This window comes from Anabrus simplex, chromosome 1 (genome assembly GCF_040414725.1).
Source record: "Anabrus simplex isolate iqAnaSimp1 chromosome 1, ASM4041472v1, whole genome shotgun sequence".
NCBI classification, from domain to species: Eukaryota; Metazoa; Arthropoda; class Insecta; order Orthoptera; family Tettigoniidae; genus Anabrus; species Anabrus simplex.
Window position 1 is genome coordinate 802,752,682 of NC_090265.1, and position 268,526 is coordinate 803,021,207.

At 39.4% G+C, this 268,526-nt stretch overlaps 1 protein-coding gene across 1 annotated transcript; it reads right to left on the reverse strand.

The window, feature by feature from the left end:
• Positions 1 to 120,508: 120,508 nt before the first annotated feature.
• On the reverse strand, positions 120,509 to 242,851 carry SamDC (S-adenosylmethionine decarboxylase). The gene is made up of 7 exons (XM_067136317.2): positions 242,621 to 242,851; positions 214,398 to 214,484; positions 199,530 to 199,759; positions 171,714 to 171,919; positions 163,443 to 163,535; positions 135,688 to 135,843; positions 120,509 to 126,483 (listed from the first exon to the last, which is right to left on the reverse strand). Exons 1-7 carry the CDS (start codon positions 242,740 to 242,742, stop codon positions 126,346 to 126,348), a joined length of 1,032 nt encoding a protein of 343 aa, XP_066992418.2. The 5' UTR covers positions 242,743 to 242,851; the 3' UTR covers positions 120,509 to 126,345.
• Positions 242,852 to 268,526: the final 25,675 nt, after the last annotated feature.

A 268,526-nucleotide genomic window follows, 5' to 3' on the forward strand; every position in this document is an offset into this window, starting at 1 on the left:
CACTATATTCTATTAAATCTAGGGCGAGTGGGGTCGATGATATTCCTATCCCTTTTATACACAATAGGCCTATTATTGGTGCTGTTCTCCCCATTCTCACCCACATCTTTAATTATTGTCTGATGAATGGCACTCTACCAATAATTTGGAAATTACCGGGCGAGTTGTGCGTGAGGTTAGGAGCTCGCAGCTGTGAGCTCGCATCCGGGAGATAGTGGGTTCGAACACCACTGTCGGCAGCCCTGAAGATGGTTTTCCATGACTTCTACATGTCAACTCATTAAACTGTATCGCGGACCTAAAACTAACGAGTTGTCATCGCTTATAAACACTTATTATGGCTGCGAAATGAGTAAACAAGTTATCTCAGAAAAAGGTGAAGAAACTTGCTGGGAGAAAGGTGAGGAAGCATGCTGGGCATGGTCCCTTTGAGCTTCATCTTCCTAGTTACCAGTACTGCGGCCCTAGAACACGACTTGACGTCCGCTTGGCACGTGGTGATCCTGGTATTAATATGTTAGATGCTGCCTGCATTGTTTATCAACAAAACAATCCTGAACTAAGACGTGTAGCTGATCAAACTCTGCTTCGTAAAGCTATGCAGCCTGTACCGTCACCTAGTGCTTCAGTTTATGAGAAAATAGCAGCACTTGTCGTTGCCGGCGCAATGAAAATAAAACTGTTACTAGGTAGTGGCATTAAACAGCGAAGACAGTAAAATAATCTATCAAAGAAAGGACAAAACAGATTTACTTTATGAAAGAAAATGTATATATTCAGAACTAAATACGAATTGTAAAGCATATTGCAGGTGGTGTTTAATTTTTTATGTTATTCCCATCCTACAGCATGTGCTAAATTATCTAGTAGAAGTAGTAATGTTGCCTTGCAAGCTTAATTGTGTCTTATGACGTAGAAGAAAGGAGAGGTAGAGGTTGAAGAATAAAAAACACAATATTTAAAGTACATTCTCTTTATTAATCCATGAATTGAAGTTGTTATTAAAACAAAGCCATTTGACATACAGTTTATTTCCACGACGTCGAATAACACGTTCGATGAAATAGTGATCAGGATATTTTGTTTTTTGCAGTTCTTCGACGTAGAATCCTCCTTCAATAGGCTGTCCTCTACGATCGCGAAGTAAATACGTAACGGGATTAGTAAGCTTAACACTCCTGATTTGAAACTCTTCAGTGTTCCAGTTAGGGGTGTATCATTTTACAAAGATAGACTTGTGTTGGCTGATGCGAACGAAATCACCTTCTTTAAAGCGATGGCGGCGTGGATTAGCCGTTTTGATTACAGTATGAATAGCATCTAAGCGTGGTGTATTCCTTGTAACAAGACGTGGCTTTCTCCCGATAGTGCGGTGAGGTGTATCGTAGGTAGACACGAGTCTAGGTAGCAGATCGATCCGACGATATGAACATTGCACTGTAAGTTCTCGCCAGAGCATTGTTTTGAGTGTACCATTAAAGCGTTCTACAACACTTGCCCTGAGATTGCTGAACGTAGAGTAGTGATGAATGCCAAGTAACTTGAGGAGGGAAGAAAAAACCTTGTTGAAAAACTCTTTACCTTGATCGGTTTGAAGAAGCGTTGGGCAGCATTTCGATTCTTCAACAATATGTTTAAATTCGTCTTTGACTTGAGCTGCTGTCTTAGAACGCACAGGTTGTGCAAAAGCAAACTTCGAATACACATTGATGACAGTAAGTAAATACTTATACCCTTTATTGCTTGAGGCATATAGAATCATTTCTACTAAGTCTGCTTGGTAGAGATCATCCTTTCCACGTGTAATAACGCGTCTGCGACAGTAGGTGCGACGTGCTGGTTTATGTAACTCGTGTGCGATGCCTATCCTTACAGGTGAGGTCTTATCTTGACGAGCCATTGCTGAATAATACCCGCATGTCGTAATTCTCTTTCTATTTCTAGAATTTCCGATTCGTGACATGTGTGTCCAGCATCTTGCGATGTTCTTAGAAGTTGTAATCGTTCAACGAGCAAGTTAGGGTCATTCCAGTATCTGACGTCCACATACGGCAACAAAGAATTTTAGATAACAGCGCACAAATAAACTCACGATACTTGTGGCTCTTATTTGCATTTACAGCTTCTGTTCTCTTGTAATTACGTCGTGTTGCGTCAGTAGCAAAAAGTATTGCTTTATATTTTTTAAGATCTTGTAAAATTATATCCTTGTCAGGTATTCGTGAGAAAAGAAGTTCTAAGGGTCCTTTTTAGTAGTTTTATAGGTAACACCTTTTACGATGAGTCTGTTGCTATTAATCTTAACATTTGCATTTCCTATCCAGAAACTGTCGTCTTCATAGAGAATACCGTAGGTGGTGTCAGTTTGTCCTGTGAAGAGAGTTTCTATACAACGAGCAAAGAGAGATCCATAGGTATTTTGAATAAAAGTTCTAAACTGATTACGATATCAGGCGTGATCATAAACTCTTTCAAAGAAGGTATATCTTACTGTATATTGATGTAGTAAGTGTTTCAGCAAAAACATCTGTAGTTAAACACTTAACACGCTTAGATGGTGAAGGATCGTTAAGTTCTTCTTCCTCATCCTCTTCGTCCCTATTCTCTTCTTAATCTATATATTGCTTCTCCTTTTTCTCATCCTGCTTCTCTTCTTTATGCTGTTCTCGTTTATGCTTCTCTTCTTCTTCTTCTTCTTCTTCTTCATGCTTCTCTTTATTGTATAATAATTGCACAGAAGCAAAACTTGAAGTAGACTGCGCCGATGAAGTAGAATTAAAAATGCCTTTCAGTGGTGTACCTAGTTATGTTTTTAAAAATAAACCAGTGTCTGCTTGAATGCGTTTAAGCTCTTTAAATTTCCGTCGAATATTGTTTCGAACATGGATTATATGTTTTGTAATCTCCTTGCTAGGTGTTAACATAATTATGGTTTTTATAATGTGGTGACTGTAATTCCGTGTTAATGCATATAAAATGATCGAAACCGATACAATAACGTCCATACTGAACATCACTTTCTTTATTAATAACTAAAAAACCGTAACGATGTGATGACCAACACGTAGCACACATACGTTTAAAATAATTGAATGTCATATCAATGTTAACATGATCATCATACACATGCCGCATGTTGCACTCATCTTGCCGAAAACGCACAATAATATTTGCGTTGCCGCATATCAACTGCTTGGGCAATCTACGTATTTATGTCACCCCATACTAAAGTATGCACGAAAAACCTTTTGTTGTTCTGTTGCGACATCGTCAAAGATCATAAGAGAATATTGGAAAGCATATCATCCGGTGATGGTTTTTGCTCATGTGAAATAAATTCAAAATATTTTATTCCATCTTCAACCAGGTTGTGCATTACAATTTGTAGAACAGTTTGTAGCGGTTGATAAAGTGACTTGGCGGAAAACGTAAATATTCTCGAAGCATATACCATTTAAAGCAATAATGAGTGTAAGTAAAAGATTTGTCTTCCCACATCCCGATGGGCTAGATATAATACATCGAGTAGTAAAAGGAAACAACGTTCCATTACGCATTTTTGTAGGTGTACTAGAACTAGGTAAAAGGTGTGGCACTATGTCACTAACAGGTAGTGTGTCTTGCAGCTTTATAATTTTCATTGTAACAGAATAATATAGTAGGCAATAGTAATATATATAACGAAACAGGTATCTGACAGTTTATAATTTGCTCTTGACGAGTAAAGCCGTGTACAGAATGGTGAAACAACGATATCCAAACGATATGAAGAAGAAGAAAACTAAAACATTTGGATGCAAAGATGTTGTAAAGTCTGCAGAAAAATATATTCGAAGGGAATATAAAATCTGCGTGTAGCTATTACTAAGGCACTACACGCTGCAAGAGCGAGAACTTTTCCAAAGTGCAGAGCAATGTTCTGTAAACGTTCAAGAATAATTCCTGTACCAAAACGAGGAGGATTTCTCCCTGCGCTGTTTGCGAAACTAGCAGCTTTAGGGTCTTTTCTATGTGGTGCAGTGCTGTAACAAGAACTGTTAAGGCTCTAGAAGAAGTGAAACAACAGTTAAAAGAGAGTGAACGTCATAACAAGACGATGGAGGCAATCGCATTACGAGGCAAAGGCGTACACATGAAGCTAGCGCCATACAGGAAAGAGCTTGGCATCTACATATCTCCAAATAACGTCTACTGAATGCACTGCCACGCCGAGCTCTAACCCACGAAGAAGTTTTTACGTTTGACAAACAACTAGGAATTCATCATTTTCGAAGTGTGTATATGCGCGATCAACTACCAGCGTGCCCACGTGAACGTGAGAGTGCTGTAATTAACTTAGACAACAGTCGCGGACCTGGAACTCATTACGTTGCCTACGTAAAAAGTAAATCTAAAGTATGTAATTCCGATAGCTATGGAGACTTACCTCCTCCACTTGAGCTCATACGTTATTTCGGAAGCAGTGCAGACAATGTTTACAATAAAAACCGTGTGAAAAAATTCAATACACGCATGTGCGGACGATTATGTCTTATGTTCTTATATCAAACCCAGTCCGACTCGTTGGCTAAATGGTCAGCTTACTGGCCTTTGGTTCAGAGGGTCCCGGGTTCGATTCTCGGGGGGTCGGGGTGGCCGGGAGCTGGGTGTTTGTGCTGTTCCCAACATCCCTGCAACTCACACACCACACGTAACACTATCCTCCACCACAATAACACGCAGATACCTACAAATGGCAGATGCCGCCCACCTTCATCGGAGGGTCTGCCTTACAAGGGCTACACTCGGCTAGAAATATCCACGCGAAATTATTATTATTATTATTATTATTATTATTATTATTATTATTATTATTATTATTATTATTATTATTATTATATCAAACCCAGACAGTAGAAAAAGAGCATTAGTGTGCGCGTGATGACTAACAGCGAAAGAACGTTCGCTGTGCGAAGGACCAGAAACAACCGTCTAATTTAATCCAGCGATCGAACTCGGTTATCAGCCAGATAGTTTTAGACCAGTGTTGTTTGAAAGCTACAATAAAATATGTAATGTGCGTGATGGTGTAAACAAGTTCTATTACGATGAGTATGTGCTAACGCTACCATCAGGCAGTTATTCAGTAGACTATATTCATGACTACATTGCAAGTACGTTAATTGTCCGACTCGTTGGCTGAACGGTCAGCGTACTGGCCTTCGGTTCAGAGGGTCCCGGGTTCGATTCCCGGCCGGGTCGGGGATTTTAATCGTCTCTGATTAATTCTTCTAGCCCGGGGACTGGGTGTTTGTGTTTGTCCCAACACTTTCCTCTTCATATTCACACAACACACTACACTACCAACCACCACAGAAACACGCAATAGTGATTACATCCCTTCATATAGGGTTGGCGTCAGGAAGGGCATCCGGCCGTAAAACAGGGCCAAATCCACATGTGCGACACAGTTCGCACCCGCGACCCCACAGGTGTGGGATAAGCGGTAGAAAAAGAAGAAGAATTGCAAGTACGTTAATTGAACAGCTTAGAGAAGAAAGTTTTAGTAATCATAATTACAAGTTCTCATTAACTGTAAGCAACGTTACGCATAAATGTGTTATTGGATCATCATTTAAGATTGACTTCAAATCACAACCTGATTCGATTGGACCATTGCTTGGATTTTCACCAAGGGAGCTCATACCGAACGTACGTTACGAGTCTGATCAACCTATAACACTCTTCGATGACATCATGTGAACATTACTTGTAATATTATTACAGACTTGAATAGTAATCAACAACCTTCGCACGTCCTGCACGACTTTATTATTAAAGAGGAACGTGGATATATTATTCGTGAGAAACCGTCAGTAGTTCTTTATCATCCTGTGTCTGTAACAAACATTAGTAACATCACTCTTAGGCTTGTAAATGAACATAATCAGCATATTAATTTAGATCGGCATACGTACGTAGCTTACAAACTTCATCTTAAACCAGTATGAACACGTCTATAAAACACAGTATACATTCCGAAGACATACTACATGTTTGCGAAGACTCATCGAGTTAACAGATAACCATAAGCAGATACTCAAAGATTTAGGTTATACGCTACTACAACAAAATGGAAGAAATGCTAGACATTATGAAAACAGTAGTAACTGATGAAGGTGTAGTACGAAGTGAGCTTCATTCTTATCAACCTTTTACGTTTGGATTAAATAACAATGATGAAATTCGTTTTATCATTAATCAGCAAGATGTATACACCCTACCACTCGAAAGCTACGTCTATATTGAAGGACGACTACATAAGTCAGATGGAATTGGACCAAGCACATCTCAACTAAACCACCACGGTCTAGCTTTTCTCTTTTCTGAAGCGCGATATGAAGTAATTAATGTCGAAATCGATACAACGAAGAATGCAAGTATTGCGAGTGCAATGAAACTCCATCCTTCTTTTTGTGATGAAGAAAGTAATCTTTTACGGATGGCAGGATGGTGTCCAAAAACTACTAACAACTGGATGATTAATCAGGACGGAACTTTTACAGGTATATTATCACTGAAACATATTATCGGCTTCGCAGAAACTGTAGACATATTATAATCAGCGCAATACAAGAGCTTATTCTAATCCGTGATCGAAGTGATTACAATTCTCTTAAAGCAGCAGAAACACCAGTAGACTCGAAAATTACACTTCATCGTATATTGTGAAGGATTCCAGATGTAACATTATCTGATCGAGAAAAACTTCGATTGCTCGATTGGGAGCTGCATGAATATCTCGTGTTACCACCTACAAACAAGCATAGCTGGGCTGTTAGAACGTCACGTTTTACTGAAAAGCCTTTGTATATTATAATTGGATTTCAAACCGATAGTAAATTCAACCATGAAAAGGATAGCTCACAGTTTGATCACTGTAAATTAAGAAATATTGGACTGTATCTCAACGGAATTACGAATCCATACGAAAACATGGACATTAAGTTTGAGAAAAATAAATTTGGGTTGCTCTATGGCATGTTTTGTAAATTCCAAAAATCGTATTATCAGAAAGAATATCGTCCGCTATTCTCGCCTGAAGAACTTAAAAATAAATCACCGATTGTAGTTATAGTCTTCTCTTATCGTGAAGAATCTATAAAAGAATCTCCTGTCAATATTCGTTTAGAATATGAAACATCTGAAAACTTTCCTTCTAACACAACAGTCTATTGTCTTTTTATTCATCCGCTAACGAATTTTGTTACAAGATTATAAATAAGGATAGCCCTTTATCATGAACATTAGTGTGTGCTTCTACATCGTACGCTCTGGAACAGAAAGAAGAAAAAGTCTACACGGTTACCGACAATCGTCTTGATAACAAACAAAACTGTCAATGCGCATGCTGTTCGCATGCTAATACGCAACATCTTATTTATCTCGCACAAGTAAGTGGGGCTATAAAGAATGATGTTCTATAAACATGGAATTTTATATGAGATGCCAAAACATGTGATTGAATGTTTACCACCGGGATTTTTATCTACGTACGCTGCTCCTTTCGTAAATGCTTTCTGGGACATCCTTCCTCTCTACAGTAAAATCATGACGAATATAAGAACCAAGTGTGATGACTCATCGAGTTCAGGCGCGCCCCGCCAGGCAGCGCTAGAGTTTGGTGGCTCCACAATGCCTATCAGCTTTTCTTAGGAATGGTGACACAGGAAACGTATTACTCCGTAACTGATAAGTATATACACTGTCTTTTATAAAAAATGAGAGATTACAATTAAAATGCCACGGCAGAGAACAATGGAAAAATATCACACACGGAAATAAGAGCTACGACTTTCATCACATGTTGCGAAAAGCACAAGTTACTCGAGTGTATATATACATATACATAGCATATTAAAAAGCACCCATGAACTATTTAAAGGTAATACTCTACTTACCATCTCAGTTTGTCGGTTACTGGACTTTCGAAAGCTTCCGTGAAGATTTGGCGGATGTTCGAGATTGTAAATCTCGCCGGATTTATTTCACTCTGAAGAAAACTCTGCATTTCAGATAATGATAAACAAGTCTGGGGATTATATCCATAATATGTTGAAGACAACAGCCAGCACCTGAAGGATCAACTGAAATTTTGTCTATAGAATCGATACAATCAAAAAATATTTCGCTCCACATCGATTTTGAGTTCAGTTTTTCACTAATTACTTTCTCGGCCTGGAAAAGAATGTCACATATACTTTTGGAAGGGCGTGTTAAAAACACTTCATTATTGCTTGAACCGTAGTCTTTTATTTCGGAGAGAACTGAAAATGTACTATGATTATTATCACGTAGAGAATGGGCACAGGACGAACACTTAATAAATTTAGAAGAGTGCTTAACAACGTACCCAGCCAAATGGTACACTAAACACTTCTCAATCGAAGAGTTTCGAACTGCGCTATCAAATTCAGGTACAGAGCTTTCCCAGTCTTCGATATTTACTGCATCTTGAACCACGATTTTTTGCTTAATGGAAGTTTCCACTGATTGTTTCACTGTCTCATTATGCATTTCCACATTCCGGGCTAACATACGCATCTGATTAACATACGAGGTCAAGATCGGCTCCCGTTTAGGTTCGCAATTTCCTCCTACATTTAAAGCCTGCTTTATAGGGACATAGACACATTGAAGTAGATGCCAATGAAGGAAATCTATTGTCGATGGATGATCATCTGAACTGAAAGAACGCATAATTCCGAAGTGCCGTTCCAAGGGATCCTGGGTGAGCTTTCCTGTTAACACATACTAATAACCTCTTTCCCAAAGCCATTCAGACATTTCCAAAGTACTCTGTAGGGTTACCATAAGTGATTCCAAGGTTCTGTTGGAGGCAAAGGTGTTATTAGTAGATCTCACAGTTTGAAGAAAATTAACAAGAACTGTATGAGAAGGTGAACCTCTACGAAGAGCCTGAAAAGGGATGAATGCATTTAGTGCATCAGCAACAATATTTATATCGCTGGTAAATGTTTCAGTGTCCTCACTACCTTGTAATCCTGCCAGTCCCATTTCGCGATAAAATTTCATACCTTTGGCAACACTATCACTAAAACGTTGGAAGGCAAGCCTAGCATTCATTCTCTGGAACGATGATGGGTCTAAATGAGCAACTGTCAGCTTGGGGCAGGCTCTAAGCCCAGCATATCCTGATAGATCTTCTTTGAACAATTCCCTATAGAAATTGAAATTAATGATTTTGTCGTTATAGTGAAGTTCTACTTTATCATGAAAGTGGTTTCTTATGCATTTCAATACATGCACGAAGTCGGAGAAAGCCCAGATCTTTCTCTTAACATCTGCAAGATTAATGATGTGAGGCTGTAGAGAACTTGTCTTGCCACTGATTCCTAACGATTTCCAGGCCTTTTTATTTGTCTGACTACCATCACAAGTAAATCCAACCACCCTCGCCCCAGCCTCTTCTAACTGCAAAATCACCTGTATTAGAATTTTTGCGAGAATGTCTCCTGGAGTAGCATTTCTGCATGCATAAACAGCAACTGGTTGCACCCAATTATGCATAAAAGGTACGAACATGAACACTAGAGCGTGATTTGCAAGCAAGTTCTTCTGGAGGCCTGGCGTGTGTTCACCTAAATCAACTAATCCATCTACTTTATGGGAAAAACTATTGAACTGGATTTCTTCTCTTAGCTTAACTTCATCAAAAATAACAACACCATAACGTGAATGATCATTTTCATCCTTAAGAAAATCTGAAATAGCATTTATGCTATGCGAATTAACTCCATAAGGGCACTTAAGCCCTTTACAAAGTTTTCTCAAGTGACTTTCTGAGGGCAGAGGCAAGAGGTCATGTCGCCGACAATGACGGAATCCTTTCGGTGATTTTATTCTCAACAATAAACTCTCTAAAATGAATTCATTGCTGTACCTCATTCCATTAGAAGATTTCACCTGGCATTTCTTAAGCATGGTATCGATTATCATCTTTTCCTTCTTGCTAAGGTGTTCGTTATCTCTATAATTAAATTCCTGTGTATTTCTAACCTGCTTCTCCAGTAAATTAATTCTCGATTTTACTGAGTTTAGACTGGACCTAGCTCGAATTAAATTTCGATTAGCATTTTTTAGGCGCCTTTTGAGCGATAATATTGTCTTTTCGGCATCAGAAAGCACACTAGCATAACCCAAATTTTGATCAACATTAGACTGACCTTTTAATTCTCTATTTGCTGCTACACTCGCGTCTTCAATCTTCTTTCTTCTCCTAGTGGTGTCTAGATTCTTTTTCCTGTTGGGAGTTTCACGGGACTTAATCTCACTTGAAAGGTATTTCGGCAAATTAGGGAAAATGTGAGGCACTGCTCCTGGACGTAATTTCCATCTATCACGAGGCATAACCACTTTTTCACCATTCACTATAAAGTTATCTGATTTTACTATCAAATCATCAGAGAAATGAACTTGACAAATTCTACTTCTACGCGTTAACACAGTATCCTTTCGTGGAATAGCTCTGGCCCATTTTTCAAATTTATTTATATCCTTCGGTGGTGAATAGAATTTTATACCATTAACTATTCTACCATAGCCTGACTTACAGCCAGGCACAAAACAGTACGGCATGTTGAACTATTAATTTAATCAGACCACTAACACACGTGCTTTAAGTGCACAACACACAATGAACTGAGTTTAGGAACTGAAAGCAAAGGAAATTCAACTTGTTGACTTGAAATATCTCGCACATCAACATCTCCGGCACTTTCCAACACATGGTTTGCCGGTCTACTGAAGCACGTGTTGGATTCCGACGTTTGCAGTGCTCCCAGTGGCGGGTCCACAAACTACCACGCTATAACAGTTGAGTAATCACACTTGGTTCTTATATTCTTTGTGGTAAAATGTCAGTCGATGTAGCTTTATGCAGACCCTGTCATCGTCATTAAAAGCATCCAAGGAAAAATGGTGATGATGACTGGGTTGGACCTAATCCGAAGATTGAAGACTGCTATTTTTGCTATTTGCTTTACGTCGCACAGACACAGATAGTGAACCCGAGTGACTTAGGCCCAAAGTCAATCATGATTTGATTTATGAAGGGAAATAGTACATTTATTGAAATACAGAAGTGTAGTTGAAAATATTTCATCTGTGTAATGTTGAGATATGAGCGAAGGAACACGACAGACTGGAGCCTGACGGATTAGCTCGACACAACAACATTTAGCTACTTCACAGCAGGGGACCCCATTAGTGGCGACCAGGAAAAATACAAGTCCACAAATAAGTCTTGGTCAGAAAGAGAAGGGGGTAGTTTGACACAAAGGAAGCTTGCAACATGAGTAGTGCGCTGGGATATTTTTGGCGGACGGAAATTTCCGTGACGTCATGGAAAAGTACAGTGGTTGCGAGGACATTCGCTAGCCTAAGTTATCGCAGGTGGAAACTTAAATCACGTGACCACTTTTAGGCCAATCACGAAAATTTAGATGGAGACTCAGGGATACCATCTTAAGAGATGATGGATGAGATATTCTTGTAACTTCAAAAGTAATCAGTAATAAATTATTGTGAGTACACGGAGCAATGTAATGAATTTATTAGATGTCACGCATGGAAAAATAATCAATAATTATTGGCAAATTAAATAAATTGAAGGCTGGATTTCTTGGAAACCAGACAGCTTGTATGTCATTGGCTGGACGAAAACCACGTTGTAAGGGACGCTTCCAAAGGCGCGAAATGTGAGGAGCTAAATCCACCCGTATCTCCTAAATCTATGATCGTTAGGAGTTCATATTTAATCCAGCAACGTCCAATTCGGAGTGCAAGTGCCGATATTAAAAATCCACCCCTCCCTCATGGGTATGACGTCAATGAATCCGCGAGGGAAAGCTGCATCCATATATACGGGACAAGGGATACTCGCCAAACACACTTGAATTGAATCTCTGGAGCTGAACCGTCGTTCGCAGCTGACTTCAAATCCGTCGGGTGTACAGTAACTCAACATTTAATGGCGCGAGCATCCGCCAGTACTTATAAAATGTGATCGCGCTCAAGCAACATGAACTGGAAGTAGTTAACGTAGGACAGTGTTTGCCAGTTATAAACATCATAGTGAAGTCAATTAATTGCCTTGTAAGAGTGAGTAATATAAATTGCACCGCAATAAGTACGTAAATAACATAGTGTGTGACGAACAGTACTTTGAGTGAATAATAGCCTGTACTTTGGAATATCGAACCGCTATCATGAACACTTCAAGAGGGCCGTATGAAGCAGGCGTATCGCGTCGGACGACATAAATCGCGACGGGCGTAAAATTCGACACACCGTCGTACGTGTCCATGTCCATTGTGCGGTAATTGGACGAAGCTTAAAACAGTGTAAAATATTAAATTTTTGGGTCTAGGGTATTAATTTGTTCTATAAAAGTAAAGTTTTCAGTGTTAACATTGTCAATGGTGAAGTATTGTGATAATTAAGGTATTAGTGTAAAAGGGGGTAATGTGCCAGGAAATCATTTGTGGAACTACGCCATCAAGAATGGAGGAGTAATACGGCGGAGAGGGGCCGAAGGGAGCCTCTCATCTGCCAAGCTGCAATGGATTACCAATAACTATGATGAGTACTAAAATGTAGATAATATTTGGGAAATGTTAGCGTGATTGGAAAAATGGGAATAATTTGATTAGACTTGGTTACCTTCTGTAACAAGATGAGTCGCTTAACGACCCCATCCTAAATTTGTAGCACGGACAGTATTAAATAATAACAATGTAAATAATCGGGTCTTTTTATGTATTCAATTTGTTGTAGGTGTAAATTTTGTAGATATAGGGTAGTACGTTAAGTCATGCATGCATTCATATTTTCTTTGTAGTCAAGAATATTTTCTTTACATTTGATTTTGTTATCATAGTCTAATAGACCCGATATGTGCTTTTCTGTTTGTCAGTTTGACGAGTTATGTAATGACATTGAAGCAAAGTCCAGCATTGTCATGCCAAAGTAAAGTTGTTAAATTTGTGAGAAGCGATATTAATAATAATTCATGAGATATTGGAATTTTAGTGAGCCGTGCGTAATAATAAAATTTAAGTGATAAGGTGTTGAGTTTGTCGGAAATCATTTAATGACGGGATGTCGTTTTTAATTCGGAATGAAAGTGTGTAGTAATTTAACTTGATAAATTGATAATATTGAAATTTAAGATCGGTGCTAATAATCCGTACATGATAATGAACGTGTGGTTTAAATTACGGTCCAATATTTTTTACGTATAAATGTGTCTTAAATTTGCAATTCAGTAGCCGGAACACGTAGGACTAATGTTACGAAGCCATGATCGTCAAATTTTGGTAAATATAATTTCAAAATGTTACGATTATTTGTGGAGAATGAATTAAGGCGTAGATCAAAATGAGATAGAAAAATGTTAAAGAATCTGCTGTCAGATAATAAAAGGTCGTACGATGTCAGAAGTGAATAAATAAGTCAGTTGATAACTCTGTGAGAAATAAATGAATCAAGGAATATTGAGATAGAAAGGGATATAAATTCCGTACGAGAGACACTTAGGATATTGAAATGAGTGTAAAATGTACGGGCAGTGTCACAGAGAAATACTGAGTTACGTAGCGGGTAGAATTCGAACCTGTGACAGCATGTACGTAATAAATAGACTGCACCGCTATTCGTCGAGATACAACGGATCTAAGGATAATGAGAGTTCAGATTCCACATAAATGATCGTATATTGTAATCATTGTAATGACGAGTGATGACGATCATGATGGCGTGATGATAATAATAAATATTGCAGATAAAGGATTGGACCGCCTTAATTAAATGAGCGTTGATAAAGATGTTAAACGGGAATCTAAATGAGAATATGCAACCGATAATAATAGTAACAATGTTAGGACGATGTTAAATCGTCGCGGTCAGATTAATAATAATTGTCATAATAATAACAGTAATGATGTCGTTGGTTGATCAGTGAAATAATTGTAATTGCGACCGATATCCTAATGCATTTTTGGCGGAAGTGACCGGTTCATTAATAATAATAATCTTGAGTGACATTAATAATAATAATAATAATAATAATAATAATAATAATCATAATAATAACATCTTGAGTGACGTTAATAATAATAATAAAATCTGGAGTCACCTATTCATTAATAATAATAAACATCAGAGGGATATACTAATAATAATAACAGTAATAACCATTTGTGTTTGCGTCCCGCATAATAATGACGATATTAATCAAACGTGGCAGTGCCAGGAACCGTTGAGTATAATAATAATAATAATAATAATAATAATAATAATAATAATAATAATAATAATAATAATAATAATAATAATAATAATTTCAAGGATGGTAATTTCGTGGATAAATGAATATTCTGACGATAGTGAATTAATTAGTTGGTGACAACATCCCTCTACTCGTATGTTTGAATAATAAGAATAATAAATATTATAGTCATTTGTTACCTCGTTATTGTACGGTTTCCGCACGGGACGAGTTACAGTAATACTTAGTGTGTTTGTTTACTTCGCTCGCGATGCGAGGGGAGGTCATCGGCACGGTATTTCCCACCGCTTCTCGTTATCTCATCTGTGGCAGTAGTCTACTGAGGCTACTTTGTAACATTTCAGATCATGTGTAAATAAAATATAAATGCTAATTCAGTGGTATGGCATCAGCGTGACATCGTAAGATAGGAACTGTCCGTGTAATCCATTTTTCGTAATTCACGAGAAACATTACCCAGTCCGAGTACCGGTCTCGGAAAAATGTATATAGCCGGGGTACATCATCTTAGTTAAATCGAGAAGCCGACCGTAACATGGGTTATGCTCGGACTCCCGATAGAAGGAAGCTATATCCTTGAACAACGGTTCGATTCAAATGGAATCGATCCATAAGTTATACTCCACTTGTAATTTCTTTCAGAAGCAACCCAGCAACATATTGATACCACTTGCGGTATAGCAAGTGATTTATTTATGTAACATGTGTGGAAATTTAAATATCATTGCCAAATGTATCAAAGTTTCGCACGTCGGATGGCGTAATAAACTGCTCCTTCTGGCAATTATTTCAAAGGAAACCATTCTCATAATCTTTTTATTGTAGTTACATGATACCCTTTTTTAAGTTAACTGCAACTTCCTAGTCCTATCATGGAGTCCTTAAATTCAAGTTTACAATCGAGCTTTCCCCATTTTAATTTTAATTGCTCCGTTCATTCCCGTGTTCTATTATGCCTCTATATTTATATATTCATGGACTTAAAATAATGAACCGATACCCCTGAGATAAATGCTAGTCTGGGACTCGGGAGGTGGACAGGTGCAATAGGTCTTATGGTGACGATGGGATAGGAAAGAGCTAGGAATGGGAAGGAAGCGGCCGTGGCCTTAATTAAGGTACAGTCCCAACATTTGCTTAGTGTGAAAATGGAAAACCATGGAAAACCATCTTCAGGGCTGCCGACAGTGGGGCTCGAACCCACTATCTCCCGGATGCAAGCTCACAGTTCCGCGCTCCTAACCACACGGTCAACTCGCCCGGTAATTGAAGACTGTACGCAGAGTATGGATGAACTTTTCCCTTTATTACAGTACCTGATAATAATTCAGAAAGGAACGAACCACATGAATAACAACGAGGTAAAAATCCAATTTCTCTGCAATGCTTATGTTTTGTTTAATTTGAATGTTGCAGGGGGCATTACCATTTCTAAAGCATGCTACCTCTTTGCAGTAAGCTGTTATGGAGTACAGCAACCTTGTCGACAGCACAACCAAGACTGTTGTATAACCGGTAGTTGTTTGTTTAATTTTGTAAATAACTACCACCATGCAGGTTATACACATGGAAATCGCCCATGGACAAACTAGGACACATTGTGAGGAATCAGATTGATTTAATGATGGTGAACAAAAGGTACAGAAATGGTTGTACATCTGTCAGAACATTTCCAGGAGCAGACATACAATCAGACCATGTCCCAGCGGTTGGAAATTTTAAGATCAAAATGAAATATGTTGTCCCCAAAACAGCACGGAAATACGACTTGAGAAAATTGAAATATGCTACCATACAGCAGACAGTCAAGACAGCTCTAAACAATAAATTGATTGACAATTGTGACGATGTTAATGAAAAACTCACACACCTACAAGAAGTGGTAAAAGGAGTAAAAGAAGAGCATTTGAGACCGGACTTTAGAAAGAGGAAAACGTGGATGACAAATGAGATTCTGGACCTAATGGAAGAACGAAGGAAGAGAAGATGTAATTTGATGGAATACAGAGCGGTTCAAAATACAATCAGAAGGAAAATTAGAGAAGCCAAAGAGAAAGAGAAAACTGAATTATGTGCAGAAATAGAGTTTTATCAGAGTAGACATGACGATTTTAATGTTCGCCGGAAGGTCAGAGAGGCAACAAAAATATCGCAAATCAGACTGTGAAAAGCTTGTAGATAGTAGTGGTAACCTCATAATCGACAAGGAAGAAAAAAGAGAAAATGGGAGAAATATCTGGAACAGTTATTCCAAGATGACATGAGGAGAGAGGAACCAGAGATATCAGATACAACAGGACCAGATATCCTAGTAAGTGAAGTGGAAGCGGGAATACAACAAATGAAGGAAGGGAAAGCAGCTGGGCCAGATGGCATACAAGCAGAATTTCTCAAACTGCTCAGTGAGGAAAAATAAAAATGATCACAAAAATATTCAACGACATTTACTCATCAGGTAAAATTCCTCCAGAATGGTTAAAATCAGAATTTATTGCTTTACCTAAGAAATCAAATGCCAAAGAATGTGGGGACTACCGTACCATCAGTTTAATGAGCCATCTGCTAAAATTATTTCTTAAAGTGATACACAAGCGGATATATAGTATTCGTGAAGAACAGATAGCGTCCAACCAGTTTGGGTTTTTGAAGGCAGTTGGCACTAGGGAAGCAATATTTAGTGTACAGGTACTGTTCCAAAAATGTAGGGATATCAACTGTAATGTATTTGCATGCCTCATTGATTATCAAAAGGCGTTTGATCCCGTGATTCATGAACACCTGATAGACGTACTCAAGAAAACAGGAATTGATGGGGAAGATCTAAGAATAATAGCAAATTTATACTGGAACCAATCTTCAGTCATGAAAATAGATCAAGACCAATCTGAGCAAGTGAGAATACGCCGAGGGGTCGGGCAAGGATGTATAATATCACCGATACTCTTCAACCTGTATTCTGAGCACGTATTCAAAGAAGCCCTATTGGATGTGGAGAAGGAATTTCAGTGAATGGTGTCAAACTCAACAATTTGCGCTACGCAGATGAAACAATTGTCTTTGCAGATACGATGGAAGGGCTACAGAAGTTGATGAACAAAATTTCTGAAACAAGCAAGAGATATGGTCTGGACATCAACACTAATAAAACAAAATTGATGATCATCAGTAAGAAGAACATCCGAGGCGTGAATCTGTTCCTCAATGGAGCAAGTATAGAGAGAGTTTCACAGTATTCGTACCTGGGTACCATCATTAACGAAGCATGGGACAATTCGCAAGAGATAAAGTGTCGTATTGGAAAAGCGAGAAGTGTTTTCAATTCAATGAGCTCAACCTTCAAGAATCACGACCATACCATGGATACCAAAATGCGGCTCCTTAGGTGCTATGTGTTTTCAGTTCTCTTTTACGGTGTGGAAATATGGACGCTTACAAAAGCCACCACTGCTAGACTGGAAGCATTTGAACTCTGGCTATACAGAAGAATTTTGAGAATATCATGGACTCAGAAGATTACAAACGTTGAGGTTCTACGCCGAGCTAACAAGAGACCAGAGCTGATCAACACCATCAAGTGTCGTAAACTACAATATTTTGGACACATCATGAGGAATCAGAAAAAGTATGAGCTGCTTCAACTTATCCTGCAAGGGAAAATAGAAGGAAAAAGATCTCCTGGCCGAAGAAGAATTTCCTGGCTCGACAACCTTAAAACCTGGTTCAACAAAACATCTGCAGAACTGTTCAGAATTTCAATGGATAGAGCCCGAATAGCCATGTTGATCGCCAACGTCCGAGGCGGACAGGCACGCTAAGAAGAAGAAGAAATCATTTATTAATATAAAGGGCGTTGGATTTGACCAACTGGTGGAGGAAAGAGCTCCTGTAAATATATATATATATATATATATATATATATATAAACGTTGGTCTTATATGTTTTTACAAATTTTTGGTTGTGACGTGCAGCTGTTACCAGGGAGGATTGGAAGTGTGTGTAGTTTTTCTATTTATTTTGTTGTGTTGTGGATTCCTGTACGTCGAAGCGGTTAGTGAGGTTAACGTTTTATGTGTCTTTTTATGTGATTGTCGCTTGTTCCGTAATTTAGTATTCCGTTCCCTCATTGCGAAAAATGAAGTCACCATGGAAGTTAGAAGATAGCGCCTAAAATATCACACAGTTCGTTTTTATTCTTTCCTGGTTACTAACCTTTCAATTCGTGGTCACATTTTTAATCAAACAAAATTTATCAGAGTGACATATTATGGAAAATGCTGTATGCTCATAGTTATATTTATATATCAATAATGTATTTGTCAGTTAAGAATTTACAGCCAACAACATGGCTACTAGTTATCTTCGCGTCACTAGTTCCACTTTTCAACATTACAATATTACTTTACGGCCACCATCATGGCCGCTAGTAGGCCACAGAGATAACTTAAATTATTATATAAATAAGTGCTTTCCAGTGATGAGGAAAAACGAGGATCCATCTCGCTCTGGATGATAGCATCCTGTAAGGGACGCTGCCTAGGGTTACTAGGTGAAACCTGGTCAACGGTCTCAAAGGAGGAAGAGGAATCTGATTCCCAACGGCGGAGAGAACGGAAGAGCCTAGTAGAGTTCACCACGAAATAAAAATCAAATCAAAATCCAAAAGCGACTGTTCCCAAATTGTGCGGCCTTTGGTCAGCGTCTGTCTCCATGTAAGGGGTGGTTGTGAATAATCCTCCGGGCTTAACAACCTCGGTTGTAACAAAGGGTTACTCCAGAATTCAAAGAGTGATCAATCATGGAAAAGTGTGATGTGAAACTAATTACCCCAGGTGCACATAAGTGCCCAAGCAGACATTCGAGTTCTGGGGAGTCTGCAACGTCACGCAAAGACGAATCTGAGCGTCTTGGAAGCTCAAACAAAATAAAATACAGGAAAGCAAACTACTTAGCCACTTTGACGGCAAATTCGCTTTTGAAAGTGGAGAAACTTAAGACTCTAATAGACACATTAAATGAATATAGCATAATTATGACGGCTGTGCAAGAGACCAGATTCTTGGATGAGGACAGCTTTAAATCGGGAGGATTCAGGATACTTAAGGGAAAGATGGGGGCAAGCGTTATGAATAATGTTCCCCATCTTGTGACAGGTTTTGTAATCGACAAAAAAGTATTAGACTCCATTACAAGCTTTGAGTCTATATCTGAAGGGCTATCCATACTCACGTTTAAGTCCACCAACAAAGTATATACAATTGTGAATGTTCACGCCCGTATAAACACTGACAACAAAAATAATAAGTAGAAGGGGGAACTATTCTGGGATAAACTAGATGACACGATCCAGAAGATACCTGATAAGCATAACGTCATCCTTCTAGGGGATTTTAATGCCCAAGTGGGTAGAGAGAAACGGTTCAGTCATATAGTGAGGTGTTACCCAGAACATAACAGGACCAACCAAAATGGTGTCAGGCTCATCGAATTATGCCAGGCACACAATTTGTTCCTGAAGTCAATTAGCTTTAAGAAACTACCAAGAAAACAGAAGACGTGCGTATCACCTAACCCTCTCCTGGGAGACTTCCAGCTAGATCATGTTGAGATAAAGCGGAATTATCATAAGGAAATCCAAAATGTTAGGATTCTCAGAGGGACCAACCTCGACTCGAACCACTACTTATCTAAAGTGAAACTGAAGATCATCCCCAAGAGTAACTTTCAAAGGAAAACCTTGCACGAAGGAGATATGATCCGGAAAAAATAAAGGAGAAGAAGGAGGACTGGGGCAAGTTAACCAGCGACCTAGGAGGTCAGGAGTGGAAGCAAATGGAGAAGAGTCTTATAACCAAGGCAAAGCAGCTTGCGCCTGTTACCAGGACGAAGAAGCACAAATGGTGGAACGAAGAGTGTAATAGACTACTTGATATGAGGAAGAAGGCGTGGCACATCTGGCAAACCAAAAAGGACGAGAGTGCCTGGCAACACTTTGTGGAAACTAGGAATATGGTGTCCAAGGGGATCAAGAAAGTTAAGAAGGAACAAGGAGTCAAACTACTCAAGAAAATAAATGATAACTTTACTAAGAACAACATGAGAAACTATTATCGGATCTTCAAGGAGAAGCTAAACAGATACGACCCCCTCAACTCTCCAATTTCAGGACAAAAAAGGGAACATGGCGTATAGTAATAGGGGCAATTGTAAGATACTAGCAGAATATTCGAAACTTCTGAATTGCAAAAAACCACGCCAAAATATGGCGTTCGATGGTGGACCGAAGTCATCCCCAAACCCTGACTCTAAACCCCCAGACAATACTAACTCATATGGAAAATAAAAAGCATCGGGGGAAAATCAGATAACAGCTGAATTATGGAAGTATGCCAGCAAAAATGCAATTGTCTCACTCCAAAACTTTATGAAGAGATATGGAAGAAAGGTTATTCCAGAAGAATGGAAAATGGCCCTGATACACCCTCTTCACAAAAAAGTTTCGAAATCGGATTCCAACAACTACAGAAGGATTTCACTGGTAGATGTGACATACAAGATATTGTCCAGAGAATTACTGAAAAGAGCTGAACCTCAGTTGGATCGCCAACTTAGGGAGTATCAAGCAGGGTTTAGGAAAGGAAGATCTTGCCCTGAACAGATCTTAAACCTCAGAAACATTTTGGCATACCAGAAGCAGAGGGCGAAACCGTATACAGTGACTTTTGTAGACTTCCAAAAAGCTTACGATTCCATAGATAGAGAGTCGTTGTTCAATATTTTGGAGGAGTTTGGCTTGGACGGGAAAACTTTAAACATCATCAAGGAGACGCTCACGAATATGTCCCCTAAAGTCAGATTCATGGGCGAACTATCAGAACCTTTTGAGGTCAGAACAGGGGTCCGGCAAGGGGATGGTCTCTCCCCTCTGTTGTTCAACTGTGCACTTGAAAAGTTGTGAGGGAATGGAATGCATGAACGAGAGGGGGAATAAGACTTGGAACAAAAATCGAAGGAATCATGATTAAGTGTTTGGCATTTGCTTACGACTTGGCGCTGCCCGCAGAAACGTGGGAGGAAGCAAAAGAAAAATCGCCGAATTACAAGAGGAGGCGGGGAAGATAGGACTTAAAATTTCTTTCGAAAAGACGAAGATCATGACGAATATACTTGACACTTCGAAGAGAATTAAAATAGGAGCTCAAAAAATAGAAGTGGTGAAGAGTTTCAAGTACCTAGGGGAATGGATTGAATGGAACAACCTTGAAGGGAAAGCAATGGAAGCGAGAAGGACCAAAATAGAACTAGCTTTCCAGGAAACCAAAAACACATACAACAAGAAAGCCCTGTCTTGGAACATCAAAATAAGGCATTATAAAACAATAATTAAGCCGGAAGCACTCTATGCAGCAGAGACACTAGTCATGGGGAGGAAAGGGCAAATGGAGAAATTGGATATCAAGGAGAGGAAAATATTGAGGAAAATCATGGGTCCCAAATTCCAAAATAACAAGTATTTTATAGAAACGAATCCCTCTACATAAAGTCGGAGAGACTCTCGGATACCATGAGGAAAATTAGGATTGATAGACACATATTCCCAATGAATTCTGACAGATTAACTAAACAGATCTTTGACTTCTTTTACAAAAAAAGGCTAAACCCAATTGGTTTAAGGAAGTTGAAAAGGATCTGAGAGATCTTAAGATTACCGAACTCATGTTAAAGAATGGTACAGCTAAAACTGTGACCAAAGACAAAACTAAGAGTTTCCAAGTTAAGAATAACACCAGAAAACCGATTCAGATATCAGAGGAGGAAAGGAGGAGGAGATCAATTAGAATGAAGAACTATTGGGAGAAGAAAAGAGCACAAGCATCTCTAAGAAATGATTGATCTGACATACCCCAAAGATGGGTGATTCGAAATGAAGAAAAAGAAATCATTGATTAAATTCAAAATGTTCTAATTGCATTCCTTTGCCTCCTTACACCTATCGAAAATATTCGCACTCATTCCATCTATAAAAGCTTGAGTTTACTAGAGAGTAACCTTGATAACGAACAAGTCCCAACATGCATAACCATGGCAACGTCATTGCTGCGTGTTAAAACAGAATAATCTTAGTATGGCAGGTGCTCAGTCTCGTCGGAGAAAGTCTGTCGGATGGAGGCGTAAAGCCTTAAGCATAAGATCTCGACGTCATAGTTATGCATGTTTAGAATTGTTCGTTACTGACGGATAGAGATATACAGCTATTTGCCCCCTCTAGTAGGAGGATCAAAATAGTAACTGGAAGGTCATCTGACCGCAATACAGTGCCCTGTTAGCCTCCCTCCAAGGTGACGACAGGAAGGGCATCTAGCGATAAAACTAGGTTAGGTCATATGTGCCTCCTGTGATGTGAAGATCAAAATACCGACCGGAAAGTCATATGTCCGTAAAACTGTGTCCTGTGTAGTTAGGCCCCTCAAAAATTGCGTCGGGGAGGGCATTAACCGTAAAACTAGGCTCTGCGCAATTAGGCTCCTCCATGTGGTTAGGTGTTAAATGAGGTTAGGCCCATCCAGGATGGCGACTGTCCGCGTCCGAAAGGGCATCTGCCTGTAAAACTGAGGTTAGGCCCCTCCAAGATGGCGACTGTGAGGTTAGGCATGAGATCTTATGCAAAATCCACGTCGAGAAAGGCAACTACCCGTAAAAGTGTGGTAAGGCCCCTCCAAGATGGCGGTCGTGCATTAGCATTTTAACATACGATTTAAGAAAATTTGCGTTTCATCAACAAATGTTAACATTAACAAATGTTAAACTGCGTATTAAAGTTAACATCAGCCATTTCCAATGTTAAATGGCTAACATTAGCATTTAGCAACCTGTTCCAAAATGGCTGCTGTGAATTTCGCTTTCGAGGCGGAATTGCTCTATTTAGATCTTTTACAAAACAATCCTGATCGAAGAAGAGTTCAGCGACGTAATGACTTTGAAAATTTGACGGATCCGAAATTTCTTCATAGATACAGGTTATCGAAAACAGTCCTTGCTAAGGTTGTTGACGAAATTCAAGTGAGGTTAGAATATCCTACGAAGAGAAACTTACCTCTTTCTCCAATGTTGCAGGTACTGATAATATTACGAGTTTTTGCTACTGGTTATTTTCGCATAATGGCCGGGACAATGCTGGAATTTCTAAAGCCACTGTTAATAGAGTTGTTTGTCGAATGTCTGCAGCAATAGCATCCATGAGAAGGAGGTATATAACATTCCCTTCAGTAGAAGAGCGTCAGCAAATTATCCGCGACTTCTGTGAAATAAGCCGTTTTCCTGGTGTTTGTTCTACGTGTAATATATTGCACACATGTAAGAATCCAATCACCTGGAGGCAATTGGGCCGAAATATATCGTAATCGAAAGGGATATTTCTCAGTTAATGTTAATGTTCAGGTGATTAGTGAGCCTAACCTCCAAATCAGGGATATACTTGCTAGGTGGTCTGGTTCTGCACACGACAATACAATATTTAATAACTCCCATATCGGAGCACAGTTTGAAGTAGGACAATTAACGAAGTGATTTTGTTAGGTGACAGCGGATACCCACTAAAAAAAGTATCTGTTTACCCCATTGAAACCCTCGCTGACTTTTCCCGCGCCTCGTCCTTTTATTTTATCGTCAAGCCATCTGTGCGCTTGCACTCAATAACTTATATATATTTACTAATTCAATTAACAACTCTTTTTCGAAGGAGGAAAGATTAGAACTACGATTCCGTTTCACTTCACGCGCCATATTTTACAAACAAAAGCGCATCGGAGCGCGTTGTAAAACAGCATTTTCGTACCACTGCCTCCTTGATTCGCACCAGTTCGCAATATTGGGAGAGTTAACAGTCGATTAGTTAACATTTCACAAAAAAAGTTTGATGAAACGCAAGAAACCTAACAAGATGTTAAATTTCTAACTCCGTATTAACTAACTACTTGTTAGTATATATTTAACATGTGTTGATGAAACCGGGCCTCAAAGCTCCCCAACTAAAGTAGGAAAATACAAGCATATGTGGAATTTGTACTGGAGCCTAAATTGTAATTCCACCCAAGAACACCGTTACAACATTGCCCATATTTAAGCATTTGAATTTTCCGGCAGTAAATTAAATCGGAGGACTACCGGAGGTCTCTGGAGGAAGAGCGAAAACAACTGCTGCGCTCTTACCGTTCCTAGCTCTACTTTAAATTCTATTACAATAACGACACAAACATCACACGGTTAAAAACACCAATCATATTAAAGTATGGGTTATTGATTATCGTGGATTTGCCTTCGACCAAGACCGAGCGTGCTTCGACCCATGCAAACAATCGATTGTACGGAAGTGGAACGATTATCGAATGTTAACGTTTCAAATTTTTGTCCACGAAGTCTTAAAATGACACCGTTCATCCGTAAAATGCTGCATTTTCCGTAAATTTTACGGATAAGCCGTAAAAGTTGACAGTATGCATCAAGCATTGCTACCTCCGGAATGTATCAGAGCTCAATGGCTGTTATATACTCTGTACGCAGCAGTAATCCCATCCATCGGAGATGAGTGGCAGCATAAGAGAAAGATCACAACAAACAATGGTCAATATAACGCTATTGTTGATCAATTTTATGAGCTTTCGATATTGTAGGCCTTCCCATTTAGCATTTAGTTTTCTTCCGACTCAAATACCACTCTTATCACAGTCAGTACGGTAAACCTGAATTAAACAATTGGTCGGAAATTGTATTCTCTATAACTTTTGTTATGTAGTAGGCTCTACTTTTCGATATGACCAAGAACATAGGAATTAAAAAATTAAATTTTAGGCTCCTTTCCCTGAACTACCATTTCATTTAGGGTGAATAAAATTGTTTAGCTTAGACTGTAGTTTCTCACTCCGACTCTGCATACCAATTTTCATGAAATCCTGTTTACGCATTTTTCTCGTGGCTTGGCGTTGATATGGACTTAGCAACAAGAATACAAATTTATTAATCTCTTATCATAGCCGGTATGGAAAAAATGACGTAAATGGTAGGAAATTGAATTCTATGTAACTTTAGTTATGCAGTATTTATCGATAGGGCCACTAACAAATATTTGAGAATTACATTTTAGGCCTTCCTCTAAACTACAGTTTCACTCAGCGTGAATAAAATTATTTATAGCCTAGTTTGTAGTGGCTCATTCCTAGACTTTACCTACCAATTTTCATTAAATTCTCTTCAGCCGTTTTCTCGTGATGCGTGTACATACATACAGACATATTACGGGGAAGTAAGGAGTACATTTCCTTGTTACTGTGGATACGACCGATACAGAAATACTGGTACTAGTAATTGGCAACGCTCTCGCTCGATACTCTCGAGACGGACGTCACGGATCTCGCGACTCTCGCGGGAATCTCGAGACCGACTCTCCTGTGTTGCGATCTGTGCCACGTCCCAGTAACTACGAGTGTAAACTTTATAGAATACCATAAGCAGTTATTGCGTGAAACAACGTGAGCCGATAAATTTTGTCAAAAGCCTGGAAAGTACTACATGTTCAGCAGTACCATTAACGAAAGTGAAAACAGAATGTCAATATCTTAAACTGTTCACTACTTACTTGAGGTGGACATCTTAGCTGAATAATCCTGTATAAATTGTGAATAACTGCAGACAGGATGTACACCTATCCGGATACTATACCGCTTTTCACGAGAGTTTAATCCTGATGAAAACAAATAGGCGGAGCAACTAGCCATTGCAGGTGGACATACACGTAGTTGATTGGAGAAGCAACCGTCGCACTCACACGACTGTGTGCGAGCTCGAAGAAAAGTAGTACGTCGCATTAATTTTATTTTAGTTTAAACTTATTACATTTAGAGAGTTTGGAAGAGTACGTAATCAAATTAAAATATGGTTGTCATGTATACCGGTATATATTGTGTCCGTTACATTTTCTGACGTGTTTCAAAATGGCGTCAAGTAGAGGTATGGACCACACAGGCCGGAATTGTATGGAAAATATTAAGTTAGAAGTTTATAGGAGGCCATGACCAAGTTGGAACATACAATTTTACAAGGCTTTGAGAAGAGAACAGAACAGTATTAAATTAATTGTTTCGAAAACAAGTAAAATGTAATATATTATTATTATCACACTTATGAAATTGAACAGATAGAGAGACCAGACGTGTATTAGTTCTGCTGCGACGGAAGAGCAGAATAATTGCCACGATAGTTGAAATTACGAAGATATTACCTTAAGTAAAAGGGAAAATACAGCATAATACTTGTTCGTCGACATTGAAGAGTGTAGTCGTGACGTAAAATACGAAAATTTATTTCAAATACGTTCACCATTTGGACCGATTCCAAGTGAAACGATACGTCGAAGCTCATCGTAAACAGAGTTTAAAGAAGAGAAATACACAGAAATCATTTTCTGAGAAGAAGAAGAAGTGAGAAATAATTAAGCTTTCGAGAATAGAAATATCCTAAAATTACAGATTATTTTAAAAATAAGATCGTAGATACTGAACCCAGTATAAAATATTTGATTTTCCGTGAGCCGTGAATTTTATCCCCCTCCACCCCCACCTTTTAAAAACTTGGTATATGTTGCTGTGCTATTTATCTCGTTGGTATCTACTTAATTATGCTTGCTTATTTGCATCACGCCGTCGGTGTGTTATAATAAAGGTGTTCTCTCCCTGTTCCTAACTTACGGTTCCAAGCCAGAACCAAACTCCATGGCACTACAGCCCTTGAAGGGCCTTGGCCTACCAAGCGACCGCTGCTCAGCCCGAAAGCCTGCAGATTATGAGGTGTCGTGTGGTCAGCAAAACGAATCCTTTCGGCCGTTATTCTTGGCTTTCTAGACCGGGGCCGCTATCTTACCGTCAGATAGCTCCTCAATTCTAATCACGTAGGCTGAGTGGGCATCGAACCAGCCCTCAGGTCCAGGTAAAAATCCCTGGCCTGGGCGGGAATCGAACCCGGGGCCTCCGGGTAAGAGGCAGGGACGCTACCCCTACACCGCGGGGCCGGCCTAACTTATGGCTCCAGGGTAAGGAAATTTTGCGTTCTGGAGCGTCCTTTCTCTCTTGCCCTTTCCTTCCGTCTTTGGTTCTTTCTTTCATGCCCGGCGCGCTGACGTATACCTTGGGTCATTCCCCTACCGCCGAAATGGCTCTCGAGCTGAGCCCCGAGAAAGGAGTGCGCAGCGCGGGAAAAGCGAACCAGGAGGCTTGACGTTATGTGAATTGGAACCGGGGTTCGACCCTGCAGTGCCAGAACTCGCACTCGGGAAGGAACAGTCACATGACTCCATTGAGCCAGTGACTGGGGAGACACTCAAACACAAACAGGAGACTACTTCTCCCCCCAACACAAATCTTGCCCCCAAACCCAACCTTGTGGCAAGCTAGCTGGACGCCGGGAAAGCGGGACCCAGTTCCGCCAACCCGAGCGATGAGGCGGCGCCCAAGGGAAGGAAAGAGGGCAAGAAATAACGGACTCGGCGGAAGGTGCCACGTAAAGTCCCCCTCCCAAGCAAGCCGACAAATCGGATTCTGACTCAGATGAGGCAAAACTGGTGATTGATGTATCAATCGCATCCCACGAAGCCGACACTGAAGGTTCAGAGGGAGAGGAGCCGTGCGAGCGCGGGGCGACCGAAACCTCTGACCCAGCCACCCAGCCGTGAAACCAGGAAGACGATTTCAGGGAGGCTAAGAGTGGGAGAAGGAGAAAAGGGGAGGGAAAAGGGAAGGACCCCAAGCCTCTGAGCCGCAAGGCCCAACAAGGCGGGGGTCGGAAACCGAGTACCCGAGCCGAAAGCTCCACAGACACCTCATTCAACTCGATCATGCCACCACCAGACACAAACACGAGACAGGCTCAACAGAAAAGACCTCAACAAGCACAAACAAGTAAACCAGCCACCCATAAGGGGTCGACCCCCCACCCCTTACGGTGTACAGTAACAACATCAAGCATATTGAAATGGAGCTTCTCATAAAGCTGACACAGGAGCAGAGAAATTATTATGTCTCTAAGCCGAGAATAAACGCGCATGAAGCGGTCCGGCTACATATGTCCAGCTTTGAAAGCTACGAAATCGCTATACAAGTGCTGAAAGGGCTTAATATCAAGTTTGTACACATATTGCCCGATACAACAGTAAAGCGACTTGTGGTGAGAACGCCCAATAACACGTATGAGCCAGGTGATATCGGGCTAGCCATGCAAGCCCAGGGTATCAACGCTCTTACTATATACAGGATGCGAACAGGAAACAGGCCAGCCAAAGGCTGCCTCTTCCTAGTTGCCGTGGCGGATACCCCAGGAGCGGACAACCTGCGGAAAACGCGGATGCTGAAGAACATGCTGGTGACAGTCGAACCGTACCGCCCGCAAGCCACTGGCCCCCAATGTGGGGTGTGTCAGAGACATGGGCATTCGGGGGCGACATGTCAGCTGGATCCCAGATGTCGCAGATGCGCCACCTCCCCCTCACCCGTCTCGCGACTGCCCCCACAGCAATGACCCAGCCTACTCTAAGTGCGCCAACTGCGAGGAAAAACACGCGGCTAATTATAGAGAATATCCCAGCCGCAAGGACTACAAAGCCGCCTATCAAGGCAAAGGGCCAAAGGGTAACAAGCGTGATAACCCTAAAGCCAACCAGGCCCATCAGGCATAGACGCTTCACGTAGGCAGAAAACTGGTCCCTCAGGCAAAAAGGACCCTTCAGGACGTACACGCCCTTCAGGCACCAAGGGCCAAAAGCAAGGCCAATAAGGCAAACTAGACCCATCAGGTGGAGGCAAAGTAACCTTGCAACCCCCAAGGACGGAGGGTACACACAAACGTGGGCCCTCAGCCCAAGCACTCCCCACCTCCGTTCAAAGTAAGACCTCCGGAAATAAATACAGAAAGAAGAAGGCCCTATCCCCAAGACCCAACTTAAGGCAGGTTAAGCCCATGCACGCTGCCCCGGAGCAGTCCCAGGGCCCGCCCCAGGTCAGCTCCACCCCCGCAAGGAACCTGCCGTTAATAAACCAGCATCCGACTCACACCCCCCAACACTTGCCCCCCCCCCTCCCGCACAACAACAGCCACACCCATCTCACCACCTACACCTGTAACACTAACACAGGTACAATAGACAGTGGGAAACATGGCAGTAAAGGCGTTCAGGGAAAGGATAGAAGAAATCCTGAAAACCTTCTTTCCGAACCTGAACCTCACGGAAGCCATAACTACTGGGGTTATGATGGCCAACATGCTCCCATTCTCCTGGCTAAGGGATCTGGTTAATGCGATCGCTGACCTCCTTGCCCAAGATTCCTGAGCAACACGACGATGACAACAATAATAATAACAATAACGCGCAGGAGCTTCGAGTTCTAATATGGAACTGCCAGGGCGTCCGGTCTAGGAAATATGAACTCGAAGCCTTCCTAGCCGCGAACACCATACACGTAGCTCTCCTAACAGAAACCTTCCTCCCACCGGGGAAGAAGTTCACCATAAGAGGCTATAAATTACACAGAAGCGACAAGGCTAATAGAGTCGGAGGGGTGGCAGTTCTGGTAAGGAAGGACATTGAACATATGGAACTAGACTTACCAGAACTGGTCGAGCTGGAGGCATGCGGAATTGCCATGCCAGTGCGAGGAACACTCATCAATGTCTTATCGGCATACGCCAGACATAAAAGCCTTAACACACAAGGCATTGAAGCAGTACTAAGGCTAAATCGAAACACGATCCTAGGAGGAGACCTAAATTTGAAACACGCCAACTGGAGCTGCCTGAAACCTAACGCAGACGGCGAAAGGCTATACAACCATATGCTAACCCAGGACTATGTAGTAACAGCCCCCAGCGAACCCACGTTCCTAGCGCCAAACAAACAGGTCGACGATATACTAGAAATAGTCCTACTGCGACATATTCCTCAAAGACACCGCATTAAAGTCATAAACGACCTAGGGTCAAGGCATCAGCCAGTGATATTTACACTAGAAGCGAACCAGGAGGAATATGAGAAAAACCTCAAGCGCCGACTCAACTATAAAGCAGCCAAATGGGGTAAATTCGAAAGAAAACTCGATTCACTCTACAGGGGACTGAGGACATACAAATAGCAAACCCAGCCCAAACGGATGAATCCCTAAAAACACTCATATATGCGATCCAGGCAGCCACAACTGCGAGCATCCCGGTACACAAACCCAGACAACACACTAACATCGAAATACCGGCCCACATTAAAGATCTAATACGCCAGTGCAACCAACACAAGCGCAAATGGGCCCGATACCACCGCGATGAAGACCGGATACGTAAAAATGAACTCAGAATCGAAATCGAAACCGAACTAATGGAGTATAGGTCGCGGATCTGGAATAACAAACTGAGTACGTTTGACACTAATACCAGACCGGTGTGGAACTTAGCGAGATATTTCACGCGAGAACCACACGTGATCCCAACAATCAAGGGACCTAATGGAACAGTATACGAAAACCATTATAAAGCCGAGGTGATAGCTGACTCACTGGAAGCGGCCTTCACGCCCAATGACGAACCGTCAGATCCCGCCTTCATTAGACAGAGGCCAAGGTAGCGGAGTTCCTAGCAAACGCACCCAAGCCTGAGGTTAAGAAGACTAATATTTACGAAATTAAGTGGATAATAGATCACCTTAACCCGAAGAAGGCACCCGGCCCAGATGAGATTCAGAACATAATACTAAAAAAGCTAACACCGAAAGCCCTCGCATTACTCACTAAAATATACAATGCAATGTTTCAATTGCGGTACTATCCGGAAGAGTGGAAAAAGGCGAGAATCCTTGTATTTGGCAAACCAGGCAAGGACAAGTCTAACCCTAATAATTACAGGCCCATCAGCCTCCTGGACACCCTCAGCAAAGTATTCGAGAAAATACTGCTGAAAAGGGTAATAGCACATATTAAGGAAAGAGGAATCATTCGACATGAACAATTCGGTTTTAGGAACGGCCAATCCGCCCCGCAACTGCGTACCCGGGTCATAGAACAAGCGACCATCGGACTAAACAAGCGGAGGGGCACAGGCACGGTATTCCTCGATATCCAGAAGGCATTCGATAAAGTCTGGCACGGAGGCCTGTTAGCGAAATTAATAGACCTCGAATTCCACCCAGGGTACATAAGATTAATTAAATCATACCTGGAAGGCCGAGAGATCCAAGTAGATGTCTACAACATACTGTCAAGTACGCGACTGATCAGGGCGGGCGTAGCCCAGGGGTCACTAATAGGTCCAATCCTGTTCATCCTATTTACGAATGACATGCCGACAGCGGAACTCGCTACCACGCACCTCTACGCGGATGACACTGCTATCACAGTACAACACTCTCAGCTAGCATGCACCCGAAAGAGACTACAATTAGCACTGCGAACCCTCGAGCCCTGGCTAACCAAATGGCGTATCAAGGTCAACGTTGACAAATGCCAAGCTGTGATGTTCGCTAGGAAGAACAGACGCACACATAGGCCAGCCAATATAAAACCGCTCAAACTATTTAATCAAGACATAGCATGGCACGACAAGGTCAAATATCTAGGAGTAGTCCTAGATAGAAAACTAACCATGCTATATCACATTAAAGAGATCCAGCGGAAAACACATGCACGACTGTCACAGCTCTATCCTATACTGAATAAAAGATCCAGTATTAACAAAAGAGTAGCAATCAACAAGTACAAGGCCCTAATTAGGCCAATAGCGTACGCAGCCCCCATCTGGGGCTACACTGCTATGACGAACCTGGATAAGCTGGAACTAATACAAAACAAAGGCATTCGAGCAGCGGCTAGACTCCCGTATGATACGCCACCTACGCGCAATTGCGAAAGTCAGATCGATAAGGCAACATATACGGAAACAAACACTCCGAATGTACACGAAGTCATGGGGTAGTAAGGTCAACCCACTAGCCAGTGGAATAGGACGCTATGACGTCGACCTATGCACCAAATACCCCACACCGAAACACATTCTGTTCAGCCACAGGGTTAGGAGGCCGGGGGCCCAAAACCGCCCCCCCTCCCCTATTAAGCTGACACCAACTCACTACACCGCACCTCTTAACGTTACGCACACACACCACAACACCTGTATATATGTACATGCCTGTTTACTACCTACATCCTTGTCCTAGATTATGTTATTACTATGTTGCAGATTTATCCACCACAGGGAATCAAGCGAGGGAGGATTAAGAGAAGAAATACAACATGACGAAGGCAACACAGCCATAATAAGAGACGATCCAATCCAAACCCGCCAGCGGACCCGAACCGCACTAGGCAGTGACAAGAAGGACTGATTCCCCATAATAATTGACAAAAGCTAGGTAAATGGTTATGATTGCATGACACATACTCCTAACTAACACAACCTCTGGACTTTTCCAGCCCACATCTTTGCATGTGCTATCGAAAGATGTCAGGTTTTACATGTAGGCTCCTTCTATTTTCTGCCTATGTGGTTTTTCCCTGACCCTTCAATACCATACCTTAACACCACCCTACCAATACAAAATCGCCTGGTAACGTGTTTAACATGGAAACAGGCAGATACCCCTTGTATCACTTCCCACTCTCCCTGCTATCTCTTTCTACTTAGAACTAATAGCATGTCGGAGGCAATGTAGATTGTGTCTATTGCCACGCCGGGGGAGCGGGCTACGGGGGCCTCCCGTAAAAAAAAGCCTCGCCGGGCTGTGGACTCACTCAGCTGCTGCACTTTGAGCAGATCACTTGTCTTTCGTCGAACCAAAGACCGTAGGGGGCATGGGAGGTAAGATGTTGAGGTTTTCATAATGTTGGTAGGATGATGGGAGGGACTAAGAAATGGTAATATAAAGCCATGTATTTGGCATCTTTGGTTTGTGTGCTGATATCAGCAAGCTTGGTCTTGAGCTATCATTGTAAAGCGTACTTTGAAACTAAGTGTAACCCTTTTTTAATTCAATGTCTTGTTTTAAAGCTATCATTAGTTGTTGGTGGGCACTTGGGCCATATTTATCGATGTTTTGCCTTGTAATCACGGTAGGAGCTAATGAATTGGCTCAAGGGAATGAAATGTATAGTGCCAGAATGTTCTGGGCGTTTAGCTCCAGAAGCGATGTGATTCGCGTATAATCGTACCTTAATGGGTTGTCAACATTATATTGATTTTTAGATGTATTATTTATTTGAGAAAATTTGTGACCTAGATATCAGGCCAGTAGTGTTATTGTTCGAATATTATCTGGTAGCAAGCCAAATAGTTTACGTTGATGTTAGTCCTCTTGTAGGAGGAGAGAATTATATTACTGTTCTATATGGGGCTGGTCCCCAACTTACAGGTGAATAATGAAAAACCCTCTACTTAAACATGTTAATTCTCAATCGCTTCCAAACCTGTTCGTTGTTATTAATTTGTAAAATAAATGTTCTATTCTGGTTGTTTAACCTATTGTCTTGAGCATTGTAGCCTCTGGGTTGGTCCTTACATTGTTAGTCCAGATCCTTGGCCCGCACCCCTTTGGGTCGTCCTGCCGGTAGAATTACGGTACAGTCCGAATTGATAAGAAAGACATAAGGATATTCAGAAGAGATTAATATTAAGAAGCTTTATAAATGAATGATTACTTGTTGAATTTCTTGGATTTTATCATTAGCTCAAGAATGAAGAAGCAGATGACTTGCTAATTCCGAAGTGGACCGACCTGGAGATGAATGTGGACCGGCCAACAGACCAGACCTGATGAAAGGAGAAATTCCAGCCGTTCCACATACCGCAACCAACCGTGGTCCAATGATGTGACGCGGAGAGCAGCAGAGGTCGTCGTACTTGCTGAATGACGAGCGAAGTTTGCTAGATATTCGTTCTTAATTAAGCTAGACATACTTATCTAATATAATTTACAATAAGTGTGAAATATGTAAGAAGTGAAATGACTCAGTGAAGTGATACATTTGAATGATACCATACTAAGTTAAGTTATGACAAGATCGATATCTCGAAAGAAGTGGCTAAACATATGTCAAGTGGATTATGATAGCAAATTAGAATACGAGTATTTGCGAGAAGGAATGTAGATCACACACAGCTGGATATGAGTATTTGCGCGTATAGACTTCATTAATGGGTTTTGTGAAGCCATTAATGCTAAGCTAGCGTCCTTATGGGATGAAATAGAGAGGAATTATGACTGATACGAGTTATTCTTTGTCGAATTACGTCATCAGATGGAATTACGAGGTGATAGAGGTTAAGCACTGTTCTATGAGAAGAAAGATGATCCAAATAAGCGAATATAATTGCAACGGAGTTTTATACGTCTTAACAGATGTGTTTATATATGAAGAGGTTATGATATATGAAAAATGGTTATGTTGTTGGTTTAATGGAATTGATTGAGCGATATAGAATCGAGAATGAATTTAAATGAAGCGACTGAAGTAAAGTAATAGGAAGATATGTTGCAATAAGACGTAAATATGGATGATAAATGTTAAAATACTCAAATATGGATAAAATATGTGATGCAAGAACACTGAAAGAAATTCATTGAGGGAATAACGTAATACAAGGTATGCATGACAAACCCATATGCGTAGATGAGTATAAATGGTTCCCGCAATGTCAAATACAGCTGTTGTTGTAGGGAAATACTTATAGCAAATGACATATTATAGTAATGCCCATAACGGAAGATGAAATGAGTGTGTAGCCTTATTGAATAACATGTATAATATCAAGATATCATAATTGAAAGTTAGAGGAGTCACTTAAACTTGTCATGAGAATATAAGGTTCGTGAAAATTCAAATGCATGTCGCGAGGAAATGAATAAAGTTAATTAGGAACTACTTTAGTTAGAAATAGGAGGTAGATTATTTTATATTTTGAGAGATGATTCATGATTTATTTTTATACGTAAATATGTTAGACTATGATGATAGGTGCCGAGATTTTGGAAGGCAATAGGGATAGTAACCTTAGCACGTCGTTCAACAAAAACATCTACATACGAGTGACCAATACAAAAGTGAATCAGATTGCAACATTAACATAAATATCAGAAAACAAATTAAGTGTTATGATAGTCAGAAACACGAATCATAAATTTTCTTTCAATTTAATAATTAATTTAATAATGTAATTGAATAATTGGATGATTTTCCATATCAAATGGAATGTAAAGGACGTTAACCATTTTTCTTTTGAAAGCCAGCGCTGACTTTAATGAGATTCATGTATATAATAATTGATGTTATGTCATAACTGGAAGAATATCAGCATATTCTACGTTCTCTTTTATTTCACATTTAATTAGTTTAAATAAATTTCTTCTTACAATTTATTTTTTAATTAGTGAGTTTGTGATTTGTAGACGTTAAATGTATGTTGACTTAGTTTTTAAGTTGTTTTTCATGCGTTTTACTAAAAGACCTGCGGTGATTGATTGATTAAAAAATGCGATAGGATGGAGACGTTCATCCGGAGATATATTTGTCGCGCCCGATCCGAGTCTTTTCTCTGAATCCACGTTAATCTAAACCTTTTTTTACGAAGAATTGCCCTGACAGAACACCAGCTACCGGGATATTTTTACGTGTCTCGTTCCTGGACGTGGGTTGGGCGCAATATATATATGCTTTTTATATAAAATAGTGATTAAATAACGAGAAATGAAGGCACAAGGCGTGGTGTAATACAGGAAGTCTTTTCGTGGTGGAGGAAAGTCCCAAGCTGTACAGCGTGGAGATAAGGTGTTGTATCTTGCAGCAGCAGTCAGCGAGTATTCATAGCGAGCGAAATGGAGCGTGTAGTGAAGCACAAAAGAGGAAAACCACTCAAAGTGTCCATAGGCATTGCATTATGAATGTGTTCAATAAACTAACTGAACAGAATCCAGGTTTAGTCGTTTATTCAGAAGTTCAGATCTTCACACTGTTGTCTTATGCGTGCGCAGCCCTGTATGTCCGAACACGAGACGTTGACGGGTTGGAGGTCGGTACTACACGCTCAGCGAATCAACTCTTTCTTTAGCGGAGGCGTGGACATACCATGTTTACATCAGGATTAAACTCTCGTGAAAAGACATATAGAGGCGCGCATTATTCGAAATTAAGTCGGGTCAAGATGTGCATGACTGCATATGCAACCACCATTACACATGACTGGAACATGTAATCTAAAATGCCCGATTTGCTCCAATTCTTTCGACAAGGGTAATGGCCAACGCTCTCGAGGCAGATTCTTCTGTGCTGCGAGCTGTGCGACGTCCCAGTAACTACGAGCGTAAGCTTGATAGTATATCATCAGCAGTTCTCATTTGGAAACGTGTGCGCAGACTATGAGCTCCTTAATACCATTGACGAAAGTGAAAACAGAATGTCAGTGTATTCAACGGTTGAGAAGGTGCTAACATAAGGGCCTAGGGAAATAGGAACATTCCCAGAGAGGAAGCTAGGTGGACCGAGGTGAGGGAGCTTTCCATCTGTAAATCCATCTGTCTTTTATTCACTGACAACAACATATGTACAACATTATGTATAACATTATAGCTGAAACACTCTTTAAAGGTAAACCAATAAACTTCTATTGGCCTCTTACGTATAAGATAGAACAGGAGATCTGTTATCCCCAGAAAATATAATAGAGACAAGTAGTTAACATTAAAGAAAAGAAACGGCCTTCAACTGGCCATAGGCCCCTGGACTACGAACCCGGCCCATCCAAACAGCACAGCACACACAGAAGCACAACTCAAATCCACTTACACACACATTCGCGGCCACAAGCATTAACCTCTCACTCAATACACACACATACAACATTCACTCACGACTTACGCTCCGATGTTCGCAGCCCAGAAGCCTTGGGTTCGAAAGGAACCTCCCAGTAGTTGCTCAAGAGAGCGACAAATAATTAGTGAGAGTCTAACGCTGGATGCAACCAGCCACCAATACTACGTTTGAGAAGGGAAGGGGAAGGGACAGGAGGGGGAACAACCAATGTAGAAACTCACTCACAGCGCAGGCGCACTTCAAGTGTCTGTAAGAGTCTTGTGAGAGAGCGTAATAGAAGTTTCTCGTAACACAATTTCTTAAATATAAAATGAAAATATTTCTTAAATGAAAATATCTGTGATACGGTTCAAGAGTTATTTCAGGTGGACATCTTTGATGAATAACGCTTACGTTATAATTTGTTGGACGTACACCTCGCAACTGTTTTCGACAGGGTAGCTTCTTGTGGCGCAGACCGAGCCGGAGGTGTTCGGTGACAATTGGTGGTGGTGGTGATTATTTTTTACGAGGAAGTACAGCTAGGCAACCATCCTCTATACAACACTAATCAGAGAGAAAGAACGGAAGGTATCCGACACTTCGAAAAACGAAGGTGTCGGCGAAAGGAAGACGAGGGCCACGAAGGGCGTGAAAATGGAAAATGCCCTAAGCCTCGAGTGCTGTAATACCGTCGGGGTCGAAAAAGAACAAGATTTGACCAAGAGAGGTCGGATAGGGTAGACGAAAGTGAGGAGCCTGGCACAAGTGGAAGCAATATCATGACTCAGCTGAGGGCCCCGTGGTCGACAACCCACGCTCCCAAGTTAGGAGCCACTTTTAGTCGCCTCTTACGACAGGCAGGGATACCGGGGGTATTATTATACCGCCCCCACCCACAAGGGGTTTCTGTGATGATTATGCGTTTTTAAGCAGTAGCGGCTATTGGGAATTAGAAGTGAAGGGGCTAAACCTGAACAGACAACAAAAAGTACCCTGGATTGTGAGATAATGCGACGGAGGGTATATATAAAAGTGGGGGGAAATCTACAAAATTGTAAGTTTTGAAGCTCTCTGAGCGAATTTCTGCAGAGAGGTAACAGTTTACGAACTTGAGTGCGGTAATAAATTTTTATGGGATTTTGATTCAATACTGTACAATAAAACTTTTATCAAAGGAACAATTACACATGCATTACAATTTAATGGTAGTACGGCGTGATAATACAATTAAAATGATTTATTAATTGGCTACATACTAAGAAACTAACAAACGTTTAAGAGACTTGTCACACTGACGACTGCGCACGGCAAGCGGGAGAATCATACCTCAGCGTCCATAACTTTGGCAAATAAAAGACTGCTACCCTTCCTCACAGCACATGCAAAGTCTTCACTACTTGCTGTGGTGCTATACAAATCGGTTTGCCGCGACAAACGATATTTTGTGCGTATTTCCACCAAAACGTTTGTAATAATTTAAGAAAATAGAGTAAGATCTGAAAAGACAACAGGGCTTGAAAACATTGCTTTAAAGAAATAATTACCAGTTTCAGCCGGCTAAAATGGAATACAAATGGAATGTTTTCTCCACAAAGTGGGGGGCAAGTGCCTTCCCCCCATATCGTCGCTACTGTTTTTAAGTGCCGGATCATCCCAAAAGTATTTCTGCTGACATATTTTACTCCTTTTGAATAAACAACACAGCTGGCTGTGCTATATGGCATCTCTTCAAAATACGGTACATCCACGACTTACGTTGCCTTTTGGACATCGTCTTAAAGTTGTCGCGTATAATCAGACACAATTACGCATTGCACCGTCATATACCGATTTACCTAATTATGACGGGAATATTCTATGACATTGTAAGGAATTATTCCATTCGTCACCAAAATATCGGTAAACACAAACAGTGGTCATATACCGAATATGAGGTCTGATAACGATGTACACATACCTGTCGAAAGAACTGGAGGAAACTCAGACATTTTAGATTACACGTTCCACCCATGCGTGATGGTGGTTGCATACAGTATGTACCTATTCTATTCGTACGGGCTGTTTGCTTTAGTACTTCAACGCACTGCCAGATAATAATAAACTGAAAATGATTTTATTCACTGTACATATATTCAATAAAGCCTTCAGAAAACATATATATACTGTATCTGTTTGCAATCATGTTAACAAAACATACAGCTTCTAATCAAGAAAAGCGCGTCTGTAATCTTGTATCTTTCCTATTCGTACAAGCAAATTGAACATTTTGAAATAAACAAAAATGCATAGGGTACTTGGAACCTGTTAGTATCTAGTGGAATATCCCCTAGCCTTTATAACTGCCTGACATCGTCGTTTATTGCACATGTCCGGGCTGATTTTCTGCCATTCCTGAAGAATCACACTTTTAAGTTCCTCCTTCGTACGCACACGTTGCATACGGAGCCCAAAGATGTTCGATGGGATTTAAATCCGGAGACTGGGGAGGTGTTATAACTAAGCTGCTTGGGAATGTTCATATCAACCCTGTCTTATTAACACCAGCAGTGTGTTTTGGGTCATTATCATGCTGGAACATAAACAGATGGTATTCCCATTTTCTCGCCACTCTGCTTCACGTTTCTTCTCAGGGTTGCATTATAGCCCTCCTAGTTCATTATTTCGTCAATGAAATGTATGTTACCCATACCTCTGGTTGACATACAGCCCCAAAGCATTACGAACCCACCACCGTATTTTACAGTTAGGAGTGTATTAGCCACATCATTGTCCATGCAATCTGACCCAAATAGGTTAATTTTTGTCTCATCTGACCAGATAATATCATTCCAGAATTCGTTCCCCTTATTAATATGCTCCTTAGCGAATGCCAGTCTAAACCGTCTGTTTGTTCTACTTACATATGGCCTTTCCGAGGGATTCTTCCATAGTACCCATGCCAGTATAGGATCCCACGGATAGTGGAGTTGCTGATCTTTCCAGTTCGTTCCTCCGTGAGTTGTCTCAATACTGGTGCACTTAATTTGGAATCTGGCTTTATCAGCCGAACAGAAAACCGTTCTTCCCTTTCAGTTAAAATCTTTCTCCTGGGTTTCCTTGGCGTGATCTTAATAGTGCTTTTGTATTTAAATTTATCAACCACATATCGCACCGTACAATGTGTTCTATTGACCAGTTGTCCCATCTTTCGTAATGAAAATCCTTGTTAAGTGCAAATTTATGTATAGTGTTCTTAAACTCCTACTCCTACCCATGTCCACCACAGAAACACTGGGAAGGAGAGTAACGAACTTTACCAGTCGTATGCGGCCACATACTTTTCCGTGCATCACAACCAAACGGCGGGCATCATCCTGTCCATGTGTACGAACACAAATGGTACACCCATTCGTCGATGCCGGCACATTCATAGCAAATCTTCTTGCCTGAATGTAAATATGATTTTCACTAACGAATTATCATTGACAAACCATGTTTTTAACCGCAAAGTGCGTTTCATTTCAATTTTTCAATCGTTAAGGTGAATATACGAAGCTTGATAAGAAATTGAAGCCTGTACGAATGCCAGAGCCGCATACTGTATACTAGTGATGGGAAGTCTGAGACTAGGTCCCGGGATTTCTCGGGATTTCTCGAGACTAACGCAGGCACTATTTCTCGCTAGAAATTTCGAGAGATCTCGAGAGCGTTGTCCCCGCATTGTGCGGCGAGCAGCGTATCGCAGGCCTACAGGTAGTAGGAGTTGAATATTGTTTGTGCCGAGTATGCGAATAGCTAACCACGGGCCTTCTCCATTTCGTAAATACGTGTCAACAGGCGACTAGGACGTTCTATTTTTACCAAGGTCTATTTTGACGCAGTATAACATAATTATAAAAGATACGCATTCTGGCATTGTATGCACTGGTAGGTATACAAATGAGTGGTTTAAGTACTGAACCTGAGGGCTACTGTAGGTACACGTACCTGGATACTAGAAACGTGCATTATTCGAACTCGAGACGAGGCAAGATACGCCTTGTTGCACACGCAACCACCATTACGCATGAGTGGAATGTGCAATCTAAAATGCTTAAGTTTGCCCCAATTCTTTCCACAGGTAGGTATACATCGTTATCAGACCCCACTTTCAATAACATATGACCACTGCTTCTGTTTACCGATATTTTGATGACGAAAGAAATAATTTCTTACAATGTTATAGAGTATTCCCGTCATAACTAGGTACTCCGATATATGACGGTGCAATGTGAAATCGCACTAGTTATAAGCGACAACTTGAAGACGATGTTCTAAACGCAACGTAAGTCGGGGATGCTGGTTATTTTGAAGAGATGTCGCATAGCACAGCCCGCTTTGTTGCTTGTTCAAAAGAAGTAAAATACGTCGGCAGAAATACTTCTCGGATGATCCGGCACTTACAAACGCATAATATCAATGAAGAGGAATCGTCAAAGAACACTTCTGGCCTGGTCTGTATCATATCACGAGAAGCTACCCTGTCGGCTAGTGATAGGCAGTCGGAGACGATATCTCGAGACTTCCTAAGACTGCGCTGACACTATGTCTCGCGAGAAATTTCCAGAGATCTCGAGAGCGTTGTCCCCGCATTGTGTAACAAGCAGCGTGTCGAAGGTCTACAGGTAAACGGAGCTGAATATTGTTTTCGCCGAGTACGCGAATAGCAAACCACGCACCTTCTCCATTCCGTAAATACGTGTCAACAGGTGACTAGGGCGTTCATTTCTCTCATTTCTATCGAGGTCTATTTTGACGCAGTATAACATAATTATGAAAGATACGCATTCTGGAATTGTATGCAGTGGTAAGTACACGAATGAATAAGCTAAGTACAGAAACTGACGGCTACTGTAGGTACACCTACCTGGATACTAGAGGCGTGCATTATTCGAACTCGAGACGAGGCAAGATGCGCCCTGCTGCATATGCAACCACCATTACGCATGAGTGGAATGTGTAATGTAAAATGCTTAATTTTTCTCCAGTTCTTTCGACAGATAGGTGTACATGGTTATCAGATCCCCACATTCAATATCCTATTATGACCACTGCTCGTGTGTACCGATATTTTGGTGACGAAGGAAATAACTCCTTACAATGTTATATAGAGTATTCGCGTCATCTGTAAAGTTAGCATAATTACCCAACAACAAGAGTACAACAAGCAATTCCATGGAAAGGAAATATTACAAGAAATACTACCTACTAATTTAACATTTCAAATCCAGCATCATCATACACAAATTCAGTGCTTAACACTATCACTTACAATACTATAGGTTGAGCTTTCTACTAGCTTAAAATTACAAGTAATAAAGTGAAGTTAAACCGTCATTACTCTACAACTATGACGACAGCAACAACGACGAAAGAAAATATGATAGAAGTACTACGAGTTTAACTTTCTAAATCCAGCATCATTATACACAAATTCATACACAACTTAAGTATTTCATTACTTAACACTATGGCTTACAACACTATAGGTTGAACGTACTACTAGCTTAACACTACAAGTGATATTAAAATTAAAATAAAACTACCTAACAACTACAACGACAAGAGTACAACAAGCAATCCCATGGTGAGAAAATATTAGAAGAAATACTAGGTACTACATTAACATTCTAAATCCAGCAAAAACTCACAAATTCAGTGTCCGTAGTTTACAGCTTTCACTTTACACTAGCACCAATAATCATCTTAAACGATTGACACCGGATGAGAATCCATCAAAGACTACTGCAGGTAATTTACTCCAATCCGTCATGGTGCTGTTTACGAAGGAATACTTGCCCACATCAGTATGCTGGTTATTATTACACTACTGTTAGTGACCATTGCCACCGGAATATTTCCCATTTGCAATGTATTTTTTAAATAATTATTATAATAATTAGGTACTTCGGTATATGACGGTGCAATGTGTAATTGTGTCTAGTTGTACGCGACAACTTAAAGAGGAATAGTCACAGAAAACCTTCGGCCCGGTCTGAATCACAAGAAGCTACCCTGCCGACGATTGTGAGGCATCCAGGTAGGTTTACATCCTAATAACAGTTATTAACAAGTTATACGGGTTATTCCGCTAAGAAGCCCACCTGAAATAACTCGTAAACAGTTTAAGACACTGGCATTCTGCCTTCACTTTCGTTAATGGTATTAAGGAGCTCATAGTTCAACATGCAGTGCTTATCTAGGCTTTTGACAAAGTTTATCGTCACACACGTTTCCATATGAGAACTGCTGATGATAACTATCAAGCTTACACTCGTAGTTACTGGGACGTCGCACAGCTCGCAGCACACAAGAATCGGTCTCAAGAGCGTTGCCCATCACCCCTGCTGAAAGAATTGGAGCAAAGTCGCGCATTTTACATTACACGTTCCACTCATGAGTAATGGGAGTTGCATATGTAGCAAAGCACATCCTCCCCGTCTCAGGTTCGAATAATGCACGCCTCTAGTATCCAAGTAGATGTACATCCTGTCTACAGTTATTCACAAATTGTGCAAGGTTATTCAGCTAAGGTGTCCACCCCAAATATGTTGTGAACAGTTTAAGATACTGACATTCGCTTCTCACTTTCGTTAATGGTATTAAGAGGTTCACAGTTGAACATGCACTACTTTTCCAGGCTTTTGACAAAATGTATTGGCTCACAGGTTTTCATATGAGAACGTTATTTCACGCAATGTCTGCTAATGACGTACTATCAAGTTTACAGTCGTAGTTACTGGTACGTCGTACAGCTTGCACTACAGGAGGATCGGTCTCGAGATTCTCGCGGGAGTCTCGATATCTGCCACGTCAGTCTCGGGAGTCTCGAGCGAGAGCGTTGCCCATCACTAGTATTTATGGAATGGAGAAGGCGCGTGGTTTGCTATTCGAATACTCGGCGAAAATTACATTCAGCTCCGTTTACCTGTAGGTCTACGACACGCTGCTCTCCTCACAATGCGGGGACAACGCTCTCGAGATCTCTCGAAATTTCTCGCGAGAAATAGTGCCTGCGCTAGTCTCGAGAAATCCCGAGAAATCTCGAGACCTATTCTCAGACTGCCCATCAATAATAAATACGTGTCAACAAGCGAATAGGACGTTCCTTTCTCTCACTTCAAGCGAGGTCTATTTTGACGCAGTATATCATAATTATAAAGGATACCAATTCTGGCATTGTATGCTGTGGTAAATACACGAATGAATAGGCTAAGTACAGAAACTGACGGCTACTGTAAGCACACCTACCTGGATACTAGAGGTAGTGATGGACAACGCTCTCGCTCGAGACCCTCGAGACTGACGTCACAGATCTCGACACTCGCGAGAATCTCGAGACCGATCCTCCTGTAGTGGAAGCTGTGCGACGTACCAGTAACTACGACTGTAAACTTGATAGTATGTTATTGGCAGTTATTGCGTGAAATAACGTTCTCATATGAAAACATGTGAGCCAATACATTTTGTCAAAAGCCTGGAAAAGTACTGCGTGTTCAACTATGAACCCCTTAATACCTTTAACGAAACTAAAAACCGAATGTCAGTATCTTAAACTGTTCACGGCTCATTTGAGGTGGACATTTTAGCTGAATAAACCTCCATAATTTGTGAATAACTGTAGATAGGATGAACACCTACTTGGATGCTTGAGGCGTAAATTATTCGAACCTGAAACGGGGATGATGTGCTTTGCTACATATGCAACCCCCATTACACATGAGTGGAACGTGTAGTCTAAAATGCCCGACTTTGCTCCAATTCATTCAGCAGGGGTGATGAGCAACGCTCTTGAGACCGTTCCTCGTGTGCTGCGAGCTGTGCGACGCGACGTCCCAGTAACTACGAGTGTAAGCTTGATAGTTATGATCAGCAGTTCTCACATGGAAACGTGTGTGGTGATAATTTTTTTCAAAAGCCTAGGAAAGCACTGCATGTTGACATATGAGCTCCTTAATACCATTAACGAAAGTGAAGACAGAATGCCAGTACCGATATCTTAAACTGTTCACGAGTTGATTCAGGTGGACTTCTTAGCTGAATAAACCGTATAATTTGTTAGTAACTGTTATTATGATGTAAACCTACCTGGAAGCCTCACAATCGTTATCGGTAGGGCACCTTCTTGTGATTCAGACCGGGCCGGAGGTGTTCTGTGATTATTCCTCTTCATTTATATTATGAGTTTTTGAGTGTCGGATCATCCTAGAATTATTTCTGCCGACGTAATTTACTTCTTTCGAATAAACAACACAGCGGGCTGTGCAATGTGGTATCTCTTCAAAATAACCGTCATCCACGACTTACGTTGCATTTCGGACATCGTCTTCAAGTTGTCACGTACAACTAGACACAATTACACATTGCACTGTCATATACCGAAGTACCGGTACCTAATTATTATTATTATTATTATTATTATTATTATTATTATTATTATTATTATTATTATTATTATTATTAACAAATACATCGCAGATGGGGAATATCCCGGTGGCAATGGTCACTTACAGTAGTGTGATAATAACCAGCATACTGATGTGGGCAAGTTTTCCTTCGTAAACAGGACCATAAGGGATTGGAATAAATTACCTGTAGCAGTCTTCGATAGATTTTCTTCCGTTATCAAATCGTTCAAGATGATGATTAGTGCTAGTGCAAATTAAAAGCTGTCAACGACGGACACTGAATTTGTGACTGTCTGCTGGATTTAAAATGTTAAAGTAGTAGTACTTCTTGTAATTTTTTTCTCTCCATGGAATGGCTTGTTGAACTCTTGTCGTTTTAGTTGTTGGGTAGTTATATGTTTTAAATTAAATATCACTTGTAGTGTTAAGCTAGTAGTAGGTATGTTCAACCTATAGTATTGTAAGCCATGGTGTTTAGTAATGGAAATACTTAAGTATGTGTGTAATGAAGCTGGATTTAGAAAGTTAAACTAGTAGTACACTATTTCTTGTCATACTTTCGATCGTTGTTGTCGTTATAGTTGTAGGGTAATGATGGTTTAACTTCACTTTATTATCACTTATAATATTAAGCTAGTAGAAAGCTCAACCTATAGTAGTGATGGGCAACGCTCTCGCTCGAGACTGACGTCACAGATCTCGAGACTCTTGAGACCGATCCTCCTGTAGTGGAAGCTGTGCGACGTACCAGTAACTACGACTGTAAACTTGGTAGTATATTAATGGCAGTTATTGCGTTCTCATATGAAAACGTGTGATACAATACATTTTGTCAAAAGCCTGGAAAAGTACTGCATGTTCAACTATGAGCCCCTTAATACCATTAACGAAAGTGAAAACAGAGTGTCAGTATCTTAAACTGTCCACGACTTATTTGTGGTGGACATCTTAGCTGAATAACCTTGCATAATTTGTGAATAACTGTAGATAGGATGACACCTACTTGGATACCTGAGACGGGGAAGATGTGCTTGCTACGTATGCAACCCCTATTACACATGAGTGGAACGTGTAATCTAAAATACCCGACTTTGCTCCAATTCTTTCAGCAGGGCTGATGGGCAACGCTCTCGACCGCGTGCGGTTCCTGCGCGCCGTAGGCGGACCCCGATGAAATCCTACCGCGGAGCTCTTCATTGAGTGTCGAGGTGGGCTGGCACGTTTACTTTGAACAAATTAGAGTGCTTAAAGCAGGCCGGCTGCGCCTGAATACTGTGTGCATGGAATAATGGAATAGGACCTCGGTTCTATTTTGTTGGTTTTCGGAACCCGAGGTAATGATTAATAGGGACAGGCGGGGGCATTCGTATTGCGACGTTAGAGGTGAAATTCTTGGATCGTCGCAAGACGGACCGAAGCGAAAGCATTTGCCAAGTATGTTTTCATTAATCAAGAACGAAAGTTAGAGGTTCGAAGGCGATGACCGATTCTCATATGCTGCGAGCTGTGCGACGTCCCAGTAATTTCGAGTGTAACCTTGATAGTTATCATCATCAGCTCTCATATGAAAACGTGTGTGACCATAAATTTTGTCAAAAGCCTAGGAAAGCACTGTATGTCGAACTATGAGCTCCTTGATACCATTAACGAAAGTGAAGACAGAATGCCAGTAGTTTAAACTGTTCACGAGTTATGTCAGGATGATTTCTTAGCTGAATAATCCGTATAATTTGTTAATAACTGTTATTAGGATGTAAACCTACCTGGATGCCTCACAATCGTTGTCGCCAGGGTAGCTTCTTGTGATTCAGACCGTCCGGAGGTGTTCTGTGACTATTCCTCTTCATTTATATTATGTGTTTTTAAGTGTCGGATCATCCCAGAAGTATTTCTGCCACCGTATTTTACTTCTTTTGAATAAGCAACACAGCGGGCAGTGCTATGTGACATATCTTCAAAATAACAGACAACCACGACGTACGTTGCGTTTCGGACATCGTCTTCAAGTTGTCGCGTATAACTAGACACAATTTCACATTGCACCGTCATATATCGAAGTACCTAATTATGACGCGAATACTCTATAACACCGGGCGAGTTGGCCGTGCGGTTAGGAGCGCGCAGCTGTGAATTCGCATCCGGGAGATAGTGGGTTCGAACCCCACTGTTGGCAGCCCTGAAGATGGTTTTCCGTGGTTTCCCATTTTCACACCAGGCAAACGCTGAGCCTGAACCTTAATTAAGGCCACGGCCATTTCTTTCCCATTCCTAGGCCTTTCCTGTCCCATCGTCGCCATAAGATCTATCTCTGTCGGTGCAACGTAAAACAACTTGAAAAGTAAAGCAAATAGCACCAAAAAATACTTTATAACATTGTAAGGAATTATTTCCTTCGTCACCAAAATATCGGTAAACACAAGCAGTGGTCATATGTTATTGAATGTGAGGTCTGATAACGATGTACACCTACCTGTCGAAAGAATTGGAGCAAACTGAAGCATTTTAGATTACACATTCCATTCATGCGGAATGGTGGTTGCATATGCAGCAGGGTGCATCTTGCCGCGTCTCGAGTTCGAATAATGCACGCCTCTAGTATCCAGGCAGGTGTACTTACTGTAGCCGTCAGTTTCTGTACTTACCCTATTCATTCGTATACTTCCCACTGCATACAAAGCCAGAATGCGTATCCTTTATAATTATTATGTTATACTGTGTCAAAATAGACCTAGGCAGAAATGAACGCTATAGTCTTACGAAATGGAGAAGATGCGTGGTTTGCTATTCGCATACTCGGCGAAAACAACATTCAGCTCCGGCTACCTACAGGCCTACGACACGCTGCTCGCCACACAATGCAGGGACGACGTTCTCGAGATATCTCGAAATATCTCACGAGAAATAGTGCCTGCGGTAGTCTCGAGAAATCCCGAGAAATCTCGAGACCTTGTCTCAGACTGCCCATCATTAACATCATTAACTGATTTTCTGCTGGATTTAGAATGTTAAACTAGTAGTATTTCTTATAATATTTTCTCTCCATCGAATTGCTTGTGTTATTCTTGTTGTTGTTGGCTAATTATGCAAACTAACTTTACATATGACGCGAAAAATCTATAACATTGTAAGGAATTATTTCCTTCGTCACCAAAATATGGGTACACACGAGCAGTGGTCATAATATGATATTGAATGTGAGGTCTGATAACGATGTACACCTACCTGTCGAAAGAATTGGAGCAAACTGAAGCATTTTAGATTACACATTCCATTCATGCGGAATGGTGGTTGCATATGCAGCAGGGTGCATCTTGCCGCGTCTCGAGTTCGAATAATGCACGCCTCTAATATCCAGGTACGTGTACCTGCAGTAGTAGTCAGGTTCTATACTTAAACCACTCATTCAAGTACCTAGCAGTGCATACAATACAGAATTCGTATCCTTTATAATTATGTTATACTGCGTCAAAATAGATCTGGGTAGAAATGAAAGCCCTAATCGCTTGACACGTATGTACAGAAGGCTCGTGGTTGGCTATTCGCATAGTCGGCACAAACAACATTCAGCTCCGACTACCTGTAGGCCTACGACACGCTGCTCGCCGCACAATGCGGGGACAACGCTATCGAGATCTCTCGAACTTTCTCGCGAGAAATAGTGCCTGCGCTAGTCTCGAGAAATCCCGAGAAATCTCGAGACCTTGTCTCAGACTGCCCATCATTAACTAGAGGCGTGCATTATTCGAACTCTAGACGAGGCAAGATGCGCCTTGCTGCATGTGCTACCACCATTATGCATGAGTGGAATGTGTAATCTAAAATGCTTCAATTTGCTCCAATTCTTTCGACAGGTAGGTGCACATTGTTATCAGACCCCACATTCAATATCATATTATGACCACTGCTTGCGTGTACCCATATTTTGGTGACGAAGGAAATAATTCCTTACAATGTTATAGATTTTTCGCGTCATATGTAAAGTTAGTTTGCATAATAAGCCAACAACAACAAGAGTAATACAAGCAATTCGATGGAGAGAAAATATTATAAGAAATACTACTAGTTTAACATTCTAAATCCAGCAGAAAATCACAAATTCAGTGTCCGCCGTTTACAGCTTTTACTTTTCACTTTACACTAGGACTAATCATCTTCTTACAAGATGTGATACCGGAAGATAATCTATCAAAGACTGCTGCAGGTAATTTATTCCAATCCCTTATGGTCCTGTTTACGAAGGAAAACTTGCCCACTCAGTATGCATGTTATTATTACACTACTGTAAGTGACCATTGCCACCGGGATATTTCTCATTTGCGACGTGTTTGTTAATAATAATAATAATAATAATAATAATAATAATAATAATAATAATAATAATAATAATAATAATAATAATAATAATAATAATGATAATAGGGTACTTTTGTACATGACAGTGCGTTATGTAATTGTGTCTACTTTGTATGCGACAACATGAAGACGATGTACGAAATGCATCGTAAGTCGTGGATGTCGGTTACTTTGAAGAGATGCCACATAGCACAGCCCGCTGTGTTGTTTATTCAAAACAAGTAAAATACGTCGGCAGAAATACTTCTGTGATGATCCGACACTTAAAATCACATTTAAATGAAGAGGGATAGTCACAGAACACCTCCGGTCCGGTCTTAATCACAAGCAGCTACCCTGCCGACAACGATTGTGCGGCATCCAGATAGGTTTACATCCTAATAAGTTATTAACAAATTATACGGGTTATTCACCTAAGAAGTCCACCTGAAATAACTCGTGAACAGTTTAAGATACTGGCATTCTGTCTTCAGTTTCATTAATGGTAATAAGAAGCTCTTAGTTTAACATGTAGTGATTTCCTAGGCGTTTGACAAAATTTATCGTCACACACGTTTCCATATGAGAACTGCTGATGATAAGTGTACCGGGAGGTACACCCCAACGCCGCGCATTTAAATCTAGCGCCTAAAAGAACTCCTCTAGTGCAGAAACAGTGAAATTGAAACTAGACCAACTTATAAATTTACTCAGAAGATGTCACCAATGAAATATAATGTAATTTTGTTATTGTGAATTTTTCTGAACTGACTGTATTTCTACTTGTTTTGTTTGCAATTCATCAAGAAGTTTGGACTTTCTTCCATAGATGTCACCACAAAAAACTATGATCATGCACCCTGGTGTGAAGTGAAAGAACTTTTGATTTAAAGAAGTTTTGTATTCATAAGTTTTTTTTACTAATTGATGTTCATTTATTTTTGGGTTGGCAATATTTACCTTTTCTTTCCGCCAGTTTTGAATTCAGCCAATCCCTAATTTCTGTAATTAATTTTCTACCAATCACAGTCTTCTTCTTCGGTTTTCAGTGTAACTTTTAAATGAACCAATAAAATTGAGAGGGTGTGGGTAGTTAATCTTGAATGGTCTCGAACTGTCCCCGAGGGTTTATAAACTTCGGATTTTCTCGTCTCTTGGCCAATTGATCGTTATCTGAACTAGTGTGTGTGTGTGTGTCAAAGCAGGAGGCGGGCGGCGCCTCTTTCGTCAGGCAGCAGTTCACCGTCAAGGTAATGGCCACATAACATCTTTATTTCTTGCTAGCTCCGCAGTTTAACTTGAGGGAAAGGTCCGAATCATTAACTATGTAACCTAGTTTTCCTAAAAATGTAACTTTCTGCCGGCTAATGAAAAACATAAATCTTTAACTGTAAATCGGGGGTAGAGAGCGATGTACCATTTCTAGCTCCCCTTCATCTTGGTTTGAGGTGACTACGTTTGTAACTGGCTTTCTTCCTTTCCGTAATGCATTAATTTATCCTTATACGAGTCACCTCAGTAGTTTGGGAATAGCCCCTGTATCTCCGGCCTAGTGCCCTTTAGGTTTTAAGTGCTCAAATATAGGAGTGCAAGCCTTCACCTCCATTCATTTTGTGTTCGGGCCATTTATTTAACCGTTTTTTCTTTTACATGAAGGCCCAGCAGGTTGGTATTAAATGCCCATGTATAATCATTTTCCTATTGTAAGTTGTACCTTCAGAGGCCAGAATTTGTAAGTTGATGTTGCCTTGAGTAGGCTTGGAAAACTGAGAGCCTCTTAGCTCTTTTTTAAATTTTTTGTAAGATTAATGAATGCCTCTTGAAGGCTAGGTGTTGTAATTTCGGGGAGCAAATGCTCCGTGAATTAGGGGATTTCTTCCCTTTGAACAAATTGGTGGTCGTCTGTAAATTTGAGCTGGGAGCTCAAAAATTGTAAAACTAGGAGCTTGAAGCCCAAGAGTGTTAACGTTCTGAAATCTTGGATTTTTCTAAGTCTTGTTCCCTAATTGCTATTTGTACCTGAAATGTCATTGTTATCTCACTAAGTGAAAATTGTTAAGTTGTTGTTTTTAAAAAATATATCCTTCAGTTTACGTTTTAAATTCAATTCTTGACCTTGACCCATTCACCCCGGCACCTTCTTTCACCTCTGCGTTCCACACACAACAGGTCTCGCATATACCAAGCAGCAGCGTAAGAAGTGGTAGTAGAGCGTGGTTGAATGGGTCTCAATTAAGCCCCATTTGATGGCTAAGCATAGAATCCGTTTCGAACTTTAAGAATTTTCTCAGTCGCTGGAATTTCTTTTGTTTCCCTTTTCCAAATTCGTACATTTCTTTCATCATGTCCGGCCTCGCGAAGTCCTCCATCCCGGCTATTTGCGCAAGGAGGAATTAATTTACGAATTGCTTATTAGGAATGTTCAGTCTGAAGGCACGGTTGCGGCCGATACCACCAAGCTTAAGGAATCATTAGAGTTACCAATTTGTATCCCAACCTTGGGAGAGAAGGAAATTGATGAGGCTCTCTTCACTATCGCTGATAACACCACTGAGCTAGCGTCAGTAGTAAGTTTTTTGAAGTGAGTGATCCATCTCCTAATCAACTTAAAAGAGTACAAGCTAGATTGTTTCACTTTTACAATAGAGTTAGGGATCTATTGTCTCTTAAACTAAAAGAAGACCATGCTAAGGACGCTAGTAACCTGGTTGAACACCTTTCAGAAATGTCTAATAAAGTTCTTCAATTGTTGACTGGGACAGCTACTCCCAAAACTGACCAAGCCCCTGCGATAAACATGGTGAGTGAGGAAGATTCTTCCAAGAATGTAGAAAGCAGAAAATCGGTAGCAACTTAACAAACATCGGGCCCATTGGAAACCGAACCCGAGCATCGTACATCCATCCCACCATTCTTTTAAAATGCTGTCTCTGAAGCTTCTTTACCCCTAGGCCGTTACCTACTATGTCACCTGGGTTTAGTAGTTTGCCTCACCCTTTGGCTATATTGCTTAGGGGAATTTTTGTTTTCTGTTAATTCTACTATAGATGCCATTTCATTTTTAAGATTGTTAGTGGAATTTCAAGATCACGCTCTAGTGTTTTCTCCTTCTCCTTCTCAAATTCTTCAAATTATTTACCCTTACTCCATAGGTGTCCTCTCGGATAAAATAGTCAGAGCTATAGCTGAGCAATCTTCTATTGAAGACTTCCATGCACACCTTCTGGCGAATTTCATTCCGGCTCGAGCTATGTCATCATTCATTCAAAGGTACTATTACAGAGTACAGCGACTGGATGAAAGTCACGCTGACTTCATCCAGGACATTAAGTTCTACACTAGGGTATTTGCTCTTCATTTCCCAGAAGATCAAATTGTTCAGACCATTGTGGAAGGCATTTCCCCACCCTATAGGTCGTACTTGTGTTTTGCGTCGCGTCCTCAAACCTTTGCTGAATTAGAGGCTATGGCGGTCTCAGCCGAAGGAGTTAGGTATGCCGACACCTTACGAGTCGCTAAGGAGTCCCCTCCGTCTTCGAGTAACGTTCGGCCTCCACATCGCCGAACTTTCACCACCCGTAAATGCTATGCGTGTGGGTCTACGGAACATCTTTGTAACAAGTGCCCAGGAATAAAATCCAGTGGGACAAAGAATGGAACAGGTTCATCACAAGGATGTTTCAAGTGTGGCTCCTTTAATTACGTCGCCAAGAATTGCCCTAATTCCAATGGCACCCCCTTCTGTTCAACTTCTCCTGCAACCTCCACCAATTCGAATAATCGAAAGTGACTAGTGGCATCGGCTGAGTCGGCAAATTAATCTTCCCAAGGCTCAGCCCTGGTTAAAACTACCGAATGCTCAGAACAGAGTAGAAGTTCTTCTAACCCCGCATTTGAATGCCCTAAAGAATGACTTATGATTACGGCGGAGACCCCCGCATTGGTACCTTTTCTGAAAGTGGAATTGAATAGTGAGCCCGTTACCGCTCTGTTAGACTCTGGGAGTGTTTGTTCTATTATTTCGTCTGAATGGTACTCAAAATTAAAGTCTTCCTGTAAATTTCCTGATTAATGTTCGTCTGTTCAATGCGTTTCGGCTAACTCCTCTCCCTTAAAAATTTTAGGTTTTATGTTTGCCAAAATTCGGATCTCTAAATTCTCCTGGAAAGTTACATTGTTTGTGGCTAAGAACTTGTCTTGCCCGGTAATATTGGGAGTGGACTTCATGTCTTCTACTGTTCTGGTGCTCGACATTCAGAGCAAGTCGTGTACTTTCAAATTTGCTAGTAACTGTAAAATTCCTTTGATTAAGTGTAATTCTGCATCACGTTCATCTGTTTCGCCTACCCAGGATGAGATGTTTAGACCTTAGACATCTACCTGAGGAGCAGGCTGATATTATTCGTAAGTTGTGTCAGTCATTTCCGGATGTGTTTTCCGATACTCTTGGTGTCACTGACCTTATTGAATATAAGATCGAGGTTACCAATTCGATCCCAGTTAGGTTTCCACTTCATAGGTTGTCTCCTAAAATGAAGGCTCTCAAGGAGATCATTGATCAAATGTTAAAGGACGGGATTATTCGACCCTCTAAGTCGGCGTATTCATCACCCATTTTTCTGGTTCAGAAACCCCAAGGTGGCTTCAGGCCTGTGATTGACTATAAGGCTTTAAATCGGAAGGTGGTGTTACATGTGCCTCTTCCCGACCTTCACTCTTGTTTTTCATGGTTTCGGAAAGATAAGTTCTTCACCATCTTAGACCTTAATCAGGCGTACAATAAGATCCCTCTAGCAGAAGAATCAAAACATCTAACAGCTTTTGCCACGGACTGGAACTTGTATGAGTACAAACGCGTGCCTTTCGGGCTCCCAATGGGGGCCGCTGTGCTCACGAGATTGCTAGATAGGGTCTTCTCCGACATAAAATTTGAATACTTGTATCATTATCTTGATGATGTCGTCGTATTTTCTGAGACCTTTGAGGAACATCTAGATCATCTAAGAGAGGTCCTTAATCGCCTTCGTAAGGCAGGGTTAACTGTGAAGTTGTCTAAGGTAGCGTTTGCTAAGCCTTCTATGTCATTCCTAGGGCATATTGTGTTGCCCTATGGTGTTTCTATTGATCATTTTAGAACACAGGCCATCCGTGATTTCAAACCTCCTGAGGACATCAAAGGTATTATCAGGTTCATAGGCATGGTGAATTTCTTCAGTAAATTTATTCCTAACTTCGCTAACAGAGCGGCGCCCTTGAACTTACTTCGTAGGAAAGGCGTCAAATTTGAGTGGGTCCCGTCGCAACAAGCCGCTTTCGAAGATCTGAAATTAGCCCTTTGTAATGCCCCTGTCCTTACTATGCCTGAATTCTCGAAGAAATTCATCGTTCAAACCGACGCCTCGTCGTCGGCGGTGGCTGCTGTGCTTCTTCAAGGAACTGAACTCGGAAGGCGACCCATCGCCTATGCATCTAGGACACTATTGGCTCAAGAAGCCAAGTATTCCATCTATGAACTTGAGGGTTTGGCAGTCTTATTCTTATTTGCATTAGAGAAGTTCCGCCTCTATCTGGAACACTTCAATTTCGACCTGGAAACAGAAAACCAAGCCTTAAGTTGGGTCTCAGCTAGGCCGCGTCGTACTGGTCGTATAGCCCAATGTGCCATGAGGATTTCTGCCTTCCAGTTTGATGCTAGGCATATCAGAGGATCTGAAAATGTTGTTGCGGATGGACTAAGCCGGTGTAATTCGTGAATTGGTAAAAGCTTGTAAATCTTGTTTTGCTTAGTAAACCCACCTTGTCCACTAAGCTAGGCCTATTATCTTCTCATCAAGCGTCGCGCACCATGGAACGCCTCTATATCGACCACGTCGGATCCTTCCCCCAATCAAAGGGGAACGCCAACAAATTCATTCTCGTGTGTGTAGATGATTTCACACGATTTTCCTGGTTATTTCCGACTAAGCTGGCAACTGCTCAGTCCACCATTTCTTGTTTAAATACCATTTTGGCTTCCTTTGGTCCGTGTCAATATTATAACCTTCCAATGTATGTCAGGATGAAGTTGGTAAATACATTGGAAGTTTATGATGAAATTAATATCAATGAAATCATATGTCTGATCATCATACATCCAGGAGTGTCTGAACTCAAGTGACTCGTCTAATTATCTGAACGATAGGCGGCGGATTGAAGGAGCCGACGGAATGATGATAAGCTCTAAACCCCATGGTGCCTCGTAAAATTTCGGTAAATAATAAGACGTCGTGGTACATAATGCAGAATTAAATGAATGTTACACTTTCCTCAAGTAGAGTCTGCTAAAATGCGTATAAATGGCGAAAATATCAATGGAAGAAAGGTATCGGAGGCCATGGAATGAGTTGAATTAATCGGAATAAGCTGAGTTTATATGTGATGGCCATACCTTCTTCATTTAGTCTAGTACGATTCGATGATCGAGATTGATGACGAAATTGTCGGTTAATAACCTAAAATACGATGCAGTAAATTGTTAAACGAGTTCCTTTGCCGACATAAATGATTCGTACGGGATCACTACGTATTATGTGTCATGTGTTTTAATTGTCAAAAACATATGGAAGCTGGAAGTATGGAGAGATCATAAAATGCAAACCGTCTGTCATTATTACATTGTAATGTGGAATTTGTTTCCTGATGAGGATGGATCTCAATCTCGTTAAGTCTTGAAGGATTAGAGCTGTTAAATACGTAGAGAGAGATTGTATAAAAGCTAAAAGTAACGCGATATTGGCATATCATTGTGAAATAACTTATTGTTGTGCTCGAACTTTGTAACTATTCTGATGCATGTAACCCTGTTCTAATAGGTATTTTAAGTTTCAGGTATCATGGGACCAATATTCATTAGATGTGATTATGAAATCATTGGAAATTCCAACATGAGCAGTTAAGCAATGGAAGGACCTCAAAGGATCTGATGAGAAATATGATGGATTCCGATGGCTAAAGTTAAGAACTGGAAGACGAGAGGTGTCGCGGGATTCGACCAAGGATGAGTACTTAAATAATGTCTCACTATTCCGCTATGTAGTTGCTTTCTTTTGAATGTAGAGTAACATGTTTCTTTTATGTCGAATTTATGACATGTAATCATACAACTTGAAGGCGACCGTTTCGTTTATTAATCATTGCTTTGCGTTGAACAAGATCGTTGCGTGGTATGGTAATTCAGTCTGTGTCGTGATATAATGTACGATAGGTCGTGTGAAGTCTTAACGATCTTTAGCAAGCTTACACAGGATGATTTAGGCATCGATGGTGTTTGTGTCGAAATAGTGTCATTGTGAAGATTGTTCATTTAATTTGTGGTTATAAATACTTCGGAGGAATCTAATAATCGTGATGTGCGCTATTTTAAGTCATCAGAGATCATGTTCTTGTACAGGATACAGTGTTCGGGAATGCAATCGCGATGTTGTCGCGGTAATATCGTGCTAATACGGCGATAAGATTGGTAGTCTTCAACGTGAAATGCCTAAATGTGGATTCGCTGTGCATAGCATATGAATGTTGTGATGAAGTGTTTAATATAATAGGGTCGTTGAAATATGCAAATGGTTAACGTAATGTGAGTTGTTATAGATATGTCATTGGGATTACGTATTCTTAGGATGATGCGATATGAAGGTCCTGATGCGTTGTTATGACAGGAATTGAATCAGCCATGCGTGTGAATTTTGATATTGTTATAATGAATGATAATTATTTGGGCATGAGGCCGTGTTTGGAATGGTATTCTTAGGATTCGTTTCGAGAACATTGATAGTATGATCGTCAAATTACTCCAATTAAATAAAATGTAGACATGTGCACACAGTGTTAATGGAAATATTTGGATCTTCACGAGGTAAATAATATTGTATGATATCGGATCACGTTATAAAGGAGATGATCTTCGATGATGAGTAAGTCAATTTTCTCTGCTAGTCGAATATTTCTGTACATTATTTGAATCGGTGCCTAGAGCTGGCGTAGTTTTCCAGGCTGAACTTCGCAGAGGACTCCAGAGATGCAGAATCAACGTAGTTAGAAAATCATTGTAGATGTTGCGATATTTCTTTGATGTCCATTATCTAGGTGCAGATGTTGGTGAAGGTCCAAGAGGGATCGAGCTTATACTTCACCTGTAGTAGAATGTTGTTGAATGTTGCGTTATGGTGTAATCTTATGCCATTTGAACATTTTTCTTGCCTGTGCGATGATTACGAACCTAACTTACCGGTGTGTTCAAGTTGTCAAGTAGATTTTTCTCAACAGTCAATGCAATGATTTGAATAAGAAATAACGGAATGTTGAGAGATATTTGAGTAGAGATAGTTCTGCGATGCGAATGATTTAGCAATTCCCAGTTACCTGTTTAAGAATATGTGATGGACGATAAACTTTATTCACCTTAAGCCTTCAGCACTGAGACATTTGTTTCTTTTATTTTCGATTTTTAATTGATGATATTACCAATGTACGAAAGTATATTAACAAGAGTGGAAAGTTAGACATCTTATTTTCCTAATTAACGTAACATTCAGTCTTTCCCATGTTCATTTATGTTGCATGTCAATTTAATTAGTATGTGATTGTCATTTAAAGCTTATTTTCTTAGTCATTAAACGGAAAATCCTTCCATAAAAGAAATATTTTCAATGTTCTCATTTATCGTAGTATAAGGATTATTAGGATAATAACCTAATTTAGGATAACTAGTAAAAATCATTTCTTCGCATCAACCGTACCAATATTAATCCACCGTAAGATACAAAGTTTTTTTAAATATTCTGACACCCAGCTGTAAAATCTGTGACTCAAATCGTCGAACTTGCACGTACCCTTGAGCGAAGACTCATGTATCACCGCGTGACACCAGCCGAGGCGTAACCCAACATTAAGAACCATGAATTGAGAAGTACGTGAAATGTCACAATATATGGTTTCTGATAATTCTAAGGCAATTACATCCAACCTCTTCCGTAAATTCTGTTTTGATCTATTTCACATGTAACTACTACGGCGTATTATCCTCAACCATCTCTGGCTGAGCGAGTCAACCGTAATCTTAGATCAGCTCTCATTGCATATCATCACGAAGATCATTCCAGGTGGGATACGTCCCTGCATTGGTTGGCCTTTGCTTTGAATTCGGCAGTTCATGAGTCCCATAAGTTCACTCCTGCTTCTCTGATGTTTAAATTTGTGCCTAACACGCCGCTCTCTAACCTTTGATCACTGAATGATATCCTTCCAGAGACAATAGATTCCGATAATATTAGATCTATGGAAGAAGGCTAAGGCCAATCTTAAAGTGTCACATGAAAAGGTTAGGGAAAGATATGATCGTGGACGGAGGCCCACCACTTTAAAAGTAGATCAAGTCATGGTTAGAAACTTTGTTCCCGCGGGCAAGCTTGCCCCCAGATTTCATGGGCCGTGCATCATATTGGATTTCCTGACTCCTGTTACATTATTAGTGAGCAATCCAGTCACGGAGAGGATCTTTAGGGTTCACCTATCTCAGGTGAAACCTGTGTAATGTCATTGTTAACTTAGCCATCAACGTTTACAGCAGTTTGAAGGTTATATTTTTTGGGAGGCCTTCTGCCCCAAATTATTTTTTGTTATATATATATATATATATAAACTGTATGTACGATCTTACCCTCTGGTTTTCCTGCTGTCAATTCCCACGCCGCCCGCCCCTCAACATCACCAAAAAGATCAAACTCTCAAGTCTGCAACAACACTTCTCTGTCGCCGAGATCTTACTGTTTCAGTGCCCCCTCAGCCGTTCGCCGCCGTACTGCAAGCGAGGTGGGGTACGGGCCCACTCCACTCCCATGAAGACTACTTGTGAACGGCGTGCTGGAGTCCGTCTCCCGGCAAAGGCTGAAGTGCGGTGCCCCTACCGCCAACTCATCTGAGGAGTGCTCATATACTTTTAAATTGCGGCGACCATCACCACGACTACCCATCTCATAGTAGCGGGAGAGGTGTATCTGAGGGTATTTGAGGGGTTCGGGCGACCTCAACTGGATATCGGCAGTGGCGGCAGGTCTTGCCGTCAATATTATCAACATAAATTTCATATTCTACTAAAACAAAGACATTCTAAAGCTAATGTTAAACTAGTTTCTACCTATCAACTTCAAAAAAACGTAGAAATTTTCTTCAACTGGAAATACATTTTTTTCTTTTTTTTCTTCTGTCACCCCAAGGAAGGACATTTGGGGGGGGCTGTACCGCGAGGTACACTCCAACGTCGCGCATTTAAATCTAGCGCCTAAAAGAACTCCTCTAGTGGTGAAACAGTGAAATTGAAACTAGACCAATTTATAAATTTACTCAGAAGATGTCACCTCAGAAATATAATGTAATTTTGTTATTGTGAAGTTTCCTGAACTGACTGTATTTCTACTTATTTTGTTTGCAATTCATCAAGAAGTTCGGATTTTCTTACATAGATGTCACCACAAAAACTATGATCATGCACCCTGGTGTGAAGTGAAAGAACTTTTGATTTAAAGAAGTTTTGTATTCATAAGTTTTTTTACTAATTGATGTTCATTTATTTTTGGGTTGGCAATGTTTACCTTTTTTACTTTCCGCCAGTTTTGAGTCGAGCCAATCCCTAATTTCTGTAATTAATTTTCTACCAATCACAGTCTTCTTCTTCGGTTTACCGTGTAACTTTTATTTAACCGTTTTTTTTTCTTTTACATGAAGGCCCAGTAGTTTGGGTATTAAATACCCCTGTATAATTATTTTCCCATTGTAAATTGTGCCTCCAGAGGCCAGAGTTTGTAAGTTGATGTTACCTTGAGTAGGCTTGGAAAGCTGAGAGCTTGTTGGCTCTTTTTCAAAGTTTTTGTAAGATTAATGAATGCCTCTTGAAGGCTAGGTGTTGTAATTTCGGGGAGCAAGTGCACCGTGAATTAGGGGATTTCTGCTCTTTGAACACATTGGTGGTCGTCTATAAATTTGAGCTGGGAGCTCAAAAATTTTAAAACTAGGGGCTTGAAGCCCAAGAATTTTAAAATTCTGAAATCTTGGATTTGTCTGAGTCTTGTTCCCTAATTGCTATTTTGTACCTGAAATGTCATTGTTATCTCACTAAGTGAAAATTTGTTAAGTTGTTGTTTTTCAAAAATATATCCTTCAGTTTACGTTTTAAATTCAATTCTTGACCTTGACCCATTCACCCCGGTACCTTCTTTCACCTCTGCGTTCCACGGGTAACCCCGTAACAAAAAGTATCAAGCTTACACTAGTAGTTACTGGGGCGTCGCAGAGCTCGCAGCACAAAGAATTGGTCTCGAGAGCGTTGCCCATCACCCCTGCTGAATGAATGGGAGCATTGTAGATTACACGTTCAACTCAGGTGTAATGGGGGTTGCATATGTAGCAAAGCACATCTTCCCCGACTCAAGTTCGATTAATGCATGGCCCTAGTATCCAAGTAGGTGTACTAGTAATGGGCAGTCTGAGACGAGCTCTCGAGATTTCTCGAGACTAGCGCAGGCACTATTTCTCGCGAGAAATTTCCAGAGATCTCGAGAGCGTTGTCCCTGCATAATGTGGTGATCAGCGTTTCGTAGGCCTATAGGTAGGCGGAACTGAATGTTTTGTGAATAGCAAACCACACGCCTTCTCCATTCCGTAAATACGTGTCAACAAACGACTAGGGCGTTTTTTTCTTTCATTTCTACCGAGGTCTCTTTTGACGCAGTATAATATAATTATAAAGGATAGGCATTCTGGCATTGTATGCAGTGGTAAGTACACAAATGTATAGGCTAAGAACAGAAACTGACGTCTTCTGTAGGTGCACCTACATGAATACTAGAAGCATGCATTATTCGAACTCGAGATGAGGCAAAATGCACCTTGATACATATGCAACCACCATTACGCATGAGTGAAACGTGTAATCTACAATGCCTGAGTTTGCCAAAATTATTTCGACAGGTAGGTGTACATTGTTATCAGACCCCACATTCAATATCATACTACTACTGCTTGTGTTTACCAATATTTCGGTGACCGAGGAAATAATTCCTTAATATGTTATCGAGTATTCGCGTCATAATTAAGTACTTCGGCATATGACGGTGCAATGAGTAATTGTACGCGACAACCTGATGACAGTGTCCGAAACGCAATGTAAGTCGTGGATGTCGGTTGGTTTAAAGAGATGCCACATGGCATAGCCCGCTGTGTTGTTTGTTCAAAAGAAGTAAAATACGTCAGCAGAAACACTTCTGGCATGATTCGGCAGTTAAGAACACATAATATCGCTGAAGGTAGCGATGGGCAGTCTGAGACGGGGTCTCGTGATTTCTCGAGACTAGCGCAGGCACTATTCCTCGCAAGAAATGTCGAGAGATCTCGAGACCGTCGTGCCCGCATTGTATAGCAAGCAGCGTGTTGTAGGCTCACAGGTAGGCGGAGCTGAATATTGTTTGTGTGGAGTGAGGAGTACCGAACCACAAGCGTTCTCCATTCCGTAAATGCATGTCAGCAAGCGAATAGGCCGTTCATTTCTACGGAGGTCTATTATAAAGGATACACGTACTGGAATTGTATGCAGCGGTAAGTACACGAATAAGTAGGCTATGTACAGAAACTGGTGGCTACTTTACGTCCTCCACCGTTATCACTAAATTTATCAAACCCAACATTTAATACCCATTTGACTAGTGCTTGTATGCACCGACGTAAGAGTGACGTAGGAAAGAATTCCTTACAATATTACAGAGTATTCGCGTCATAATGAGATACCGATACTTCGGCATACGACTGTGCAATGTGTAATTGGTCTAATTGTACGCGATACCCTTTAGACGATGTCCGAAACGCAACGTAAGTCGTGGACTTGGGATTATTTTGAAGAGACGCCGAATAGCACAGTCCGCTGTGTTGTTTTGTTCCAAAGAACTGAAATACGTCAGCAGAAATACTTCTGTCATGATCCGTCACTTAAGAACACATAACATCTCATCACGGGAATCATCACAGAGAACACCTCCTGCCCGGCCTGCACCATAAGAATCTACCCCGTCAACAACTGCGAAGTATCCAGGTATGTGCTCATCCTATCTATAGTTATTAACAAAGTATACAGGGTTATTCAGCTAAAAAGTCCACCTCAAATAACCCGTGAACCGTTTAAGATATTGATATTCTGTTTTAACATTTGTTTATTTGAACCTGCAGTACTTTTACAGGTTGTCAATATCTACTGAGCTGTGGGATTATGTTATTTAACTACTATATTTCCTTCACGCAGACTTGAACGTACGGTCGTTAAGAATTCTTGAAAATCGGAGTAGTACTTCTCGAAAAAGTAAAATGTCTTCAAACTTGTTTCATTTGCTAGCTGTGGGCTTTCCCGTTCGATTGAATCACGAACGACTGGTACCGGGCGAGAAGACGCGCTACGTACAGCACGTGAGCTGTTGACGTGCAGTTTGCCTTAACCTTCTTTTGATAACTAGGCATTCCCTCGACTGTGCCCGTAAATACTCTCGTAATAAATTGTGTGCTTTAACGCCTTTCATACTGTCGTAGGTAACAGGTGAATGAAAAAGGAATATGCGATGGAGTCTGAGAGAAATAAAAATCTACAGCCTCTTTTTCAGTCATTGACCGGGTCAGGAATGGAATGAATGAAGCCCCTGTCTTGTGGCGAGGATAGGAATTGTGCCGGCTGCCGAAGCCTGTCGCACTCATCTGGGGCAATGATTAATGGCAGACAGATAAAATGAAAAGATATTGAAGTGTGTTGCTGGAATGAAAGATGACAGGGAAAACCGGAGTACCCGGGGCACCCTGTCCCGCCTCCGCTTTGTCCAGCACAAATCACATATGGAGTGACCGGGATCTGAACCACGGAACCTAGCGGTGAGAGGCCGACGCGCTGCCGCCTAAGCCACAGAGGCTTCCGGCGGGAGACAATATAATTATCCTAAAGTAGCATTACAAAATACAGAACTGAAGGAACTGGCTGCGCGCGGCGTACCACCTGTTAGCTTGAGTTGGCCATACGGTTAGGGTCGCGCAGCTGTAAGCTTGCATCCGGGAGATAGTGGGTTCGAGCCCCACTGTCGGCAGCCCTGAATGTGGTTTCCCGTGGTTTCCCGTGTTCACACCAGAAAAATGCTGGGGCTGTACCTTAATTAAGGTCACGGCCACTTCCTTCCCACTCCGAGCCTTTCCTATCCCATCGTCGCCAAAAGACCTATCTGTGTCGGTGCGACGTAAAACAAATTGTAAATAACAGAATCCCTAAAGAGACATTATTACAAATTAGGTTGTTGGTATTGTATGTGCGAGGTCATAGCGACTCTGTTGTTATTATTGAGTCATGTAAGAGTTCGTATTAGCCCAATTCAATTATGTTTTCAGTAAAATACTGTAATTGCATGTCAGTGGTGGCTCATAGTCGTGTAGGTGAGCAGCTGTAGTGTTGTGCTGTACGCAGTACCGGTGGTATGCTGCAGGCAGGGGCGCTCCCACGAAGGGGGGTAATCCCTTTCCACCAAGCCAGTTGGCCGTGCGGTTAGGGGCGTGTGGCTGTGGGCCTGCATTCGGGAGACAGTAGGTTCGAACCCCACTGTCGGCAGCTCTGAATATGGTTTTCCGTCGGTTCCCATTTTCACACTAGACAAATACAGGGGCTGTACCTAAATTAAGGCCACGGCCGCTTCTTCCCCACACCTTGCCCTCTCCGATCCCATCGCCACCGTACGACCTATCTGTGTCGGTGCGACGTAAAGCAAATTGAAAAAAATCCCTTTCCAGGATCTGATTTATATCCAGTTTGTTAACACTATAGTCCTTTATAGAAAATAACTATAATCAGTGAAAGCATATTTCCTACATCTAGGTACACAAATATTTATGTGCTCAAGTATATGATCTGAAGCCCGTCCTGATTGTGCCTCTGGCTGCTGTATGCCATGTAGATATAGGCGTATGGAGTGGAAGACATAACAAAATATTGACCGTTTGTTGTATTTTGTTTGTTTATTCAGAGCATAACCAGCGACAACACCACCTCGATGCAGCGTTGGTGCAGTTGGTGACAAAGGATTTCCAACCGCTTTCCATCATCAACGATTCCGGATTCCGTAATTTTGTAACAGTTATGGACCCGAAATATAACATTCCGAGTAGGAAGAAATTAAAACGACTTGTTGAGGAAGCTAACGAACAGGCAGAGAAACATGTTCGTAATGAAGTAGCTGCCGCAGCACATGTTTCTTTGAGCACCAACATGTGGAATAGATGAACTGTGAATCGTACATGACCGTAACCACTCACTATATCGACAACGAATGGGCCATGCAGAGTCTATCGCTCGAAACATTTCGATTTCCCCAGAGGCACACGGCGCTGAATATTAATGAAGCACTGGATACTGCAATTACAGACTGGGGGATAGCTGGAAAAGTAGTATCAATTGTTACGGACAATGCTGCCAACATGACATTGGTCCTTAGCGGAGGTGAGGGTGTTCAACACGGATCATGCATGGCGCACACGCTCAATGTAGCTATAAAGCAAGCTCTTATGAGCTATGAAGTGTTATCAGCCGTACGGGAAAAAGCGCGAAAAATAGTCTCATACTTTAAGTCCAGCTGGACTGCTAAGGAGAAACTAACGGAGACACAAAAGCAACTTGAAAAACCTGAACACAAGCTCATTCAGGAGGTGGAAACGCGTTGGAATAGTACGTTTCATATGTTCAGGAGGCTGCAGGAGCAAAAGGAGTGCATTGCAGCCTGTCTGACAGTTCTCCGTGCAGGAATTGAATGTCTGTCGCAGGAAGAATGGCATGTTCTAGATGAAGCCCTCCATCTATGACAGCTATTTGAACACATTACCACAGAGATGCCAACGGAACAGGATATTTCGATATCGAAAGTTATACCTATCAACAGGCAACTTCGTTTGGCGCTGTCAAGGGGAGGCTGGAAAACAGAGGCAGCGCGGCAATTCGAGAGCGACTTGCGGGAATCCGTAAGTATAAAGCTAGGTGACCCTGAAACCAATCTCCTGTTCGCCACCGCGACTATTCTCGACCATCGTTTCAAAACGTTGCCATTCACGGACGAACATCATGCGACAAGCGCAGTGGAGTATTTGACGACACAGTGTACGGCCTAACTAACCAATACATCAAGGCATGTATCAGATACCGCAACCGGTGAGCAGTGCACACCATCATCATCCGACGTATTTTCAGTATGGGCATCATATGATGCCATAGTAGCAGCAAGAAACAGAAGCCGTAACGCTGCAGCCGATGCCGCTGTAGAGATGCGGCGTTACCTTGGTGAAGCCTATGTTCAGCGCACAGACAATCCTCTACAATACTGGCGCAGCAGCGAGAGCCGATATCCAACATTGTGTGTTTTAGCCAGGAAACATCTCTCCATACCGGCTACATCCGTTCGAGTGAACGGATTTTTTCCAAGACTGGTTTTCTGATTAATAAACACAGAAATAAGTTGCATGGGAAACTCGCAGGTAAACTTATATTTTTGAATAAGAATTATGGGGCTGAGACGGTGTAATCAACTTGCATTGTGATGAAGCGGCCCACATTATTGTTACTAATTAATTATTATTTCCAAAGAGCAGTTTGGTCACACAATTTATTGCAGATATTTGGAGTATACACAGTACAAATTCATAAGTACCGGTAGTTATCAATTGAATTAATGAGAAAAGTTATTTACATTAGGAGGTATGTTTTACAGTACATGTGTTACTGTAGTATTCTAACACATATATTGTTATGTGGTCTCATGTAGCCGAGTAAAGTAATAAATAATGCTTTCGTACCCAATAATCCTCAACATAAAACTAAGTTAGCCGCAATACTCTTATTCAAGTTTATTCAGTAATGTAGTGATTTATGTAGGAAAAATCTTGGATTATAGAGGTCGTCCTAATGCCAAATTACGTCATGACTAGAGGCCGGATATGGAGGTAGAGTACCAATGATACTCGTGATTTATTCGTGTTTTATACCAAGCGTTGTATGGTACGGCGGCATTCAGTTTGGCCTCAGTTCTTACGTCATAAGTTCTTAAACTTTTATCATGATTATACTGTATGATGAATAACGATTCATAACTTAGGCAGTTAACGAAAAGTGTCGGCACACAATGACTACTTATGATATACTATCAAGTTCACACTCGTACTTTTGGGACGTCGCATAGATCTCACCACAGGAGAATCGGTCTCGAGAGCAAACTCGGGCATTTTAGATTGCACGTTCGACTCATGCTTAATGATGGTTGCATATACTCCAAGGCACATCTTGCCACGTCTAAAGTTCGAGTAATGCACGCCTCTAGTATAGTACGCGAACCTTTTCTTGATCCCAAGTTGCCAATCAGCACTATGGAGCTCAGGGATCAAGAAAAGGTTCGCGTACTGTAGAGTTATTCACAAATTATGCATGATTATTCAGCTAAGATACCACATCAAATGAGTTGTGAATGGTTTAAGATACTGACATTCTGTGTTCACTTTCGTTTATGGGTTCATAGTTGAACATGCAGTACTTTTCCAGGTTGTGGACAAAATGTATTGACTCACACGTTTTCATATGAGAACATTATTTCACGCAATAACTGCCAATGATATACTATCAAGTTTACAGTCGTAGTTACTGGTACATCGCAAAGCTTGCACTAGAAGAGGACTGGTCTCGAGATCTACGACGTCAGTCTCGAGCGTCTCGTGCGAGAGCTTTGACTATCACTAGGAGAAGGTCCGTGGTTGGCTATTCGCATTCTCGGCACAAACAACATTCAGCTCCGAATACCTATAGGCCTACAACACGCTGCTCGCCGCGCAATGCGCGGACAACGCTCTCGAGATCTCTCGAAATTTCTCGCGAGAAATATTGCCTGCGGTAGTCTCGAGAAATCTCGAGACCTCGTCTCAGACTGCCCATCACTACTGTATACAGCAAGGCGCATCTTGTCCCGTCTCTAGTTCGAATAATGCACGCCTCTAGTATCCAGGTAGGGGTAGGTACCTACAGTAGCCGTCAGTTTCTGTACTTAGCCCGCTCAGTCGTGTACTCACTGCTGTATACAATGCCAGAATGCTTATCCTTTGTAATTATGTTATAATGTGTCGAAATGTGTAACAACAACTAGAAAACAAAGAACAACCCCACATATATTGTCGTACTCGATCGATAATTCTCCGCGCGACTCTGTACTTCACGGTGCACACACAGATGGCAGGAGAACGCAGTTCAGATGGAACACTCAGCCTGATAATCACCGCCGTGCGCTCGTCAACGGTACTACTAGTAAGAAACCAGCTTCTTATGCATCGTGTACAATACCATCGGGCCTTGAACGACTTTGAGATAATTTTCAAGTCTATACATACTCGAAATACGTTATATATTTGCATACGCCATAAATGGACCTCGGTAGAAATGAAACAAATGACCGTCCTAGCCGCTTTTTAACACGCATTGACGGCATGGAGAAGGCCCGTGGTTGGCTATTCGCATACTCGGCACAAACATTAAGTTCAGGCTACCTGTAGGCCTTCGACACGCTGCTCGCCATACAATGCGGGGACAACGCTCTCAAGATCTCTCGAAATTTCTCGCGAGAAATAGTGTCTGCGCTAGTCTCGAGAATTTTCGACAAATATCGAGACCTCGTTCAGACTGCCTGTCACTAGCTGGTACAATTCTTTTTAAGTTCTGAGCAATGTACAGACAAAAATATATATCTCTCTCCATTGAGTCGACTTTCACTTGCTTATTTTCTTTAGTAAAAAATCCATTGGGGAGGTCTAACCCCCACCCTTGGCTACGCCCCTGCTTGAGATTCGCATGCGCTCAAAGAGCACAGACACGAGATCACCAATATTTTGGACGTCTGCCTCGTGTAACCCAATGATGTCCGCGTAAATTCCTGGCATTTTGCCTGTAACCGAGTTGACACCCACCCCCACTTCTTTTCAAATATAATTTCCTTCTGCGTACCATTAGTTCCTCCCAGACGTGCCTTGGTTGTGTTGTACGGTTTATATTACCATCTTGTTGCTACTTAATTTAAAATGCTGAAGTTGAACCGAACTATTACTGGTAGCGAATAGAATGTTAAAAGAATTTTCATCAGCAAACATAGCACAAAGGTTACTACAGTATATCTCGCCATGTTTGAGAGTCGAATAAAGCAATCACAAGCACATGTATTCTGAAATACTACCTGTTCCAAAATATTTATATTTCGTTCATTAGACTGATTCGCCTGAGTATTAATCCTCATTATTACGATTTTCTTAAATCGTAGGGGAGTTACAATTCAATTTTCCGCTCTGAGGTTTGTAGTAGAGAGACTGAACGTAAGGACAACCTATTGTCGCGACCACCAAATTGGGCGGGTGTGGAAAACTGCGTCAGATATGGGAACGGCACAGCGACAGATTGTCGAGAGTCGCTTTCCTCCGAGCACGGATTGGCAACGCAGATCGTGCGATGCTGTCTATAAAAAAACTGAAATTCAACTCAAAAGCTTAAGAAAAGTATCCTTCCGCACGTGAGCACGTCCCTTGTTCCCCCTTCCCGTCTTCGTTCACAATCTCTGGCACAACCAGCTTATTATTAACGCCGTGCGTCTATCTGACAAGTACTTCATTCTGAAATAGTGAAGCATCAAACGCAATCACATATTTTCACATAGCTGTACTTTGATTATGTACATAACCTATTTATTCCTTTACTCATCATGTAAAACATACAGATTACTGACAAATACCGAGGCAAGAGAAGCAAGGTTTATTTTTATTTCATAATGCAATTTGTGTGAGACACATGGGGACTTAAGACATAATTATACGATTCCGCTCTAGTACAACGACTGTCAGTGGCAGTTTCTCACATTTCAAAAAGCAGAAATAAACACATGTGAGTGGGATTGCAAAATACAATGTTTCCAGGAATGATGTAAATATTGTAGTCTCGTCATTCGGACGGTAAAAACGAACTCATGATCCCCTCATGACAACATTTCTGCAGGTAGAGGGCGATTACGAATATAAAGCAAAGCACAAATTATTATTATTATTATCATCATCATCATCATCATCATCATCATCATCATCGAATACGCCAAGGATCCTATTCCCATGCCGTGTTAACGCCCTTCCTGTTTCATTTACGGCGAATGCTGAGCTGACACATCGACCTTTCGGTGGAGACATGGGTTTTCCCTGGAGTTTAAATTCCACGCGAGCGGCATAAACACTGTACACAGAAACACCAGTCAGCTGCGCGGTGTTTTTCACCACGTCTTCCACAGTCCACAGCGTATTCTCATCTCGTAGGCTACTGTAAACGTTTAAAACAATTTGGTTTAGATTTCCTACTTAATTTTTCTCCACTTTTGTTAGCTTAAAAATATTTCACAGGGGACTCAAGCGTCACAGCATCACACACGTTTTTCTCACCGCTGGCAGCCATTATGAATACTGAACAAGCTGTTGCAGCCAGTATTGCCAACAGTTTTCTTGGATCCATCTTCAACGTCGCACATATTATGCGAACTTATCAGCAATGGAATGAACTCGAACAAAGCTTACTAAGTACACAATGCAATAAGATATCAGTATCATATTAAATAATTATTATTTTGCTACATACCACACTGAGAACAATAACTATTCATAGCCATCTACGTATGAAATATAAGAGTTGGTAACGAACCGGAAAAACATACAACCTGTGATATATTTTCCATGTTTATACAGGGCAAAAATTTTTAATTCGTCAAGTCAGTTCACCAGAATATCTAACCAAACTGAAGGAAGCTCCTGACTTTAGGAACAAGTAACAAACCTAGGGAACGATTTGGCGCTGCGGAAGCCTTTTCGCCGACCAGAAGTCTGACTAACATCAAAGAAACCGCTAAGGTATTGAGTTGACTCTCAGTAGAGTTGAAGCCCATCCGCTCCAGTCCACCTTACCCGAGTCATTCCCTGTCATGCGGCTGCTAAGTTCGCACCCTAAGTGCTGTTAAAGATGGATAGTGAATGCTTTCATCCTGGTGTTTCTTCGGGCCTATCACCTGAAGAGGACGAAGTAAGTGCGAGAAACGAACAAGAAACTAGTTATGGGCAACGCTCTCGCTCGAGACTCTCGAGACTGACGTCGCAGATCTCGAGACTCTCGCGAGAATCTCGAGACCGATCCTCCTGCAGTGCACGCTGTGCGACGTACCAGTAACTACAATACGACTGTAAACTTGACAGTATATCATTGGCAGATATTCAGTGAAATAACGTTCTCATATAAAAACGTATGAGCCAATACATTTTGTCAAAAGCCTGGAAAAGTAGTGCATGTTCAACTATGAACCCCTTAATACCATTAACGAAACTAAAAACCGAATGTCAGTATCTTAAATTGTTCACGGCTCATTTGAGGTGGACATCAAAGCTGAATAACCCTGCATAATTTGTGAAAAACTGTAGATAAGATGTACACCTACTTGGCTACTAGAGGCATGCATTATTCGAACTTGAGACAGGGAAGATTTGCTTTGCTACGTATGCAACTCCCATTGCACGTGAGTGGAACTTGTAATCTAAAATGCCCGACTTTGCACAATTCTTTCAGCAGGGGTAATGGGCAACGCTCTCGAGACCGATTCTCGTGTGCTGCGAGCTGTGCGCCGCAATGTCCCGGTAACTACGAGTGTAAGCTTGATAGTTATCATCAGCAGTTCTCATTTGGAAACGTGTGTGACGATAAATTTTGTCAAAAGCATAGGAAATCAATGCATGTTGAACTATGAGTTTCTTAATACCATTAACGAAATTGAAGACAATGCCGGTATCTTAAACTGTTCACGAGTTATTTCAGGTGGACTTCTTAGCTGAATAACCGGTATAATTTGTTAATAACTGTTATTAGGATGTAAACCTACCTGGATGCCTCAAATCGTTGTTGGCAGGGTAGCTTCTTGTGATTCAGACCGGGCCGGAAGTGTTCTGTGACGATTCCTCTTCAATGATAAGCGTTTGTAAGTGCCGGATCATCCCAGAAGTATATCTGCCGACGTATTTTACTTCTTTGGAATAAACCACACAGCGGGCTGTGCTATGTGGTATCTCTTCAAAATAACCGACATCCACAACTTACGTTGCATTTCGGACATCGTCTACAAGTTGTCGCGTACAACTAGACACAATTACGCATTGCACTCTCATTTTTTAAAAATAATATTATTTCTGGGCGTCGACCTAAAGAGATTTTTTGCCTCTACTGGCACCATGTGATATGGACCTGCGTGTAATTGGAATGGAGGAAATGTAGAGTGCTGAATGTGAGGAAAGGAGCGTTAAGGACGACACAAATACCCAGTCCCCAAGCCAGGGATATTAATCATTTACAATTTTAAAAACCTGACTCAGCCGGGAATCTAAACCGGGGCCGTCGGGTGACAGGCGGACGCGTTGCCCCATACACCGCGGGGCCGGACTGCACTGTCATATACCGAAGTACCTAATTATTATTATTATTATTATTATTATTATTATTATTATTATTATTATTAACAAATACATCGCAAATGGGAAATGTCCTGGTGGCAATGGTCACTACAGTAGTGTAATAATAACCAGCATAGTGATTTAGGCAAGTTTTCCTTCGTAAACAGGATCATGAGGGATTGGAATAAATTACCTGCAGCAGTCTTTGATAGATTCTCTTCCAGTATCAAATCGTTTAAGATGATGATTAGTAAAAATAAAAGCAAAGTCATCTCTATACAGGCCACGAAGGCCCTTGGAGGGGTGGAAGGTAAAGGCTTCCACTATCCGTAACCTCGGCACTTGATGGGGTTGCGTGGTTAGCTCTAGTGATGGGCATTCTGAGACGAGGTCTCGAAATTTCTCGGGATTTCTCGAGACTAGCGCAGGCACTATTTCTCGCGAAAAAGTTCGAGAGATCTCGAGAGCGTTGTCCCCCGCATTGTGCGGCGACCAGCGTGTCGTAGGCCTACAGGTAGTCGGAGCTGAATGTTGTTTGTGCCGAGTATGCGAATAGCCAACAAAGGGCCTTCTCCACTTCGTAAATACGTGTCAACAAACGACTAGGGCGTTCATTTCTACAGAGGTCTATTTGGACGCAGTATATCATAAAGGATACGCATTCTGGCACTGTACGCACTGGCAGGTACACGAATGAGTGGTTTAAGTACAGAACTGACGGCTACTCTAGGTACACGTACCTGGATACTAGAGGCGAGCATTATTTGAACTCGAGACGAGGCAAGATGCGCGTTGCTGCATATGCAACCACCATTACGCATGAGGGGAATGTGTACCCTAAAATGCTTCAGTTTGCTCCAATATTCTTTCGACAGGTAGGTGTACATCGTTATCAGACCCCATATTCAATAATATATGACCACTGCTTGTGTTTACCGATATTTTGGTGACGAAGGAAATAATTCCTTACAATGTCATAGAGTATTCACGTAATAATTATGTACTTCGATATATGTCGGTGCAATGTGAAATTGTGTCTAGTTGTACGCGACAACTTGAAGACGATGTCCAAAACGCAGCGTAAGTCGTGGATGTCGGTTATTTTTAAGATATGTCACATAGCACAGTCCGCTGTGTTGCTTGTTCAAAAGAAGTAAAATACGTCGGCAGAAATACTTCTGGGATGATCCGGCACTTACAAACGCTTATCATTGAAGAGGAATCATCACAGAACACCTCCGGACCGGTCTGATCACAAGAAGCTACCCTGCCGACAACGTTTGGGAGACATCCAGGTAGGTTTACGTCCTAATAACAGTTATTAACAATTATATGGGTTATTCAGCTAAGAAGTCCACCTGAAATAACTCGTGAACAGTTTAAGATACTGGTATTGTCTTCACTTTCTTTAATGGTATTAAGGAGCTCATAGCTCAACATGCGGTGCTTATCTAGGCTTTTGACAATTTATCGTCACACACGTTTCCATATGAGAACTGCTGATGATAACTATCAAGCTTACACTCGTGGTTACTGGGACGTCGCACAGCTCGCAGCACACGAGAATCGGTCTCGAGAGCGTTGCCTGTCACCCCTGCTGAAAGAATTGGAGCAAAATCGGGCATTTTAGATTACACGTTACACTCATGTGTAATGGGGGTTGCATATGTAGCGAAGCACATCTTCCCCGTCTCAAGTTCGAATAATGCACGCCTCTAGTATCCAAGTAGATGTATATCCTATCTACAGATATTCACAAATTATGCATGGTTATTCAGCACACCAAATACGTCGTGAACAGTTTAAGATACTGACATCCTGTTTTCACTTTCGTTAACGGTATTAAGGGGTTCATAGTTCAACATGCAGTACATTTCCAGGCTTTTGACACGTTTTCATATGAGAAAGTTATTTCACGCTATAACTGCCAATGATATACTATCAGGTTTACAGTCGTAGTTGCTGGTACGTCGCACAGCTTGCACTACAGGAGGATCGGTCTCGAAATTCTCGCGAGAGTCTCGAGATCTGCGACGTCGGTCACGAGTAAGAGCGTTGCCTATCACTAGTTAGTTCTACGCCCGGCCGCCTTGCCCCCAGGAATTAACCTGGTACTCAGTTTTGGTGTAGGCTGGGTGAACCTCAGGGCCATGTGCACCTCCGGAAGTGGAAATCTCGGTTCTTAAATTTTACAACTTCCTGACGGGGATTCGAACCCACGTCATTCCGGCTGAACCGATCACTTCTTTACCGCCTCGATCAGGAAATCCCTAAGATGATGATTATTGCTAGTGTAAATTGAAAAGTAAAAGCTGTAAACGATGGTCACTGAATTTGAGATTTTCTGCTGGATTTAGTATGTTAAACTAGTAGTATTTCTTCTAATATCGTCTCCCCATGGAACTGCTTGTTGTACTCTTCTTGTAGATGTTGGGTAGTTATGTTTCAACTTTAATATCACTTGTAGCGTTAAACTAGTAGGAAGTTCAACCTATAGTATTGTAAGCGGTAGTGTTAAGCACTGGAAATACTGTTTCTTTTATCATGGTGCTGGATTTAGAACGTTAAATTAGTAGTACTTCTTGTAATATTTCCTTTCCATGGAATTGCTTGTTGTACTCTTGTTGTTGGGTAATTATGTTAACTTTACATATGACGCGAATTCTCTTTAACATTGTAAGGAATTATGTCCTTCGTCACCAAAATATCGGTAAACACAAGCAGTGGTCATAATGTGATATTGAATGTGGGGTCTGATAACGATGTACACCTATCTGTCGAAAGAATTGGAGCAAATTGAAGCATTTTAGATTACACATTCCACTCCTTCGTAATGGTGGTTGCATATGCAGCAAAGGTGCATCTTACCTCGTCTCGAGTTCGAATAATGCATGCCTCTGGTATCCAGGTACGTGTACCTACAGAAGCCGTCAGGTTCTTCACTTAAACCACTCATTCGTGTACCTACCAGTGCATACAATGCCAGAATGGGTATCTTTTATAATTATGTTATACTGCGTCAAAATAGACCTCGTTAGAAATGAACCCCCTAGTCGCTTGTTGACACGTATTTACGAAATGGAGAAGGCCCGTGGTTGGCTATTAGCACACTCGGCACACACAACATTCAGCTCCGAGTACCTGTACCTAGTGATGGGCAGTCTGAGACTAGGTCTCGAGATTTCTCGGGATTTCTCGAGACTAGCGCAGGCACTATTTCTCGCGAGAAATTTCGAGTGACCTCGAGAACGTTGACGTTGCATTGTGCGGCGAGGAGCGTGTCGTAGGTCTACATTTGGTCAGAGCTGAATGTTGTTTGTGTCGAGTATGCGAATAGCCAACCACGGGCTTCTCCATTTCATAAATACGTGTCAGCAAGCGACTAGGGCGTTCATTTCTACCGAGGTCAATTTTGACACAGTATAACATCATTATAAAGGATCCATATTCTGGCATTGTATGCACAGGTGGGTACAGTACAGTACAGAACCTGACGGCTACTGTAGGTACACGTACCTGGATACTAGAAGCGAACATTATTCAAACTCGAGACGAGGCAAGATGCGCCTTGCTGTGTATGCAACTAACATTACGCATGAGTGGAATGTGTAATCTAAAATGCTTCAGTTTGCTCCAATTCTTTTTGCTAGTTGCTTTACGTCGCACCGACACAGATAGGTCTTATGGCGACGATGGCATAGGAAAGGCCTAGGAGTTGGAAGGAAGCGGCCTTGGCCTTAAGGTACAGTCCCAGCATTTGCCTGGTATGAAAATGGGAAACCACGGAAAACCATCTTCAGGGCTGCCGACAGTGGGATTCGAACCCACTATCTCCCATATGCAAGCTCACAGCCGCGCGCTCCTAACCGCACGGCCAACTCGCCCGAACCAATTCTTTCGACAGATAGGTGCACATCTTTATCAGACCCCACATTCAATAACATATGACCACTGCTTGTGTTTACCGATATTTTGGTGTCGAAGGAAATAATTTCTTACAATGTAATAGAGTATCCCCGTCATAATTAGGTACTTCGATATATGACGGAACAATGTGAAATTGCACAACTTGAAGGCGATGTCCGAAACGCAACGCAAGTCGTGGATGTCGGTTATTTTAAAGAGATGTCACATAGCACAGCCTGGTGTGTTGCTTGTGCAAAAGAAATAAATAAAATACGTCGGAGAAATACTTCTGGGGTGATTCGGCACTTACAAACGCGTAATATCAATGAAGAGGAATCGTCACAGAACACCTCCGGCCCCGTTTGCATCACAAGGAGCTACCCTGTCGACTAGTGATGGGCAGTCTGAAACGAGATCTCGAGATTTCCCGAGACTAGCGCAGACACTGTTTCTTGCCAGAAATTTCGAGAGATCTCGAGAGCGTTGCTTTCGCCGAGTATGCGAATAGCAAACCACGCACCGTCTCCATTCCCTAAACACGTGTCAACAAGCGACTAGGGCGTCCATTTCTCTCATTTCTAGCGAGGTCTATTTTGACGCAGTAAAACACACTTATAAAGGATACGCATTCTGGTATTGTATGCAGTGGTAAGTACACGAATGAATAGGCTAAGTACAGAAACTGACGGCTATTGTATGTACACCTACCTGGATACACTACTAGAGGCGTGCATTATTCAAACTCGAAACGAGGCAAGATGCACCCTGCTGCATATGCAACCACTATTACGCGTGGGTGGAATGTGTAATCTAAAATGCTTGAGTTTGCTCGAATTCTTTCGATAGGTAGGTGTACATCGTGATCAGACCCCACATTCAATATCATATTGTCCCCGTTAAAATTGGCGATATTACGAATATTTTAACAAGTGGAAAGTGAAAATTTTATTGTCTGCTTGTAACTGCAGCATATCATTTGGGGAGTTGTGGCGAGCTGAGAACGAGTTTTTTTTCGTCGTTCAGAGGGGTGACACACCGGCAAGACTGTGCCAAGGTCAGAGCAAACCACGTGACTGCCTTCGCACGCGCGCAACCCAGCTTGTTTCTGGAATAGTCTGAGCCAATTAAATGAGACCATCAGCCAATTACCGTTCTCGCTGAAGATCACACCTCCCTGGCTAATTAGATAAAAGGCCTTGTTTCGAGTAAATCGCTCTCTTAATGTTCTTGAAACTCTTAATGCTCTTAATGTTCTTGAAGCTCGTACTCTGAATATCCTTCGTCGTGTTGTGCTGCACCACATTCTCAGACCACGTGGAGAAGTAATTTCAATTCAAGTCGACGCCGTTCTGCTAGAATTTAGAGAAACCATTAGTGAATTCTATGGAATAAAGACGCCTAGGAGCCAAGTTAAGTGTGACAGTGTAGACGAGCTATTTATATTCGGCGTGTGCTTGTGCAAAATACTTAATTTTGTCATCTCAGTTACAGCTTGTGACCGGCATTCTACGGAAGTCGTCTTAGAATTGAACATCTCAAGATGGATAATTCCGCAACCACCGACAACATCATTTCATCGAGGGACACCTGTTGCAGAGCCTCCATGGAGCTGTAAAGTGTGAGGCGTATCTGGTAATTGGAAGGAGACCGACCGGAGGAGTATGCTGGAATAACTGACTGTCGACGGGAATCGAACCCCATCTAAACTTGAGTACCTTTTTAATTTAATTTATCTGTCTTACCTTTTGTACAACTAGAGGTCTTTCTTCTTAAGTCGTAGATCTATTAGTTTGTTGTAGTTAGAAATATTTCATTTTTCCACTTCTTAAGGTGTCGTGGTAGACTAGGTACGTGTGAATGAAATTTTGGAATCTATTAGAGTAGACATGTAGGTTGTCTTTGAATGATTTCCCATGCTTAAGGAACTTTATATTTAATAATCACCGACCACACGATAAATCTATTTTCCTTGTAATGTTGAAAGTTACTGGATGGAAATTTACGTGTACATTTTGAGTGAATAGGGTCGAACCTAGTGTCTTTCAAGATCACTTGTTGCATTTATGATGAAGTCATCTAATTTTACGATATTCCATGAGGATCAGTAGATGTAATAATCACTTAAATAATAATAATATTAACTAAAGATCGGGTAAAACAGAAGTAAACGCTCGTGAGCCATAAAACTACTGTAGAGTCCTTATATGTGAGATCGAATGTGCTCTGTTCATGAAGGGTCTGGAATATGACCAATCCTGAGGGATACGTGTTGTATAATTGTGCAGTTGTTGATTTAATGATGATATTTGACTTATTCTTGTGTATTGGGAGCGCAAGATAGAATATAATTATTGGAGCACGTGTTGCGAGTGTATTTCACAGGTAGGAAATAAAAGTAATACAAGTAAGGCTCACGCTTGCGGTAATTTCAACCTGTAGCCCAAATGATGGTAGTGCTTATGGATTTTACTAGAATCTTCCATTATAATTTCATGAGTTAGATGAACTTACATTGATATGTGAAATGTGTTTCTACCAAGTGATACCCATGACTTCGATCACTAGCCACTATTAATGAAGGATAATTTCAGTACACGGATTATTTCTGCTAGACATTACGCGTCCCGACCACCAATAAAAATCATAAATAAACTTGCCAAAACAGGATTCGATGTAAATAATGTACATATAAACGTGTTTCCCTAGTGTGAATGTGTGTGTGTATGTAAATATGTATATTTCTCTTGTGTCATGTTGGTTTCATTTAATTTTGATCTGGTCACGCACTCGCTGTGACGCAGATTACACTCATCGTTGTGTGTTGCCTTAAGAAATAATTTTCATGCCCTTAAGGGAAAGTTTAAGTTAAGTCGAGGAAGACTAGGAAGAATTTATTTTCTTAATTAGCGAGATTTAAAAGGAAAGATCATCTCGTTACTTTATGAAGGCACTCGATTTGTAAATAAAATTTATTTAACTAGCTCACACGTTGGTAATGTAAATTTCTAAAATTTGAAATACTTTAAGATTAATTTGAATAGAAATGAAATACAAAGATCAGAGGTAGAAATTTGTTAGCCGCATGATTAATTGGAGTTACGGTGAAAATAAGTCATTAATAATTAATTCAAAATAATTATTCTGAAGTGCTAATGACGATCATTAGGTAAATAATGCAGTGGAAAATTAATAAGAACACGATCGTGTGACAATGAAACATGGGCTAATTAAATGATGAGAAATTAATAATAATAATAATCAGAATAATAATTAATTAATTTTGAGAATTTTGAAATCAATTGTCATTTTCTACTGAAGTTCATGTTGGTGTCATTGACTATTATTAAATACTGTAAATGACAAATTCAGTTGAGTACATCTTAAAACCACGTGTTGAGACTACTTTGAATTGGTAAAGCTTTGAACACATTTATTGTAAAACCCTCGTTCGCAAGACAACTGTTAATCAATTTTTTTAAGTTCTATGTTAATTTATTTAATTCTTTCAGTCAAATATTTTGATTCGAAAAGGCAAGAGGCCTAATTTTTCTTTGGTTTCATTACAGCACAGTAAGGCTGGAGATTAAGAACACGTGTCACTCTAAATCGAGGAAGAAATGCAATATTATGAAAGTTCTATTTTTGTAAACACATCAGCAAGAGTATTTCATTTGTTTGTTTGCTTATGTGAATAAATGTCAGAGTGTTGTTTTAACATTTCTTTTTATCCTGCTTGGTCATCAATCCCTAACAACCCTTAAATGCCTCTAGAAAGTGATAGCCAACGATCGAACGGTCCACCTTGGGATCTCTCGCTCGATGGCTGGGCTTAGCTCGGGAAAAATGGGGGCAATATTATGACCACTGCTGGTGTTAACCGATATTTTGGTGACGAAGGAAATAATTCCTTACAATGTTATAGTGTGTTCGCGTCATATGTAAAGTTAGCACAATTATCCAACAACAACAAACAATTTCATGGAAAGAAAATATTACAAGAAGTACTACTAATTTAACATTCTAAATCCAGCATCATCATAAACAAATTCAGTATATCCAGTGCTTAACACTACCGCTTAGAATACTATAGGTTGAGCTTTCTACTAGCTTAACATTACAAGTGATAATGAAGTGAAGTTAAACCATCATTACCCTATAACTATAACAACAACGAAAGAAAATATGACAAGAAATACTACAAGTTTAACTTTCTAAATCCGGCATCATTATACACAAATTCACACACAACTTAAATATTTCCATTACTTAACACTATGGCTTACAATACTATAGGTTGAACTTACTACTAGCTTAACACTATAAGTGATATTAAAGTTAAAAGATAACTACCCAACAACTACAACAACAAGACTACAACAAGCAATTCCACGGAGAGAACATATTAGAAGAAATGCTACTAGTTTAACATTCTAAATCCAGCAGAAAATCACAAATTCAGTGTCCTTCGTTTACAGCTTTTACTTTGCACTAGCACGAATCATCATCTTAAACGATTTGATACCGGAAAAGAATCTATCAAAGACTGTTGCAGGTAATTTATTCCAATCCCTTATGGTCGTGTTTACGAAGGAAAACTTGCCCACATCAGTATGCTGGTTGTTATTACACTACTGTAAGTGACCGTTGCCACCGGGATATTTCCCATTTGCGATGTATTTGTTAATAATAATAATTAGATACTTCGGTATATGAGAGTGCAATGTCTAATTGTGTATAGTTGTTCGCGACAACTTGAAGACGATGTCCGAAATGCAACGTAAGTCATGCATGTCGGCTATTTGGAAGAGATGCCACATAGCAGAGCCCGCTGTGTTGTTTATTCAAAAGAAGTAACATATATAGGCAGAAATACTTCTTGGATGATCCGACACTTAAAATAAATGAAAAGGAATAGTCAAAGAACATCTCCGGCCCAGTCTGAATCACAAGAAGCTACCCTGCCGATAACTATTGTGAGGCATCCAGGTAGGTTTACATCCTAATAACAGTTATTAACAAATTATATGGGTTATTCAGCTAAGAAGGCCACCTGAAATAACTCGTGAACAGTTTAAGACTGGCATTCTGTCTTCACTTTCGTCAATGGTATTAAGGAGCTCATAGTTCAACATGTACCTAGTGATGGGCAATGTTCTCGCCGAGACTCTCGAGACTGACGTCGCAGATCTCGAGACTCTCGCGAGAATGTCGAGACCAATCCTCCTGTAGTGCAAGCTGTGCGACGTACCAATAACTACAACTGTAAACTTGATAGTTATTGCGTGAAATAACGTTCTCTTATGAAAACGTGTGAGCCAATACATTTTGTCAAAAGCCTGGAAAAGTACTGCATGTTCAACTATGAACCCCTTAATACCATTAACTAAACTGGAAATAGAATGTCAGTATCTTAAAGGAGAATAAACACAAAAATAAAGTTGCCTCAGAATCAAAGAGTGTGTTGGACAGTGTTCAACTATATATTTGCTTTTGCTGTGCGCCGCTCCGCAGGCCGGTGAACTAAGGAAACACGAGTAGCTGTGACGTCACTGCGCTGTAAGCGCTGAGCGAGCCATCCAGTTGATTATTGCAGTATGCGCTCAGCCGCTCTTCCGTTTACTTGAAGTGTTGTTTATTATAATAGTGCGGTGACTGTTTGTCGAAATGCCTTCCTGTAGTGTGTACGGCTGTAACAACACAACGAGTAGAAACCGAAAGTGTAGAGAGAAAGAAATACATTTCCATAGGTTTCCAAATCGATGTAAGTCGCCTCGAAGGTTTAACAGTTGGGTGCAATTTTGCAAGAGGAAACACTTTTCTCCCGGTAAGGGAGCTACTGTGTGCTCAGTGCATTTTAAAAATACAGACTATGATGAAACGCAACTTTTGAAAATGAAGGTGATGCCTACGGAAAAGGTGCAAGGTCCGAAATTGAAGCCAGGGTCTGTTCCTTCAATAAGATGTCTGGCGTCGACAGATGGAGATACTTCTCAGGCAGGAATGCTAATTCATACGGAAGCCGCTTCACAAAATACACTGCGGGAGTACTCGTCAGAAATTAAAAAGAGCAGGACGGAAAGGTATGAGGCTAAACGACGAAGGGAGTTTGTTGACACAGTATTAAACGAAAGTGATAACGATAATGATGTACATGACATTCAGAATGATATGAGTGAAAATACTTCACCAGACAGACACGAATGTAGTGTAGAAATGCAGTGTGAGTTAGGAAGTGAAATAGCTAGAAAATACCTCGACGTTGCAACTTCCGGCTCAGCCTTGAACAGTGACGTAATGAGAGAACAGTTTCTGTGAACCAGATGAAAGTGACAGTGAAAATTATATTAGTGATACTGATAACGAACACACTCAGGACGATGTACATATGACAGGTTCATATTTCTTTGTGGCGGGGACAAGTTTGCACACACTCTTTGAAATTTGTTACATTTGTAAAAGTAAAGTGAAAAATATTACATTAAAGGGACTATGTTGTGCGTAAAATCACTTTGCGATTGTGGTAATAAAGTCCGTTGGTATTCTCAACTTATGGAAGGAAACCGGAAGCAAATGTCCTAATATCATCAGCATTATTGTTGTCAGGCATTCTGATCGAACCTTTTCGGTCATTCTGCAAGTCCATTAACTTACATTTGATGTCAAGAACTGTATATGATAGAATTATTCATAGAGTAACTCGTCCGATAGTGGAGGTTGCTTGGGATCAAGAAAGGACTAATGTTATTGATTGTTTGAAAAACAGTGCCAAACCCATTTGGTTATCCGGAGATGGCCAGTACGATTCTCCCGGCTTTTCAGCCAAATATTTAGTGTATTCACTAATAGATATAAATACAGGTCGCATAGTTCATTTGGAACTTGTTCAGAGAGTGATTGTGAAAAGTGATCTTGAAAAGGCTGCGTGTGAAATCGCGATGAGGAATATTGTACAGGAAGAAAATTGTAATATAAAACTCTTCCTTTCCGATTGACACAAAGGAGTAAGGTATTTACTGAGAACGCAGTATCCTGATATTGAACATGATGTTTGGTGCATTTCAAAAAGTCTAATGAAAGAGATGAAGGCTCTCGAAAAAAATCATCCAGAAGTTCAAGCGTGGAAGGCCAGTATAAATAATCATTTATGGTGGGCAGCACAAACATGTAATGGAAACAGTTATGTGTTAATCGATAAATTTACGTCAATTTTTCACCACATAAAAAATGAGCATAAGTGGTTAGAAAACGGTGAATGGAAATACTGTGAGCACGATACATTAACGGAGGAGGAAGAGAGAAAGAAAATGTGGATTAAAGGAAATTCAAGTTCATATGAAGCCTTGAAGAAAATAGTTTTAGACAAATCTTTTTTAAAAGATGTGGAACATATAAAACACTGCTTTCACACCGGAAGCCTAGAAAGTTATCACAACCTTCGTTTGAAATACGCTCCTAAAAGAGTTCATTTCTCGTACAGAGGCTTAAAGCTCAGGTCAGTAATTGCTGCATTGGACTATAATTGGAACATCAATAAATTGAAAGCTGGTATCAAAACTCAGTAATCAAAATCAACAGGAGCCTGGGTTATGAAACAGAAATATGAGGCGTCAAGCGATGGATGGAAGAAGGCAATAATGAACAAAATAAATCTCTTGCAAACTAACTATAGTAGAGCCTCACTTGAAGATCAAGCATGGGATCTGTCACCGCCTAAAAACATCGCTCCAATACCTCGACCTTCCAATGACGACCTGATCAAGAAGCACTTCTCACGATTTCACTCGCAAGAATAAATGAGGTACCATACTTCATGTCAAAATAATACATTTTCTATATTTATCATACAAACAAGCTTAGGAAACTCTTACATAATTCTACTGTTTTAATTTCATTTTTTCATTTACAGCCTGAAGCCTACATAGGTGCCATCGGGTTCCGGAAATGTGTTCCTTACGGTGTTGACAACACATGATGGTATGAAAACTCTGTTCTTTTTACCAATCGCAGTCCATGAATTTATCCACGAAATGAACCGTTTGTAACAATTAAAACGCCAAGTTCTATTTGATGGATTTAGAGCTGTCAGTAAACGTTTCCTTGCCATGTTCTTTGTTTTTAAGCTCATGTTATGCCTTGTCATTGTCAATAATTCACGGTTAAAATAAGCCTTGTAAACGAGGGATTTCTTGTTATACACATAAATTTCTCAGATTTCACTGCTTTTACATTATCTAATTCACAACAGGATACACTTTCTTCATCCGTATCCATGATGGTACACTCATTACATTTACACCAAATTAGCGTGCCGGCACGGCCTGTAGTGTTTAGCATATCCATGTCAAGATCGCTATCTGAATGGACATCAGCAAACGTCGTTCGTTCTGGCTCATACTGATACGGACGAATGATATTTCCATTATAAATAAAAATAAGCCCACTAACACTGGCAACAGGAGAACACGGCAGTAGCAGATGGAGTGCGGGAAAAGACTGCGCGAATTTACTCCCAGCGCAGTGACGTCACGACCAGTTACTACTTCCTCACATAACTTGAGAATGGTTGGACATAGAAACATCGGATTAACGGCGTTGTTATTACATTCCCATAATACATATTTAGCAATGAGTAACGAAATATGTGTTTTTGTGTTGTGTTCTCCTTTAAACTGTTCACTACTTATTTGGGGTGGACATCTTAGGTGAATAACAATGCATAAATTGTGAATAAGGGAGCCTCCGTGGCTCAGACGGCAGCGCGTCGGCCTCTCACCGCTGGATACCGTGGTTCAAATCCCGGTCACTCCACGTGAGATTTGTGCTGGACAATGCGGAGGAGGGGCAGGTTTTTCTCCGGGTACTCCGGTTTTCCCTGTCATCTTTCATTCCAGCAACACTCTCCATTATCATTTCATAGCATTTATCACTCATTAATAAATCACCTTGGGAGTGGCGACCCCATTGTAATAACAGCCTATATATGTTTCATTCATCAATCCCTGACCCGGTCAATGACTGGAAAACAGGTTGTAGGTTTTCATTTTCATTTTGTGAATAACTGTAGATAGGATGTACACCTACTTGGATACTAGAGGAGTGCATTATTCGAACCTGGGACGGGGAAGATATGCTTTGCTACATACGCAACCCCCATTACACATGAGTGGAACGTGTAATCTAAAATGCCCGACTTCAATTCTTTCAGCAGGGGTGATGGGCAACGCTCTTGAGACCGATTCTCGTGTGCTGTGAGCTGTGCGACGTCCCAGTAACTACGAGTGTAAGCTTGATAGTTATCATCACCAGTTCTCAAATGGAAACGTGTGTGACGATAAATTTTGTCAAAATCCTAGGAAAGCATGTTGAACTATGAGTTCCTCACCATTAACGAAAGTGAATCCAGAATGCCGGTATCTTAAACTGTTCACGAGTTATGTCAGGTGAACTTAGCTGAATAACCCGTATAATTTGTTAATAATTGTTATTAGGATGTAAACCTACCTGGATGCCTCACAATCGTTGTCGGCAGGGTATTTCTTGTGATTCAGACTGGGGCGGAGTTGTTATGTGACGATTCCTCTTCATTGATATTATGCGTTTGTAAGTGCCGGATCACCCCAGAAGTATTTCTGCCGATGTATTTTACTTCTTTTGAATAAGCAACACAGTCGGCTGTGCTATGTGACATCTCTTAAAAATAACCGACATCCACGACTTACGTTGCTTTTCGGACATCGTCTTCAAGTTGTCGCGTACAATTCGACACAGTTCACATTGGACAGTCATATATCGAAGTACTTAGCTAATTATGACGCAAATACTCTACAGCAATTTAGACTGGACATTCCACTCATGCGTAATGGTGGTTGCATATGCAGCAAGGCGCATCTTGCCTCGTCTCGAGTTCGAATAATGCACGCCCCTAGTATCCAGTTACGTGTATGTACAGTAGCCATCAGGTTCTGTACTTAAACCGCTCATTCGTGTACCTACCAGTGCATACAATGCCCGAATCGTATCCTTTATAATTATGTTATACTGCGTCAAAATAGACCTCGGTATAAATGAACGCCCTAGCCGCTTGTTGACACGTATTTACGAGAACGAGAAGGCCCGTGGTTGGCTATTCGCATATTCGGAACAAACATCATTCAGCTCCGACTACCTGTAGGCCTACGACACGCTGCTCGCCGCACATTTGGAGGAAAACGCTCTCGAGATTTCTCGCGAGATATAATGCCTGCGCTAGTCTCAAGAAATCGCGAGAATTCTCGAGACGACCCCTCAGACTGCCCATCACTACCTGTACCTAGGGATGGGCGCGACTGAAGCCTGGAATCGAGAACGTCGACTCCATCGACTCCGAACACCGGTCTCGGTTCGCATGAAGCCTCTCGACTCCAAGTTAACCTGATGCGCATTGCGGGGCCGCACGGTCGCTTCTCATGAAGCCTTGCGACTCCAAGCGAACTTGACTCTCATTGCGAGGCCGCTAGCGTGTCGAGGTGCGGAAAATAACATGAAATATAATACATATTGCTGCTCATTTGCCCATTGAGATGTTTAAGGGTATTGTAGAATCAAGTATGGTATCGTAAACGAAGTAAACGAGCATAATGGTGTAGTTGAAATACAATTAAACGTGTCAAGTCAGAAACTATCGGCATAGCAGACCACGGGCATATAATTTCACGTCTTTATTTGTCGTGATCAGGAAAGTGATAAACAGATATCGATGGTAAATCATTATAAATTGCACATGAACGATGAATACAAATTAAATATGGGTAAATCCACTAACATAATTCGAACATAAACTAAGCCATCAAAAGCCTCCTTGGCTCAGGCGGCAGCGCGTTGGCCTCTCACCAGTGGATTCCGTGGTTCAAACCACACTCACTCCACGTTAGATTTGTTTTTCTCCGGGTACTCCAGTTTTCTCTGTCAGCTTTCATTCTAGCAACACTCTACAACATCATTTCATTTCATCCGTCAGTCATTCATCATTGCCCCAGAGAAGTGCGACAGGCCTCGGCAGCCGGTACAATTCCTATCCTCGCCGCAGGATGGGGGCTTCATTCATTCCATTCCTGACCCAGTCACTGACTAGAAAACATGTTGTAGGTTTTCATTATATTTCAAGGACCACGTTGTCTTGTTGCATTATTATTATTATTATTATTATTATTATTATTATTATTATTATTGCCTCTGTAGTGTAGTGGTTAGCGTGATAAGCTGCCACCCCCGGAGGTCCGGGTTCGATTCCCGGCTCTGCCACGAAATTTGAAAAGTGGTACGAGGGCTGGAACGGGGTCCACTCAGCCTCGGGAGGTCAACTGAGTAGAGGTGGGTTCGATTCCCACCTCAGCCATCCTGGAAGTGGTTTTCCGTGGTTTCCCACTTCTCCTCCAGGCGAATGCCGGGATGGTACCTAACTTAAGGCCACGGCCGCTTCCTTCCCTCTTCCTTGTCTATCCCTTCCAATCTTCCCCATCCCCCGCAAGGCCCCTGTTCAGCATAGCAGGTGAGGCCGCCTGGGCGAGGTACTGGTCATTCTCCCCAGTTATATACCCAGACCAAGAGTCTGAAGCTCCAGGACACTGCCCTTGAGGCGGTAGAGGTGGGATCCCTCGCTGAGTCCGAGGGAAAAACCGAACCTGGAGGGTAAACAGATGATGATGATGATCATTATTATTATTATTATTATTATTATTATTATTATTATTATTATAAGCAATAACTGATAAGAAATTGTTGTCATACTTAATACGCTCACCGGTGTTTTGTTATTATGTAATTGAATTTTATATTGGCGATTACTTACGATTCTCCATAATACATTATTAATATTATAAAAAAACAATTGGTGAAACATTTGTTGTAATATTCCATTAGTACATGAAAGTTGTTTGTATTATGTACTTCAAGTTCACGTTGGCGATTATTGAAGATTATTCTGTCAGCATATATTATTATTATTATTATTATTATTATTATTATTATTATTATTATTATTATTATTATTATTATACACAAAAGCCCCTTTTCACGACAGCCCTGGTAGGCCTTGGCCTACCAAGTGACCTCTGCCCAGCTCGAAGGCCAGTAGATTACGAGGTGACGTGTGTTCAGCACGACGAATCCTCTCGACCGTTATCCTTGGCTTTCTAGATCCGGTTTCTACCTCACCGTCATCACGAAACCTGAGATATAGGTAAAAATTCCAGACCTCGCCGTTAATCGATCTCGGGGCCTCCCTAGACTGCGGAGGCGGCTTTTATGATGTAAAATATTTGTTGTAAAATCATACTCTAAGCACTCGCTTCGTTTTTTCTGTTTTATGCCCCAGGCCCCGGTATTTATCATTTACAATTTTAAAAATCTAACCCGGCCGAGAATCGAACCCGAGACCGCCGGGTGACAGGCGGACGCGTTGCCCTCTATACCGCGGGGCTGAACGCATGGAACTTCATATTGGCGATTTTGTAAACGTATACTCTCAGATTATTATTACCACTACTATTATCGTCATGATCTTCATCGTCGCCAAAATAGACCTACAACATTAACACTAACGATGATGAAATCCCGAAACAATATTTAATGTTTGCTGGCTAATAATCATCTTGTATTCATCGTATCACAAGTTACCAAGGGAGGAACGTAGAACTATAATTCCAAGCAGTTCCCACAATAGTTGTTAGATGGCGTTAGTGCATCAGTGGAGCCGACACTGGAGTCGAGAGTGTCGGTTCCAGAGGTAGCAGTCTCGACTCTTCGCGACTCCGTTCGCAGCCCATCCCTACCTGTACCTACGACACGCTGCTCGCCACCAAGACCAACTACAATTACATCAGACCGTAATCCAGAATAAACATGGCGGACATCGGCGTGCGATATGAGAGGTTGAAAGAAAGGTTATGCATGTGTATTTCGAGTCACCTAAAGAAAAGATCACGAGTCGAACGTCATGAAATGCAACTCACTAACTCAAAATATGAATAATTAAACACCAAAAGTAGCGTTAAAGCGTATTGTAAGTCTAAATTAAATTTCAGAGGGGAAAATAACGAAAGGAGAATTATTGTATCAACGTCAGGTTGAAACAGACAGAGTGTATAAAAATATTTCACATATTAATCTCCGGTCAACAAATACGATATATAGATGTCAACAAAGAACATTATTACGGTAACCTTATATGGAATACTATGTAACACCACCATTAACCACAGCCCATTATGTAAAACACGCAAACAAATTTCTCCAACAAAATTTCAACCCTCCAAAATCCACCTGTATTGTTGAGTAGGTACAAGCGATATTTGTATGATACACTTGACCATCTAAAGCACTCGTCAGCTTAAAACTCACAGAATTGATGGCATAATTGTATTTTGTATAAAAGAACACAATCCTCATGTTCACTCCACGGGAAATGGGGTTAGGTTTAGTTTACGCATGTTCATTTTAAAACGTTGAAAATTGATTACATCATTCTTGCGTCACCGTTTAAGATTAATTTAGTCTCTAAATTATAAATTTTAGTCCTGGGACTGATTTAATGTTCTTTGCAGTAAGGTACGTTGGCTGATAAGGCAAATGCTAGGATAGGCATCATTAGTTTAAACTTCGGAAGTTTGCGCGGCACTCGAATTAGATCACCACCTTCTATGGGTATATAATGTCATCCCTAGTAATACATTTGATTTCAAAAATGATAAAATGATTAATCCACACAACATTGTTAGTCCTATGATTCGGTTCGAAGTTTTCCTTACGAATGCTCTTAACCCAATTTTGTCTTAATACTAGGTCTTTGGGAAACGGGAAAACTTAAGCTCTTACTTACAACCAGGCACACAACACATTAAACTATAAACATACTGCATAGGTAACTAAAAATAAAGAAAATACTTTCAGACAAGGACACGAGAATCAACATTAACCTAATCACCACCGATATTGTTGGAATAAATAAGCTCTTTGAGAACAAATAGCTTCTTATGGCACTGAAAGAGGATCTATAACCTTCTTAAGACTATAAATAAATATAATGTACGATTAATAATATTCAAATTTCCGTAAATACTTGGTAACAACACGGCTTACACAAATCAAAACAAACGCATGCTAGCACTCCAGCTGCCGCCAATACGGACAGTTTCGATAGTTCGGTTAAGGTCTGATATATTGTAGTTGGTCTTGTCGCCACAGAATGCGGGGACAACGCTCTCGAGATCTCTCGAAATTTCTCGCGAGTAATAGTGCCTGCGCTAGTCTCGAGAAATCCCGAGACCTAGTCTCAGACTGCCCATCACTACAAGGAACTCCTCTGAAACGTTGTCGGTTGGAAGGTCTTAAGAAGGATGATTTAGCTAGCCAGACACAATCCGTAATAGTGAATGTATTGCAATATGGGCAGAAGTTGGCCGAATAAAATATTCTGCAGACTGAACTTCAAGAAAAGCGAAGAATTGACTGCAACAGTGTGTAATGTTAGCCCTTGTTCAGTCCAGAGATGTGTTAATGAAGTGAAATATTCACCCAACCAAAAAGTACTTTCATCTCCAAGGAAAAACTTGATGAATTAGCTCTCTCTTGGGGCCATGAGGTAGTAAGGTTGCAACCCTACAACTGCCAATACAATCCAATTGAATTGATTTGGGCTCAAGTCAAGAGAAGTGGCAGAGAGGAACAAGACTTTCAAAATAAAGGGCGTAGAAAAACTGACGTCAGAAACCATCGACCGAGTGACTGCTGCAGGCTCGGAAAGTGCTTCAATCGCCCGGAAAATCTTCAAGCAGACGATTGGGCCAAGGAAATAGTAAGGGACGAAAGAATGGAGCCACTCGTCATCAATGTAAATGACGACTCGACAGATGAGCGATGACAATGACTAAGAAATCTTGAGTGCCTTGTAGCTAGAAACCGATTCTTAATTGATTGCAAAATAATGTAAATCTATTCCTTAAAGTAGTTATTTTTTATATTACTCAGTCCAATATACAGTATTAAAATATTTAAAGTTATAATGTAATAAAACTGATACAGATGAATATGTAACCCGAAAGTATTTACGATGTCCTGCAGTCTGTGCTGGCGCGCGCGTCCCGAACTGCCTCAGCTACGCGACGTTTACATGATCGGTTTCCGAGCTATTTTCCAGGAAAACTACAAAACTCACGGTAATATGTTTTAGATAAAAATACAAGTCAGGCAATTTTTATATCTTTCTCGCAGACAAAATTTTATTGGCTGAAGAAATAAAAACTTGGCCGCTTACCGAAATTTTCAATACACGATTCTACGGATTTAAATTTACTCGTTCAGTATTTTATTTTTTATAATAAAGTGGTTTATATGAATAATAGTTGTACCACTGAAATCAGCGATCTTTTCTGGAGCTTGTAGTATAATTTGTTTTGAAACATTGTGTGAAGTAACATCGGGAGCTTGAGAGAGAACAATATGCCTCGCGCTCCGAAAGTATGTGTTCAATTAGACATTTCTTCGCCAATTGCTACATAACCTTGGCAACAGCGTAATTTCTCTGAACCGCCTAATTTGGTGGCCGCGACAATAATGTTTATACATGTACAAATATCCCGCCAGCCACAATCATTCTCTTTGGCCACAATGCGCCTGACGAGGTATACACGCTCATTGAAATAACAGCCGCCTGTTTGAAAAGAAACAATACAACAAACCCAAGAAAAGTGATCGCACATTAACAATTACGAATGTCTTTTGTTAAGCTGTTGTATTTTTCTATTAGCTTTTTTTGCTTTACGCGTTTTCTGAGGAGTAATCAGTTTCCTGTCAACCTGAAATTCTTTCCTAGCACGGTGAATGCTCGCCTTAAAAGGCCCGCTCACATCTAGCGGAAGGGAGACGCGGAGAGAAGAAGTTCCGAGAAGAATTTCTCTCGTATGCACTCATACCTACCGGAAGCGCGCCCCGCCATTTGGATAGCTGTTATCATTCTGTCACAGTAGTGTGTATGAAGCGTGACTCAGTCGATCGCAACTAATGGATCGCTTGTTGGCTGAAGATGCTGAGAGGGAAGAACAAAGGCAAAATCGAAGATTCTGGGTTCACGACATAAATTTATCCAAGAATTTAAATGGTGAATTTTATACATTTTTTCAATCGCTGTTGCGCGATGAAGAGAAATTCAAAGTGTATTTTCCAATGAGCATTGAAAAATTTCAACAGCTATTTCAGCTAGTTGAACATTTAAATAAGCATTTTACGTGATTTCGTGAACCTATATCAGCGACCCTACGACAGGTTGTATGTTTAAGGTGAGTTAATTATGTTGCATATTTTAATACGGTAGTTCTTAATGTTCAATTTAGTACAAAACTCTAGTGGCATGCATATAATAATCACAACTAGAACTACATAATATATATTAAATATTAAAATCAGCGATGTACTAGTACTCAAGTGTTTCTGTTAATACATATAACTTTAAATAATTACGAATAACAATGTAATTCATTATTAAAAGTAGTAACGTAACAGTTTAAGAGTCTCTCAGGAATGTGAATATCCGTAGAGGAAGCAAGCACTCCTGTGTACCGCCAGTGTACCGCATGAGTAGTATAATAAGCGGGTTCGGCGGCCTCCTCCTCCGCCCGCGGCGCGCGAAATTTGAATTCTGGCGGGAAATTTGAATTTTGGCGGGAAATTTGAATTTTGGCGGGAGATTTGAATTTGTAAACAAAGCCACGTGCTTTTTGACAGCTGTCATCGACAACAACGCATCGCTAACCTCACTGCTGCTATCTTGACGGGCCTAAACCTCAGTGGTACCAACTTAACCTAACTAGCATGAGGTAAACAAAGCCACGTGTTTTTTGACAGCCACGTGCTTTTTGACAGACAACAACGCATCGCTAACCTCAGTACTGCCATCTTGACGGGCCTAAACCTCAGTAGTGCCAACTTAACCTAACTAGCGCGAGATAAACAAATCCACGTGCTTTTTGACAGCCACGTGCTTTTTGACAGCTGTCACTTAACCTAACTAGCTCGAGATAAACAAAGCCACGTGTTTTTTGACAGCCACGTGCTTTTTGACAGACAACAACGCATCGCTAACCTCAGTACTGCCATCTTGACGGGCCTAAACCTCAGTAGTACCAACTTAACCTAACTAGCGCGAGATAAACAAATCCACGTGTTTTTTGACAGCCACGTGCTTTTTGACAGCTGTCATCCGCCATCTTTAAACTACAGAGCTCCGTGCTGCCCTCTTTATCGCAGTAGCTGCAAATTCGTCACCTGTCATCGGCAGTGCTGCCATCTTGCCGGGCCTAAACCTTAGTGCTACCAACTTAACCTCACTAGCGTGAGATAAACAAATACACGTGCTTTTTTGACAGCTGTCATCCGCCATCTTTAATCCATAGAGCACAGTGCTGCCCTCTTTAGCTACTTACCTTCGAAATGTGGTGGCGGATAATTTGAAAAATGCTTTTTGACAGCAGCCATCTTGCATCGCAAACCTCAGTGCTGCCCTCTTTAGCTAGATACCTGTGGTGGCAGACAATTCCACGTGACAGCGGCCATCTTTGAGCACCGTGCTGCCTTCTATGTGGTGGCGGCAAATTGAAAAATTCCACGTGCTCTTGTTTGGAAACAAACTCACGTGCTTTTTTGACAGCTGTCATCTGCCATCTTTAATCTATAGAGCACAGTGCTGCCCTCTTTGGTTTGAAATGTGGTGGCGGCAAATTCCACGTGCTCTTGTTTGGAAACAAAGCCATGTGCTTTTTTTGACAGCTGTCATCCGCCATCTTTAATCAACAGAGCACCGTGCTGCTATCATGCGGGCAATTTCATCACCTGTCATCCGCCATCTTTAATCCACAGAACACCGTGCTGCCCTCTTTATGGCTACTACCTTAAGCACGTAGTAGCGGGCAATTTGAAAAGTTCTGCTAGCTATCATCCACCATCTTTAATCAAGAGAGCACCGTGCTGCCATCTTTAGCTAGATACCTTTGAAATGTGGTGGCGGCAAATTGAAAAATTCCACGTGCTCTTGTTTGGAAACAAACTCACGTGCTTTTTGACAGCTGTCATCCACCATCTTTAATCCAGAGAGCACCGTGCTGCCCTCTTTATCGTAGTAGATGTAAATTTGTCACCTGTCATCCGCAGTGCTGCCATCTTTAGCTAGATACCTTTGAAATGTGGTGGTGGATAATTTAAAAAGAGAAATTCTACAGCAGCCCTCTCTCGACGCTAATTGCATAAGATGGCGGCTATACATGACTCCTTAAGGGTGCTTACGCAAGATGGCTGCTATACACAGGTTCTTATGAGACGCCCTTGGGATGCTTGCGCAAGATGGCAGTTATACATGGCTCCTTATGAGATGCCCTAGGGATGCTTGCTCAAGATAGCGACTGCTCTTATGGGACGGCTTAAGTGTCCTTGCACAAGATGGCTTGAGACGCCCTAAGGATGCTTGCGCAAGATGGCGGACACAAGATGGCGGCTATACACGTCTCCTTATGAGACGCCTTAAGGGTGCTTGCGCAAGATGGCTGCTGCTCTTAGCTTAGAGGCTAACGCGTCGTGCTAGTTCGATTCATTAAATTTGGGGCTTAAATGCAAAATATCTCGAAAGCGATGCATCGTAGAGCAAAACGGACAAAAAAATTTCTGCCCAGTACCTCGGTTCGCAGTACGAGGAACAAGAAAAACATAGTCTAATGATGAGATCAACGGTTCGGTTCCGACTTAGGCCCTTTGGCATTCGCTCTGTTTTAGCTTGTATTGAAGCAAGTATTCGTAACATGATCAGGTTTAGCTATGGTAGAGAGTATAACGTGCCGTGCAGGTTCGATTCATTAAATTTGGGGCTTAAATGCAAAATGTTAAATATCTCGAAAACGGTGCATCGTAGAGCAAAACCTGATACCTAGGTTTGCAGTATCAGGAACAAGAAAAAAACATAGTCTAATGATGAGATCGACGGTTCGATCCCTACTTAGGCCCTTTGGCATTGGCAGCTATCTAATTCTATAAGATGGGGGCTATACATAGCTTCTTATGAGGCAGCTTAAGAGCGCTTGCACAAGATGGCTGCTGCTCGTATGAGACACCCTAGGGGTGCTTGCTCAAGGTAGCAGCGACAAGACGGTGACTATACACAGCTCCTTATGATACGGTCTAGAGGTGCTCACACACAAGATGGTGGCTGCTCTGATGAAGAAAGCTAGCTTTGCATCGTGCAGGTATCTTTACAGCACTAAACCTCATACCTTTGAAATGTAATTTGAAAAATTCTACGTGCTTTTTCTTAACAGCAGCTATCTTTAAACAATAGCGGCTATACATAAGCTGTTAAGGCCTCCTCTTATGTCAAGGCATAAACCTGCATCGGGATAGCTAGAGTAAGCACGTGCTGCAGTGATGACGTCATTATGCATGTTTAGACTTGCAAATCACTAAAGAAACATAACAAGACTAGAATCGAACACTGCACTCTATGCTGTTAACTTTATCATGTGTTCGGAACATTGATTGAAGTGTTTAGAACAATAAATAAGTAGAACAGAACACTGTACTCGATACAACATGTTAGGGGATACCTTTGTTCTAAGAAGGTTAGATTACCGCACATTCCTGTAGGGCTAATAGACTAAAGGGCAAATGGGCAAAAGGGCTAAAGGGCTAAAGGGCTGATGGGCTAAAGGGCTATGGTGCCTCTCCTCTCTTTATCCGGGCTTGAGACCGGCTCTACAACTAGAGGCGGAGTTAACACCCTAAGGAAGGGAGAATGTTGGGAAATAATCTATACGAATATAGCTACTCGATCGACTATATACTACATATGGATGACTTAGGTGAGGGTAAGCGCTTACTTAATAATACCAACACGACGTAATTCATGCTCTATTTCAAAAATATCATCTTTGTACTGTGTGTAACCAGCATCATGATAGGCTCTTAGCAGTTGTAAACGTTTTACCAGTACGTTGGGGTCTTTACAGTAGCTTATATCTACATAGGGTAACAGAGGCTTGTTGTGAACTTTGAGTCTATATGCAGACAGTTGATGTGCAGGGACTTGTTTTGATATAATACGTGCTTCAGCAGTAGCGTTTCTAGGTACAAACATAACTTGTTTCGATAGCGATGAAGCGTTGAAATTTCCTTCTTCTTTACCTTGCATCTCTTCTTGAGATGTTTGCACTTCGACAGAACGTGTAGTAGGCTTAGGAAATGAAGTAAAATCATCAAGCTGTAATGGCAATGAATTTTCTTCTTCTTCTACTTTCCCTTTACTACTGTTTTGATCAACATCATTATCCTTATTATCATAATCATGACCTTTCCTCTCTTTATCTTGAAGTTTGTGCTCAGTAACAGAACTTGCAGCAGGCCTAGACAACAAGGGAGAATTAAAAATCTCTCGCAGAGGTGTACTTTTTAAACATAAATCAGTGTTTGCTGGATTATGGTCGAGCTCTTTGTATTTTGTTCCCGATGAAGCTACATTACACGCGGCTTCATGACGTTGAGCGTTGTATGCGTTCTTGAACTCTCTTCTACAATGTTTGCATTGAAAAATCGTCCTACATGATATCTCATGACGTCTCCTGTGATAGCTTCGGGAAAATGCTTTTCCACACTCTTCGCAAATATACCTAGAAATAGGTTTTTCCATGACGGACTTTTATCTCCTGCTAACAGATTCTTCTTTAAATCTACTCGACATTTGTTACTCTCAACTTCGATGATGCGAACAGCTTAGCGATTAACAGTAAACTAACACAAAAGCGTATAACCAAGGTAGCAACAGTAAGTTTTAAGCCCATCAAGATGGCAAGAGTGAGGTTAGCGACGTTCTGCTGTTGGATTTTAAATTCCGCGCTATAACATGCATAAGGTGGCAGCCTTGAGGTTTACTGCCGTAAAGATGGCAGCAGTGAGGTTAGCGACGCTCTATTGTCCTTCAAAGTGAGGTTAGGGTTCGTCAAGAAGACAGCTGTCAAAAAAAGCACGTGGCTATGTTTACCAAACAAGAGCACGTGGTCGTGACGTCACGGTCACGTAATCAATCCTTAGCTCTACGTCGTTAAGAGCAGCATTAGGATTAGCTATGTTTAAAAATCTTAGGAACAGAGCAGCAGTATGAATAGCCATGTTTTAAAGCGTGTAGACAACACCTATCGATCGACTCTCGTACTAAACTTCTTCCGCTAGATCGTGCTGCTATCTTAGCATAACCTATACGCATGACCTTAAAGTACAATGAATAGTCATGTTTCAAAGCGTGTACGCATCAACTATCGATTTTGCATGTATCGAATCTCGTACTGAAATTCTTCAGGTAGATTGTGCTAGTATCTTAGCATAACTTATACACATGAACTTAAGGTACAAAGAATAATCATGTTTCAAAGCGTGTACAGATCACCCTGAACTTCTTCCGCTAGATTGTACTCCTATCTTAGCATAGCCTATACGCGCGAACTTAAAGCACAAAAAATAACGATGTTTAACAGCGTGTACACATCACCTATTGATTTTGCATGCATCGACTATTTTTTACCGCCAGAGTGTACAACGATCGCATATGTGTATTGCTAACGTATGTGTATAAATTTAAAGCACAAAGAATAGCTATACTCCAAAGCGTGTACACATCACCTATCGATTTTGCATGCATCGACTATCGTACTAAACTTCTACCGCTAGAGTGTACAACGTTCGCAATTGTGTGCTGCTACCTATGTGCGTGAACTTAAAGCACAAAGAATAGCGTGTACACAACACCTGTCAATTTTGCACGCATTAACTCTTGTACTAAACTTCTTCCACAACAGCGTGCGATCATTGCTTGTGTGTGCTGCAATCTTAATATAACCTATGTGCACGAAGTTAAAGCACAAAGAATACCCAAGTTCAAAGCGTGTACACATCACCTATCGATTTTAAATGCATCGTCTTTCTTACTAAACTTTTTCCACTAGAGCGTGCAACAACCTTATAAGTATGCGGCTAACTTAGTATAACTTATACGCATGAACTTAAAGCATAAAGAATACTGATGTATAAAAATCTTGTGAACATAGCAGCAGCAGTAAGAATAGCAATGTTTTAAAAGCGTGTACGCATTGCCTATCGACTGTACATGCATCAACTAGAGTACAAAACTTCTCCCGCTAGAGTTTGCTGCTATCTTAGCATAACCTATGTGCACGGATTTTAAGCACGAAGAATAGTTAAGTTTCAAAGTGTGTACACAACACCTTTCGATTTTGCATGCATCAACTATATTAACACATCCCGCTAGAATGTACAACGTTCACATGTGTTTGCGCTGCTACTTTAGCATGACCTAAGCGAACGAACTTAAAGCATAAAGAATAGCGATGTTTGAAAATCTTGCGAACATAGTAGCAGTAAGAATAGCAAGGTTTACAAGCGTGTACATATCACCTTTTGATAATGCATACATCAACTATCGTACTAAACAACCTCTACGCGAGCGTGCGACCATCGCTTGCACTTGTGCTGCTATCTTAACTACGTAGGTGTAGACATTGAACTTTGCATGCTGAAGCAGCATACTGCGTGACCGTCACGTCACGACCACGTGCTCTTGTTTGGTAAACATAGCCACGTGCTTTTTTGACAGCTGTCTTCTTGACGAACCCTAACCTCACTTTGAAGGACAATAGAGCGTCGCTAACCTCACTGCTGCCATCTTTACGGCAGTAAACCTCAAGGCTGCCACCTTATGCATGTTATAGCGCGGAATTTAAAATCCAACAGCAGAACGTCGCTAACCTCACTCTTGCCATCTTGATGGGCTTAAACCTTACTGTTGCTACCTTGGTTATACGCTTTTGTGTTAGTTTACTGTTAATCGCTAAGCTGTTCGCATCATCGAAGTTGAGAGTAACAAATGTCGAGTAGATTTAAAGAAGAATCTGTTATCAGAAGATAAAAGTCCGTCATGGAAAAACCTATTTCTAGGTATATTTGCGAAGAGTGTGGAAAAGCATTTTCCCGAAGCATCACAGGAGACGTCATGAGATATCATGTAGGACGATTTTTCAATGCAAACATTGTAGAAGAGAGTTCAAGAACGCATACAACGCTCAACGTCATGAAGCCGCGTGTAATGTAGCTTCATCGGGAACAAAATACAAAGAGCTCGACCATAATCCAGCAAACACTGATTTATGTTTAAAAAGTACACCTCTGCGAGAGATTTTTAATTCTCCCTTGTTGTCTAGGCCTGCTGCAAGTTCTGTTACTGAGCACAAACTTCAAGATAAAGAGAGGCAAGATCATGATTATGATAATAAGGATAATGATGTTGATCAAAACAGTAGTAAAGGGAAAGTAGAAGAAGAAGAAAATTCATTGCCATTACAGCTTGATGATTTTACTTCATTTCCTAAGCCTACTACACGTTCTGTCGAAGTGCAAACATCTCAAGAAGAGATGCAAGGTAAAGAAGAAGGATATTTCAACGCTTCATCGCTATCGAAACAAGTTATGTTTGTACCTAGAAACGCTACTGCTGAAGCACGTATTATATCAAAACAAGTCCCTGCACATCAACTGTCTGCATATAGACTCAAAGTTCACAACAAGCCTATGTTACCCTATGTAGATATAAGCTACTGTAAAGACCCCAACGTACTGGTAAAACGTTTACAACTGCTAAGAGCCTATCATGATGCCGGTTACACACAGTACAAAGAAGATATTTTTGAAATAGAGCATGAATTACGTCGTGTTGGTATTATTAAGTAAGCGCTTACCCTCACCTAAGTCATCCATATGTAGTATATAGTCGATCGAGTAGCTATATTCGTATAGATTATTTCCCAACATTCTCCCTTCCTTAGGGTGTTAACTCCGCCTCTAGTTGTAGAGCCGGTCTCAAGCCCGGATAAAGAGAGGAGAGGCACCATAGCCCTTTAGCCCATCAGCCCTTTAGCCCTTTAGCCCTTTTGCCCATTTGCCCTTTAGCCTATTAGCCCTACAGGAATGTGCGGTAATCTAATCTTCTTAGAACAAAGGTATCCCCTGACATGTTGTATCGAGTACAGTGTTCTGTTCTACTTATTTAGTGTTCTAAACACTTCAATCAATGTTCCGAACACATGATAAAGTTAACAGCATAGAGTGCAGTGTTCGATTCTAGTCTTGTTATGTTTCTTTAGTGATTTGCAAGTCTAAACATGCATAATGACGTCATCACTGCAGCACGTGCTTACTCTAGCTATCCCGATGCAGGTTTATGCCTTGACATAAGAGGAGGCCTTAACAGCTTATGTATAGCCGCTATTGTTTAAAGATAGCTGCTGTTAAGAAAAAGCACGTAGAATTTTTCAAATTACATTTCAAAGGTATGAGGTTTAGTGCTGTAAAGATACCTGCACGATGCAAAGCTAGCTTTCTTCATCAGAGCAGCCACCATCTTGTGTGTGAGCACCTCTAGACCGTATCATAAGGAGCTGTGTATAGTCACCGTCTTGTCGCTGCTACCTTGTGCAAGCACCCCTAGGGTGTCTCATAAGAGCAGCAGCCATCTTGTGCAAGCGCTCTTAAGCTGCCTCATAAGAAGCTATGTATAGCCCCCATCTTATAGAATTAGATAGCTGCCAATGCCAAAGGGCCTAAGTAGGGATCGAACCGTCGATCTCATCATTAGACTATGTTTTTTCTTGTTCCTGATACTGCAAACCTAGGTATCAGGTTTTGCTCTACGATGCCCGTTTTCGAGATATTTAACATTTTGCATTTAAGCCCCAAATTTAATGAATCGAACTAGCACGACGCGTTAGCCTCTAAGCTAAGAGCAGCAGCCATCTTGCGCAAGCACCCTTAAGGCGTCTCATAAGGAGACGTGTATAGCCGCCATCTTGTGTCCGCCATCTTGCGCAAGCATCCTTAGGGCGTCTCAAGCCATCTTGTGCAAGGACACTTAAGCCGTCCCATAAGAGCAGTCGCTATCTTGAGCAAGCATCCCTAGGGCATCTCATAAGGAGCCATGTATAACTGCCATCTTGCGCAAGCATCCCAAGGGCGTCTCATAAGAACCTGTGTATAGCAGCCATCTTGCGTAAGCACCCTTAAGGAGTCATGTATAGCCGCCATCTTATGCAATTAGCGTCGAGAGAGGGCTGCTGTAGAATTTCTCTTTTTAAATTATCCACCACCACATTTCAAAGTTATCTAGCTAAAGATGGCAGCACTGCGGATGACAGGTGACAAATTTACATCTACTACGATAAAGAGGGCAGCACGGTGCTCTCTGGATTAAAGATGGTGGATGACAGCTGTCAAAAAAGCACGTGAGTTTGTTTCCAAACAAGAGCACGTGGAATTTTTCAATTTGCCGCCACCACATTTCAAAGGTATCTAGCTAAAGATGGCAGCACGGTGCTCTCTTGATTAAAGATGGTGGATGATAGCTAGCAGAACTTTTCAAATTGCCCGCTACTACGTGCTTAAGGTAGTAGCCATAAAGAGGGCAGCACGGTGTTCTGTGGATTAAAGATGGCGGATGACAGGTGATGAAATTGCCCGCATGATAGCAGCACGGTGCTCTGTTGATTAAAGATGGCGGATGACAGCTGTCAAAAAAAGCACATGGCTTTGTTTCCAAACAAGAGCACGTGGAATTTGCCGCCACCACATTTCAAACCAAAGAGGGCAGCACTGTGCTCTATAGATTAAAGATGGCAGATGACAGCTGTCAAAAAAGCACGTGAGTTTGTTTCCAAACAAGAGCACGTGGAATTTTTCAATTTGCCGCCACCACATAGAAGGCAGCACGGTGCTCAAAGATGGCCGCTGTCACGTGGAATTGTCTGCCACCACAGGTATCTAGCTAAAGAGGGCAGCACTGAGGTTTGCGATGCAAGATGGCTGCTGTCAAAAGGCATTTTTCAAATTATCCGCCACCACATTTCAAAGGTAAGTAGCTAAAGAGGGCAGCACTGTGCTCTATGGATTAAAGATGGCGGATGACAGCTGTCAAAAAAGCACGTGGATTCGTTTATCTCACGCTAGTGAGGTTAAGTTGGTAGCACTAAGGTTTAGGCCCGCCAAGATGGCAGCACTGCTGATGACAGGTGACGAATTTGCAGCTACTGCGATAAAGAGGGCAGCACGGAGCTCTGTAGTTTAAAGATGGCGGATGACAGCTGTCAAAAAAGCACGTGGCTGTCAAAAAACACGTGGATTTGTTTATCTCGCGCTAGTTAGGTTAAGTTGGTACTACTGAGGTTTAGGCCCGTCAAGATGGCAGTACTGAGGTTAGCGATGCGTTGTTGTCTGTCAAAAAGCACGTGGCTGTCAAAAAACACGTGGCTTTGTTTATCTCGAGCTAGTTAGGTTAAGTGACAGCTGTCAAAAAGCACGTGGATTTGTTTATCTCGCGCTAGTTAGGTTAAGTTGGCACTACTGAGGTTTAGGCCCGTCAAGATGGCAGTACTGAGGTTAGCGATGCGTTGTTGTCTGTCAAAAAGCACGTGGCTGTCAAAAAACACGTGGCTTTGTTTACCTCATGCTAGTTAGGTTAAGTTGGTACCACTGAGGTTTAGGCCCGTCAAGATAGCAGCAGTGAGGTTAGCGATGCGTTGTTGTCGATGACAGCTGTCAAAAAGCACGTGGCTTTGTTTACAAATTCAAATCTCCCGCCAAAATTCAAATTTCCCGCGCCGCGGGCGGAGGCGGCGGCCGCCGAACCCGCTTATTATACTACTCGCATGGACTCGACGAAAACATCCGACTACTTTACAACTGTTACCGAAGTTATATTCCGGCGGGAGGAGCCGAAGAAATATTCTCGCCAAGCAACTTCCTCGTCTTCGGCGCGGCGCGTTTCCCCTCTCAGTCTGTGCAAGTGTGAGCCACTGCATCTTTTAAGGGGCCCATAGACGTGCAATATTATTGCGCAAAATGGATTGTACAATATATTGTTAGCTGCCTATAGACGTCAATATTATTGCACAAAAATCGAGTTTGTGCAATAAATAGAATCGTTTGGAGATAATATTGATAGTTGTGCAATATATTGTGCAAAGCGGTCATAGACGTACAATATGCGTTGCAATATATAGTCAGTCCATGCCGGTATTTTATTTGGTGATTATATTGAATGAGACTGATCTTTGCTGCGTTTTGATCGCCGTGGGAGTAAGTGCCAAAAAGAAGCAGAAACGGAAGAGAAGCACAAGGGCCAAACAGTGTTTTTTTTTTGCTAGGGGCTTTACGTCGCACCGACACAGATAGGTCTTATGGCGACGATGGGACAGGGAAGGGCAAGGAGTGGGAATGAAGCGGCCGTGGCCTTAATTAATGTACAGCCCCAGCATTTGCCTGGTGTGAAAATGGGAAACCACGGAAAACCATTTTCAGGGCTGCCGACAGTGGGGTTCGAACCTACTGTCTCCCGAATACTGGATACTAGCCGCACTTAAGCGACTGCAGCTATCGAGCTCGGTACAGAGAAAAGTACACTCGTGAAAATTTACTCAGTGAAATGAGAAAATGGGAACCTAATGATTTTCGAAACTTTCTGCGCATTAATGGTGAATTGTATGATGAAATCCTCGCTTTGCTCTTAACGTCCCACAGAGCCGGAAGGCCATGGTACACTTCGATAAACTCCAAAATAAACTTTTTCTCCTCCTTTTTGCCTGCCATCACGATACCTTCTCCAACGCTTGTTGATACTAGTGATGGGCGATATTTCACGAACTGTGATTTTTTCACTGATATCAATAAATCACGAGTAACGACTGCTACTTTCTACGCTATCACTGTGATCAGCCGTGATTTCAAGATTTCACTTCAAGTGATCACCGTACGCCCTCTTAACTCCATATACCGAACTAGAATGTTGCTACCTAAACTGTGACTGTTATCGATGTTGTGATCAGTCGTGATATCACGACATGTGCTGCCGCAACGGTATCCACGCGAAGCGATGCGTTCAAGCAAATACAGTAGAGACAATACGCCACACTTACGGATTTCGCCTTGCTAAAATAGGAGACAATTCGACGGTGGCGCTCCTAGTGACTTGACCTGAACAAATCGCGCTAAATTCAAATATCAATGGAAATGTATATACGGAAGTGGATAAATAAATTACGTCTAGAAAGAAAGTGGTATTGAGATATTAACTTCGAAGTTGCTAAAGCAATTCTGGATAAATGAATGAAGAATTATTTAAAAGGTTATTATTCAAAGACTGAAATTAGGCACATAAAACAGGATATGAAATGGGCTGCTGTGAAATGGCTTGATCTTTCATTTATGCGTTACTTTTTTTAGCTTTAGCATTCCTGCCTGAACTTTTACGGTTGGATTTGTCTTTTTCTCATTTAGAAAAACATTGTATGATCACATTAAGACACTTGTCAATAAAAATATTGGCACATTCCTTACACACATGGTGCAATGAATTAACATTTAAAAGCTGGACAATTTTCCTCTTAACATGAAGCCTGCTAACAGAAAGAAAAACTATAAAATTCCGGCTTTAATCTGAGAAGAGGGATTAAAGAAAGAAACGTATGAAAATGTTGTCGATAGTGATGCTTTGAGGAATATTTACGTACAATTAGAATAAAAATGTAACATACCCTTGGCTGTATAGTCGAGGATTTGTAAAGTCGCTGGCCTGGAAATGATCTGAACAGATCTTATAATTCTTATATAAGCGTAACGTCCCTTCTTTCTTGTACACCTTATCCAAATCACTTCTGTGACATTTCAAAACCCACAGATCACACCTACAAGCCATTTCACAGCAGTCCATTTCACACCTTGTTTATATGTCTAATTTCAGTCTTTGAATAATAACCTTTTAAATAATTCTTCATTCATTTATCCAGAATTGCTTTAGCAACTTCGAAGTTAATATCTCAATACCACTTTCTTTCTAGACGTAATTTATTTATTCATTTCCGTATATACATTTCCATTGATATTTGAATTTAGCGCGATTTGTTCAGGTCAAGTCACTAGGAGCGCCACCGTCGAATTGTCTCCCATTTTAGCAAGGCGAAATCCGTAAGTGTCGTTTATTGTCTACTGTATTTGGTTCAAGGAAGCAGCATCGCCATGATCACCAACAGTACGGACATATGTTGATTTCATTTTTTAAGGACGTCAACATATCGTTCAGTATATAATGTGTTTGTAGGAATTGAGTACATTCCTCCCGAATATATTAACAACTGAAACTCTTATAATCGCTTGCAATATCAGTTTTAGGAAATTGTCAGTTGACTCGCAGTGTGGTATTATTTTTAAGCGCGCATTCAAAGAAATCGTGGTACACGGGACTCTCCTAGAATAGTAACAAACATGTATTTCTCCTGTATTTTGGAATACTAGAGAAAGGAAGTGACCTGTAGCAGTCCTTTAAAGAAGTGGATGAAAACTTCACATTATGTAATATGTGCAAACAGAAATTGTCTTAAAAAGAAGTACTTCAAATCTGAATAAACATTTGGAATGCAAGCACCTCTCACTTGCTTTGCCAGAAAGCAGTAGTCAACAATCGGCATATATCCGAGACCTGGGATTTTAGACTAAAAAATGTTTTAGGCACCTAAAGTGGCCTTTTAAACAAGTAAATAGGTTTTTAAAAGAGAATATAGGCACTTCAAATATGCTTTAAAAATAGGCAGAAAATAGACTTTAAAATATGACAATATAGACCTACATTGTAATGTGTTTTTTTTTTACGTTAAGTACAGTAATGTGGTATAGGCTAGGCTACCCTTTCGAAATAGGAATAGTTGCAAAATGAAGGCATAATTAAACAGGCATTTATTACAAACAGCTATGGATTAGGAAACAAAAAAATTTCATCAGTACTATACTAAAATTAAAATTAAATGCAGAGTACTGGTATGCGTATTTATTTGTGAGGAACATTCCTACTGCACTTTTCAGTCGTAGTTTGCTTTACAGTACATAACAATAATCTTCTCCAAATTTTCCACAGTCAGGCTGCGTCTTTTGTCTGTTAAAACAATTTTAAAAGCAGAAAAAATGTGCTCTACACTCACAGATGTTGGAGGGGCATAGCAAAATTTACCTACATTTTTCAGTTCAATTTCACTAGGTGGGTCTACTTTTCCCCATCCATTACCTGATGTACCCTTTCCTGCAGTGAATTACCTAGATTCTTCTGCTATACACTAGCCCACCTGTCTTATTTTATCCCTTACTTTACCCCTAGTACTTTGTATAATATTCTCAGCTTCCTCAATTACAAAATATATCTGAGATTACTTTTTTTTCTATTTTTGTAATGATTGACTGGAAGAAATGAAAAATTTGCCTGAATATATGCAATGTCTCTCTGAACACTCGAATAATCCTTTAGCAGATCTTTGCCCATACGACACACATGCAGAGTTGTCTGTTAAAGGTATATTGTCTATCACAGATGTTCCATATAATACAGGGCAGCTTCCATTGAGGAACCCCAACGGCTGATGATTGGCTGTGGTGGAAAAGAATAGAGGGGAATTTCTCTCAGAAGACGGCTATTCTTGATGGAAGCTTACAGAACACTCTTCGTTGTTGAAATCAGATTATTTACTGCAGGCAACTTGGCCCTAACTATTTCTGTGAGTCTGTGCAAGGCATGGGCCATGCAAGTAACATTAACATTAAAGAGGGGTAGAAAGTTTTAACAAGAGGTAGAGTAGCAATCATGTAGGAAGCAGCATTGGAGACAAGGAGGTCTTTATAATCATCAGCACTCCCAGGATACAACTGGAACCCCTTGATGATGTACACAGTGCTTTGCTCTATTTTCTGGAGCTGCTTAGAACAAAGGAGAGCAGTAAATGCCAACTGGGTTCCAGTTTTCCTACTATAAGATTAGCAATGTACCTGCCCACAGAGTTGCTGGTTTTGTCCACATACAACCCTATGTAAGGACTCCCAAATATCCTCTGTGACGGGCAAAATTACCTCCTATATCTAAGTAGTTTTTCTTTAATGTGGATGTTGAAAGTATGTGGTGTTGGTGTATTTCTGTAAACAAATCTCTGAAAACATGACTATGCATAGAATTCCAGGGGATATTTTCAGCAACTAGGGCTCTAAACATATGAGCATAGAAACTACTGTGGATAGTGTGAGGTATACTTTGTGTGAGCAGAGTCTGTCCAATGTTACTTTTCATGGTTGAATAAATTTGCTTTGTGACTCGCACTATCAGCATGTTCTTGTGAAATCTAAAACACAATAATGTGATGAAAATTACAGACTAAGATAAGGAATAGCTAATGAATAAAATTTGTAATTTTGAATTATTTCATTTAAACCACTATTACTCTAAATTAAGAACAAGAACACTCCAGGCCTCGAAAGGTCTTGGCTTTCATTTACAGCTGCTGCGCAGCTCTAAGCTTGCAGATATTAGATAGCCGTGTGGTCAGCACGTCACATCCCTCAAGTGTATTGCCGTGCCTCTGAGACCGCTGCTTATTGTAGCTTCCCAATTGCCCTCACACAGCTGGGTCAATGCCTTTCCATACCTTACATTTTTCTAAATTACTGCCAGTACTGGTATCTAGGGAAAGGTGCACTGGTATCATTAACCTTACATTAGGTGGCTGAGAATAGTCATTCATCATTATATTTCACTTGTGCCAAATAAATGTGTAGAATTTCATTTCCTAACACATACCAAATAATCGGTTACAGTATAAAACACGACTGTTGCCAATATTAATCCTATTTTTTCCTTGACATTTTGGTTGAACTTCGGCATGTCTACAAAAAACGAATGTAAATAATAAAATGATTATGTTTGCACTTACTTACTCCTCGGCGCTACAGCCCTTGTAGGGCCTTGGCCTCTCTGACGATTGTAGCCCAATCTTCACGATCTTCTGCATGCCTCCTCCATCTTATTCCCATCTTTCTCAAATCCTCCTCCACATCATCCAGCCATCTTTTCCGGGGTCTTCCTTTCCATCTTCTACCACCTGGATTTCCCTTATAGATCTTCTTGACAGCTTTATTATCTGGCATTCTCTCCACGTGTCCCAACCACCTTAATCTGTTGCTTTTTATTTCGGTTACGATACTTGGATGTCCAGAGTTCTTCCAATTCCTTGTTTTTCCTTATTCTCCACAATTCCCCTTCCTTCACCGGGCCAAAAATCTTTCTCAGTATTTTTCTCTCCCATCTGTTCAACAGTTCTTCATCTACTTTGGTCATTGTCCATGTTTCAGAGCCATAAGTTACCACTGGTCGTAATACTGTTCGATAGACTGTCAACTTTAATCTTCTACCAAGGCTGCGTGATCTAAACACTTTCAATAAAGCTAAGTAAGCCCTATTGCCCGCAGCAATCCTCGCTTTTATTTCCTCTTTCATGTCATCTTTTGTCACCAGCACTCCTAAATACTTAAACTTTTCACATCTCTCGTATTTAATCCCATTTAATTTTATGCACTTTTCTTCCCTTACTACGGTCCTCCTAGATGCAAACAAGTAACGAGTTTTGGCATTATTCACTCTTAGCCCCATTTCACCTCCTTCCTTTTCTAATCTATCCAGTCCTTCCTCTAGGTCTTTCAACCTTCTAGACAGCATATCAACATCATCAGCATAAGCCAGATTCTGTGTTACACGGTTGAACAGCGTACCGCCTGGATTACTGACCTCCACCTTTCTCATCACACACTCCAAAACCACATTGAAGAGCAGGGTAGATAACACATCCCCTTGCCGCAAACCTTGGTTTACTTCAAACTCTTTAGTAAGATTTTCTTCTATTTTAACCATGCATTTAGTAATTGTTAGGGTCATTTGTACCAGTCTTATCAATTTAGTTGGGAACTCCATGTCCATCATTGTTTGATACAGTTTCCTTCTCTTCACACTATCATAAGCCTGCCGAAAGTCCACAAACAGCTGATGCACATCCACATTATATTCATAGCATTTCTCCATTATTTGCCTGACAGTGAAGATGTGATCTGTTGTTGATCTACCCTGTCGAAAGCCACTTTGGTAGTCTCCTAGTATCTGCTCAACCAGTGGAGTGAGTCTCGTAGACAAAACCTTGGCTAAGACCTTATAAATCACACTAAGCAAAGATATACCTCTATAATTTTCACACTTTGCTTTATCTTTCTTCTTATGAATTGGGCAAATAATTGCTAAGCTCCAATGCTCTGGCATTTGTTCTGTTTCCCAAACTTCCACAATTAGTTGGTGAACAAGTTGCGTCAACTGCTCACCCCCTTATTTAATCATCTCAGCTGAAATGTTATCACTTCCTGGATCCTTATTATTCTTCAAGTACTTAATTGCCGTCCTCACTTCTTCTATAGATGGTACAGGCACTGGTTTTAAATCTAGGCTAGGATCCTGCCAAGGCTGCCCATCCACTTCTTCCAATCTCACTGTCTCTGCAGCCACATTCAACAGTTCACTAAAGTATTCCGCCCATCGGCCAAGAATCCGGTATCTTCCCCCAATCATGTTTCCTTCTTTATCTCTACAGAATACAGCATCTGGTTGAAAACCTTTCTGTACGTCCTTTATTTTCCCATAGAACTTCCGTACTTCTTGCATATCATATTGTTCCTCCAAATCTGTAATCCATTTCCTCTCTGCCTCTCTCTTCTTTCTCCTACAAATTCTGTCTGCCTCGTTCCTCTTCTTCCTAAATTCTTCTACATATGTTCTTGTTTACCTGCTGAACATTTTCTTCCTTGCTTCATTTCTTTCCTCAACTGCTCTTCTGCAATCATCATCAAACCATCCTTGCCTTTCGGTCTTTACCTCAACTCCTAGTACTTCATCCGCAGTTTCCTGCAATGCATCCCTCAACAAAATCCACTTTCCTTCGATGTTTTCCACTGCCCAGCTTTGTTGTTTAGCCTCCAATTTCTTCTCCATCCTGCATTCATATAGTTGCGCAGTTTCTTTATCTTTCAATTTTGAGACCATATATCTCCTTGGAGCTTTCCCTTTCTTAGCAGATCTGTAAGTTGCAATACGTTGCCTGTATTTTATCTGTACCAAGTAATGGTCCGAATCACAATCAGCTCCCCTACAACTGTCAACTTGTAGTACGTCAGATGCATGTCTCCTATCAATTACTACATGGTCTATTTGATTAAAGGTGACACCATCTGGTGAACACCAAGTGGCTTTCCGTATATTCTTTCTCTGAAACCATGTACTGTTTACCACCATTGAGTTTCCCATGGCAAAATCAATTAGCCTCTGTCCATTATCATTTGACTCATCATGCAAACTTTCCTTCCCAACTGTCTCCCTATAGGCTTCTTTACCCACTTTAGCGTTGAAATCTCCAAGTATGATTTTTACATCTTGTCTTGGGATGCATTCTATTTCTTGTTCCAATTGTCCATAGAACATATCTTTCTCTTCATCCTCAGCCTCTTCTGTAGGTGCATACACACACACAAGGGCAATATTGAAAAAATGGGCCTTCATCCTTAGAGTGCATATTCTTTCATTTACAGGTTTAAAATTCAAAACTGCTGACTTATATCTGTCATCCACTAGGAAGCCTGTGCCACCTATTGTACCTTTGGCTCCTCCACTATGCAGAATTGTATGTCTACCACTTCTAAAAACACCATTTCCTTTCCATCTGACTTCCTGAATTGCTGCTATTCCAGTATTATATTTCTCCATTTCTTGTTTTAGATTGTTTAGGGCTCCTGGTTTATTCAGGGTTCGTACATTCCAGGTTGCTACATACATATCATATTTCCGTTTGCATCTTCCATTTCCTCGCGTGGGTCGTTTACCATTATCATCAGTCCGGCTATTCTTGTCTGAGTTTCGTAACGAGTTGTTTTTCTGATATAGGGTTGTTAGCCCCATGATCAACCCCCAACCTTGAGGACCAGGGTATCCCTCTTAGTCTGGCCTATCACCTTTGACCTGTCCGGCTTGGGTGGCCCTACCAGGAGCTTATGCTCCCGCCGGCATAGCTCTCAGGATCACTTAGGCACGCAAGCTCCCACATTGCGACAAGATGAAGATACCAGCGTGGGAGATTATGTTTGCACGCCTAGAAGTAAATTGGCAACGACCGTGTCTGTAATGCAACCAAAATGTAGGCTGTTTATTAAATGCAAAATCTTAGGTGGCTGATTTTCTTATAAATGTTTACAAAGAGATAGCCTAGTTACAATAACAAGGCATTCTCTTGATCACAAGCTACAAATAACAAGCAGCACGGACGATGCGGTGATTGTGATCACGTCACGACTAAAAATCACCGATATCAGAAAATCACGATATCAAATCATGCTGTGACTCACACATCACTAGTTGATACCAACTGGCGGGAGAACGGGATATTGCACAATATTGCCAATACACAGCACAGTATTTTGTGCAATATATTTCAAACTTTCTTGATTTCGTACAATATATTGCACAACCCTTAAATATTAAATACACACTATCAATTTTATTGCACAAACTCCGATATTGCACAATAATATTGCACGTCTATGGGCCCCTTTATACGCAGTGAAAGAATATTTTCCACCTTCGCGCCGCGTCTCGCTTCCGCTAGGTGTGAGTGGGCCTTTACACTGTCACCTGTTTCATCGACCACTGCACGCGTTACTTCATCCCGAGTACTCTCAGGATTTTCTTTACGAAATTTGGAAAACTTATTTCGCACACACATCCCGCTACTCGTTAGTGGTTTTCCTTTTTTATGTTTAATTACAGACTGCCCTGGTTCACACATGGTTTACAATTATGGCGCACACACACGTACGTTTGCACTTCCAACTAATTAAACAGTATAAATGATAAACGATGTGTATTATTCACAATAAACTTAGAATAAACAAACAAGCATGGACATATGCTTTGGATCAGCAATCATTGAGCTACTGGGATCAAGGAACGACGACTTGGCTATGAACATGGACATTCTCATGGTTTTCGATTTGGACAGTTGTTAGTGACCTGATCTTGTTATATTTATTAGGAAAGTTTACGTTTGTTAAATAGTCAGTTGACAGTGCGAGTGAAATTTGCTTAGTGCTTCGTGAATAAACAAATGTTTGCGGAACGGATCGTTCCTTCCCACAAACTCTTCCGTCAAGTGACTTTCCTTCCTGTCTGGGAGATGTAACATACTGTATTTGTATATATACATGTGAGAAGAATAAAGAGTTCTTAAATTATATTACTGATAATGAGCAAGAGCATCATATATGTTATGCTTGTTACATTTCTTCTTAACTATGTAAGCTGAGCAACATTTATTTTTTTGCAGATGTTAATAAAGGGAGCGAGTTACTAAAACCAAACCTCGCAAACTTTGTATACTCCGACTCTCAAACATGGTGAGACAGACTGAAGAACTATAAGTTAACTATATTCATGCAATGAAAAACTAACTGAACGACATCAATCTCAAAATGAATATAAAAGCTCTTTTGTAGTTTAAGCTTTCAATAAACATGGACCAATATGAAGATCTGTGCAAGACATTTCTCTGTAGTGATATAAGAGCTCCAGAATTTTCCAACAGAATATGAAGCTCAAGTTGTACTTACTTGACCACTTAGTAAGTACAAAATAGAATAAGAAATGAAAATAAAAGATTAATATTTTTTTTAAACAAATACATAGATGTTCATAACCTATACTGAAAATAAAACTTTCAGCACAGAAATACAGGTAGTTTTATATTTGCATTGACACTGGAGTGCGGTTGCCCTATATATCAGCTGTTCGCTTCATCAGAATAGCAGAGCTACATCCTGTTTATTGTGCAGTCTATGGTGAAATGTATTATTGAAGATGTTTCAGTGTGCTACTCTGATGAATGTGTATAAACACAGGTATATAAAATGAAAGTGATCAGATAAAAAAAAAAATATATATATAAAATTGTGACAATAGACAGGTGTAGATTTGTTCCTTATATCCTTTCTGAACTGGTAGTTCAAGACTTAAAATAGTCTCTTTGATATACCATTGGCTAAGGTAAATTTTTTATTTCTGGATTATACAATACAATTGTTCCAGACAAGTTGATCATTGGGAAGAATTTTGCCATTGAGCTTTATGAAACATTTTCAGGCAAACTAAAAATAAAAAGTTTGAAATAATTGGGTCACAATGGACAAAGATCTGATTAATTTGTGTTTGGAATATTAAGAGAGGAAGAACAAAGCGGCAAAACATTAGGTAAGATAACAGTTGTAACATTTTCCAATGATTTTTTTCATTCTTGTGTGTTACCAAACACAGTAGTCTTGTTTTTGTAGCCGTACCAACACCCATAGTCTTTACAGGTGTAAAACTGTGGAAATCTTGGGGCGATATATCTTAAAACAATTCATACCCCTTGAACAGCATACGGACCTGAAGTTGTTGGAACAGAATCATAAATCTTCCTTTCCCCGAAGTGAATGTAGATTTCTGCAGTCAGAATATTTTTAAAAGCTACAATGGCTGATAAAAGTGTCACTTATGCCAATAACTTCAAGTTAGTAAAAGCAGTAGTTCAAGATGTAAGCAAAGTCTTTCAAAAAATATTTTTTAGACATTTGTGAATTTTGATGTGCATAACAGCCATTAATAAATTTAAAGAAAACTGTCCTTTACATTAAGGTTGACATTTCTGAGGAAGTCGAAAAATCCCAAATGAACATCTGTCAAGACGGCCCTACGAGCGTTCAACCTCATTGCTCTGATTAATCAAAGCTGAAACTAGCTTGTTGCAGACCGAGAAGGGTGTAGTACTGGGCCAATCGTGCCAAGGAACAAGATGTGGACATTGTCCTAGTATTGTTTTCTACTTCTCCCTACTTCCTACACTGACCTGTCGTATAAGTTTAGGAAACAGATGGAGAGCAGCATCTCTATGCAAGACTGTGTGGATGAAGTACACATTAAAGAACGGAAATACATTTTTTGTACACACGTACCCTAAATGGTTACCTGTTTCTCTCCATCAGTTTCCTAGACATGCACATTCCACTCCTAGCTTTCTTACCTGGTCATTTATGACCAGTCATTGCGCTAGTCGCATTATAGGCTCCTTTAAACATTCCTCACTATGTGACTATTTACACTTCTTTGTACCTTTCAATTAATTATAGTGACCAGTTGGGTTCTTTTGCCACTTATCTTTGAAGTTGACAATGTATAGGCGACCTGAGCGTCTATTAGGATGGGGCGCGCGCGCACGCGCACACACACACACACACACACACACACACACCCCGACCTCCAGTCCCTGAATTAACGAACAGGTTAAACACCCTGACCTGGCTGTGAATGGAACCCAGGGCCCTCTGGACCTAAGGCCAGCACGCTAACCGTTTAGCCATGGAGCCGGACTATTTTGGTAATATACACAGCTACCAGACATCAGATTAATGTTTATTATTGGTGCAGATTTTGGCAAATTTTAGGGTATATATGTATGCATATTTTGGAATTTATATGTGCAGTAATATCCGAAACTTAGTGATGACTGGTTTACCATATTCAGAAGGGTAAAAATCTGAAATTCAAAACTTGGATCTCCAGTAAATTCAAACTGATATACTTTCCAAAACCTTCCCTAAACTTGTTTGTATAAAAATAAAGGCATAAGCTGGTTCTTAAAAAAAAAAAAAAAAATTTTACAACCAGTAAGCAGATTTGGGCACCAAGATTGAAACATTAGATGTATACAATAAAAATGCTGGCCTATTGCAATGTACAGGCAATTAAGAAAGTAACAACACTTTTGAAAGACTAGTACTAATGTGTCATGTTATTTTCATTCACCAAACATTATCACCTCTCAAAAACTTGATGATTTACATTCAAATCATGAAAAAGTATAAAAGTAGCTTACCAGAATAAAATGCCAAAAATGTTCAGAAGCTGATATGGAAAGGACTAGCAAGAAAAAACTACCAACACATTTTAGAAATTTATTTAACATACTCTACCATTACAACAATATGGACAATGTAATCCATCACACAGAACACCGAGACACCACACGTATCTGAATGTCTGGGAGGAAGAATGGGAATGGGGAAGGCCCGATAGCTACGCCAATGAGAGGGACAATTGGGCTGTCTCGTGTGGGACTCCTCAATTACAACTTAACAAAACAATACCATCAGAAAAGTTTATCTAAACTTAATAAAAAGTACAATCACTGATTATTCAATCCTTGCTAAACATAATGAGAATATATATATATAATGAGAATAAAACATAGTCTATGATAAAGGTCATGGAAAGCTTCAGTCAAAATCTTAGCTCTCATGGCCAACATTACAACATTTCATTCCAATAAATTTGATTTTAAAAAGTCTCAAAAATGGTAGCAATTCAATGTTAAATTTGAAGTTCTGATTTAGGCAGTTCTAGCTGTCTGACCAAAGGTAACTACTTTGCAACTGGTGTGTTAACAGTAATGCACAGTAACGCATTCATGTCAACCAAAACCATTATTTACTGGGAATGGCAGCACAAGAAAAGGAATAACCACAGGAAAACAATACCCCAGAATTACTCCATTCTCATATCACTGATGAAAAGCAAAGCTTGTACTTCCTTGGCAAATGCAACTGACCCATAAATATTACAAAATTTAAAAATAAAAATGTTTATGCTAAAAATAATACTGGAACCCCCCCCCCCCCCACAAAAAAAATTGTCTGACTAAATGCAATACAAAAGAAAATATAAAATATGGCTTAAAGACTTATAAAACAACATTTCACAACTGATCCTCAACTAGTTAATGAGGTAAACTGTTCTTGCATAATCCTACAGAAACAGATGAAAAACAAGAGTATAAACTGATGAGAATGAAGTAATTTTACTCTGACACACAAATGTCTTCTCTAGAAACATGGTGGAGCACATTAAAGCACTACCAGGCTTCAAGGAATATCTGAAGATGCACGAGAAAGTTACCAGTTTCTGATCAATTTTTTACAGCAATATCAGAAACAAGGGCTTAAGCCTTGGAAACAATACGATGATTTATATTTATTACCTATACATATCGTATGGATGTAACTATACAGTATTATGAAGGAGCAACACTCCTTTACACAGCTCACTGGAGAAAACTTAAGATCTGTTAAACTTCCTACAATTTCCAAGGATAACAGCTTTAATAATTAACAATTAACCCATGGAAAGGGGAGACCCTAGAGGTGGTCGATGCAAAAAAGGGGTTGAACACGACCAAGGTCATCACTAAGTTCCCACCTCCTTTTGACAAGAGAAAAGTGGAGGATGTTCTTGTAAAAATCAATCAGCCCGATACCAAACTTCGAACACGCAAGAGTGGAGTGTGCTGAATGCCACTTCAATCGACAAGACAGGAAGGAAAGTAGTTTTAGCCCTTGGTGAAAGAGACTTTGAAGAGCTCAAAAAGAGAATCCTTACGGCTAAGCTCGGACTTGGGCAGATCAAGTGGCCAATTTCGCCAGGAAGTTCAAGTCTGGGGCTATCGACGTGGCCCTTATACAAGACCCTTGGATAGTCAAGGGCAGAGCAGCAGAACGGGCAGAATGTGGAGGTAGGCTGATGTACGATACAACATCTGAAATACCCAGAACATTTCTTGTGAACAGGAAACTAAAATGTCGTATGTTGCAGGAACACTGTTCACGGGACTTAACCGTGGCCAAGATCAAACTTGGAAATTGGGGGGACCCAGAGAAATAACCATATGACCTCTCATATGACTCAACTAATCTGCCCCCATCAGAAGAAGTTGAGAACCTAATTTGCAACGCAAAGAGGAAAGGCGAACACCTAGTCCTTGGAGCAGATTCAAATTCACACCACACTGCTAGGGCAGCACAAACTGCAATGCAGTTTACTCTTTACTAGACTGTATTATTGGAACGGAGTTGACGATACTAAACCTAGGAAACAAGCCTACAATTAAATATAAAAATTGTAGAGAGGTAATAGACATTACACTAAGAACTATGCATATTGCAAACTTTGTTAGACTGGAAGGTGCTGGAGGAACCATCATTGGCAGACAACCAGCACATCCCATTTGCAACAGATGCAAGACTATGTGGGATTAAGATGTACAGGGACCCAAAAAGAACCAACTGGGATAGATACAGAAGTTCTAGGGAAGGCTGTAAAAAAATTCCAACTAACGTGAGAGGAAAGAAAGAAAGAAATGGATGAGGCAGTGGAACTATTAGAAGAGGCCATTATAGACTCATTCCATGACAACTGTCCTCTCAAAGAAAAGAAGAACGCCAAAAAAGTAAGGTGGTGGAAAAACAAACTAGCCAAAATGAAGAAAAAAAGGTTAGGATGTTGTATAGAACATCATCTAGAAATGGTACGTGGGACATATCATAGGAAACTCACTGACTATAACTTACAGATATAGAAAGCAAAAAGAAAATCTTGGAGACTGTTCTCTGAGAAAGTGGAATCACACACTGAAACAGCAAGGCTCCAGAAGGTTCTGGAAGCAACCCATATAAATCAAGTGGGGACACTGGAGAAACCAGATGGGCCATTTACTCAGGCGGGGAGGGACACGCTGGAGATACTAATGGCATGTCACTTTCCTGAGGCCGAGGAGATGACAGAAGAAGAAACGGTTGGAACAGACTGGAGCACGAAAAGCAGACTGGAAATGTGCCAACAGAGTAATAAAACATAACCATGTAAAATGGGCAATCAACACGTTTCATCCTATAAAGGCTCCGGGATCAGATGAGATACTTCCGATACTCCAACAGGAAGGTCGGGAGATACTCGTTAATGCCCTGACGGACCTTTCCAGAGCTAGTCTAGCTTTAGGGTAGTGCCAAAATCATAGTCTGAAGCTAAAGCAGTATTGATAACAGCCTGGAAGGGCAAACTATGCCGATGCCAAAGCATACAGACCATTATGTTTAACAACCATGCTGAAAGCAATGGAGAAAATTCTGGATAAATGTCAGAAGAACAGTGCAACTGAACTCAAGGGTTCATGAAAATCAGTTTGCATATAGACCTGGCAGATCCATTGAAGTAGCACTCCACCAGTTGGTTTGTAAACTAGAGGAAAGCCTAGAATATAAATATTGCTCTGGCAGCATTTCTTAGATATAGAACGAGCCTTCAGCAATACAACCTACGACTATGATAACCGTCATCAATGGATTAATTACATGTTAGACGGAAGGAAGATAAAAGCAATCCTGTTTGAAGAAACTGACGGTTAGGGCCATCCGAGGCTGTGCTCAGGGAGTTCTTTCTCCTCTGCTGTGGAACCTCGTGGTGAACAAAATCATAGCTTTGCTCAACAAACAAGGTTTTTATACATAAGGATACGCAGATGACCTGGTGATTGTGGTACGAGGTACGGTGATGAGTGTTGTCCAGGACCTCATGCAAAGATCACTTAACCTGGTGAAGAACTGGTGTCGAAAAGAACAACTATCAGTCAACCCGAACAAGATAACTCTGGTCCCTTTTACAAGGAGAAGGAAAGATCACTGAAGCTATTTGGACAATATTATATATATATGGGAGAACAGGCACTGCACCTACGTGTAGTGTTAGATAAAAATCTAACCTGGAATCCACATATAGAAAGGAACATAACCTGAGCCAAGAACTTGCTGCATGCATGTAAAAGAGCTGGCAGGAAGACATGGGACCTGAGGCCATCAATGGTAATGTGGATATACACAATGATCATTAGACCGTTTATGGCCTATGCTGCAATCATCTGGTGGCAGAAAGTAAGTCAAGGAAAAGTCGGCAGTAGATTGGATAGCCCACAGAGAATGGCATGCATAGCCATAACTGGGACTATGGAAACTACGCCGACAGAAGCCTTGAATACTTTACTAGACCTGCTATCACTATGCAATTTAATAAAAGGACAGGCTAGAATGAGTTTATATAGATTGGCACAATCAGAGCTGGGATGCACAAAGACCCAATCTAGGACACTGTAAAATTAACAGAGTAATAATAACAGAGGAAGTTCTGCACATGCCTTCTGATCATATGATACCAAAGTACAACTTTGAAAAATAGTTTATGAGATCCAGATAATAATAAAAGAAGGCTGACATATCAACAAATGGAATACTGAAAAAGATAGTGTGGTGGAGTGATGGCTCAAACACTGTGGATGGCACAGGAGGAGGGATCAACGGGGGAAGACCTGAGAGATCGAACCAGACGAGCCTGGGCAAACTGCACTACAGTCTTTCAAACTGAAGTGATAGCTATCGCAAGATGTCTTGAAGAAAATCTGAAAATGAACTATAGGAATAAGAACATTTCCATTTTTAAGGACAGCCATTAAGGCACTAGAAGCGGTCCGGATAATATCTAGAATTGTCTAGTATTGCCATTCACTTCTCCTGAAGCTCTCAAAGTACAACATTGTCAAAATAATATGGGTACCAGTGATGCAGGTATAGAAGGAAATTAGAAGGCAGATAAACTGGCCAGGAAAGGGGCAGAAACATATTTTGTAGGTCCAGGACCTGTATGCAGGATTTCCTATGGACAAGCCCGACACTACATAGGAATATGGGTATAAAAGAAACAAATGGAGAACTGGAAAAAAACTCCAGGATGCAGGCTTGCAAAGGAACTAATAAAAGGACCAAACTAGCTGCATACTAAAGAACTGTTGAAACTCAGCAGAGAAAATATAAGATGGGTAGTAGGACTGTTGACAGGACACTGCCATCTGAGAAAAACACCTACACAGAATTGGAGTAATAAGAGACTATATATGTAGGAAATGCAATGAAGCAGAGGAATCAGCTGAATACATACTTCTTGAATTCAAGGCGCTGGGTAGAATGAGACTCTCCACTCTAGGACTACCAGGTGAAGGGAGAAAAAAAAAATCCAAGAAGACCCAATAAGAACAACCTGCAGCTTTGTGAAAGGAGCTGGTATATCTAGGTGGGAATGAAGGAAAAACATGGTAGCAAAAGATCTTAAGAGGTAGACACTAATTAGGAACTAATATTTAGAGGCCCCATGAAGAAAAGAAGAATTAACAAGTGTGTTTAAGTAGCAACCAGCAAAACAGTTCAGGACAAATAAGAAAATTAGGTGCTAAGGCTAATGAACTAAAGTCAATTCAGAGTTCTCTGCTAGAGAATACATCATCTCACTTATACAGGAGAGTTACCACTCAATTTTTCTGCATCAAAGACTCAAGACTCATTTCCATGTAACGTAAGTATCCGATCTACCAAAATCCTTACCACCAGCAGTGCAGCATCCATACGATCTGCTATACACAACTGAGCATGGACAGGAAACTACGGGTACCCAAACAAGTATATAATAATAGAACTGCTCAATTCAACACTTACCATCAGTATGTTTTGGATAAAATGAGAAGCCGAGAACAAGGAAATAGCATAATTGTACAGTCTCTTATGGGGCAAACCGTTTTATTGCAAGACTTGCCATTCTGGAGCTTAAATAGGCTTAATACAGCAGAACTCCCATATTCAGGCTTAATGCATAACTTTCTCATTCTGATATTTGGATCATGCCCTACATCCAGGCATCAGAAACTGCTGGATCAGAAGGCTTCTTCATTATAACAAATAAATGCACTAGAACCTCCATTTTCTATAAAGAATGCCCAATGCTGGTAATTAGCACTAAGAAGTCTGGAATTTCAGAAACTAAAGACTATATGTGTAAAATACTGTACACTACTTGGCAGCGATAATTGAACAAAGTTATTTGGAAACAAAAAGGAATCACAAACTTACAGTTTCTTCCAAAATGGAGCGGTTTAAAATAGCAACCATGATAGAGACTTTTAAAAAATGCATCACTGCTGTACCTGTTTCATGAAAAGGAAAAATATCAGTAATATGGAATGAAAATTTTATTTCTTATGTTCCACTGACCAAGTAGTAGCTCTTTTTTTTTTTACCAACCTGAATGTTATAGCAATTTGGGTTTGGAAACATTTTTTGCATTTGTTTTATCTCATGTCAAGTACAGTAGCTTGGACAGAAGAACAATATTAGTAAGGATTGTAGCAAGAACTGCTTACAAGATGAATACTGTATGTACTAAGTTTTTTTTGTTTTAAAAGGGATTATATATAGAATGTTTAAAATTACAGTTGGGGTATTATATCTTCCAATTTGACATGTAGGTGGTACATAAGAGCTACCTTAACTGTCAGTGGCAAAATTGCTTTAAGCTGACAGTGACAGGCAGCTATTCACTCAAAACTCAATGAATATGAATGACTGCATGTGACTGGCAGGTTAAAGCAATCTCGGGTGACTGCTAGGTAGTTCTTGAGTTGCACTTAAATGTCTAGTCATAAGACATAATATCCAAAACTATATATAGAAAAATGTCATTTGGATATACTCTCACTCGAGAATGTTACTTTCTTCATTGAAGAAAGTTTCTGAATGTCAAACTAATCTCTAATTAATTGGTATTTTCTCCTCAGTATTGAAGAATGACTATTTTTAAGCAGGAAAAATATCTTTAACGCATGCAAAAGAAGCAAAAAAATCACAAAAATGTCTTGGAAAATCATAATATATTACCAACCTCAACACTGTGACCCTGTCCAATGCACCCAAAGGTATCGTATATGACTTTAGTTTCCATTATACAATTTAAGTAAATGTCCTTTAACATTAACAAACTTGATATAATTATGATTTATTAGAAAGACATTTCCAATATGTGAAGCGAGATTCAGAACAAGAAAATAATGGCTTTTGGCAAATCATAACTCCCACTTGTAGCGAGAAAAAACAGGAAGAAAAAAGTACAGCACAAACTTCTAGAACATGTACAGTTGTAAATCAACTCAAATATCAACAAATGCTGCCCATAATGACTAGCTTAAATAAGATATTTTACAAATGGAATGACAATATTTTTAAGTACAGAAACTTAAGTTTACTCAGTTTACCAACAAAGAGGGAGCAAACAAAAATTCAGAATAGATTTACTTTTAATTCACTGCCAAAAAGTTACTATAACTAGCTTGAAAAGCACGGTTAAATTAACCTCAAGACAGCAGCCTGCCAATGTACTGTGATCAAACTTAATAGTTGGACAGCGTTATTGTAAAAATAGACTTGATTTATAACAAAGGCTCACTGCCACATATCTTAGATCAATAGACTTCCACCAAGCAATACCCACAGCGAAACTTATATAATAACCCTAATGCACAACATATTCTTCACTAAAAAAAAAATGTATAACAAATGCATTCCACTGCACTTATAAAAGATAATGGAACAACTCAACAAATGCCTAACTCTTAGTTCTGGTACTGTTAAACTTTCCTGAATGCATCTATAGTCAACTCCTACAACCTAATATCCACTTCATCCATAGAAGCAAATATTACCAAATTACTTAACAGCTTTTATTTTCCAACAAGTGCCAAGCAAGGTATATGAAGACGGAGGTACGAAAGTGTACGCTATTCTATTGTACGAGACAACTCTTTACAGGCATTTTACTCAAATCCATCTACAATGATTCCATATGAAAATTAGGAGCAACACACAAAAAAGTAGGATACTCAATACGGTGATGTGAGACGAATTTACAATGTAACAATGAAAAAACAAACAAAATGATCATTTATTACCTATTACCCTTTCAAGAAGAAACCGACTATGGAGCACAGTCTCCGGAATGCGTTGTGAAGTGAATTATTTAATAGAACTTGAAAAGTGACTGGTAATGGAGATTTATTATTTCAGTTACAGACAATGCCACCTCAAAGTGGTTCTAAAGTTGTCTACTAAATGTCTACTGAATAACTGTGGCTGGTTTTAAGCAAGACTTGATTATAAATAACTCATCTCTGCCTTAATTTCTATTAACCCACTGCCTTGTAATGACAAATTTCTGCACATTCTCATAAATGCATTGACAAATTGCAGTCCTTCCTCTCTATTGCTTTGTTCAGGTTTAAAGTTTCCATGGATACATATTAACACTTACTCGCATTCCCAACATATCTAAAAACTGTTGGCAACTTTCTTCAGCCAAGTACTTCACCATGAAAGGCGTTATAAATATCAATAGAAACCTGAACATGCCAACTGCCACGTAAAGTTCTGGCGAAGGGTAAGTCAACATCGTGACAAAGCCGGATGAAGCTAGAATATTACGTTTTTTGGAGAAAAGCAATGCCAGTAACAGTTTTTCTGATGAAAGTGATACCAAATTATCTTTGAGTGATGTTAGCATTACTAGTTCTGAAGAATTAGACGACTGAAGAAAATGAAGGGGACGCAGGTGGGTATGTGCATAACCTCTAAGACTGGAGGTGGACACACAAACAATATACCAAATAATGTGCAATTTAATATAGATGGAGAATTGAATGCTGCAGTAGCAAGAATATAGGCAAGAATCCAGGGAAGGCTGAAGTGCTAGGCGAATTTTTGACTGACGAATTTTGGGAACGTGTCGAATGGAAGCAACACTAACGCAGCAAAATGTCTCCAAGAAATTGAAAGTAACCCTACGAGGAAGAAAACTTTTGAGAACTGGTTTCCTGTCACAAAAGATGCATTCAAGGTTCATTTCTCTGTGTGTGTTTTGATGTCTGAAATCAAAAAGTCTTTAGTTCAAAAATACTGGACCTAGAGAAGGGTTAGAGAAGCACAAATTTTTTCAGAAACCCTGTCTCAAGATGATTCAGCATCATACATATTTACATTTTCCCTGGATTCTTCACAAACCTAATGATAAGCTTCAGAAAATCAGGCCTATTTTGCAGCTACTGTTGGACAAGTTTCAAAAGGCATATGTGCTGGAAAAAAGAATAAGTATCAATGAATGTCTGGTGAAGTTCAGGGGGCGCTTTGCTTTCATACAGTTCAAGTTTTCAAAAGAGCAAGTTTTGGAATAAAATTTGCTACTCTTACACTAATGTATTGACTGCTGGAAGTTTCGTATATATGTTTGTAAAGAACCTCGGTATGTGAATAGGACAGGCGATGCCAGAGGACTACTGTGTAACAAGGCAATTGTTTTTGAACTGTGTGATGAATTGCTAGGATCATGCGAGGACTATTTATATGGACAATTGGTATAGTTCACTTGCTCTTTTCAGGGACTTAGTACTGAGAAATACAAATGCATTTGGAACTGTACGGCTAAACAGGAAATTCATGTTGCCCATTTTGCAGCAAAAACCTTAGGAAAAGAGAATGACTTGCCTCTGCAAATGGTATCTTGGCCACAAAATGGGTGGATAAAAAGAATGTACACCTCTCATCAGTACATCAAGGATCCGATTTTGTGGAGACTATAAACAAAAGGGGCAAAGCTGTTCCAAAACCAAACATGCTTATGGACTATAATTTTGGAACACTATTGCAGTGTATGAAATAAATGTAAGGAAAGCAGAAGACTACACAATACCATGTAGGTTATCAATTGTTATGCAACTAAACTAGGCTGCCGAAGAAAAGAGGAATGAAAAAATGACAATACCCAAAAATCTTCCTTTGGAGAGAGGATTTTCGTAAGAGCAGATGCGTGTGATGGAACACAGTAATTACCCATTTTATTGGAGAAACTGGATAGAATGTACACTAGATTACAAAACTTTCTCTGCAGGACAGTAGGTACATATTCATAAAGAAAAGCTTCCTTTTGAAGTAATATTGTCCCATAGCAAAGTGCATTCCACCCAGTCTTCCTGTTATTTAAAATTATAGGAATATTGTGCTTTACGGAGAACCTGAAACATTTAGAAGCACTACCAACCATGATATTTTTCAAGGTACAGCAACATAAATGTGTAAGTTACCACCAACCATTGGATATTCACAAATTATTTTGTACTCGACACTTGCTAGAATGCAAAAGCAGTAGATGCATTCAGGAAGACTGCCAGATATTAATTTTTTTGTAGGTATTACAGCACAGCCCTTACTTAACAAATCATTTGATTTTAGTGGACTGAAAAACTGTCTCGTATAATCATGAGGTTAAGATCAGATAATGGAACACTTCTACAAAAACCTTCATATCAAATTAAAGCATAATGAGCTTCAACAGCGAATATGCCTGGTTGCCTTCTGGAGATTCAAGACTTAAACTGGATCACCCATTTAAGAAGTTGTACAACTAAAATGCTACTTTATTTGCATTTGCAGACAGGTAACACTGAAGTGTAACTTCAAACCCAATTGTATAAATCTGGCAGGATTGAAGAGCACAAGAAGTCACCCACAAAATTCTCCTACCCTTACCTAGCCAGTGAACAAAGACCATACGGTAAACCAAGAAACCAGTAAACACCTGATTGATATAGCCCCTTGAGTTACCAGCTTGTCACCCTCATAGGTGAGGTTCAATGGCTTAACTGCACAACTTCATACCATAGCTGGGAAATCATCCCTACCATTCACTGTTCAAGATATTTTATTGCGCCACCACATGTAAACAAGATTAGGGCTTACGATAACTGAGAACAGCGATAGGGGTACAAAGGCTGTGTAGACAAGGATGACTTGGAGCCAGATTTCCAGCCAACAGTTAGCCATATGGAGGAGCATTTGTGATAAAGCCACACTTGACTGACACCAAGTAGAACTATGATCTATGTCATTGAAACTACTACTGTCAGTCTTAGTACCTAGTCTAAATCTACACGACAAGAACTGCAAAGGACAACAAACACAAAATACATTGCAATGATTTATGTAACTAGTTCTACAGAAGGAAGATGGGAACTGATTATGATGAAGGGGCAGAGGGTTAAGCCCCAAAAGGCGCCGAGCGACGGCTGGAGGGCATCCAGGCGTGCCACGGGCCACCGCGGACCCTCAGCTTGGGAACTTCGAATAGAAAGCGTAGGTGAGGTCGTAGTTCTTGAATGAACAAAACTGGATGTCTTGTCTCATCCAGTCACCAAAGGAAGAGGTTTTCTCTAATTCACGTGAAGTCTTGGAAGCAACCGATACCTGAAAAGAAGAACAATATTAACAATTCCAAAATGACAAACCAACTAATTAGATGTCATTATGATCTTATAAAAAGCTACAGTTTGATTGGGTTGTATAAGAATGACATCTGTTTTCGAGTTTGGAAATATGAGGGCTATTTTTTTTCAAGGTCCGATCGGTCGCGACAGTCAAACGCCCGCGAATATATGATGAACCGCTGCGCAGATGTGTTGCGCAACGTCTCTGAAATGACCGTTATGCGCCTCACCTCAGTCCCGTCAGTAGTGAACGTGCAGCGCGCTCGTAAACATGGCTACAACGATTGCTTCGCCCGCCAAGTGTGAAGTGCGCGATGTAATTCTATTTCTTTAGGCTGAGGGGTGCAATGCAGCCGAAATTCATCGCCGAATAAGTCGTGTGTACGGTGAAACGTACATGAGCGACAGCAAAGTGCGACAATGGTGCAGGAACTTTACAGCAGGGCGTACAGACGTCCATGATGCAGGCGGCCAGGGAAGGAAGCGTGTGTCAACCGATGATCTTGTTCAGCGTGTGGATCAGGCAATTTGAGAAAATCGTCGGTTCACAATTTCTGTGTTGAGTGCTTCGTTTCCTGAAATTTCCAGGTCAGCTCTCTACACAATTGTGAGCGAGACACTTCAGTACCGCAAACTTTGTGCGAGATGGGTTCCGAAGATGCTGTCTGACCGTCGCAAAACACAGTGAATGGGCGCCGCTTTAGCGTTTCTCCAGCGCTACCATGATGAAGGACCGGATTTTTTGAACAAAACTGTCACAGGGGACGAGACATGGGTTCATTTTGAAACGGAAGAAACAAAAGAGCAATCCAAACAGTGGATGTATTCGCACTCCCCGAGTAAGTCAAAGAAATTCAAGCGAACATTCTCCAACAGAAAGTGTATGGCTACTGTGTTCTGGGACCGGAAAGGAGTTCTGTTGGTGGAATTCATGGAACATGGTTCCACCATCACTGCAGCCGCATACTGTGCGACTATTCAACGTCTACGACGGGCAATTTAGAATAAGCGGAGAGGGATGTTGTCATCAGGCATTGTCCTCCTCCATGACAATGTTCGGCCGCACACTGCAGCTGCCACCACGAACCTCCTGCAGCGTTTCCAATGGGACGTTTTCGATCACCCAGCATACAGTCCGGACCTGGCTCCATCAGATTTTCACCTCTTTGCTCACATAAAACGCTGGCTAGGAGGACAGCGTTTTGACACCGACGAGGCGCTGCAGACCGGCGTACAAAGATGGTTACAGGCGCAGGCGGCAACATTCTATCAAGAGGGCATTGACAAGATGGTACCACGCTATGACAAATTTCTCAATCTGCGAGGCGACTATGTTGAAAAATAGCTGTGATGTATCAGTAAGTGTTACTAATAGAAAAGTGTCAAATTTGTACTGCTGTTTCATTTCGTGACCAATCGGACCTTGAAAAAAAGCCCTCGTAAATGAAATACAAGAACAAGGTGCTTGGATGATTCTGTTCATTCTCAAAATAATTTAGTGAAAATGCCAGGAAAGCTCGCTACACTCAAGAAGCATGGTCAAGACTTGTTGCAGTATACGTACAATATGTTAACAGAGTTTCATAAACAGGTTCTTTCAAACAGTTATTGCACTAGCACAGGGCCTCTTTGATCATGAACACAAAAAATGCTTCCCAACTAACTCTTTCCACTGATCGCCGAAGGACCCACTCAGATTACCGTTCACAACTAGGGAGAATTCAGAATAGATTTTTTTTTAAACTTAAGAACATTGTACTTCTATATTTAATCTGTGTTTTTTACTAATGTTAATCCATCCAATTGGTGAACACAACTTCAAACTTGAAGTTTCTTATTTACAAGAACGCTTGGCACTTCACATTCACTTCAAGTGTTACTTCAAGACAAGGTTGCTTCCACACACAGGATTCAATGAACTCCGTAAAACAAATGTTTTAGATTTCTACAATTTTGCTACACAACATGCAACACTGTTCCTTTAATGTCCTTGCACTGATTTTAATTGTTTCTTAGGACTACATTTTTGTCTACTTGGATGCATGGGAGTTTTTTTGCTAGTGGCTTTACGTCGCACCGACACAGATATGTCTTATGGCAACAATAGGATAGGAAAGGGCTTGGAGTCTGAAGGAAGCGGCCGTGGCCTTAATGTACAGCCCCAGCATTTGCCAAGTGCGAAAATGGGAAAACACAGAAAACCATCTTCAGGGCTGCCGACAGTGGGATTCGAACCCACTATCTCCCTGATGCAAGCTCTCAGCTGTGCGCTCCTAACCGCATGGCCAACTCGCCCGGTACAAGATATTTTAGTTTTTTGTTTTGTACCAGGAACGCGCGGTACATCCTGTATCTTTTAAGATACATATTATTTGTCACGCGCACCATTTACTACAAGCTTGGTATGTCTACGTTTAGCAGAGCGAGCCAGCATGAAGCGCAAACATCTACGAGTGATGTAGGTGCAGGAGCGAGATAGGCTACCCGCCCACTCAGCCACCTGCCACACGACATCGACTAGCGTTCCAGAATTAAATGTGTCACCTTCCAGAAACTTGGATTACGAAATTTTCAAAAACTTCCATGATAATTGTCTATCAGCTCGAGAGGTACCATCAGCTCGAGAGGTACATCATTTTGTAGGAAATTATGTGAAAGTCTACCATACCAAGTTTCAAGCAAATCCACCGAGGGATTTTTGAGTTATTCTACTTCTTAAGAATCATGACATCCGATGACGTATAAGCCCCAATCGTATATAAGACGAGTCAGCTAAGCTGTATATACCAGTCATAGCTGGGAGTTCTGATGTGTCAGACTCTCCACGCTACGTCGTAATTCTGTTCGTCAGAACATAATACTGTTCAAAATCTTAAATTTTGCGAGTGAAATGAACTTGGGTTCTACAAGTTAACTGGACTTAGAATTTGTGTGCAAGTAGGAACTTTGATATTTGTCAAGTCTTTAAAATTTTTCAACAGATTGTGGAACTTATATTTTATTATTAATAATCTTGACCACACAGAGTAAGGTCGTGAATAGACCTAACACCCTACTTGTAAATAAGGAAGAAAAAAAGAAATTCGCTACATTCACTTACATTAATAAACAATCATATAGTTTGGCTAAACTATTTAGAAAACACAATATCCATGTATCCTTTAGGACAGACAATAATAATAATTTATTGTTCAATTCGAATAACGTAAACACCAACAGTAGGTTCAGTAAATCAGGAGTATACAAACTGTCGTGCCAAGATTGCGGAAAAAAATATGTCGGACAGTCAGGTAGAAGTGTGGTGGTACGGTATAAAGAGCATGTCAATGCACGAAAACATTCTAGATACTCTGCAATGTGTGAACACATGCATGAAAGCAACCATCATTTCACAAATATTGAACGTGATATGACTTTATTACATTCATTAAGCAAAGGCAAACAAATGAATGCCCTAGAGAAATTAGAAATATACAAATTGCAAAAATTTGATAACGAGAACAACCTAAATGAACACATTGCAGAAGACAATCAGTTGTTTAAATTGGTAACCCAATACCCTAGTAAGAGGCCAAATGATGTCAAGCGTGTAAGGGGGGAAGTATGACTGTAGTATCAGGGGCGGTTCCTTCCACCCCTCCTTCCATCCAACACACAACCCAATGTAATTCTGTAACCAGTTGCCATACAACATCAGGTGCCTCAGCATCTATCTAACACATGCATGCCACACGTAATATTTACATCATCACACTGGTAAGGTTTAATATTTTTACCCCGTTGTATTCTCATTTGTTCATGTCGGAGCCTTTTGTTAATTTTCAATTCATTTCCTTTTTATAGACCATTTTAACCTATTCTCAACCTGGCTGCATAATACATCTATCAACCGAAGATAATGGCCGGACTCCAAGTTTTAACGCAACTTCATTTATTCTTGTACAAATCCAATTGAACTACGCAAGATAGTATTATAATTCCTAGGACACCGTAATTTCACATCATTATACGACGCTGTGTCCAATATTTTAATTTAAATAGACATCATTTTAACACCCATTAACGGTGGATATCGGCAGGACTTCCAAGTTTTAATGCAATTTTATTCATCCTTAACTCAACATTTTTGAACTACGTAAGGCAACTTCAAGGACACTGAATTCATATCATCACAAGACGTTGTATTTAATTAGACATTAATTAGACTATATTGTGTTTTTAATTTGTACTTGACAAAATGGGATTTTAATTCTATGTTTGTACTATCCAAAATTTTTAAATGTCACATTGTCATACTCATTGTTTTGAATTTTAATGGGGGCCCCCGTATTTTAGTCAGGTCTTATTGTATAATGAATTTTAATCTACTAGCTGAGGAAGAGAATGCATTATATTCTCGAAACATGTACTAGATGTTAAGGTGAAAGGTAAATAAATGAATAGTATTGACTAGGCGGACTATCTTCCAACATATTTACTGGAACTTATATTTCTCATCATGCAGTGTTGTAAATGTGCTAATTATTTCAAAGTGACACACTGTAACATTATGTCATTAACTGTGGAGTTTTTCTTAGAATGTCCAGTTTGAAACTCGGTTCAATTTCATTTAATAAGCAAAGGTGATCTTGAAAGTGCTTAAACTGCTTTGCTATAATAATACAAGTGTTTGCCTGTTGCACAATTCAATACTTGAGTGCTCCGATACAGGTGATTGTGTTGAAGCGAACAGTAATCAACTGAATTTATAACTGTACATAATTTCTAAACTGAATTATGTCATAAGAGTGATTAACAATATATCAGTTCGTTGCTAAATGCAGTGTCCAATGGATAAACTCTTGAGCAGCTAATATTTTTTGTGTGTGTGTGTCAAGTGCAACATCATTTACTGTGGAAAGCAACCATGAACAGTGCACAATACGTGAACAAGCTTTAGTTTCATTATTTCTAGAAGCCAATATCCATGAACTGCGATTAATTTTTTCTTAATTCGATGCTACTCGCATCTTCAACTTCTTAAATGACATTTAAATTCTGCTATCTACACGTGACAAGTAAAGTTCTGACTAGTCCAAACTTCGTATTACGTCAATATTAAAGCCAATCGTTGGTGCCGAATAAATGTGTCGGGGGAGTGTGTAAATGTGGATGCTCGTGTGAGTAAATCACGTGCGATTACCCTGCAGCAAGACCGTCTGAGAGCTTCGAGATTGTCTAGAGCTTCAAGTACGAGATAAGAATTCGACCCCCATGTTGGACAGGCCTGGGTGTTCCAGCTCCATTCCATGAAGACGAAAGGACCCTGCAGAACGGATTCAATTCCATGGTGACAAGGAGACTTGGTAGGTGATTCTGAAGACATATCTACACCAAGGTGATGTGCAATTCAACCTGCATTTAATTTGAATAAACTGATTTCTTTGAAGAAATTCAATCCAGTTTGAATTGATTACCGTTCACTTCAACACGGAATCAATTACCTGTATCGGAGCACTCTAGTATTGAATTGCACAATAGGCAAACACTTGTATTATTACAGCAAAGCAGTTTAAGCACTTTCAAGATCACCTTTGCATATCAAATGAAATAAATTGAACAGTTTTAAACTAGAGGTATTCTAAGAAAAACTCCACAGTTAATGACAATGTTACAGTGTGTCACTTTGAAATAATTAGCACATTTACAACACTGGATGGTGAGAAATCTAAGTTCCACAATCCGCTGAAAAATTTAAACAACTTGACAAATACAGTAGAAGTCCGTTATAGCAAGAATTCATAACTGAAAAATTTACTCGCTATAGCGGAATGTCGTTATACCCGATTTTTGTATAAAAGTCGGAATAACCCCCATGTACATTAAAATCGGTATGAAAAGGCAATCAGTTTATCCAAAACTTACGATTCCGCGGATGGTATCCACACTATGGCTTACTTGTTTGTTATTTTTAGTAAAAGAGAGAGTTTAATTTAATCCTGAAAAATTTCTAGTACCGTATTTCTCCGAATCCAAGAAAAACCCCACTTTTTCCTTCTAAAATGTAAATTAGGCTCAAAAAGTGCTTTGTAAAATCATAAGAATGCCTTTGTTTTAAAGTACGCATTTTAGACGCTAAACACTGGCTTTGGTTATGCAGTATATTTTTTTGTGGCTGCACAATTATTCTTTATTTATTGAGGGTTTAATGACCATTAACTTAAAATTGACATAATATCGACGAGAACCCGTTAATTTGTCGGCAATACTTGTTCCGCGTATCTTTACAAAACTACTATCCATCACGAAAATATCAGGTACAGTAGACGCGTTGTAACTGCCACTGAGTAGCCGTGGCCTTTCAAAGAATTCGAAGGCTCGCATGTTTTGATGCCATTCTGCAGATTTGAGAAACGTTTTTGTAGAGGTTAATAGAACGTCATTCTCTCTTCACTATTTCCCAAGATCCAGTGACATTACACACAGGCACTGTACAATCGGTTGTCGTGGCTAGCAATGTATAATAAAGAGGCGGTCGTCTGTCAACGAGTTTTGTGAATACGTGCGCGTGCGGGAGTGAAAAGAAGCAACGATGTTACCGCAGTAGTTGCCAGTGGCATTCGTTACTGTTAGGCCGGGAATGCAAGACAACCCTTGATTTTTTCGCATGAAATTCTGAGAAAAAAGTCTTGGATTCAGAGGAATATGGTATCACTCAGAGACTTCTGTGGCAAACATTTCAGATTTTTTTTCTTCAAACGGTGTTGCCTAACCTAACCGTATATGTATCATGAAAACATATTTGTAATGCATGTAGAGAAATGATAACCTCCTCGCTGAAAATTTACATGTGAATAGCCTTTCCGAAATGTAACTAGACGCGAGAAAATATGAACTATCCTCTGAAATCAATTATGCGCGGCCATATCTCGAGGTTATCCCATTCTTACTTAATTGCAGTATTTAGCATTAAAATTAAACAATCGTTTAGCCAGCCGTTATTTTTAATGAATTAACAACAGTTATCGGACAAATTCACGCAATTATTACGAAAATGTCCTCTTTCATTTCGAATTTTCTTTATGGAACAGCAGTCGACGGGTGTTACTAATCTACCCCTTCATAGCCTTCGAATATCGCCGAGAGAACTCGCTAGTGAAAATAGCGAGGAAACGATACCGAAGGTAATCGATCGCATGCAACATAATCGCTGGGGTGCATAAATATTTGTAACGGGACAAATTGTGCGCACTTAAGCGCTCGTAATAACTGATACGTCGGTGATAGGGCTCTCGCTCTAACCGAAGGATAATACACAGTTTAATATAGGAATTTTGAAGGGACAGCAAAAACTTTGCGTTATAACGGGGTTCTCGTTATATGTGGTACTTGCTATGGCAGACTTCTACTGTATCAAATTCCCTACTTGCACACAAATTTTAAGTCTGATTTACTTGTAGAACCCAAGTTCATTTCACTCGCAGAATTTAAGATAGATTTTGAACAGTAATATGTTCCGACGAACAGAATTACGACGCAGCATGGTGAGTCTGACACATCAGTACTCTCAGCTGCAACTGGTATCTACTGCTTAGCTAGCTCATCTCATATACGATTGGGGCTCATACGTCATTGGATGTCATGATGCTTAAGAAGTGGATTAACGTGAAAATCCCTTGCTGGATTTGCTTGAAACTTTCTATGGTTCATATAATTCTCTACAAAAAGAGAAATCTCTCGAGTTGATACGACCATTATCACAGAAGCTTTTGAAAATTTCATAACGAAAGTTTCTGGAACACTAGTCCATGTCGTGTGGCACGTGGCTGAGCGGCGGGTAGCCTATCTCATTCCTGCACCTACGTGACTCGCAGCTGTTTGTGTTTCATGCTGGCTCGCTCTGCTAAATGTAGACACACCAAGCTTGCAGTAAATGGCACGCGTGAGAAATAATATTCACCTTAAAAAATACAGGATGTACAGCGCGTTCCTGGAACAGTATATTTAGAGGTTATTTTAAGGTCATCTTATTCTTAAACATTTTGCATACCGTATATTTTACGGAAGATGGTACCAAGGGTACCAAAACTGGTCTAACAATATGAAATAAAAATGTTTACTTTTATGTAGCAGTGTTGATCAGGTGGAACATTTTCCTCAATTTACTCAAAGTATTGTCTTAACAGCACAGAAAAGAAAATAATTATAATTAAACACGTACAGTGTGAACTAAGGAGAGCGACTGTCCACTGTCCTAATCCTGCTGCTAACATTCAGCAACTGACTTCTATCTAAAAGTGAGATAATCTAGCCCAAAATTATTTGGTTAAGTTACAGAGTATGTCTCGTCGTGTTCAAGAACGTCTCAGGACCTGAAAAGTCTGTACACTGTACTGACCTGCCACAATATGAATGATATGTCAAAATCCCACTAGCAATTTTGTGCTTTTACTCTATTTCTGTTGCTTTTGTATGGCTGACTGCATATTCCTTTTCTTTGTATATACCTTTTGTAATGTGTAATTTGCATCACACACACCCAGAGCAAAATAAGAAGAGCACTAACCCAGAATTTACTAAAACATTGTTTGTGCAATATACTTGTTGGGCTCCTTTTCTCCTCCTGTACTTGTGTTTCTGGTTTTTTTATGACCTATATTAATCTTTAATCACTTTCTATGATTTTGCCTGTGTTTTTCCAGCATTGTTATTGTCCTAACTATCCACATCTAGGTAGCCGTTCAACAAGTGTTCAAGCCTGCTCTCCCGATGGAACAAGGAAGCAGAAACAAGTGCTCTGTGGATCGAGGAGAGACTATTATAGAAGAACAGGTATCTATGTGGCAAGAGCTCATCTGTGTGAAGACTGCAGAGTAAAAATAGTTGGGTTTTTTTTCCTTTTTTGGCTATTTGCTTTACGTCGCACCGACACAGATAGGTCTTATGGCGACAATGTAAAAAGATATGGAGATTGTCCTTGTTCTTTCGTGTGTGTCTTTGTCCTTCCCTCAATGACTTGTCATTATGTTCTTGATTTTCTGTACGAATTGTTTTACCTCTAGCACTAGTTGGGAAGACCCTTTCTCCTAAATTTTAGAAATTCATTTTCATTCTTTCTTCCCCATAATTTGAAGCTCTTAGTCTCTACTTGGGGAAAAAAAAAAAAAAAAAAATTGCTTAAAGAATTTCCAACAGGAAAACTCACCTTATTTGCAAATACTGTCAGAATAAACTTGCCGGGTTGGAAGGTTTCCAGTACCCGTGAGATCACATCTTTGTACGAGATTTGCGGCACATTGCTTTCAAAGCTGACATAGGAGAACTCTGGCTCAGGTGTAATATGGATTGTCATGTAACATCCCTGCAAATACAAAAAATATAATAAAATGTTCAGGTAAGAATATATGGAAATGCAATGTAATGCCACTAGCAAAAAATATGGTGAACACAACTTTTAGGCCTACATCTATATATATAAAATAAGACTTGTCTGTTCATTGCTCAGAATTTGAAAAGAATGGTATTTCTGTATTGGTCATGTCCACAGTAACAAGGAAATGCACTTTTTACTTTTCCATAATTTCTGTCTGTCTATCCGTCTGTCTGTATGTACACGCATCACGAGAAAACGGCTGAAGCGAATTTAATGAAAATTGGTATGTGAAGTCGGGCGATGAACCGCTACAATCTAGGCTATAAATTATTTTATTCACGCTGAGTGAAATGGTAGTTTAGGAGAAGGCTAAAAATGCAATTCTCAAATATTTGCTATTAGTGGTCGTATGGATAAGTACTACATAACTAACATAACTTTAGTTATGTAGAAAGTTAGTAGTAGTAACGTAGTAAGTTATTAAATTTTCGATCAATTATGTCTTATACATTGTTAGTGCACCGCCTATAAGCACAGAGATATTCATGAATTTGGATTTTTGTTACTTCATTATTTCAAACCTTTCGCATTTTGTAACACACGGTTAGCATATATCCCAATATAGAGCAATATACGTACATTTGACAACCAAAATCGAAATTAATACTTCAGCAGTCACACACACAATATCCACAATGAAACTGAGTTTGTTACGACTTTGCCGCCAAAAGAAAGACAAAAGAACTCTCATACTTGCATGGAATTTTGGTGATGTGATGAACAAAGACAACTCCGCAAGATATACCACTTCACAGGTACATACTTTTTCCGGTACTGGAAGCACACAGTGCGTTTGGCGCATGAAAACGCCAAATTTTCTTAAACGAGGAACAGGAAAGAGGTATAACTTATTACTGAGAAATACCAAAATAATGTTCTGAGAACTCAAGCTGTAATGGCATTCCTTGTGTATCCTTTTGAACACTTCATACACCTAGATTTGAAAATCAACAAAACAAAAACAAAAAACTTAATTTGTGGTACGCCTTTACGAATTGCATAATTGTGATGGGTAATTTGTAATTATTACGACTGAATCGTAATACTTGGCATGTCTGCTCTAGTTATCTCAGGCACAGTAGTATGTCACGTCCTTGCTGCACCCGAGATATCTCGCCGGTAACTTCAGCTAAATTTCTGAGAAGGAAATAGGTACCTTTGCAGTTTCCTTTGTTTTCCAAACTTCAGCGGCAACAAGCAACAATGTAATTGTTAAATTAATGTAGTAATGGTCCACCTTTCAATACTATAATATGTAATATTCTAAATTACATTAATTAGGGACTAGTTTCGGCCTGGGCTGGCCATCTTCAGCCTTAACACGTTGGGTGCCACGTGCCGCCATATGGCGTCACGGTGGTCTACAAATCTGAGTTGGCGTGACGCCATATGGTGGCACAGTTGAGTTTCAGGCGATGCGCCGTAGATAATCAGCTGTGACATCTATGCGCGTAAAATTGGTACTACGTGAAGGGCGAACTTCAGGGTCTATTCCAGCTATGTATTTTTACTCTATGCCACCATGTGGCGCCACAGTATTCTTCCGAAGCCACTGACTGGCCAGTGGTCTTTGTCACAGGTGAAAGCGCGCCAGGCTTTGTTTATTCCTCGTTTACGTACGTATTATCACTCAGTTTATACAGTTGTGCAAAAATATAAAAAAATGGAAGATACTAGTAATAATCTTACGAGGGAACGCATACATGTGTAACACTCGGATTCGGATGAAATTTGGTAGGAATATTCGTGGGAGGCAGTAGAATGCCAAGGTGAAAACTGCATGTACCCAGCGCAAGTTTAAATGCCAAAATTGAGCAAATAAATAGTCATAAAATTAGAAGTACCACGGGAGTATCGGGGTGTGGCGAAGAGGTAGGGAGGAGCGAAGCATCGGACGTGAACCAACCGGGCTGCGTCGAGCTGCGCCAGCAGCCAGGTAGCGTACAGTTAGCGCGTTTCCCTTCACTTCCCGATCAGATGTGCAAAACGTAAATATGAAAACAGCACATGAAACAAGTGTACAAAGGACGATGTTAGAACAACGATGCCAATAAGGTTTGAAAAATTACGAGTAACAAGAACTCGGGCATGCCGAGACGCATATTTTCATTGTTTAGAGTTATCAGAAAACTGTTCACAACAATATGTAATGCAATATAAGTACTTGTTTTGCATTTTACTAGGTTTTCATAAATATTGCGTTAATTTGAATTAGGAAATAAATATCCCGTATTGGAAATTCGTATTGAACATTCCATGTCAAAAAATTCTGTGACACCATATGGCGTCACGCTATATTTTATCTTTCCTAAAAATTGATGTGACACCATATGGCGTCACGCATGACCATGGTATGGCGAGATAAAATTTACTTAGTACATCATATAAATACATCCCAAGATTATATAAACAGTCTACAACACGTACAATTGCTTTGGCACCAGCGGAATGCAATTCAAAAACATGCCTGGCACCAGTGGAATAGTGTGCTACAATCGGTTCGGCACTCAACGTGTTAATGTAAAACACCTAATAACTAAACAAATGTACATGCACACAACTGACATAAAAACAAATGAAAACAAATATATACAAAGTGACATTAAAAACTAGGATGGAATATGAATAAATTTGAAAATGAACTAGGTTCTAACATCTTGAGTATGTTCATCATTGAGAATAATTTCAAGTATTAAGTATTAAAATATATACACTGTGCCGTTCCCGCGTCCAGGCATGGACACAAGAGATCCTGACTAGCTCTAAATTCAATTAATCCGGTGACTGAGTTTTACGGGTGTGAGTTCCGTAGTAGAAGAACGTCCAGGTCGATTAATGGTAGTTTCTAACTAACGCAGAAAGACGTCTCTTACTCGTATCTAGTTAGATACCATACTCTTATTAGCTCTTAGAGAAATTGTCGTCGCTTGAAACTACTACAGTCTTACAACTAATTCTTATTCTAAGAACACAGAGAAAGAGTGTTTAGGTTTCACTATTCCATATTTATTTTAAATATTAAGTCAAATATTCAAGAAAATTATCTCAAATTTTTACCAATGAAATAGTTCTTGAAATGAGTGACTCACTGTCAACCCTATAGTCTATATCCGTCAACAACATTTCAGAAAAATTACATCTTCCGAATTCATCCTAAATAAATGTCTTCTCGGATCAAATTATTTCCTTTCATAAGCCCATTGATCTCCAAAATCATAAATTATTAGAATAAATTCTATGAAACATCTGGGAAACTTTTGAAAAAGCTATGTTTTCCTTCGTATACAACTCACTTACAAAGTTGGGCGATAATAAAATAAATTAATGTGAATACAGATAATGGTATTTACATGTGCCATACTGGCAAGAAAATAAACATTAAAATCAAGTATACTGAGAATATAGGATGCATCCTCAAAGAAGAAAAATAAAAAATTGTATTAATTACTATTTACAGAATTTTCTGTGATACTCTCTTAAGAAAATAAAGAAACGCTAGTAGAATTGCCGAGTTAATGTTCAGTCAAGAAATGGAGTTCAAGTTGTCTGAATCAATTATTCTTGGGATAAGCATTAGATTCTGTTAGTTACCACCTATTCCTTACTCTATAAACTGTCACATTACTTAATTTTCACTGACTGTCTAGTTGCAGGTTTAAAATTCTCAATAAAGGCTATCACAAAGCTCTTCTTCCTTTGATTTGACAAGTACTCTCTTGTATGTTTTACATTTTAAACATTCACTTCCGCCTACTTAGTTGCCTCTTAGACGCTCATATTTCCTTGTGTCACACACCATAAGCTAAGCTACGTCCATTGTAAGTCGTAATCACCCTACAAGTAACGTTATCGCAAGATTTAATTTATGAACTTAAGGTAATATGACCTTAGCTTATTGATTATCAGACTACGTGCGTATATGGTTGCAAAAAAAAAAACGTCACCACACATATCATATGTAGCTATCAAAACACATACTATCAACGGAAAATCTACTTGGTCAGATGACACTATCTCCGACTAAAAAAAAAAAACAATAATTCTCCCTTGAAAATTTATGTCACCAGTGATCAGCCTATTAGGTTGAAATTTGTCCAGAAATAAAGTTATACACCGTGTGAGTTTTCAAGATCATCCTAAGTAAATCCATGAAGGCTCAAATCTTATCTTGAGTACATATATGATTCTCAAGGTAATCCTAACATGGATAAAAAACATTGCACTACTCGTCTCGAGATCATGTCCTAAACTATGTACAATGCGTATGATCCAGAATTATTACATGGAATTGGCGAGAATTCTGTGACACACTCCGAAACATCATTTGAAGTGACTAGATCTAACTTCGCACAACTATGACTATTTCTCTCTCGAAGAAAACAATAAATACTACCATCATAAATCATTAACATCCTTATATCATATCTATGACGCGTTAATTAATACTCATATTTCATATATAACAACTCTCACTTCATCATATGTAAATCGCTACCTTAACTTGCACATCATCGTGCCGTGACATTCATAAAATGCCTACTTTACTTACTACTGTCATAGTGCCAAATTTAACATGAACTTGGAGTAGTCTACTGCCATATTCCTTCATAAAACACATCCTATATAAGATCTCGAACTGATTGACATTGATTAAATTAGGACACACAGGTATTAATGCCAACTTCACTCTTTACTCAACACTGGTAATAATAATAACTCTAGCTATCTCTCCTCACATATCACTGGAAAACATTACGATCGGAAAATCACTTGGTGACCACGCCTACAAGTGGAATTGACATACCATATGGATGAATACCTACTTCCAATCACATCAGCAAGACGTTTATCTACGCACTGTCTTCGCACAAAACAAACATCAACATGCAACAAAGGAAATAATATACTCTTACTTACGAAAACGACTTAGATAATGGACTTAGCTTTGCTCAAGATGGTCTCGATGTTTCCTCATCTCCGGTCATCTGAGATTAGGATCTCGTCATCTGGTTCCTCCACAAGTGGTCGGGTACATCGTAGCTTCTCAACACTGATCACTGGTCATCCGGGACAGCTAACATCGTATCGCCTTGTCAGGATCCAAGCAGCATTGCCTTGCTTCCTTACAGACCCATGGTGAAGACTCGTGCGTATGAAACAGAACAATAATAGAATATTTGATTCATTGCTGACATCTTCCAATTAATATATCTCTTGCGTTGCTCAGATTGCATAGATTTCGTTAGGGTACAGTTGATCCAATAAACCAGTTCCAAATCGACTAGGACAGATGTTCTGTATATATTCCAATTTGAAAATAAATTTCTTTCCGCTATCTTTTTGTTGGCGTAAATGCACTCAACAACTGATCAGTAGGTGTCCTTCAACATTAAACAGTATCGGGAAAATTTTATTGAAGCCCTGCGCCACTTCGTGACGTAGTTCTACTGTAGTCTATTTATCTCTTTTTTTTTTACGTATTTAATCTTCCGCGCAACGATTTACTCTTGATATCAGCTGATTGGCGTGTAGTCGCGAATTATCTTTCGTTTCCAACTTGGAATCTTTAGCTCCGCTGGATAATCCCTTTCAATCTAGTCTTGAGTCTTCTTACAGCTTCGAGTTCAGATTATATAATAAGTGATGAGCACATTTTTCTTGAATAATGGTTTTAAATAATGTCCATTTGTCATTTTTTTTAGCGCCTTCTATACGCGGTTATTTCCGTAATCGACCGACGAAAGGACTTACATTTCGGCCCGTACTGACGTTAAATGCATTTTATTTGACATTTTGATCGCAGAGACTCCATCTTTGTTCCTACAGCTCTTATGAAGAACTGTGAAACGACACAACACAGAACTGTTAGTTCTAATACTGCTGATCATTTCAACTTGTTTATGGATGTGGCATTATGTAAGATTTGTGCATTCCTATTCTTTGTTTTGAAAGCTACTTTTACATCGTGCTTTTTAAAGATGTTTGTGACTTGGTAGATTTGTTCGGTGAAGGTAAAGATAGAAAGAGAGGAGTTGTTTTACTTATCTTTTTTCAAGGTGGTAGAAGGGCAGTATTTATATTTATTGATTATTTTTTCTATAAAGAACGTGCTGTATCCATTGGATTTAGCTATATGACGAATGCCACATCCATAAACAAGTTCAATAGTTATTCAAAATCAGGAGTATACAGGATCACTTGCAACAGCTGTAATTCTTCTTACGTCGGACAGACCGGGAGAAATTTTAAGATAAGGTACTCAGAACACGTCAATGCCCTGAAATACAATAAATTAATTTTCAGCTGTAGGACAGCATATGCATGACTATAAGCACAAATTCAGACATAAAACAAGATATGGAAATTCTCAAAATCATCAGTAAAGGACCCCTCCTTAACATTACCGAAAGCTGCTTCATACATTTAGATCAATATGTCAACCCAAATCATAATCTTAATGAAATTTCAGAAAAACCAAATATCCTTTTTGACCTTCTAATTCCCATTTTCAGCAATGTCAAACCAACAAGTCATAATTCAGTTTTTCATAATATTCACAGCACATTTCCTGAACAACCATCCTTTTTCCCACATCCTTCAGCCCCACCTTAACCCCCCCTCCCCCAACCCCCTCTCCTTCTGACCTTCCCCCTCCCCTCTCCTTCCTTTTCATTTGAATTTCACAACAGTTAGTCTGAAGCACACTCAACAATGGACCACACACCTCATACTGTATTGAGAGGTAAGTCTCATATAACCTATGCCATCTAACCAACACATTCTCACATTCAATTCATTAATTTAATTTTATCTAATTTATCAGGTTAACTTCATGGGCACCGCAATGAATCGCAAAAATTTTATACCAGACACAATGTATCTGTGTTAACCACATCTTCTTGTGCTGTCCTGACAATGTCCAACAACATTTCAGCAAGATTTAACAAGCACCATGAGAGCATCTCATTTATTATTTTGATTGAAGATGAAACAACATCTAACAGTTCCCTGTCAGCTAGTGGTTATTTACAGCAGTGTCCAATGGATTACATATAGCTAACACCACACCACACATATAGATTTAATGACAAACTACAGGATCAACATTTACCAGTTCCTATTGAAATGATCAGCAGTATTAGAACTAACAGTTCTGTGTATATATATTAATACTTAATACTTGAAATTATTCTTAATGATGAACATACTCAAGATGTTAGAACCTAGTTCATTTTCAAATTTATTCATATTCCATCCCAGTTTTTAATGTCACTTTGTATATATTTGTTTTCATTTGTTTTTATGTCAATTGTGTGCATGTACATTTGTTTAGTTATTAGGTGTTTTACATTAAGGCTGAAGATGGCCAGCCCAGGCCGAAACTAGTCCCTAATTAATGTAATTTAGAATATTATATATTATAGTATTGAAAGGTGGACCATTACTACATTAATTTAATAATGACATTGTACTTGCAATTCAATACGGATCAGAACCATGAAGTTTATAACCTATGAACAAGCTACATCTTTTAGCAACATAATGGACCATAAGTCAATACGGAGACTGCATTGCAACGTTATCTGCGGTCAAATATCTGAAATAATACACTCAGCTCAGTGCGCAACCTAGGTTGGCAGTCCTGCAAAGCACCTGTGTCCAGGGTTTGTAAAAATGGCTTCAAGTAGCAGACGGCGCGTTCTTTCCGAGTTCAAACTTGAAGAAGTGATATTAGTAATTTGGATAGTGATTAAAGTCCTAGTTGACAGTCCTGTTGACCCATGAGACATCAGTTCTATCAAGTGTGTTCGGAAGTCAATGAAATGGTACCAAAAGTTATTTTTCCACCAGCTGGACATCACTTCTAAATTCTCATGCCCTCTTCAATGTCAAAACTGCACAGAATATATCTCTAGCAGATTTCCAGCAACAGCTTACAAGGGAACTCATCCAGAAGTACCAAGTTTCTAGACAAACCAGTAAAAGAGGATGTCCTACATCTGGTGACCAACCACTCAGACTGAAGGAGACATTTTCCATTCCCTGTACAACTTACTCCAAAACAGAAATTTCCAAGGTGATGTTGCCATGTCTGCTCCAACACAACTGGTGAAAAGAAGAGGCGAGAAACCCAGTACATGTGCGTCAAATGTGACGTGGCTCTCAGTGTTCACCCCTGATTTGAAATATACCACACATTAGTTAAGTTTTGAAGACCAACACATTGGAGTGTCTGGTATAGATAATGAAAAAATTTGGTGTAAATTATGAGAGTTTATATTTTAGTACAGTAGAAGTCCGCTATAGTGAGTACGGCATTTAACGAGAACTCCGTTATAACTGCAACTTTTTTGCTGTCCCTTCAAAATTCCTGTATTAAACTGTGTATTATCTTTTGGTTACAGCAAGAGCCCTATCACTGACGCATCCGTTATGAGTGATTAAGCGTGTGCAATTTTTTCGGTTACCGATATTTATGCACCCCAGCGATTATGATGCATGCGATCGATTACGGTTCCCTTGCTATTTCCACTAGCGAGTTCTCGACATTCAAAGCTGATCTTGATTTATTTATTTATTGATTGATTTATTAGCAGACTATGTTTTAATACTTTAGGGCAACATTCAATCACAGCTGCACATATCTACCTCTGGTTACACATTCGAATCATCAATAACTGAAGATTCTATTAATCAAACTAGTGGATAAGCCTAACATATAGCAGAACCCCAGAAAGCACCGCCTGTGAATACGGACATTCTCCATTCATATTGGATAAAAATAAGTCAATGGACAAACGCAAGATGTTAAACTCATTTTAATGAAGTGTTCCTAGTCATCATAATGGATTTTAACATGAACTGCATATTTTAATATGTGATTTAATGTTTTAAAGTGTTTATGTACCTGTACTTTTAAAATAAGTTAATCCACATGAATTTTAGGCCTAAAAGACACACCCACACTCATTTTTAGATTGTACATATAGTCAGCTTTTACTTTGAAACATGCCCAATTTGAACGTTGGACACACTCCATTATGACTTTTCTACTAGGCAAGGCATATTAACTAACTTTGACCTATGTGAAGGTACTAATGTACAGCCGAGGATGACTGTATAAAAAGTCAAAACCGGTACTGTAAGTAGAATCTTATATAAATAAAACTTTTATTGATAAGGTGGATCCTTTCTTATCTATAATACATTCGAAGCCGATGTCGGAGTCTATTGGTAATACCTATCAACTGCTGTTCCATAACGAAATTTTGAAATGAAAGGACATATTTCGTAATAAATGCGTAAATACATGTCCCATAACAGTTAACTCATTAAAAATAAAGGCTGGCTAGACGATCGCTTAATTTTAATGCAAAATAATATTATTAAGTAAGAATGGAATACACCGAGATATGGCAGAGTGCACAATTGATTTCAGAGGTTAGTTTATATTTTCTCGTGTCTGGTTAAATTACGGAAAGGCTATTATCGTGTAATTTATAGCGAGACAATTACAACTTCCCTACTTGCGCTTGAAGCGTGTTTCCATCATGCGTATAGTACGGTTAAGTTAGGATAGGTGACTGAATAAGAAAACTGGAACGTTTGCCACAAAATGCGATCGATCATCTTCAGTACGGTATAGTTTTTTTTCTCACTATGTGCATTCGAGAGCTCTCGTAGATATTCGAAGGCGATGTTGGAGTCTATTAGCAATAACAGTCGACTGCTGTTCTCCAATGAAAATTCGGAATGAAAGAGGATAACACTTTTTCGTAATAATTGCGTAAATAACGTGGCTGGTAGCAGTTGTCAACTTGTTATAAATGAAGGCTGAAGTAAACGATCGCTTAATTTAAATGTTATATACTGAAATTAAGTAAGAATGTGCTACACCTCAAGATATGGCAGAGTACATCACTGATTTCAGAGTATAGTTCATATTTTCTCGCATCTAATTAAATTTCGGAAAGGCTATTCACATGTAAATTTTTAGCGAGGACGTTATTTCTCTACATGCGTTTCGAATATCTTTTCATCATACATATACGGTTAGGTTAGATGACTCCGTTTAAAGAAGAAAACGGCAATGTGTCACAGAAGCCTCCGGAGTGATACCGTATTTCTCCGAATCCAAGACTTTTTTTCTCAGAATCTCATATGAAAAATCAAGGGTCGTCTTGCATTTGCGGCATAACAGTAACGAATACCATTTGCAACCACTGCTATAACCACGCTGCTGCTTTTCATCCCCACACGCGAGCACACAAAACTGGGGCCTGTTCCACGAACGAACTTTGCAACTTTTCAACTTTGCACTTTTCACTTTTCAATTCTTGCAAAGTGCAAAGTCTTTCTGTTCCACTATGAACTAGGCTGTACTTTTCAATTTCTTCGCAAAGTGAAAAGTCTTTGCGAATGAGTGATCCGATCGAGTTTATTCTATGAGCAAACTGTATAAGCCTAATACTCTATGATGTTAATGCTTTACTTTTCGCGGCGGACTTGGCGGTATAATTGTCGTACCGTTTAAGTTTTTATCGTGGGAAAGAAAGGTTATTACAAGAAGCTGTCTGTGCTGGAAGTTGTCAAGGAGAAACGTGACATCCTTTTTTGACAACTTTAAAGATACCTCTCAAATGATGACACACATCGATGTTAACGAGAGTACCGTTAACACATCCACACACAGAAGGACATTCACCCTTCATTAGAAATCCCGTCGCTATATTAAGTGGATTATCAGGCCAACGTACTGTTAGCAAATATTACATTTACAATAACATCTACGACTTTGGTAACAGTTCTGCAAATAATTGATTTTGATGTCCCATGCATTGCTGTTACACAGTACAGCTGGGGTACCATTTACTAAAAAATGTAAACATAAGAATTTGTTCTTTTTTGGAAAGGAATTTACTTCTTTATCTTTCAATAAATTACCAATCATTTCAAGAATATAGTCAGCCTCTTGGGATAATACGAAATCACTCGTGTTATTACGTCGAAGTGAGGTTATGAAAATTAATCCTGTCTTTGTACGTTCCATTATTGGATTCTTCATCACTGTCCTCACTTGATGCTAACAAAAGCTCACGTCGTGACTTGTTTATATCACTAAACCAAATTCTACGCCGAGAAACTAATGTACATACTTGTTAATTAACATATGAAAAGGGAATCATCTCTTTGCAAGATTTATGAAAACTTTTCACTTCATTTCTTTGCACTTTGCATTTCTGTACCAATTGAGGAACATAACAGGCTTGAAAAGTGAAGATTTCTAACTTTTCACTTTTCAATTTGCAAGCTAAATCTGAAAAGCGATAGTGGAACAAAATCTGAACTGAAAAGTGCAAAGTGCAAAGTGCAAAGTGAAAAGTTGCAAAGTTCGTTCGTGGAATAGGCCCCTGGTTGACAAACGACGCCTCTATTATACATCGCTAGCCGCGACAACCGGTTGTACAGTACCTGTGTGTAACGCCACTGAATCTCTGGGAAATAGTGGAGAGAGAATGACGTTCTATTAGCCTCCAAAAATGTTTCTCAAATCTGCAGAATAGCGTCAAAGCATGCGAGCCTTCGAATCCTTAGAAAGGCCACGGCTACTCAGTGGCAGAGTTATTATAACACGTCTACTGTACCCGACGCTTAGTAAAATTAAGTTTTATAGACAACAGGAACGTTTTCATGATGGATAGTCATATTGTAAAGATACGTGGAACAGCTATTGCCGGCAGATTATAAAGGGTTCTTGTCGATATTATGATGCCAATTTCAAGTTAATGGTTATTAAACATTGAAATGTAAAATAATTGTGCAGCCGCAAGAAAATACGACATAGGCCTAACTAAATTCAATATTTGACGTTAGCATGAAGACAAAGACAGAAAAAAATGCATACTGTACAAAGAAAATGCATTCAGTGGTCCGCAAGAAGGATTCTTTAAAGAAGTCTAAGATGAAATTGTGAAGCATATGCACGAAAATCTGAAGGATAGAATGGCCATAAGGTGGCGCAATAAACATGTTCGTTGACCTTCAACATTCGCGATTAGGCCTATACATTGTCTGCTGCGGAAGTTGGCCGAACCCGGCAAGCGAGACGTGCATGTAGCGGTAACCTGTTATGTCTGACTGAGTTAAAGTAACAGTTTTATAGACTGCAAGAATATTTTACTGATGGATCGTCTTAGACACAGATGGAATAGGTATTGCCAGCAAATTTTCAACAGGTTATCTTAGGTATTATGATGCCAACTTTTTAAGTTAGGGGCAACCTAACCCACAGAAATAAAGAATAACTGTACAGCCACAAAAAAAGAGGCATAACGAAAGTCAACGTTCGGCATCTAAAAATGCCGACTGTACAACAAAGGCATTCATATGATTTTACAAAGCCCTGATATAAATTTTTTGAAGGAAAAAGTGGGGTTCGTCTGATTCGGAGAAATACAGTACTATAATTTTTTCAAAATGAAATTAAACACACGCTTCCATAAAAATAACAAACCAGTAATCCATAGTATGGATGTCATCCGCAGAAATGCAACTTTTGAACAAACTGATTGCCGTTTCATACTGATTTTAATGTGTATTTTCTGACTTTCATACAAAAACATCTGGTATAACAATCCGCTATAGCGAGTAAAGTTTTTGCTGTTCTGAATTCTCACCATAATGAACCTCCACTGTACTTTGTGTTTTCTCAATATTTCTTTCTTTGGTCAACCCTGACTTTAATTTATGTTACATTATTAAATAATTAGTCATACCCGATCTATTCAAGGCAATGACCATCGAGTACTTTGGCTATTATGGACAACCCTGATTTGCAAAATAGCTAAAATGTCTCGTTCATAATTGTTGAATAAGTATGCAATTTGGTGAGAATTCAGCACTCGTGAAAGATGAAGAACAAACTTTTTACAGTGAAGAGTATTTTTGGCTCCTATGAACACTGATTTTCTCTGTTCTTAATTTTTGTGGAAAAAAATTAAACAAAGCTGTTCTGGAATTATTTTGCCAGTTCATATGAAATATCTTGTTTTTGCACTTTTCATGTATTTCATGTATTTTGAAGCATATTTAAAAAATAATAATTCTGCACACTGGGTTCTGATAGTTGCTCACAGTATTAGCAGTGAAAAGGTTAACTAAAGTAAACTTTTCCTCACCCCGAGGTGGTGCAGCCCTTTTTAGACAGGCTTCCAATGGAAGGGTGTTGCATGTACCATTTTTACTGCATGCCATTCGTAAATCTCATGCAGTACGGTATGGGAAATCTAACTCAGGCTCCTGAGAACAGAAGATAATTGTGCTAACCATTACGATGGCGGACATTCTTAACTACTACAAAAAACACATGAACGATGCGCTGGTCTGACACAAAACTATTCACCTATTTGTGCGACGCCAGCAGAGCTGCAGTAGGCCTACGCTACAGAGGCCGGCATTTGTTTAAATACGAAACACAGATGTACCGTACTGCACGACTTCAACGAGTGTTCATTGCGTGGGCCAAACGGGAATGTATGAAATTAAACATTATGATAAAGCATGCATTACCGCCACAGTGGTAGATATCCATAATTGTGGAAAATTTTGCTGTTATTTACAGTGAAACCTCATTAGTACGTTCCTCATTAACAAGTTTTCCTGCTTAGCACGTCGGAAATTTGAGGTCTTGACGCCCATCATATTAAAACTGTATAAAAATACCTCCCTTAACGTCACGATTTTTCACCTTTACCGCTTAGTATGATCATATATTCCCCAGACCTGACAATGTTCTTTGTCATCCCTTGTGTACGGAATGCGATTTCCAACAGAGATAAGAGCAGTCACCACAGGTCGATCGGAGCAAGTTGCACCTTCGAGGGGCAAGCCATTAGCTTAGGTAAAGTTGAGTTTTGCGTCAATGATTGGCAGCAAAGACTTAACAGAAGAACAAGACAGGACAGGACAGGACAGTGCTAAGTTAAAGCACATTAATAGATTCCACTGTGGCTAGGAGCTCTGAATTCAGTTTTTATGCATTTCTTTTTCCAAAGCTGTCCTGTTGACAGTGCCGATGAAACTGCATTTTTTTAAATGCCGAGACCAAATGGACTTATGGTTTTAAAGGAGATGAAGTCACTACTGTGTTGAAATGCAGACGGAAGTGAAGACTTCCTCCTCTCGTCATAAAGTTTGATATGCCACCATGTTTCCGTGCATGTACAAGGCATCTAAAGATGCAAACAGTACAGTAATCCAAAAATAAGACACTTCCACAGGGGAGCCAGCATAATTTGTCCTCATCTTTGAATCCTGTTTTTTTTTTTTTGCACGAGGTTACACTTGCCAGTGATCTATCCAAGTGCTTTATTTGAATACTGTAAATGTACCTTGGATACATTTCAGAAGTTTTAAACTAAGAATCAAGGTGATTGCATGCATTAATGGGTCTTGCAGCCGGTTTCACCAAGCTTAGTCCTAATATGCTGGACGCCTGACAAAAATGACGGCCCGTTTCTTTCTGACGCTTCGTCAAAACCTTTTACATTTCATCATCACTAGTGAGCTGGAATAGATGCTCTAATTTGACACTATTTCGCATTTCGAAAAGTTATATCGCGATATATCGAGTTTTATATTTCGTTCAGATTGCCATTTCTCGATTAATAACTGAAGTACTGAGCCGTGGTTGAAAATAGACTTGGTTTGTAATTTAATTTTCTGCTATAAGAGTGGTCTCAAAAATGGGAGAAAATAATATACGCGAATTCATTATCCACAATTTCCCATATACGCGATTCCGGTTTTAAGTCTAGTGCTGCCATCTCTTAACAGTAGGTTAAAGCTGTAATGCATTAAGGCGGGTACAGACATCCACGCCAAACTCTAAACATACACTACATCGCGTGCCAAGGTTAAACAAGGGAAGGGCACCTCTACGCGCAACTTCTGTTGTGTTTGTCGAAACGTGAATAGTCAGTTCCGGTCAGTAGAGCTGTGAAGTTGCACTTGACAGATTTCGTATTTAAAATGCCGAGTAAAAGGAGAGAAAGTGTGGCTGTCGAAGGAAAGAAGTTGTATTCGTTAGAAATAAAGTTAGAAGTTTTGGACCACTGTGAGAAAGGTGAGCGTATTGTTGACATTCAGTGTGCTTTGGGACTTAGGTCTAGTGAATCTACTGTGAGAACTATTCATGACAATGCGGAATCAATTCGAAAAACTGTTCGATCTTCTAACTTAAATGTGACTAGAGTTACCAAATCTCGCTCGGAAGCGATAGAAAGAATGGAAAAAAAATGCTAAGCCATTGGATTGAGCATCACAACTAACACATGCCTTTCTCTGGAGCTGATATTCAGGGTAAAGCCAAGAGCTTGTACGCAGAGTTTGGTTTATTATTGTGCGATTCAGTGTTAAATTTTTAAGTGCATAAATTTCACATTAAAATGCATTTCAGAAACATGATAATGGTTCTTTTTTGTGAAAATACTAAGAATCTCTTTTTAAACTTAATACGTGAGTAAACAGAAACCTAACCCTATATTTTACATATAAAAGGACTCTCGATTTATGCGAATTCGGTATGCGCAGCAACTCCGCGGAACGTAACTATCGCGTATAACAAGGTCTACCTGTATTTCGTCAAAGACAGGATCCAAATTTTCTGAAGACGAGAAGAGTTTGTTCATGAGTCTCGTTGCCGAAAGGAAAGAGAGAATCGAAAACAAGAAAACCGATGGCATAACTCCGCGTGATAAAGAGAAAGCATGGACAGAACTTGCAAATATTTTTAATTCTCATGAATTTGTAAAAAGTCAGTGAAACAATTTAAAATGTTTTATGACAACTTCGAAAGAAGGGCTAAGCAGAAAAGAATTAGACATGCAATTAAGGCATAACGAAGAACTAGCCTTAACGCACATGAAAAAAGAAACTGAAAAAATTAAACAAGAAAATGAAAAACAGAAGTGCAGTGTTAGAGGCGAAACTCCTTTTATTTGAAGAAACAATAGACTAAATTTAATGCTGTCCCAAGGTTCCTTTTGAAATATGGGGAAATCGTAACTGTAACCACTTTTAATATTTCACACTTCCACAAATTTATTTTTTTTTTTTTTTTTTTTTTTTTTTTTTTTTTTTTTTTTTTTTGCTAGGGGCTTTACGTCGCACCGACACAGATAGGTCTTATGGCGACGATGGGATAGGAAAGGTCTAGGAGTTGGAAGGAAGCGGCCGTGGCCTTAATTAAGGTACAGCCCCAGCATTTGCCTGGTGTGAAAATGGGAAACCACGGAAAACCATCTTCAGGGCTGCCGATAGTGGGATTCGAACCTACTATCTCCCGGATGCAAGCTCACAGCCGCGCGCCTCTACGCGCACGGCCAACTCGCCCGGTCACAAATTTATTAGGCTATAAACTTAAGTACCAGTAACATTAACCTATGACCTACAGTATTAGTAACAAACACAGTCACATTAAATATTGCCTATTGTGTGCTATAGAAAACAAAGTGTGTGCTTGTTTATATATCAGTGATACAGAACTCCTGTGTTTTTAATTTATTCCACTTTTAAAGCACTGTCATAATGGAAATGCTTATCAAGGATTCTGTTCCGATTAACAACTGAAGGACCATCTTGATCAGCTAAGCCAGGTAGGCCTACATTTTTTCTCGAAGACTAAATAATTCCTGATAAGTTATCTTTTCTCTTCTAGATAGTGATGGAGTTCATCTTCTGGTGGGGGGGGGAAAGGGTGTCGTCTTCCTTTGTTTGAAGAGCAATATTATGTAGCAGAACGGTAGCTACTAAGACAAAGATATTGTTACTGTTTTTAAACCTAATGATAAGGCGGGAAATCTCCTTTTGCATACTCCATATTGTCGTTCAGTGTTTCTTGTCTTAATATGGGCTCTATTGTAGTTTTCCTTGCCTTGATTTCGTGGATTTAAGAATGGCGTAAGAAGAAAATGTGTAAGTCGATATGCATTATCCCCTAGGAGATGTCCTTGGATTCTTCCCATCTCAAATTTCATTCTTATTTCAGAATTATCAAAAATAAAACTTGTTATGAACCAATCCAGGCCATCTAGCAACAATATTCCTTATTAGTAAATTAGTATCACAAATAGTCTGTACATTAATTGAGAAATGGGACTTTGTTGCGGAAAACTTGTGCATTATGTCCACCAGGAGATAGTATAGATGTGTGTACAGTCAATGGTACCTATTACTCCAGGGAAATTTCTTATCACTTAAAAGTCGCAAATAACTGAACGAGCATCACCTTCAGGAAAACTCATACAGAGGTCTCAAGGAACCAATTGCTTCAGAAACTTTCCTAATATAGCAACAAACTGTTGATTTAGATACACTATTCCCATCTGCTAGTACCAATTGAAAAGAACCCGTAGCATAAAAACGTAGAGTTAAAAGTAGTTGTATGGGTGTTAACGGACGGTTTGTTAGGATATTCCAGTCTATTTTCAATTTGCTCTAAAAGTTTCAGTACTACCATCTTGAAAAGTCTGTACCTAGTTACAAAAGTGAGAATAAATTATTACACTGTCAGGAACTGCACGTTCAGGTCCCAGATTTTTTAATGCTTCTATATACAGTAATTCAGCATCAGTTTTCTCCCACATTAAGACCTTGTAAATAACTTTCTGTGAAATGCTTAAACACTTCCTGTAAAATGCCAAAACACTTAAAACACTTTAAAAAAAGATCTGTAATTTCCAACTACTACTGAACACTGCAGTGTTTCTTCTCGTTTTCTTCATGGGGCCTCTAAATATTAATTTCTAATTAGCAGCGACCTTTAAAATCTTTAGCTACCATGTTTTTCCTTCATTCCCACCTAGGTATACCTGCTTCCTTCACAAAGCTGCAGGTTGTTCTTATTGGGTCTACTTGGATTTTCTCTCTCTCTTCAGCTGGTAGTCCTAGAGTGGAGAGTGATTCTACCCAGCGCCTCACATTCGAAAAGTATGTATTCAGCCGATTCCTCTGCTTCATTGCATTTTCTACATATATTGTCTCTGATTACTCTAATTTTACGTAGGTGTTTTTTCAGATGGTAGTGTCCTGTCAACAGTCCTACTACCCATCTTATATTTTCTCTGCTGAGTTACAACAGTTCTTTAGTATGCTTATTGTTTGGCCCTCTTATCAGTTCCTTTGCAAGCCTGCATCTTGGAGTATTTTTCCACTAATCCACTTGTTTCTTTTGTACCCATTTTCCTATGTAGTGTCGGGCTTGTCGATAGGAAATCCTGCATACAGGTTCTGGGCCTACAAAATGTGTTTCTGCCCCTTCCTGGCCAGTTTATCTGCCTCTTCATTTCATTCTATACCTGCATGCCTTGGTACCCATACTGCAGTGTTTATAACACAGAGACACCATATTAAACGAATCGTCATGTTGGAAGGTCGAAAATCAGCGCGTCAAAATTGACGGGTGCGTTTGACGATCGTCAAATTGAACAGACATGGAAGAAACTAAAAACTGGACGATAAACGAATCGTCAAAGTTAAGGCATCAAATTCATAAACTAAGCTTGGTGAAACTGGCCATTAGAATACTTTATGATGTGGCAAGGGTTGGCATTTTTGAGAAGTGCCATGGCGGGAAATCGTACAGGGATAGAGCCACAGTCCTGTGTTGTAATGCAGATGCAAGCAAGAGACTTGCAACTTCCTTCGGTACAGGAATGTTCGAAAAGCCATGGTGTTTTAAGGGCACTGGGTACTTTCCGTGTAAGTACAAGGCATCTAAAATGCATCCAGTGCAGTAATCCAATGAATAATGCACTTGCACAGGGGAGCCAGCATAGATTTCTCCTCTTCTTTGTATCCTCTTTTCTCTTTACTTTCATTGCGTGAGGTTAGGTTTGCTAGTGATTAAACTAACAAGGGGGCATTCCTTACTCGCCAAGACAGATTTCGCTCAAATTTATATAACATGCAGGGCTTGGCTAGAAATGAAAGTACCGAAAGTGGGAACTCCAGATGGCCAAGCGTTTAGAAAATTAAAATAAAAATGTTGATGCGGGTCTCTCACCGTATGTCACTTACGTTATTGCGCACAGCGAGCAGTTGTTGGCGTAGCGGTAAGAGCTTGGACTAGTAATTCGATGGTCGTTGGTTCAAATCCACGTGTGGAGACTGGTTTTTATGTCAACTTTTATATTGTTCATTTTCTAATTAACCAAAGTGAATAATTCATTTCATTTATTTATACTCAAAAGGCATAGAAAAGGTAAAAAATTGGGATTTCATTGTCAGACTTTTCTCTACCTGCACCAAGAATCTATTGTTTGTGTACAGGCGCCAGGAGCAACCGTCACCTGTCAGATCAAAATGAATCTTACAGCCAAACGACTATTCACATTTATGGCACATTCCCCAAGGAGGGGAAGTAGCCAATAAAGGAGAAAAAATTTCTGTTTGAACACATCGGGAAAGTTTGCAACTCCAAATTTTCTACAATTGTGCGCTCATTAAAAAAAAAAAAAAAATGACATCCTATATGCCTTTTGCATACGCATAAATAAAATAAATAAAAATAAATGAATATATAAAAATTGAAGAAAAACATTCTACACATGGGGTGTCGAATCCATGACCATCGAATTACTAGTCCAAGCTCTTACCGCTACGCCAACTACTGCTCGGCGCGCGCAACTAATGTAAGTGGCTTATACGGTGCGAGAGCCGCGTCAACATTTATTTTTATTTTTTATACGCTTGGGCATCTGATGTTCCCACTTCTGGTACTTTCATTCCTAGCCAAGGCCTGCATGTTCTATAAATTTGAGCGAAATCAGTTTTGAAGAGTAGGAAATGCCCCCTTGTAAGTGCATTATATGAATACTGTAAATGTGCCTTGTTGGATACATTTTGGAATTTTTTTTTTTTTTTTTTTTCTGTGGCATTTGAAAGGTTTAAACTGTGAATCAATGTCAATTGCATGTAATAACGTGTCTTAAGAATATTTTGTGACGCGGCATTTCTTAATTAGGAGATGGCAGTTAATTCAAAATCACTTAATTCAAAGTCACATTTCTGCATCCCTACGACTTCGAATTAACAATATTTACTGTAATGCAAAACTAACAAATGAGTTCGCAGGTGTGTGTTTCAAGGGTTTACATTGCACAAAAAGAATTAACCACCGCCTGTCGTGTTACTCTCCGAGTAAAGAGATCGCGTGTAAGAAGTGTTTTAGATGTGGAGTGTGATAAATTTTTAAATAATTCAGGAGAGGATTCTAGTGATTCAAGAGACGAAGAATCTTGCAATCTACAGCAAATCGAGCCTATTGCAAGTTCAGATTAATGAAATACCTGTCACTTAACAAGGCCTACTTGCTAATTTTTGTGGCAAATATACAGTAGAACCTGAATTATAGTTCCCGGAAACTAAGTTTTCCCATATTATTCATTTAAATTATGTGGTGCCGCGAGTAACCTAATTCAATCATCGTGTAAAAATTCTGCATTATCAGTTCCTCGAAGAAACGATTTCCCGTATCAAACGTCCAGAAATTTCAGTCCCATCAACGCTAATTCCTCGATCATGCGTTTCTAAAAAAAACTGTATCTCAAGAAAGGACGGCTACGGCATACTTACGGACCTTGGTGTTAACGTCCCGTCATTGTGATAATTAGAGGAAGTAGCCTACTGTACTGGAAAAGCGATCGGCGGTGCACTTGTATAAAGCTGCGTTTACACTAGCGAAACTCTCTCGCGAAAATCGCTCCGGCGAAACTTACTCGCTTCGAGTCAAATTTCGCACTACCCTAAACAGAGCGAAATTCAGAGCGAGTGGGGCTTATATTTAGCTTACCTTTTTATTAGAATTATGAATATACCTCGGTGTATGAAGCACGAAAGTTTCATCATTCAGAGCTATGCAGCAAAGACTGGTTGTGAAGATGAAGGAAAAGAACATTTTGGAGAAGACAGGAAAGAATAAGAGGAAATTGAACGATCATCATAGGGGATATGAATGCTCAAGTAGAGACTGTGAGAGATGGATATGAAAGTATTCTAGGAGCAGATGGATGAGTTCCACGAAACCCAGAAGGAACTAGACTCCTTGATCTCTATCCGAGGAACAACTTTGTAATAGGGAACTCATACATACATACATACATACATACATACATAATCATAGACTGTTATGCCTTTCAGCGTTAAATCTGCAAGCCTCTGAATTTACTAAACACCGCCACAATCCTCGACTTGCAACTAGCGTTATGGCTGATAGGAAAAACTTAAAACGGTCCACCTTTTCAATACAAAAAGTTATATTTTATTTATAACATGTATTTGTACTTGGAACTAGTTTCGACGCTGTGTTTGCGTCATCATCAGCCAAAATGGGAAAACAGGCAAGCATGTAGGCATTTATGTTACACAAGGCGTTACATTAAACAATACACATCTTACAAGGAGATAAAAACAGGGACGAATATAGGAAACAAATGAATCGTTGAGAAAACAAAAGTTATACAAATTAAAAATAACCTTAACCACACATCTTGCAGTGCGAAAGTGTTCTTCTTGAATGATTCCTGAATGTAAAACACACGCGCACACATTTCTGAGGAGCCAGCAGGCAGGACAAAGTAAAGTGAAACCTTAAGAGTTCTTCTGAGAAGAGTTCATCATTTTTCTATGTTCCGACTAACTAATGAAGTCTCCCTTGAGTTCCTGATAAACATATACAACAGGAAATTCTCCTTCACTCTCCACACTAGCTATAAAGAACAACGGTAAAATTTTAAATATTGCGCAGAGGCGTGAAAGCATGATTTTGAACATGATATAACTCCTTCAGATAACCCAGTTTTTACACAAGGTGTTACATTAATATAATATAATATGTATAACTTTCCCTGTTTTTTATCTCCTTGTAAGATGTGTATTGTTTAATTTTCCTGTTGTGTATGTTTATCAAGAACTCAAGGGAGACTTCATTAGTTAGTCGGATCATAGAAAGAATGATGAACTCTTCTCAGAAGAACCCTCAAGGTTTCACCTTACTTTTTCCTGCCTGCTGGCTCTTTAGAAGTGTGTGCGCGTGCATTTTGTATTCAGGAATCATTCAAGGCAAATATTTTTGTACTGCAAGTTGTGTGGTTAAGCTTATTTTTAATATGTATAACTTTGCTTTCTCAACGATGCATGTGTTTCCACATTCGTCCCTGTTTTTATCTCCTCGTAAGACGTGTATTAATTAATGTAACACCTTGTGTAAAAACTGGGTTATCTGAAGGAGTTATATCATGTTCAAAATCATGCTTTCACGCCTCTGCGCAATATTTAAAATTTTACCGTTGTTCTTTATAGCTAGTGTGGAGAGTGAAGGAGAATTTCCTGTTGTATATGTTTATCAGGAACTCAAGGGAGACTTCATTAGTTAGTCGGAACATAGAAAAATGATGAACTCTTCTCAGAAGAACTCTTAAGGTTTCACTTTACTTTGTCCTGCCTGCTGGCTCCTCAGAAATGTGTGCGCGTGTGTTTTACATTCAGGAATCATTCAAGAAGAACACTTTCGCACTGCAAGATGTGTGGTTAAGGTTATTTTTAATTTGTATAACTTTTGTTTTCTCAACGATTCATTTGTTTCCTATATTCGTCCCTGTTTTTATCTCCTTGTAAGATGTGTATTGTTTAATGTAACGCCTTGTGTAACATAAATGCCTACATGCTTGCCTGTTTTCCCATTTTGGCTGATGATGACGCAAACACAGCGTCGAAACTAGTTCCAAGTACAAATACATGTTATAAATAAAATATAACTTTTTGTATTGAAAAGGTGGACCGTTTTAAGTTTTTCCTATCATCCTTCTCAGTTCAATACGGACAAAAATGAAATTCTTAGGTTTAAATTAAATAGCGTTATGGCCTCTTAGTTCTATACCTCTTATCTTTAAATCGTTAGAAACAGAGTCTAACCATCATCGTCATGGTCTACCTCTACTTCTCTTACCCTCCATAACAGAGTCCATTATTCTCCTAGGTAACCTATCTTCCATTCGCCTCACGTGACCCCACCACCGAAGCCGGTTTATGCATACAGCTTCATCCATCGAGTTCATTTCTAAATTAGCCTTTATCTCCTCATTCTGAGTACCCTCCTGCCACTGTTCCCACCTGTTTGTACCAGCAATCATTCTTGCTACTTTCATGTCTGTTACTTCTAACTTATGAATAAGATATCCTGAGTCCACCCAGCTTTCGCTCCCGTAAAGCAAAGTTGGTCTGAAAACAGACCGATGTAAAAATAGTTTTGTCTGGGAGCTGACTTCCTTCTTACAGAATACTGTTGATTGCAACTGCGAGCTCACTGCATTAGCTTTACAACACCTTGATTCTATCTCCCTTACTACATTACCATCCTGGGAGAACACACAACCTAAATACTTGAAATTATTGACATGTTCCAGCTTTGTATCACCAATCTATTCAATTCTGTTGAATTTCTTACCTACTGACATCAATTTAGTCTTTGAGAGGCTAATTTTCATACCATACTCATTGCACCTATTGTCAACATAACGGCCTTTCATTGATTTTAATGATCTACCTTTAATTCCAGTCCCCCAGTATAGCGAACATCTTTTCCCTCGGTACCCTGTCATATGCTTTCTCTAGATCTACGAAACAAACACAACTACCTATTCCTCTCGTAGCATTTTGCAATTACCTGGCGCATACTGAAAATCTGATCCTGACAGCCTCTCTGTGGTCTTAAACCACACTGGTTTTTCACCCAGCTTCTTCTCAACGACTGATCGCACCCTCCCTTCCAAGATGCCAGGTATACTGCCTGGTATACTAATCAATGAGATACCTCAATATTTGCTGCAATCCTTCCTGTTCCCTTGCTTATAGATAGGTGCAAATACTGCTTTTGTCCAATCTGAACTACCTTACCAACACTCCATGCTAATCTTACTACTCTATGAAGCAATTTCATCCCTGCCTTCTCACTATACTTCACCATTTCAGGTCTAATTTCATATATTCCTGCTGCTTTATGACAATGGAGTTTATTTACCATCCTTTCCACTTCCTCAAGCGCAATTTCACCAACATCATTTTTCCCCTCCGCATGAGCAACACCACCAGGGCGATTTCCTTTTACAGTGAGAAGATGTTCAAAATATTCCTTCCACCTCTCCAGCAATTCCCTGGGATCTACGAGTTCACCTGAAAATACGTGTCATGGTAATCTATTTATACTGTGGCTTTCTTTCAGCAGCTCTTCCGTATATCAGCCTGTTTCGGTATTGTTCACAAACAAGGAAATCTGTTGGCCGTGTGTTTCACATGTATTACAAAGTACAGAATAAGTTTTCGGGCATTACCCCTTTTAAGAAGTTTCCTGCGTAAGTGGTTTATTTTTGTGGTCCCTTGAAAAACTTAACAGAGTTTCACTGTATCTTGGAAGTTTTATCTCTGATACTGGTTCTATAGACAAGGAAATTTCCCAACAGAATTCAGACAGGTAGCAACTTCTACAAAATAGCTAAAAGACAATATGGGACAAAAAGAAATGTAAGAGTCATATGAAACCTATTGCATACTAATCCTCACCTATGGTTGCGAAACATGGAGAATGAGAAATACAGATTTCAGTAGAATCCAGGCAGCAGAAATGGGATCTGTCCATAGCATGATCGGTAAAACACGGAGGGACAGAGTCCGTAATGAGGAAATCCGCAAGCAGGCTCACGTTGTATGACTGCAGGACAGAATAACATCGCAGCGACTGAGATGATATGGACATATGCGACGCATGTGAGATAACATTACCGAAACATGTATGATCTAAAACTTGAAGACAAAAGACCAAGAGGGCGACCAAGGCTCAGGTACAAGGACATGGCGATTGACATTGAACAGCGAGGACATACTTTGGAAGGCATCGAAGGAGAGAAGTTCACAGACCGGAACTGGTGTAGAGAGAGAGAGAGCAAGAGTGAGTGAGTGAGTGAATGAGTGAGTGAGTGAGTGTGTAGTCCTCTACTTTCGGAAACTTGCCACCTTTTGGTCCGTGAAATGCTTTGCGAGACTTGTCGGTCACTTGAAGTGCACTTCTCCGGTACAGCATGTTGCGTTTGGACACTGAATACTTGCTGCCCACTGCCCTATGCCCATATGTTTCAGCATAACTGACCACCGTGAGTATATATGATGCAGCATTACTCGAATTCTTGCTCACTGAGGACTAACAATTTTGGGATCACAGAAAATGCTTGTCACGTACCCGAAACACTCGTAATGTTTCTATCAGACTGGAGTAGAACGTCAGTAGTCACTTCAGCGCCGATTTTCACACTGAATGAGTGCAGTGATATTACCTATAGGCCGATAACAGCACGCTGCCCAGTATTGGAAATGCCTGATTTCACAATAGGAAGGCTGCTACTCAGGCAGTTGACATCTTTATTTTGAAACGCATCCAAAGCTGCGCGATGGATGTTCGAAGAAGTCTGTGCGTCAAATATGTGATCATTTCTTTTTCTCCACTATGGACCCAAAAATTCTGGGATATGTAAATTATGCAAGGGCGTTAATTATGCAAGAAAATACGGTGCTTATTGACATCCAGAAGACAATGTTGTACCCACAGGAAAAGTATGGACAGCGCTGAGAAATAAAGGAGCCGTTGAGGTGATTGTACATATGTTCCAGGCATTCAATAGAAACTGTAAAAGCATAGTGAAGACTAATAAGAGTGGAATGAGGCTGGTTTGAATTTAAAACAGGTCTGGGATACAGAAGTGTGTTTCCTCTTGTTTGTCACTATAATGGACGAAGTACATTTGTATTTCGCCTTAAAACTATAAAGTGGTACTTTCTTGCCACTTGATCTTATTTTCTAATATTTGTGTAGTCTTGAAATTGTATCTAGGCTTTTGCTTGTGACCTAATTGCTTTAACTACCAGCTAAATTGTTCTGCTTGAAACATACCTCTGGCTATACCACACCACTTTGAAACCTGGGGTTACCTATGCTATGCCGGGGGGGGAAAAAAAAAAGAAAAAGAAAAAAAAATTGTGAGAGCTCCACCTCATGGTGTACTGGCTTCAGAAAGTTGTGATAATCCAATTTTTTTTACAGAACCTATAGACCACTATATTAAGAGAATCTCTTTGTGCTTCATACATTTTTCTTCTCTAAATGTAACTGAGACATTCCCATGTTTTCAATAGGCCTAAATTTACTGTTTAGCCTATATCAAAAACACACACATAATTAGAACAGTTAGTACAGGTTCTGTGCCTCTGTATGGCACATCTTCAGCTATAAAGATAATTTATATCTAAAAAAGACTATAGACGAGTTGTTTAAAATCACATGGAAAACATTCTAAAAGTTTAAAAAAAAACATTTGTGTGTATGCTACCAACCGTCTTCATCTAGTTGGAAGTTATCTGCCCTCTTACTACTTTTGGTTGCATTTTTTAAATCCTTAATTTAGTGGTTTGTAGTTACAGGTCAGAGTGCAGTCCCAAATCTTCCGGTAAAGGAAACTATTTTAATCGGAACACATGTTAAGTAACACAGTGTTCAAGCAACTGGGTAGATCTCTAGTTATTCAAGGCATCCGTAACTGTTTGTTCATAACATCGTCTGACACCAATAACAAAATCTTACTTTTGTGCTTTATTTCAGCACGGTATTTCAAAATGCTTAATTTCTTCGAAAATACGCAACTGTCTACACCGAGATCCTACAACAAAGAACACTATATTAAAAACACATTCCTACAATTATGTACATTCCTAGACCTGTATCATACAATGCATAAATGAGTTATTTAACATACGGTCTAGCAGAGGCGAACGGAATAAAATCTTATGTACATTTGCAGAAAATATTGTTGAATTTAACAATGCCTGTCTAGCCATAGCCCTGTTTCAACAGCTGGCCATTAGATGACATGCTACGACTGAGAAGCCCAAGTGGCAACACTGCAGGAACAAGAAGCTCAGCAAGGCATAATGCTGGTCACTGCACACATCACTAGTATGTTACTTAACCACGCAAGAGCTGTACACTTGTTCTATAATATACCAGTCTCTGTGCTAATTTTTTATATAAGTGTTCCCAGAAAATAATGGCAGTCGCTGTAGCACAAGAGTTTTGCGTAGAATCATCACATTCACTACTGGCGTAAATAAAGAATGACAAGACAGGCTTACCATTTTGAGAACCAAACTAAGGCCAGTATGCAGTAATTGATAAGAAGTGTTAGAAATATTTAACTGGATAAGAAGTTATAGCCATCGCGTTTTGCATGTAATGTTAGTTTGTGGCATACCAAATTTTGTGTTTTACACTAAACTGCACTATCCTGTGCAAAAACATAGTTTAAGATAACTAGACTGCTGCCATAATATTGCGTAGATATCAATAACAAGGTCTCATTTTGTGTGCTATGACTGTGTACAGCTTTATCCATGAAAGAGCACAATACTGAATTACTAGGAAAACTTACGTTTTTTGCAATTCCATTCATGGAGTATCCACAAGGATCAAAAAGGAAGTCATCAATCGCCATGTTGGGTATCAGCTTCTCAATGCCGGATTTCTATTAATGAAAACAGGGACATTATATCACAACGAAAACAAAACATACAGCATTAGGAAGTCAAAGTTACTCGTTTTTCCTTTCCCTCTTTACTACTTAAAACATTGGCATTATCTAAAGTAAACATTAGTACTGTGAGAAAATCAAGTTTCATGACCAAAAATGTTGAGAACTCTCCTTAATGTGAAAATTCACTTTCAAGAATATTATAGGATATAACAAACACAGGGCAATAATACAGTACAGAACTAATTCTGTCTTATTGTAGTTATGAAGAAAACAGGATCTTATTACAGTAAAACCTCGTTAATTCAAACTCTCTGGGGCACTAAAACCTGACTTCGAATTACGTGATTTTGAATTAACAGCTAACCCCCAATTCATCATCACAAAATACTGTAAGACCCATTACTGAATGCAATTAACCTTGATTCACAGTTCAAACCTCTCAAGTGCATTGGAGAAAACTTTTTTCAAAATGTATCCAACAAAGTGCATTGACATTAGTCCTATTCAAATAATGCTGTTAAATCACTGGCAAACATAACCTCACGCAACAAAAAAAATCCACACGATTCAAAGACGAAGACAAATATTGTTGGCTCCCCTGTGCAAATGCTGTTTTTATTACTTTACTGTTTGCATTTTTTAGATGCCTTGTACTGGCACAGAAAGTGCCCGACACCCTTAAAACATCGTGGCTTATCGAACTTCCCTGACAACGGGACGGAGTCTCTCGCTTCCGTGTGCATTACAAGTTTCAACAGAGTACAATGACCCCCACCCTTGTAAGATTTCCCGGCTGGCGCTAATCTCATTTAAAACCTTAAGTTCATTTGGCCTGGGCATTATAAAAGATGCAGTTTTGTTAACAATGACACACTGTGTACGAATTGATTATATGAGCCACTCTTTTTTGCCAATCATCTGTGTCGCCACGTTTGCAGATTCTGCTTCTCCGCACACTATCTGTTACGTGATGATATGGTGTTCCCTAAAACGCTGAATACAAAAGACTCACGATTTCACTTCAATTTTGCAAATATGAAGCTAATAGACACACCGAAGTGAGTGAAAGTTGGGTTAGCTACCCCTGTATGTTTCGGAAGATTCGTTCTACCACGACGCGGATAAATTTACAATTTAAAATACTCTGTAAAATACTACTTTTTGCAAAACTTAAAGGCAGTTTTGAATAAAAAGTCCATTTTGATACTGGGACCGACATTCTTCTTCGAATTATGAATTATCCGTATTTCAAATTAAACAATTTAAACAACGTGGAAAACCGTACCTCAGGTTTCCAGAACGAGGGCTTCTTTGAATTAGGCGTGATTTTGAATTAACCGATTTTGAATTAGCAAGGTTCTACTGTACTTGGCCTCAAATTTAATGTCTAATAATTTCATGCAGGTTTGATAAAAATATGCCAAATTATTCCCACATCAGATGTAAGATAACACATGTTACTCTCACTGTTAATATAATTTATGAAACAATACATGCTATTAATAATCCCAGCTGCTTAAGTAAAACAACTTTATAGAAGCTTAAGAAAATCGTTAAAATCTTGGAGGAGGAGGAACAAACCAATTTAAAGCATCCATCATTATGCAAAAAAGGGCAGAAAGGATAACATAACAGAACAGCACAATCCAATAATCCTGGCAATACTAGAAGGTAAACTAAGATTACTCCCAGAAAATATAGAAGGAAAGTAGTTTGAGTTGTGAACTACACGATTGCAATAATGTGGTTGTAGCAGTTAAAAGGTCAATGTACAATTATAATTCTTAAGCTTGTCTCTAATGGGAGACTGGGGGATATATAGCAATTTTTGAATTATGAAATTTATTTTAGGGGCTAGGGACACTCAAGGGCATTTAAGCCTATTCAATGTTCTCAATATTCTGGGATCGAAGTATCAAATAGCCAATGACCGTTTGTATGGCTAGAGCATTCTACATTACTGTAATAGGATAAAAATTATTTTCTGCACTTCTATAAAAGTTTCAGTTGAACCTAGGTTAACAGAATACAGCTTCAAAATTTCAATATTTTAGTCCATTGTATAATGGAATCTGAATGTATTGTTCCCAGAAGTTAGGTTTTCCTGGACGTTGCCTCAATTTTTAATATTTAGAAACAGTATTGTAGCTGGTTATCAGGGTCCTTAGAACTTAAATCACTGCACAAAGAGGTAGTGTATTCCACTAATGTTCATTTCCCCCCCCCCCCTCTCTCTCATCATCACCGCAACCATAACCATCATCAATGTCTCACTCCAGTTGCCCAGGTGTGGTTAACAAGCCTCCTGCACTCCTTTCTGTCCTTCCACTTTTGCTGCGCCATTACTTCCGCCACATCCAATCCAGCTTCTCCAATGTTCATCCAAATCTGATCCATCCAACTTCTCGGTCTTCCAACTGGTCTCTTTCCCTTAACTTCTTCCAATTCCCTTCTTGCTACCTGTTAGTTTCCCATTCTTCGTACATGTCTGAACCATCTCAGTCTTGCTTTCTGCATCTTCTGTACTAACGGTTCTATATTTGGCTCTTCTGATTTTTATATTTTGAATTCTATCTCTTCTTGTCTTCTTAACCGACGTTCTTAAAAATTTCATTTCTACTGCTTGGATCTTACTATCTTGTCACTTATTAGTTACCAGGGTTTCTAAGCCATATGTTACAATTGGTACGAAATACGGTTTATATAATGTTAATTTCATTCTCTTGGGTACATAGTCTTCCCATAAAAGCTCTTGACTTGATAAAATATTGTACCTTTACTTAGTCTTATTAATTTCAGGGTTGATTTCATTATTTGCATTAATAATGCTACCCAGATATGTAAACTGTTCTACATTCTCTAACCGTTCTCCAGATGTTCACTTGGTTTCTCTTTTTCTCTTTTCCACCATCACCATTGATGATTACAAGTTCACTCACAATCTAGTTCTCCACTACAGTTTTTACTCACAATCATGGTCAAACACACTGCAGAAAAGTGTGTCTAACTCCTGTTTTCCACATTGCTTCTACTGGCACTGTGCTGTACTAGAACAGTTCATAATTAGCAAGCCTCACTAACCTCCATGTAGCCATCTGATGGACTCGCTCCCAATGAACGATTCATTACGGACTTTCAACCACCTGTTTAAGCGTGCTCACTTGCAATCAACAGAAACAAGACTGTCTCGCTGGGTTCACTTTATATTAGCCTGTATAAGATTCACTTGGTTTCCACTTGCACATCATTCTGGGTACATTCTTCATTGTGAATAAGCTTTCAGCTTGTTCCAAGAGCTTCCACATCGTAAGCCTCCACAATTTGCATGCACTATTGTTTTTGTTGCTGCTCAGCTAGTATTGTCATCCACCGGTCCCACGTTCTTGGCTTTCAATAATCACAGCATTAATTCGAGGAAGAGTTTAAGAGTGTTCCCCATTTCTGTGTACTAAAGGGTTGTTTTTAAGACTGTCACTTCACCCTTCCGAGTTGTACCCGATCTTAACTAAGCAAATTTATACTGTCTATAGATTACTTATTTAGCAGACTTTCCCCTCTGCATTCTTTTCTCACTTATCTTTCAGTACCCTTAATTTTCATTAAACCCCTGAAACATTTAAACGCTGTTTTAGCAATGAGTTTACTTAGCATCTTGTTTAGTCCTCTAAGCAGATCTAATCTTTTTAGACCTTGCAGGAGCCTTTTCCACTTCTGTAGAATTTTGTAAAATACATATATATTTTTGCAACTACGATAGAATTTTGCAAATTTTTGACAATGGTGAAATTAGCACCTTTTTAAAATCTACCAATGCATTCTTAATTCACTACCATGCTATGGTTTTCCAATAAGTGATATGCAAGACCTTTCCCTCCTGTCAAAGGCTGGATCCTCGATATATCTTACCACATGTACATAGTGGCATACCAAATAAATTTCATAAACATGAATGATTCAGAAATTTTTGTTTCACTCTGCAAGTGCACAGTAATTCATATATCCACATAATTTATATCTGAAGTGAAGATGTCATCAAAGAACCTTAATTCTAACAACTTCAACTATTTGCTAATACAATATATCACAGGAGCTCGAGGGCAATAAAATATGTCATAACAGGTTGTCGCAACACTGCAACAGAATGGGCCGATAAGCTACATGCATACCTGCCAACTTTTAGAAACCAAAAATACGAAGATTTTTTAATTCTTGGATTTCGCCACATATATTCCACCACAGTCTATGTGAAAAAAGGTCAGGATAAAAGGCATACATATCTACAGTTACAATGCGAACTGACCATTAAATTTAAAAACTTCAACTAAGAAAACATAAAAATGGTCACAAAAAAAATTACCTAATAACTCATTTTTGACACTTACATACGGATAATATTTATGTCACACTGACACACGTAACAAAATGCATAATACCGTATTTTCTCGCGTAATTAACGCACATTCTTGAAGAAAAATACAGGCGAAAACTTCGGATGCGTAAATTATTCAAGGACTTCAGATCTTTACAAATTATTTACAATTCATTTACATTTAAAAGATACATCAAATATAATGTAAACACAATTGGTTCAACTCATTTGCGGTTATAGTCATTTAGCGTAAAATTCCGACGTGAGATTTTTTCTGAAAAGTCAAATAGGGTACATAAGGAAAGTTAGACAGGTGGGTATGAAGTACCGACACTAGAAAATATTCTCATTACGAGCTGACAATACGACCTGAAAGACATACCGGCAAAAAAAGAAAACTGTCCAACACGAGATGGGCCGGGCATCGAAGGAGGGACCCTGCTACATTACCCCAAACCGTTCATATCCAATCTTGTATGAGTGATGTGTCCATCCATCCTTTTTCTTGAATACAGTACAAACGTGGATCACTCGCGGAAATTTAACTTTAAGCATTGTTTTTCATTTTAGAACAATGTAAGGTGCAAGCTTTCTGCCATCAGCTGTTACAGCAAGCATTGCAGTACATCGTTGTTTCTTGCTTCCGGAGCGTGTACGATAACACTGCATATTCCTTTCTTATCGATTGTTCGATTTTGTGGCATGTGGAAACTGATTGGAGTCTGACCTGCGGTTCCTATAATGGAGATCAAATATTCCTTCACTTTACTCTTCTCAATCACAAAGCGATGAAAATGGTTGAAATCATTCGTCATTTTTTGGCATAATGTTGTTCTTCGTCGACGAGAAAGTCCATTTCTTTTCATAAAATTAATCAAGCCTCGACTAACCTTCAAATCCGAGACACTGATTCCATGTGCCGCTGCTATTTCTCATTCTTTAAAATACAGCATTTCGTGAGAAACGGCTTACCCAATATTGCATAACAAAATTGTATGTTTGAGCAGATACTCTACTTGTGGAAACTTGCCGCTCTTTGGTCCGCGAAATGCTTTGCGAGACTGTTGGCCGCTTGAAGTGCACTTCTGTTACCGCGGTAGTGCATGTTTGATTTGGACACTGAATACTTGCTGCCCACTACTCTATTCAGGTATGTTTCGGCGTAACTGATCACCGCGAGTTTGTATGATGCAGTATTACTCCAATACTGTGGACTGACAATTATGAGATCACAGAATGTCCCGTACCCGAAACACTCGTAAAACTAGTGCAATGGGATTTCCTGACGGCTAATAACAGCACGTTGCCCTGTGTTTGGAATGCCCGCTTTCGCAATAGGAAGCCTGCTACTTGAGTACTGACATCTTTATTTCGAAACGCATCCGGAGCTGAGTGATGGATGTTCGAAGTTGTGGGTGCGTCAAATACGTGGACATTTCCTTTTCTCCACTTTGGACCCAAAAATATTGGGATGCGTAAATTATGCAAGGGCGTTAATTACGCGAGAAAATACGGTAGTTTCCTTAAACAGACGGTAAAATAAACGGAAATTTATAGGTATCTCTGAACACTTGGAGACTACGTTTGTTATATTTTTTGGCCATAACGAGAAAAAAAATGCCAGAAACTGTCACCGACACGACACCCTTAAAAACATTCAACTCATTAAAATTATGCACTTAAATACGCGGAACTACCACATACAAAACAATTCAGTATGTCCCATACATTATTAACATGCGCCTTTGACAGAGGGGGGAAAGCACAGAAATACAAGGGGGGGAAAAAAGTGGCCTACAACTCCGACGAAACTACGCACAGAAACTATGTTAACAGCGCGCGAACAACACAATAAAAAACTCATTATTTCGTCCCGATTAACTGAGTCGTTAGCGCGCACTAGCATCTTGCTTGCAGGACGATCGCCGCCCCGAATCCCCAGCTGTATCAAGCGCACACGCTGCTGTGGTGAGCGGGAAACACGATACACGAAGGCACCGGACGAAACACTCACGAAATAAAGTATCAAATAAATAGCTTGAAAATGAGGTTTCGTAAATTACATAAGCGCATAAGAATTTATCCTTTATCCTAGGGGAAGAGTATTGGCCGTACTAGAGGTTATTTTAGTCAAAATTCGGAAGAAGTAAAAATAAATCGGAAAATCGGAAGACGAGTTAAAAACCGGAAAGTTTCCGGGTAAATCGGAAGGGTTGGCAGGTATGTACATGCCTTGGTCTTAAACCATTAAATACTGGCAGCACTTTCATACTGCAACCAATTCACAATCCTTAATAGATTTATATTCCACTTTTGCATGTGCCTTTTGAGCATCTCAAATCTACTACTTTCCTAAAAAAGGTTTGGAATTCACAAACAAAACGTTGTCTTTACGGGAGATGCAATCCAACCAATAACAGTGATAGAGCACTGAACTGACCCTAGTTACAGGACAACATAGCAAATCTAAGGAAAAACAATTTTGTCTATAGTAGGTTAAAATTTAACTAAAACATGCAATTTATGTTCTCTCCTCCTCCCTATGCCTAACTTCTTTTAAATGTGATTGCCTTGATACTGAAAAAGAAAAAAAAAAAAAAAAAAAATACTTTGAATGGTCTTCAACATAGAAATGAAAAATATTACCTGAATTTCTGGAATCCCATCCATTTTAAAATGAAGCTATTGACAAAATGAAGCTTCTTCATTTCACTGATTTTATTAAATCTAAATTTTAAGACAATGAAATATATTATGAGCGCACAACATAAAAAGGAAGTATAAACTTAATGAAATTAAAATCAGTCAAGAACTCTTTAAGAATTCGAAAACAAAAAATTACCCTTTTCTTTGCTGTTAGCAGGGAGGGCTGCCCGCAGCACGGATGAAATGCGGATCTGGGCTGGTCTCACGCCGATAGGCACAGGGCTACTGCAAAATCAGACCGTTTGAGTAATCGCGGCCAAATGCTATTACGCACCTGAAGACCAGTATCTCCCCCAGCCAGCCCGAGTTAAGCCCAGCTGCCCGAGAGCTGGCTAGTGCAGAGCTATACCTCACTATGCCAAGCGATAGCAGGCTTACATCTACCTACAAGTGGCATGCTCTCCCAACACATTACGGCAAACTAAGATAACCACTGCAATATACAATGTAACAAGCTCTTTGAACATAATTCAGTTGCCTTCAGAAAACAGAAATCTCAGTCTAAAACTCTGGTTATAATGGTGTTCATTTCTAGACAAAGGATCAGAAAAACTTTCATTGTCATCCAGAAATAATGGTTTACACAATATAGTAATCTATATACCATACCTACTGGAAAAACCACATCAATACTCGATTTTGGATTAGATTTTAAATGTCGGGATAGTGTTTTATACCGATGGATATAAAATCTTTCCAAGAAGAGCAAACTAAATTACAATGGAAGATCAAATAAACAATATAATTATTAAAACAAGTGCATAATTAATATAACTTGCAGCTACCTACTGCTAATTTTTCTTGCTGCTGATAAACAGCAACATACTTTCAGCATGTACCAAACACAGGAAGCAAGGGGAGAAATGTCATACAGAAGAGCACCAAAAAATAACCAGAGAAAGTAAAAAATTCGGTACAACTGAATTTGTAGAAGATGTAACGTAAGGACAAAATTATGAAAAGTTAACTTAGGTAGTTATACTGAAATTCTGCAGTATTCAAAATCATAAATTTAAAAAATTAAATGAAGCCAGGCTACTGCTATCAATGGCATGAGTGAGGCATGTAAATATGTCATTACTAGAAATACTCACCTGGGTAGCCTCCGCAGCCGAGGACGACTCATCCCGCGTGAAAAGGTTCATAATTGCTGGATCCAGATCAGTCATCAAGATCTCCAAGGTCTGGTCAGGTTCTGGGATATTCATTGTATGCTTCTTGTTGCTATTGTTGAGAGGATTCAGTGTGTATAGATACCAGCAGTCATGATTTTCAGTGCCCAAGCAGTATGCAGTGCCATCTGAAGAAAAATCTTGCATAAGAACCCTTCAATATCATTTACTACTAGATACATTAATAAATTTGCAATAAAATTTAACAAAAACACACACAAAATTACAATTAGAACCGAGACCTAAACACAGGGAACTTTTCAGTCAACATAGCAACTGTTGAGGCTTTCATTTCAAATGATTCTCTTCTATTTAGCTCCTATATTGTTTAATATGGACAATTCAAGATTGCGTCCACACCCTGTGCCGATATGACTTAGATACTAAGGGGAAAAATCTCCGTTCAGTCAGTTTTTGCAATATAATTTTTTACAATTCGCTGTTACCAAACACAGGAAGCAAGGGGAGAAATGTCTGTTACAGAAGAACACCAAAAGATAACCAGAGAATGAAAACTGATGGTACAACTGAATTTGTAGAAGATGTAACGTAAGGACAAAATTATGAAAGTATTGAAGTCATTAGGTTCCCTTCTACCAAGTCCACTTTCAGTTCCATTTTGATATCGTTCCTTATGGTCCTTGCACGTTTTTTTTGGGGAGTTTGTAGAAACACAGTATTTACAAGATACTTTACGTCACACTGACACATAATTTGGCGATGATAGTATAGGAAAGGGCTAGGAGTGGGTAGGAAGCTGCTGTGGTCTTACGGTACAGCCCCTGCTTTTGCCTGGCGTTGTTAATAACAATGGCAATGCTTGACCTAGTATTGTCAAATATCACTCCCATTACTGTCGATAAAAATTTCCATCCTCTCATACCAGAGGACAAACATCACCCGGCCTTAAACATTACTTTTTGTTACCAAAAAAAGGGAGCAAAATGTAATGATGCGGGAATTAAAACTGTATACAATTATAAGAAGGCAGATTTTGAATTGTTATACAGAGGACTTTCACACATAGATTGGAGCTTTCTGGAAAATAACACTGATGTTAACCAGGCACTAGATATATTTTATTTTGGATTTTATTCTGTTATAAATTCCTGTGTTCTGGCAACCGTCAGGAAAAAGAAATGATACCCCTGTTGGCTTACGCAAGAGATAATAAGAAATATTAGGCGGAAAGCATACCATCACAGGAAAATGCACCAAGGGCAGAAAAACTAGACTTTCCAGTTCTTGAAATTCAAAGAATTGAGAAGAAGTGTTAAGAAAGACATAAGCATCGTGTATAAAGCTTATATCTGGCAGGTAGAGCATGAAATAGGCGTAGATACTAAGAACTTTTGGGCATTCGTTGAAAGTAAGCAAAGGAACCCCTATGTCAGTGTAATGAAATACAATGGAAAAGAACTATTAAGCGACAAATCTGTTGCAGACAATTTTTGCGGGCTGTTTCTCATCTGTATGCTCAGAGAAACGGGCGCGGTATGATTTACCGAAATATGAGAATACCGAAATAGATCCATTGATGAATGTACTAAATGTTAATGAAATTAATACTACCGAAATTCAAAACTCAATACGGAAGATGAAACCTAAAAAAGCCGCAGGCCCAGAACTAATCCCTCAGTATATAATTAAAGGCTGCGGATATATTTCATTACAACCCCCCACCCCCCTCAATTATTTTTAACTTTTGCTAAAAACGAACTTTTCCTACAAAGTGGAAGATAACGCGAGTTAGTCCACTTCACAAATCAGGGGATAGGTCAGTAATTAATAACTACAGACCCGGTGCAATTTCTTCTGTGTTAGCAAAAGTCTACGAACAAACCCTATATCAGCATGTGTTCGAACATGTAGAAATTATCACCAGTGACCCCCAACATGGCTTCAGACCGGGGAAATAGACGACAAATCTGTATGAGTTCACTCATGAAGTGTCGGCAGCCATGGATTCAGGAGGCCAAGTTGATGTTTTCACAGATTTTTTAGAAAAGCATTCGATAAAGTTGATCACGATGTTTTAAAGTAATTAGCATATTATGGACTTTCTCACAGCTTAATAAAATTATTTGCATCATATCTCTGATAGACAACAATTTGTGTTTTATAAAGGATTACAATACTCGATCTGGTGTCCCACCATGGACCATTACTCTTCTTACTAGTCTACTTATTAATGATCTCCCTAAATGCATACAGTATTCAAACATATTGCTATTCACAGACAATGTAAAAATTTTCAAAACCATTCGTTCACAGGTAGACTGTAGATTTCTTCAGAAAGACCTCGATAACATATCACGTTGGAGCGTTATTAACAAGTTAGATTTTAACATTAACAAGTGTCATGTAATAGTACTTTCCAGGAATAAAAATAAAATTAGTCACTCGTATAATATTTTGAATACAAATCTGTCATCAGGGAATTCTATCAAGGATCTTGGTGCACATTTTGATGCTAAATCGACGTTCCCTCTACACATAAACGAAGTTGTTGCAGATACTTACAGAATATTAGGATTTATTAAGAGATGCACACACGACTTCACAAATCCCAAGGCAATAAAGCTATTATACAATTCCTTTGTAAGAAGTCGGCTAGGATATGCATCGACGATTTGGAATCCCACCTTTAAACTATATGAAAACAACGTTGAAATGGTGCAAAACAAATTTCTTAGATACCTTATGTACAAAATAACTAATAATTACCCTAAATTTGATTCGTACGATAACTTAATGAAACAACTTGGCTATAAGTCCTTAGCAAAAAGACGAGTAATTGCAGTTCTTCTATTTGTCTACAAATTATTTAACAATCTTACTGGTAGCTTTAACTTGCTCTCTCTGTTTAACTTGTCTGTCCCTAATCCATCTACACGCCCAAAACATGTTACTTTCTACAGCTCTAGATCAAGAACCCAACAATATAGTAATTCACCATGTGTTAAACTCAATGAAAATCTATATATATAAAATAAGAGTTTTGTCTGTACATTGCTCAGAATTTGAAAAAGATGGTATTTCTGTATCGTTCATGTCCACAGTAACAAGGAAATGCACTTTTTTGTTTTCCGTATTTTCTGTCTGTATGTATGTACCCGCATCACTTGAAAACGGATGAAGAGAATTTAATGAAAATCGGTATGTAAAGTCGGGGGAAGAGCCACAACAATGTAGGCTATAAATCATTTTATTCACGCTGAGTGAAATGGTAGTTCGGGGGAAGGCCTAAAATTCATTTCTCAAATATTTATATTTTAAGTAGTACTGTCGATAAATACTACATAACTAAAGTTGCATAGAATTACATTTCCGATCATTTATGTCTTATACAATTTTACGGTACCGCCTATGATAACACTGATATTCATGAATTTCGATTTATGTTGCTAAGTCCATATCAACGCCGAGCCACGAGAAAATGGGTGAACAGAATTTAATCAAAATCGGTATATAGTCGGGGAAGAAAAGACTGTACTCTAAGCTATAAACAATTTTACTGAACCTGGGTGAAATGGTAGTTTAGGGGTAGGCGCTTAAATTTTAATTTTTAAATACCTTTGTTATTGCTCCTATAGAAAAGTACTACATAACAAAAGTTAGAATACAATTTCCGATCATTTATGTTTTATTCAGTTTTACCGTACCGACTGTGATAACAGTAGTATTTCAGAGTCGGAAGAAAACTAAATGCGAAGGACTACAATACTGAAAGCGCATAACATTGATCAACAATAACATTACATTGACCATTGTTTGTTGTGATGTTCTTTGCCTCTTATCGTGCCCTCAACTCCGATAGATGGGATTACTGTTGCATACCGAGTATAACAGTCTGACTCAATATTGGCGGAAAAGAGCTGGAGAGTTAGAACACATTTTTCTTTAGGATGCCATTCCTCTGGTTCATACATTGTCTGATACTGCTGGTACGTAACACACTGGTTCATCAGTATTCCAGCTATTCGTTCCCTATTCTGACGCACTGTTTTGAATGAGCAGTGTGCAGATTTGGCAGAGGCTGACTTAGTAATAGTAGTATGACCTGGTCTAGAATTACAATTTAGGCCTATTCCAAATTATAGCACTACAATTCACTAAATAATTAAAAATTCAACCCTGAAAAGAGACGTTACTTAAGAAAAGCGTTTTCCTCTTCACTTTCATTAAATTCTACATTCATTTTGTTCCAAATTAGCAGTGAAGAGGGGTTTTCTCCCCTGGTTTGGAGGAAAAATTTGCCTCCAAGTCAGTTGGATTTTTCCGCCACCAGTGTAGTGAAATGAGATTTTCCGACTCATCGGGTACTCCTAGGTTTAACCTTTTTATGAATACTAATAAAAAGGTTACAAATAAAATCATGAATAAAAATATATAAATAAAATGACCCAAAAACTTAATAAAATTAATAAGCATAATTAACCAAAATGACCGTAGTATGGGCGCCAGAGTTCACCAGAACGGATCTCTCGAATTTAGATAAGAGCATGATAAACTTTATATCCCAGGGCGTGTACATAATGCTTCGTACTGGTACATCTGCTGCATGCCTTACCTAACCTCCTGAAAACGACTAATTAGGTAGGAACTGCTCCTAGGTTCATCAATAATACCGATTCTAAAATAGCTAACAATATTCTTAACAAATTCCGTGCATGAGCACCTCATCAACATACAACATTTTACATATAATACACACATAAAATATTACTGGAAGACTCCATATTTACAACAATAATGAAAATCGTGGGAAAACGAAAGCGAGAACTAAGCTACCATTTGTAGATAGTCCGATGAACAATGTACATGTATGAAGATAAATACCCTTCACTGTCTCTATCAATTCGACTTACCGATTCTCATAATCGGCAGTTATCACATCACACAGATACTGTACCTTGTACTACTGTGTTCACATCTTTTAACACTTGTTGTAAAGATATATACACACGTCTGTCAATCCTCAACATAAATTATGGAAAGTCTGAGATAGCTTTCACCAACATATAATGCTAGGCCGCCACAAGTGCTACAATACTTAATGCGCAAGCACTCTCCACAATCAGCCACTTTCCACGAACATAACAAGACTACGCAACACGAACGTTTGAAGTCCAGTCCATTGCGGCCGTGCCACTCCAGTACCGTGTATCAGCACCACTTCCTTCCCGTACAGTGTCAGTTGTCGTTACTTCATAGTGTTACTGCTTGTAGTTGCAGTAGTTACATTACAATGTCTCCTCGGTTGCCGCCGTATGATCAACCTTTATAGACATCAACATCCCCCTCCTCTCAGATGATACGTCTGGATTGGTGCTTGCCAGCCAATCATGAGTAAACCTCTTGTCAAGACATGCCCTGAACTTCTCCTTTCTCCCAAGAGATAAACAAACTCTGGGGTATATTCCATGTGTCACCAAACTTTCCTAATACAACAACAAGCTCATCTCATCAGGCTGGGATACATACATGACTCATTGAATATCCCGACACAAGTACATCACAACAAACACTGGGGTATCCACATGACTCAACCAAATTACCAGAGTTATTAAAGCAATGTTTTCCCACTCATGCAAAACAAATTACTCATACCGACATATGTGGATATCTTCCAGCTTACCAATATAAATGATAAAATATACAAATGAAATACTGATAATAATGATAATAAAAAATCGAATACTGAGAATAATATCTCTAACTTGTACATATAATTCGGGGGTGTGATATATGTACTATCACATAGGAAAGATTAGTGAAGGGGATAGATTTGTCCTCCTGGGACTCCGCTATTCGACTCCCACCCCCCCCACCCCCAACGAAAAAAACTAAGAGTGTTCACGGATCAAGGCTGTGCGGCTTGGACATTCCAGCTCTGGAACTTTGGACTGTTAGATCGGCAGCGTAGTACTGTTGGTTAAAAGTGAGAAAATGCGTGGTTTTTCATTTGATTGAGTATTTCATATTGCTTTTAATCGCGCCATTCCTACTGACGTCATTGTAATGGCCTATGTTCATTTCACTTGGGTAAACCACTAAGGCAGTCTTTCTGAGAATGTAAAAAAAGCAGGTGGAGAGAGAGTGGCTGCCATTATAATGAAAACTCCCCATCCTGATTGTTACTTATAGTAGGCAAGCAACCGAACTCAACAGCTGCAGTCGCTTAAGTGCGACCAGTATCCAGTAATCGGGAGATAGTGGGTTCGAGCCCCACTGTTGGCAGCCCTGAAGATGGTTTTCCGTGGTCACCGCCGCTTCCTTCCACTTCCTAGGCCTTTCCTATCCCATCGTCGCCATAAGATCTATCTGTGTTAGTGAGACGTAAAACAAACAGCAAAAAAAGTAGGCAAGCAGACCTACCATCACAATGAAAATTCCCTAACCCAGTCTTCATATGAGAAAAGACGTTTGGTGACTTCCCCGTCGCATTTCTAGGGAAACGTTGCTATGCAATATAATACAATCTTGCTCACAAGGTGTAGATTACTTAACATAGAATTCCGTAGCGAAGCACGGGTACATCAGCTAGTATTTAATAAATATAGCAATGAGTACAGACTAGATATATTTGCAACTACACACATCCATAGTAAAACAATGTAAACAAATAACTTAATTGTTTTCTGTTCTAAGTTAAAATCCCACTTTGCCGACTCCTATTGTTAAGCTCATAACTTTAGTTATCTTTCTAGTTTCTAGTTATACCATCTACCTCATTATTATCATCGATAACATCACTACCATCATGTATAATTACAGTACTAATGCAACTTTAAAGCCGTCCGTAAATCATTTCAGTTGTAATATTTTAAATACCTTGTTATACTATGTGCATACGTAACTGAATATTTGTTATATTATGTTACTGAAGAAAAGTATTTTTATTTCATTTATGAATGTTTTACAAGGACTTTCATAAGAGATATTGTAATTTTAATTTAATATTTGTTTTTATCTAATGTAATAGTATATGTATGTGTGTTTCACATCATTAGGTTTGTACCTGTCTGAAGCGCAATAAATAACTTAAATAAATAAAATGGGAAGTCACAGGAAACCACCTTCAGGGCTGCCAACATTAGGGCTAAAACCCACTATCTCCCGAAAACAAGCTCGCAGCTGAGCACCTCTAACCGTAAGGTCAATTCGCTTGGTGAAGCATGCTTGCAATTTACTAACTTTCTGAGTTGACATGTTTCTAGACTATGTGGGAGAATGGGCATAAAGTATGACTTGTACAGAATCATCTTGGTTCTTGTGGATACTTTATCACCAAGTAGTTGTTTTAACAGTTGGAACTGCTAGCCACTCATTATTCCTTTATCTCCAGTACCCCTGCTGGAAATTCAAGCTTTATGTGGCAGCAAGTATCTTTCCTACTCATTTTCAGTGCAACAGTTTTTGTTGTGCTAACTTTCATCTGATACTGTTTGAACTTTGTTACCTATTCATCCAGCCTTGTACCTCTACCCATCTGCTCCACAGATGGCTACAGCGTCAACAAACACCAGTGTGTAGGTCTCTCTCTCTCTTCAGGGACACCTTTGTAGAATTAAACCATTCTGAATGGCCATCCCCAACATGCACACAGCTGCTCTAGTTGTGGTACAGCATCTGGACCTTACCCACAACAGATTCAGACACTCCCAATTCTCTAGAGGCACTTTCATATGACTGGTGTAGGCACCCTATCAAATGCCTTTTCTAGGTCTAAGAATACCAGAACTAGGTTTTCCCCCTCTCCCAGTGCTGTTTTAATAACATCTTTCCTGTGAAGATCAGGCCTGTTCCACTGGTTCTAAATCCATGCTGTTCTCCAAGGACAGATTCTATCGCGGGTCGCTGTCTGGTTAATAAATTTTTCCATTCCTTTCAGGCCAAGGGCCCTATCGCTGGAACACTTTCTTCTGCACCCTTTTTTTTTAAATAAAGGGATAATGCATACCTGCCAACTTTTGAAAAGGGCCATCAGTAAAACTCTCACGCAACAAAAAATCTAATACCTCGGTTTGACAAAATAATACTTCTGGCCTACAAAATACAAAAATTCACGCTTTGAACAGGATGCTTCAATGAAATTATATCTACTTACATCAAAGGCCAATGATATGTAGATGAACATAAGAAATCCACGTTAAACAGCAGCAGGCGTGGTGAATATTAGTTTGGAGCACACATAACTGGACTTCCGAGATAAATTAAGCACATACGCGATAAATGAAAAAGGCTTTACACAATAAAACTCGTTTAACGTAACACAGGCAAGAAATAATATAATACACACACTGCACACTATATGCTATTTCGACTTTAAAGTCATAGTTGCGGCCTTATTAGCTTCCTGCAAAGAAATGTTAAACCATCCAAGCATATAGATATTAAGAAACTATTGGATCCCAAAGTAAGAACTAATGTTGGAACTGCACTGGAAAAGATGGAATTAATAAGATACACTGAATCATCAGAGGTAGAATACACACGGAACGCCATTAAAGATAGTGTGATTGAAATCCAGGAAAATGAAATTGGAGACAACATCAAAAGACAGCTCAATGACAGATGAAATTCTAGAACTTATGGATGAAAGGAGAAAGCACAAAAATACAGATCACATTCAATACAAAATTGAAAACAAAGCTGTACGCAGAAAGTGCAGGGAAGCCCGAGAATTATGGATGACAGACAGATGTAAAGAAATAGAGATCCTTCAAGAGAAGCACGACTATTTTAACTTGCATAAGAAAGTGAAAGAACTTGCTGGTTTGAAACAGAGACGATATGGTCAAATTTTGAGAGATGCCAATAATTAAATCATCTTGGGTGTGGAAGGGAAACTCAAACGTTGGAAGGAATATATGGAAAATCTCTTCAAAGATGTCAGAAATGATCCTCCTTCACCTGACGAGAGAATAAATGAAAATAGCCCTGAAATAACAAAAAGTGAAGTTGTACATGCCGTAAAACTTCAAAAGAATGGTAAAGCAACTGGACCTGACGGTGTGTACGCTGAAGTTCTCAAAGTAATAACAGAACAGGAATCTACCGGCCTCAATATCTTATTATTCAATCAAATATATGTATCAGGAGAAATACCATCACAATGGCTGAAATCAACATACCACTACTGAAGAAGCCTAACTCGTCTCAGTGCGATGATTATCGTATGATAAGTTTGATGTCTCACGTGCTCAAAATATTCTTGCGAATCATTCACGCTAGGATATACAAAAAATGTGAATCCCACATGGATCAGATTCAGTTCGGTTTCCGAAATGACGTTGGTACACGTGAGGCACTCTTCTCGTTAAATGTGTTTTTACAGAGGTGCAGAGATATGCTGAATGTTGATGTCTATGCCTGTTTCATAGACTATAAAAAAAGCTTTTGATTGTGTCAGGGACAATAAGCTGATAGAGATTCTGAGATCAACAGGTATTGACTCCGGTGACTTACGTATAATCTGTAACCTGTATTGGAATCAGTTTGCAAATGTCAAAACTGATCAAGGAACTTCAGAAACTGCTTCGATCAGGAAGGACGTCTGCCAGGGTTGTGTACTATCACCTCTGTTGTTTAACATTTACTCCGAGGTAATCCTTAACCTCTTAACTGGGCATGACTTATATATTCGTACACTGAATGTTACAGGGTAATGGGCATGACGAATATATACGTACCGGTACTCGTCTTTTACCGCGAATATCTCCTGGGTATGAAGAGCTACTTTGCCGCGTCGTGTATTGTCGTCTTAATTTATGTTTTTCCCGCTCGATGACAGCAAAAACCAAATGTCACGCTTCTTAAAGCTTATTTGTTTTTATTTTACAACTGTGCGGTGCTACTTGTCCACAGTAGGCCAAATATGGCAGCATCTAGTTCAAAGCGTAAGTTCGAAATGCTTCGAAGAAGACTAGATTATCCAACACTTAGAGAATGATTGTGACGATTTATATTCTCAGAAATCCAAAGATGAGTGGTTTGATACAAATGAAAGCGAGACTAATAGTAAAATTGGTTCAGAAAGTGAGAATGAAGAACAAGGTGAACAACATGACGAATCGGATGAGGGTGAAGTGTTAGACATGTTTCAACCTTTCCCGCTGCGTAGTGTTTCACGTCAGAAATTAGTATTTTCTAGTGCTAGTGGTGTAAATGTGGACTCCGACAATGAATCCAATGTGTTGAAATATTTTGAACGGTTCATAGGTGATGACATATTTCAAGTTATTGCTGAACAGACCAATGTGAATGCTAAACAGTTTTTAGTAAGCCCATCCAAACTTGAAACCACGGTCACGAGCGAGAGATAGGGTGGATACAAATCCAACTGCACCGGATAGTTCATAAGCCAGAAAACAGCAAGTACTTCTCAAAACGGGAAAGTATCGCAACCCCCTTACTTTTCGAAAATTATCTCAGACAAATCACTGCAGTTGTAGAGGTAAATGACGTAAATGACCGTGAAGTTAATGTAAAATATTTCACAATGTCACTAGCATGATGTATAATCCGTAAATATCCCTTTCTTTTATTTGTTTTAATTTTAAGTGCTAACATGAAAAAAAACTCAAATTTCAACCAGGTAAATGACCTTGCAGTTAATGAAAAATGGTTCAGAACGTCACATGCATGATATATTTATAAATACCCCTTGCTTTTATTTGCTTCAACTTTTGGCTATAAAATATGGGCCAAACTCGGAAATTCCAAACAGGTAAATGACCTTGCAGTTAATGTAAAAATGGATTAACATTTCTCTAACATTAAAATTAATTAATTTTAATTAATTAAAATGCCTTTATTTTACTTTTTGTATCACAGATGAATGATATTAGTGATATTACTAACTTTTCTGAATATCCTACCATGTAAAAACAATCTGCTGAAAAAATACACAGGGCAGGTTACATAAAGCACATTTATAATAACCAGTTAAGAGGTTAAAGAAACATTGGAAGACCATGGTGGGATCAAAATTAACGGGAAAAATCATCAACATCAGATATCCAGATGATACTGTTGTCATAGCTGATGACATGCCTGCCCTTCAGTGCATGATAAACTCCTTAGTTCAACACAGTGAAGAGTTTGGATTATATGTTAACCCCTCAAAAACGATGGTGTTCTCTAAGAAGACAATTCAGACAAATCTCACAATAAAAGACAAAATAGTTGAGCAAGTGTCTTCTCTCAAATATCTGGGTACCATCTTGGATGACCCATGTAACTGAAAATGGGAGATAATATCTAGAATTGAGCAGGCCAGGAAACAATTCATTACCATGAAGAAATTCTTTGCGAGGTCAGATCTCGGTCTCCATCTACGAATTTGTATGATCTGCTGCTATATATTTTCTGTTCTATATGGATGTGAAAGCTGGACTCTGGATCCAATCAAAGAAAAACGTACTGATGCCTTCGAAATGTTCCTGTATCGCCATCTCTTGCGGATATCCAGGGTAATGAAAATCTCAAATGCCGAGGTCCTTCGTCGGATGAAAAAGCAAAAAGACCTACTGCTCACCATAAAACAGAGGAAAACACAATACCTAGCACATATGAGAGGTGAGAGGTATCAGTTATTACAGCTTATTATCGAAGGGAAGATACAGGGGAAGAGATCTGTTGGGAGAAGACGAAATTCATAGCTGAAAGACCTTCAAAGATGGCACTGCTGTACTTCAGAAATGGCATTCCATTCTGCGCTGTCAAAATCAGAGCCAGTTACGTGGATCGCAAACCTCCACTCGGAGACGGCGTTTTAAGAAGAAAAAATCTTGAGAAAATGTTTTGCCATAACAGGGACCAGAATTCCTAGTCTTCAAAATGAAAAGAGTCCACAGATTCATTGGACATGCATGATCTGAATTGTTCTATTTTTCTTCACAACACTGAAATCAGGTTCACATTCTGCATTGCTATGGGGTATGGTGAAAATAGACAGCATTACTCTAGAAATTGAGTTATACTTAAGTCCACTGGCTCCATGAATTCTTTATATTTGTGCCCAACTGGAATCACTTGCAGCATCTTGATTTGAAGCCAAAGTGTCATCTACCTGAAGAGCTGTGAACTGCCTCAAACTCATTCACCACCTCATCTGTAGTTTCATTCTCTTCCTTGCATAACGATAGGAAATTTTTCCATGGGGAAAAAAAAAAAAAAAAAAAAAACTAATGGCAGAAAACTATGCATCTTCAATTTTGTCTAACCTAGCAACTCTAGCATGCTTTAACACATCACCCTTGAGTGGAAACTTATTGATGTCACAGGCAGTACACAAGCAATTTCTTACTGATGAAAAGAAAAGGGATTTATCAGTATCCCAGAGATCATTCACTATGTTTGAAGTCTGAATGCCAATAACTCAATATCACTTTGATTTTGAATTAAGTTTTACACAATTTCAAGCAATGAGGAGCTTTTGACAATTTTGGGCTTAACCCTTTCCCGCCCTTAGCACCCGACTATTTTGCCTTCCGGTCCTTAGCGCCCGAAAGCGCTCAGCTGCATTATCTGCATACGTGTGCGATCTAAGTGATAGTTCTGTATTTTTTCGGCAGAGATTTGTTTATAAGTCAATTATGAAAACGCAGTACAATCTACAAGGCTTAGGAAATAAAAAGAGCGATATTCTGTCTTGACGTTGTCTAGGCAACAGTCCAGAACTTCCACGAGCGCGGGTTAGCTGTTTTGTTAGTAAACATGACGGGATATTGAAACTGAGCTGAATATAGGCGAAAAAGTGACAGTCGTTGAGTAGGGATGAAGGTGAATTTTTAGAGAGAAACACATCAACGAAAATAATTTTAGGGATAACAGTGATGCAAGTGAAAACTTAAATAGGACCTGATGGCGATGCAGTGGCAGTTCAGATAACCCAAACCATTTGTTTCATTACTCTGAATGATTATACGGATGGTGTTGAACCAGTCCATAACTTTGAAAGAGTACGAGAGATTACTTTTTACATATGTTAGGAGGAGACAAACTATTCAGTGACATAACGAACTGAGTATATATCAAACAGGCACATTCCAGTAAAATAGATACAGAATGGGAAAACACTTGCTCAAAAGAAATAAAAACTGATATACATGGTCAATATTCCACTTCCAGAATCATATGATTATTGGTTTAAGGGGATTCAGACATGAGAATGGGACAAATACAGCCTATCTCAGTGTTAGTACCACCAGCAGGGAGTGGAGGTTTGAACCAACAACCTTATGACTCAATGAATAGAGAAATGGATGAGATGGTATGTTATCTAATATTACTTAAAATGTGAATACATTGTGATCAATAGTTTTAATAATATTTAACTTTTTCTGAAACAATGTGATCTGCTTCTGTTTCCTACACAACAGGTTGAAACCTGGGGATAAGCGGTGAAAATGCGGGTGATGAACTTGGTGAACAACTGCTTTAGCAAATTAGAAGTTCTAAAAAAAAAGTGAACTTGTGGGGAAGAAGTCTGAAGGGCAACATTGAATTTGTCAAATACAGGAATAGTCATATGAAGGAAAATGAAAAAGGCCTTGTTCAATTTTGAGGACAGGTACAATATTTCCTCACGTGCTGTAGCGGAAGTCTTATGCCTATTGCTCACAGTAAAATGTTTCGTAAAATTTGTTGTACAATTAATTTTATAAAAATTTGGTGAAAACAAGTTGTGTTGCTCACGGTAAAATTATTTTATAAAATCTGTGGAAACATCAGGATGGCCATCTATGAACTTACTTCTGAACTAATATATGTATGTGCTGCCTTCTATCGATAAACGCTCAAACCAAGAATCAGCTGATCAACTTACAATGTTTTTCAGAGTATGGCTCCAACAAACAAAGCAAAACTTGCTGCTTTAGCAGCAATTATTTGTACAGTGGTAAAAAGGAAGAAAAGAAATACCAGGAAATGTTGGGCCCGGGATTGGATCAAAAGAAGAGAAGAAGGTTCTTGGTTGAAAATTGAGGTTAGAAGACCAGTATTCATATAGGAACTCGCAGACTGTGTTTTTTTGCCTCTTCTTGCATTTCTGCTGTGGTAAAGTGGCATTTTAACTTCGTACAAACAATGATATTTCTGGTATTCGTCAGTAAAACACTAACAGCTTCCTTAGTCCACCCAGATCCTGCCATTTTAGAAAGAAGCATTTGTTTACAATCGAGCTTCGCAATCTTCTCACGACGTAGCGCCAGCATCACCGTGATGTCAGCTTCGCTGATTGGTTCGTTTCGTAAAATTAATTTTATGGAATAGAACATGTCCTATTTTATGAAAAATTTTACCAAAGGTTTTATAAAACCTGAATTTGACCGTGATCAACAGAAATTGTGTAAAATTAAATTATTGTACAATAAATTTGACAGAAAATTTTACCGTGAGCAACAGGCATTCCTTTTAGGATGGGTTTGTCACATTTGGAAGAATATAAATTTAAATTTTTACAAGTTGTGACAAAACTGCAATTCCTCCATAATTGTCACATACCCTGTCACCTTTCTTAAATACTGGTATTATTACCCCTTTACAACAATTAGGTACTTGCTTTTTCTTTTTTCCCCCTCTATACACCTTAGCAACCTATATAAATGAAATTTCGTATGGCTTTTAGTGCCGGGATATCCCAGGAAGGGCTGGGCTCGACAGGTGCAGGTCTTTCTATTTGACTCCCGTAGGCGACCTGTGCGTCGTGATGAGGATGAAATGATGACGAAGACAACACATACACCCAGACCTTGTGCCATTGGCATTAACCAATTAAGGTTAAAATCCCCGACCCGGCCAGGAATTTAACCCGGGAACCTCTGAACCGCAGGCCAATATGCTGACCGTTCAGCCAACGAGTCGGGACAGCAACCTACATAACCAATGAAGACCAGTTGTTCCTGCTGCCTTTATCATTTCCACACATATTTCATCCATTCCTGCTGCTCTTCCTATTCATTTAACAGCCATTTCCACTGCTGCCATTGCAATATCACACTCGATTTCTGGATCATCCTCATTTACCACTACACGCTTCTGCATCCTGTCTCACATTCGTGGATTACTGTAGTCACGTTCTAGTTCATGAACATTGAGCAACGGCTGAGTGGCCTAGTAAGTGGTCCTGAGAGTCGGGATACCAGTTGCTATGGAATGGGAGTGGGCATCTCGGACATATGAGTCATGGCCCTCCTTGTGCTCAGGCAGCTAGGACTATACAATTCACCAGTGGTCCATAACCCGTTAGAGAAGAGATCCTCACTTGGACTACGTGCAAGTAGGGTAGCATCCTGCTTCATGAATTTACCGAGCTCAGAACATTTTAAGCAAGCCTCGGACCTATGGGAGTAATGGAGTCGCACTCCCATTTGACAGGCGAGGGACTCCATGGAAACAACTTGGCGAAAGAAATGGAATTCGATGGGGAGCTATCAATATTAATGGGGCATATGGAAGAAAGAAGGTAGAACTGGCTGAGTCAGCAAAGAGGATGCATCTGGATGTGCTAGGAGTAAGTGATATTTGGGTAAGGGGAGATAACGAGGAAGAGATAGGAGATTATAAAGTGTACTTGACGGGTGTTAGAAAGAAGGGCAGAGTCCGGGGTAGGGCTCTTTATCAGGAATACCATTGCACGCAACATAGTTTCTGTTAGGCACGTAAATGAGCGAATGATGTGGGTAGATTTGTCAGTTGGAGGAATTAGGACAAGAACTGTGTCCTTGTATTCACCATGTGAGGGCGCAAATGAGGATGAAGTTGACAAGTTTTATGAAGCATTGAGTGACATTGTGGTCAAGGTCAACAACAAGGATAGAATAGTCCTAATGGGCAATTTCAATGCGAGAGTTGGGAATAGAACTGGAGGATACGAAAGGGTGATTGGTAAATGTGGGGAAGATATGGAAGCTAATGGGAATGGGAAGCGTTTGCTGGACTTCTGTGATAGTATGGGTTTAGCTGTTAAGAATATATTCTTCAAGCATAAGGCTATTCACCGCTACACATGGGAGACTAGGGGTACCAGATCCATAATAAGACTATCTTAACAGACTTCGAATACAGGAAATCTGTTAGGAATGTTCGAGGTTTTTGCGGATTTTTCGATGATACAGACCACTATCTGATCTGTAGTGAATAAGTATCTCGAGGCCTAGGGTAAACAAGGTGAAATCTGTCTGCAAGCGAATAAGGGTAGAAAATCTCCAGGACGAGGAAATTAGACAAAAGTACATGGATATGATTAGTGAGAAGCTTCGAACAGTAGACAGTAAGCAGGTTCAGGATATAAAAAGTGAATGGGTGGCATACAGGGATGCTGTAGTAGACACAGCAAGGGAATGCCTAGGAACAACTGTGTGTAAAGATGGGAAAAGGCGAACATCTTGGTGGAATGGTGAAGCGAGAGCAGCCTGTAAACGTAAAAAGAAGGCTTATCAGAAATGGCGCCAAACAAGGGCCAAGGCAGACAGGGATTTGTAAGTAGATGAAAGAAACAGAGCAAAAGAAATAGTTGTTGAATCCAAAAAGAAGTCATGGGAAGATTTTGGTAATAACCTGGAAAGGCTAGGTCAGGCAGCAGGGAAACCTTTCTTTACAGTAATAAAGAATCTTCGGAAGGGAGGGAAAAAGTAAATGAACAGTGTTTTGAGTAATTGAGATGAACTCATAATAGAGCCCAGGGAATCACTGGATAGGTGGAGGGAATATTTTGAACATCATCTCAATATAAAAGGAAATCATCCGGGTGGTGTTTCTGACAGCCAAGCTCATGGGGAGGAGGAAAATGATGGTGAAATTAAGCTTGAAGAAGTGGAAACGATGGTAAATAAACTCCATTGCCATAAGGCAGCAGGAATAGATGAAATTAGACCAGAAATCGTGAAGTATAGTGGGAAGGGAGGGATGAAATGGCTTCATAGAGTAGTAAAATTAGCGTAGTGTATTGGTAAGGTACCTTCAGATTGGACAAAAGCAGTAATTGCACCTATCTATAAGCAAGGGAACAAGAAGGATTGCAACAACTATCTAAGTATCTCATTGATTAGTATACCAGGCAAAGTATTCACTGGCATCTTGGAAGGGAGGGTGCGATCAGTCGTTGAGAGGAAGTTGGATGAAAACCAGTGTGGTTTCAGACCACAGAGAGGCTGTCAGGATCAGATTTTCAGTATGCGCCAGGTAATTGAAAAATGCTACGAGAGGAATAGGCAGTTGTGTTTATGTTTCGTAGATCTAGAGAAAGCATATGACAGGGTACCGAGGGAAAAGATGTTCACTACACTGGGGGACTATGGAATTAAAGGTAGATTATTAAAATCAAAGGCATTTATGTTGACAATTGGGCTTCAGTGAGAATTGATGGTAGAATGAGTTCTTGGTTCAGGGTACTTACAGGGGTTAGACAAGGCTAATCTTTCATCTTTGCTGTTCGTAGTTTACATGGATCATCTGCTGAAAGGTATAAAATTGCAGGGAGGGATTCAGTTAGGTGGAAATGTAGTAAGCAGTTTGGCCTATGCTGACGACTTGGTCTTAATGGCAGACTGTGCCGAAAACCTGCAGTCTTAATATCTTGGAACTTGAAAATAGGTGCAATGTATATGGTATGAAAATTAGCCTCTCGAAGACTAAATTGATGTTAGTAGGTAAGAAAGTCAACAGAATTGAATGTCAGATTGGTGATATAAAGCTAGAACAGGTCGATAATTTCAAGTATTTAGGTCGTGTGTTCTCCCAGGATTGTAATATAGTAAGCGAGATTGAATCAAGGTGTAGTAAAGCTAATGCAGTGAGCTCGCAGTTGCGATCAGCAGTATTCTGTAAGAAGGAAGTCAGCCCCTAGACGAAACCATCTTTACATCCGTCTGTTTTCAGACCAACTTTGCTTTACGGGAGCGAAACCTGGGCGGACTCAGGATATCTTCTAAGTTAGAAATAACAGACATGAAAGTAGCAAGAATGATTGCAGGTACAAGCAGGTGGGAACAATGGCAGGAGGGTACTTTGAATGAGGAGATAAAGGCTCATTTAAGAATGAACTCTATGGATGAAGCTGTACGCATAAACCGGCTTCGATGGTGGGGTCATGTGAGGCAAATGGAGGATAGGTTACCTAGGAGAATAACGGACTCTGCTATGGAGGGTAAGAGAAGTAGAGGGAGACCAAGACGACGATGGTTAGACTCTGTTTCTAATGATTTAAAGATTAGAGGTATAGAACTAAATGAGGCCACAACACTAGTTGCAAATCGAGATTGTGGCAACGTTTAGTAAATTCTCAGAGGCTTGCAGACTGAACGCTGAAAGGCAAAACAGTCTATAATGATGATGTATGTACGTACGCATGTATGTATCTTTGCACCCATTCTTTATCTCCTCTGGATCTGTTATTAGGGTGAGGATTTCGTCATAAATGCCTATTTTTATCCTCAAACCAGAATCTTAAGCTTACAAGTCTAAAATCTGTTTCAGTCGATTTACAAAGGAAATACATGGGTTTTATAGTGCCAATAAATGCCTATTTTGTGCATTCATGCCTATTTTGAAGATATTTGCATGTTAAGTGTCTAAAACGACAAATATTAAGTTTAATTTGTATTTTTCCACCCATCTCTACTTTGTTAGTTTTCTTGACCAGATAGCTACTGAAAGGTAGCTACCAAAGACAGGCACTTAAATGAGATTAAGAGGACAACAGCGTTCTATCTTCTGATTCTGCTTGGAGCGAGGTGGCCTTGAATCTGCACCCTGTTGGGGAAGTGGGGGTAGAGAGAGAGAAAGAGCACGGTGGGAAGAGCTGTTTACACATCAGTTTACTCGTTTTGTGCTAAGCGGCAAGTGATTTTGGAATTCCTGGACTCTTAAATATATTTGTTAAAGCCAAATTGTTAGTGCACCACATACATTGGTGTAATATAGTTGCAGGTGTCAGGGAGGAAATAGCGGGCGGTGCTTTCCATCCTCTAAACAGAGTGCAATAATTTCTCGAGCAAATGCCGAAGGACAAATCGTGCAGTTCTATTCTGCATCGGCAGTGTATTAGTGCAGTTATTTTAGAAAGTGTAACACATATTACACTGTATAAATGATATTCAGCATAAATGAAATTCTGCAGGTGGTGGACAGTTTTAATGAAGATAAAGTAAGCATTATAGAAGCTAAGGCTGCACTGGCCAACCTGCAGATTTTCAGTGGTCTCACATTTCTTCAAATTTGGAACAGCTACCTTCCAAAATAAAGCAGCTGGAAGACTGAAAAATTCCTCTTGTGAAGGCCATAGGGATTGTTCGTGAGGTGGTGGTGACAATGGTTAACCTTAATGGACCGATAGCAGCTAAGATCAGTGCCAAATTTCGTAGCTTAATGCAGAGGAATCCCGGCTGGAAGGATGCTCTGGCCATCGCTGCTGTTCTCGCAGGGAACAACGCAACACAACCACTACCAGGTTTCACCCCAGCAGAGCTAGCTGCTTTTACATACTGTCTCCTGACCTCATGTGAAGTGGAAAGTTCACTTTCACAATTTAAAAATATATTAACTGACAACAGGCAAAGAATTAATGTGCAAAATTTGGAATAATATCTGGCTGTCCATTGTAACATGTCTGTAAGAGGTAAGTGATAAGTGTCTTCAATTGTAATAATAATAATAATAATAATAATAATAATAATAATAATAATAATAATAATAATAATAATAATGTGTCTGTACTCCAGAGGAGCGGCCTCATTATCACCTCACTAGATCACATCCAGAGTTGTAATTCGGGACCTAGTCCCACACAGGTGACACCTTGACAGTCAACCATGGAAGGTCTTAAGGAATACTCCACCGGAACCAAGAGTTCAGAGAAGGCAGCATTCGGATACGGTCGGCTGCCATCTGAAAGATACTGTGAAGTCGGAGGCACGGAAATACCCCAGTACCACATACACGAACGAGACAAAATCAAGAATCAAACCAAAACAGATAACATACTTCTCTACACACAATATAAACTCACTCATGCAAACCGGTAAACTAAAAGCGATCAACATAATGGACCAACACAAAATTCTTATCATGGGATTACAGGAAATTAGAAACACTGACCAGGATGCCTTGGAATCTCAAGGGTACAGACTTTATGAAGGTATACCCGGGAGGAGAGTGATGAATGTCCCACAATTTGGAACAGGATTTTTGGTCCGCCTTAATAATAAACTCAGTTCAAGAATTCAGATCACAGTCTCCACGACTCTCAACGCCCACCTTAAAAACATCTAATAAAATCTATACTATAATAAATGCCCATGCTCCCACTAATGATAAAAACAACTCAAAAGACCAGGAAGAAACAGGAGAATTTTGGGACCTATTGGACCAGACCATAGATAACATCCAAAAACTCCATATAAAATTATTAATAGGCGACTTCAACGCTCAACTAGGCAGAGAAAGAAAATACCGTGGCATCATCGGAAAATGGCCAGCACACAAGAAAACAAAAATGGAGAGACTTGTTGACCTGTGTAGAAACCATAATTTAATCTCAAAATCTACATGTTTTAAGAGGAAACCTCAAAAACTTAAAACATCGAAACACCCTGACTACACCAAAGGAGAATGGCAACTGGATCACGTCTGCATGGACAAATACCACCACAAAGAGATCTATAACGTCAAAGTCCTCCAAGGAATAGACACTGGTTCAGATCACTACGTAGTTAAGATTAAAATTAAACTCACTCTCCAGAGGAGGCAACAAAAGCAAGCCCTTAAAACTAAAAGAAAAATAGATCCTACCCAGCTGAACAAGAATAAAAATTACCAGAAAGCAACTGAAAAAATAAAAATCACAGATAAACTTACAAGACTTAGTACACAACCTTAAACAAATTGCAGAAGACCTGGCTCCAATTAAACCACGTAAAAAACACCAATGGTGGAACAGTGAATGTGATGAAACAGTGGAGAAAAGACATCAGGCATGGCTATTACATCAGTCCCAAAAAACAGAAATATCCTATCAAAATCTAGCAAAACAGAAAAGAAACTACCCAAGTCTTAAGAATAAAAAGAAAACATCATAAGGACACCCTGCAGTTAATTGAAGAACAATTCAATAAAACTCAATCCAGGGACTATTACAAAACCTTCAGAAAGCAGCTCCAAAAATATGAACCCCCGACCCTACTGATGAAGGATGAAGATGGTAAGCTGGCCCATAACAAAGACAATGCAGAAATTCAGGCTAAACATTTCAACAAGCTTTTAAATTGTGAGGAACCTACAGAACTCATTCATTTGGACACCAACACCCCGATAAAAACATCACCAGAGAACATCAATCCCCCCACAATAAAGGAAGTCTACCAAGCTGTGAATAAATTAAAAAACTACTAAGCGCCAGGAGAAGATCAGACCTTTGCGGAAATCTGGAAATATGCAGGAGCATCAGCAAAAGTTGCCCTCCATCAACAACTTGTCTATCTGGATTAAAGAAGAACTACCAGAACACTGGACAACAGCCCTCATTCATCCACTGCACAAAAAAGGAGATAAAACCGACCCTAATAACTACAGGGGAAATTCGCTCCTAGACATAACATACAAAATATTTTCAATAATCATCCTTAATAGGATAAGTTTACAACTTGAGAAAGAACTAGGAGAATATCAAGGAGGTTTCAGACCCTGGAGGAGCTGTCCTGATCAGATCATGAGTCTTAAGTTGATAATGGACTATAACAGGAGAAGAAATAGAGATATGGTGATGACATTTGTAGATTTCAAGAAAGTTTATGATTGCATCCACAGAGAATCTCTGTTTAAAATTTTAAGACACCTTGGACTACACCCCAAATTAATAAACATGATAAAATTGACTCTCACTAACACCAAATCAAAAGTGATGTTTAGGGGTGAAACATCAGAGACATTTGAAATTAAAACTGGGCTAAGGCAGGGAGATGGGCTCTCACCACTATTATTTAACTGTGCTCTAGAAATGGTAATGGAAGAATGGTTTAGGAAATGTCCCCCCAAAATATTGACCGAAAAATCAAATCAAATTGCCTGGGTTTTGCTGACGATTTAGCATTACTAGCAGTGGACATGAAAAAACCAAAAATCCAGATAACAGAACTTCAAAACATTGCAAATAAAATTGGCCTCAAAATATAATTTGAAAAAAACAGAAATTATGCTGCAAAAACCAACACAGCTAAAAGAAGTCACCATAAATGGTAATAAAATCAAAATAGTAACTCAATTTAAATATCTTGGAGAAGTAATAACACATAACCTAAATGAAAAAATCTAAATCCAAATAAGAACAAATAGATTAGCTAAAGCACAAAAGTTAACATGGGATATCTACAAGAAGAAATGTCTATCAATAAATACAAAAATAAAACACTAAAACACAGTTATAAAACCAGAAGCTACATATGCAGCAGAAACACTCTTTCACCTGAATCAACAATCGAAGACTGACAGACTTCAGAAAATTGAAAGGAGGATTGGAAGAACCTGCATCAACAAAAAATACCAGAAAGATGGACAGTAGCGGTTAATACCTAACAAAGTCGTGTACAAAGAACTAAAACCCATTACAGATACTATGCGTAAGAGGAGACTGGGATTCTTTGAACATATCATGAGGATGCAGGACTCGAGACTTCTGAAACAACTAGTACAACACAATCTCGTCTCAAAAAATACCAAAACAGGATGTAAATGGATCAGAGAAGAGAGGATCTGAAGGAAATAGGCCTTACAACAGAAGACACCACAAATAAGATAAAATTGAATACAAAACTCAAGAATACAAACCTCCGCTTTACCTTTACACAAAACAAACCAACAACAGGCACATTTTCAACTGAGGAAAGGGCACGAAGATCGGAGCGTCTGAAGAAGTACTGGGAGGACCGCAAAGCCCAAACAAGCCCTTCAAAGACACCTGAACAACGGACTGACTAAAGTGATCCTATATGGTCATAAAAGAAGAATTATTATTACTTTTACCTACTCATGATTTTGGTGGTCACTTGTTCCTTGGCGTAAACCCTTCAGCTGAGAACGAAGTGTCATGATTCACATGATTTTAAATGGTAAGCAGATGGTATATTCGGGTTGGTTTTTAGTGCCTATTTTTGCCATTTTAGTGCATATATTGTGATTTTTAAGTGCATATTTGCCTGCCTATTTTGGGTATTTTTAGTGCCTATAAATCCTCAGCTTAGTTATTATATTTCCACTTTTCCCTCACTTGTTTTATGTAATTTTTTTGTCTATTTTTATCAATTCATATGACATCCTTATCCCACCATTTACATCCTTTTCCAACTCTTGTGTGAATTTCTGCAAATATTTTTTCTTTTCCTCATTTACCACTTTTTTCTTTTTTTTTTTTAACACATTTAATTTCCTGATACTCAATCTTACATCTTTCCTATCTATTCCATTCTTGCCATGCTTTCTTTCTTCCTTCGTTTAACAACCTTCTTCACCTCATTCCACTAAGGGGCATCCTTTTCTGTCACTCACCAAAATTCTGCCACAAAGCTTCTCTGCAGAGCTTACAAATGTGTTTTTAAAATTTGCCCGTTCTACATTTTATATTTCTGATATAGGAATGTGCTGTTTTAATTCCTCCCAAAATTTCTCCTCAGTTATTTCATCTGTTAATTTTCTCACTTTTATTTTCTTCTGTCTTTATTTCTTTTACTTGCAATTTTTCTACCACTACTCTGTGCCTCCATCAAATGGCTCACCCGGTAGTGCTGTTATATCCATTAACTGTTCATGATTTATTTCCTCAACAAAAAAATTCAGTACCTTTTTTGTTCTTTCACCCAATCCATATCTAGTGATCTATTATTCTTTTCTCTAAACAAATTGTTACTACAATCACTCCTTTTCTCTTACAAATTTCGATCATCTTGTCTCCCATGCTGTTTTTTTCACCATATCCAAATGGACCAATCACTTGTTCTTTACCAATTCTGTCGTTTCCAACCTACGCATTGAGGTCTCCCATGACTCGCTTCCACATTGATTACTTCCGAGTGTCTCAGAGAATTATTATATTGACCTCAGTTTCCAGTTTCGGGTGCAAAAACTTGGATGAAATCTTAAGCTACTTCCGTCCTCAGTCGTACTCCGATTATTCTATCACTTATGTCGTCTACCCTATCCAAATTTTCATCCAGGATTTTGTTAACAATCACTCCTACTCCATTCTTTGCCTTACCTCCTCCACTCCATTATAGGATGTACCCCTACTCATCCTCTTCACTACCTTTTCCCTCCACTTGAATTCACTCAGTCCTATCATTGCAACATTCTCTTTTTCCATAAAATCAATCAACTCTTCTGATTTTCCTGTCAGGGTCATAACATTTATTATTCCTATCTTCATAATATTAGTTGTTGGTTTGCCCACTTACCACAGCTCCCCCAGCACAAGAACTGCATGTCTTTTAGCAGGGTACACCCTCCCCTTTCCGAGGCTGATAAATACCACCACTTTCAAACGCCTTTTCCAGGTCAACTGTTTTTTCAAGTCAACTGTTTTCCAAGAACTTAGCAGGAGCACAAGTTCTCATTCAATTATACTGATTTGCGTCGTATATTTTTTATATACGTACTTAACTTCCCGCAACCGAGACAAATATTGGACCTTCAAGACATTCTCCACTCTACTTTGGCGTTCGAGACCGCAGCGCATGACCTTGAATGTGCCGCGCTGATCACCGGGAACTGGTGGTTTGCTTCTACAAATCTATTCGTCTGCGACTTCAAGTTTATTTATAATCTTCATATATTATTTGATAGTATTGTGACTTTGTGCCTGACAGAGTGTGAAACTGACCCATTTCTCCAATATTCATAAACATTGTGTGATTTCGTCTACTTGTTTTTACGGCTGATGATGACCTGGACTAGGGTTGAAACCGGTCCCATTTAAATAAGAATGTAATTACTACATTTCTTTCTTTTATGTATTGAATTGGTTGAACTTCAATTATTTAATTTTTAATGTTAATAATTTCAATACGGAACAATGAAATTTTTATTTTTATCTTTAAATCCAAGTGCGGAAGTAGCGTAAACTGAGAGCAGAGAGAGCAATATTGCCAAGCCGCGCCATGGTGATGCCCGATTTACGTGCATTCATAAAGATAAATTTCCCAATATTTTAAATAAGACCCACACTCAAATTTGTAAGAGATATTTTCGAAAAAAACAGTGGGGGTAGTATTCGAAATTATACATTATATATTCTTTGTAGGTTGATTTAGAGGAGCGATTGTTAGTCCGGGAGGAATAAAAAAAGTTAACCAGTGAATGAAAAGAGTGACTGACGAAACTAGGATAAGTTTCGTAGTGACAATAAAGTTGCTCAGATATAAGTGAACATGTTCTCATGTGATATTTTTATTTCGTAAAATAAGAAATCGCATATGGAGAACGATATAAACCAGGGACTAGTTTCGGCCTTGGCTGGCATCCTCATCCTTAATGTAATATATCTAATAACTAAAATGTACAAACACACAATTGACAGTAAAATCTGGGATAAACTATGTGTAAAAGTTGAAAATACTTTATCCAACATTTTAATGTCAATTGTGTGTTTGTACAATTGTTTAGTTATTAGATATATTACATTAAGGCTGAAGATGGCCAGCCAAGGCCGAAACTAGTCCGTAGTTTAGTAATGTAATAAAAAAATATTGCATATTATAGTATTGAAAAGGTGGACCATTACGACAATAATTATTGTGATCACAATTCAATACAGATCGAAACCATGAAGTTTCTATCCTATGATGTAGTACTAATCACAGGTACTGTAAAAGCCGAAAGCACACACTGTCGCTACTAAGCACAAACCTATCATGTGCATAACCTAGTGGAACTACGCGCAAGTAAGAGACCCATGGTGTTCCCCACGTAGAGGTACTAATTACAAGTAGAATTATGATTCTAATTTGATGATCCTTTTAGTCGCCTCTTACGACAGGCAGGGGATACTGTGGGTATCTTCTTCGTCTGCGTCCCCCACTCACAGGAGGTTGGAATTTTTCTAAGAGCAAGTATATCTACCCACAAAAGGCAGGCTCATTTGAATGCCTTCAAATACTACTGGACTAAGATGGAATCCAACTATCTAACTCTGGCTCAGAAGGCAAAATGTGAATTAAAATCAATCCTGAATCATTGTATATATTTCAACCCCTTACTAGAAGAACTCTCCTGAACATCGCATAGTTTGGTATGAACAGATTTGTAATACCAGTGTAATAAGTTTCAGCCGACATTAGAGAATCACAATGCCAAAAGCTATTTCATAATCTATGAAGCAACAGGAAACTTTGTAGTTGGTCAAGACATTTCTGAACTTTTTTGCTTTACGTAGCCCTGACACAGATAGGTCTTATGGTGATGATGGGATAGGAAATGACTAGGTGTGGGGAGGAAGTGGCTGTGGCCTTAATTAAGGTACAGCCCCAGCATTTTCCTGGTGTGAAAATGGGAAACCACAGAAAACGATCTTCAGGGCTACCGACCGTGGGGTTCGAACCCACCAATTCCCGACTGCTAGCTGACAGCTACACGACCCAAACCGCACTTCAATTGCTTGGTCATTTCTGAACTCAAACTTTGGAGACCAGACTGTTACTAAACCCAAACCAAATTTCACAAACTTCTTCCTCCATTTGGGGCTGAACAGCCTCGAAAAGAAGAAGTCACTTTGAACACCCATCAATTTAAACAGTTCTGCATTTACACAATCTATTCATTTTTATTTGGCCCAAGGCTTCCTTAGTTTATAACCGAGAATCTCTTGACTTTCAAGTTTGTCTTGAACATTACATTCTAAGCAGTCCTCTGAGAAGAGTTTTGATATAGTTTGTGGCTTTTATAATGCATAGAAAGTAACAATTTACCTAGGGCTGAGTCTCAACAGATCGCAGCGTGGCAACTACTCTACCGAGTACAACACCCCGCCCGGTACCTAAGTCGTCTACAGACGATTCCGAGTCCCGACATCGAACAGAGGTATACCCATGATTGACCGCTAGGAGCAGGCGGACGGACGGAAGGGATAAATCCCGACACGACCGCCAGATTTGCTCCATTCGGCAAAGTCACAGGGCCTGTATGGCGCGCCCCACTGACGAGACGCGCCTATTAAAGTCACATTGTTTGGAGCCTTTCGACTCACGGGACTCGAGAGAGATATCGTTGCCAACATTGGCTAGAAGGGATTCGGCCTTAGAGGCGTTCAGGCTTAATCCCACGGATGGTGGCTTCGCACCACGAGCTGCTCGACCGAGTGCGTGAACCAAATATCCGAACCTGCGGTTCCTCTCGTACTGAGCAGGATTACTATCGCAACGACCAGTCATCAGTAGGGTAAAACTAACCGGTCTCACGATGGTCTATTTTTCATCAAGAAAGTAAATTGAGAAAATAACAGTAGGCCTACACATTTCAAAGAGTTCTTTCCAACTACTCTGTATATGCAATGATAATTAGCATCATACTTAACCAATGAAAATCAGAGGGATTACATAAAACGTTCTCATTAAAAGAAATTCTAATGAATGTTTGGGCTAGCCAAACAAAAATTCAACTGAAATTAATAAGATTTGAATATTACTATAAGAAAATTTTTAAAAGATTTCATACTTTTAAAATGCACTATACACAAGAATGTTTACATACCTTCAAAGAATGTGTCAAGCAGAGAAACCTCTTGCTCAAAATCTTGGTGTGGATTCAATTGGAGATCTGGTCGTTTGAAGTTCTTGCGGGAATAGAAGATGTCTTCTACTTCATCAAAGCCTCCATATTGTTCAGCAAGACGTAACAAGGGTTTCAAACACTGAAGAGGTGTAGTGGTGCCACATGTCTTGAGGATAAAGCGGCGTTTAGCCACAAACATGCTGCTCTCACTGAAATCAAATTCCTTTAAAATAAAGTTCGAATAAAGGGAGTAACTTAAGTTAATGGTTGTAGTCCAGAAAGACACTTTATAACTTTAGACTTAATTCTTCAGGAGGAATACTCACAAATACTGCACTATATCTGACTGAGGCAACAAAGCTGAATTTGAGCAACTATCTTACAATAGTGAACACTATAATTATCTCCATTCTAATATGGATTACTTTGATTGGTTTTCAAAAATGACAAACAGAATATAAGCATACAATCAAAAGCTCACGCTTAATTCTGGGAGAACAAGTGAGTATGTATGTATGTATGTATGTATGTATGTATGTATGTATGTATGTATGTATGTATGTATGCGCACGCGCGAAGAATACCCTGCTCGAAGAACTCCTTTGGCCAAGATTGAAACCAGTTTCCCACATTGTCCATAACTACATTGCCCGAGTAGTAGTTCCGATTCTTCGATGCCTTTGTCAAAAGGACCAAATTTATAGAAATCTAAGGGCAATAATTTATATCATCTGAGGCTTTTACTCTGACAATGTTTGCAACTGGTTTTGATCTCTGCCAAAGGAGTTTTGAGAGCAAGGTATTCAAAACAGTGGGACAAGTGCTTGTGTAATTTTCGAGATTACTTTTGAGATAAGTCACCTACAGTATTACCCTACCTTTAGACTTTTCAAGGGACCCAAGGAATACCGGTGTGAGTGGGGTAAAGTGTAAATCATGAGAAACAGCTTATGTATGTAAAAACACTCTGGAAAAGGATGTAAATGTTACACAAATCCACATTATTAATTTATAGAGTATTTCAATCTTAATCCTCTTACAGTACTTACCTCAAATAAGGTCCAGTGTAAATTAACTGTCGACACTATACTGCCTTTGTAATTCTGCTCATCCACTGACCACGAGAAAGGTACCAGTAGGTAGTTAAAATACTGTGTAATATAGTATAGTATTTTAATATGGTTAGCTTACTTTGCATGGCTGTATAATTATATAACAAGTTTTTCCTCTCTGTTAATAATATGAAGACTTCAGGGTAATAATGACAACCCACATTTTGTAAGTTTTGAGATATAAAGGAATGAATTTTCACAAAATATTTACTGCTAAAATGTTTAATCTTTGAAACATCTTGCTCAATACAATGGTATGTATAATCCTTTATAACATCCTGGAGGAAAAGATGCATACAGAATCAGCATTACAGGTAATTGGAGTATATATATTTTTGTCTGTACATTGCTCAGAATTTGAAAAGAATGGCATTTCTGTAAAGAATGGCATTTCTGTATCTGTCATGTCCACAGTAACAAGGAAATGCACTTTTTACTTTCACATAATTTCTGTCTGTATGTATGTATGTACATGCATCACTAGAAAACTGCTGAACAGAATTTATTGAAAATCGGTATGCAAAGTTGGGGAATAAGTTGCTACAATCTAGGACATAAATAATTTTATTCACGCTGATTGAAATGGTAGTTTACGGGAAGGCCTAAAATTTAATTTTCAAATATTTGTTATTAGTGGTCCTATCTTAAAATTGGTATGCAAAGTCCGGGAATATGTCGCTACAATATAGGCTATAAAAATTTTTGTTCACGTTGAGTGAAAGGGTAGTTTAGCGAAAGGCCTAAAACTTAATTCTTAAATATTTACATTATTAGTGGTCCTATCTCATTGAAAATAGGTATGTGAAGTAGGAGAATGAGGCAATACAATCTAGGCTATAAATCACTTGATTCACGCTGAGTGGAAGGTCTAAAATTTAATTCTCAAATATTTATGTTATCAGTGGTCGTATCGATAAATACTACATAACCAAGGTTATATAGAATTAAATTTCCGACCATTTACGTCATACATTTTTACTATACAGGCTATGATAGATATTCATGAATTTTTATTTTTTGTTGCTAAGCCCATAGCAACGCCGAGTCACGAGAAAATGGGTTAACAGAATTTAATGAAAATCGGTATATAGAATCAGGGGATAAGAAGCTACAGTCTAAGCTATAAACAATTTTATTCATCCTGGATGAAATTGTAGTTTAGGGGAAGGTGCATAAAATGTCATTTTTAAATACCTATGTTATTGCTCCTATCGAAAAGTACTACATAACAAAAGTTATAGAGAATACAATTTCCGGTCATTTATGTTTTATTCAGTTTTAACGTACCGACTACGATAAGAGTGGTATTTCAGTCTGAAGAAAACTAAATGTGAAGGCCTACAATATTGAAAGCACATAACATTGATCAACAATAACATTACGTTGACCATTGTTGTGATGTTCTTTGTCTCATATGCTGCCTCTCAACTCCAATAGATGGGATTACTGCTGCGTACCAAGTATATAATAGCCTGACTGAATATTGGCGGAAAATAGCCGGGAGTTAGAAAATTTTCTTCTTTACCATGCCATTCCTCTGGTTCAAACATTTGATACAGCTGGTACGTAACACACTGGTTCATTATAGTATTCCAGCTATTCGATCCCTACTCTGACGCGCTATTTTGAATGAGCAGTGGGCATAGTTAGGAGAGGCTCACTTAGTTGAGTAGTAGCAGTAGTAGTATGGCCTGGTCTAGAATTACAATCAGGGCTATTCCAAACTGTAGCACCACAATTCACTAAATAACTCAAATTGCGGCCAGTATCCAGTATTCGAGAGATTAGTGGGTTTGAACCCCACAGTTGACAGCCCTGAAGATGGTTTTCACACCAGGCAAATGCTGGGGCTGTACATTAAGGCCACGGCCGCTTCCTAACCACTCCTAGCCCATTCCTCTCCCATCGTCGCCATAAGACCTAACTGTGTCAGGGCGACGTAAAGCAACTTGCAAAAAAACTAAACTCAAAATTTAACCCTGAAATGAGCAGTTTCTTAAGAAAAGCTTCTTCCTCTTCATTTTTATTTAATTCTACATTCATTTTATTCCAAATTAGCAGTGAAGAGGGGGTTTCTCCTCTGGGATGAAGGAAAAATTTGCCTCCAATTCAGATAGATTTTTCCGCCGCCAGTGTAGTGAATTGATACTTTCCGACTCATCGGGTACTCCTAAGAAACAGATTAGTAAAAGGTCATAGTTCTTACCCTGGGAGTCGCCACTATTCGACCCCTCCCAACCGAAAAGGGACGAAGAGTGTTCACGGCTCATGGCAGTCTGCGGCTTGGTCACTCCAGCTCTTGAACTTTATACTGTTAGACAAGGGTCGAAAAATACCGGACGCCCAGTCGCCATGGCGCCTGAAAATTTTAACCTGACGCCTGAATTTTCACATTCAGTTTTGAAAATTATTTTTTGAAATCCAGAGTCCCCTTACATGTACTTTTCCATTACTTTACAAAGTAACAAGTCGTGTGGTGTTTCACTTTTTTCTGTAGCTCACATTTATTCTAATATGTGCAATAAACATTTTCTGTGCTTATGGCAGAGTCTTGAATTCTGTAATTGCTCTTCGTACCTTGGAACTGGACGTTTCAGTTCTGCGCGGGAGCTGCCTAGCGGTCATGGGAGATATCGTAACCCACCAAACAAGTATCCTTTCATGTGGGCATATCATAACACGAGTTCTATTACAGATGATCAGCTATCGGTAGCCAAGTACAAAGATCAGACCAGAGTTGTGGAGAAATGCAGAGAACTACTACGTTAAATAATTCCACAAACACTACATTACCGCCATCCTTCCCGTGACTAACCACAAATACAGTAGTTGCTAACCGTTCCTCAACCATTGCCTCCAAAGCAGTGCTGATAAATTCCCGTGGAATTCATTCTTTGCATTTAGAACATACGGAATGACGTGTTTATCAATTCTTGCATTTTCACCGAACAATATTTATACTTTTAATTTAGTTACAGCATTTTGGTATTGAACAGTTTGCACTTTATAAATACAGTTGTTTTTATTCCTGTGCGTTTATGGAAAATTGGCAAAGTAGCATCAGACATCGAAGCCCACGAACTCGGAAGCCATTTTACGTTTCTGTGCTATACTTGAGAAAACCGGCAAAATGAAACATACAACACCGCACAAATTGACTGATGCGAGTAACAGTGTACTCTTTCAGATTTCTTCGTAAGTAGGGCCCGTAAATGTAACACAAAGTGATACAGAAGGGAGTGAATGTGAGAAAACACTTGATGGAAGTGCCGACTAGAGTTCAGGACGACAATGACCAGCTTGAAATCAAAAATACGTGGAAATTTCAATTTTCAGACAAACGGAAATTTCAGCGAAGTGCGTAAAGAAAATTAATGCTAATGTCACAGCATATGAATGCATTGTACATGGCAACTTATCATATTGCAAAAAATAACAGACCCTACACTGATTTTGAAGGTTTGGTTACATTGTTACGCAAGCTGAATGTTACTGATTCAGAGAAGTATGAGAATGATACACAATGCAGAGAATCGTATCTTGAATGAATACCGTGGCTGTGCTATGAAGAAGGAATTGTGAAGTGTAAATTATGCAGTAACTTTCGTAGTATTGCCGATAAACATTCTAAAGGTGTATCCGAATTTTCAGGACCATTTAAATTGGAAACGTTTAAAACATACGAAAAATCCTATCCTCACTCAAAGTGTCAGGAGGCTGAAAAAATGGTGTAACAGCCCCAAAGGGCCTTGGCCTACCAAGCGATCGCTGCTCAGCACGGAGGCCTGCAGATTATGAGGTGTCGTGCGGTCAGCACGACGAATCCTCTCAGCAGTTATCCTTGGCTTTCTTGGCGGGGGCCGCCATCTCACCGTCAGAGAGCTCCTCATTTGTAATCATGTAGGCTGAGTGGACCTCGAACCAGCCCTCAGATCCACGTCAACATCCGTAACCCTGGCCGGGAATCGAATCCGGGGCTTCCGGGTAAGAGGCAGGCACGCTACCACTACACCGCGGGGCCGACAGGAGGCTGAAAGTTTCATGAAAAATCCTGAATGTGTACTTTAAGCGAGGTGCGTCAAGAAAATGAATGCTAATATGTTACAGCATAAGAATGCATTGTTCATGGTATCTTATACTGGGAAAAAAAAAAAAAAAAAAAACCCCGAACCCTATACCGATTTCAAAGGTTTGTTTGCATTGTAAAGCAAGTTGAATGTTACTGGTGGAAAATCAAACAGGCACATGTAGTGTAATTTTAAAAGACGCTGACCTTGAAGGTGACTGGTGATTATTTGGGTTAGTATCTCTTAAAATATGAATTTCCATTCTTATATAAACTGAGACTATACTACTTAATGCCACATTTCAAAAATAATACGTAGCTTGATCCTAGTCTAACCTGTGGTGTTCATAATGTATATTTGCAAAAAATGTGCTGGCTCCTGATAAAAAGGGGCTGGCTACTGAATTATTTCTATTTTCTTCTACCCCTGCTGTTAGATCTGCAGCTTCATCCTCTTTGTTAAAAGTGAGAAAATTTGTAGTTTTTCATTTGAGTATTTCATATGAAAGCATTGCTTTTAATCGCGCCATTCCTATTGAAGTCATTGTAATTTATATTCATTACAGTTGGGAAAACCACTAAGACAGTCTTTCTGAAGATGTAAAAAGGCAGGTGGAGAGAGTATCATAATGAAAGCTCCCCAACCTGATTGTGACTGATGGTATGCAAGCGGGTCTACCATTACAGTGAAAATTCCCTCTCTGTCTTCATACGAGAAAAGATGCTTGGCGACTTCCCCGTCGTGTTTGTAGGGTAACGTTGAGAGCAATGTAATTGCTTACAATCTTGCTCACGTGTACACTACCTAACCTGGAATTCTGTATACAATGGAGAATTCCTTAGCGGAGCACGGGTACATCAGCTAGTTAAACACTAAATGTGCTGATCAATGCGGGGGTTATAATTGTTTACATGCAGTACTGATGAAAGTAGTTACCTAGCAATACAAGAAAACGTCAACAGTTTCTGAAGTTCTGACTGAAGTGATTTATTTACCACCCTAGGAAAAGAAGAAAAATGCTGAATGTAGACTAATAAAATGAACTAAGAGAATAAATAGCGTTATTGCTTTTACGTTTTACTACTTTCATGGTTTTCAAATACACCGGGGTGCCGGAATTATGTCCCATAAGAATTTTGAACATGCCAGTAGATCTACCAACACGATGCTGAAAATATACCTTCAAATACCACCGGAGTGAGCCGAGATCGAACCCACCAACTTGAGCTCAGGAGGCCAATGCTCTACCACCTAAGCCATCCAGCCTAGAAGGTTAAGAGGTCACCATACTATTTTTTAACTTCACATGATGCAGTTACCCAATTATTTAAGGAAATGACAAGTAAACTAATTTTTATAAGCTACATATGAAGTATTATTACATCGACAAGTACAAAAAGTTATAACCTAGTCACGAAAAGGACATGCAAAAAGCACTTACGTTAATAAAATTTCAGTACATTGGCAACAGTTAGTAGTATGTGTTATGATTATTTAATAATCATGAATACTAATACATCTGCAAAAGGTATTTTGCATCACAGCACGTAAATAGCTATATACAAAAATTCAAAACCACATAGTAAACACAGCTCCTAGCTATCTATTCACTACTTTCTAACAAACTTCCATCATACTCCAGGATTTCAGTGTAACCAGGATCATTTAAACTATCATCAAGATCCTTATCTTCACCGTTTTGTTTATAATGAGAGATTTTCTTTACAAGAAAGCACATCTTGAAGAACACTATCCGCCATCTTGGAAATTTGGATTTGATTGTTTACTACTGACAAGTGGTTTGTTATGAAAATGAAGCTGAACTGTGCTACCAACTCTTGTTATATCAAATATATATATATATATATATATATATAAAATAACTTGTCCTGACTGACTGACTGATTCATCATCGCAGAGCCAAAACTACTGGACGTAACGAAATGAAATTTTGGGGATATATTCATATTAAGATGTAGGTGCTTGCTAAGAGAGGATTTTTGGATATTCCTTCGCTAAGAGGGTGAAAAGAGGGGTGAAATTTTAAAATGAGTGTGTCTATATCTCGAAAGTTTAAAAGTTTACAGATGTAAAAATTGGTATTTAGAATCTTCTTTAAAAATGAGGAAAGACGTATTTTTTTGTTTTCAGAAAATCCCAAAAGGAGGGGTGAAAATGGGGAAAATGGGTTGAATGCCCTTAATCAGTATACCAGTACTTATATCTCAGAAACTGAAGATATTACAGACCTGAAAATTGGTACTTTTGATCTCTTAAAAATAAAGAAACACGTATTTTTTTTGTATTTGGAAAATCCAATTAATGGGTGAAAAGGGGGTGAATTTTTAAAATGAGTGAATCTATATCTCCAAACTTTTAAAGTTTGCAGGTGTAAAAATTGGTATTTAGAATTTTCATTAAACATAAAGAAAAACGTATTTTTTTGTTTTCGGAAAATTGCAATAGGAGGGGTGAAAAGGGGTGAAAAAGGGGTTGAATGCCTTTGATGAGGCTACATATATTTCAGAACCTGAAGATATTACAGACCTGAAAATTGGTATTTGGGATCTACATTAAATGTAAAGAAACACTTATTTTTTCGTTTTTGGAAAATCCAAATATTGAGGGGTGAAAAGGGGGGTGAATTTTTTAAAATGAATGTGTCTACATCTTAAAACTTTAAAATTTACAGATGTAAAAATTGGTAGTTAGAATCTCCTATAAAAATAAAGGAACACGTATTTTTTTGTTTCCTGTAAATCCCAATAGGAGGGGTGTAAAAGGGTAAAAAATGGGTTGAATGCCTTTAATGAGGATACATATATCTCAGAAACGGAAGATATTACAGAACTGAAAATTTGTATATAGGATCTCCTTTAAAAATAAAGAAACACGTATTTTTTTAGTTTTTTGGAAAATCCTATTAATGGCGGTTAAACAGAAGTGACAAATTGGGGTGAATTTTTTGAAAGATTATCTTGGAAACGTAAAATGTTACAGACGTAAAAAGTGGGTGTTTGGAATCTCCTGTAAAAGTAAAGAAACATAGGTGATTTGTTTTTGGAAACTCCACTTAAGGGGAACCCAAAAGGGGTGAAATTTTAAAATGAGAATTTTTACAGTATATCTAAAATAAATTAACATGTTACAGAAGTGAAAAATGGTATTTTTATCTCTATTAAACATAAAGAAACGTGTATTTTTAATTTTCGGAAATACCACTTGGGTGGAGGGGGGTGGTGAAAGTGACTGAAAATGGTGTTGAATTCTTTTAATTAGGCTACTGATATCTTAAAAATGAAGATGTTACAGACGTCAAATTTGATATTTGCAATCTGCTTTAAAAGTAAAGAAACACGTATTCTCGGAAAATCCAATGAAGCGGGGGGAGGGTGGTGAAAGAATAGAAAAATTAATTGACTTTAATTGTATGAGAATATATACATCTAATAAAAATTAAAGTTGTTACAGACGTGAAAATTCGTATTTGGATCTCCTTTAAAAACAAAGAAAAACGCGTTTTGGGGGGGAAACCATCTTGGGGGGCGGGAGTGTAAAGGAGTTGAATTCCTTTCATGAGGACACATAAATCTAAAAGTGAAGAAGTTAGAATCGTGACAATTGGTATTTAGAAGATCCTTTACTATTAAAGAAACAAGTATTTTTTGCAGGAAAATTCACTCGGGGGGGGGGAGTAGTTTGAAACGAAGTGACAAAAGTAAATTATATTTATGGGGATACTTATATCTCAAAACTGAAGGTAATAGACGTGAACATTGGTGTTTGGAATCTCCCTTAAACATAAAGAAACACGCCTTCTTTTAATTTTTTTTTTTGGGGGGGGGGGGGGTTGGCAGTAAAAATTAACGGCGGTGGGGTGTAAAAGGAGGTGAGATCAATTGATTTTACTGTCCTTAATGTACTTATAAGGATCCTCCGTTGCTCAGGCGGCAGCGCGCTGGCCTCTCACAGCTGGGTTCCGTAGTTCAAATCCCGGTCACTCCATGTGACATTCGTGCTGGACAAAACGGAGGCGGACAGGTTTTTCTCCGGATACTCCGGTTTTCCCTGTCTTCATTCATCCCAGCAACACATAATAGTAATAATAATAATAAGAATAAGAATAACATTAATAATAATAATAATAATAATAATAATAATAATAATGTTCCGGACCGTCGTCAAATATGCGGACCGCGCTGGAAACGGCTCCTGGACGGGTAATGACTAAGAATGCAGTCCGGCCGCGGGTTCAGTGCCGCCAAGGCACCCAATATGACACCACGCCGGATCTCCTGAAGGATTTTATCCAGATTAAAAATGATTATAGGAAAATACGGTATGGCAAAGATTTACGGACCCAACTGACCGGGAAGAATACCTGAGCCTAGCCCGGGACGTACAAAATCAATTGCTGGAAAGGAAGATTGAAAAATGGGAGGAAACGTGCCGTAATCTAATAGAAAACGAGTCAGATCGGGAATTTTGGTGGATTCTCGCTGAAAACGTGTCAGATCGCGAATTTCGGCGGATTATATATCTAAAACAATAAGCATTCAATTATAAATTTCAGTATAATACCGTAGCGAAGCACGGGTACCTTGCTAGTTCTTCAATAAAGAGAAACTTCATGCTGGATATAATGGTTTACAACAAAAAAACTGAAAAATCCAAAATACGAGGGTTATTACTTTTTACCCCCGAGGGTCTTCATATATAAGATGAATTTCGTGGGTAGGTATCCTACTCCTCAGAATTGACATGCATAAATTTGCAGCGTAGGCAAGCCGCTTGTCAGAGTTGTCATGTGGTTTGCATAACTTCCTGTGATATTCGTGATAGGCTAATTTTGCACATGTGTTGTCCGGTTTGGTGGTCATGCTGTAGTTTCTCAAAATATTGTAGGTTAGTTGCAACTCCATTTCACTTCGACTTTTTCCCCGTCTCAAACAGCCAGACAGGCATAAATGGCGGAAAGCATAATATGTCGCAAAAGGTAAATTTGAAGATTTTAACACATTGAGAGCATAGGGAATCTGAGGGGACTAATAGAAAATTATGTAAAAGACTGGAAAACTTAAGGATGTGGGAACATAAGCAGGATAATACTGTATTTCATTCCATCGCCCCTATTCAGTTTTCATTCAATGTGCTGTTATATACCTAGATATCATACAAATTTCTTCATACTTTCGCAGGTACGAGCTATGAGGTTTTTATTATATTTCAATACATTTTCGGAGACTGCATCCTATAGCATGAAATATGGAAATTTAAAATTTGAAAAAATGTAAGAAAACTTGTTTGTGTATATGTACATTGAAATAACTAAATTTGTGAGCTGTTGTCATCGTTACGATACAGTTGTTCTGCGAACTCCATTGTCCATGTCCTGATAACTTTTTGTAAATTGGTCTGTATATGATGGTAAATTGTTCCGTGTGACGTGATAATGGCTTGGTTATCCAAATTGAAGAACAACTGAGCCGAAGTCACGTTTATTTACGATCAAAGTCCAGTGCGCGGTATTGAGCTGTATCCTGCCGGCCCATAAAAGATACTTGGATTATTATTTGACATAATATGTAAATTTTATTGATATGAATTTCAGTCATATATGGTAAAGTAATGAAACGCAAGATAGCTGAGACCAGAAGTCGATGGAGCCATCAAGTCGCTGGATATTGCCCAATACTTCCTCGGGACCGTGAGAATGGCTTAGCGTCACTAGGAGTTGGCACATCTCGGCACGTGTATGAGATGCTTACCATGAGAACGTGAGGATATGGCAAATATGGAGTCTACATCGTGCGGTCATAATCCCAGGTTGACCAACATGTACAGTTGCTTGAGATAAATTCTGTCATTTGACGGATTTCCACAGGTTTGTAAGTGAAATATCATCAGGAGTACGATATAAAAATTATAGGAAGAGATTTGATATTATTTGAACTGTGTTTTATTGATATGTTATAATTAGTATTGTGTCATTATAAATGGCAAGCATTCTGATTGGTGGTCTGTCTAGACATGCGGGAATCCCATGGCTACAACGGCGTTGCCCACGCTTCCTTAGCACCCCAAGCTCTGGAGAGCGTCACTCTGATCGCGGATACTGACGTGAGGTGGACGCTGTTCGATGTGCTCTTAGAATTGTACTTAAAAGTTGCCACGTGAATATATCATTAACAGAGTATGGTTAATAAGACCAATAAACAGTGCTTCAGTCATGCAGTTGAATAAATTAACTGATGCAGAATTAATTGCAGATCATATTATCGCAAAGTTCACTACTAGTAAATAGACGGTCATAAGTAGCCGCAGTTGGGAAAGAGCAGGAGAGACGTTCTGTGGTCTCATATTTTCGTTAAAATTGAAATAATTGATAAAGAGATTCAACCTCGATACGTATCGCGTGCCACTCTCAATAACTGTGTACATAAACCCTCATGTGTTAAATTTACAGTATTTATGTGTCAGTGTGTTGGCTGAGTATAGCCACAATAGGGTTGTTCGGCACGTGCAGAATTGAGCGGTGAAGAGATATTCATCCAAAGCCTTCTGTGTTGCAGTGTTCAATAACTTTCAGCAAGAAGATGACCGCACCTATGGAAGAAGGAAGTGAATTTCTGTGTGCTGAAGCTGTGATCGACATGGAGTGAACACCCAACGAGGCGGGGATGTGAGCCGCTCTCATGTACCCGGAGAGTCGTCCAAGATAAGGCACATGTCTTAATTATGGCATGTTATATGGGTTATGTTAAAATACTAGTGCAGTTTAGAATAGGGATTTTATTTAATGTAAAGTAAGCCTGACAGCATGTGTTTATTTCACTTTTATATTGTTGTATATACGGATAAGAGACTAAATGCATGTTCTCTATATTTTTATTTTTATTTATGTAGCTAGATAAGATAATGAGGGAATTGTTAGGATTATTTGTTGTGAATGTATGCATGATAATTTAGTTTAGTATTATTCCGATTTTTCCTTGTATATTAGTGCTAGGAGGATTAGACTGACAAGTTCATCCAATTTCAAAGTTAAACACTTGCTACATTATTTTATTTTGATTATTCAGAGAGTTAGTAACAGTTAAATTGCATGACGCATGGTATTTCAGAAGCTGTATGTAAGGAGCTGCATAACAACGTTGAAATAATAGGATCTTCGAATTTAGGTTGGAATCTGTTTTTTGCCCAATGACTTGCACAGGAACTGAACCCGGTCTCAATGTAGAAGGCTGATGTGACTTGTAAGAGATATGAAAAGTTATAATGCATGCAGAGTTATAAAGTGATTTTGCAAGCCGATTGCATGCCTGATAAGTGAAAGAATAATTTGCAGTGGATATGTACCTGCTATTGTCTTCTGAGAGAATAGTAATTATCAGAATTGACGGAATTGATTCCAGGCCAATGAGTGATGTGTGTTAAATTGTCGAAGCATGCTAGGAAGGAATATGATTGTACGCGAGTTTCCGTATAGCTGACGAAAGATGATATCGCACTGCAAGCTGATATATTGGCCATGTTTATTCAGACAGCGTGAATGAGATGGTATTTCAGTGTTACAATCTTGGCAGGCAGAAACCAAACCTTAGTACAGTGTTGAGTTCCAACATTTCCTTTTAGCTCGCAGCACAGCAGGAAATACGTGACGGATGATCGCGCTGTTGAGTGCGCAAATGCAGCAGAAGGCAATGTTGCCCATTGCTTTCTACATGATTTATTGGATAATTACATGTTTTTCTCTTACAGGATGGTGTTTTATGATGTTTCATATTGTTGAATATGTTGTCATGTTGTTTAATGGTGAACAGCCCGAGTGCTGAGTAATTTTGATGGTCAATCTAGTTCTCACTAGATCCTTTGTGGTGAACCGCGATTCACATAGAATAAGTGTAGTATGTAAGACTCTTTATCTGATGTAAATAGATGTGATATTTTGCTTATTTTGTTCATTGTAAATATAGCGTAGGGAAATGCCACTAGTATTTTTCATAATTCATATCATGTCCCATTGCGTCTTAGTTTTTCTTTTCATCGTAACTTTCTCTTATATGGTAATTTTCCTTTAACGTTTAATCTTGCGACGACTCTAAATCTAAATTAAATTCGTTACCGTATCAATGTGATAATTCTCAAGTGTGACTCCATCCGAAATGCGTACATCTGTTATCATATTACATGACCAATGGACTATAAGATTATTCCTAAAGGTATTCAAGTAGTCAATGTTGTGCGTGATACTTCATTTCACATTTGTTTCTTTGATCAATTAACGTTTTTCATGTCTCTCTAATTTTGAGATTTTTGTTATTTGTTTTATTTGATTTTCATTAGTATGATTCGGGGATATTTGTGAATAAACTCATCCTACCCCATATTATTGTTTCTCATTCGAGTTATACCTCCATTTTCCTGTCATTTACTTATATTTAAGTAGGGAACTTCGACTTTTAGCCTGACCCAATGACAACCAACCCACTCTCTGCCCAACCCTGAGTTAGTCAAATGTTCATACAGGAATGGAGGCATCGTCCTAGAGGTATTTACCCCTGGGTACGGTACAGTACAGCATTAAAAAGTTGTTAGGGATGGAAATCTAAGTTGCAAGTCAAGTAATTCAATGCATCCTGGCTCCTTAAATGTGACTTTATACATTCGAAGAATGATATTCATAGAGGTAAACACACATGTATGCTCTCCAGTCAGCACAAAAGAAGTCGACTGAATTCAGTCGCACTCCCATCACAGCGACACTGAAGCGAATGAAGCTATTGGTTTATGGTCAGTTGGAAGACCGAGAAGGTGAATGGATCAGATTTGGAAGGACATTAGAGAAGCTGGACTGGATGTGGCGGAAGTAATGGAGTAGGAAAGGTGGAAAGACAGAAAGGAGGCTTCTTAACCACACCCAGGCGACTGGAATAGGACACTGATGATGCTACAGAAAACAAGCCTATAGTAACATTTGTTGACTAAGCAGGCATATGATTGTACATATAGGTTTTCAATGTTCAAAATTTAATGGAATTTTGGACTTCATCCTAAATTAAACTGATAGAACTTTAACTAATACCATATCAAAAGTAAAATAATCATTCTCATCCATCATTTTCAATAACAAGCAAAAGCTTCAGTAAGCAAAACAATAGCAGAAGATGAATGTTATGGCAAAACCTTGACTACTGCTCGGCTAGCGGCATTCGGCTGTGGTACATAGATCCACTAGCACAGCAGGCCTGTCTGAACATAGGACTAGTGCATTCTGTTAGGGACTGTAGCAACTCCAAGGAGCAACTGAGGCACATAAATCCCTAAGCACAGGACTGGCGCAAATACATAGAATGGTTAGCAGTGAAAAAAACCGAAAGTTACAAAATGATACTTAGATCCCTTAGTATTTCCATTCATATGTGGTTTACGAACCGACCACTGGAGGGCAGAATAATCTAGTTTTCTATTTTTGAGATCAAGCAGCTTGACTTGCAATTTTTCAACTTTTGGTCCAAACATCTCAAAATTTCAGAAAATATCTGACCGATGTTTTGACGTGTTTGATGAACTCCATTCCTACTCACATTATCAGAGCTTATTTTCTTTCATTATAAACTTTTAGAGAAAGTCACTGAATCATTTCAAGTTATCCTAAATCTACTTACCTAAGAACATATGCATCCATGTGATCGTTCTTCATGAAACTGATGACTTCACAACGTACTATCTTCAACAAACCTTCCAGTTTTGCTCTGTAACAGTTTAAAATTTCTTCTTTAAGATAACACCTTTCATTAAGTAATTACCAAAAGTAACAAAAATAAGTTAACACGTTCCTTACAATTCGGGTCACCATGTGCCCAAAGCATGTTACTGTTATCCATCAGTACAAACTTCCCAAAATTGCGGAGTTACAAATTTCCAATAACTAATGGCAACAGTGTTTCTATTGAAGTAAAGGATCAAGGCATACTGCTAGTTGCCATCGGTCCACCGGTGACCTAAAGGAACTTTTTTGGATCTTTCATTCATATCACATCGGGCCACCCTGCGTTCGGATTGTTGTCTAACCTATATTTTTAGGTAGAAATCGGTTACGGTGAATGAAACCTACAATGTTGCTGCCTTCAGATGGCAGATTGTTGTTTAATACGAATACCAGTACCACTCTTGACATCTCGTGTAACCTATTCCTTTCTACATTGCTCTCAGGTAAGTGAATATAAATTTTCAGATTTGTATTTATTGGAGTGATTATTGATGTGTTTATCTTCTGTAGATAATATTTACAAGCAAGTTCACATCCTTGTTTTAGGCAGTAGCCTTCACAATCATACATACTGGTGGCACGGAAAAGAAAGACTTTTAGGACGGCTCTTGATCCTGGACAAATTGCTCAATATTTAGAAGAAAGTGGTGACAGTGACTGATTTCAGTATTTGATGATGACCCTACGTACAACCTCGTCCTTCGTGATATTTCGTTACTAAGCATAATATGAAAATATTTAACATAGGCCTATTATATTCCCAAAAAACAGAACAATCAATGAGAAAATAACATTTACTTCCGGGGTCATTTCTGGGCGTCACACTAGTTCAGAAAACTGTTGCCGAGGTAAATACTTCAGAATGTCACCTCAGCAATAAGGTACAAGTGATCCAGCATTGTTGCTATTTCATAGTAGGGACTAACCAATATCAAAGGTTAGGTCACCAGTGGGCCGATGACAAAATTACGTCGTGAAAATCACTGCCGCAGGGAACGTGTTATCTAAAATTTAGAAATACAGTAGAAGTCCGCTATAGCGAGTACGGCATATAACGAGAACTCCGTTATAACGATCGTTTTGTGCGTCTCTTCAAAATTCCTATATTAAACTGTGTATTATCCTTCGGTTACAGCGAGAGCCCCTTCACTGGCGCATCCGTTATTACGAGCGATTATGCGCGCTCGATTTTTCCGTTGCCGATATTTATGCACCCAGTCACTATACTGCATTCGATCGATCATCTTCGACACCGTATCGTTTCTCGCTATGCCCACCAGCGAGCTCTCTCGTCGACATTCGAAGGCAATGTCGGAGTCGATTAGTAATACCCGTCGACTACTCTTCCGCAAGGAAAATGAAAGAACATGTTTTCGTAATAAATGCGTAAATAACGTGTCCGATAACCGTTGTCAACTCGTTAAAGATAATCGCTTAATTTTAATGCTAAATGCCGAAATTAAGAATGAGATAGGCCTACACCGCAAGATATGGCAGAGTGCGTCATTGATTACGAGGTTAGTTTATATTTTCTCGCGTCCGTTAAATTACGGAAAGGCTATTACCATGTAAATTTATGACGAGTAGGTTCTCTACTGGTGTTTGAAGTATATAATCATCATGCATATAGTACAGTTAAGTTAGGATTGGTGACGCTATTTGAATAACAAAATTGAAACGTTTGCCACAAAGTGCGATCGATCATCTTCGGTACGGTATAGTTTTCGCGCTAATTGCATTTGCGAGCTCTCTTCAACATTCGAAGGCGATATTGGAGTCGATTAGTAATACCCGTCGACTGCTGTTCTCTAAAGAAAATTCGAAATGAAAGAGGATAACATGTTTTAGTAATAAATGTGTAAAACAACGTGGCCGATAGCAGCTGTTAACTGGTTAAAAATAAAGACTGAAGTAAACGATGTCTTAATTTTAATGGTATACCGTATACTAAAATTAAGTAAGAATATGATACACCTCAAGATATGGCAAAGTGCATCACTGATTTCAGAGGATAGTTTATATTTTCTCGCGTCTAGTTAAATTTCGGAAAGCTATTCCCATGTCTTTTTTTGTGTGTGGCTATTTTCTTTACGTTGCACCGGCACAGATAGGTCTTATGGCGACGATGGGATAGGAAAGGCCTAGGAATGGGAAGGAAACGGCCGTGGCCTTAAGGTACAGCTCCAGCATTTGCCTGGTGTGAAAATGGGAAACCACGGAAAACCATCTTCAGGGCTGCCGACAGCGGGATTCGAACCCACTATCTCCCGGATGCAAGCTCTCAGCTGCGCGCTCCTAACCGCACGGCCAACTCGCCCGGTATGCCAATTTTTAACGAGGAGGTTATTTCTGTACATGCGTTTCAAATAGGTTTTCATGACAGGTACATATACGGTTATGTTAGGTGAAGACGTTTGAAGAAGAAAACTGAAATGTTTGCCACAGAAGCCTCTTCTCCGAATCCAAGACGACGCTTTTTTTCCTCAGAATCTCATGTGAAAAATCAAGGGTCGTTTTGCATTCGCGGCCTTATAGAAATGAACACCACTGGCAATTACCGCAGTAACCACGCTGTTTCTTTTCACCCCGCCGCGCGCGCAGACAAAACTATTACAATAAACGACCGCCTCTATCATACATCGCTAGCCGCGGCGACCGGTTGTATAGTGCCTATGTGTGTCGCGACACTGGATCTCGGTAAATAGTGAAGAAAGAATGACATTCTATTATCCTCTACAAAAACGTTTCTTAAATTTGCAGAATGGCATCAAAACATGCGAGCCTTCGAATTCTTAGAAAGGCCACGGGTACGCAGTACCAGAGTTATATCGCGTCTGCTGTACCTGGCGCTTAGTAAAATTAAGTTTTATAGACAGCAGGAATATTTTCGTGATCGATCGTCGTATTGTAAAGATACGTGGAACAGGTATTGCCGGCAAATTTTCAACGGGTTCTCGTCGATGTGATGATGCCAATTTTAAGTTAATGGCTATTAAACACTCGGAAATGTATAATAATTATGCAGCCACAAGAAAACACGGCATATGCCTAACTAAAGCCAATATCCGGCGTTACCGTGAAGACAAAGATAGCTTAAAAATGCGTACCGGTACTGCACAAAATATGCATTCAGTGGCCCGCAACAAGGACGCTTTAAAGAAGCCGAAGATGAAATTGTGAGGTATGTGCACAAAAATGCAAAGGCGGAATTGCCATACCGCGGCGCAATAAACTCGTTCGTTGACTTTCAAAGTCCGCGATTAAGACCTATACGTCGCTAGCCGCTGAAGTTGGCCGAAAGACGTGCGTGTAGCGGCAGCCAGTTATATATGACGCTGAGTGAAAGTAACATTTTTATAGTAAGCAAGAATATTTTCCTGATGGATCGTCGTAGTGTAAAGACACGTGGAATGTATTTGCCGGCAAATTTTCAGCGAGATCCCTTCGATCTTACGATGCCAATTTTAAGTTAATGGTTATTAAGCCCGCTGACATAAAGCATAATTGTACAGCCGCAAAAAATACGGCATAACTAAAGCCAATGTTCAACGTCTACAAATAGTCTAAAAATGCGTACTCTGTAAGAAAGACATTCATATGATTTTATAAAGCACTTTTAAGCCTCATTAAAAAAAATTGAAAGAAAAAGTGGGGGTCGTTTTGGATTCGGAGAAATACGGCAATATATTTTTTCCGAATGAAATTAAACACGTTTTCACGTAGTAACGGATTTCGAAAAACAAACAAATAAGCCGTATTGTGGATATTATCCGCGAAAACGCAAGTTTTTAACAAACTGATTGCCATTTCATATTGATTTTAATGTGAATGGGGGTTTTCCCGATTTTTACAAAAATCGGATATAACGACAATCCGCTATAGCGAGTAAATTTTTCGCCGTTGTGATATCTCGCTATAACGGACTTCAACTGTATACTTAAATTCAAATGCACCGGGAAAGAAGAGGATAAACTTAACCTTCCCTTTCCCAAGTAAAGACACCTTTCTTAGGAAGTAACCTCATCCATATAAACTAGTGTGCATTTACCATTAACTCACTGAATAGTGTGTTTTTCCTTATAGAAAGAAACAATGGCTTCATAAATAGCCTTGTATGAATTTATTAGCTGCCTCTGTGGATCAGTGGTAGAGTGTCGGCCGCCGGATCCCAAGATAGCGGGTTCAAACCCGGCAGAGGTAGTCGGATTTTTGAAGGGCGGAAAAAAGTCCATTCGACACTCCATGTCGTACGATGTCGGCATGTAAAAGACCTCTGGTGACACATTTGGTGTTTACCCGACAAAATTCATTAAATCTCAGCCATAGACGCCCAAGAGAGTTTCGGTTTACTCGGTCTGCCATCTAGTGGGGGCCTAAGAGTAAAACGGAACGTCGAAATTGACGAGCAGACAGCCAGATGGCGTCAAATTGAAATGTCTGCACACGGTAGCTGAGGCCATACGATTATTATTATGAATTTACTTCATAATTCTAATAATACAGATATCCCCACACAGAAACTTTGAAGAAATAGAAATAAAGGGAAACACCTTTCACAACCACTGTAGACGTAAGAGGACAGAATTAGAGTTAATAGCATGGAGTGATCAGCAAAACATGCATACGGAGTTCTCACTCCTATCTTATCACACATTTACATTCTCGTATCAGAAACACACGTTAAAACTTTGCCACTTCCAGTGCATTTTTTTTGTGGCCCAGTACAGGTAAACATCTGCAGATGAGACAGTCAGCATTTACGCATATGCAAAACAGACTGGTCTTGTTAATTACACTGAATACCATTTTCTGCAATGTAGCCCCACCTTGCCGAATTAATCCTTGATCTGCCCACATCAGATAAACCTATTCAAGGACTTCAAGTTAGCCAATCCTTACCATGATCAGGGAGTAAAGTGTCAAAAACTCTTCAAACCAGAAAGGATAGAGGTCATAGCCCTCCACAGTTGCAACCTGGCTTTTTCAGCAATGAATCCAAATACCTTTTATGTTCTAAGAAAACTCCTTGATTTTAATCATTGCAGGTGCAGTTCCTGCCCCCATACGGGGGCATTTCTTTCCTTATTCTAAGCTATTTCTCTTCAAACGATACAGTGCTTTTTCTGAAAAGTGGTAAAGCCATTCAACTGGAGTGGATTTCGAACATGCAATAATTTTGCAAGTGTCCTTAAGAGCTTCATTCACCTGATTGGTATGTGTCAAATTATAACTGACAGGACAGGTGTAATTGTCACAGAGTAACATAATGCCAATGCAGAAGTTTGGATGGTTTTGAGTTGACTGCCCCACTGTGATCCGACCAGTTTTCTTAGGGGATTATTCCTGGTAGAAACTTATAACTTACAGTTCATACTGGGCTCTAGAAAGAAAGATAACTATTAAGCATCATTACTGGGTATTCTGGATTTTCAGTGTTCCCAGTCTGACCTCTGACCATACCATAATTAACCAAAAAGTGGCTTCCCTGTTTCTCAAATGAAAAGCACAGTCTTGTGTCTTTGATGGGTTTGATTTAACCTTGTTTGTACCGCAGTATCTTGACAGACCAAGTGCATTCATCAGGGTGTTCTCCACTGATTTGAAGTCTTGTGCTTTGGGTGACCAGAGCAAGATGATCAGCATACAAAAGAACTCTTGCTGTTGAGGGTGATAGGCTGGTCAATGTTGTATATACTGAACAGAGTTGGAGCCAGCACTTCTTTGGGAGAGGCTATTCTTCCGTAGTCTCCATGAACTGCGCTGTCACTGGAAGTCTACAAAGAACCTGCAGTTCTGCAGGAGACTTGCAATGAACCTGATATGGCTAAATTCCTTTGTCCTTTGTAGAAGCTGAAGACAGTCATACGCTGCTGTCAAATCAACGAATACCACAGTCCTGTCACCTTAAGAGCTTCGAAACCATCAGCTACAAACTGCACAAGATTAAGCAGCTGTCCATCACAGCTTTTACCAAGATGAAATCCAGCTTGCTAAGGTATAAGCAAGGGATCAATTAAAGGCAAGAGACTGTTGAAGACAATTCTTCTTAGCAATTTAGAAAGCTGAACCAGTAGTGCAACTGGTCTAAAATTCTTTAGATTATTTCCTTCTTTATAAGGTTTCAAAAAAGCAATCGCCTTACTCCTCTGCTATATCTTTGGAATTTAACACTGTTCATATAATTGAGTTGGAGAATACAATCCTTTGTTGTTAAGCGCAAGTACTTAATTTGCTAGGTTCATATGTTATCCAAACTGGCTGATTTTCATATTTTTACTGTTTGAAAGCCTTCTCTAATTCTTCCATGCTAAATGAAGGTGCAAGGTTATTCTCCTATTGCTCATTTCTTTGCAGTTTTGGTTTTTTGGATTTATGGGTGGGTTCCCAATCAGCAGTAATTTATGTGCTATTCGAGTGGCAGTGATGTACAGTGGTAGTAATTAGATGATTAAGCTTCTCAGAAGTCACTAAGCCTTATGGCAGTCTCTTTTCAGATACAAATTATCTGTTTCAATTGGGCCCATTGTCTCTCCCTTCAGTAAGTAGGAGTGTGACTGTCACATCATTACTTCACCAGGTCTCGCTCACAAAGACAAACACTCTACACAGCGTAGAATAAACATCTTTTCCAAACAAGAACGAGAGGCAAGATGTCCTGTTCTGTACCTCCCTTTTAACAAAAGAATCTCCAATGAACTTTTATTATTTGTGCTTATTGTCCTAATGTTTTTTCTTCTCAATTCTTTCTTTATACAGCTGAAGAGGACCACTAAGTGGTCAAAACATGTCCTGCAAGTGCTAATTTTATATTTAATTTTGCCTGAGGCAATAATAAAGTATCCATTAGGTGGTTATTTTACTAACTTCTTGATTAGCCACAGAATAGACATTTTGAAACATATCTTAGCAGCTGTGGTGACTGTGTCGTAGCATTCTGGTACTAATTCTATAGAAGATAACTTCGGCATTCAGCAATTCTGGAAATCTGTACCAGTCTGCCCTTCTAAAATTAAACCCCCTCCAAAAAGGCAGCCGAGATCTACCAGCAGCAAATATGACAGGTTACTGGTCCATGCTGAGGATTGGGTGTTGGGGGGGATTTACAGACATGATATACGCTTTTGGGCTTATGCCTATATCATGTCTAAGTACGGGCCGTGAAAGCATCAATGGCAAGATTTCACACATTTTTGTCCATTATTGCAGTTACAGTCATCTGACGCCCAACGCAGCTATAAATGATGTCACTGTGCAAGGGATTCAGAGTCATCATTATGCAGGTGCAAAATTACAAATCAGCACACACAAGAATTACACAGTACAGACATGCCAACTTTCAAAAGTGAAAAATCAGGAGAAATTTCACAGCGAATCGCGACGTATTACGACACATCACTAATGGCAGAACATGTACAAATTCATTATAATAATTCAATACATTAACAATTCTATTTGCCCATATATATTTTTTCCATCATTTACATGTGAATACTAAATACTGGACATACCTGAACTGTAGGAACATGTGACTTCTCATCCTTCAACATGGTGATCACATAACGACTAATTGTTGTTCAACACACCAGTAGCTGACTTAGCTTTCTTCAGAAACTCTGAACTAAATTTTTGCTCAAAGCACTTGCCTTGCTGAACTGATTTCAAGGTTAAAAGTTTCTCCAAAGTTTGTTCTGATAGAAAGGATCTGAACTGTGTTTTTGTCTTTGTGACTCTGCTAAAAATCCTTTCATATTCTGCATTGCCATGTGGAATTGATAAAATAGCAAGCATCACCATAGAGAGTCTCTCATATTTAAGTACACCATCAGCTGATTTCATCTGACCTACCAATGCCCATTGAACATCAATTCTTCCTTTTGCCAGGTCTGTTTCTTCGAGCTGAAAGTTACAGAACCGGGAGTGCAGAATATCCGTTTCTTTATCCAAATGTTCCGTTTCACTAGTCAAAATGTTTGGACACTTGTTTATGAAAAATCTAAGGCTACAAAATGATGCCTTACTTATAGCAGAAATATTTTCAACTTCTGCATTAATTAAAACATCTTTCAATGGCAGTTTGTGTACCATGTAGTCACACGATGAAGAGAAACACTTTCTAACAGACTTAACGAATATGCACTTTTCCTCAGACTTCAAGGTGTTCACTAAAACAAACGCAGAGTTCCCTATCATCAGATCACAATCATCCTTTTAATTTGCTGGAGTATGATAATCTGCATCAAGGAGAGAGGAGGATCTTTTAATAACGCCTGGTTTCACAAAACTTGCCATCACATTCTTCAATAGTTCCTCCAAAACTGACCTCAATAAGTGGATGTGCGGCATACTTGACTGAAGAGCTACGTTTGGATTCTCAAAGATATCCATAAAACTTGAGAGAAAAAGGCAAAAAGATTTATGTAAATTTGATGAAAGGAACATGAAAAGTCGTTCTTCACGTGACAATGCATGGCTCTTAGTGTCATAAGTAGTTTCATTTTTTAAATGAAACTGATGACTGGGTTTTCCTTTAAACGAGGAGTGAGGTGAAATGTTATGACAATCCTTAACGTTTTCTGACAAACAAGACACATCTGCACTTAAACTGTGCTTGGGAATTTTGTAAGTCTTAAAAAGTTCCATCTGAGAATCCTTACTCACAATTTCGCTCCTGAATAATGTAACCAAAGGGTCCCACTGAAGCAAAATCCTATCTAAACACCTTCTTAGTGATAACCATCGAGTAGGCACATGCTTCAGAATTTTTCTGATCTTTGTGTTGTGTACAGTTTGAAATTCTCTGAACTTTTCTTTCCTCTTTGCCACCTTTCCAGATAATAAAATATATAAATTATACTTTCATTTACATTTACGGGCAAGCATGCCGCACCCTTCTCGACAGCAACATTAATTAGGTGACAAGAACAGCCTATGATGATTATGTTACTATTTTCCCGCTTCAAACATCCTGCCACACCATTCTTTAATCCTACCATTACTGGAGCATTATCAGCACCAAGAGCTAGGCAGTTTTTTAATGGAATGCAGAATTCCCGAAAAGTTGAGAGCAAAAATTGGCAATGTTAGCTCCAGTAGCATCCCCTTCTAAATTAGGCACAGAGAGTAGACAACTCTGAATTTCATTGAGTTCAGGCCTAAAAAAATGTTACAACAGTGGGATATATCTTCAAGTCGCTTTTATTGCTACCATCAGTAGCAACAGAAAATGCATTCACCTTCAAATGTGATAAAATTTTCGCCCTTTCTTCCATGCACATTTCTGTAATGATAGCCGCTGTTTTCGTTCTAGCACACCCATATCGTTTAGCGATTTCCGAATCAGGAAACATTTTGTGAGACAAAAGTCGCGCGTGATCCGCACAATTTACAGGCAGGTTATGTTCTACTATAAATGACGTAAATAACACCTCGGCATTTGTCACAGGATTTACATCTTGGTTTTTACATGATAAGTTCAGTTTCTTTCTACACACTGAACACTCTCCTTATGTTTTTCGTTTGCATGTGCTTGAGTATATCGCATTTCCCGCCATGTGCAATTAAAAAAATCACACCTACATATAGTACAGAATGTGAACGTTGGTCCCTTTCTGGATTCACTCAAACACGGAAACTCTTCCCTACAAGCAATTTTAAACACTGCATCATATTTCTTTTTTTGACATTTTGGCAAAAAAAATATTAAGGCACAACACGAGCAATTCTGCAGGTCTTGCTCCGGGTAGAACGACTATGTTTCTGAGGTTAGGTTACTCCAAAGAGAATGTTACTCGCTTGACTCACTTGCAAAGAGAATGACTATTATAGACCAAAGAGCAGCATATGACTGGCCACCGTGCCCCGTACTGCCATCTGGTATCATTATTAGAACTACTATCGACTAGCCATACTCGGCCATATATCGATAGAGCGAGGAAATCCACGGGAGTTTAAAATAATACGAAAATTACGGATATTGCTTTGAAAATCGGGAGATCGGACCTGGAGATCGGGAGGAACGATGAAAAATCGGGAGTCTCCCACTCAAATCGGGAGACTTGGCACGTCTGCACAGTATGAATTTCATTCCGTATTGACGGTTTTTCAATTACATCAATTTAAATGTAAAAAAAATCCCATTGAATACATTGTTAATATATTACATCTACTATTGCTGGTTTTATTTTGTTTTGTCAGGTGACAAAGCGAGTCACCTGGGATCTTAAACATGCTAACAGCAACAGAGAGCCAAGATTTTGACCATCCTTAAAAACAGACCACATCAGCTGGGATCGAACCAGAAAACTTGCTGATCCACCAACGCAGCTAGCACAACAGTGTATCAATTTTCAGCATATCCATACTGGTCACAAAATTTCTAGGTTATACAATTCTTTAATTGCAAAACAACATCTGCAAATAATCCTCCCTTCCATCTCTTAAAAAGAACAAAGGCGTACTGTAGTTTACAGTAAAAGTTACAAATAACCAAGACAAAAATTTCAGGGGAAGGAGGGGGGGAGGGGCAGCAGCTGTCTTCTCCCTTCAGTAAGTAGGAGTGTGTTTACCTCCTCTATAAAGATAAATTCAGTTGAAATGGAAATTGGTTAACCTTGTCTTGTCTTTGGTACTGTTCACAGACTTGGCCTTTGTGTACTCTTATTGACTTATGGAATATGTGTATGTGCACCCAGGAATGGTCCAATATTATCCCATATGCCCACAACTGTAAACTTATCAAATACTAATTTTTTGGACAGTGAACTGAATCTTCTTAAGAAGGGCATGAAATTTAATTGGCCTAATTCTAAAAAAGCAGACGACCTAATTACTACAACTGCTGAAATTGAGTCCAACATCATAAAACTTGATTATGATAATCTTAATATCAGACATATTAAAATGAAACTTCCCTACTTAATAAATTAACCAATTCAAAACCAGGTCTTAAAAAACAAATATTCTAATTAAAAAGTAAGATTAAGCATGATATAATCGTTACGAAAGCCGATAAGGGATCCACTACTGTTTTATTGAATAACAATGATTATGTCAAAACAGGATTTCTTTTCTTACAATGCGTATACTATAGTAAACAAAGATCCCATATCAAAACTTCAAAGAAATTTAAAGAATCTATTGAAATATTCATCCTTTCTTATACAGGAACACGAATATCAAAAACTTACAATCGTGAATCCTAAATTACCAACAGCCAAGGCCTTACCTAAAATCCATAAAAGAGATACCTGTATGCCCTCAGCAGGAACAGCCCCACTTAAGAGTTTCAAAATTTTTACATTACTTTCTCAGCAAACATTTTAAATTCAATAATGAATCTTATGTAAAAAATTCAGTCGGCTTCTGTGCAAAATTAACTAAATTTAAGCTACAACCAAATCACATAATGGTCACATACGCTATTACTAATATGTATTGAAGTATTCCTGTAAATGAAACTATAAATATAATAAACATGAATCTCTTTAATCACAGTAATTTAACTAAATCTGAAGCAGTCTACTTTATTAAGTTTTGTTTTGAATAATTATTTCACCTTTAATAATAAAATCTATCATCAAAAGGGACTGGCAATGGGCAATCCCGTTTTGGGCATTTTAGCTAATATCCATATGGATAATCTAGAGGCTAATAGAATAAATAAGATCAATGGTCACCATCTATGGCTGAGATATGTTGACACATTCACCATCGTTGATAAGAAAAAACAATTGGCTCAACAATAAAATCACTTTTACAGAGGATGAAATTGATGGTCCTTAAATTTCTTGGATATAACTATTACTAGAGTTAATAATAAAATTGCATTTCAAATCTACAGAAAACCTTCTTGTGCTCCTTTAACCATAAATGATTCTTTTCACCCACATTCTAAACAAGCGGGCCTTTTTTTTAGTTTATAAAATAGAGCGTTTAAGATTCCTCTATCAACCGTTAGAAGAAAAAAAAACCTATATTATATTAAACTACTAGCTGGCTTAATGGCTATAAGTTGGACATGATTAATAAAATCAAGCTAAAAACTGTCCGGCTCGGCGGTGTAGGGGGCAAAGCGTTTGCCTGTCACTCGGCAGTCCCAGGTTCGATTCCCGGCCGGGTCAGGGGTTTTCAATTGTAAATTATTAATATCCCTGGCTTGGGGACTGGGTGTTTGTGTTGTCCTTAACGGTCCTTTCCTTGTATTCAACACTTTACACTTCCGCAATTTCCAAATATACACAGGTCCATAATATATGGTGCAATTTTATTAATTAGCTTTAAAAAACCTAAAAACTGTAACCAATTTAACCCCAGAAAAACCTTTTAGAAAATTGCTGCTTTTACCTTTACAAACTGCTGTATATCAAATCACCAACTATATCAGAAAACACTATGTCAACATTGCATTTTGAACTCTCAATACAAACCAAAATATATTTCTAAATTCCATAGAAAATTCAACAACAGTTATTCAAATTCGTGGATTTATAGATTCAAGTGTGCCTATTGTAATTTGGGCGTAGCTTTCAAACAAGACATTTAGAGCATTCTAATGCTTCTAAACAAATATTCTGCTATGAGCAATCATATGAAGGAGACGGGACATAGCTTCACCACAATAGATCAAGATCTTCAGATCATGAAGCTTATAAATAAAGGTAGTTTGATGACAGAATTTGAAAACGCATCTTTTTAGATCAATACTTCAACGGGAATCTAAATCTAAATGACATCTCTGAAACAGAGTCCGATAATTGAACAAAATTCCTAATCTACTGGTATCTCGTAACATTTAATAAATTTTTTATTATAGATTCGTCAATAATATCCCTGCGACTACAGCAGCTAATTCCCGTCGCCTAGCCATACTACCTCCCCTCCGCATACCACCAGCGACCTCAATGCCCCGCCCACCCCCCACCAAATACGGGTACAGCCAACGCCGCTGGTCAAGTTCAAAATTCAACTAAATAGAACAAATTAAAACTATAGCAATTCACACATATTTTCATCTTATTTTTCAGACTTCAACATGCACCACATAGCAGTTTCTTTTACATACAAGACTCATGTTGAACTCCCCTTTTAGACGCTTACTGAAGATAAACTGCACAGCTTTACAACTATAAGCATATTAGATTCCATAAATATGGAGACAATGAAACAATTCTTTCTTTACATGTTCAACATTTTACTCTATGATTCCACATTAATCGAACTTGTTTACTTGCTGTTCAACCAGCATTTTTACCTTGTATACTGTCAAATACCGGTGTGTTTTGACGTTATACTTACATTTTAACCCCATTAGATGGGAAGATAATATACAACCCTCTAAAATCTTAGGTGTATAATCAAACAGTTCAATCATCCACTTTTAATAAAATGTGATCCAACAAAATGTATCAAATTATCATACATTAATGACTGTAAACAATTAGTTCTTATGGGACAATCTTACTAATGACTAATTTAGAGAATTGAGTGGCCGATGATGCTTGCTAGGACAAGTGAAACATGTACCACAACAACCTAAGTAGAATAATTATATCCCAGTCACAAGGATTGGAAAGTACTGAGAAGGTGATATCAATAAAATTGTAAAATTTTAATTTACAGCAATACAGACATTCTGTGCAAGGGCGCCCATACCCCGGGGGCAAGGTGGAGACGCGGCCCCTCCTCTAGCTCTCAGGGAAAGGCAAAAATCTGGTGGTCACGTGTTTTCCTTTCAAGAATAATGTAAAAGTCAGTATTACGTAAAAGCGGTAGTACCGTCCCCCATCAACAGGCACGGGATACCGTGGGTTATTCTACCGCAGAACACAAATCGCCATTTATCTTCCTCCTCCCCCCTAGAAACTGTCATATGGGCGCCCATAATTCTGTGCGTCCGCATGTCCTACCCCTTATGGCACAGCACCCTGGGACAGTGTTCCAACAAGATAACGCACATCCACATACAGCACAGGTGTCTTACGGACTGCCTAGAGCATGTTGCGGTCCTCCCATGGCCAATAAGATCCCCGCACCTCTCGATCACTGAACACGTGTAGGATAACATTCGAAGGGGACTGTGCCAGTACTAACCTACGGGATCTGGAGGGACAGCTGCAACAACTGGATTAACTTGCCTCAAGAGAGGATCCAAAGGCTCTTTGAAGCCGGGGGAGGGGGTGACGACGGCGACACCTTACTGACCTGGCGCCAACATTCCACCTGTAACTGCCAACGGCCTTTCCTCTTTCATCCCATACTGTAATAAGTTGAATAAAGGCACAGGATATTTCAGCATATGTAGTTTCATTCACTTTCAACCACTCCTGGGTGCTTAATTTTGTCAGGCAGTGTATTTGCTTGCATGTATTATTACAGCCAGGTTTCACTTCAGTCTGACTTGTAATAGCAAATTCCAAGAAGAGAGCTGAATTATTTACACCAGTCAAACACCGGAAGAATATGGTTATAATAATGCATATATCAAAATAAAGGCAGAAATATATAGCATTAATTTGAGTGATTGAGAGATAGTGTTTATTTCCTTAATTCCTCATTGAGCTTGAAAACCAACTTAATTATGAATATCTTGAGTTATCATTTACTTGGGTAAGAGAACCTCCATTATTGAAGTTTACATTCTTATGTATAGAATTCTAATAGGATGTATAAGAGGCAGGAAAATCTGCAAGAACTCCTCCAAAAAGGAAAGCAATGTTACCTCATCTACAAAGATCAATTCAGTTGAAATGGAAGGAAATTTCCTTAACCTAATCTTGTCCTTGGTACGGTGTACATACTTTGCCTTTTTGTGTTCTTATTTACTTATGGAATGTGTGTATGTAATATACACAGCCTGACAAAAAGTTAAGCACCCAGGAATGGTCCAATATTATCCCATTTAGCACAAATAGATATTTTTGAGCACCTGGATATCATGTGCCCAAAGCATGGAAGGCAGCAGGTTAAGTGTGGTTTCAAAATGTAACCAGTGAAGTTGGCAACAGTAATGAGCCATTTAAAAAAAAAAAAAAAAAAGGGCTGTAATATTTGCTTTTTAGTGTATAGACTTACGTGCCAAGTACTAGAGCTTGTAACAATCACTCAGCAGTAGCCATTTTATAAGCACTACAATAAAGAGCTAAACCATCTGTACATTGCGCAGGTACGACTGAAGGACCAGCAGCAGCAACAATACAACTGATGGCTATTGCAAATAGAGTAATACTGTACCGATCACTGTGGAATTCCATTCTTGTGCAAGACATTGAGAATATGTCCCACCTATTTGGACAGATACATAAATCCAGCTCTCTGATCAACTTCTCCACTTGCCTTCCTCTGGGACAATGAGCAAGAGCCCCATAGAAGTTCATGGGCATTAAAATCGCCCACAATCAAAAGGCCAAGGGAATTTATTAATCAAATCCCATCACTGATATAGAGAGGCTGTTCTGGCAGGATACGCACATTACAACCTACAGCCATAACAGGTAATCCTTCACAGACAGTACCTGCTACCAACTGTTCTCAAAAGTATCCATTCATTGAAGACATCAGAACTAACCAGAGCACAAACACCAACAGACCTGTTGGAATTTGCCTACCCTTTTGAATATAGCTTAAAACCTCTCATGAAAGTCTGATAGATCTGAGGTTAGTCTCTTGAAGACAAGGTATATCAACAGCAAACAGATATAAGCTGGCATAGTCAATAATATGTCTGTCAAAACAGTAACAGCTCCACTATAACAATGTCATAATGTACACAAGAGTGCTAGGGCTTCAACAGAAATCCATTTCATTCCGTTTTATGTTCGAGGATGGAAGTTACACCTCGACCTCCATCTCCTCGCCAAATTGAGAATGGATGGTATTCCCCAATGCACGCAGCATGGAAGATGTCCTTGGGACTATCCTCCTCCCTGATGGCCTATTTTCTAAATGTGCTGGGAGGCATCCTCCCAGTCCCAATTGATGGTACCTCCGCCGAATGCACCGGTGTCTTTGCCAACTGTTTTAGGGAGGTAGTTTCCGTCTCCTCTCCCCCGCTCCCAGTTTTGACTGCAAAATTGCTTTCACAACCATATTCTTTTTGTTGACCAAAAGTAGAGCAGAATCCTTCAGATTTACTCTGAAATATTGCTTCTGGAAGCAACGGGCACAGAAGACATACATTTTTTCAGAATAGGTGGTCATTTATCTAGAACATTAAAAGATTTATCTGAGGGAATCAATTATCCAGCTGTTTTAATGGAGTGTTCATCATACTGTACTCTTTGCAGGCTTCCTGCTATGAAGGACAGTCCAGGATTTTCAACTCTTAGATCTGCCATTCCCCCCCCCCCCCCCCCTCGAGATATATATGGGACAGTTCCTATCCTGAAGAAGGTGGATTTCAGCAAAACTAGTGCGGTGAGATGAAGGCATGCACTATGTCACTTTGTGGCCATCAGGTCTACAATTAGCACGAATAGACTTTTGTGCACCTAGATTTAACGTGCCGAAAGCGTTGGCAGTTACAACACCGCATGGGAGATGGCAGGTTGTATGGCGTCCCATCACTTTGGTAGTAAGTGACCTTAACATACCCATAACCTGGAAGGAGAGAAAGCTGAGAGGAAATAATTAAGGCACCCGTGGCAACATCCTTGTATAATGTTCTGGACTATCACTGCACCACAGTACTTCATATCTTCCTCAAGCTCTTCATCTATGTTCAATACCAGATCCCGGTGGAAAATAACACCACAGATCTGGTTCAGAGATTTGTTTTTTCACTTTGACAGGAAAATCACCAAAATCACCAAAGTGCACACTTCAGCAAAATCTCCAATCTGAGATACACTGTGGGTCTAAATAATAAGCTACCATTTCTAATCTTAAGTCCAAGTTCTCCATAGATTCCTTTAATATGCATGGAGAACATGATGCTATTCACAAACTTGAAGTCATCCCTGTCAGGAACCAGGAATTTGGAGAAATCAGCACCTATTTCATCCCTTTGTTCTTGTTATCAAGATGTAGCCCCCACCCCAGGAAATATAAAGTTGAAGATTTGGGTGGGACACCACCCTGGACATCTTTCAAAAGTTCTGAAGCCATGTCTGAAAGAATCCTCCCAAAATGCCACCTACTCCGATCATGGACAGAATATTTAGACCTGGTTTAGAAGGTTTTGTCCAGGGGTCCAATGTCAACCGTAACAGGCACTTCCCCAAGCAGCACACACACATTGTGAATCAGTCTACAACAGACCCTTGAGAGGGGACTGATGGCCACATGATCCTTATCTGTAACGTGCAAGTTGCTAATAGACTGTAAATCAAATCTCCCACTTCCAGGACTGGCGCCGTAACTAGACATAAAAAATATTAATGAAGTAATTTTTGTAATTTAGATTCAAACAATTTTACAGTATGTACAGCTGTAAAAAAGTGGCCATTCTTGAACAGTGAATATATTTCTAAGTTCCACTTCAGATCCCAGTGCTGTTACATGATACGTGCGCTTGTAGATACACAGTAAAACCACTCTGAACTATGCTGAACTACGGCATTCAAGACCAAGTCATTCAACATCTGCTTCTCATGGAACAGCGGGAAATTGCTCGCTTAACGATTTGAAGGTTGCGAGTTATTTTTGTTTTATTATAGTTCTTTAGCAATATAAATGTTAACAAGTGCATACTACCAGTTTTAGTCTTATATTACCATATTACAGTATACTATTATAAAATAAAATGGAAAGTAGGAGCTACGATTTTATTATTATTATTATTATTATTATTATTATTATTATTAATATTAATATATTATTATTCTCCTCCGAGGAAGGTAGCACTATTTCACCTAAAAGTATGTTAGGGCTATAGTTTATAAGAATGCAATATCAAATGTGATTAATGCATTACCTAGAAAAAAATACTTGCACAGAATATTGCAATGAGTTAAAAAGCTTATCTAAGAAACAGATAAAAGCTGAAATGAAACACTTTTTCACAAATATATCAGAAACTGGTGGGGAAAAGTTTACACTGCAGTAACTCAGGCAACCTAACAATTTGTTCCTTTTGATAGCATATAGTGGACAACAGAAAAGACAACTAAACTCAAGACATTCTTCTGACTCCTATGGACTTTCTTCATACCGATGCAATTCCACGCATTTGCAGAAACGCAACTTAACATTCATTTGGATTATATTCCAATTAATAATGCTCTCAAATAGGGTTATTTTACTGAACAATATGATGTGGATGCTCGAGAACGTTGAGCAAGGTGTCCCTTTGTTCGTAATATAGGATCTTCAGATCTTGATCAATTGTTGTGGCACCTTGCTCAACATTCTTCAAAGCATCCAAATCAGACGAACTTAAAAACCCTTCTCACAATTTAAATGAGTTTTTTTTAAATACTCTAAACATTCATTCCATTTATTTGCCAACAATTATATAACAACTAACCCCTCTTCCAGCACTCCAACTCAACACCAGCCCTCCCCTTCCCCATCTGCATAACTGCTCCCTCCACTTCTTCCAATCATACAGAGTTCAATCAGCCACAAATATGACTACTGAAAGCGAGACCTCTAAACCAACAAGGTCAGGTCGTCCAAGAGGGTAATTATTTCATAAGTCACAAGTTTTTTCATTTTTATCTCTTGTCTACTAGCTCAAGCTTTTCACATATATTCATACATCTTTCCATTACACACTGGACTAAATATGATATTGACTGTTTCCACTATTTAGAGTCACAACGCTGTACTTGGCCTTTCTCTCTTAAACTATGTCCACTAGCTTGTGTTGCCCTGAACACAATGCTGTCCGCTCACGTATCAATACGTGTTTTCAAGCACGGCGCTCTGCAGCCGATCACGTATAAATACGTGTTTGTGCAAGTCTGCCTTCTGATGCCATCTAACGGTTATTGAGGAACTATTTGGAGATTATCGTTGATGTGCCTAAATGGTAGAAAAACTATGCTTCTTTTAGTACTGGTTTTGCCCGTTTTAGTGCGTCAGTTGCATTTGTTTTTACCTTCGAATATCTTCCGTGTATCCATCAATGCTAGTAAACAAAAATGGCAGACCCGGTAAACAAAAACACTGGACTGACTCCTGGTGATATTATACATGAATTATACGCTGATAATTTGTTATATGTTTCCCGTGATTGTGAGGAGAGTGAAGAAGAATTGTCTAATGATAATTCTAGTGCTAGAGTCATGCATTTATGTGGAAGTGATGCGTTGAATGACACGTTTATTGCACCATGTGAGCAATGACCTGATGCTTCAGATAGCAAAGATGGTCTAGATGAAAGTACTGTTGATAATATTCTCCCTATTTCTGGCAGTGAGTGGCCTAACAGGATATTATACTATTTTTGGAGTCTTTCTCGTGGACGCCTGGCGTTAAAATTTCGCCGAGTGAACCTGAAAATATAGGTTATGATGTCAAGTTGTTCATTTGTAATGATTTGTTGGCGTATATGGTCGAGGAATCAAACAGATATAAATACAAGAATGAACCGAAATATAAAATCTCACCAAAAACTTTAAAGTGGACAGATATAACTGTGAATTAACCTAAAATTATTAAATTATGATACCCTGCAATAACTCCACGTCTCTGCCAAAACCTTCCGGCCACAGGGGCCAGTTATACATCAGATGGGCCGGACAGCAATGTGTTAAGACTACATGAACATGTGACTTATTGAAGATGGACTGTTCTTAGATTTTAATTTGTGATTTTATCCTCATTTTAGAGTGGCATAGGCCTACAAAACTTTTAGACTGGGAGGTTTCCAACCTTGCCACAACCTTGTTTTGTTTTAGATTCACCATGTCTCACTTGAATTTTATATATTCTTTCTCACTGGTTTTAATGATCCTCTAAACATCCATTCATGTAGAACTGACCATGCAAACAACAGCAACAACCTATAGAATTCACATGAAGTCTAGAGCAACAGTGGCCACCAAAGCCATATACAATATTAAAACAATTACCAAGCTTTAACTAGAAACTGCTATGAAACTATTCAATGCAAAATTTGTGCCAATTGCCACATTCAGACTGGAAATTATATGGGATAAACTGGGTCTGGCTGAGCTGAAGACTGAAGCAGTCAAGTCGCGCTTTGAAAGCTACACTGAGAATATCAAAATACACAAAATCAAGGCTTGCATATGGCCTTGCAAAGGAGACCTTCATTGAGGACCTCCGAATGAAGCGAGGGCATCCACGGACGCTTGGGAAAAATTACTGCAGGACAGAGTGAAGAGGGAGAAAACTGGCTTGATTTTTACTCAACAGAGGCAATGATGAATAGAACATCGACAAAGACTAATCAAGACATGCAACATTTCTTTAACTCTATGGCAGTGCATGGGTATCACCATGAACTGTGTAACACTGAGTATACTTCCATGACCCTGATGAATCCTGTATTTGCAAGCTGTGCAGTGAGCATTGCAGTCGATATCATGTAATTATATGCAAAAACCTGGGATTATCCATTGTGAACTTCTGTAATAGTGAGGTGACAGTACATATGACAAACTTTGTTTATACCATGCACAATTTGTGTGCTGTATCTTTATTAATGATTAATAAAGATTTATTATTATTAAATTATTTCGCTGAAGATGGCTCAAAATGAGCAGGAACATCTGATTAAAAATCACTCCAAAAGATTGATATATACCGGGGTGGTTCACAAGCCCTTTATTTTTTCAGAGATGGGCAATCCAAATAATGTGTATAACCTAAAGATCTTTTATGAACATCAAACAACTTTAAATTTCCCCTTATGGTCGGTAAGACTCTCCCCTACCTGGGTGTCATCACTGTAAATTGATCCATGGACCTAGAAAAAGGAAAAACTACTATGCGCAATTTCACGCCAAATACTAAGGACCATTCTGAAAACGTGTTATTTCAAGGGGCAATAAATCACAGGCACTCATAACACGATCAAATTAATACGATATGCCATGTGCTCTGTAATGTAAAAAAGTTAAATGAACACTGTAAACCATCACTGGGCGATTGCAGAAATGACTAGTTTTAAGCCTTAGACAACGTCTACCTAAAGAACGTCTAAATCGAGCACTATCTTCTATTGCATAAATAATGTTCAGACGGTGTTTAACCAGACATTGTTTAAAGCTTCAATATTGGTTTAAAATGGAGATAGAAGTATCTTTCATGCAACTCTTTGTCGCAACCAATGAAATTTGTTAATGCATGTGCCGACCGCCAGTCAGCTGTTTGTCTTCCTACACATTACTCAAATATGGCTAAGCATGAGCATGATTTGCCCACGGATAAGAATACTGCTTTCGGTGGAAATTAAATCTCATAATATTAACGACACGCCACCGTACGGGGAAGTGTAGCTTTGATTATAGCGTTGTTACAGAGAGCGTAATCTAAACTTAAATAGCTTCGAGGAAGGGAAGATGAAACGGTAGTAATGTGTAGAGCCCTGCATGGATGCAGATATCCGCGGATTGTATATCCGCAAAGTTAATGCCTTGGCGGATACAAACTGTATGGCAGTGCAAATAATTTTGCTGATAATTTCTAAATAATGATGTTTATTGATTTTCACTCGGGTATGCTTGTTAGGCAACCTTTGACATTGGTATGGGAGAATAGTGATATATAAAGAGCCTTGAGACCATAAAGCCATAAATGTGACCTAAGACTGTCTCCGGCCACAATTAATGGAAGGAAGGAAGGAAGGAAGGAACAAGGTTTCATTCGCAGATGCGGATGAAGGAAGTGCGGACACGGAGCGGATATTATTTTATATATCCGCGCAGGGCTCTAGTATTGTGTAATCAAATGTGTTGTACGTGCCATATACAGTAGATGTAGCTTGCATTCTGGAGATTGCAGGTTCGAAACATCACCGGCAGCCCAAAAGGTCGTTTTTCCGTAGTTTCCCTATTTTTACACCAGGCAAATATTAGGGCTGTTATTATGGCCACAGCTCTTCTTCCCCAAAGCTCCTCTTTAAACAATAATCACCACAACTTGTCTTTTCTTATCATAGTCACCGAAAACTTATCTGCATTAGCGTGACTATCTATATATATAAAATAAAGAGTTTTGTCTGTACATTGCTCAGAATTTGAAAATAATGGTATTTCTGTATTGGTCATGTCCATAGTAACAAGAAAATGAAGTTTTTACTTTTCCGTAATTTCTGTCTATCTGTCTATGTATGTACACGCATCACGAGAAAACGGTTGAAGAGAATTTAATGAAAATCGCTATGTGAAGTCTGGGGATGAGCCTCTACAATCTAGGCTATAGATCATTTTACTCACGCTGAGTGAAATGGTAGTTTAGGGGAAGGCCTAAAATTCAATTCTCAACTATTTATGTTATTAGTGGTCTAATGAAAATCGGTACGTGAAGTCTGAGGAAGAGCCTCTACAATATAGCCTATGAATCATTTTACTCACGCTGAGTGAAATGGTAGTTTAGGGGAAGGCCTAAAATTAAATTCTCAAATATTTATGTTATTAGTGGTTGTATTTTAAAGAAAATGGGTATGCACATTTGGGGAATAAGTTGCTACAATCTAGGCTATCAATTGTATTCACGCTGAGAAAAATGGTAGTTTAGGGGAAGGCCTAAAATTTAATTCTCAAATATTGTTATTAGTAGTCCTATCTTGATGAAAACCGGTATGCAAAGTCAGGAAATAAGTCGCTATAGTCTAGGCTGTAAATTATTTTATTCACGCTGAGTGAAATGGTAGTTTAGGGGAAGGCCTAAAATGTAATTCTCAAATATTTCTTATTAGAGGTGTAATTGATGAATGCTACATAAATAAGGTTATATAGTATTAAATTTCTTATTATTCATGTCTTATACATTGTTACCGTACTGGCTATGATCACAAAGATATTCATGAATTTGGATTTTTGTTACTAAGTCCATATCAGCGCCGAGTAATGAGAAAATGGGTAAACAGTATTTAATGAAAATCGATGTGTAAAGTCGAAGAATAAGAAACTACATTTTACGGTATAAAATATTTTACAAATCACAGAGTCGAAAGAAAACTAAATGTGAAGGCCTACAATATAGAAAGCTCATAACTTTGATCAACAATAACATTACATTGACCATTGTTTGTCGTTATTTGCATTGTGTCTTCTGTTGCCCCTTATCTCCGATAGATAGGATTACTGCTGCGTACAGAGTATTTTTATTTCATTTACGTCACACCGACATAGATAGGTTTTATGGCGACGATGGGATAGGAAAGGGCTAGGAGTGCCTTAGGCCTTAATTAAGGAACAGGCCCAGCATTTGACTGGTGTGAAAGTGGGAAACCACGGAATACCATCTTCAGCGCTGCCGACAATGGGGTTTGAATCCACCATCTCTCGGATGCAAGCTCACAGCTGCGCACCGCTAACCACACGGTCAACTCACCCAGTCGTACAGAGTGCAACAGCCTGCCTGAATACTGATGGGCAGCAGCTGGGGAGTTAGATAACTTTCTTCTTTAGCATGCCATTCCCCCGGTTTATAAATTTTCTGATACTACTGGTACGTAACACACTGGATCGTCATAGCATTCGGGCTATTCAATCCCTACTCTGAGGCACCGATTGGAATGAACAGTGTGCATATTTAGCAGAATAATGGCAGATGAGTTCATGGCAATCTGCGGCCTGGTCATCCCAGCTCCGGAACTTTGGACTATTAGATGGGCACCGCAATTTAACCGCAGCACTGTTCGTTAAAAGTGATAAAACGTGCGGCTTTCCATTTGATCGAGTATTTTATATGACAGCATTGCTTTTAATCGCTACATTCATACTTACGTTTTTGTAATGGCCTATGTTGATTTCAGTTAGGAAAACCACAAAATCAGTCTTCAGTCTGTTTTCAAACCAACTTACTTGTATGGGACTTAAAGCTAGGTGAGCTAAGGATCTTATAAGTTAGAAGCAACATATGAAAGTAGCAAGAATGATCGCTGCTACAAACAGGCAGGAGAGTATTCGGAATGAGGAGAAAGGCTAGACAGGAATGAACCCTATGGATGAAATGGTACGCATAAACCGGCTTCGGTGGTGGGTCACGTGAAGCGAGTGGAGAGGATCTTACCTAAGAGAATAATGGACTGTCATGGAGGGTAAGAAGTAAGAGACCCGGGTGATGATTAGATTCATTTCTAATGATTTAAAAATAAGAGGTATGGAACTAAACAAGCCCACAGAGCTAGTCCCAAATAGGATTGTGGAGGAGTTTGGTAAATGCACAGAGGCTTTCCAAATTAACAATGAAAGACACAGCAGTCCATAATGAAGATGTATGCATGCAACACCAACGGAATGAACTTGCATTGTGCCATCTCAACATGCAGAGAGAGAGAGAGAGCGAGAGCGAGAGAGCGACAGAGAGAGAGAGACAGAGAGAGAGAGAGAAGAAAATCTTGCAATCCAGTACCGAGGTAAATCAAGAGCTGACTTGCACACTTTGTGTGTACCAAATCAATAACAAACCTACTGCTGTGAATAATTTGTGAAATTTAGTGTACTATATATACTATACTGTAGCCTGTACTGTTATGCAATGTATGTTTATATAAAATATGATTTCACCAACTTATGTTTTCTGTACCAGCCTGATATTCTGGGTAATGATATATTGCACTGTCATTTATTTCTCTCTCGCTTGCTTCTCGCGAAGGACTTGATCGTGCGGTAGACAGAGCCGTCAACTGTTCATATAAAAAATTAGTCATAGTGCAGCGGCGCTACTTTTATTTACGAATCTCAATGCAGCGGCGCTACTTTTATTTACGAATCTCGTTACAGTAGGTTAGTGACAAAGCCATTGGTCTGGATTGGTTAGACCATTGGTCTGGTACAAGCAAAGGGGGTCTGGAGGCATAAGCCCCCAGAAGCTGTGAAGCGGTTCTAGGACTCTAGTATCCCGCGTGACACCTCCATTGGTCTGGATTGGTTAGGGTAGGTTAGTAACAAAGCCATTCGTCTGGATCAAGCAAAGGGGGTCTGGGGGCGTAAGCCCCAGGTTATCAATTCATTGAAGTACAATACTTAGGGACCTATAATTTGGTGTGAATGCTTTCTTCCATTAAATCTATACATTGACCAAATTTCATTGTGTATTTCTTGTGCGCGGGTTGGTAACGGAATTCACTTCATTGCTAGGAGTGACGTCATATCCCATAGTGTCTCACCCAATGGAAATGCTGGTACATAGTTAGGCGATGGGACTATGGCGTGTGAAAACTTCCATTAGGTTATAAAAGCAAAATTACTTCTGGAGGATGGCGGGTGGGTTCTTAATTGTCACAGTGAACATATTGCTCCCCCACAAGGCATTCCCCTTAAGGTTTCCAACATATTAAATCCTTACAATGCTATAATAATAATAATCGTATGGCCTCAGCTGCCGTTTTGCTGACATTTCGATTTGACGCCATCTGGCTGTCTGCTCGTCAATTTCGACGTTCCGGTTTACTCTGTCTGCCATCTAGCGGACCTAGAGTAAACCGGATCTCTCTTGGGCGTCTATGGCTGAGATTGAATTAATTTTGTCGGGTAAATACCAAATGTATCACCAGAGATCTTTTACATGCCGACATCGTACGACATGGAGTGTCGAATGGACTTTTTTCCGCCCTTCAAAAATCCGACTACCTCTGCCGGGTTCGAACCCGCTATCTTGGGATCCGGAGGCCGACACTCTACCACGGATCCACAGAGGCAGCTCTTACAATGCTATAAAAATAATGTTAAGTCTTACTGAATTTCTACCCTATCGATATTCCAAATAGTTTGAAATGATTTTTTTTTTTGTGTGTAATTAAAGGTAAATGTTGAAAGCAGAAAATTTGCAAACATAGCTGTTGCATGTCAACTGAAACTCAGTCTCAAGAGCTTTTAACTGATAACACAATTCAGTTATGGCAATAAATACTTTTGTTTTATCAATTTATTGAAAGTACAATACTTAGGGATCTATAATTTGGTGTGAATGCTTTCTTCCATTAAATCTACACATCGACTAAATTTCATTGAGATTGGAATATGCAAAGTAGTGGACAGAGTGATTTAGCATGGAAAGACTCATTAGGCTATGTGGAGGAAGGACATCATTGCTTTCATGCTTAGTGGTTGTGATCTTTCAAGGAGAAATAAAAGATAAACTTATCCTACAGCCCTACATCAGATAACGGTACCAAAAAATTAAAGCCAAGAAATTTCACAATGCGGTAAGGACTGAGAGAATTCAACAGTTCATTCAGTACAGACAATACAGATTAGACTTCAAAATTATATTAAAACCAATAAGAGCTCAACAGTGGGATGAAACTGATAATGGACAAATGGTAGATTTGATACAACAAAACTCCAACACATGATCAAGCCAATGGTCCCAGAAGAAGCATAATGAAGCACAAGTGTTCGATCACTTTAGTAGTCTTACAAGTTCAGAAATACTAAAAAAACATTAACACAAAATGCAGAGCATGATAGGTCTACAGGGTGATTACAAATTAATAACTCTAGAAAAGGGAAGACAATAGTAAATAGCTTATAAATGGAAGAAAAGAAAACTCAACTAAAAAAGCACAGCTCATGGATGTATGCAGAATTAATGATAGAAATATAACTGAGATAACTTTGGCCAGATTTATGCAAAAGATGTCATTTGTGAATACCAAGGAAGACCACTGTAATGAACGATGTGCATATGGCAAAATACACAAATAAAAAAAAAATTTAACAAAGCCAAGAACATGATTCACTAAAGACATCAGGCTCCATTCCAAGTAGATTTAAGTAAATGATCATTGGGTGAGTTGTTCATCAATAAGAATCTTCAAAATCGGGGGATGAAACTGTAGCACTCCATTTTTTTCCCCAAAATTCGATGAAACATTCTCTTCAGGACAGTTTCCTAAACAGAGGCAATCTGAAAAAGAAACTGACATTCCTGTAAAATACACCCGAAGTTATTCTACAAGTCTTCATAGAGAAACTTGGCAGCTGCAATATGACTCAGTATTTTATTTTGCATAACTTAAGCAACTTTGCGAGTATGTTGCCACACAATGGATTTTGTCTATTAACAGAAGTCTATTTACCACAACAACACTGCTTGCTTTTCCAAATTTGATCAAATGTCAGCACTCATTACAACATATCCAACATTCTTAACACCAATATCTAACTATTACCTTTAATAATAATATACAAGAATACTAAATTTCCTCACTCTCTGAAAGGCAGTAATTAGGTATTTACAAATTATTAAAATTTACCCATTATGTCAATCATCTGAAACTAAGGCGGTTCATTATTCTGTCAAAATACTCATTAAAACAATAAACAATTTCAAGTTAAGTCATTACACGCTTTACTCCATAACCTAATAACCAACTTCAAAAAAGAAGTGTAAATTAAAGTGTTTTGAGGAATGACAGGAAAGAACAAGTATAATAGGCAAAATAGGAATCTGAGCAACAGCAGATACTGTAGACCTACCAGGCTAAAAAATGTCAGTGTGTAACTCTTATTATCGATGTTACTTTCTAAAAATGACACTAATAAGCGTCGCTTATGTCACTAAGATTCTAAAGGAGACTAAATTGATCGAGATAAATTTAGAACATGATTCACCAAGCTATTTTCCACTCGGAACTCATCCTTCACAAGAACACAGACGAGACAAGAAACGAGACGTGAAATACCGCGTAACTGATTGAAACGTAAGATTACCACTAAATGTTAGCAATAAATCATCGTAAGCCGACACTAATGCCGGGTATTATTTCACAAGCACGTCACTTCGCCACAGGGAATTAAGATTCATTGAGGACGGAGCTCAAAAGTACGAGTCAGACAACCGGTATATCTGTATGCGAATTATAAACCGTATACACATGGCAACTCATTCAATAAACAAAAGTCTGCTTTAAATAAGTTTATCTGAATAAGCCTTAAATATAGTCATCAATTAGCAACACAGCAGCCTCCATTTTAAAATTACCAGGGGTTGTACAACGCTTTAAACGTGGCTATTTCATTCCAGCAACAATATTGTTACCTTGGTATGTTCCTGAGATCGCACTGTTTTACATTTCCATCCGCTCTTGAAAACCATATCTCTAGAAGCTTTTCGACGCCCTCAAAAAACTGAACACCGTTACTTCCGTCGGGCTCCGCCATCCTCAGACCACAGCAGGCTACCCTGAAATGAATTCGAATGGACAAGACGACAAACTCGGATCAGAGCACCACGGAGCGGATCACATGCGCCAATCTCATGCGCTTCTGAGAATTCATTCTGCACTCCACAGCACATGCGCAGTTGACGCCTACAATCAAAGATCACCGGCGATGGGATGGCAGAGGCACGGCCGACTTGATGCGTCGCACTAGCTAGCTACAATAAGGAGCGCAACGAGTGATCCGATGCGTCGCTCTAGCTATTAATAGCACATATACGGAGCGCAGTGAGGGATCTAGACGGCCGTGGAAAAGGCAAAGAAGCAAACTGAGGTGGTTGGACCACCTAAGATGGTGTTGACTGATAAAAGGCTCAACAAAATAAGTGGGTTCCCCAGAATATGAGGCCGGGAAATGAGGGGCAGTTAAGGGTCGTATTCATGAACGAGACTTAGACTTAGACTTAGAAGGCGGTAAGTCGCCATTTCCATTTCATGATCGCTACTTGGAGGTAAGTAAACTTAGATGGCGACTTTACTTCCAAGTCGCCGATGTTCCGTACTTAAGTAGACTCTGAGATCAGAAAAATTGCCGATGCAGTTAATTTTGTAGACGAAATTGAAGAGATCCAGGAAATTATTCAGTAGGTACGTTGTGCCAAATCCTCGGCGTATTATAAGAGATGCACGGAACCCAGTTCAATTTTATACAGAAAATGAGTTCAGAAAACGATATAGATTCGACAAACGTACAGTATTAGATGTACTAACGATGTTTGAAGACGAATTACAGAAACATAATAATCGAGGATCACTCATACCTCCAATGATACAGTTGCTAATTCCGTTAAGATTTTTTTTCTATTTGCTTTACGTCACATCGATACAGATGTCTTATGGCGACGATGGGATATGAAAGACCAAGGAATGGGTAGGAAGCTGCCGTGGCCTTAATAAAGGTGCAGCCCTCCAGCATTTGCCACGGGAAACAATCTTCAGGGCTGCCGACAGTGGGGTTTGAACCTACTATGTCCCGGATGCAAGCTCACAGCCGCGCGCCCCTAACCGCACGGACAAATCGCCCGGTCGTTAAGATATTATGCTACAAGTAAGAGTAAAATTATTGTTACTATAGCGCACAGTTTTTGCACTTTCTATTCATCGTGTTATCTAGTTAGGTTAAGGGATGATCAGTACAGATTAATGCATTCTTATGGTAAATACAATAGCCTTTCACACTTCCATGGTTTTCAGGTAAATTCCAAATTGATTCCGCTGATTTACGAGGAGTAAGCCAGCCCTCAGTATGTAGACTAATCAGAAGAATATCGATCCTGACTGCCCGAAAGAGACCACAGTTTGTTTCGTTCCCAAATGAAGCTGAATGTCGAAATAATGCGCGACGTGTGTATGAAAGATCCCGTTTCTCTGGAGTGGTTGGAGCTATAGATTGCACCCATATACCAATAATAAGTCCAGGTGGCAACCATGCTGAGGTATTCCGTAATAGGAAAGGGATTTTTAGTTTCAATTGTCAGGGCATAGTCAACCTCGAGATGAAGTTTATTGATTTCGACTTCAACTATAGGCTACCTTTCTTCTCTTTCACTAGTTCTAGTAACACCTCCCTTTCATAGTTGTTGAAGGCTGGCAATTTTTTTCTTTCCATCCATCGTCGAGAAATAAAAATTAACTGTATTAACTGGATTGGATTGAGTTTAGAGTCTATAACGCGATCTATAACGCAGGAAACAGCTGAATTTCTTCTTCTTCTGCCGCTTTATTAAGAAAAAACATTGAGTGATGGGAGATGCTACAGTGCTCTTCCATTGTTTTCATTGCCAACTTCATATCTAATTCTTCACATCGTAACTTACCAAAGTCTACTTACGCCAGAGTCTACTTTGTAAAAGTTGCGTCTATGAAACAGACTTCCACGAAACTCAACTAAGTGAACTTACGTAAGTCGAAGTCAAAGTCTCGTTCATGAATACGACCCTAAGAGTTCTTCTGCCTCCCGCTAGGACGTATGTTTTAGGTGGAGTCTTTGATATGTGTTTGTGAATTTTCGCTAACATAGTCCTAATTAAAACATGAAGAAACCATATTTTCTGAATGTTTCTATAGTCAGTTCTTGTTCTGCAAATAATTTCTCAATATTATGAATGCGGCCGATGACCTTCGATGTTAGGCCCCTTAACATAACAAGCATCCAATATTATGAATGCTTTTTTTTTTTTTTTTTTTTTTTTGCTATTTGCTTTACGTCGCACTGACACAGATAGGTCTTATGGCGACGATGGGTTAGGAAAGTCCTAGGAGTTGGAAGGAAGCGGACGTGGCCTTAATTATGGTACAGCCCCGGCATTTGCCTGGTGTGAAAATGGGAAACCACGGAAAACCATCTTCAAGGCTGCCGACAGTAGGACTCGAACCCACTATCTCCCGATTACTGGATACTGGCCGCACTTAAGCGACTGCAGCTATCGAGCTTGGTATGAATGTCTTGCTGTGAACTTTACATCGGTAAGAGAATGCGTGAATGACCCTATGTCAACTTGTATACACAAAGGTGTTATGAAAAGTATTCGGTAACGAGATTCTGTAGTTGTTTACACGGATGGTTTGAGGGTGGAAGCGAAAGTAGTCTGTGCGTACGTTGTCCATAATAACAGGTTTATTTTTCATTTACCGGACAGAATAGATCGTCGGCGGTTGCAGAGTAGGCTTCAGCCTACTAAAATAGTAGTGGTTACGGCTGGTCCGTGCTCCGACAGCTCTGCACTACGATCGACGGAGAGGTGACCACGGCTATATCGTGGTTCTACGCCTCTGCATTAGGGAGACGTAGTGGGGTTTGTCCCCCACTATCGGTTGTCCTGAAATGGTTTTCCGTGGTTTTCCATTATCCTGCACTGCAGCGAATGCCGGGAGAATTCCTAGTACAGGCACGGCCAACAACTCCCTCACCTACGAAAATCTCCTTGGCCTGAGAGACGGCGTTACAGTCTATTAATAGGAGGCACCCCGTCCCCTTCAGGGACGGAATAAAAACTGTTCAGTAGTAGTAGCAGTAGTAGTAACCAACCAAGCGGAGGAGTGGTGGTCACAGCTCTATCGTGGCTATACGCCTTTATATTCAGGAGACGGGGAGGGGCTGTCCTGAGAATGGTTTTCCACTCTCCTGCACTAAGACGAATGCAGGGACAGTTCCTAGAATAAACCACGGCCGCCAACCCCCTCACCTTCTTTGTCAGCGCTTTAGTCTCCCTGGCCTTAGAGAGGGCGTTGCCCTCTAAGGGGTCCGCCATACCCTGTAAGAGTAGGCTTCGGTTTAACAGCGGCTGTCCTGAGAATTATTTTTTCGTGGTTTCCCTTTTTTTTACAATTTGCTTTACGTCGCACCAACACAGATACGTCTTATGGCGAGGATGGGATAGAAAGGGCTGGGAGTCGGAAGGAAGCGGCCGTGACCTTAATTAATGTACCGGGTGTGAAAATGGGAAACCACGGAAAGCTATCTTAATCATGTCAGAAACATACATTATACTTACAATTATACATGACAATAACAAATCTGGTACTATAATCATTAATCATTCCTGATGATGGCAGGTAACGATGTGATTTAAGCTCTACATAAATACAAATTTAATTAAATATGGTGTGACCAATAAGCGGCACATTTACATGATTCCTTGGTAGCGTCGATCACATTCTGGAGAGAGCAAGTAGTTGGACACAAGTTACAAACAAGTAGATGGCTCATTGTCTGTTCTTCACCAAATTCACATCGAGTGGAGTCACAAACAAAACCCCACTTTCTCATGTTGGACTTTGTTTTTCCAAATCCTGAACGTAACCTGTTGAGCGTCTTCCATGTTGACAGGCTTTCCTCGTGGCCTCGAGGAAGTCTTTCGGAAGGCGTCATCCATTCTGCAAGGTGGCTGGATCTGGAACGCCATGGATTCACTCTGAATTTCGATAGTGATTCAGTGAGGCTTTCAGTTTTATGGAGAAAGCTTTTTCTTGATTTGAGCCGTTGATTTGCTCGATGGTACTCGTAAAAATTATGGGTCGTCAGTTTCAGTGCTTTAGATTTCTCCAGTCTGGATGCACACTCGCGGCGAAAATCTGGGGGTGTGATACTTGTTAGACAATAAACTTTATCAAGTGGTGTAGATCTCAAACAAATGACTCTGCAGGTTTCATTTAAGGCGATATTCACTTGATTAGCATGACTAGATTTACATCAGACGGGACAGGCGTATTCTGCTGCTGAATAACAGAGGGCTATTGCTGATGTTCTTAAAAGGAGAGGTTGAACCCGATAATTTCCGGATAATGTTGTTCCTTGCAAATACCTTCCTTTTGGTGTTCAGACAGTGTGTTCTATAGGTTATCGCTCGTTCAAGAGTTATTCCTAGATATTTGGGAGTGAAGCAGTGTTCTAATATTTTACCTTCCCAAATCACATGCAATTTTCTTGCTGTCTGTAGATTCTTTAGGTGGAAGGCACAGACTTGTGCTTCGATGGGTTTGGCTTTAGTTGGTTCTCTTGGTAATAAACATTTAGAATTTGTAGAGCGTGGGAGAGCTTCTCTTCAGCTAGTTCAAATGTTTCCTCTTGAGCTGCCAGAGTGACATCGTCTGCATAAATAAAGCACTTTGTCCCTAGTGGGCGAAGCTGATCATTGGTGTAGATGTTGAAAAGTATAGGTGCTAGCACTCACCCTTATAGAAGGCCATTCTTTAAGTTCCTCCATCTACTACTCTGGCCTTGGAATTCAACAAAAAAACTTCTGTTCTGTAGAAAGCACTCAATCATTTGGGCGAGTTTATAGTCCTTAGTTATACTGTGCACTTTACGAAGCAGTGTATGGTGATTAACTGTATCGTAGGCTGATGTCAAGTCAAAAAAAAAACTACTCCAGTGACTGTGTTGTTTTCAGAGCCGCCTTCTATATATTGTGTGAGGTGCAGTATTTGGGAGGTACAACTTTTCCCTGGTCGGAAGCCGGCTTGTTCTGGTGTGAGTAATGAGTCTATCACGTCAGATAGTCTGTCCAGAACCATTCTTCCTATGATTTTGTATAAATGGCATAACAAAGAGATTGGTCGGTAGTTCTTCGGACCACGTGCGTTCTTGCCAGGTTTGAGTATTGCTCTTTTGAGTTGCTCAATACAAATGTCATCAAGGCCTGCCGCCTTACCATTTAGTAAGCCTGGTAATCTCAGTAAATTATTAAATGAAATTAGAAATGTATATAGAAGAGAGTTGAAAGAGCCTACAATGCGGGTAGGGCAGATTACGGATGGATGATAATGTTACGGACCGGTTAGTTAAGAATCTGTCAATAGTGGTAGTTAGTATAAGGAATATTAGTATCTCCGTAAGGTCGCTATTGTTAATAAGCTATAACGTAATTAACTGGTAAATTGCATGTAATGAGGCAGGGACCAATGGATATTATACGTAGCTGTAGGTCGTTAACATTCATTCACTCATTCATTATTCATTCACCGATTTTTATTCAATCAGTCACTCATTTAATTCAGTAACAAGGGTCCTCTCCGCAAACTGGTTATCCTTTACTGGGAGTGAAGATTCTCCTTGCTTATCATGCATGCATGAATGCCATTCATCCTCTCTGAAGGGATGAAACTCTCCGTAGCTGCTGGTGGCCTGTAGCTAATGGATGACTGCATTTATTCCATTTACTCATGTACCCATTCATAAATCCATCCATACATTTATCCTCAATCCAGAAAGGGAATCATTAATTAATTAATACGTGCAAGAATTCATCACAATACCAGAGCTGTCCAACGTTCGTTTCTACGCGAGCACATTCACATGATTACTAAGGGTATGCGGGCGCCAGGTACGATTCCACCAATTCGACTACTGTTATCGGTACTACAAGGACTATATAATAATAATAATAATAATAATAATAATAATAATAATAATAATAATAATAATAATAATAATAATAATAATAATAATAATAAATCTAGAATTAAAAATTATATGAACATATATTTACGCACATAATTAATGTGAAATCTGGCACTGCATGCTCGCTGCAAGTTGAGGAAAGTCTGGTGTGTAACTGGAACAGGCAGCTCTTAACGCGTCATCCAGGTGTGTGTCTGTCAGGCAGGATCGGTATTTGTTTTTTATTATGTTCATAGTCAAACACATGACTTCACAAAGATAGGTTGAACCAAAACAAGATTGCATCTTCAGAGCAACACTGCGGGTAATGGGATATTTTTTACCGTCCAGCCGAGTCCAGAAATTGCCACATGTTGCGTAGGAGGATTTCACAGAAAGGTCTAACTGAAGGCTTAAAATTTCCATTTCTAATTCTTCAGGATTATAATTTTCAAATACTTCACACACCATCCCTCCAAGCTCACAAACGTCAACAGAAGCGAAGGGATTATTGACAAACATGATCACTGGTTCCAGCATTGAAAACTGGCTAAATCTGATACCAAATTCGGACCTAAGAGTTTAAAATGTTTAGCAAGAGATGAAAAATCGCTCTTGCCACCATTTACTGTATCTGCCATAGATTTCAAATTTGGAAAATGTGAAAGGGAATTTCTATTCAAATGGACAATCCATACCTTATGTTCCTTCTCAAAGGCATTGACAATACTTATCATACATGGAATATTATGATCTTTTCCTTGCAATTCGAGATTTAACTCATTTAATTTTGAGGTGATATCTGCCAAGAATGCTAATTCGATTAGCCAAGATATATCATAAAGTTCGTGATAATATTTCCCAGGAAATGATTTCATAAAGTCTCGTATCTCATCCAACAGGCAAAACCGTTCGAGTGTTTTCCCCCTACTAAGCCACCTTACGTCTGCATGAAGGATACTCCGAATCTGGCATACTTAAAATATTTCTGAACAATCGATGACGAGTAGATGACGATCTTATATAATTCACGATATGAGTTACAATTTTCATGACATGATCGAACTTTAAAACCTTTGCGCATAAAACTTCTTGGTGAATAATACAATGATAAGAAAGAAATTTTTTGAAATGATTCATCCTTAGCGCAAAGGGAATGAAATCCATTATTTCTACCAGTCATAGACGGTGCCCCATCCGTGGTTATAGCGACAAGCTTTGACAGTGGTAAGTTACTCTCTTTGGTGAATTTAACGAAAGCATTAAATTTGTCTTAGACCCTAGTATCTGTACATTCATGAAGTTGCAATAGCTTGGCAAATTCTTCCTTTACTGTAAAATCATTAAAAACCATTATAGCAAATACACACTACTCAGCAGTGTGAGACATATCAACACTTTCATCAAACTGGTGTGAAAAATGTTCACACGATTTCAAAACCTGATATAATTGAGATTCCATATTATTAGAAATATGTTCAACCCGCCTAGCAACAGTTTGATGAGACAACTGAAGTCCTTTGATTGAAGATATCAATTCAGATTTATTTTTGTGAGATTCGAACAGAGATTCAGCAGCATTTAGCATAGCTTCTTTCACTACTTCCCCATCACTGACAATTTTTCCTTTTAGCCAGGACGTAACAAACTTTGTAAGAAGCTATTGTCACGTTACGCGTTTGCTGAACTGGCTTCTTAAACTTACATTGTTGCAATGCTAATTTAGATTTTAGGTCTTTCACTTTGTGTTTTCTTAGTTCAGAATTAACAGGAAATTGACTGTCAAATTTTTTGTGATTAGTCAAAAAATGTCGCTGTACATTACTTCTTTTAGGAACAGATACGCTAGCATTACACAACAAACACACAGACATTCCTTTATGATAATTATTTGGGGATATTAGGTCGTGTAATAATAAATAAACACCAGCTGACGCGTTTCAATCCTGCGACCAGGATCGTCTTCAGAGCAACAACAAAGCAAAATGGCTACGGTCACTCCATAGTAACCAGACTCAAGATAGAGAAACCCTGTTAGAAATGTAGTTCATTCCAGGGCCTCCAGAGTCACGGAGAAAGATGTTGACGAGTTAACTATGGAGGATAGCCATGATCTACTCAGTATATAGCCGTCTCCTTTGTTGAAATTATTCGGGCGTTTAGCAATTTCTATCGCCTCACGAATGATTCTGGGAATAAAGTGTTTCTCTTTACAAATGACAGAAGTTGCATCAAAATTCATTTGATGGTCATTATGTATGGCATGTTCTGCCACAGCAGACTTCTCTGGCTGGCAAAGACGTAAGTGCCTGCGATGTTCTTTAACCCTTGTTGCTACTTTCCTACGTGTTTGGCCTACATAAACCGATCCACATAGCCATTGCTCAGAAATGTTCCGGTTAGGAACTCAAGTTCACCGTTTAATTTATCCTCCTCACAAACCACCCTTGCTCGGCTGATAAGAGTGTTAAGCACAGCACGCTTTTGGCAAGGATGGTGATGAGAGGACCCATGAAGGTATCTATTAGTATGGCTATTCAGGGAGACAGATTGACTAAGTGCTACATCCTAAGCCAAAAAACAGATTGTCGCGTGATTCTCGTCCTTTGAGTCTGGCCTTCTTGCCATACGTGCAATCTGTCACGGATAGGATTGGCAATATTCTCAGAAAGCACAATATTAAGACCATTTTTAAGCCTAATATCACCATAGGCAATTGTTTGCGATCTGTCAAAGATCCTATTGGTTTAAACTGCGCTGGAATATATATGATTCCTTGCTCCTGTGGATCGATTTATGTTGGCCAAACATGTAGGAAAGTAGCAACAAGGGTTAAAGAACATCGCAGGCACTTACGTCTTTGCCAGCCAGAGAAGTCTGCTGTGGCAGAACATGCCATACATAATGACCATCAAATAAATTTTGATGCAACTTCTGTCATTTGTAAAGAGAAACATTTTATTCCCAGAATCATTCGTGAGGCGATAGAAATTGCTAAACGCCCGAATAATTTCAGCAAAGGATACGGGTATATACTGAGTAGATAATGGCTACCCTCCATAGTTAACTCGTCAACATCTTTCTCCGTGACTCTGGAGGCCATGGAATGAACTACATTTCTAACAGGGTTTCTCTATCTTGAGTCTGGTTACTATGGAGTGACCGTAGCCATTTTACTTTGATGTTGCTCTGAAGACGATCCTGGTCGCAGGATTGAAACGCGTCAGCTGGTGTTTATTTATTATTACACGACCTAATATCCCCAAATAATTATCATAATGTCATTTCGTGGTCGTGAAAGTCTACGTATGAAGACATTCCTTTGTTTTTAGTAAAGCAATACTGGTCCTCCCATTCACTGTTAAAGTTATAATTACTTTGCCTTTTAGCCATGTTAAGAAGAGTTATGTTTAATGAAATATAACTGATTATAAGCTGAATATTTTAAAGTTTAAATAGTAATGAAAAAAGCACACGAAACATGTTGAATGTAACACTTATCACAACACAAAGCACTCAAAACGTATTCCATAAGCCATGCATAAGCTCACAAGTAATACTGAATGTTCGCCTGAAAGCTAGGAACTGGGAACATTCCAATTGCAAGACTTTCATAAATCGTTTGTTCATTGTTTACGGCACAGCTTTGTAGGAATTAAAGTTACTTTGTGGGCAAATTGGGTGTCCCGTTGTCGTCCTGGTGAAACTCTGTCATGGTAGGTAGTTTATGGCATTGCAATCAAGTGAATCATAAGGAAGCGGTTCTGTTTGGCAGAATAAATATGCGGCTATATTTGGCTCCGTGAGTAGAGAGGGCCTTATACCTGGCGCTACCCCCCCCCCCGCATAGTGAGAGGTTTGTGGAGGATTTTCCTTTGACGCAATTACTTACATGTCGAATAGATCGCTTTCTGAACCTTTCTTCTCTCTCTTCACTAATTGCGGACACGAGTCAGTTAGGCCTAGATCATATTTATGTCTTATTCAAAGCTCTTTGTGTATTTGGAGGCACGGATATAACAAATTTCCTGACTTAGAGGATGGTATTTTTAAGAGAAAAGTAAAAGTAAGAATATTTATTGAATTGCAAAAGTATAGTTTTCAAATATTAAGTAAAATTTAATTTGCAAATTAATTGCGAAGGGCGCCATAAAAGGGCACCTCGGGCGCCGCGTTGGACAGGGCTGCCGGGCTTAAGTTATCAATAGGGATGTATCACGCAAAACTTGTCCGCTAGGCAGCGCAATGGTAATACACGGTATGCCAGAGCCATCTATAGTTAAAGACGTAAGGTACGCTTGGCAACGTTGTATCAGGACCAACTACAATATCTCAGACATTAACCGACCTATCGAAACTGTCCATAATGGCAGCAACTGGAGTGCTAGCATCCGTTTGTTTTGATTTGTGTAAGCCGTGCTGTTACCGAATATTTGCGGAAAATTGAATATTATTAATCGTACATTATATTTATTTATAGTCTTAAGAAGGTTACAGATCATCTTTCAGTGCCGTAAGAAGCTATTTATTCTCAAACAGCTTATTTATTCCAACAACATCGGTGGTGATAAGGTTAATGTTGTTCCTCGTGTTTTTCTCTGAAAGTTTTTTCTTTCATTTTTAATTACCTATGCAATATGTTTATAGTTTAATGTACTGTGTGCCTGGATGTAAGTAAGAGATTCAGTGATCCCATTTCCAAAAGACCTAGTATTAAGACAAAATTGGGTTAAGAGCGTTCGTAAGGAAAACTTCGAACCGAATCATAGGACTAATAATGGTGTGTGGATTAATCATTTTATCATTTTTGAAATCAAATGAATTGTCAGGGAAGATATTATATACCCATAGAAGGTGGTGATCTAATTCGAGTGCCGCGCAAACTTCCGAAGTTTAAACTAATGATGCCTATCCTAGCATTTGCATTATCAGCCACCGTACCTTACTACAAAGAAAATTAAATCAGTCCCAGAAATCATGACTAAAATTTATGATTTAAGGACTAAATTATTCTTAAACGGCGGTGCAAGAATGATGTAATTAATTTTCAACGTTTTACAATGAACATGCGTAAACTAAATCTAACCCCATTTCCCGTGGAGTGAATATGAGGATTATGTTTTTTCATATATAAAATACAATTATACCATCAATTCTGGTGAGTTTTAAGCTGACGAGTGCTTTACATGGTCAAGTGTATCATAGAAATATCGCTTGGACCTACTCAACAATACAGGTGGATTTTGGAGGGTTGAAATTTTGTTGGTGAAATTTGTTTGCGTGTTTTACATAATGGGCTGTGGTTAATGGTGGTGTTACATAGTGTTTCATGTAAGGTTAATAATGTTCTTTGTTGACATCTATATATCGTATTTGCTGACTGGAGATTCATATGTGAGATAATTTTATACTCTGTGTCTGTTTTAACCTGACGTTGATACAATAATTCTCCCTTCGTTATTTTCCCCTCTGAAATTTCATTTAGATTTACAATACGCTATAACGCTACTTTTGGTCTTTAATTATTCATATTTTGAGTTAGTGAGTTGCATTTCATGACGTTCGACTTGTGTTATTTTTTTTACGTGACTCGAAATAAACATCCATAACCTTTCCCTCAACCTCTCATTTCGCACACCGATGTCCGCCATATTCATTCTGGATTACGGTCTGATGTAATTGTAGTTGGTCTTGGCTGTATCTATCTGTCAAGCGGAGGCTGGGAGAAAAAGAGGCGTGTCCATTTTTGAAAGACTTCACCCATATTCACTACATTTAGACTAACACTATGACTGTGATAAATACACACTCTTCGTAAAATGGTACTAAGGAACACACATATCAGTTAGAAATACACTTTTTCCATGAATAAAAACAAAACACTTTAAGAACGGTACTCACAAGCTCGATTTTTGTGGAGCATTGACAGCTTCCTCTGCTTACTGTTTACATCCTCACTGCTGATATAACTCGTGTTCTTTATCTGCTTTCAGCACTTATTTAACACAACATTGAAAAATGTAGACAATAAACAATCTATCGCACCATCATTGTCACGCCCACAATGAGAGCGTTCAAACCAGAACTGTTGATTGTCATCACTTCCTAAAGCAGCTCAGGATAGAGAGAACAGAAATCCTCTATAATTTTCACAACCCAGATTATCTTCGTATACCACTGTTCTGCAGACACACACAATACAATGCGATAGTACCCCTCACCTTCCTCTCTCAAGTTCCTCAAAATAGGGATCACCTGTTTCATTACGCTGCAGGAGACCTCAACAAGTGTCACAGCTTGTTCTTCTGGATATTGTCCTTAGAGTATACTCAGAAATGTACAGCATATTACCCCTGACATCTCAAAATGCCCGCCAAAAATTCGCATGATAAAAGTGAGTCTAACCTAAGAAAATTCCTTGAGTTAATAATGAATGATCTTCTTACCCTTATAAAGAGACGAGACTGCTTGCATGCTAAAACTTAAACATCCTTCTCACAAGAATAACATGCTTCTGAGACAAGAACGCTGCAAGTGTAGAAATATAGTAACTAACTTAAAAAGAAGACTCAAACATGACTAATATTCAAACCTTTTCAAATCTCATAATAACAATCTAAAATAGACATGGAAATTAATGAACGAAATCATTCATAATGAAAAAGTAACGAATGTATCGTGTACCAGGCTTGAAATCGAAGGCAAAGTAATAACTGATAAACAGGTTCTGTGTGACTCATTCAACTCCTTTTTTATAAACATTGTCAAAAATCTAGCTTTAAAGTATTCCTGAACATAATACTGCGACTTTCAGTAAATTTACTAGTCTTGAATCCCTTTACCTGTACCCAACGAATGTAGCAGAAGTGAAGTCAAGCATGTATAACCATAAAAAGTATGAATAGCGGCGGAATAGATGGCATTACTACCTTACTATTAGAAAAGCAAAGGACCCTATAATCGGACTACTCGTAGAGATCATTAATGAGTCCCTGCTACCGGTATAATGCCCAATACACTAAAGATAGCTAAAGTGATTACTGTGTTTAAGGAAGGGAATAGACTAAATCCAAGTGATTATAGGCCTGTGACAGTATTAACAGTATTGAACCTCCCCAACAACCTTTTGGATTGGTGTTATAACTATAGAAATTCGTATCAAACGGCTTTATGCCAAAAAACTCTAATTATTTTCTCGTGATGCGGCGTTCACTCCTGCACTGGGTATGTGCAATGTCTCCGCTTAGCTGCGCATGGGCTGGCAGCTCCCTGGCGTGACTGCTCTGAGCCGGCGTGCCGAAGCATGAGTTCTGAACGAGAAGCCATGATGTGTAGAAGTGGAAACGTTTGCTGCGCGATGGCGTGGTATCTTACACTAAAACCTGGGTGAATTTCCCTTTATCGGGGACCTCATCCCGTCGAGTTTGCGGTTGACTTTCTACCATTTTCTGTAATTCTTATTTTTCGCGAAAGCTTCTTCTGGATTCTTCATGGAAAGATTAAGTTCAGCTGCCTCGTGGTAAACACTATCAACAATGACCAGGTTTGGATTGTCTAAGGTGTAGTGTCTGAAAAAGTTACGTACCTGTGCTATTATTTTCTCATTCCCCGTGAAGAAAAGTTTGATGAATGGCAAAAGTACTTTCATTTGGACAATATCATCGAAACCGGACTTGACGTCGTGAGAGCTAAAATATGTTTCAAAGGATGGGTTCTTCTAACAATTATTCTTAGGAGCGTGCAAAATGCACGGTGGACTGGTTTCGAAAATTTAATTTTAAATTTAATAATTTTTATTTCTGGACCGTATTATAATATTTTCTTGTGAACCAAGGTGGCTTTTCCAAGGTATTGAGCTTATCGCCTTTTTTCTTTCTGGGGTTTCCGGTCTGTAATTCTGTGTACCTTTCTGCTCTGTTTGGTACGTTTTCTTTTCTCCGGGGGTTTTTGGGATATTTTTCCTTGCTGCGGTTTCTTTTCCTTCTCGCTCGGGAAGGAGGCTTTGAGTTGTTTTGGGTTACCTTAGCAACGGGATGTTGATCGGATTGTTGTTGGGAAATGGATTGAGTGAACCGATACGCGTGCTTTGCGTTGTTCTCTGTTAATGTTTTTGGTTTAGTGTATCTTGTTGAAGATATTTGATTTCCGTTAATCCATTTTCGCCACCCTTAAACAATTAACTTTCTCTTTCGTTTGGTTGCGGCGCGTGAGTGAAATTCTCTGATAAATTATTACTTATCTTGGGAATAGCCCCTTGGTGGTAATGGTATTAATTACTCGAGGTGACGAAGACGAAGTGATCTCCTTAGCATCTAGCTGAAATGTAATCTTGTTTACTGGAACTAAAAGGTTGCTTAGTTTACTTTATACCGGTGATCGATCACATTTTATATTAGTTATTAGTAACTTCTGGTAGAAAGGTATGGAGGTCAACATTTTCCTTTTTTCTCTGATTAATTGGTTGCAAATCTTTTATTTTAGTTAACGAATGTCTACATATTTTCTGATTTATTGGTTGCAAATCTTTTTATTTATTATCGGTTAATGGATATCAACATACTTTCTGATTTATTGGTTACAAATCTTTTTATTATTATCAGTTTATCGATATCAAAATATTTTCCGATTTATTTAGTTGTAAATTACTTTACTATTTACATTTAATTTAATTCCAACTTGATATCGAATTTATTTTCTGGCAACCATTCTTCTTTTCTGAATTAATCCTAGGTTTTACTAAAATTTGACTTCAGTTAGGGTTCCATTATTTTCTTGGAGTTGTTACATCTCATTCTGTACCAATTAAAGTTATTTAATGTTACCAAGGTATTGTTTTTCATTCACAGTTTTATATGGAGCACTGCCACTGTCTCCTTTCATAATTGTAACCACGGCCTTTAGCCGCTTCCCTTCTTGGTTTCCGGTAAATGTGTGATTTTCTCCTTTTGGTTATTTCTGATGTATTATGTTTTTGACGGTATTTTATCTATAATTTTCTTGTATTCGCTCTAACTCCCTTCGGGGGCGAATGCACTACCAAACTTCTCACCTGGGTGCATTTCTCCTAGGCGTCTAAGGCTTTTCTGCCCATCGTCCAAAGGGCTGGTTTGTGGCCTGGAGGACGTTGTCGGTCAGAGGCCAATCTCATTTTATCAATTGTTTCCAAACTTATGGAAGCAATTGTGAAGAAAAGACTTTTGCCTTTTCTAAACAAAAGTAATTTCTTCTAAAAGGGGCAATATGGGTTCAGGAAGAGGACTAGTACCGAAGTAACGACTGTTGATCTCATTACAATGTTACAATCCACCGTAGACAACAACAACAACAACAACATTACAGCAGGCTTATTCATTGATCTTACCAAAGTTTTTGATACTGTTGATCATAGTTTTCTTTTAAGAAAATTAGAAAAGGCTGGAATTCGTGGCCTTGCCCTGAACTGGTTTCGAAATTACTTAACAGGACGAATGCAATTTGTTACCGTGAATAATTACTGTTCTCTGCCAATTATGTAACCTATGGTGTCCCACAAGGTTCCATACTAGGTCCTATTTTATTTCTGATTTATATATATTTATATTTATATTTACAAAAAACATTATACGCTGATGACACCAATATTTTATATAGGGCAAAAGTAAGGTCACAGTTTTAGAAAACATGCAGCAAGACATACTCACTCTCTTACACTGGTACCAGCGTAACAAATTGGCAATGAATCTGCAGAAAACTAAATTAATAATTATTTCAAAACAGAAGATCCTTCGCTCAAATAGAGACAAATTACTCATAAATGATATGGAAAATACAGCGAAATATCTTGGATTAATTATTGATGACAGTCTGACCTGGAATGATCATGTTGAATATATAACTAAGAAAATCGCCCCTCTTGCTGGGTTATTAAAAGACATATATATTTTATCCCTAAACACATCCTCCTACAAATTTATTATTCACTAGTTCATAGCCACTTGCAGTACTTATGTGTAATTTGGTCACATTGTATAAGGTCTTCCTTGAATGAACTAATGGTGATACAAAACAGGACAATAAGGGACATATTTAACTTACCATTATACACCCCAGTGAAAGACCTGTACACTCAGACCAAAATTCTACCTCTCAGCATAATTACAGAGCTTAATTCTGTCATACAAATGTATAAAATAAAAAGAAACATAATGTTTTACAACATTACTTTAATAACCAATTCAGACAACCACAGGTATCAAACTAGACATGCAGATGATTTGACCTTGTATCACATCCACTCTTCAAAATATGGGAAGAATAGTTGTAAATTCTCAGCAGTTCAAGCATACAACAAACTTCCTGTTGACGTAAAAATTGTCCCTACTTTACTAACTTTCAAACGAAAGGCGAAGGGAAATCTATGTAATAGATACGTCATTGGTCAAATATAAATAGGTAATGTTTAACACAACCACCCGTCCCGCGTTGTCAACCCTTATGCATTGTTACTCACTTGTAAACAGTGGCGGCTCATTTGGCAGGCTCTAAGGCACGCCCCCCTTCGGGCTCCATTAAATTCGGGAATTTTAATCATTAAATTTAACAAGTGAAATATTTTACTATAAGATTATTATGAAGGGCGCGAGTTGTACTGTACTGCGGCCCGATGCGCTGTTGGCCCTGCAGGAGGGCGATCTCTCATATCGGACCAAACACTCCGAGTCTCGCTTGACTGGCCTTGAAGGAGCTAATCAGAGGCACAGTAGAGATGTGCTGTTCTAACGGAGATTCCAGCGCGTTGCTGCCGCGGCCTATCATTGCAGCCAACCAAACCGGGACTTTGGTGATTTGATTTCTATTTAACAGGGGTCAGTTTGTGCCATATCTCTCCTAAAACTAGGAACTATTTTACTGAGGCACTTACCTGAGTTATATGTGGCAGTATATATTTAAAATAGTCTTGTAATTTTTAGGATTATTAACTAACGAAAGGAGTAAGACTGTAACTACTGTCTCCTCGCAGTTGACTCATGTTGGCCATACTCACTGAAGAGCGCGATGTTTAGCCTTGTGTTGATGAATGATCTCGTGAGGTGACTGTGACAAGGTGAAATTAGGACAAAGGTTGTGATTTATAAGTAGGCGTAATGTTATGTTTGAACTTCGTACAGTATGGTTACCGTCGAACATATTCAAGAACTAACGGTGTCTTCTTCCTATCGAGAAGAAAGTCGAACGGAAGGAGTGTAGTAGGCCGACACCAGACGGAGACCAAGGAAAATGAAAATAGGGCTTTCCAAAGACAAATTAATTCTCCTGACGTATATAACAAGAATCCGTGGATATGTGGAAGTGATACCTCAGAAACCTTTCACTGCTTTTCTTGCCTACTATTCTCCAGTTCTAGGAAAGGAGATAGATGGATCACCACAGGGGTAGGCGATATCAAGCTTATTAATGAGAAAATTAAAAATAATGATAGATCCCAAGAACATATCAATAGTAACATGGACATTGAAAAGCTTGGTAAAGTCAACGTCTTATCTTGTTTAAGTGATGACTGCAGTGAAACTACTCGTAAACATAATTCGATCGTGGTCAAGAACAGGCAAATATTAAAGAGACTCATCACTTGCGCACGTTTCTGTGCGGAATTTGAATTGCCGATCCGAGGCCACAATGAAAAAGATAATACTTTAAAGCCAGGCGTATTTAAGGGATTAGTTAACTTCACGGCTGATCAGGATAGCGTAATGAAGCAACACTTAGAAACAGCTAGTGTATTTAAAGGAACGTCAAAGATGATTCAAAATGACATTTGCATGCTGGCAGTGTGTAGGGAGGAAATAACTCAACAGATTAAAGAGGCTGAGTTTCTTGGTATACAGTGTGGTGAAACAACCGACATCTCGAACCATCAGTTGATCATTGTTTTAAGATACCTTCACGAGGGCTCGGTACATGAAAGATTCTGGGGATTCGTTTATCCACTGACAAATCGACGCGTGCAATAACAGAAATCTTATTGGAACAGATTAATCCCCTGGTAGGCCATTCTCGCGATAAGTTGATTGCACAGAGCTATGATGGAGCCAGTGCTTTTAGCGCCTCCCTTGGTGGAGTTCAGGCAAAGGTTCGTGAGCACTATCCATACGCATATCACGTACATTGCGATGACGATAAGCTTAATCTTATCATGGAACAGTTAACAAATCATAATCTTATCATGGAACAGTCAACAAATCATATTCCTAAAGTGAGGATTTTCTTTTCAAATTTATCAGCGAGACCTGCATTCTTTTCGAATTCATCTCAGAGATCGGATTTCCTCGATAACATCGTTAAGAAGAAAATGCCGAAAGTTGTACCCACGCGCTGGAATTATAACATGAGGACTGTGAACGTGGTGTACGAAAACAGAGAAAATCTAATAGATTGATTGCCTTGAAGAAATTGAAGAGAAATGTACAAACAAGATCACATTAAATGAAGCGAATGGCTTAAGACGCATTCTTTGTGATCCTGAATTTGTTTTCTGCTATATGTGTTCCATAGTCTATTTCCTCACGTAGATCTTCTATATAATCAAATTCAGTCCCGAAACAAAGATAGTGTTCAAATAAGAAATGACATTGATTCTTTCGAAAAACACATAATGAGAGAAAGAGCACAAATTGATGTAATTCACAGGGAAATTGAATAAAACTTTCCAGAACCGGATCGAAAGAGGAAAAAGGATGATATTCTCCACATAGTAGACGAATAGTGTCAGCCAAATGAATATGCGACGTGGTTTTAATGCAAGTAAGAGAGAGATTTTCGTTTAATGGCCATTTGGAAGTTTCTGTTTTATTGAATGATGTTCACTTTGAGGCACATTCTACCAAGTTTCCACAGGTATCTCTTAACCATGTCTGTTCATTTTATCCTATGCTTGAAAGAGAAAAACTTTAAGTTATGTACCGAAGAGAAGATTTCCGGAGTATTGGAGGAGCAATTAATTTGTTTAAATTTCTGAGGGAACATAGATTGTCAGTTGTTTATAGTGAAGTTCATAAACTTCTCAAAACTATCATTACCAGCCCCCTAACAACGGCTGAATCAGAAAGATGTTTCCCCACTTTGAAACGTATAAGTCCGTTTCTTAGGAACACAATGAAAAACGAGAGGTTGAACGCTTTGGCAATGATGTCTATAAGCAAAGATATGATACAATCAACTCAAGACTTTGACAAGAAAGTGTTGGACAAATTTATGAAACTGAAAGGGCGGTGAATGGATTTTACCTATAGAAATTAGGGTTGGTGAATTAAATTACGTCTGTGTAAATAACTGAATTAAATATCAAACCATCTGTTCAGGTTAATTATGTTAGGGAAAAGTGTCGTGATTGTATTGTGAAATTGTGAAACAGAAATAACCTCTTTGCTAGACGTTGGAAATTTCTGAGCAAGTATCTTCATATTGAGCGCCAGGAATCGGAACAAGAGACATGCAGAAAACAGGCATCCAGTGCAGGACTTTATCTGCGACAGGGTGGTCAGTTCTCTTACGCTATTCCACCCGCAGCATTAGGTGATTTTCTACTTATGTCGTGGATGGGGTAGCACGAACCAAATGCTATCAATGATTCAATTTCTCTGGCTGAGTTAGGCATCAAATCCGGGACTACCTGTAGAGCAACCGAAACGGTAACCTGTGGACCAGAACGTGATCAGAGGATGAAGGTATGTAATATCTTGTACTAAACTGCTTTAATAATAATAATAATAACAATAATAATAATAATAATAATAATAATAATAATAATAATAATAATAATAATAATAATAATAATAATAATAATTCTATATAATCAAATTCAGTCTCGAAACAAAGATAGTGTTCAAATAAGAAATGACATTGATTCTTTCGAAAAACACATAATGAGAGAAAGAGCACAAGTTGATGTAATTCACAGGGAAATTGAATAAAACTTTCCAGAACCGGATTATTATTATTATTATTATTTATTTATGTATTTATTTATTTATTTATTTATTTATTTATTTAATCGTATCAGAAGCAATACATCATATAAATTATTAGTTAAGAATAAGAAATAATTAAATAGGCCTAACTGGTAAAAACATACTAGAGGTACATTCAAAGTAACAATTATATCATTTCGGACCAGAAATTGGCAAGATCTCAACCTTTTGGTGTGGCCTTCACTAAATCTTGCATGTTGCAAACGAGAGGGCAGGAGTTGCAATTAAGGAGGTGCGCCATGGTTTGTTCTTCTCCGCAGACACAGAGGGTTGACTCTTCAGATAGACCCCACTTCTTCATATTGTGCTTAGATCGACCAATCCCTAACCGTAGCCTGTTCAGGCTCTTCCATGTAGACCACGACAATTCATAACCGGCTGGAAGAGTTTCAGATGGATTCTTCCATCCATTGAGATGAAGGTTTCTGGATCTCCAGGAAGTTAGCCTTGATGACTGAGGTGACTCCGAAAGGCACCCAGTAGAATGAAGAAAACTTCTCCTCGATTTCAATCGTTGAGCAGGTTGATAATCATGTAATGGATGTGTTTGGGAAATGTCTACATTAGATTTTTCATGTTTGGCAGCTACTTCACGTCTAATATCTGGGGGAGCAATGCCAGCCAAGCAATATACCTTATCACAAGGTGCAGATCTTAGGCAACTAGTTATAAGCCGGCAAGTTTCATTTAAAGCAATATCTACCTGTTTGGCATGACATGATCTATACCAAACAGGGCATGCATATTCTGCTGCAGAGTAGCTCAGTGCTAAAGCAATGGTTCTCATTGTTTGAGCTTGCATTCCCCAGCTGGTACCGCATAACTTGCGAAGAATGGAATTTCGCGTATATACTGTTTCGTGTTAAGACAATGTTGTTCATATGTGAGTGCACGATCCAGAATCATCCCTAGATATTTAGGTGTTGAGCAATGATCCAAGAGAGCACCTTCCCAGAAAATCTTCAATTTTCGTCTTGCCTGCATATACTTTGAGTAAAAAGCGCAAACTTGCGTCTTTGAGGTGTTAGGCTTAGATGGTTTTCTCTGTAGTATGGACTCAGTTCCATTAGTCTCCGTTCAACACTCTCAAACTGATCACCCTGGGTGACAATAGCTTGATCATCTGCATAAATGAAGCTTTTTGTTCCTTTAGGCAAGGGTTGATCATTCGTGTAAATATTAAATAATATTGGAGACAAAACACTACCTTGGGGTAAGCCATTCCTGAGGTTCTTCCAACGACTGTCACCCTTGGAAATCTACAAAGAACCTTCGATTTTTAAGAAGACTTCGAAGAAATTCAGTCAGCTTCTTGTCTTTTGTTATCTTATAAAGTTTACTCAACAGAATTTGGTGACTAATTGTGTGATAGGCCACAGTTAGGTCGATGAAGACTGCCCCAGTTATTTTCCGATTTCCAAAACCATCTTCAATATATTGGCTCAAATGGAGGATTTGTGATTTGCAGTTCTTCCCTCTTCTAAAACCAGCTTGTTCTGGGATCAAAAGTGGTTCAACTATTTTTGTAAGCCTTACCAGAATCATTCGTTCTAAGGCTTTGAATAAATGACAGAGCAAGGAAATTGGTCTATAATTTTTAGGATCATGTGGATCATTTCCTGGTTTGAGGAATGCTATAACTCTAGATTTCCTCCAAATTTTGGGTATTCTGCATGTTCGAATGCAATTGTTAAATAGATTTAGTACCCATTCTCTAGTAACAGGTCCAAAATTCTTGACTTGTTGAATACAGATTTCATCTACACAAGGGGCCTTTCCGTTTTACTGATATTTATAGCCTCATTCAGTTCTGCCATGGTAAAGGTGTTAGAAAGCATATTGGTCTTTGGTATGAATTTTGTCTTAGAAACATTCACTTTTGTTTTAGAACTGGAGATTACGTAGGTGGATCAAAAGGTTAATTGCACTAACGCGCCGCAGCAGCGCGCTGTGTGTCGCAAACTTTGGCACAGAGGAGAAAGGGACAGACACTGCCCACACGTCTGTTAGGCAGGTCGCAGTGGTGTCTCGTCTAGTATTGTGGGAATAGAGACCAAATGCAATGGCGCGTCAACTGGAAGTTCACTCCAAATATGAGGTGCGTGCGACAATCCGATTCCTATGGGCCAAAAGGAAGAATTGCACGGACATTCATAGTGAAATTATTGCTGTGTATGGGGAACGGGCAATTTTCCGGCAAGGTATCGTAAAGTGGTGTCAGCAATTCGAATCCGGACGCACGGATATCACGGACAACCATCGCGAAGGCAGGCCCGCAACGTCCAGGACCCGTGCAAAGGTCAACAGTGTGAATCCGATCATTAGACAGAACCGGCGCATTAAACTGACAGAAATCGCGACGCAATTGAACGCGTCGTATGGCAGTGTGTTCGCCATTGTTCACGAAGACCCTGGATATCGTAAGCTGTGTCAAAGATGGGCCCCACGTCTTCTCACTGATGAGCACAAGGGACAACGTTTCCAATCCTCCCTGGCATTTTTCAACGCTATGCCGCAGACGGCAACGGGTTTCTGCGGCGAATCGTCACAGGCGACGAAACTTCACCCCCGAAACGAAACGAACATCAATGGAATGGGTGCACCCCGCATCACCACAACGAAAGAAGGCCAAGGTTCAACTTTCAGCCGGTAAGGTTATGGCGACAGTGTTCTTTGGCATGGAGGGTTTGCTGCACGTGAAATTCATGCCGAAAGGAACGACGATCAACGCAGCGTCGTATTGTCAAACGTTCCACCGGTTGCGTAAAGCGATTAAAGAGAAGCGCCGGGGGAAATTGAGCGCCGGTGTGATTTTGTTGCACAATAAAGCAACACCTCACAAGGCCCGCCAAACGAGAGAACTGCTACAGCGTTTCAAGTGGGAGGTCTAGCAACATCCACCCTACAGTCCCGACCTAGCGCCATGTGACTTTCATCTGTTCGGTAAGCTCAAAACGGAGCTCGGTGGTCGACGTTTCCGACCGATGAGGAGGTGAAGGCCGCTGTCTCCGAGTGGTTGCAGAACGCTGGAGGAAATTTCTATGCATCCGGCATCGACAAGTTGGTTGTGTGTTCGCAGAAATGTTTGGAGTCTCTTGGAAACTATGTGGAAAAGTGACGTTATAGTTGTTGTTGTATAGGTGTTGTAATAAATGGCCATAACTGGGAAGAGCAACTTATTTTCTGACCTGCCCTCGTACATACTTCCATTTTGGACGAGTTGGTGAGCAATTTGGTTTGCAGATACGTTACAAAGAGATAATGCTTTATTAGGATCATGACTGAGACGCCTGTGTAGCCTCCAGGCCTTTGACTGCTCCTATCCATGTTAACCTCTTCCATCAATTTTAAGCACTGTTCTCGTTTAGTCTCTGAAATAGCATAGAGAAGTTGTTGTCCACTTACAATAGTTTCAGCACTAAATACAAATTCATACAAATTGAAGTAGCTTTTCAGTAGGGCAGATGTTTCCTGGCAAAGGTCTTGTATGTAATTAGTTCTGCACCCTCTTGGAATGGCTTCTTTAGAACACAATCTAATGGCGTCAATAAATTTGTCATGTGGCTCTGGTATGGGACTGATCATACTCATCCTTTTATCTAAATAGGAAGTGAAACATTCCAAGTTTGCCTTTTTGAAATTCTATCTGCTCTTAAAGTAAACACTCTGTGATCTGACTGCGGCTAATATCTGGCACATTATGGGACGATGTTGTGTGTTAGAAATAGGAAGGCAGACAGATTTAACACATTGATGGGCAATCCGCACACTCACAAAAATAAGGTCTGGATTATATCCACGTTTCCACCTTCCACTGTTGAAGGATGAAGGAAGCTTGTTATCATGAATGAGGGACAGTTGGTGTGATTCTGGTCAATACATAACAGCTTCTCCATTCTCATCAGCATGTGGATAACCCCATATAATGCTCTGGCTGTTGAAATCGCACACGAAGATGGACAATTTCTGCAAATTCAGATAATCAGGTTGAATGAAAAGCTTACCTTTGGGGGTTTATAAATGGAAAAATGATAAAGTTACTCAATTCTATTGCAATAATTTCTATGTCATTTTCATCTGTGTTGAAGGTTGCAATATTCCTGATATCAGGTTTAGTGAAGATGGCAGTTCCATATTGGCCATGAGGACGTTCGACTGCCAATCTCATTCCAGGGATTTTAGGACGTCGTTGATTATCATCCCTATGAGTTTCTTGTATATATAAAACACCACAGTTATGTTTTAGGCATATTTCATGAAAAAGATCTTCTTTACAAGAAGACAGTCCTTCAATGTTAAGAGAAATAATTGTTAAATTGGCCTCTGATAAAAGCCTTTCCCTACTAGAATGAATCATTTCAGATAGTACTTTAATGATGCTTCTGGAATGCTGACGTTCAGTTCAGTAACGGAAATTCAATTCCGACTAACCATGCACGAGCACCACGAGCAGGAATCAGCTTCACCCAATAATAATAATAATAATAATAATAATAATAATAATAATAATAATAATAATAATAATAATAATAATAATTGCATATGCATTGGACCGTATAGTGTTCGAAGTTTGTATCTTGATAAAATGGTTTGAAGAACTTGAGATATTAGTGGATTTATGAAACTAAGGCGCGCCCCCTACTGCTGATATCCACGAGCCACTGCTTGTAATACTAAACACTTTAAGTATCTTAGTATAATTAAGGAACTATAGAATGGTATTTTATTTTTTACACTTTCTGTATTGATGTGTCTACTTTTACTGTTTAAGGCGCCTGATTATATCATTGTAAGTATCATAGTTTGTAGGTCCGCCATTGAATATATTATTCATTGTACAATGAGCCTTTCGCTCGTTGGAAATAATCACTGAAATAAATATCGAATATCTACGTCCCAACAAAAACTTGTTTATTACTTCCATACTGAACCCAATAACATCTGTCTAGATGGAATCAGAAATTTCTAATTGGCTACAGCCAAACTTCATTTTTCCATACTATCACCACCACCAGCGCAACCCCTAAAACACACTTAATCCTAATTTTCATCTCACCGAGCTCGATAGCTGCAGTCGCTCAAGTGAGGCTAGTAGCCAGTATTCGGGAAATAGTGGGTCGGCAGCCCTGAAAATGCTTTTCCGTGGTTTCCCATTTTCACACCAGGTAAATGCTGGGGCTGTACCTTAATTAAGGCCACGGTCGGTACCTTCCCATTTCTAGCCCCTTCCTGTCCCATCGTCGTCATAAGACCTGTCCGTGTCGGTGCGACGTAAAGCAACTTGTAAAAAAAAATCATCTCACTTTCTAGGACTTGAAGTGCAGTAACATTGTATTTACAACTAATAAGCTGTAAGTACGGACCAAACCTTCTTTCTAAGCTACCACCTTGAAACATTCTTGACAGTAAAAATTTGCTTTCACACTTCCAAACGAAAATTTTTGAGTAGGGCCTAACACTTCTTCTTTTAAGTGCAAATAATAAGAATAATAATTGTACCGGGCGGTACACCTCCACGCCGCTAATTCAAACTTTGCGCCAGTTGAAACTCCTCTGCTGGAGGAAGTCTGAACTTTATCTACTGTGTTAATTTTCAAGTTTCTCAGAAGATGTCACTACTTGGAAATTTTGAAGTTTCTGAACTGGGTCGTTTTCGACGTAGTTTTGTTTTGCCTGTAGTAAGAAGTGTGAACATTCTCTTCTAGAGGACACTACTGAAGAACTACAATTGTGCACCCTGGTGCGAAGTGAAAGAACTATGTTTTTGGAGAAAATTTGAATTCATAAGTTTGTTCTTTGTTAAATTTCTTGCAGTCATGGTTTAAGTTGGCAATATTA

Excerpts from the sequence above, each read along its gene's own strand:
- SamDC (XM_067136317.2), bottom strand. The coding sequence starts at position 242,742 with ATGGCGGAGCCCGACGGAAGTAACGGTGTTCAGTTTTTTGAGGGCGTC. Across the intron at positions 214,485-242,620 it reads GATCTCAGGAACATACCAAG|AGCAAAACTGGAAGGTTTGT; the intron begins GTAACAATATTG and ends AAACTGTTACAG. Across the intron at positions 135,844-163,442 it reads TGAATGGAATTGCAAAAAAC|GGATGTTACATGACAATCCA; the intron begins GTAAGTTTTCCT and ends TTGTATTTGCAG.